The 212,558-nt window shown below is 44.1% G+C and overlaps 2 protein-coding genes and 1 long non-coding RNA gene across 6 annotated transcripts; 1 reads left to right on the top strand and 2 right to left on the bottom strand.

Moving 5' to 3' along the window:
• Positions 1 to 2,306: 2,306 nt before the first annotated feature.
• Positions 2,307 to 10,915, bottom strand: Enpp5 (ectonucleotide pyrophosphatase/phosphodiesterase family member 5). 2 transcript variants are annotated; one of them, XM_070023607.1, is made up of 4 exons: positions 10,860 to 10,915; positions 7,966 to 8,829; positions 5,949 to 6,125; positions 2,307 to 3,622 (listed from the first exon to the last, which is right to left on the bottom strand). In XM_070023607.1, the coding sequence occupies exons 2-4, from the start codon at positions 8,792 to 8,794 to the stop codon at positions 3,195 to 3,197; spliced, it is 1,434 nt and encodes a 477-aa protein (XP_069879708.1). In that variant the 5' UTR covers positions 8,795 to 8,829; positions 10,860 to 10,915; the 3' UTR covers positions 2,307 to 3,194. The 2 variants fall into 2 exon arrangements, with proteins under 2 accessions (XP_069879708.1, XP_069879707.1); XM_070023606.1 differs by lacking the exon at positions 10,860 to 10,915 and adding an exon at positions 10,767 to 10,853.
• An 18,300-nt stretch (positions 10,916 to 29,215) lies between these two features.
• Positions 29,216 to 187,282, bottom strand: Rcan2 (regulator of calcineurin 2). 3 transcript variants are annotated; one of them, XM_070023600.1, is made up of 5 exons: positions 187,118 to 187,282; positions 161,516 to 161,742; positions 43,617 to 43,790; positions 42,457 to 42,628; positions 29,216 to 31,747 (listed from the first exon to the last, which is right to left on the bottom strand). In XM_070023600.1, the coding sequence occupies exons 2-5, from the start codon at positions 161,738 to 161,740 to the stop codon at positions 31,587 to 31,589; spliced, it is 732 nt and encodes a 243-aa protein (XP_069879701.1). In that variant the 5' UTR covers positions 161,741 to 161,742; positions 187,118 to 187,282; the 3' UTR covers positions 29,216 to 31,586. The 3 variants fall into 3 exon arrangements, with proteins under 3 accessions (XP_069879701.1, XP_069879700.1, XP_069879702.1); XM_070023599.1 differs by lacking the exon at positions 187,118 to 187,282 and adding an exon at positions 186,994 to 187,111; XM_070023601.1 differs by lacking the exons at positions 161,516 to 161,742; positions 187,118 to 187,282 and adding an exon at positions 90,577 to 90,861.
• On the top strand, positions 129,672 to 136,768 carry LOC138827731 (uncharacterized). Its single transcript, XR_011372166.1, has 3 exons — positions 129,672 to 129,959; positions 130,993 to 131,050; positions 136,418 to 136,768. It is a non-coding gene; the product is annotated as an uncharacterized lncRNA (long non-coding RNA).
• Positions 187,283 to 212,558: the final 25,276 nt, after the last annotated feature.

Here is a 212,558-nt window from a genome sequence, read left to right as displayed (position 1 = left end):
TTTCTTTCTCTTTTCTTACAACTCTGGACAACAGTTCTAGCACTACACTGAGTAGGAATAGAGGGAGTAATAAGTCCTTGTCTTATTCCTGGTTTCTGGGGAAATGCTTTGTCTTTCCCCTAGACACAGTGCTGGCTACAGGGTTATCATACACAGCCTGGAATGTGAGGGTGTATATTCCTTTTCTTTCTGGTTGCCTCGGGGCTTTCATCAGGAAGGGATGTGGGAGTCTGTCAAAGGCTTTTCCTGTGTCTATTGAGACAATCATATGATCTTTGTCCCTCCTTTATTTATGCTTGTGTTCTGTTTATGGCATACAACAGACACACAGATGAGTGGAATAGAAGGCCCAGAAATAAGCCCATGAAGCTGTAGCCACATACTTGATGATGAAAAAAAAATGTATGTTGCAAAAAAGTCTGCTCAACAAGTAATGTTAAAACTGGTTAAAACTGGATATGTGTATGTTGAAGACGGGAGCTAGATCTCTTTTTCCCTTCCTCCCTCCCTCCCTCCCTCCCTGTCTCTGTACATAAACCAATTCAAAATGGATCAGAGACCTTAATGTAAGTCCTGAAACTCTGAAACTATAGGGGGGGGGGCGGGGGGCAGGGGAAGGCGGGGAAGAGGGGAAATAGGGAAATCAGTTCAAGACACAGGTACAAGAAACTGTATCTCTAATGGGACTTAAATATGAGCAAGCAATGACCAATGGGAAGTTCAAAAGCTTGAGCACATCAAACAATTATCAGAATGGTGAGGGAATGGGAGAAAATTGTTCATCTGACAAGGGATTTATATCCAGAATCTATGAAGAACTCAGGAAATTAAATGCCAAAAGAAAAAATATAATCCAAATTAACAAATGGGCAAAGGAATCATAGATTTCAAAAGAAGTACACATTGACAGAAAACAGGTGAAGAAATATTCTCTGCCCTTACCCACTAGGGAAATGCAAAGCACATCACAGGTGGTCTGCTTTACCCAGTCAGAATGACAATCGTTATGGAAACAAAACCAGAGGAGGATGGGAGTGAGATATAAATTAGTCCAGCTTCTGCAGAAATGAGTATGAAACTTCCTTGAGGAACTAAAACCAGAACTACCTTATATCCCGCTACACCACCCTTGGGTCATGCATCGGAAGGAGAGGAAATTAACACGTGATACCAACACCACCTGCCATGCCCCATGTCCCAGCTCTGCCCACAGTAGCTAATGGCAGAATCAGCCTAGGTACCCCAACCACCAACAAATGGACAAAGAAACAATGGTACATGCATACAATGGACTTCTAATACTCCACAGAGAAGAATTATGCCAATTGCAGGAAACTGAACAGAATTGGACACTATGATGTTAAAACAATCCAGAGTCAGAATGACAAATACCACGTGGTCTCTCTCCTATGAGTCTAGATCCATAAACACAAACAAGCAGACAGGAACCTGAACAGAGGCAGGGAGACCAGTGGGGGAGGGGAGAGGGAAGGAAGAGGGAACAAGGACTAAGTACATTGTACACATGTATGGAAATGTGATCATGAAGTCCATTTCTCTCCACAATAAATTAGGAAGGTAGAAAGAGAAAAGGAAAGAAGAAAGAGAGAAGAGAATGGATGGTGAGAGGGAAAGAGGAGAGAGAGAGAAAATGAAGAAAGTTGGAAGGGGAGGAGAGAGAGAGATGTGACAGGGAGGGAGGGAGGGCTAGGAGAGAGAGAGAGAGAGAGAGAGAGAGAGAGAGAGAGAGAGAGAGAGAGAGAGAGAGAGAGAGAGAGAGAGAGAGAGGAGAGGAGAGGAAAGACAGACACCAGAGCCCCCTTCTGGTCTCTTCCCTCGGCCTCAGGACCTGGAGAAGGTCTCCATCTACAGGCCAGGATGAGAGAACTCAACAAGAACCAATTATGCTTGCAGGATAATGACTATATGTCTGAGCCAGACATTGTGATGGTAACTGGGGCTGACAATAAATTACTAAACAGTTCAATACCAAAAGAATCTTTCCTATGGTTCTTTTACATTCACCCTCCATTTCTTAAGATTTCAAAATGTTATACAAATGAAGTTTTACAGTATGTAACTTTTTGACCTTGTTTATTTTCCATTCAGCATTATTTCCTGAGGTTCATACAAATTAATATGCATATGAAGTGGTTCTCCTTTTATTGCTGACTATTTCTCCAAGGTGTATTTATAACCCATGGCTGTTGCTTCCAGTATCTAGTTATTACACACAGAGCCATGATGAACATGGTTTTGTGAACCTAAGTTACGTTATCAGAAAACAACAAACCAGCCAACCACGGTTTTTATCTCATTTGATTTTTAATGTCATTAATAGTGATTTCGTTTTCAAAGCAGCAAATAATTACAGACAACACACTGCAGAGATGGTGCCTGCTCTCTGCTTTTCAGGCCACCGCTGTAACTACATAAGGAGAGAAGCCTAGGTTCATAATGTTTCATTTAAAAATCAGTCATGTGACTAACCAGCAAACAGCAATAATTAGATTTATGACAGAAACAGTATGCTTAGAATGGATCTGTCAGAATTTGAACCTCCTTGAGGGGGAAAAAATGGAAGCTATGTCCTTTGTCCTTTGGAAAGAAACTGAGAAATGCCCACAGATGCAGCCTGCTGCTGGCAACGTATCTCTCCAAAACATCAACATACCAAGAGTGTCACACTGTATCTGCGACCACTTTTCAACTTCCTTGTTCTTCCCCAGTTTGTGAAGATAGATGTCTACATTATTCAGAAATTAAATTTTTTTCCTTCAATTGTGACAGAGGTGAAGGAGGTGGTCATTTTCAACCAAGTTATAAGATATAACTTGTCTGGTAAAGTGCTTTTCAAAGAGAAGTACCCACTAGAAGAATAAAGTGCAATGTGTTAAGTAATTTAAATAGTGCAAAGTTGCTATTTATATACAGTATACGTGCCAAGTCCAAATGAAGTTGGAGCATATCCACCCCGCTAAGCTAGAGAGAACAATGGGAAAGTACGGGCGTGCAGGTGGGAGTGTTTTGGTCTATCCCTGTGTACGTGTGACTGCCTAAGTGTGGATTCTCTGCTTGATAGCCTCAGCCGATGTCTGAAACTGCTCTCCTGGAATTTGAAAACATCGACACCTTTATGCATCTCCACTTGAATAATCAATATGCAATTCCATTTCAAAAAGCGGGGGGAAGCATTAAGCTTGTAATAATGGCTGAGCGATTTCAGCCTGCCTATCCTGCAAGGCAGGAACTTGACTGGGAATGAAATGTTTAATGAAAATCACAAAAAACACAATCACTATCATGATGCCAAGAGAGACCCCTATGAAATAAGGGTATGACTCCTCTTGCTCATATGCTCCCGGTTTGTCAGTACCAAGGAGGAGTGTGGTGGTCTGTGTGTAAGGAATGGCTTTGGGAGCTGCGGACCTGAGCAGATCCTGGACATTCCTGAATGATCCATTGTGTGGCATAGCGGTGATATTGAGGAGGTGGCACAGCAGTGGGTACAGATCTGTGGAGTTCATGGCTTCTTTTGTGAAATTCTTTCTGAAGGCAGGACCGTGGGCTAAAAATATTGGATGCATTTCTGCTAATGCATTATCGTAACCATGGTTGCCTACTGTGAAGAGAAAACGCATGAACAAGTTAGCCAATTGGATGGCGTGAGAAGGGAAATAACCTGTTGAATGGTTAGGCTCTGAACTGTACAACACCGATCTTATCTAATTTGACTTAAAGACGGAATAATCTTCAACATCCTCTGCTGTTGTCAACCCCACAATTCACTTCAACAAGTGGAAGGTCAAATTGTCGCAATCTTTGTTATAGGCCAACACTACCTTAACCAAGAGAGCAGAGGACAGGGCAAAGCCAGGCCACGACAGGCATAAAAGAGAGTGAACTGTTTTTGTTTGGTGGCCAGCTGGCCAACTGATGGGCAGCAAATGCTATTTGGTACACATTGTGTCTGAGTATTGTTCTAGAGATAAAGGTGCTTCCTTTTTAATCATGAAACCAAAGCTGTAATGACTAATCAAAGGGCAAAACAACACATGGAGAAAAACAAAAAACATCACCAAAAATCAAACCTTCAGTTGGAGCTCCAGTCCACTACTAAAAACCAAAGGTCAGGACTTGTGGATGGTTGAAAAACCTTGAGTTTGGAGGCTCAGATCAGATTCCAGCTTAGCATCCTGTGTTTTAGTGCCTTCTGACATGTGTATCAAGGGACACAAAACTAAAGGGTGAAAGCTGCATGACGTAAGCATGAATGCTCAGCATAACATCAGGAGATGAGAGAAGGAAGCTATGAGTGCTAAGATAGTGACCTAAGAAAACTGGCAGGCTGCACTGTATGTCTGACTTGCGAATTCCACTCTAAAAATCTAACTCTGCCACAAGGAAATAGGCTGCAAGAACTCAAACACAGAAAACGACCATAGCCTACAGCAGTTTCTCTGAAAGTCATGAACTGGGGTGTCACCTCTGAGTAACCTGAAGCCTATCTAGTTGATCCATCTTACGAAGTGATTTTAAATGCCACGGTTCAAGTCCACATAATGCTGAACTTACATATAGTACTAATTATCTTCCAGAGTACTATGCTGATCTAGCCAATTAATTGATCATCATGTGAAGAAAGATGCTGTTAAGGAATTCATAACTGAGTGAAAGGCTGCTGAGCTCATTCTATGAGAGTGGGGATCGATACTTTCAGTCATGAAGGCAAAGATAATTCTTTCATGTAACACATTGTATTATTAGAAGATCAGATTGAAAATGAAATGGTAACCACTCATTTAAGATCTTTCCCACAAACAGGGATTTTGTTTTGGAGTGGTGGCCTCTGCCACTTGATTCTGTAGACAGTATTTAATCATGAAGCCTGGAGGCCAAGGCTTGCACACTGAAGTGTGTAAGACTACAGGGGGAGGGAGGAGGGGGGAGATGGCCCTGTGAAGACTGCTAAGCCCCACCCTTTCTATTCAAAAGGACTGGTTTGGGCCCAAGAATTCATCTCTCATATTCCTCCGTGAGTGAGAAATTGCTGGGTCAGGGGGCACACTTTGAGAACCTCTGTTGTTGGAGTTTAGGGCTTAATTAATGGGTGGATGGATCACTGGCTGAGGACTCCAAATAATCTTTAATTATTTGCTGAATCGATGAGCCTAAGGTGCTGCAGCAACAGGAACACTGCTGTGGTTTTCTGTGTCACAGATAAAGACGAGCAACCTATTGCATAATTATGGTTCACAAAAACCAGAATTCCTACAGAGCCTCCTTAAATTTACACTCGCAAATCTCCTCAAAGATGGTATCTTCCTGCGAGCAGTTCCTCTAACATATGAGCTACCTGTACAGTACAGGAACAAGAACACAGAGAGGCAGCAATTATTCCCATTTATGAAAGGCTTTCTGAAAACACGTTCCCTGATGGGATTAAATACTTGTTTACAGATCACCATCTGTTGGTACAAACTTATAGTCGCAAGAGACCATGTACCTATACACATATGCTATTACGAGTCACAAATATACCACAGATGTCATTGCCATGCAATTACTTTTCTTTAAGTCAATAAACATGATCAGTTGGGAGCCCAAGGCTACCTAAAGGGACATTTTTGTACATCAATCTTTTAATTATTATTTTGCAGTGCTGGGAATCAGACCCAGGACCTGTCTGTCTCATGCTAGGCTAGGGCTCCACTACTGAGCTACATCCTCAGCCCTGTACAATTCTTATCTATCATCTACCTATCTATCAAGGATCAAGAAGCGTATCTAAAAAAAAACCACTTGTCGGTAGTTAAGTGTTGATACAATGTTGTTCCTTCAACATTTAAGTAACAGAAACCATCAGTAAGTAAACTGCTGTATGATCCACAGCCGCCATGTTAGCAAAAAGCGATGCAGAATGGGAAGAAATACTATGACATACTCACACAGAAAGTCATCTGACTTATTCTGTAAAATATACCACCCTTCGTCAGCCACTGCTATGATGGGCTGGATGCGTTCGTTGCGTGTGTAGTGCCACCTCTTGGGAATCTCCTCTTTTTTGTAAACTGTAAGGTTAGGATGAGCATCAGCTAGCGCTTCATAGACTTCGTCAAATTTACCTAAAGACAAGAGAGGAGAGAGAGAGAAGCACTGAGTGCAAAGCTCTTCTCAGCTAAGGACAACCGACAGCATTTTCCTTGCTGACAAAGAAATGCCAGCAAAAGCTGAGCAGGAGATGTAGCCAGCTTCCAGAAACTCCGCCCCCTCGGAGAAAAGAATCTTGAGCCTTAAATAAATTCACCTTACAGAATGAAGAGAAGGCCTTTTCTAGAGCCAGACATACCTGCTATCTAGTTCCAAGGCGTAAGTGCACGCACACATGGGTGCACCTGCACACACACACACACACATGCCAGCACTTGTTCTAATTAGTGACACTAAGTGCACTACAGCAATACCCAAACAAAAACAAAGAGCTAGGTCACATAGCTGGCAGTTACAATTTTAGAGATAGAATCTCCAGACATAAAACGTGTAAGTAGAGGGTGGGGCCTGGAGGTAGAAAACAATTTGAGGACTGAGGCACTGCAGAAGAACTCCCTGGGATTGTAAATGTATTTCCCCTGGGGACTGTCTTTAAACACTTTGCTTGTTTCTCTAATCATTTGTTGGGGTTTGGGCCATCAGCCCTACCCAACACCTCAAACTGAGAACACCACTGCAGACCAATCATGGTGGCTCATGATTGTAATTTCAGCTACCTGGAAGGTGTAGAGAGGAAGGCAAAAAATTATCTCAATCACTAACAACTGTGAGACCCTATTTGAAAGATAATCTAAAAGCGCAAAGGACTTGCCTAGCAAAGCCCTAGTTCAAACTACAGTAATCAAGAAAAAAAAAAAATCCACAATACAAGTCTAGTTATATAAGGCAAATGATGGGCTACTCAGATATTTTTCAACAAGATAAGACTTGTGTGTAGGCACACACGCATGCATGTTTTAACATTTCTCCGTTTCAGATGATTCTCCTATTCCCCATATGAGGGAGAGGATTCTCCTTTGTAAGATATTCCAGCTTTTAAAAATCTGTTCTCTCGTATCTAAGACAACTTCCATAGGTGATAAAATAAAAACTCTGAAGAACAGCCTGAGTCACACTGGCCACTTCTCTGGTGACCTCAGGGTATTAAACATTTACCTATCTTTAAAATGGAGCCAAAAAAGGTACTGGTGGCTCACACCTATAATCCTAGCAACTCAGGAGGCTGAGATTCAAGGATAACAACCCAGGAAGAAAAATCTGTGAGACCCTTATCTGCAATTAACCAACAAAAAGCCAGCAATGGAGCTGTGGCTCAAGTGGCAGAGGTCTAGCCTTGAGCAAATAAGCTAATGGAGGGTACCCACACCCTCAGTTTAAGTCTCAGAATCAACAATAAATAAATAAATTGGAACCAATACGAATTGTGGCAGGCTGGTATGAGGAGTCCATCAGAGGTCTATTTGAAGTATTGGTATTATTTTCCCCCAACTTATAAATAAAAGAATTAATCTCGGGCACACAAAAGCTCTTTCTCTTCCATAAATCCACTGTTGTCCTATTTAAGCAATTAAGGGTCTAATGAAGGCATCAGGACTGCCAAGAAAAACTCTAAAATAATTGTATTCAAATTTCCTGTCTCTATCTCAACTTCTCTGCCCAGCCAAGTCGTAGTTTTGATCATATTCTATAACTCCAAAATGAATAAAGCCTACTGGGAAAAAATATGCAGAAAGAATAAATTTTAACATTCTAGGGGGGGAAAAAAGAATTAAGAGTCTGAGAAAATATATGTTTTTGTTGTTATTTAATTCTTAAAACCCAAGACACTACCATGACACAAGCAAGTGTACTTTAAAGTCATAGAAAGAAAAGTGCCCTGATCTAGCTTCAGATCAGCACCCAGGACAGCCTTACCTTCTTTTGGCAAGATGGCAGCTACAGGAGACTGGTCAATCAGCGTATAGTGGTCTTTATCCAGGTACTGGTCAAGCTCTATGACGCGATCTTCAGAACACTGGGTCATTCCGTGATCGCTCGTGATAATCAGGTTCACGACATTCCACAGCTTTGCCTTTTTCAGCATCTGGATGAGATACCCTAGCTTGTCGTCAATATCTGCAATCACAGGTCCCATGAGTGGACTGTCAGGGCCCAAGTGATGGCCCATGTCATCTGGGTCCTCCCAGTAGAGAAGCCCCAAGTTTATGGGCTTTTCTGCTGTGAACCATTCGATGATTTTGGCAACTCTATCTTCAAAGGAAACAGACTCATTGTAAGGCATGTAGTGAGTGGCAAAGCTCTTGTGTATTTTCACATCTGTCCCAGGCCACATGGCTGAACCAGTAGCATGCCCCGCCCTCTGATTTGTGATCCAAATTGGTGTCGCTTCTTCCCAAAACTCAGAATCATAAATATTCATGTGATCCAAGGAGAAAGATTTGTTCAGAATAGGGTCAAACATGTCATTGGCAACAATCCCATGACTCTCTGCGAAGAGGCCAGTGACCATTGTGTAATGGTTGGGGTAGGTCTTTGTAATAAAAATATTACTGACTTGCTTTACGTGAACACCAGACTTCATCATGTAATGAAAATGGGGCGTTGGAACTTTATATAAGTAATCCCAACGGAATCCATCGAAGGAAACGAGGAGAACCTTATGCTGATCTGGCTGGAGAGAAAATGTCGTTGAAAGAGTTAATGTGGCAAGTGCCAGGGACACAGCCAGAGGCTTTGAAGTCATTTTCAAGACACTCGATCAGTTCCAGGTAAGATAATCTGTAGAACACACATAAAGATGATGATGGTAATTAGTAACTTTATTTTGTATTCTTTGCCTCAAACTGACAGTGATAATGCTTGTGATATCCAGCAACATCATAACTCACAACCTGGGAGAATTAGCAGAATGCTCTCATCAAACAAGAGACTAAGCCTACAAGTGTAACAGAGCTAAGAAAATTTAGTTGCATTTTCAAAAACTGAGTTTCCAAGAACCCACCAAAATATTCTTCAAAGGAATTATTTAAATGACCTCTCCAACAGCATTTCAAAACAGGATTTCAAAAACCATCTGCATACAACCTTGAAAGATACCTATAACCATACTTATCATTATGGCTACAACAGCTATAGATATTTAACAAGGAAGTATCACTAGCAAATCCAATAATGGTATTTTCTAAGAAAAAATGAAAAACAGCACATACACACACTTCTGTTTTCAAAGACAATCCCTATAATTTAGCCTGTCATAGTCAAAGGCATTGATTTGAACTGAACTTGGTTGCTTAAAGTGAAATAAACTGTGGTTGTCAAATACAAATGTGGGCTTTAATTTGTATTCCTGCATTAATAATGACCAAATCATAACTTTCTGTACACTGAACAATTAGCTTCAGGAATAGTTACAAATAGTAATGACAAATAACCTTCCTAATGTTACAATAAACCAAGTTAATCTTGTCAATCAATGATAAGGATTCAAGTTCTTTGGATCAAGGTTGTGGGGGATTTTAAAAATGTAAACGTATTTCCAAAAGTTTTTATTCTACTCAAGAAAGCTAACATAAGGCAGTGTGAATGAATAATCATAGGTTTTTAACTGTGATTTCACTAAAATTAGATAGTACTTACACTAAAATTGTTTCAGGTATTGGTCTCAAGATAATGATTCATAACTTAAAGCTACTTCAACATATATATATATAGATGTATGTATGTATATTGGTTTTTTTCCAATTCTGTAAGCAAAACAGTTGCAATACACCGGGCTCTGATGGGTCACACCTGTAACCCTGGCTACTGATGGAGGAGACTGAGATCTGAGGATCACAGTTTGAAGCCTGCCCGGGGAGAAAATGTCAGTGAAACCTTAGCGCCACCTGAAATGGAGCTGTGGCTCAAGTGGCGCAGCATGATCAACCCTGCAGGTACACACACACACGCAGGTACACACACACACACACACACACACACACACAATTTTTTTTTTAAAGTTAAAAATTGGGACAATAGGAATGTATTTATTCACGTGTGGCTGAGGGTGGCGAATAGGCTCTGGCGCTCTCTCTTCTTCCTCCCCCGTTTCTTCCCATCCCAACTTCCTAACACAAAGAAAGCCATTATCCACCCAACGTACTTCAGGGAAATCTCATTTTTCCTCCATTTTCCTCCATTCCCCCTAATGAATTCAGGAACTGAAGCCCCAAACAGCTGTTTTCCTGAGTCAGTGCGGCCTAAACGTCGCAGATGCTCGACCACACCAATAATCACATTACCGCACAGAAGACACCCCGCAATTAGATGCAGGGGTGGGGTGGGGGGAGTGGGGGAGGGCAGGGGTTTCTTTCTGTTCCACGCAGAGGCTGCGGGAAGCCCAGAAATCCCCAGACCTGGGTCTCGGCTCCCCAGGTTTGGCCGGGCTGCTGTCCAGCCCCCGTCCCAGCCCCGCACCCCGAGGTCGGGCGGGGCGACGCAGGCCTAGGCGGGGAGGGGTCCTGGGAGGCAGCGCCCGACTCCTCCACCTGAACCCCCGGCCACCGTGGAGCGGGGGGCGCGGCCTAGGCAGCGTGGCCCCCACTTCCCAGGCCTCGGGCCCGCGGGAGCTCCGGGGCCGCTCAGGGCCGTGACCAGGTGCGGGGATGGCTTTGGGGGGGCGCCGGGAAGCCGCGCGGGGTTCCCCCCCCCCGTTCCCGCCCCGCCTTGCCGCTTACCCTGACAGCGATCCCGCCAACCCGCACCTGCTGCGAGCACCGGGGAGCGCTCACGGCGGGAGCTGGGGGCGCCCCGAACCCGCGGCCGCTCACCTGCGCGCAGCTCCGCGCACGGCACCTGACCCGCGTCGCTCCCGCGCCCGGCGCCCGCGCTCCCATTGGCTGCGGCGGGAGGGTCGCCGAGGAGGGCGGGCCGAGCAGAAGGCCGGGAGGCTGGCAGTGGCTGCGCCGCCCGTCAATCAGCGGGAATGGGGGCGGGCGGGCGCCGGAGGGTTTGGAGCCCTGGGGGCCACCTGCAGGCCCAGCGCGGGCCCGGGCCTCTCGCGAGCCCTCGGGTTAATGGTTTACTTAGCAGTTTACGGTATTATTTTTAATTCTATTGCATGATCTGTTTCAAAGAACTGGTTTTCTGCTTCTCAGAGATGTATTACGAAAACTGGGTCTCTTCTGCCTGTACTCTACACATTCACTCAAGCAGCAAGGTTTATGAAGTGTCTCTCCAATGCGAAGCAATGAAAGCACTGAGCAACAGCCCCAAGGGCAGCAGGTGCCTCCTGCCTGTCACCCCAGCTGCATAGGAGGCTGACAGCTGAGGACCACAGTTCGAAGCCAGTGCTGGCAGGAAAGTCGTGAGACTCTTATCTCCAACTAACCACCAAACAAACCAACACACAGAAGTGGAGCTGTGGCTCAAGTGGCTTTGAGCAAAAATGCTCAGGGACAGGGACAGTGCCCAGGCCCTGAGCTCACCCCCCCTCCCCCAGCACAAATTGTATAACTCTTACCCAGAAGGGGTTTACATTCTTATAGTGGGAGGAAGAAGGATGTGGCAGAAATGACCTTCTCCACTGGGGGAACTGATACTGATATATAGATTCTTTGAGGCAGGGTCTCACTAGGAAGCTCAGGCTGACCTTGAACCTGCCTCACCCGGGCTGGCATTACTTGCATGTGTCAGGTTTTGTTCAAAGCTACTTTCATTGTCTGATATGTCCCAAGTTCCCTTCCACCTTGTCAAGTTTCAATTTTTGCTCATAGTCTTTGCTCTGGGGAGTACATAAACATCCAAGGATGTAGATGAGATTTTTGGATTGCTGTTTGTTTTTTCCTCGGAAAAGGAGGGATATTCTGGTGCTTTGCATCTGAAATGATGTATTAATTGAATGAACTCTGTAGTCCAGTGTTCCAGGATTTTGCCACTTAAGCCTCAAGGGATCTGGGTATTACACTGAGCAGTCACACCTGAAAATTCTCAGACTGAACCAATTGGGATTATGTTAATTTGCCTCTGGAAAGAATTACTGAATCTATGCTGCTGATTCCTGTGGGCTTTGGGCATGGCTTCTAGCTTTGTTTCCAAATACACATTAAAGCTAAAATCTGATTTCTCTTTCCAGAAATCTTTCATATCTGTGGTTATTAGTAATTCTGTTTTTTTCTATTCCTAAACTCTAGTGAATTAATATTTTTCACTTTTTTTGCCATTAATGATATTTTTAGGCTTGAAGAAGTCTGGACCAGTGTATAAGCTGCCAATTTGACCAACTACATTTATCGTAAAGTATACAAACAGCATTGAGCTAGTTTGAAAGGCTTTGCCTATCTGCTGAATTCCCATTCCTGATTCACCCTGTAATGGAAAGTGATATCTGCTTAGTTTTCTCTGATGTAAATTTCAACCTCTAATTAGCTAGTGAAAGCATATCAGTTCCAGTGGCATGGGCTCCTGCCTGGAATTCATATCCCCTGTCTGATGTCTTGGAGCTGTAAAATGCACAGACATCCCAGTGAGCGACATCTTGTAATGAAATGAGACAAAGATCCCAGTGAGAGCCTTTTCTTTCTCAGCTCCAAACATTGCTACCTTCTTGGGTCCTATCATCCCATGGGGCATTTGGGCACTTGGCCATGTCCTTCTGTTTGTAGTATCTTGAGTTTATAGCTTTTAGCACGTTGGATGAGGATTGGAGGGGGGTTGTTTTCTGTGTTTAGCCAGATCTAAAGATGATGAAGTTGTACAGGTTGTTCCAAAGGCCCAAATTGTTCAAACTTGGAACAAGGTGATTCAACCTTTTAAGTCTTTGTCTTCCCAAAATAGACTGATCTTATGTTCTCTCAAAGCAAAGAACAACATATGCTTATCAGAAAGCAGAAGGAGTGAAAGCAGGTCAGTCTTGTACATGGGTCATTGAATATTGTAGGACTCTTCAGAGTGCAGTCTGCCTTCTCTGTACACATTGATAGAAGTCATGGTTGTAAGTACTAGCAAAGGCTGTGAAATATGAATAATGTGTTGTCAGAGAAGGCTTAATACACCCCTCCAAGATCTCTGTGTGATTGCCTGATGGGTGCGAAGTATAACTCAGGTGGTAGGGGGAAATTTGGTTGGAATAATCCAGAGAGAGGCATGATTGGAAATGTCCATTGATGATCCCTGGGACATGAGCTCCAGGCAGGAGTCTATGTCACTGAAACTGATATGGTCTCGATAGCTAATTAGACATTGAAATTTACATGGGGACTTTCTTGCCTGGGCTGGCTTTGAACTATAATCCTCAGACTGAAGCCTCCTGAGTAGGTGGGATTATGGACGTGATCCACGAATACCCAGCTATAAATTCTTTTTTTTTTTTTTTTTTTTTTTGTCGGGCTTGAACTCTGGGCCTGAGCGCTGTCCCTCAGCTCTTCAGCTCAAGGTGAGCACTCTACACTTGAGCTACAGTGCCACTTCCAGTTTTCTAGTGGTTTATTGGAGATAAAAGTTTCACGGCCTTTCTTGCCTGGGCTGGCTTTGAACCGAGATCCTCAGATCTCAGCCTCCTGAGTAGCTAGGATTACAGGTGTGAGCCACCGGCGCCCGGCTACACATTCTTTTAAGATTGTATTCTACCATACTGTACCACAAAAGACTAACCTAAGAGAAAGCCCCTCTCTGAATCTCCATCGAACCTTCTGGAAAATGTGAGTCTGCCATATTCAATAGTTAAAGGTAAGATAGGCTGGGACCCTGGGCTCTGAACTGATCTGAATTTGTGGTGATTAGTGGGTTTTTACTAATTTGAACTCAGCTGAAGTTCAGCCCAATGGGTGAAAAGTTGAATTATAGAACATTCAAAGACTTATTCCAAGAATCATTCATATGTATCAGTAATTTAGGCTTCTAAGGGTATATTTGTACTTAGTAGAACCAATTTTGCATGAGTAACATACTTTTATCCTCAGACAGCTTTATAAAAGTCAAGTTAAAACTTTATATGTATCTTTAGGTTGTTGTGTTCTGTAAATCTTATTCATACCTTGTTAGTTTTCTGGAGTTGCCATAACAAATGTCTGCAGATTGGGCGGCTTACAAGTATAGAAGCTTACTGTTGCACAGTTCTGGAGGCTCGTCTGAGTGGAGGATGTTGGCAAAGCTGGAAGAATCCTTCCGCATCTCTTCCAGGTTCTGGGGGCTCCATCACATGACGGTCTCCTCTGAGTGTCTTTGTAGCTTCTTGTGATCTTTTTCTAGAACCTTAGAATGAAGGTTGAAGGCCCACTTGAGACCAATATGACTTCATCAAAACTTATATGCAAAGAGTTCCAACTGAGGCCACATTCTGGGGCTCCAGATACATGTGACTTTTGAAAAGACACTATTCCGCCAAGGGCACAGAGCTGGCAGAAAGTTTATATTCATGGCCCTGACTAGATCAGAAGTTTATGAATTATTACAATGGATCCAATCAAGAAACTGACAACTTCTAATGTTGACAAGGATCTAAAACTAACAAGAATCACCATAGATGGCTAATGAGAATGACACAGAGACAATGGAGAACGTGAAGGTTTCTTACTGTGAAATTAAGGAAGCCTACTCCTATGTATTTATTCAAGAGAAAGGGAGGCAGATGTCCCCTGGAAAAACCTTATACACTAATTTTTATAGCAGCGTTATATACTCAGAACAAAGCTGGAAACAACCCAAATGTTCTTTGACTGGTGAATTGATAAACTGCAATAGATCCACAAATACAATACTACCCAGCAATGAGAAGGAATGAAGTACTCATCCATACAACATGAATTAATCACCAAAGCCTTTCACTAAGAAGTTAGGCAACACAGTTTAAAAGCAGCAAGACAAATAGTTACATACACAGGAGAGGAGACATCCATTTATGGAGGTTCTAGAAAGGGCAAGATGATGGGAAAAGAAATCATGTTAGTAATTGTCAGAGCTCAGGATTAGGCCAGAGGATTGGCTATGAAGGGACCCTAGAAACTCTGTGTGATGGATTTTTATTTGAGAGGTAGGTACAAGGCTGTCTGACGTGGTGAACCTTATTAGAGTATATGCTTGAAAATGTTTTACTATATGAAATTTATATCTCAATAAGCAAATTATATCTCAAAAAGCAACAATTACAGAAAACAAGCCATAGCTTTACCCTCATCCCACAACAAATCCTCCCTGACAATCAAATTAGACCTGAGGATATTTGACTTGCAATGTTATTTTTCTGTGTGTAAGAGACAGAATGTAGTCCAGACCATAGGATATAAGACCTTGCAAATGTGGGAACTCTGAAGCCAGTTGTCTGTTGGGTTTTAGCTTCTCATGAAGTCTGGAAATTACACTACAAAACTCCCAATTATTTTCTAAACTAAATTGGAATGCCATTTGTTGAACCATCAGTCTAGGATATATTAACAGAGAGAGAAGAGATAGTTGCCCTATAGTCTGTGACAGGAGGTTATTGTGGAAGACATTGTCTCAAAAGTAGCCAAACACAGGCTTGGGGCTGGTGGCTCACGCCTGTCATCCTAGCTACTCAGGAGGCTGAGGACTGAGGATCAATAGCTTGAAGCCAGCCTGTCATGATTCTCTTATTTCCAATTAACCACCAAAAAGCCAGAAGTGGATCTGTGGCTGAAGTGGTAGATCACTAACCTTGACACAAGAGCTTAGGGGACAGAGCTCAGGCCATGAGTTCAAGTCCCAGGACCTGTGTGTGTGTGTGTGTGTGTGTGTGTGTGTGTGTGTGTGTGTGTGTGTGTGTGTGTGTGTGTGTGTGTGCATGCGCACATGCGCGTGCACGCTAAATACCAAACCACACGTATTTGTAGATTGAAGGGCAAACACCTCCCCTGGAAACACATCCTCGCTTCTTTCGCATAGCTTTTCACATCCTGGAGCTGCCTGAAGTCTAAACTCACTCTAATTTTGAAAGTGTCTAACTTTTGAAAACATTTGCTATTCTGAAAATGTAGTCAGTAAATTGCTGCAAACTTATGGTCCCACTTCCAGATCAGAAAGGATATTTCCCATACTAGACATGTGTATTAAAGTGTAAATATAAGCATCTTGGCAACTATTTCATAGCTTAAGTGTACACAGACTTTTCCCTTAAGTATTAGACTTTATGAGTGGCAAAGCTGGTAGCAGGTGCTTTATGCTTGTCTAGCTTTCTAGGTATGGAAGGGGCAGAGGAAGACATCACAGTTGCTTCCTGCCCAACCCTTGGATGAATTTCTTAGCTTTGAGACTTTCTCCATAGATTGTTATAATATCTTCTTCTATCCATTGATATGCATATTTATATTTGTGTGTGTGTGTGTGTGTGTGTGTGTGTGTGTGTGTGTGTGTGTGTGTGACTAAGTCTGCTTCACTTCCATTAGCATGATTTGCAGTGGCACACAGATGCAGGGCACTGTGCTAACTGACACATTTACCCTGTACCACCACAGCCCTGAATCTTTCCTGGGTCAGGAAAGAGCATCTGAGAGCCACTGAGTAACTCACTGAAGAAGACAAGTGAGTAAGTGGTAGCACCAGAATTAATTCACCCCAGGCAGGCATGAGAGAGGCATTCTGGGAACAGATATGATCTCCACATGAGCCAGGCCTCTGGGTTTTACCAACAGGAGATAGAGATCACAGGGAGCTGCGGATTCTAGAAGGAAGGCAGCCCAGAGCCCATAGCATCGATGCAGCTCACAGGGTAACTTAATTTTCTTAGCAGGTGCTGTGGCGTGGGGGTTGCTCACAGTTGCTTCCTTCCTGAAGCAGCACACAGAAACTGTGACAAGCAATCAAAGAGAAAAAGAGTTGTCATCTAGGCAGGGGCTGAGAGTTGAGAGAATAATGACATTGCTTGCTCAGCTTTGCAACCCAAGGTAGAGAGATCATCTGTGCATATGTTTGAAATCCTTGAAGGAGGAAACATGGGCATCTACAATCATCCATAATCATCATGGCAGAATTGAGAAGAGTACCTGTCCTGCCCGCTGGGCATCCGTCAATTTTAAAGACCAGTTGGAGTCGCTGCCTGACCTCAGGCCTGTGATGGGTGCTGAGGGGTTTGGATACAGGGTGGGCAGAAGATCTACTTCTTTCCTCCAAAGAGATGGAAATGCCGCTTTGAGGGATGACACAAACATGTGCATCACAGATGCACAAACAACACAGATTCACTCCAAGGCTCCTTTGAAGGCCTCAGGGATTTCGACCGTGTTGATGGGGAGTTGTCACTCTCCCAGTGTTTGAACGCTCAACAACTTTCTCCCTTCCCAGATGACCCCACTCTTGCCTTTCCTTCAGCTGTCAGGAATGCTTTTCTTTTAAGGACTGTCACTACTCAACAAACAGCCTCAGAATAGTACAATGGCAGTGGTCACAGGGGCAGTCTTGGGAGGACATTCAGACCGTCTCCCAACATGGTTAGCACTTGTGTCAAATTTGTGTAAAACAGAGCTGTGACCCCTCACTTAGGAATTTCCTATGGAAAGCAATAATGGGAAAAGGGCAGTTGAGAATAACATGGATAAGGGTCCTAAAAGGACCAGAATTGGAAGTGTGAGGGAAGGAAGGCCAGGAAGGAGACACAGGAGCCTGGGACTGAGTGCGCCACCCCAGTCTTCCTGTCTCACACAATGCCCGCCAGAAAGAACAACTTTGGAGTACAACGAGGTGGCAAGTGTCCCCCGTGCTGAATGCCTGTGAGGAATTAATAAGAGAAGAAGAAGAAAACAAAACAGTTATGGAAAGCCACACTCATCTGTAGTCTGTCCTATAGGCAATAGGGAATCACAGGAAGTGGTTGACTTGTAAAATTCAAAAGTATGAATTTACAATAGAAGAAAAATATTCTTAAAAAGCTTAAGAAAATCTATTGCCTGTTGAAATGTATCTTCAAGGCTCTAGTTTGGCTGGGTCCACTGGCAATTATTGTTTATTTTTTCCTATGAAGTATTTCCTTACGTAATATGTCGATGCTTGGTCTGATGTAGCAACTGGATAAATTTGAAGGTATGCATGGCCTCAAGCAATTAGTCATTGTAAAGAAACTAAACCCAACTGGTTTGGGACCAGTAAAAGAACAAATAGACAAATGCAATACATTTAATAATCAGAAAATAGATTAGTCACATGCCACACCAAGAAGCACTCATTTTCTCTCATCAAATAGTAAATATTTTAAACTTGAAAAGCCACATACAGGACTCTGTTTTAGATTCTAATTTGATTTTTCCTCACAACCCTTGGAAAATTTGAAAACATTCCTATTTCCATGACTCTACCAAAGCACGTGCCTGGCAGCCTTGGCCCAGAAGCCCTAGGACTTTGAACCACTAATAACCTTTGCCTGCCTCCCTCCCCCAGACAACTTCTGTGTTTTATTTATTTTTTATTTTTTGGGTCCGGTTGTGGGGTCTGAACTCTGGGCCTGGGCGCTGTCCCTCAGCTCTTCAGCTCAAGGCCAGCGCTCTACCACTTGAGCCACAGTGCCACTTCCAGCTTTTTTCTTTTTTTGCTTATGTGGTGTTGAGGAATCGAACCCAGGGCCTCATGCATGCAAGGCAAGTGCTCTACCACTGAGCCACCTTCCCAGCCCCAACTTTTGTGTTTCTTCTTACTGGAAAGGAGATTTCAATGGTTGGTAGTAACCATTTAACTTAGCTAAAACTCAAATATAATGAATTAACTTTTAGGACAGAGTCCCTTAAAAGAAACAGAGGAACAGACCAAGCAGGTGGATCCAGGCCTATCATCCCAAGACTTGGGAAGCCTGAGACAGGACAATTGTGAGTTCAAGGCCAGCCTAGGCTACTTGCAAATGCTGTCTCAAAGTAAGCAAAGAAATGAAAAAGAAACAAGAAATGCTTATCTTTTAAAGGTCTTTGTAGAGGAGGCAAAGGACACAAAGGAGAAAAGAAAAACAAAAATCAATACTACAAATAAGAAATAACCCAAATTATCCCAGGACAATTTAATAGAGCTCTTAAATGTTTACTTAAAGAACACAAAGAATTATTGTCTTGGGTGGCATTTTCACCTAAAAGTAAGTATTCTTGCCCAACAAGTCTGTTTTCATAGTATCATGGGACTTACTTGCACAGCTCAGAATGAAGGTGAGCTATCAAACTGATAACTTTGTTCTCCAAGTCCATTCCAATTCCCCAACTTACTTCACAAGAATAGCAGAATAGAAAACAGCTTTCATCAATAGTGGGTTCACTGACCTCAAGTGTTGGACGATGCTGTTGACAAAGTTTCTTTTTGTTGGCAATGTTATCATCTCACCTTCAGTTTGCTGTTTTAAGAAAATCAGTAGTAAACAACTACTTCATGTTCTAGGTCTCACATGTATGTGGAATGGGTACCTCCTCCCCTCCCCCCGCCTCCAACTCATTTGGACTGAACTTTCTGCACATGGCCCCTTTAGGGATGACATTGATGCTTTGGAGTGTCTGTGGCCTAAGAGATGACAACATGGACAGATGAGGACCAGTATGCTTGGTAGATGCAGAAGATGTCTGGAAACCATCCATTTTTCAAGGAGGGAGGTGATAGTGCTCCCAAGTAAATGTAGGTTCCAGGGCCCTCACTGAACTCTTGGGTAAGTTCAAAACATCTTCAGAGGAGTGCTGAGGAAATTCTTGAATGCAAAAAGCCTGACAAACAGCGTTTGATCTGTGGAAGGATACAGTAGAGGAGAAATATTTACAGAACACAAATACCTTGCTTTCAACATTCTCCATGCTAACTTCACATACCAGAGGGAGTGGGTGGGTAACTAGTTTTTCCTTTCAATGAGTGACTCAGAGCTAGTGAACTAGCTAGAGCTAGTGAAGGGTCAAACTGTAAAGAAGTCTAAGTGCTGCACTGGAAACTTTGAAGAGTCAATAGGCAGATTTAGCAGTTAGGATATCATTTTTGTTAGAGGAGAGGTATAGATTCCTGAAAAATATCTTTCCTATCTAGCCTTGAACTATTCAAGAACAGATTAATAATCTAAAAATTCCTTAAGCAGTAAGAAGCTATAAACACTTAGTACAATAGCTCTGGAAAATATAACAGAAGCCTGTCTTAGGGATGTTGGATGAATATGAAGGAAAAATGGAAAGAAAACCTGAAGTAATAAAAGCAGACATTGCAGAAGCCTGCTAGCAACCACTTCTTCTGAGCTCTGCCTCTTCCCTTTCTTTGGCAATACTTCAGAATGAATTACCTGTCTTTTGTATTCTCTTGTTTCTGTGGTTAGTACCAGCGTTTCAATTAAGGGCCTCTCACTTGTTTGGTTTGCTTGCTTAGCTGGTGCTCTACTGCTTGAGCCATACCTCCAGTTCTGCTGTTTGACATTACTGTAGAAACAGAGACTCACAGGCATTTCTGTTTTGGCTGGCTTTGAACTTACAGCCTTTGAATCTTAGACACCCCCTGAGCAGCTCGTGTGAGCCACTGGGGCCAAGTGCTTATGTATCAATTTCAAATCACAGTGGACCAAGAGAGGAAGAAGTATGATGTCATAACTCGGGTTAAGGCAAGGAACAGGATCTGCCATACCAAGAAAGCAAAGGCTCACACAGCTGGATTTCAAGGCCAAGTTGTGATGCCTGTGAGCCTTTCATTACCCCCGCACCAACGGATTCCATGTTCTTCCAAGAAAGCAGATGGAGACACTGCCAAGGAATAAGCTCTCACCTCCGCGTGGCTGGCTTTGCGCACAGGCTCCGAGAGTCTTCCTTCCCAGGTCTGTGAGTTTCCCTAGTAATATTCAGCTCCAATGCCCCATCTTCGGAATCTCAGCCCTGTCTCCCAGGAGACAGAGTGTCTGCTCCAAATGGCAGAAGCCAGGCTCTGTGGTGAGTACCTGTAGTTCCTGCTACTCAGGAGGCAGAGACAGAAGGATCAGTGGAACCCACAAGTTCCGGACCAACGTGGGCAGTACAACGAGGGGGAAAATACTGATGCTGATTGGTAGGTAGCATCCTAAGTGACTTCCTTGGTAGTGAGTCACCAGCTGGTGTGGAGAGGGGAGAATCTTCCTTCTTGCACTGGGGGTTTAGTGCCTGTGGAACTGTGGGTCTCTCTTCTGCCCTGACTGTGTTGCCTAGACCTGAGACCCTGAAACAGTACAGCTTCTGCTACTGAGAGACCCCTGTCATTAAAGCCACACACTTTTCCAATCTGCCAGTAGCTCTGTAGCTCTGCCAGTAGCTCTCCTCCTTTTTGCTTCATTAATTTAAAAAAAAACAAAAAACGTGGAAGGTTTTGGATTTGGCTCCCAGAGCATTATAAAACACAGAAGTCTTACCATATAAAAATGGCATCATCATCATCATCATCATCATCATCATCATCATCATCATCATCATCATCATCATCATCACTATTACTGTTCTCAGATTGGACTAAACCTAAAAAGAACCCCCACCGAGTCCACCAGGTAGTGTGTTATGGCTCCTTGCCCAAAAAACATTTGCTTTTGCCAACTTACCACTAGGGACAAATGGTGTTTGAAATCTCTTATGGGGTTGTAACCTCTCCCACTGGGCTATTAAATGGATGGTTTGTTGAGCAAAGTTTCTCCAGCACAGCCGACGGTTTCCAGACAGGAAGCTCTATCAAGTTCCAGGCTCCTAAGAAAACTGAGAATATGACATAGGGGACTAAAACCTTGAGGGCCTCAGGCAAGAAGATGGCAAAGACTGTCTTGTCTGTGTGCAGCTAATTCCTGAATACATTGGTGCCCCTCGGTCATTCATATCTCTTTGTAATTATAGCATTCCTGGACACAGGCCCCAAAGTCCTTTCCTTAGCTGGGATATGTACAAACTGTCACCAATGTGTTACTAAGGTGAAGCCAGATAAGTTAGGTATCAAATCTCTTTCTTGCTTTCCCACAAATGGTAGCCATGCTGGGAGAAAGTTTTCTAACAACCTCATTTTGCTCAAAGCCTTACAAGTAAGTATCTCCCCTAGCCTTGAGAACTCTATTATCTATTTTATTATTTTGTTATAATTCTTAATCATTAGATATGACCTATTTGGGCCTTTTGCTAGCTAGATGATTATAAACTACTATGGTGCAAAAAATTGTTGAAAAATATACGGGGGGGAAGATAAAGAAAAGAAAACTTAGTATCTAGCTCTATTCACTGCTGAATAGTATCTAACATTTATTGACTACTTTCTTCCCAGTGCTGTCTCTTACATGTATTTTTCTTCTTTCAGAGCTCATGATTGTCTAACAAACTTGATTCGTTTTTATTGTGAAAATACTGTACAGAGGGGTTACAATTACATAAGCAAAGTAATGAGTACATTTCTTATCAAGCATTGTTGCCTCCTCCTTTGTTTCCCCTTCCCATCCCTTCCCATCTTCCCCCTCCCCCCAACTTGATTCTTTTTAGTAGTATTCCTCCATCATTTTGTTGTTGTTGTTGGTCATAGGGCTTGAACTCAGGGACTGGGCACTGTCCTGGAACATTTTTGCTCCAGGTTAGCACTTTGAGCTATAGCTCTACTTTTGGACTTTTGGTGGTTAATTGGAGATAAGATTTCCTGCCTGGGGCTGGCTTTGCACTACTATCGCTAGATGTTAGCGCCTGAGCAGCTCCTGAGCACAGCATATTTCCTCCATCTAGATTAAAGTACAACCAAGAAACCCAAAGTTCTGGGCTTGGAGTCCAGGCATTCTGGGTCCAGAGTTCACAGTTTTGAACCCTGGCTGCACATGATAGGAGCAGAGATGATACCGGGGTCCCAGGAATAGCTGGACGAGGTCATTGAGATCAGGACTCTCAGCATCTTTGAATCCACTGGACACCCATGGAGCATTTGATGCTACACTAAATGGTGTCGCAGTAATGAAGCCAAGCACCAAATCTGCTACGAGGGTACCACATGGGTCAACCTGTCCCCGAGGTCATCCTGTCCCCGGGAATGTCCACGGGTTGGGCTGTGTCTCTCACCAGCGTGGTGGCCACCAGCAGAGCGGTGTCTTGTTTCTATCCCTGAAACATCACACGAACCTTCCGGCAGTGACATCTGTATGGGACCCTACATGAGTGGCGTCTTTCTAAGAAGAAGAAGAGACCCTGGATACCACACACACACACACACACACACACACACACACACACACACACACACACACACACACACACACACACACACACACACACACACACACACACACACACACACACACACACACACACACACACGCTTTCCCAAAGAGGAAAGACCACATGAGCAAACAGTTTTCTGCCAGGAAGAAGGGAAACCTCACCCGAATCTGACCAGCTCCACCTCAGATCCCAGACCCGGGAACTGGAGGAATATATACTTTTGTGGTTTAAGCAACCCACAGGGTATGGGATTTCCTTATGGAAGCAGACAGAGGCAGAAACCTTCACCGGCCACCGTAGGAGAACAGGAAGGAGAAAGGAAAGAACAGAAATGCCTTACAGAAACAAGAACTTGCAGTAGCTTTAACCATCCACGAGCATTTTCTCCATTATTTGACCCAAGCACTCTGTTTCATGCATCCCAGTAGAAGAAAACTCGCAGCTCCCCTTGCTACTGACTCTGTGGATTATGTGGCTTTCTTAGTACTGTGGAAAGCCTTTACTTCCTGGTTGTTTGGGTCTGTGGATCTTCGGAGGTATAGATACTCTTCCTTAACACCTCTCATCCTGGTTCTCTAGATGCTGCTGCTGCTGCTGTCTTCTCTAAATATAGCTGCTTTTCTCTCAGGGACAGAGAGACAAAAGCTTTGTTCTTCAGTTCTGGTTCAATTGGCCAATCATGCACTTATTTGTGTATATCAGTAAACTTGCTTCACCCTCTCCTTGGTTCTTGGAACTACCTAATTAAGCAGATATCTCAGCTTACTGACACACTCTGTCCCTGTTCCCTTGGCGAATCTCTAGGCATTTCTATTTGTTATCTTGTGATATTTAGTAAGTAACCACAAAGTGGCAATTGAATTAGTATTTCATTTGTATAGTATTTCAACTGTATGTAGTATTGAAATCGTATTTCAGTAGGATAGCTGGTATTTGTTATTTCTCTGACTGTGGACAGGAGTCCCACGAGCTTGAGACCTCTCACAAGGCTGCAGTCAAGCTGCTGACCAGGGGTTTGGGTCTCATCTGAAGGCTTGTCTGGGGAAGGGTCTACTTCCAAGGTCACTCAGGTTGTTCACAAAACTTGAACTCAAGGATTGTAACCTCAATTCCTTGCAGACTTTTGCCAACGGGCATCTTCTATTTGCTGCCATAGATCCATTAGTCTCCTCTGTATTTCTTCTGTGTTGCCGAAAGAACTGCTTTCCTCATTGTTTCTTTCTTTTTTTTTTTTTTTTGTTGGTCGTGGGGCTTGAACTCTGGGCCTGGGCGCTGTCCTTCAGCTCTTCAGCTCAAGGCGAGCGCTCTATCACTTGAGCTACAGCGCCACTTCCGGTTTTCTGGTGGTTTATTGGAGATAGGAGTCTCATGGTCTTTTCCTGCCCGGGCTGGCTTTGAACCGCGATCCTCAGATCTCAGCCTCCTGAGTAGCTAGGATTACAGGCGTGAGCCACCAGCGCCCGGCTGTTTCTTAAGGGAAAGAACTCTAAGAAGAGGATGCTAGTTTTCTTGAGATCATCAGTAGCTTAGAAATTAGGCCAATTCTATGAGATTTCTCCCTCACTCCATACACCTACTGCCTTCCATCAACCTCTTGCATGACTGACAGGTACCACCTACAAAATTCATCCAAGGTGGAACTTATGTAATGTCTGACAGAAAAACCTGTTCTTCCTCTTCCAGAGACTAGATTCAGATTATATGAGCTAGAAAATAAGAAGTTTCTGGATCCTTCCTCTTCCTCACTCTGCTTTCACAGAGTAACATATCAAACAAGTATTTATATAAAAATAGTAAGTTATGATGGAAGGCAGTTACCTGGCATTAGTTTAGCAATGATGTTTAGCAATAGTTTGGTGATCCAGAGCTCCCAGTAGATGGTAGCTACTACAACTTCTGTCTGATAAAATGGTAGTCATGACTCATCCATTTTCCAACTTCTTTTCTCTCCCACCATCTCTATCTTACAGCCTCAGCAGCTCTTCTGGCTACAGATTTTTCCAGCTGCTCTTAAATCTAAGTATTCCTGGGAGATACTGTTTTCAGAACTCCTTGGTTTTATTCTGGTAAGAAATGTTGCTAGTTGTTTTGAAAATTATTTCTTCTTCTCTTGTTCACCTTTTCAGGTGATACACCTGGATGGTTTATCAATAAACAGTAGAGTAAATAATTTTTGACAATGTCTGAGTCTTTTCTATTTCTTGTTTGCAGTGGGATTTATACATTTATGTGCTTTCATGATGGTAGGTACCTTTCATGTCCGTTTGTAGCATCTTTGGTGATAAGATGTTGATCTATTGGTCACCATCTCCTCAGATTTAAATTGTCTTCAAGGACTTTCCTTCTCTTTTACTTCTGAAGGATAGCCTTGCTGTGCATATTATTCTTTGGCAGTTTAATATTCCATTCCTTCCTGTCCTGAACAGATTCTTTTCAGAGAAATCTGCTATTTCCCTAAATGGAAATAGCTTCCTGGGTATCTGAGATGATAGACATGAGCCAGCACGCCCCATTCCCAAGGAAGTATTTTGTATGAAAATGTTGGCATAAGGATTGGCAACCATTTCCAGCTCTTCTGGCTTTCCTATTTCTAAATTATACCACACATGCTTACATGAGTGCGTGTGCGCGCGCGCGCGCGCACACACACACACACACACACACACACAACCATAAATAAGGCTTCCCTTTAATAAACAGCTCTCGAGGGCTGGGAAGGTGGCTCAGTGGTAGAGCACTTGCCTTGCATGCTTGAGGCCCTGGGTTCACTTCCTCAGCACCACATAAGCAGAAAAAAAAAAAGCCGGAAATGGCGCTGTGGCTCAAGTGGTAGAGTGCTAGCCTTGAGCTGAAGAGCTGAGGGACAGTGCCCAGGCCCAGAGTTCAGGCCCCACGACTGGACCCCCCCCCCCAAAATACAAATAAATAAATAAACAGCTCTCATATCTACCCTACCAGTATTTCCCCAGACTATCTCTAAATGGAGCAGATTAAGGAGTCTGACAAAAGACTTTCTGCTTGAAGTTTTCCCTTCCTCAGGTTGCATAAATTGGCGGTGAGTGTCTGCCAAGCATTTGGTGACGCTCGGTTTGGTGGCTTCTGGCAAGAACATTCTGTCCCAGCAGCTAAATGCAGGCTTCCCTGAGTCACACACTGACTTCATCCCCCATTTCCTGCACCCAGGGCCTTCTAAATAACTTGGGAGGAGAAAGAAAAAACAGAGCCCCCTCCCTTTTATTAGAGAACGGTGATACGCTGCCACACAGCGGCTGGGACCTGTGAGGAGCCCTTGGTAGATAAGGCCACCCTGGTGAGCTACACTCGCCCGGCCTCCTATGGCACAAAGCCAAGAGCCGTGGAGCGAGTGTCCCAACCAACCTTGGGATCTGGGAAAGAAACTCCTTCCTGGTGTGACACGATTCACAAGACACATGAGATCACATGACCCCACTGTTGGAAAACCCTTGAACTGAGACAAATTCCCAGGCTCCCTAGCTCCAGAGCCTGGGCCCTGCCCTCTCCCGTCCTCCTGTGGGGACATCCTCCTCCTTGTTCCTGATGCCTGCTTGGAGCTGCCTCCACCGTGACCTGTCTTTCCACATCCACAGCCTGTGCCCTCGCTGCCCACAGCACACCTCTCCTGACGCTTCGGTGCCACTCTCCTTCCCAGCGCCCCGCGGGGCTGCTCTTCAGGCCGGCCAGCTGGCCACGCTCTTCAGCTCTGAGTCTCTATTCTTGCAGGGAGTGCTTGGCTTTCTTCGCTGCTCTGAACCATGGGAATGTGGGATCGTGCACTGATTGACACACCAGCCTCGGCTCCCTGAAGGGTCTGGGGCTACCTCCTTCATCAGGGAAACCCTCATGGCAGGTGTGCACTGTAGCTGTGCCTTAGATGAATGGTGTCTCACCTCGGCTCCAATCCTGAGCTTTCTGTTTTAAACAGAGCTTAGGTTTTGAATGGAGATGCTGTGTGAGCAGAGCTATGTCACAGATATAAAACTGTGGAGGTATGTTTTTAAATAGGAGGCTACCCTTTTTGACAATGGATAGCTCCTTCCTCTCCATTCTTTTTTTTTTTTTTTTCTTGGTCCAGTTGTGGGGCCTGAACTCTGGGCCTGGGCGCTGTCCCTCAGCTCTTCAGCTCAAGGCTAGCGCTCTACCACTTAAGCCACAGCTCCACTTCCGGCTTTTTTCTTTTTGCTTATGTGGTGCTGAGGAATCGAACCCAGGGCCTCAGGCATGCAAGGCAAGCGCTATACCACTGAGCCAACTTCCCAGCCCCTCTCCATTCTTTTTTTAAAAATGTTTTAATTTGAAAAAGTGTATTCATTAATTTTTATTGTAAAGATGATGTACAGAGGGGTTACAGTTATATAAGTCAGGTATTGAATACATTTCTTTTTTTTTTTTTTTTGTCGTTGTGGGGTTTGAACTCTGGGCCTGGGTGCTGTCCCTCAGCTCTTCAGCTCAAGGATAGAGCTCTACCATTTGAGCCACAGCACCACTTCTGGTTTTCTGTTGGAGATAAGAGTCTCACGGACTTTCCTGCTCAGGCTGGCTTTGAACTGTGATCCTCAGTTCTCAGCCTCCTGAGTAGCTAGGATGACAGGCGTGAGCCACTGGCGCCCGGTGAGTACATTTCTTTGGAACAGTGTCACCCCTTCCCTCATTTTTTTCCTCTCCATTCCTTTGGCAGGTCTGCTTCACTTGAGATGTCACTTTCCAGAGTGTGTTGCAGATTTAAGTGTTTGTGTGGATGGATGTAAACCCACGGATTCATGTTGTTGTGGAATGGCTACCATACCCAGAAGGCTCGGTGTGACCCTGCTTAATCCATGCCCTCACCTTTGGGCAAGCACTGCTGTCAATCTCAATTTGGACTTTTTTGGGGGGGGGGGACAATGGAGTGTGATCAGTCCTGATCACACTTGCTAGGCAGTCATTCCACCTCTTGAGCCAGTCTCCCCTCTCTCCCCCCACCCCCGGCCCAAGTCATTTTTACTTTTTTGTTTTTAAAATAGCCTCTTGCTCTTTGCCTGGACCACAATCCTATTTAAGCTCCCCACAAATCCGGGGTGACAGCCGTGCATCACCTCACTCTGCTTTTGTGGGCGGAGATAGAGTCCTTCACACTTTTTACTCAGGCTGGTCTCGAATTGTGATCCTTCCAATTCTAGCCTCTCAAGTAGCTAGGATTACAGCTATGAGCCACCCCATCCGGTTTTACCATTTCTTAACTTCCTAGAAAGAAGTCATACATGACATATTCTTATAGAGTATTTGCCCAAAAGTGTGATTTTGAAATATGCTGTTATAGGAGCCAGCAACTTGTGTATCTCTTGTGTGCATGTGTGTATGTGTGTGAGCGCTACAGTTTGTTTATGTATTATGGAGGTGAAGGACATTTGGGATTTATCCAGTTAATGGCATTATTACAAATGGACTGGGTGTGCTCTCCAGAGGGAGCGGCTCCCTGATTGGTGTTTAGACGCTTCCATTTCCCACCAATGTGTGGAGGAGTGTTCTCATCTTTCCATATCCTTTCCAGCACTAGATGTGTCCGCACATTTAAATTCAGCCATTCTGGTAAATGCGTGGTGTATCTCTCTGAGGTTGTTTTGTTTGTTGGCTTGTTTGAGATGAGGTCTAGCTATATAGCCGACTGGCCTCGACCTTCCCATATCAGTGCTGGGATTTTAGGTGTGCACTACCGTACCCAGTTTTAGTATTCTTAATTATAGCATACAATGGGGAAGTGTTGAAAGAAGTTCTTAGCATGCATGAAATAGCGTAAGAGCCAAGATGGCTGAATAAAGCGGAGAGCTCGTCCAGCACCTTTTATCAGTGTTCAACGGAGCCCCCCTCCCACTCCCCAGGCCTTGCGTGAATTCTCTCCTTTCCAGAGATGGTTGCCAACTCATTTCTCCCAAGACTCATTTCTGGGAGAACCTAGATGTGCTCATTTCCTATAATGGTGGCGTCGTGAGCGACTTCGGTTACCCCTGCAGGAAGTGGCCACAGCACAGAAACCACACCACACGGACAAAAGAGTCATTCACCAGATATATTTGAAGTCTAAGCTCTTTGAGCTACAACACACGTGCACAAATGATTCGGTCAGTGGAAATCGTCCCCTTCCCCTCCATTTAAAAACTTGCCAACACTTGGGATCGTGACAGAGAGGTTTGCGTCATGTGTGTCATGGAAACGTGGAGGCGGTGTGACTTACAACCGTCTCTGCGAACTTTCGCTGGGGCTGTGCCCCACACCCCGGGGACCAGCTCCTCTGTCCCCCCAAGAGCCTCCCCCCCATCGCAGAGCTCAACCCCCAGACAGAGGGCCTTGATATGTTGCACTGACTCGCGACAAGGCTATACATGCCACTGCAGGAACCTGTCATGTTTCACTTTCCTTAAACGGCCGGAAATGACTGCTTGGAGCTCTCGGAACTCATTGGCAATCTCTTTCTCTCTTCTCCAAGTCTTCAGAACGTGCATTCTGAAGGAGCCCCTGAGCTGCAGAGAAAAGGGGGACCCACGTGACAGAGCCCGCTACCAACTACATCGCTGCGTGTGTGCAATGTTCTTCCCACTAGATGGCGTCACGGCTCCACCATGATGTCTGTAGTCCTCCATTTCTCAGTGAGAGGGAAACAAAAACCTTCACAGGCAAGCAAAGCCAAGGCGTGAGCTTAATATGCGCTCCTCAGACTTTATTTTTGAAAGCAGTCTTCATTTGTTCCTATGGGAACTCAGGATTTTTACAGGCAACGCTCTCCTCAGTTCCAGCGGTACTGTTCAGTACTATATTGCTATATTCACAGTAGAACGGACTTTAATTTCTGAGTGATCAGTCTAGGTTAGACATTCCTGAAGAAACTAACATACACCTTAGTCCATTTAAAAACATACACACAAACAACACAGGAATCCTTCGATCGGTTGGCTGTGTTATTTTTCTTGGGTGCTTTCTGAAAGTACTTCCCCCACTCCACGGAGATTTGTATTTGTGTCTAAAGGAGTTTATTAATGTACAGGACTAACGAGCCTGGCACAGAGAGCGGGAGGTGATGGTTTTCTAGGTGTATCTTCTGTAATGCACTTTGGGCTAGAGGAATACAAAAGTCACATATAATGGAAACAAACCACTCTTTTGAGCACTGAGGGGTCTCTAGGGGCAGGGTGAGATGGGCATACATTTATCTACCGTTCTTTCTTCTTCTACTGTGCTCAAATGCTACTGTCCGCAGGAGGTGTAGCTTCGTTCAAAGCATCTACAGCTGACACTTAGTCTTTATCTCAAAACAAGTTGTCTCCACAGCAAAGATGTTGGCTAATCATTTCTACATTGACATGAGATGATACTTCCGTGCCATTGTGAAACAGCATTATCCATAGTTAGTTGTGTAGTAGTATTAGATTATCTAGATTAGTATATGAACGCATTCAGAAGCAATGCACATATTACGTTCTTCAGCAGCTAATGGTTGAACAATCACTAAATAAAAAACCTCCAGATTGTAAAAGCACAGCTGAAACATTTGTACAAATATACAAAGAGGAAAAACAAAACAAAACGGCATTCAGACACTGTGAGGCCTGATCATCAATAGGGTCGTCTGAAGTCGATCTCTCTCACCCTGGACAAGCCTCCTAGTGGAAAACCGGGAAGTTCTTCATGGGATCTGTGGTTGGAATCTATTGAGGAATATCTTTGGAGCCAGGCTCAGTTTCACCTCCAGGAATCTGAACAGAGTTAGAGAGAGTTATCTCAAAACAGTGACTAGATCCAGATTTGATTGAGCAGCATGGCTATGAGGCTCTTCCTAAAGGAGGACATGACTGGGCGCCGACAATTTGGGGTCTGGGGGCGTCTCTTCAGATGGTGAAAACAAATGCTGGTGGTGATCATGCATGTCCCGGGATGCAGAGGCCTGAGTGAGACCGGAGAGGAACATTTCATGCAGTCAAATCAAGTTTACCTATGGTCCTATTTTTAAGTGGCCAGGAAAACAACATCGACAACAACTAAAGACCCCAGCAAACACTCATGAGGACTGGACCCACAACAGCTTACAAACAACACGGATGCTATTTGTTACTGATGTCTCTGGTTGGGATTAACAGGCGAGAACAAAGATACTAGGCTGTGCTGATTATTTAATAAGAAAATACTACTTCTCTTTTTCTAGAATCTTCTAAATAACGGTCGATACGTTGATGGGTGGTACGATATGACATTACCTTTTTCCGAGCCCTTTTGTCCGAGAGGCTTGATTACAAGGAAGGAATCTCAAACAACCAAACACCCAGGGATTTAAAGGCAATTCATTCTTTTTTTTTTTTCAACAAACAAACAACAAGGGAAAGAAAGACATGATAAAGAGGAGACAGAGATTATTGTCGCGCCGGAGAAGTGCGCTCAGTTGGAGACAGAGGGTGGCAGGCCGGGACGCCGGGTCTGGATGATTTTGGGCTTTGGAGAAGTCTTTGGGTCCTCTTCCTCCTCCATGTCACTGTCACACACGTGCACGACCACGCTGGGCGTGGACTCCGTCCCCGCGTGCAACTCGTATTTCTCTCCTGAAAACCAAGGAACGTGAGCGTGAGAAAGAGGGAGAGAGTTCAATGTGGAGTCTCCCGGCAGGCAGGGTGTGCTTAGGAAGTAAGGGGAACACTGTAGTGCCCCTCCCCCAAACCAGGGATCCCATATGGGGATGAGGTGGGGTATACAAAACGGAATGAAATCCATCTGTTCTTGTAGCTGACTTCAACCACCAGCCAACTTCCCCCCAGCCAGTCACCAACCCTAGTTACCTTCAAGTGCTCATTTGTAAATGAGGACACCTCCATTCCATGTCACAAAACTGTGTGATAGTTTAAATATTAAATGTCCTCCAAGGGCCTATTAAAGGGCTGGTCCTCATCCTTTGGCTCTGTGGGGAGGTGGCCTTACCTTTAAGAGGCGGAGCCTAATGGGAGGTAGTTAGAACATTGGGGAGTGCCCCAGATGGAGATGTCAGGACTGCTGCCCTTGCCTGGCTGGCTCACTGTTTTTGCTTCCCCACTGCTCTGAAGTAAGCAAGACTTCAGGCCCCGAATCCTGTGAAGTGGTGAGCCAAATGAACCTATTTTTCAGGTAGTTAGAGCAGGTATTTTGTCACAGTGATGGAAAGCTGACCAACACAAGGCAGTTAATATGATTAGTCTCTCTTCCACTTCCAACCTTGCTGCTACATGCCAGGTGAACCGCGAGCCAGTCATCTGCTTCTTCTTTTGGATGAGATCATCTCTGTTTCCCTCCTGTCCCATTCTTACTGCCACAGCTGCCCAGAATGGGGGGGCATACCTTTCCAGGAAATGTAATGGTTTTGAGTTGATTGAGCTAGGTTTCTTTCTTTCTTTCTTTCTTTCTTTCTTTCTTTCTTTCTTTCTTTCTTTCTTTCTTTCTCTTTCTTTCTTTCTTTTCTTTTCTTTTTTTCTTTCCTTCCTTTCCTTCCTTTCTTTTTTCTTTTTTGGCTGGTCCTAGGACTTGAACTCAGGGCTTGGGCATTGTCCCTGAACTTCTTTACTCAAAGATAGCACTCTACCACTTGAGCCACAGCTCCACTTTTGGCTTTTTGGTATTTAATTGGAAATAAGAGTCTCATGGACTTTCCTGCCTGGGCTCTCTTTGAACTGTGATCCTCAGTTCTCAGCCCCTTGAGTAGCTAGGATGACAGAAATGAGCCAGTGGAGCTAGGTAAGACATTTATGCTTAACTGGCTCACTTTGCAGCTCAAGACAACTTCCTGTCTCTTATTTCAAGTGTGTGTGGAGCATCTCTCGCAGTCTCAGGTTGTAAAGGCAATACAGATCTTTGTGCTTTTTGTGCAGGCACATGGAAAAAGAAATGAGCACAATGTAATATGGTAAGCACTAAGGTGGAAAGGTAGAGAAAAGATGGTGGTGCCAACATGGTGAGGAGCAATCACTCTGAAAGGCTTCCAGATGTCCTGGGTTCAAATACTAAGACTGCCTGGTGAGAATTCTGTCTGCGACCTTATAACTTCACATTAACCATTAGCATCTTACTCTTCCTCCAACATTTCCTCCTTCACTATTCATCCTTCATGAACCAATTGAGAAATCTTCTAAAAATCACTGTCTTCCAGATCACTTCTGGGCAGTACCTCCCAGGTTTCACAGACCAAGTCCAACTTTCTTGTAAATTTCTTGTACTCATATAAGACTCTGTCTGGCTGTGCCCCTGTCTTTCCCAACACGATCTGCCCCTGTTCCTTTCTGATTCATCAACCCAGTTACTGCTGTGTTCTAATGATGATGGGGATTGTCTTGTACCTACCAAATTAGATACTTTTACTTGGCATCGTTTCATTTCTGCCAGAAAGTTCCCTCGATCTTGTGCTCTTTCTGGGATCCTGATGAAACACTAACCCGTCTAGGGATAGTATCTGCTCTCCTCAGTGGCAGGTGCCTCTGCTGATGGCTACAGCCAGCATTGTCCCTCTCAGTGACTCTGAGGGCACACGTGGGCAAGCAGGACAATGAGCATGAAGGTCTCACAAAGTCTCTATGAACTGGAGACTGAGGAACACTGATGATGCTAAGTGCTACTGGGGAAGATGCGAAGGTCAGGGTCAGCCATTGCGGTGGTTTGACTTGTGTCCCCTTAGAAGACACTGCTCCTGACCTCTAGCACCTGTGAAGGGGACTTCATTTGGAAAGAGGGTCTTGACAGACCTCATGCCGAGACAAGGGCTTTAAGGTGAAGCCCAACTTTGATATGACTTGTGACATAAGAAGAAGGAGGAAGTTTGTGAGTATGTGCTGGCACAAGCACGTGTGCACAAGTGCGCGTGCGCGCGCGCACACACACACACACACACACACCTCCATGCCCCAAATGCCATGTGAAATCTGGAATTACGCTACAGGAGGCCTAAGAACAACCAGAGGCCGGGACAGAGCTCTGAAGCATCTTCTCATAGCATCTTCCAGTGACCACGGCCCTGGGTATGCTTTGATCTTGGACTTTGAACCTCCAGAACTGTGAGTCAACAAGTTTTGTGTTGTCACAGCCTCTCCATTTGTGGTACTTTGTTATAATAGCCCTTGAACAAATTCATATAGTCAAACCCTATGAAGAGCATTAAGTCAGCCCCAGAGACACAAAGGATGCATGGTGCCTTTCTATGTGGATGCTAGATTTAGCTTACAAACTCCTATGTACACACGTTGGGTGAAACGCAAGTATATACAAATGTGACAGATGTAAGAGATCTGGGAGGGGGGACCAGGAAGGTGCTTGTCTGAGTCACTCACATGACTTGGACCACAGGAATTAAGAGCCAGCACTCGCTTGAAACTTAAGTCACCATTCCACAAAGATGTGCAGTTGTGTTGTGCGAGTCAGTACCACCCAAGTGCCTGGTTGTGTGGGTTCCATCCTCGCTGCAGAATTTAGAACCAATGTAAGCCAACCTAGCTATCAACCTCCAAAGGCAGAAATACCACATCTGCCGTCGCTAAGGAGAGGAAGACACAGGCAAACAGCCTGTGCACAAAGGCTCCGTGCTCTCAGACATCTGTCAATTTGCTGAGGGTGTTTATGCAAGACAGAAACTACCAGCAGAGGATGCAGCTCTGCAAGTTCTGACCCCAAAAGAACTACACTTGTACTTAGTGCCCACCGATAGAATCTGACATGTACTTAGTACCCATCAATGGAATCTGACATGTACTTAGTACTCACCAATGGAATCCGACATGTACTTAGTTCCCACAGATGGAATCTGACATGTACTTAATACCCACAGATGGAATCTGACATGTACTTAATACCCACAGATGGAATCTGACCTGTACTTAGTACCCACTAATGGAATCTGACATATACTTAGTACCCACCAATGGAATTTGACATGTACTTAGTACCCACTGATGGAATCTGATATGTACTTAGTACCCACTGATGGAATCTGATGTATACTTAGTACCCACTGATGGAATCTGACGTGTACTTAGTACCCACCAATGGAATCTGATATATACTTAGTACCCACCGATGGAATCTGATGTGTACTTAGTACCTACCGATGGAATCTGATGTGTACTTAGTACCCACCGATGGAATCTGGCGTGTACTTATTACCCACTGATGGAATCTGACATGTACTTAGTACCCACCAATGGAATCTGATATATACTTAGTCCTACCGATGGAATCTGCACACGTTCTTAGTATCCACTGCGTGTCTCCCCGTGTTTCTGTGTCTGGATGCCAGTGTCTCAGGGTTTTGTGTGAGGACAAGGGGCTGTGGTCCCACAAAGGCATGAGCCCAGACACTATATGCCCGTTCCTTCCTCCAGAGCAGGTAGAGGATGGTGGAAGGAGGCCCCTGGGTTTGCAGAAAGGGAAGGAGGAGGAGTTCAGGTGGGTCTTTTGGCTCCTCACCACCAGCGCTCACTCATCTTGGGTCATGGAACACAGCAAGGCGCTCTGGGTGCCACAGCCTCTCTGGGCCCTGCGATTCTGCCTTTCCTTCAGGAACTCTGGCTCGATGGCCATCATCCCTCCTTAAAATTCACTAAAGACTGGCTAGCTCTGGTGGCTCAAAGCTATAACAGCTAGCCACTCCGGAAGCTGAGATCTATGGATCTCAATTTGAAGCTAGCTGATGCAGAAAAGAATCTGTGAGACATTTATATCCAATGAACCACCAAAAATCTGGAAGTTGAGCATGGCTCAGGTGGTGGAGATCACTGTTTAGACCCTCCATTTGGGGAGTCTGTTTGTTATGTGGCCACTGGTAAGTCTTGGATTGTCCAAAATTCTGTTCAAAAGCCACTGTAGTCACATTTGAACACCTTCAGGCATGGTTTCACTGCTCAAGCACTGTGATAGGGTGGTTACTTCTGTAGACCTTTCATGTGGCAGGTCTACCTGAGCCAGCCATTTCTACCTTGCAGTGGAGGCTGATGGATGATGCTGGAGAGAACTAGAAATGCTTCGTTTGCTCTCTTCCATCTTTGAGCCCTGCCTGCCTTCAAGAATCTGTGCTCTGCTCTGGGCCCTGTGCTAAGCCTGATGTAAAAGCCCTTGCGGTGAGTGGCAGCCCGAGATTTTCTACCTCCATCACAGGGTAAGTGTGCCCACGCAATTCTGCATTTCAGCTGTAGGAAGTCTTGGTTGTTGCTCCACAAAAAAACCCACATGGTCCACCATAGGCTTTAGTCAGAAATAGAGCTGGTAATTATGGAAAAACTCTCATCTGTCTGCTTATATAACTCTCAGTTGGGTCTGAACTCAAAGGGAAACAGCTGGTGTCAGTTACCAGTCTATGTGAATTGTGTTTGTGCTGACATTGGGACTTGAACTCAGGACCTTTCCCTTGAGTGAAAAAGCTTTGGCTTTTTCACTCAAGGATGGTACTCTATCACTTGAGCCATGCTCTACTTCCAGATTTTTGGTGGTTAATTGGATATAATTGCCTCACAGATTTTTTTTCTGCCTCAGCTAGCTTCAAATTGAGATCCATAGATCTCAGCCTCCCGAGTGGCTAGGGTTATAGCTGTGAGCCACCAGAGCTAACTAACCAGTCTTTAGTGAATTTTAAGGAGGGATGATGGCCTATCAAAGCACATGCTAAGAACATTTCTAATAGCAGAACCAGGCATGTTTGTGTGCTAAGTGCTTGATATTTATTTGGGTTGAACATGAACTCCAGTATTAGAATCACTTCAGATAAATGGAGAGTCTAGGTTTAAAAAGCATCACTCCTGCTGACCCTAATTGTTTTCATCATAAATAATCTTCCCCAGGATGAACCAGGAAGTAGTTATGAGTCTTAATGAGTAGTGGCATTACAAGGGCTTTCCATCTGTGGGGGTCTCACCGTGCATGCTTTCCTGATGGCGAAAACAGAATGGGGGTTTGAATTTAGCAAGGTAATGAAAGTCTGTAAGGGCCAGGGTGCATGCTGCTCTGGTATCAACCACACCTAACTCTGCCTGGCACGGACCTAGCACCCAGAGAACTGGAGGAGAAACACAGGCCAGTAGCAGGAAGAAGGAATTAGGAAACCGGAAGTAGGAATTAGAAAGCCAGGAGCAGAAAGTAAGAGGAAGGAAGTAGGGAGTAGTCATTGGGAAGTAGGAAGTAGGAAGCAGGAAGTAGGAAGTCGGAAGCAGGAAGCTGAGCAGTGTCCTGGCCACAGGCCTGCATTTGTGGTTTGAACGTCTCAGTCCTGTTACTCTGGGGCTAAAAGTGTTCTTCCACCTAAGGACTGAGTTCTAGTCAATCATATCGGGGAATTTCCCAGGGCTGAACCACCCGCTTCTCCCAGACATGCTGCTTCACGGCATTTTCAGGGTGGACCTTGGCAATCTTGCTTTTTGTGAGTGAAGGGAGCAGGAGGGACGAGCTGAGGTGGATGCTACTTCCCTGAGTTCTAGCATTCGTCCCTTTCTGCTCCTACACCTCTGATGCTCAGGACCTCTGGGTCCCAACCACTATTTGTCTCCCTCAAGCAAGGGTCGTTGGCTTGGTTCTCAAACAAACGCCACGTTTCCAGTGTAGTCTGCAAAATGGATTTTGTTGTTGGGCCATGAGGACTGTGATGGGGCATTGAGTAGGAGGCTCAGGGATGCACAATGTCCTGTGAAGTGTACAAAAACCAGTCCCCAAAGAGAGCGGCATTCTTTTTGAGAAACATTGAACCTGAGTTTACTATAGGCACCGACTGATATTTCCATGGGAGCCTAAGGTACAACTTGGAGACGAGATGATAATACGTAGGCACCATACAGAGCTGGACAAATAGCTTCACATGGGTTATCTCATGTGGTGCTTGTCTTCTAATTTCACTGTTCAGGAACCTGAGGTACCTGTTCAAGAGCAGGCAGCCAATAAAAGATGGATCTTGAATCTTGAGTTGTAATCATCCTCCTCAGGCAAGAGAAAACCCTGTCTCCCTGACCGAGCTTCATGAAACAAAAGATAATCTGGAGTAGAAGGATTTACTGGAAACTTAGAAGATCACAGCTAGTTGGTCACTGTCTCTTTACAACATTCATCAGAGCAGAACAAACCTGGTTTTCTAAAGCATAATATAATGGATTCAAGATCAAAAGAAAGAGTCCAAGGAATCAAGTCTTCTGTGAAGGTTTCCTCTCTGACACCTTCCTTTTCATGGATTCATATTTTTTTGATTGTGGTAGAACCCAGAGAAAAGCAGTGTGTTCTCTTCAGGGCTGGCTAACATGGCATCCCCAATATACTGCCCCTCACATTCAGGTGAGAAGTTCAGGTGGTGGGGGAGGGACTTTGTGCTGACACAAGTACCCAGAATTCTCCTTCCTTATCCCAAGCCCTGATCTACATCCAAATGGAGCAAAGAAAGATATCTCATGCGATACTGACAGAGTGGGAAGGTGGAAAGGAATAAGGCAAGGGGGAGAGGAGGAATGCTCGGCAGATTTGCTATGAGGGGAGATTTATTTCAACAAATGGGAATCTGTGCTTTCTGGAGGTTTCTGATACTGTATTAGGGTGGCCATTTATCTTCACTGCCTCCAAGACATATAGGAGCTAAAGTTCTTTATGAGATTCAGTGATTGAGGACCTGAATTAATGGTTGGGACAAAGAGCCTATGAGGAAGACTACAGGACCCATAGGAGCCCGCCTGCCTGCCTTCCTGCCTTCCTTCCTTCCTTCCTTCCTCCCTTCCTTCCTGCCTTCCTCCCCCCTCCCTCTCCTTCCTCCCTTCCTTCCTGCCTTCCTCCCCCTCCCTCTCCTTCCTTCCTTCCTTCTTTCCTTCCTTCTTTCCTCCCTCCCTCCCTTCCTCCCTCCCTTCTTTTCTTCCTTCTTTTCTTCCTTCCTTCCTTCCTTCCTTTCCTTCCTCTTCTTTCCTCTCTCCTTTCCTCTCTCTCTCCCTCCTTCCCTCTTTCTCTTCTTCTTCTCTCTCTCTATGGGAACATGTTATATACACTTGCATCCACACACAAACACATGCATCCACCCATAAAGGAAAAAGTGAAAGAAAAGTACCACAGTGGTTTAAAGTACTGATTTGGGGATGGTAAAAAAACAATTCTGTGATTGATCTTTTCCCAAGGAAAAGATTCCCAAGGAATCTTTTCAATTATTCTATAATATGCTCATCTTACCTGTGAAATCAGGGAAGCAAGTATTTTTATCTTGCCACTCAGTAGTGATTGAAGAACATACACTGAGAAGAAAAAGGGCCCTTTAGAAACTTCCCAGGGGAGAATCTTAGAAAGGACACGTGAGCCAGAGGATGCTGCCCAGGGTCACAAGCCCAGGGTCCTTGCAGGGTGAAGTATGCATAGGGACAGGTACTAGCTGCAGTGTCTGCCTTTCATGTCTCTGGTCAGAATACAGCCATTGCTGAACAAGACCTGAGACTTAATGTAATATTCATTCGTACATGCACCAAAAATATAGGCACTCATCTATATTTTAACAACCGAGTTTTCTCAACCTCTGAATCACAGCCTGGAATAGAAGCTGTTTTTCCTCCTGAGTTGTGTCTATTAGTAAAATACACATTTGTTTCCATTTGGAGGAAAACAATATGTATCAAGCAAGAACCCTTGCAATGTTGCTTTACTACCACATGTTTTGATACAGCAGAATTGGAGGAAGGCTAAAATTCTAAATATAGCAGACCTACGCAATCTCAAGCACCATTTTAAACCCTTCTCTGCAGTTAACGGAAATTGATCTCCCTAACAAGAGCTAAAAATAGCAGGAGGAAAAAGAGAATAGACAATGACATTTTCATATTGGTCCCTATGGGTATCTGAGCAACAATGACATAACCTTTCACAGCCTTTCCAGAGCTCAGAACAAAGGCAGGCAGCCTTGTCTGCCTCTGATGTACTGAGCTGCAGTAGGGCATATGTCTTTATTTGGCCTTGTTATTTTTTCTGATTGGTATAGATAAGCTGTTTTGTTATGGTGGGGTTTTTATTTTTTCCTCTTTTTTACATAAAAAAGAACATAGTACTCCATTGCTTTGGGAATGAGGAATAATTAATATTCTAAATTAATTGCTAATAATGATTCAATTCATTCTCCATTTCCAGGCCAGAACTCATCTTCCTTTGTCCAGGTCACAAGTGAATATCAGGCTTCTACAAATTCCCCCAGGATATTCATAAAGCCTTCATGCTTTCTGCTCATTTGTTTTGTTTTAGAGAGCAAAAGACCCTTAATCAGAGCAAAGGTAGCAGATTCTGGCCGGCCCATTCCATTGGCTGTTCAATGTTAGAGGAGAGGGAAGGGTCCATGACGCAGTGGGTGTGTTTTGAGGGCAAGGAAAGGGAGAGCCAATGTGGAGCAACAAGACACTGTAAGACACTGTTCTTTTCACTACACCTTGGATTTCTTCTGGAGAAGTGGATTTTAATATGTAATCTGTTAGTAAAGCCGCTGCCTCCCAGCACGGTAATCGAGAACCTTCCCACTCATGTCTGAATTCCGTCATTCTTCCATGCTTACTGTGTGCCTACTCTGTCCAACGTGCTTTCAAGTATGGAACCCTCAAAAATGAGTAAGACATACATCTCCAATCCGTGCACAGAGGCAGGAAGAGACCAAGTTCTAGTTCTTGGGGACAGGGACGGGGGGTGGGTTTCGGGGTACAGCCCTGCTCCATCCTTTGCCTCTGCTACGGTTTGAGTGCGTCCTTCAAAAGTTCAGGCTCTGGAACTCTCACCATGTTGGGAGGTGGGTAAGATAGAGCAATGATGGATGATTCTTATCTTTCTCATGTGAGCAAGCTCTCTCTCTCTTTCTCTCTCTCGGCTGTTGGAAAGCAGGGGCATCCCTCCTGAACTATCTGGCACCATGTTCCTGGATTTCCTAGCTTCCAGAAACATCAGCCCAAACAAACCTCTCTCCTTTATAAGCAACTCTGTCTTGGTTGTTTCGGTAACAGACATGGCCTATGGCAGTGTCCAGTATACCCTAGGTGATAGTTTCAGCTCAGTTATTAAATAGATGCACATTAGTTATCAGCATGGGAGTGGGGCTGGAAAGGGAAACGGTCTCCAATGGCTGGCAAGGAATGGAGAGAAAGATGTCTCAGAAAAGACATTCAAGCTGCAGCTACTCCAAGGACACACACTGAAACCTCCTGGAAAACCGAGGACCGTGGTAGTTCACTGCTGCCCACCACAAAGTATACATGAGCTGTACTTTGCACACATCCCAGTGATATACACAGGAATAGGCTGACCTGATTGCAAGAACAAATTCCCAGAAACGATCTAAACACTTAGCAACATCACTGTGGGTTCATAAAGTGAGGTGATGTGTTCATAAAATGCAATACTGGACTGCAATGAAAATGACTGAATCAGAGCTTCAAAGGCCAACACCAGAAGCAAGGGATTGCAACCAATACTCTTCTAAAGTTAGATTCTTTAATGCAACTGACTCTGTGTGTGTGTGTGTGTGTGTGTGTGTGTGTGTGTGTGTGTGTGTGTGTGTGTGTGAACTAAAAGACTTGGAAAAAATCATATTAAGTGAAGTAAGCCAGATCCAAAGAAACATAGGCTCTGCAGTTGTTTCCCTCATTTGTAATAATTAGTATATGTCTACAGGAGGATCACAATATCTCAATAGCTATGTACATATGAGCATTTAAGATGATGCTAAGCAAAACGAATTCCAAGATATGGAAACAAGAGGTTTTTCTTAGTTGTTGTTTTTAATGTACTATGTGATTTCTTTTTTCTTTCTTTTTTCCCCCTACGTTTATCCCCTGTTGTCATTGTATTTGATTTTGGTACCCCGTGTCTTGTATATACGTTTATCTGAATTAGGGAAGGGAAGGGGAACAACAAAGTGCGGCAGAGGATTCCTGGGTGTATCATGAATACCTGTGGCAATGATAAGACTAGGTATCTGGCAGCATAGGAGCCTCCTGGCAGCCGCCAGACCCCATTTTGCCAGTTTTGAGCAAGCAGCTTCGTCATGCTGTGCAGAAGAATCTCAGAACTAGATAACACGTCCAGATCAGAGACATCTACCCTGCATGCCACAGCCTGAGGCCTGAGTTCCCTGCGGTGGGGCGTTCCCACTGCATTGGTCATCCATCCACGCAGCTGTTAATGCAGAGCAGAGCAACAACAAACCCATCGGAAATGCAGATGTGACCACCAGCCCGTGCTTGCAGCAGAGGCTGCTCATCCTCTCGGGCTTTTCTGGGTTGCTGACACATGCTTGATTATGCTTTTCTTTAGCGGGCCAAGCGCTTACCTGGTCCCAGCTTGGCCACAGCATAGAGCAGGTCGTAGTTGAGGACCGGCGTGGCGTCGCTGATGGGCTGCCAGCCCACAGGCGGCGAGGAGGGTGGGGAGATGAGGAATTGTTTGGCAGGCTGCGGGGGTGCCAGATGTAGTTTGTCTCCATCTGCCTCCGGCGTCTGAACCTTCCAAACAGAGTGCACATGTGGCCCGTCATTGACGATGGCTTTGGATGTGCTAGGTGGGTGGACTAAGGTGTGGGGCTTTATTTCAGCTTGTGACAGATGCACCAGATGTTAGTAGTAATTACTATGTATTACCCACCACGTGTGCTTGTCTCCTAGAAAATGGAGTTTGACCTTGGGCATGATGCAAGGTCACCTGGGGCCTTAGGAAAATATGCCTTGTGGAGCCTGAGCCTGAGCTTCAGCCCAGCCCTTCCTAGCTTGTTCTGTCTTCCGTTACTTCTTTCTTCCTTTGTCTCTTTCTCCCTACCTCCCTTCCTCCCTCTCTCTTTCTCTCTCTGCCTTTCCTTTCCTTCCTTCCTTCCTTTTTTTCTTTCTCTCTCCCTATCTCCTTTTTCCTTCCTTCCTCTCTCTTTCTCTCTTTCTTTCTTTTTCTTTCTCCTTCCCTCTCTCTTCTTTTTTCTCTCTCTCCTTCCTTCCTCCCTCCCTCCCTCTCGCACTCCCTCCCTCTCTCCTTCCCTTCTTTCTTTCTCCTTCCCTCTCTCCTTTTTAATTTCTCTCTCTTGCTCTCTTTCTCTCTCTCCTACCTTCCTTCTTTCCTTCCTCCCTCCTTGCCCCTTCCTTCCTTCCTTCTTTCCTTCCTTTTCTTCTTCTTTCCTCCTGGGTTTGAGCTCAGGCCTTGGACTTACTGGCCAGCAGCTCTACCACAACAGTTTGTTTAGTCCTTGCAGCCATGGCATGGGCCATGGGTCACTTTGGCCCCTGTTTTGCAGATGAGGAGCCTGAGCCGCAGTGAACTAGCCTGACTGTCCCGGTAAGAGCCGGTGGGACTCCTCGGCCTGCTCTCCAAGCCACAGGCTGCCCCTCTGACCTGGGTCTACTTCTCAGTTGGCAACAAACACGAGTGTCCTAAAGGGCTCCATTTACATTTTAGAAAGGAAAACAAAAAGACACGTGGGACAAATGCTGGAGTGAAGAATCTCCTTACCTGTGCGAAGTAGAGTTTCAATTTCTTCCCTCGGAACTGGGTTTCGTGCAGCTCTATCCTGGCCCGGGCGGCGGATTTAGGGTTGCTGAAGTTTATCCGGACACGCCGGAAGCTCTTAAAGAGCTGGAACGTCACGCAGTCATCGTAAGTCCGGAACAGCCCCTCGAACTTTTCCTGATGAAAACACAGAAGGAAATCTGCTGCCCACGGGTCTTGTAGGAGGCCAGATCTGGGAAATGCCGGGTAACATGCTTGAACAAAGTTTTGTTTTGACAGAACGCTGCTAACGTGTTTTCTGCACCCGGTGTCTGGGGCCAGCTGCGAAGCAGGCCTGTGGGTGCGGGGGAAGGAGTCACAGCCTGGGCCAGGGCTAACCGGGCAGGGCTAATGAATAGGGCTCAGAGTACGTGGATGCTGTACAAATGTCCACTATTTCTGGGTATCTCATGTTCTTTTATTTTTTCCCAGATTCTCATCATCAGATTCTCAAAGGGGTTCATGAGCTCTAGAACACAGGGGTGTTGCATATGCACACAGCAAACAGTATTCATGGCCCTCTGATGTGGCAGCCCTTTTCTTCACTAGAAAGGAGGGGTTACCACCCCACCCCAAGTTCTGGTGGTCTGCAGAAGGCAGCCAAAGGCCCCGGCGTGATTTTCAGTGTCTTTCTCTGCAGAAGACAAGTGCCCTGCATGAAGAAGTAGAGGCTTTCCTGAACTTTACCTTCCAGAGTTCTCGGTGCGTGGTCCCTGAGTGTCTGGGTGGAACACAGCTTCCTCCCAGCCCGTTCCCTCCACTCTCCTTATTCTGCAGTTATTTCGCCTTGGCACGGAACGTAAGACCCTCTATTCACAGACATCTTAGCATTCCTGTCTTCCTGCAGTTTAGCCACACGGTTACAATACAAAGCACAAATGTAAGATTTTTGACTCACTACGCACTTTCAATTCAACTGAAAAATAAAATAAAACCTGTGGGATGGAATGTGATGAGAGGTTGTAAGGAAAAGCAGAGAGGGCATAGCGTCACAGGAGTCTGACAGAAGGGGCAGAGCTGAGGGCTTGGAGTTCCTGGTGACTTGGGGAGTTTAGTGAGATTGATGTGGAATAGAACCTAGAGGGAATTTTCTACATTTTTTTTTTTGTGGAGGGGGGAACTTTTCAGCCTTAATAGGCATATTGGGGAAATAATAGAAGCCAAAAGGAATGTGGTTCACAGGGTAGAGGACCTGCCTGGCAAGCACAAACCCGACTTCCATGCTGCGTCTCACACACATAGACAGCACAGTTGAAAATGCATCGGAGATGCCCAGCGCTCCGAAGACGGCAACTTAGCAACTCACCACACAGCAGAATTTGGATGGGTTTATTCCCTGATCAATAGTCTGATGAGAGGCTGTGGATCACTGCCCAGCCTCTCCAAAGAGGATCATACCACCTGCCATCAGCCAGGGAGAAGGCCACCATTCAAAAGTCCAAGTGCGCGTTCTACTGACTTTGCATCACTTTCACACCATCATTGTAGAGAACTGCAGCCAAGCCATCAAATGACAGACTCATTAGGTAGCTCACACAAACTGTACTCTGATTAAAAACTATTACACAATGGAGCCAGTGTGTGGTGGCTGACACCTGTCATCCTAGCTACTCAGGAAGATGAGATCTGAGGATTGTTGTATGAAGCTAGCCCAGGCAGGAACATCTGTGAGACTCTTACCTCCAATTAATCCATGAAAAAGCCACAAGTGAACCTGTGGCTCAAGTGGTAGAGTGCTAGCCTTGAGTGAGTGAAAAAAAGCTCAGGTCCCAAGTTCAGTCCCCAGGACTGGCACGTGCGTGCGCGCACGCGCGCGCGCGCACACACACACACACACACACATACGTGTGTGCACACACAGAAAAATAAACAATGGACTCCAGAGAAAGGAGAAGTAAGTGGAGAGATTGGACGAGGGGATGGTGGGAGGATAAGAAAAGGGTGGAGAGTGAGGCTGGAGGGGGAGGTGGGTGCCGAGGTGGGTGCTGGGTAAGTGGAGGGCTCTAAACAAGGCACGTGCTGAATGCAGAAGGTCAGAACAGTGCAGAAAGCGAAGGCAGCCAGCAAGTCCAGGTAGAGGTAATGGAAGACCCCCCCCCCCCCCACTGCATGGCTGGAAAAGCCACAGGTGATTTTACGTTTGTGCTGATTTAATGTTGTCTCATCTTTCACACAACAGAGGCTACAACTAACTGATGTATGATGAGTAGACGGCACAGGTGATTGGTGTTGATAGAATTGTAGTAATTAAAATAAAAGGATAATATGGATAAAAAGAGCTATCTAATCAGGATACTTGAAACTGTGGCTTTTACTGTGGAGTTTTTAACTTAGGACCTCACACTTGCCAGGCAGATGTTCTACCTCATGAACCATGTCTCTAGCCCTTTGTGTTTTAGTTTATTTTCCAGGTGGGGCCTCAAACTGTGATCCTCCTATTTCTGCTTCCCAAGTAGCTGAGATGATGGGTGTGCAACACAAGCCAGACCTGGAAAGAAGCCCTTGATAAACAAATGTAGAGGATCCAGGCCTGATTGAGACTGTATTGGGAAGGAAATAACTACACAGTGTCAAAAATGTGAACAGTTTTGGAACCTGCTTTTCAATATATTTGGTCATCTTGCCCAAACACATTGGGAACCGTAATGGCAGACACGTAATTGATTTATTTACGGTGTTCTCTATCATCTTCCTGAATGTTTGCTTACTTCCTGTTGGCTGTAATTACTTATTTGTGCCCCACATTTCAAAACATACACAAATACGGCTTCTAAAGATATACAAGAGCAAAACAAAGCTAGATATTGGACAACACTAGAAGCCATTCCAGACATATTCCAGGAGCTGAAGAAAAGGATAAAAGTAACAGCTGGTTCTAAGCCACACCTCCTCAGGAACAAACTCTGTCCAGTCATCACAATGATTCTCAGAATTGTAGGGGATATAAGTGAAATGTTATTTTTTCTGGCAGCGTCTCACCGTTTTCTTCTTTCTTTCTTCCTTTCTTCCTTCCTTCCTTCCTTCCTTCCTTCCTTCCTTTCTTTCTTTCTTTCTTTCTTTCTTTCTTTCTTTCTTTCTTTCTTTCTTTCTTTCTTTCTTTCTACAACATTTATTTTCATAGCAAAATGCTTCACTACATACATTTCATTTGAAATCTGGATCCCTGGTCGGGGCTCTGCTGAGAAAGAGAGAGAGAGAGAGAGCGAGGAAGAGAGAGAGAGAGGACGAGAGAGAGAGAGAGAGAGAGAGAGAGAGAGAGAGAGAGAGAGAGAGAGAGAGAGAGAAAGAAAGAAAGAAAGAAAGAAAGAAAGAAAGAAAGAAAGAAAGAAAGAGAAAGAGGAGAGAAAACACCTGTCTTTCCAACTCCTGAAGATTGAAGAGAAGCCTCTGTTTGAATACAGAGCCGTCAATAACCAGTGAGGACATTTTTCAGGAAGTTTAATGTTAAATTAAGAGGCTACATCCTAAATATGTCCTCTATCATGCCTTTCTGAAGGCAGACAATTTAAAATTTAAATCCAGCCTTTTCCCAGTTGGCATCTGATCAAAGTCAGCTTTTCAAAGGCAGCGTGCAGTCCCATTTTTATTTTTCCTGTGAAATTGAAATGGCGTGTGCCTTGTGTAAAAAGAGAGCAATTTTCACGACGCAATCATTAAATTGAAAACGAGAGTACACAGTTTTTTTTAAACATTCCTAATGATCTTTCTGCTGGCGCTTTTCCTCCTCTTCCCTTTTTGTAATTCTTTTAGGTTCTGTTTTCTATCGTCGTAATGATAAGACTACATAAAATCAAATTTCGTGTTCATATTCCTGGAGATTTGGAGCAAATATGATTGTGTCAACCCAACACAAATTTAACACAAAAAAATACCTCAGAGGTCCTTTCTAAATGGAAACATTTTGGCCAACACCTATCAAAGCTAACTTGGCCTTACAAAGACAAAACTGACTGGCTGTAGTGAACAGAATCATTTGGGACTGCAACTTTGTATAGCGAGAAATTTCCATTTGGGGTATTTATGAGTTAGCAATGGCAAGATACTCCATGGAGGACTCATAATGGAAAACGTGTTCTATGTGTTAAACAAGGGCCCTGGACCTGGGGACCCAGGCTCTGCAGGTCCCTCGAGATGTAGCATCCCTGTCCTCCTCCCTCTAAGGGTGTGTTCTGATTGGTTAAGACCAAGTAATGCTTACAAAAGAATGATTGCACCCTCAGACTTGCAATATGAGCATAATTACCAGACTTCTTTATCTCACTCAACTTTTCCCAAAGGTTTGCAGTGACCAAGTTTACTTTATGGTATTTGTGGTTAGCCTCTGTTCGTAGAAAGCTGGGTGCGTTGGTACACGGCCGTCACCTCAGCTACTTAGGAGGCAGGGATTGGAAGGATCCTAGTTGAAGGCTAGCTGGGGCAAAACGTTAATGAGGAATGTCTGTAGATGCGACATTTTCCCCTCTTCTTCCAGGAAGATGGGGTCAGAAAACCACATTATTGCCTGTTTATTCAAATAAGGTTTATTCAAACAGTCAATTTCCTTTGTGGTACAATGAAGAGTCAAGGCTTGTGGTCTATAAAACCTAAAATATTACCTGGTTCTTTACAGAAAACAAAATTATGGACTCTCCAACAGGCCACTCAGTGGGCTCTTACTGTCTTTCTTAGTAGGTTCTTTTTCCCCATCATCCCCACTAATATTTTGAATAATTTCTTCCTTTCTATTGTTCCTGCTACCTTCTTTGGAAATTCTTAGTTTTCCTGCATCTTTCATTTTTTTTCTCTTTTTTTTTTTTTTTGGTCAGCCGTGGGGCCTGAATTCTGGGCCTGGGCGCTGTCCCTCAGTTCTTCAGCTCAAGGCTAGCGCTCTACCGCTTGAGCCACAGCACCACTTCCAACTTTTTCTGCTTATGTGGTGCTGAGGAATCGAACCCAGGGCCTCATGCATGCAAGGCAAGCGCTCTACCACTGAGCCACCTTCCCAGCCCTGCATCTGTCATCTTGTGTCTACATTTTCCATCCTTGTGGCTTTCAACTTTATGTTCTCAGAGTTCTTATCCAGTTAATCTTCAGATCCACAACCTAATATTCAGTGTGTCCCTACAACTTTCCCAAAATATTTTTGCAAGCACACGTATTCCTAGTGTGTTCTAGGATTCCTCCTTTTTTTTTTCTTCACAACTGCTTTATGGCTTTTATTTTACAGCTGCTATGGGCTCTCGAATCTTTTTGACGCTATTAGGCAAAAGTTTTAGACTATCTCCTCTATTTTCTGCTCAACCTCTGAGTCCTTTGTGTTCACCAGCACTCTTGGTTTATCTGGTGGCTGGTTTTTCTTCAAGCACCCCGTAACTCTTGTCTGTACATTTACAAAATTAAATGAAGCTGATTCATAAACGGGGTTGATGGAGAGCTATCTGCTGGGAAGCTGTGTCCAGGTGCTGGTCGGTTAGGTCCTCTGTAAGGATCTGGGAAAGGGATTGGCATGTAGGGGTTTCTCTGGGGATTGTCCTCAGGATCAGGTCCTTATGAGGGGCTTGGGATCCAGGATTGGGCAGAGAGAAGAGGTGAACTCTGTGGGTCCACAAAGACCTCAGCAGTCTGTGGCAGTGATGAGGATGGGGTAGTCCTCTGGAGATCTTCTTCCCTTCTCCTTCCATGAAGTCATTCATGACTGTCATCCCCAGTGAGGATGGTTACCCATGGTCCTTAGATCAGGACCACGTTCGAGCAGGGGAAGCAACATTTCAGAATGAAGAGATGTAAGTAGAAGCATACATTTCTCAGGATAATGAAGGTATTTTCTTCTCAGAAAGTGCAGACGAGATCACCAACATCCTTGGCTTTATTGAATGACTACATCCATGATGGTACAGGGTTTTTATTTTTGTTTTTCTAAAAGGGAAGGTAGGTATTGACTTAATCATGACCTCCTCTCTTTAGAGCGCTATATAACTTTTGCAAAGAAAGGAAAACTAATCTTATTCTTTGTGTGTTTCCTTTGTGAGCAGCCCGATCCTTGGTCTTGGTTCTGAGGGCAAACTTGGCCTATGTTCCCTTGGCCCCGTGAGAGGCTGCGTGCAGAAGTTGCTGCGAAAGACCATTGGGGAGTTGGGGCTGAATGTGACACATTGTGGAGCAGCAAGGAAAATGCAGACTGTGATTATTTTTATCACTTACTTTCCAGCAGTATTTTACCTGATTTCCTGTCGGTTATGAACATAGAGCTCTCCTCAGACAAGAAGGTGTCTTGCACCTGCCAAGTTTTGCTTAAGGCAACCTTTTTACTGGAGGACTTCCATTGTAGAACATCTGGTTGTGTGTGCAGGGTGGTGTATAAACTGATGGTCTTTTATTGAGCTCCCTCACTCTATTTAGGTAGCTAAATGTGGATTATCTAACTCCTCAGTTGTGGGAGCAGAAAGTAATAAGGGCAGGTTCTTGGCCTTGGGGTAGAGAGGGAACTCAGGGAGTCTCAGTTGCCTTACCCCTTGAGTCATGCCCTCATCCCTTTTTGCGTTAGTTTGTTTTCTTAGGATCTCCTTTTGCCTGGCCTGGTCCTTGGTCACAACGTTCTTCCTTCTACCTCTTGAGTAGCTGAGAGTCCAGGTGTGATGTATCATACCTGGTGCCAACTTCTTGGGCTTTAACCTCAAAACCAGAAGGATAAAATATTTGGGGTTCTATTTGCAGAGACACTTTTCCCATCAAAGAGATTTAAAAAGTACTCTAGATTGGGGTGTTCTGAGTATGGGCTCTGTGTTCCACCCCGATCTTGGTCAAAACCTGGAAAGGTAGGGCAGGATTCTGGGACCCGGGTGAGTTGAGAGACCTGGCGGGGCACAGGTGCTCTGCTTGGAAAGTTCCTCCCCACACTGCTTGTCCAAAACAGCAGCGTGGATGTGCTGTTCTAGGATGCCCCAAGCTCGAGGCAGGCAGCGAGCGCTACCAAGTACTTCTCCAGCTCTTTCAAGGAAAACACAGATATAAATTGGGAGAGAGCAGAAGACCCAAGGAGACATGGTGGTTAGGATAATGAAGAAAGAAATCAGCTTCACAGAACTTTTCACATGGGAGCCGAGGGAAGGCCAAGCAGTCCCTAATGGGAGGTTGGGGTGCAGATGACTGGGATCAGCAGCCAGGGCTAGGGACCAGAACTTTTATTGGCTGAACTTAAATGACACCACACTCACTGCCTACCACCACGTCTGATGTTTTGACCGTGCGTAAGGGTTTCACATGCAACATCCATTTGGGGTGGTCTGATTGGCTGGTAACATCTTGTGCTGAAGAGCAAGGCTGAGGTGGCTAAGATGATGGTTTTAAAATAAATATGAGGACGGAGGTTTTACACCCCATAGTGCTTTTCATTCTCCCCAAATGGACATCATTGCCCTTGTATCTGAGCCGATAGTCCAGGAGGGTGAGATTGTTTCTTTATATCTCCAATGAGCATACGATCATGATGCAACACAATGGGTAGGGCGGCCGAGGCTAGACTTGGCTCTGCCATCTTCTCTCAAACAGAGACCTGCTCAAAGCCACTCAGAGGGAGCAAGAAAACACTATTGTTCTTTTAGTGGCTGGTCACTAAAGACCATGCGTGCTGTTTTGCTAGCTTGGTACAGCATCGCCTACTTGGTAATTGAGAAAGAAAAGCTGTTTGGCGGTCAGATGCCAGCCATGACTAAGTATTGTGGAATGACCACTGAACTAAGGCCTTTGCTTTGTAAGGCAGCTGTGGGAGCAGGCCCTTCCCAACCCCCCTCTCTTGCAGCTTGGCTACTTCTCATGTTCAATCCACGCGAATGACCAGATGGGATTAGGAAGTTGTCCCAAATAGAGAATTGGTATTCCACAAATGGAATAATCACGGAGCAAACTCACTGTGAGACCACTGCTATTGCAGTGAGCTGGCTTCTTTTCCCAAATGAAGAGCATTTGAGAGGAAGGAAACATATGTAGCCGCAAGGCTTGATGTGCCAGGGAAGGCAACAAATGTCAGGTCAAGATTTGACTCTACTGGTTATTGTGATATATTGTAAGGACTTTCCTTCTTCCCTTCCTCCTTCCTTCCTCCCTTCCTTCCTCTCTTCCTTCCCTCTCCTCCTCCTCTCTTTCTGTGCCAGTCCTCCTGTGGCTAGAACTCCAGGCCCTGTCCTTGAGCTTTGCGTGCTCAAGGCTAGTGCTCTACCATTTGAGCCACAGCTCCACATCCAGCTCTTTGGTATTTAATTGGAAATCAGAGTCTCATGGACTTTCCTGCCCAGGCTGGCTTTGAACCACGATCCTCAGATCTCAGCCTCCTTTGTAGCTAAGATGACAGGCGTGAGCCAGTGACACCTGGTCTCATAGGGATCTCTTATAGCATTGGTCTGCAGTTATGGGCATCACTGGATATAAATAGTAATGTCCGGCAGTAGTAGCTTATGGTGGAGTATATTTGAGTGTATCTCATCACAGTACACTTGTGAGTAGAGGCTAGCCCACAGTAGAAACACCAGCAATACCAGGACTTCATAAGATGGCCAGAGGGTGGGGCTCTGTGACTCCCAGATAGAAATGTTAGTCCATGAAAGGAGGCAGCCGTGAGACCTGTTCATTTCCCTAAAACCAGGGGGAGGTATTTAAATGCTAACCTGGTCGCCATCAATCTCTCATTCATTGTCTCAGATCTTACGAGTCATACGGGATCTTTCCCACAAAATGCTACTTTGGGGAGTACTTTAACCACAAAAGACTGCCAGTGTTTGGAAGCGCTGTGCCCCACGCTCATAAATTTAACCTGCACTTCTTCAACGCTCCAGCCTGGGAGCTGCCCTTGCCTTGGAAACTCTCCGGGCTGCATTAAATCTTCCCTTTGGCTGAGCATCAGCTGAAATTTATCTCATCTCGATGGACCCCGTACTGCCCAGGTGAGTGAGCCAAGTAGGAAATGTGTGTGTGTGTGTGTGTGTGTGTGTGTGTGTGTGTGTGTGTGTGTGTGTGTGTGTGTGTGTGTGTGTGTGTGTGTGTGTGTGTGTGTGTGTGTGTGTGTGTGTGAGAGAGAGAGAGAGAGAGAGAGAGAGAGAGAGAGAGAGAGAGAGAGAGAGAGGGAGGGAGGGAGGGAGGGAGGGAGGGAGGAAGGGAGGGAGGGAGAGGGAGGGAGGGAGGGAGGGAGGGAGGGAGAGGGAGGGAGGGAGGGAGGGAGGGAGGGAGGGAGAAAGAGAGAGAGAGCGATTATGTGAGCTGGACAGGGACAGCAGTGGTCGAAAACTGATGAGGCCAGCAGGCATAGCCACTGGGACGCACCTGGGACAAACATCCTCAGATAGTCGACCTGAGTGCTCATTAAGATCTTAGCAGCTAATGGAACACAAAGTCAAGCTGAGGCTACAAGACTCTGCCTGCGAGGACAAGGGGGAGACAGGCTTTGTTCCTCCAAAAACAAAACAAAACAAAAAAGTCCTAAAACAACAACCACCACAACCACAACCACAACAAAACGCAAACCCCAGTCATTTTGAATAGGGGTTGAGGAGCGAAGGAAAGATCAGCCCAACTGTCCCTGTCAATTGTCACTCTGCTGTCCGCCGGCCTTTTATCATTTCACTAGTGGGTTGGTTACCTTTGCTTTCTCTTTATATCTTCCTCTCTGCCAAATGGACTCAAATCTCCACCTAGTTATTTACCCCTAAAGGGTCGGTTTTCTTATTCTAAAGGCCAAGGATCTGGATTAAAATATCCTCATTGAAATAAGTTATTCTCCCAAAGGAGGAGAAGTGGCACTTCTAATTGCAGAGGACTGTGGAATATTATCCAAGTAGGATGTTTGGAGTACAAAGTGGAGTCGGCCATTACTCCATGCTGACTGGTGTCTATCTCCTCTGCCGGGGCTGTGGGGGTGTGGTCACCTGCCGTGGGTTTCCACGCACCCTGTACGTGCATGCTGCTTTCTCCAAAGGAGATGTGAACCTCTGGGACAGAACATCCATTTCATACACTTATTTCATGTATTGCTAGAACATAACTTTTAATTAATTGCACATCTTATTTTTGTGTTTATAAGAAACACTTTTTTTCATCTTTTCTTTCTTTTTTTTTTTTTGGCTGGTGAAAGGAAGGGCATGAGGGTCTGGGGAAGGAAACTGCCCTGGAAGGTAAAATTCAGTTGAATGTTTCTTTCTTCCCGAATGGCCATTCTTCCCATTTCTCCACCTCACTGATAGAACAAAAGCGATTTTTACAAAAGGAAGACTGTTAATCTTCATGATGGAGAACTGAAGACACAGAAAAGTGACCAGAATTGCTGGCTGAGGTGAGCTGGATTGGACCCTAGCTATTTGAAGAATAGGTTTGTTGAAGAGACTTAGTTCTCAGAGCTAACAGGAGAGCCATTTGGTGGGGGTAGGTGTGGAGGGTGGGGTGGGCGGCTGGGGCATCTCTTTGCTTAGAGATCATACTCAAATTTCCTTTAATTTATAAAAGGAATCTGAAGACCTTGAGGCCACCTCTTGTCCATTTCTATCTATTCTCTCTTATGAACACAAAGGACATCATTTGAATCATCCACGAAAAGACAAACATGTAAGACCAAAGAACTCCACAAAAGGGAGTCCTTTTGTTACTCTTTGAACTGCTGAGATTATACTTTGGTATCATGTCAAAGTTACAGAAGAGTTGAAAACATAGAACATATACACATCACCAGATTCTCCCAGATGTGACTACCTCATCTCCTCTGCTTTGTCCTTCACGCACACCATCTTTCATGTACACACACACACACACACACACACACACACACGTTTTAGGAACCATTTGATAAACGTGGCAGATATGCTGCCCTTTCACCTCTCACTCTTGCATAATACTGAATCATGATCAACATTGGGAAATGAAAAGTGAGATAATAGTATAATCTATGAATCATTTCTGTTTTTTTTTTTTGGTCAATTATCCTATACGATGCCCTTCACAGCAAAAGAAAACCTCACATCATGTACCTGAATTCAGTTACAGGTCTTTCTAATGACATAGAACCTGGAACATTCTGCAGTCCTGGGCACTGATATTTTTGAAATGTCATAGCTCAGATATTAGATAAAATATCCCTTCATCTGTGCTTTCCTGCTGCTTCCTCGTGAATAGGTTAAGGTAAAACAAAACTGGAAAGCTATTGCATGTATTTTTTAGTCCCCTGTACTTCATGTTCAGTTTTTTTGTTTTTTGTTTTGTCAGTCGTGGGGCTTGAACTCTGGGCCTGGGCGCTCTTCAGCTCAAGGCAAGCACTCTACCACTTGAGCTGCAGTGCCACTTCTGGTTTTCTAGTGGTTTACTGGACATAAGTGGTTTCCTGCCCAGGCTGGCTTTGAACTATGATCCTCATATCTCAGCCTCTTGAGTAGCTAGGATTACAGGCATAAGCCACTGGCACCCAGCCTTCATGTTTAGTTTTTAGCCTCCAACTCATTCCTAAAACCATGATTTAATCTGAATTCTACTCAGCCCTACCCTCTGATGCAATGTATTATCAGTTATTCTGCACTGGGACCACTGAGAACACACTGGATCCATTTCACCAGAGCACTGGCACTGAGTCCTGAGCAAGGGTGGTTTGTAAAGCTCCACAGATGTGCCCAGATGATTCCACTGTGCAGCCAGGGTTAGTTTGTTTTCCTCTCTGAATAGCTGCTATGTTTCCTTGGTGAGATGTGACAAATCACAGGGTCTAAAGACTTTCCCACTCAAATCATCTTGATCTAACTTGATTAATAGCAGCCACAGTCTGCCTGGCTGGCAAGAGGAGTTTTGATTCTCATCAACCCCACATCCGGAGAGTCTGAATTCTCCATTGCCTAATAGTCCAGTGCCAATCATCTTCTTTAAAGATATACCGGTGGGGCAGTGTTGCTCTAGAGAGACCGTTGCAACTTTACCACTTCTGACCTTTAGAGGTCGCATAATTCCTGGCCTCGTGAGCTCTCCTTCAGTGCCGGCCCAGACCTCAAGTCACGAAGTGCAAACAGCAAGCCTTATTTGTGACACTGAAAATGGCCTTGTGCTGTGGGAATGGGGAAGTTCAAGGGGAGGTTGGTCAGACAAATGGAGAGAGAAAGGATGGGAGAATACAATCATAATGTTCAATGTGCAATGTTCAGTCCCCCCTTGGGGGGGACGTGTGGGGTTGGGAGAGACGGGGGAATGACGGGAGGGTCACACTGCTCAAGACAAGTCACTCATAAATTGATATGCTGAATCAAAACCCCTTTGTACAACTACTTAAATATAATGAAACGAATGATCACTAGACATTGTCGAATGTCTCCTGGGGAGGAGAGGATTTGCAAACCCTCGCTCTGTCCTCCATGTTTCTAGATATTTGATCAAACTAGTGTACACCCATCTTCATGCTCTTCAATTTCACTATCTTTCTAAGGACCATCTGAACCAGGGAAAACAAGACATATGTAATTACAGAAGCAGGCTTGCTATCTACCCACACTAGATCTAAATGTTTAGTCTTCCACTTTCTTTAGAAAAGCCTTGCTCAAGTGACTTTTTTTTTTTGGTGCCAGTCCTAGTAACTAAACTCAGGGCTTGAGGCACTGTCTGCGATTCTTTTTGCTCAAGGCTAGTACTCTACACTTGTGTCACTGTTTCCCTTCAGGCTTTTCTGGTGGTTAATTGGAGATAAAGAGTCTCAGGGCCTTTCCTCTTCAGGCTGGCTTTGAACTGTGATCCTCAGATCTCAGCCTGCTGAATAGCTAGGATGACAGGCCCAGCTGACTTGGCTTTTGTAACTCTGTTTTCTCATCTATCAAGCTGGGAACAACAGGAATTTCTCCTTCCTCGGGTAGGTCACTGTGAGAATTACTGAGAGAATGTCTAAAATGTGCTGACATCTGACAGCTGATCCGGAGGAGTTGTTTCATAAGTAAGTTCTTAGCGAGGGATGGGTCAGAGCCTGGTGCACAGTCAGCCTCTGAGGGGGCTGGTGGCAGCTGAGATCTTCCTTGTAAATGGAAACATTTGGGACACAGAATAATGCAGCGTCATGGTCAAGATCACACAGCTGGTTAATAATGAGCGTAGGAGTAGAAATGCACTTTTGTACTCCTAGTGAACATTCTATATTCCACAGAAGGCCTGGAAGATCAAGGGCGATTCCAGAAAAGATGATGCTGGGGGCCACATTAGCCTTGGTCCGTGCTGTGATAGAAAAGGCCTGACAGTACAGGTGAGCTAACTAATCATTTCAAATTGGACAAGTCAGAACAAGGCCATCCAGTGGAGCATTTAAAGGCACAGAATCCTTCAAGTACCATTCACCGACGAACTCTGGTTAAAGGACTCTCGCTGAAGACATAGAACGAAGACCATGATACAGATGAGCACTCCAGTGAGAAGAAAATCATAACCTTGACAGCACCAACAATCATCAGCAAGGTGAATCAAACTTGTCATGAAAAGAGTCCTCTCTGCCTCTCCCCCAGAGCTGTAATTTAGAAAGAATTCTGTTGCTTCCAATGAATCCATCTAGAATGACTTCTACTGCCAAGAGGCTGTATCTGCTCAGGAGATAACAGGCCAGAGAAGTCCATTCATCATTACCAGGTGACTAGAAGAAGCCTGTTCCATGCTTAGACATTTTCAGTAAAGAGATCAAGGGCTAGTTTTTTAATGAAGTAGTCAGCAAGCTGCAGATACTTGAGGGAGGTGTGTAGATAAACATACAAGGGGTGTGTGTGTGTGTGTGTGTGTGTGTGTGTGTGTGTGTGTGTGTGTGTGTGTGGTGTTATTTTAATACAAGAAAAGGACTGCCACCTTTTAGCAACAGCAGTAAGGAATTCTCCTGACGTTTTAATAAGTACATACTTGCTAATCACAGATCTGGACAGATCTCATGCTGTGGCAACTGCCTTTGTCAATTAGGTCCATGAATACAAGGCTGGCTTGCAGGAGCTGTGCTCACAGTGGGTCTGTGCATGAAAAAAAGATCTTGGTTTTCCTGTTGGAAACACAGATTTCCTGGGCTGCTGGACGGGGATGTGTGCACTAAGCAAGCTCCCCAAGCGGTGTGTGAACGGCAGGTTTTCATCTGCTCTTTACAAGGGCAGAAGGGGGAAGGCCACAATAAAGAAAAGAGAGAGGTAAGTCCTTTCCCATGCAGTGGGGTCCCCACAGTGACAGAAACACCGCCAGACCACGCCCACTAGCACGTGAAAACAGGTCTCGTCTGTGCTCCCAGGGGAGCACGGAGCTGACATTTTCCTCTGGTTATTTGTTCTGTCTGTTCTTCTTAGTGATTCTAATATATTCACAAACAGAGGCATGGCGTGCCGGGCATGCAGTAACCACCGATGAAGTATCATCTCTCTAATTGTATTAACAATCTTATAAGGTCAATATGTTTAATTAAATATAAAACTGCTGATGTATGAAATGGTAACTCCTCTGCATACCACGCTGATAGTCAGAATTTTAAAAAGTAAACATGTAAAGATGGCACCGTATTAATTACATATCACAATGTTTCAATACATGTCCGCATTGCCTACTGTGTGTGCCAGGTTGAACATATTGATTGCTTCAGGCATTTATCACTCCTTGATGGCAAAGACTTGGAGAAAATCCTTTCTCCTCACTTTTTGAACTGTACAAGACTCTGATGCTTTCTATCATCTGTCAGGAAAATACTGCACTATCTATCGTACAGATGAAGAAACTGGGGCTCCGGGAGGTAAAATCTTTCTTTTGCCCAAGGTCACATAACTTCTAAGTAAGTATCAGTTTTTCTCCAGAGCCGTTTACCACAAACCTAACCATCTATCACAGATGATATATATGTCCCTGGAAACTAGGCATCCAGGGAGCCCAGAGCTCAGATTCCATTTCTGTCTTGTTCACTTCTATTTTTCCCAGGTCCTTGCAGTCCTGAATGCCCAATGGAAATTTCTTTTTTCTTTTTTCTTTTTTTTTTTTTTTGTCGATTGTGGGGCTTGAACTCTTGGCCTGGGCGCTGTCCCTCAGCTCTTCAGCTCAAGGCGAGCGCTTTACCACTTGAGCCACAGCACCACTTCCAGATTTTTGGTGGTTTATTGGAGATATGAGTCTCACTGACTTTCCTGCCTGGGCTGGCTTTGAACCTCCATCCTCAGATCTCAGCCTCCTGAGTAGTTAGGATTACAGGTGTGAGCCACTGGCACCTGGCTGGAAATTTTTTTTAATTGCATAAAAGAAAAAAAATGGTAAGTACTTTATAATAAACAACTTTCATTTCCCTCAATATACACCTTCACTTCTGCTTGATTCTTGTGGTTACTGTGAGCTCACAGTAACCAGAGGTCACACTGATCTGCAGAAGATGGGGCTGTCATAAATCTCCAGTTCCCCTGAAGAGATTCCTTGTCTTCCTTGATTGACAATGTCTGTGCTCATTTTCTCAAACACACCAGGAATCCGGAGCCTGCTTCTGGACCACTGAGCTAGAGCTTAGCTGAAACAATTCGTCTTTATGAGATGTCGGGCCGTAAGTAACTTTGCTCTTGGAGTTGCTGATGGGCTGATGTGTGTACACATTCATTTGGCAAAGGACGCCTTTGATCCCTTCCCAGCCTTCCATGCAAATAGAGCTTCACACCTTTTCCTGAAAGCCAACTTCCCGGGCAAAGACAGTACTCCTACTTCAAGTCAAGCTTGTCTTTCCTGATAAGTATTAAATATTGATTGTAGAAAATGAAAACTAAGCCTTAAATCGTACATCTGGCCCAAGGATGTTACCCACCATGTATTCAGAAGTGTGTCTGCTCAGGCCCTGCTCCCGGGGCAGGGGGAGGGGGTAGTGGTAGGGGTGATGATGAGTTAGTTCTTAGTGGCCTATCAGGAGGGAATCCCAGAAAAGGGGCCCAAATCCAAGGCATTCTTACCGGAGTTTTACTGACTAAGATTAGCCCTGTTTCAACCATCTGAATGAGAGGCACAGATGCGCCCCTGCGCTTTCAATGTCAGGGTGAACCACAGCGATTAAACATGGAGAGAAGAGAGAGGGCCTTCCTTATGACAGATAATGGCGTTTTCAGCACTGACCGGTGCTACAGCCTTGCCTCTGGGATCCTTCATCCTCTGCCGGCCTCCGTGAACGCCTCCCTAGTGAGCCCTAGTGGTGATGGATCACACTGCAGGTGCCGGGGGGAATTCGGGGAAAGAAATAAATAGGACTTGTGCAAGCCCAAACCCAAACCACATCCTGGCAAACTTGGTCATAAAATCAAACATATGCTTTACTGTCTGTGTGTATAGCTTTAGGAATCGCTTAACCTTCAGCTATAGAGGAGAAAAGGAGAGAGAGAATGTGGGCAGGTGCAGGGCATTTGTGTCTACTTGCTGTAGAAACCATGGGACGTGCTGGAAGAAGTGTGAAGGGGTGTGGGGAGGGTCATCTCAGCCCCCTCCTGAGTTCCCGCGGATGTCACTGGAAACAGAAAGGAGACTGGAGGCAGCTGCTGTGAAGACATGGACTGGAAAGCTCAGCAGCTGTCTGCAGCCAAGAGCTGCGGTAGGAAGAAAGCCAGGCCGCAGGCGGAAGGGGGCAGCGGGTCGTAGCCCTTTTGATCACACACAGCCTCAAGCCAAGCTCTGGGCCTGTGTCACTCCTACCTTGCATTCTCTCGGAGGTGTTCGAAGAGGTCCCTGGCAAATGGGTGTGGTTAGGAAGAAGGAAAGGAGGGTTGGATCCCCCACAGTTGCCACTTTCTAAAAACTGTAAATATAAACAGATGTGCTGACTGTGTTCAGAACAAAGCGACCATTAGTGCAAGGTAAGGCGAAAGCATCCTGGTGGGAGGAGAGTGGAGGGGGCAGAAAACGGGAAGGGGGATTCGACAATGTTTGTTGCTTCCATATCAGAAGACACAGAATCTCAGGACGGTCTAAAAGGCCATGGTTGGCAACCGTGGAGCCAGAACTTGTAACAGGTAAGAATGAGAACACATTGCAAGACGGTTCCAGAGATCTGATGTGTGGGTTGCAGACGGGATCAGCTGACCCGGCTCCTTCGTGAGCTGACAGCATTGCTGCAGTAGGAGTTTGCTAAGGCAGGAACTTGACTATTCTGGGGTGGCCCTGAGGTTCCTGTGCAGAAGGAGGAGACTGAGTCACCAATGACGCAGTGCGGCACCCTGGGGAGTCATCCGGAAGAGTCAGCCCCCGGCCCCCACGGCCGACCTCACTTTACAGCCAACCGCTGCAGGCTCCCATCTTTCTGGAGTGCTGACTTGAAAACGCTGACGTGGTGCTTCTCTGCTGCAGTGTGCGCACTGGCATCGCAACCTCCCCTGAGTTATGGAGTTCAGGAGAGCATTAAATCTCTGACACACAAACCCAATCCTGATTCTTGCAACTTTAATTTTCTTTTGTTTTTCTTTCTCGTGCTCACTTCTGGTTTCAGATTCTATACCACGAATGCTAACATTTGCTTACGAATTATCTTTAGTGTTTATTTGTTGATCAAAATGTGTTAGTCTTGCTTCCTCTAATATTTATTAGCTCACCCATGGATTCCAGCTCTGACTTTCTTTCTTTTTTCTTTTTTTTTTTTTTTTTTTTTTTTTTTTTTGGGTCCAGTCGTGGGGCCTGAACTCTGGGCCTGGGCGCTGTCCCTCAGCTCTTCAGCTCAAGGCTAGCGCTCTACCACTTGAGCCACAGCACCACTTCCGGCTTTTTTCCTTTTGCTTATGTGGTGCTGAGGAATCGAACCCAGGGCCTCAGGCTTGCAAGGCAAGCGCTTCTACCACTGAGCCAACTTCCCAGCCCTCTTTCTTTTTTCTTTTGTCAGTCGTGGGGCTTGAATTCAGAGCCTGAGAGCTGTCCCTGAACCTCTTTTGTGCTTAAGGCTAGCAGTCTACCTAACACTTGAACCACAGTGCCACTTCCATTTTCTAGTGGTTATTTGGAGCTAAGAGTCTCATGGGGACTTTCCTGCCCAGGGCTGGCTTTGAACTGGGATCCTCAGATCTCAGCCTTCCGAGTAGTTAGGATTACAGGCGTGAGCCACCAGAGCCTGGCTCTTAATTTCTTTAACCATGTCTCCACAGACTCTACTGCTGAGCCCCTCATTTGTGGGCTGTCTATGTGAAATTGTGCCTAATGATAAGATTTAATGATTAACGAAATGTATATTTAAGAATACCGATTGTTCTTGGACACCTCCTTACTTGTAGCTTTGGAGCCTGGAACAATTGCACAATTGCACATTTTGCAAAATTGCTGTAAGGCTCTTATACAAGTGGCCCCAGACAATACTGTGAATAATGCTTCTTGAAGTGTGCTACACTTTGGGCCTGCTATAGTTCTCTGGGGATATAAGGGTTACCTGGGAACCCTAGTAAGTGTTATTTCCAAAGTTTCCAACACAGAGGTTCTGGTTGATGGAATTCTTATACATGGGAGTTGTGGGTCAAACTTGATTTACTCCCCGTGGTACCTAGCAAGCATTTATTGGCAAGTCATCCTAATTCTTGAAAATAACCACATTCTGAATCTCATGATAGAAAGCACCTTCCTTCCCAGCATATTTTTTTTTCTTTTAGTGGCATCTCTCAGTTTAGACAGTGATTTTGTCTATGTTACATACATAGATCAGGTACTCATTTCTTGTTTCAGGTCTGTGAAACAGCATTGCAATAAGTCCCTAGCATTGCTCTTCTGGGATAGCTGGCTACCTATGAATGTTGAGGCAAAATAATGCACTTCCATCTCAGGCCCCGAGGAGCTCCTTCTCCAGGTCTTTTTCTACGGTGACTCCGCCCACACCCTAACATGGGATGGATGTATCTAACTAGCACTCTTGGAATGTATAGGGGGGAAAAAAGTAACGTCATGAATTAATGCAAATTGGGAAAAGGATTCTGACTTCATAGATGTGATTGATGATGCTATTATCAGTCTCTCACATGCCACTGGATGCAAGATGCTGAGGTAAGAGGAAGAAAAACACGAACAGGAAGCATGGTTAGGCTGAAGCATAGAGGAGGTGATGTCTATTTTTACTTTATTGTTCTATTCAGGGAAAAACAAAGGAAGCGTGAAGCATTTGAGCTCTATTTGAACTCTTTCTCCCCCTCTGTTACAGTCATTGTTACCTTCATATTTCCTATGAATTATCATTTCAGAACCATTTTATAAATATCAGCAAATTATCATGTCTTAAACGAGAAAGAAACAAATGGGGAAAAAGCTCTTGAACAGTCAGGAAAAGCGTAGGTGGAAATGAATCACCAAGGTAATATTAATACGTTGCTCCTTGGTGAATAAGTGTTAGTCAAAGAGCGTAAAGATGGAAATGGAGAGGGATAGAAGCATACCTTATCTGCCAATAGAAGTGGGAGGAACGGCATGGCCAGATCCTGACAGTAGGGGCTAGGGAAAGTTACTTTGTAGAAAGTATGGGATTTTGTGCTGAAGAGCTCAAGGACAGCACCCAGGCCCAGAGTTCAAGCCCCACAACCGACAAAAACAGAGAAAAAGAAATGATGGAATTTGGGGTGGAATGCAGAGTTGTGGTTAAAGTCATGAGCAAGAGTGAATAGGTATTATTCTATTTCCTACTAAACTGATGTAGACACACAAGAGAAAGTGCAGCCAGATGGATGGCTAAGCACCACCCAAACACACGGTCCAGTCAGAATCTACAACCAACAGACAAACTGAGATCTCATGAGTCAGAGGTGTTAACAGTTCCAGAGTGAAAACCGCTTTCCTGGGGTCCAGAGAATGAGCGATGCCAAAGGTGGAAAGTGATGAAATAAGATGGAAAAGTGCACGCACTTATTTTTTTTTTCATGACTCTGAGTCATTATGTGCTGGTACTGGGACTTGAACTCAGGACCTCAGCCTTTCTTTGCTCAGATTCTCTCTACCACTTCAGCTATGCCTCCGGTTCAGTATTTTGCTGGCTAATTGGAGATGGAGTCTCCTATGCTTTTTGGCCTGGGCTAGCCTTGAGCCTTGATTTCCAGAATCTCAGCTTCCCGAGTATCTAAGATTACAGGCATGAGCCACCCGTGGTATCTGGCTTGCTTTATTTAATTATTTATTTTACTAATTTAAAATGAATTAATTTAATTAATCAAATTTAATTAATTCATATCCTCAAACTTAGCAGGACTTCTCAACAACAGGGTAAAATAATACTGGGTCAAACCAAACTAGGAGACATTAAACATATTTACCAAGTTTTTTCCACAGTGGGAGGAAGGGGGGGAGGGGATGGAGAGGAACCAGCGTCTCCACCGTGCTGAGTGACCAGGGGTGCGAGGCTGCTTCCGACTCCCAGCACGCAGGGCAGGGGCAAGGGAGACAAAGGTGACACCCAGCACCAGGGACTGGGTGCCCTCCCCGCCTCCCCCCCAGTGTCAGCCACCTCTCCCTCCAAGCCCCACAGGAGGCGGCAAAGGCTCGGAGCGGAGAGGGCTTCAAGAAGGAAACCAGACTCTCATCTCACGACTCCTTTCATTCTTGATAATTAACAATTAAAAAAAAAAACTCATACAAATAGTCTACTCTCCCTGCCAGAGTTGAGATCATCTCGGTCCAGGACAAAACAATGGAGGACCATCAACATCCTGTGGCCTGTCAAAGGTCATTTGAGCAGAAGCCTGCCCCTGAAATGCTGTTCCCTGCTGTCCCGTGCATGCCAGTGAAGGAACATCACCATAAAGTCACAGTCTACACTCTTTTTCCTCTAGGGATCACTGGGCAGTGGAGAGGGCATTTGACGTAGCCAGAGCAGCACTGAGAAAGGCACTGGGGCATGAGAAAGAAGACAAGATCCAACAACCAATAGAAATAGCTCCAATCTTCCCTCTTGCCCATGGATGCTTAAATTATCATTTTTTATACTTTGCAGTTGAAATACAGAGACTTGGAATACAAATACTTCCTGATACTGCATCATCAGCAAGCGCATTATGCTAAGTTCTCAGTACTGAGTGCAGTAATTGGAATAACACCAACCTCCATGCTCTCCTCTTCTTGGAAGGCCACCAAGAGCTAAGGTTATGGACACTGACGAACTTCCCTGTCTATACTTACAAAATTGCCAGGCCCCAAATGACTACACAAGGAGATCAGGGAAATTAGAGGTATGCGATTAGTATTCCAACTCACTCTTAGATAAATGTGTCTAGGCAGTGAATCTTGGCTTCCGAATGTAATTAATAGATCTGGAGATATTCTTATTATGCTATACCCTTGACAAAGTCTTAGAGGAGTTTATTTTTTTTTCTTCCTGGTTTGCTCTAATTGAAGAGTACACCTTGCCAGTTTTTTTTTTTTAACTTTTTTAGAACTTTAATTCTTAAAAAAAATGATTGTATAATTCAATTGATCTTTAAATAGCTTGGAAATGATATGGAAGCCAACTTGGGTAGGAAATTATATAGAAACCTTTATTGGATAACAAACAAACTAGAACGTTTCTACTTGACAAGGAAATTTTCTTATTTATCCTTAGTCTCTCCATCCATCTATCCATCCCTCCCTCCTACCATTCCTTCTGCCTTTCTCAGTGTCTTTAGTTTCTGTGTTCTCCTTAGATCCAGCTGAGAAGTCAAATGCTTATGATAACTGACCTCATGAGCTTATTGTTTCTATTTCTTTGTACACAATAGTAAGTGGATTTTGGAATCAAAGGATTTCTCTTCACATGACTTCATTGGTAAATATAGATGCCATCTAGGTGATAACTGTTCTAAGGTTTGAGTACATCGGCAGCTAAATGCTACAGCTCTGTTCTCTTGGGCAGGTGAGGGACCAGAATATATCATTGCATTATTCAAATAAGGAATTCAAACTGAAATAAGATTCCACGAAAGCTTATAACTTCCAAGCTCTCTCCAAGTAGCTCTTCTGAGATGGGAAATGATGGCTTCCTTCACTTCCCTCCATTTTCTCAGCATGTACTGAGCCTCTACCACCTGCCGGCTATGGGTGGGTCCCAGGAAAGAGCTGGGACAGAGCCACTCTCGTGGTGAGGAGAGGTGAGGGCTTATCGTGGGGCTTTCCCCAAGGCCAGCAGAGCGCAAGAAGGCGGACACAGGATTCCCACGCCTGGGTCTCACCCAGTGCAGGCCACGCCCACGTGTGTCTGGAAGTATGTGGAGGTTGCTTGGGAAAAGAGGAAGCAGGCAGAGAAAAGAAGAGATTTGGGCATTAAAAAAAGAGCATGTTGTAAAAAGCATGTGGCGTAAAGTACAACGATATTATTGTGAGAACTGGAAACAGTTCAACATCGCCTGAAGTGTATCTGGATGTATTTGTGTGGCAAGGGCAGATGGTGAAGGACACTGTGTGTCAGGCTGGGGATTCAACCCCCTCCTGAGAATTACAGACAGGAACAACAAGAGAATTTTTTAAACTGGAGTGAGTTTCAGAATAATTATTTAGTCATACAAATAGGATATCTGAAATCTCAACATAAAAAATAAACTACAAAGATAAACAGGCAAGAAAGAGCTAATGAAATGGTGAAAACATAAGATGCTAATGTTTCATAAAATATCAAGCTTCTGCCAGGTGCTGGTAGCTCATGCCTGTAATCCTAGCAACTAAGGAGGCTGAGATCTGAGGATGGCAATTTGAAGCCAGCCCAGGCAGGAAAGTCAGTGAGACTCCTATCTCCAATGAAGCACCAGCAAACCAGAAGTGACGCTGTGGTTCAAAGTGGCAGAGCTCTGGCTTTGAGCGAAAGAGCTCAGGGATAGCGCCCCACGACTGATTAAAAAAAAATTAAAAACCAAACTATCAGGATTCCTTTTTCAATTATTTAATCTACAATAGATTATTTAAATGTGAACATTGTTGGGAAAGATAGGAAGAACAAAGGAAGAGGTAAAACACTGATCAAGATTCATTGATATGTGAAATTGAAACGCCTTTGTACAACTACTTACAAAATTTAAAAACATGAACGTTACATTCTAGTAAGAGTGAGATGTGATCTCACACATGTGAGCTCACACACACAAACACCACATGCAGCAGGATTCTAGCAGTGAGTAGAAAGTCTATAAAGGCATTTTTTTAATGGCAAAACATCAACATGGGTATACATGAGTTTAAAGTAATGGAAAGCCCTGTATTGTATTACCAAAGTATCTTTGGAAACTTAAGGAGAAGAGCGTGTCCATGCATGCCCTTCACACAATAGTGTGACTTTTTGAAAAGAACAATTTTCCCTTCTCTGTGATGGGATGCAGAGCTGGGAGGTAACAGAGAAAGAGGATGCAAGCCAGTCCATTGAAGTCATCTAAGAGGAAGAATTAGGCCAAATTAGTGACAGGAACCTGGGAAAGACAGGGCTTCGGAGACTGTCAGAAGGAAATGTCCTCCTGGCAATCCCCCCTGCTTCGTAAAGGAAGGAGCAGATTCCTCTCTGGGTGTGGCTTGTTTGCCCAGCCTCTGGAAAAGCCAAGTGGAGACAGATTTGGAAGCTCTGAGCATATGTGTGAAGGCTGAAGGCTGAATTTGGTAGAGAGAGGAGCTAAGGATAGAACAAGCTCTATCAAGTTCTAACAAGTTGGAACTGAAGGGAAGAATGGAGGAGGAGGAGGAGGGGGAGGGGGAGGGGGAGGGGGAGGGGGAGGGGGAGGGGGAGGGGGAGGGGGAGGAGGAGACAAAGACAAAGAGAGAAGAGCCTGGCAGAAGCCCCTCTGGTGCAGTGGTAGAGACCTGAGTCAGAGGCTGAGCTGCCTCCATAGGGGCTGGCAAGGAGCAAAATAAGCCTTATGGGCAGGGGACGAAGGTGGACACAGAGAACTGGAGACAGCAGAGGGACACACTGTGCAGCTGAGTCTTCCCTCTGCATCTGAGAGGGAGAAAGGATGGGAAGGATTTGAGAAGCAGAAGCGAGAGCGCTGGTGATCATGAGGGAGGAGCCTGAGCTGGGCAAGGAGCCTGCCTTGTCTTTCATGCGGGAAAAGTCGTGGCTTTGGTGGCTGTGTTTCTCACAGGACACTGGTGAACGGGTCGGTGCACACCTGTCTCATGAGTGTGTTAATTCAGGGTCCAGTGAGACTCTTAGAACAGAGATGGTACAGGTTTGTGAGTCAAGACTGAGGAGGGCCTTCTGTGGACTGTTGATTCTCTGCCAACGTAATGTCCTCTAGGACACCTCGTGTTTCTTTCCCTGGTGACAGATGGTGACATCACATATCCCTGTCTGACTTAAAAACAATTACAGCAGGCAGAGGGTTTAATTAATTTTTAGTACATCCCATCTGATTTTGGAGATACCCTCCCTAATAAACAGACGTCTCTCTTTTGTTTCTTCTTCGAAGTTGTGTTTTTTAATACAAAATTCTTTGGCTCATGCAAGTTTACATTGTATTATGACCTTTCACATTTGAAAATAACTTAGCTCTACCATAAATCATTCTAAATTAAATTGCAGTGGAGGAAAGAACCGCAGAATGGAAAGATTCCATGCCCAGATGTCCCCTGACCTACCATTTAGCTGCTCTTTTTTGTGCATAAAGATTTCCTAAACATACGTCCATAATCTGAACATCTCCAGCAGAAAGACTAATGACATAAACAAATGACCAACCATCTTGCGATTCCTTCCATCCCGGAACCACTTTTACAGTAAGCAAAGGAAAAGCAACAAGCAAACAAACAAACAAAAGTCCATCTTTCTTCTTTCCAGTTTCTGCTTCTCGTGGAATGGCCACAGAGATGCCAAGCACAGCGAAGACTCGCAGCCCTGCCCTGAGGAAGGTCAGACCTCGCCTCTTTCCAGGACGCTGGAATATGCCCACAAAACCACTCTACATTCCTCTTCATTTCCTCTCCTTGCAATGTGGCTCCCAAATTCCGTTCTCATTTCTGAATTCCCCACCCCTTTTTATTTTTTCAAGAGAACTTTTTGATCAAATATTCTGCACCACTGGTGGTGTGCCTTTGTGAGGCTTTAAGGCCCCATCCCGACTTTGCACACCACTGTAGAACTGGACCCCCTGTAGCCACGGGGTGTCCAATTTTGCAAGAAAGGCCTTCGGTGCAGAAAGTTGTACGGCCATTGATTGCACAGCATGGGACTGACTCATCAGGCCACAAGATGAGAAAATGTAGCCATTTGTCTCTTCAGAGGGAGTGAAGAAGTGGAGTGAGTCTCAGAAAAGGCAAGATGGGAGCAGAACTTCCTGGTTCCACTGTGGCCAGTGGGTTTCCCACGCTAATTCATCCCCTGAACTTCGCAGGGAGGGCAAAAGAGTCAACTAACCTGAAGTGTGCCCACAGGAAGAGTCAACCACAAGACAGGGACTGGGCTCAGGAAGGGCCGTGAAGTGCTAGGATGCTACAGCATTAGAGGCACAGGACAAGGAGTTTTGTTTTTCTTCTGATCCCATGGGGAACCAAATTCCATGTGAATGTGACTCTACATTCTAAAACATTTCTCACAATGTAATCATCTCTAAGACTTTTGAGTGGATATGGGAATTCTATTCTTCTCATTTCTGCTACTTACCAAGTCAGAGAAAGATTAAACACATCTTCAGAATGTTTCCTGCTGAAACTATTTAAAAGTATACATTTCAGGCAACTTTGAAAATGACTTGAATGCAATTGTGAAGTGCAGAATGGAGAGACGAAGATGAAAAAGAACAAACAGTGCATGGGTCTCACTGTCCAATGGGGAACAAAGAGAGCAGAGCGATGCAGAACTCCTGGAAACAAATTCCGTCTGCCTAATCATCCCACCAAAGGTCACCCTGGCTGGAAGCTACAGTGAGGTCCTGAAGGTCGGGCTCACAGTAGAGGGCAGTCACTAATTTATGCAAATTGCATTACAAAGTCTATTCTCTAGCTCACTGATAGAGTGCCTGACATTAATATTGTGGTGTCTAAAATGCAATTATCTTCTCAGCAGCTTGAAGGAAATAGAGATACTAAAAATAATCAAATAATTTATATGAACACCATTCCTTCGGTGCTGTGGAGTGTTTGACATGCTTTCCCCCACTAACTTGTAGCGACAGATATGATTGACATAGTATGAGTGTGACAGATGTCATTGCTGTGAGGCTGAAGCATTGTGACAATGGTCAACTAAAGATAAACATCATAACTGAAAGATTAAGTACCTAGCTCGTTCTCAAGTGATCATGCTAATGAGCTAGAATGGTTTCGTTTTGCCAAAAAATGAAGACAGGCTAATTTAATATATGTATTATGCACATATGATGAACTCAAAGGTAACTAGTTAGAATTTTAAAAAAAGATATTGAACAAAACCAGTAGTTAAGAAAAAATGAAATAATAAAAATGCTCAGAAGTAGTCTAAAAAAACTAGGGAATAAAAACACATGGAACAGAAAATAATGAAAAATACAGCACAGACTTGAATCCAGTCATGCCAATAGTTGTATTAAATGTAAATGGGTAAACAAATTAATTAGAAGGCAAAGATTGTCAAATCAATTACCAAAGCAATGTTCAACTATCAGTCCTATTCAAGAAATCCTTTATAAATGTAAATCCATGTCTAGGATTAAAGTTAAAGAATGGCAAATAGATATGTCATGCCAATAGTTATTTTTAAAAGCTGGGGTGGTTACATCAGATCTTCATTATAGAAATGCTGCATTAAAACTTAAAATACGCAATAACCAAATCTCTAAGTATCTTTATCTCTAATTCTCTTTTTCTCTATTAAAGGCCTTACAGATCTGTGCAAAATAAAATTAGGAAATATATAGAATTAGTCTTATTTTACTCCTGGTCTTTATAGCTTCCAAATTGAATGTATGATACACTTTTCCTTTATTTGAAAGCATGTGTCATAAAATTTACTCCCTTAGATGAAGTTCAGGAAAAAAATAGCACAATAATTGATCAGGAACATCAGACCCAAAACGGTAGAATTCATATTCTAAATCGCTACACAGAAGTTTTAATTTTTGTCACTGGCAGGGCATATAATTCACTACTATGTAGACAGTTTCCCAAAGAAACTAGAATGGTATTCTGCTTCTCAGAGTTTACCAGCAACTATGTGGCTCTAATTAAAACACAAAAAGAAAGACTGTCTAAGACTTGAGTAACTAAAGGGATAGAAAATAGTTACTGTCATTTAATTAAAAGGAAATTAAAAATCCCAGAAGTTTAAAGAAAATGCAACAAGAAAATCTGCGTGGGAAAGCTACACCATCTTGCACCACAATGAAAATCTGGGCCATATTTCTTTCTTGCAGGAGGAAATGAGGATTCCAGCACTCGTGTTAAAATAGAGTAGGTGTACATGAAGGAAAATATTTATCAACATTTAGTTAGCACATTGGTTTTTAAACACACAGATTTGGAAGTTATTTCAAGAGCAGATGAAGCACACTTGGCTAACAGAAAATCACCAGGTTCAATCGTTGAAGATGCCGTATTGCCTTTGAGCTCCCCTCCTATGTATGTAGATGTAAAAAAGACATTTGAAGATGCCAGTAGGACTTCACAGATGCACACAGGTGACTGTCCTGAGACTATGCATGCCTGTGCTCAGGTGCTCTGGAACCTTGCCTAGAGGCCAGAGGTGAACGATCTAAGTAATCACTGTATTCCCCAAACCCGGACAATCAGGTCGTCCCTGGCCTTTGACATTTTATAAACGATACAACAGACTGGCTCATTTCATCCATTTATTCATTCGTTCAACCAATGTCTATTGAGGGCCTACCAAAAAGTACTGTTCTGCTCTCCACTGATCAAGAATGACAAAGATGGTACCTTCTTAACGCTTCTATTATACAGCTAGCTACAGAACAATTAATGTACTCACCCTCGTGCAATAATGAAATTATAACAGTGGTAAAGTGAGGACGATTGGCTGACTGAACAAGGGAGCACTGACCTTAGGGTGGGAGGTGAGAAAGGCGTCTTGAGGGGAGGTGAGCCAAAGGAGTCAATCATGGTGAAAATCTAGGGAAAGCGCTTCCAGACAGACTCAGAGAGAAGGCCAGGTTGCTCCCAAAGCATAGTGGAGGAGGGGAGTGATCGTGTAGAGATGGGTGTGAACGCCACTGAATTGTAGAGGGCCTCTTGGCCAGAGCCTGTACTCCTGTTCATTCTAATGCATGTATTGGGGAGGCAGTGTGCACTAGAATAGAGCAGCCTGATTGGTGGATTGTGTTTTTGAAAGCTTGCTTTGGTTGCTGAGACCAGATTATAAGGAAGTGGGTATACATGCCAGCAGGCCTGTTAGAAAGCACTGCCATTTCTGTAGATGGTGACGGGGGGGGGGGGGGGGGAGACGGTGATGGGGAGGGTAGGGCCTCCCCGTAGGCGGTGAAAAGCGGAGTTTGAAGGTGAATCGGAGAAAACTCCTAAGGTAGAGCGCAGGGGGGAAAGAGCGAAGGGGAGACTGCTCTATGAATAGCCTGAACGATTAGTTCAGAGTCGAATTCTCTCAAGTGGAGAACATAGTAGAAATAACAACAGAACCATGTAGAAAGAACAAATTCCTCAGGGGAAAGCCAGAGTTTTGCTTGCACGAGCTCAGTATGAATGCTGTCTATTTAGCTACAGAAATGAGAGATTGGGTCTCTGCTTCTACCAGGATGCCCAGGGGAGAAGCTGCAAACCATGCTGTGAAATCACCAGGGTGGCCTCATGTTTTGCTACCCTGTAGGCTTATTGTTTAGATTTCTCTCACTCTCTCTGTCTCTCTCTGTCTTCTCTCTGTCTCTCTGTTTCTGTCTCTCTGTCTCTCTCTCTCTCTCTCCATGATAAAATAAAACACTCTTGCACCCTTTCAATACATCATCATTTTTGCATAAGCCAGCTTTTCAGCCTTCGCACCAAAAGGACCTTACTAAATTCTTGGGGTTTGAAAAAACGTTTCTAAGGTTAGTTCTTGCTTTATTACTTTATGAAACTCAGAAGCTAAATTTTCCTCCTTTCACGTGGCATGTGTGCACTCAGGGCACTGGCAGTGAGCACCCCCAGCTCCGGACAAGGGTGCTGTGAGTGAGCCCTGGCTTAGGAGCCAACCCCCATGGGTAGGGTCATGTGTTTCTATCTGATTTATTCCCTGGAGCCGTTCTGATGTGTTGGAGACTATCCAGTTTTACAGATGAGAAAATTAAGGCTCAGGGGACTTCCATGATCTTGCTAAAGTCACAGAGACGGTAAGTGTAAGAGCTGGGTTTCAAACACCTCATCCATCAGTGAAGCACGGTATCTTACTGTATGGAGTAGGCTTTCCTATTGTGGGACTGGAGATGAGCCAATGGGCCTTTAAGATGTGCGTGATTTATATGGTAGTAGGAGATGCACAGACACTGCAGAAACCTGAATTCACTGAAGTGTTGCCTGACAGACCATCAGCATGCCCTCACACCCTGTGTTCCTCAGTGCCATTTGGTAGCACAGGAATGACACACGGCCTATGTTTTCCTATTGTCTATGGACTGAAGGAAGTTTCTGGGCCATCGAGTTGTGAGAACATGAGACACCGTCAACATTCAAGGTATTTTAAAAAAGGAAATTGAGACTGAAAAAAAAAGATTATTTTCCAGGATTACCTGGCCAGTGGCTTCATGTCATAATTTTCAGGCTAGGCTTCTTGAGTGGATATCTATATCTCTATTTTCATTCTCATTATAACAAGAGGTCTTGGAACTAGTTGGATGGGTCATCAACTTCCTATTTTTTACGTTGCTCCTTCTTATTTTTATTGTAATATAAATAAATCAATACCTATGTACAAATGCACAACTCAGTGAATAATTATAGCTCACTAAAAGCATTATCCATACAACCATCACCCAGCTACAGACATGAAATACTCCCACCACCTTACGAGATCCCCTTTTGCCTTTCCAATCAATAACCACCTCCTGTAGCCTTAGCTACAGATCATTTTCTGACTTTGAGCATCACAGATTAGTTTTGCCCATTCCTAAACTCTATGTCAATGGAAGGTGAATATTTTCAAACCTGCCTTTGTTTGGTCTGCATTATAACTGTGAGAAAGGAAAATTCTATGTGTAAATATACCTAAAAAATGCATCCATCCATTCTACTTGGGGCATTGTTATGTATATGTTCTGACTTTATGTTAAAAAATAGACACATGGGATTACAGAGTGGGTCCGTGTAATTCTGGGAGACATTGCAAACAGTTTTCTAGAATGGTTGCAATAATTTTCCCTCCCATTGGCAATGCGTGGGCATCTCGGTTTTCCATGTTCTTGCCAGCCCTTGGCATTGTCTTTTCTTTTTTCCTTTAGCCTTGCTGCAGGCTGTGTGATAGAGTTTCAGTATGGTTTTAATTTATATTTCTCTGATGACTAATCTTTTTTGTCATTTGACTATGTCTCCTTTGAAATGTCTGTTCAGTATTATGTCCATATTTGAAGATGTCTTTTTTTAAAAACTTATTTTTGTGATTTAAATCATTCTGGAAACAAGTCTTTTGTCAGTTGTAGGGATGGTAAGTATCTTTTTCTAGCCTGAGGCTTTCCTTTTTGTTGTGAGTAGTAACTTTTGCTCAGCAGGAGTTCATAATTTTTAATAAAGTCCAATTTAGCCACCTTTCTAACATTATGATTAGTGCTCTTTATGTCTTAAAGTTTATGAAGTCATTTCCTATTCCACATCTTACTTCTTTAATCTTAGGAAGCTCAGGGCCACTTAGAAGTTATCTGTTGGCTTACACAGGTTGGAAGCTGTTGACAACTTAGCTGTTTTCAGATAGAAGGGAGTAAGGATGATCAGAGGTCAGAAAGGAAGCAGCAGAATGACAAGGAAGGAGGAAGAGACCCACAGGACACTCTGAAGCTTTGGGGGATGGATATGAGGGGGGACAATGATCAGGAATGTACATTGGACCTGGAAAGGGAGATTTCCTTGAGAGGAGATACCAACAGCAAGTCTCAGACCAGTCGGAGCTACATCACACCTCATACTGATAGCATCCTCAGGGTTTGGGTGAAGACCAGGATGCAGCACCTCACCAAGCGATTGACACACGTTCTTGACCAGGCTTAGAACGGGGACGTGGCAGTCACACCCAGTGACGAGGACTGCAGTCTTTTGTCTTCCTTGGGATCAGTGGACTGAAGGTAGACGCACTTAGAGGTACCCAGTGCCTGCATTGCATATGGCGAGGCTGTCTTGGCCTGCCTCTCTCTGTCTCAGCCAGCTTCTGTAATTGGGTCCATTTTTGTATGTGTGTGACCCAGGGTAGCTGGGAGCCAATGGATAAATGCTTTGGCTTTCTTTCCCTGAACAGTAGGCTCTGCTGTCCATGCCATAACATCTCAAGATTTTTATGGAATCCAGAAACCAATTCCCGTAGCAGGGACCTGCTCTAGTACCTGACTTTGTACTGCTATAATCTTCCTTGCTTCCCTCCTACTTGGCCTCCATCTCTGCGTTTGTCCCAGGCTCTGCTCTCTGGGCCACACAGGCTAAGATGGTATCAAATAAAACTTCTGCTTAATTGATGCTGTCTTATCAGATTTCCAATGTGGGTCATTTTGACTCACAACTTCCAAGGGAGACTCCTGTCTTTTACTAGGCAGGTATCCATAGGAATCAAATTCAGTCCATAAGCTACCCAGGTTAATTATCTGGGTAATGTATTCAAGAATGAATGTGATTCTCTTTGGGCCCAGATCTGAAAGAATATTTGTCCTTACACAGCTGCTAGAGATAGGCCAAAACTGGGGTCAAGATTTATATAGGATCATGAGCGAATAAAAAGTATGGACCCTAGACTAATTCAGTAGAAGAGAAACGTGCTACGAAGCAGATTCCCCAGGGAATGGGAATGCATCATTGACCCACATGACTTCTATTGGTGTCCTCTAAGGTTGCAATCTCTGCTCTGAATGTCTAGTATCCAACATGGTGAGCAGAGGTGCCCTGCCCACATTACTACAGTGAACAAGAAGGAATCTTTCTAGGAACTGCCAGTGGCAGCAAGGCAAGTGTGCTAGGAATGAATGGTGGGATGTGCTTACAAGAGCTATTGTGTCCCAAACTGATGCTAGAGAACATGGTAAGAAACGGGCAGGGTCTTAATAGCAGGGGCGTCTGTGGTCCCATTTCCATATCCAGCATGTCAAAGGATGAGCGTTGCCAACAGACGGCACCCCTGAACTCCCCTTCTCCAAAGAGTGCCCATCACCGATTTGAGAAAATGAACCATGCTTCCGGAGTAATGGCTATCCCATAATAGCCTCTCCCAAGAACTCCATTTTGTAACTACTCTGAATCAATGGGCACACTCTCGGGACATGACCCCGCCAGCACAGGAGGCTCTTGTAAAGGCCACGAGGCGGCAGAAGAAAGGCCAGGGAGGAGGACAGAGCGAGCGGAGGAGGAAGGTGGCGATGGTGACATTTACGGAGCATTTTGAAAGTCAGCCTTCCTATTCCATAGCCCACTGCCATCCCGTTTTATCTCCGCCACTAGCACATTCTTCAAACTCCGCCTGAGGTGACAGTCTCCTCACTAGAGCACAAGCTCTATTTTTGAATTCTTGAGGCTCAACACCATGCCTTGCTCGCGACAGGAACTCAGAAAAAAAATCTTTCTGGAAGGCTCCAGTCTTTGCTCACATGCCAACTTTCCAGCAAGGTTTTCCCTGGCCACCCTAAAGAAAATTCCACCTCCGATCCTGCCCTGTGTTTCGATTTTCTTTCTAGCACATTGCATTTCTAATCTCCCATTTAATTTCATTACTTTCTCTCTCCTCTTACTGGAACATTCCATAGAAAGGTCTATTTTTAAAATTGTTTGGCCTGATGAGGTTTCTCTCTATGTAGACCTGGGCCTGGTATTCCATGGGCACTCAGGAGATATTGATCGAGTAAGGAACATCCATTTCCAAATTGACTCATAGCTAGGCTCTGCCTCTCCTGGTGATTCCAACTAGTGTTTGTAATTCAAGAAATTAATGATTTATTTTTGTACCATGCCAGGTCCTGTGCTGAGTGCTTGGGAAGTAAACTTGAAGAAGACACCATCTTTTCCCTCAAAGAGCTTATGTCAGTGAGGTCACTGTTATGCAATCCGGTGTTAGAGATACACACAACTTACAAAGAGGCACAGGGGCTGGGTGTGTGTGCGCCTCAAGAGTTGGCCGACTCTTAACAGGAACCAAAGCCTTGAGTTGCAGAGGTCTCCAGGCCGCATGGACATTGGTGCGAGTATACGCATGCGGGTGGGCCAGCAGAAGAGAGACCACAGTGGTCACTGCAAACGATCATCTCAAGCTTGGATGTCTATGTTCAAAGGAGGTGGAGTTGTTTTCTTGTCACCACTCATTCATTCACTTATTAGCAATAATTTAGATTTAGCAATGAATGGAACAGATCAAATTCTCTACCTTCATACTGCTTGCCTTCTGGTAAAAGGAAATGGATAATAAGCAAGACAGATCAGTGGATTATCCATTAGAAAATAACACCATGACTCAAGTGACAGCAAGAAAGTCGGATGAGTCGGAGCCGAGGGAGCTGTGTGTCCAGGTCCTTGGGGTGCGATGGATCACCTCTTTCTGAATCACCGCTTTCACAATCCTCTCAATTAGAGCTCTTCCTGAAGTTGGCACTGGCCAGACTGTCATTTCACAGGCTTATTATGGTTTTTTTAAAGCAAGCCACACAAAGGAAAGAAGCCTTCATGTAATACAGTAATTATAACAGTAATTATACTTTCTATTAAATCCTGTGAAAGCCCTAACATAATACACAAACAAATGAAAGGAGCCTGGGCAACGGGCATTGGACAAAGATGCTGTGATTAGGGAGGCAGGCCTGGAGCCTGCAGGCTGGCTCCATATGCCAGCTCCATCACCGCCCTGCTCACCGACTGGGGTAGCGCCTTCCTGTCACAAAGCCCTCCATTCTCCAACTGAGCAGGAAAAGTCGGTGACAAAGTCCTTGTAGTCCATGGGGCCTGAGGACTCGATGGGATGAGACACAAGCCCTCAATGAATGTCGAGCATGAATGTAGAGCCAAATATGGACTTTTCACCTTGTCCTGTTATCACACCCCGAAGAGTAGCATTATTGTATCTGCTTGTACAGAGAAGGGAGAGTCAGATCAAAGAAAACCGGGTAAGACTGCAAAACGGGTCATTATTAGGGCCAATTTTCACCCCGGTTCATCTGGCTCTAACATCTCTCTGTGTCCATGATGCTCATGGATTACCTAGAGGTGTTTCATCTCAGTGGAATACCAGACACCAAGTCGCTCGTCCCAAACCAGCAGCCTGAAGATGACGCCCAGCAACCCACCTTCTGCTTCTATCCTCCCCTCCCTGTATAGCCCTTTATTGCATCATGGGGTTTGTTGTAGCTGCATAGTACTGGGAGAGACTGAAGATGTTCTAATGGCCTCAGGGATGGAAACTTCTGCCTTTTCCTCCAAATCTAAGCTTTATGCAATGGCTACAAAAGATCCAAATGCTACCTAGAATTCGATTAGAAGTGGTCTTATTGTCTGAAAACTGGCAGAAGTACCCCAGTGGATGGCAGGTCTATAAAGCAGGTGAGATTTCCAGCCAGTGCAGAAGAACAAAGCATGCAGTGGACAGCAGAGGAGGCCTACTGGGTTCCAATCTCCCCAGCTGAGCCAGCTGGAGTGTGCTCGGTATGTGTCTGGCCTCTTCAACTCCAGACCAAAGCTTACCCACCCCATGAGGTCTTACTAACTCCTCAGCATGTGTTTAACTCTTTCTGGACTGCTCTGACCATGACAGTGGACTGCTCAGGTCATTTATTGAAAGGACCCATTGGTTACTTACACTAGAAAAAATGCTACTTGTCACTGTGTATCTACTTTTCTATTTACAACAGGATTCTGACTTTTGCTGGTAATTGGACTATCTAGGAACAAGGTAATGTTCTCAGCCTCTGTTGGATACAGAAGGACCCATGATCCTGTTCTTCCCAGTTGAATCTGGAAGGAAGTGGTATATGCAGCTTCCGGAACCTGTCCTCGCCATCAGAGGGGCTGATCTTTGCCCACCGCCCCCTCACCCCCCAGCCTCCATCCAACCTTCATTCAGCATCAGCCCAGTGTAGCCCACTGTGCTGGGCTGAGCAGGCTGTGCCAGGGAATAACTGAACTGCAGCTTCTCCTTGCTTTGTCTTTGATCCACTCTGGGAACTGTCGTCCCCATATATGAACTTATTGGTGCCAGGGTGGGCGTGTGTATTTGCTCTCAGGAGTGACTCAAAATACTCCCAGCACCTCATTCCACATCGCTGAACATTGTTCAAAGTGTGGGGAGGCATGGAGGCAGAGCAGTCGTGGTGGGGAAGGGGCGGCGCCCCCTGGGGTTGTCTGTCTGTCTCCCTTCACCAGGAGAAGCGCAGAGGACCCAGGTTTGGATTTTCCTGAATTTTTTTTAACTCCTAACACTAGAAGACAATCAATGGATGTCTGTTCCCTGGAATAAACTTCCTGAAGATCTCAGCACTGACACCTACCCATGTTCCTCCCCGCAAAGTCTTTGCGGAATGGCAACCTAATCAGAGTCCTGAAATGTTTTTCTAGTTTAACTTCTTTCCTCCTATAAAAAAAAAATAAGCCAAGAATAACTGGCAGGTGATGCGCACAATTCCAGGATGGGGGGTGGGGCTCTGGGGCTGACTCTCCCCGGGCTCTCATCCGCTCTGGTTGGGTCTCGGCAGCCATCACCTCTCTCTGCTTCTTCTCAGCAGCATTAGCCACAGGCGAGAACACAGCTGGAGGAACTTGCAGGGCAACCAGAGGATGCGTCCCTTCCCTGTCAGACGGGTTTCTACGGCCCAGTCCCACTGGACTTGAGGGTCAGGTCCAAACTCCTTTCTCAAGTGACACTAGCTTCTGTCTAATCCCACATTACCCAGGCTCTTCCCTCCAGCATTGGGGGTTTGGGACAGGTTCCTCCCCCACCCCCGGCCAAGGATTCCTTTCCTGGCTCCTATTGTTTCTTCACTTGGTTGGTGAATCCCTTCTTAACCTTTAAGGCTGCACCTTAAGAATCCCCACTCCCCAGGGGAGCCGTCCCTCACCGTCCCAGACCACTCTCCGAATAGAGCTACAGAAAATGATGGCGTGTTCTCATGTTTCCCACCTTCACTTCGTTGCCATTAGCCTGGGTGCGTTCTCTCTCATTCCAGCATTTCTGTATATGAAGCAGAGCCTACTATAAATCACACCCTCCATCATGAAAAAGTGGTCATAACCACTTTTGGTAATAACCACTAAGGCCAGTAATAACCGCTCCCATTCGTCAATCATCCACACCTGGAATCCCCGTAATCTAAACGTGAGGAAATTCATCAGTAAGAGGAATTATGTCTTCTTGACTTCAGAGTCTAAGCACCCAACCAATGGAACACATCACAATCAGAAATGTGAGGTAAAAACAAAAATGAGCAAATTGGAATCTCTCTGCTGAGTTGTTACATAATTTAGGAACTCTTTCACCCAGAATTTTCCATGGAGAAAATCAACTTCCTATGTCCAAGAGAAGTCATGAAGAAGCGTTCTAGCTTCTAGCACATTCTGACTTCTAACAGAGCTTCTAGCACTCTGGGACTACGTAATATTAATTGTTGTTAATGATGCACTGAGTTACAGAAATTTAGAGTCTTTCTCTTTTTGGTGGTAGTACTGGGATTTGAACTCAGGACTTACTGCTTTCTAGGCAAGTACTCTACTACTTGACCCATGCCCTATCCCTTTTCTGTTTTAGCTATTTTTCAGACACGTGCTCATGATTTTTGTCTGGGGCCCACCCTTGACTGCAGCCTATGTCTCCCCAGTACCTGGAATTACATGCATGCACCACCATTCCCAGACCCTGAGTATTATTTTTCTGAGCACAACAAATGGAGTATTTCCTTACAAAGTGAGACTATAAAAGAGATTATTATTAGACACTGAATAGCAGGGGGCTTTGCTTCAATTTTTACATTTCAATAAATCAAAGAATTGTTTATTGCTTTCATGATACAAGTTAATAAGCATTCGCAGAGAGATATGCATGGCAGAATACCGAATTTTAAAGACAAGATGCCTGTTAAGCAAAGGAGAAATTGAACTCGGCTTGGATAATTAATCTAATTTCTAGCTATCTCCAGTGTTAAAGTCGAAATGGGATCTGAAGGTCAATATCAAAAGCGCCACTAGTGCTTGGCATTACTGTGATGAGATCAGTCCACAATTCCATCTAAAATTCCTGTCAAGAATGAGGTGTTTTCTTAACAGGCATCTTGCCTTCAAACATCGGTTCCCGGCCCCCTCCCCGCCCCCCTCTCTTGCTCTCTCTCCTTCTCTCTGCTGATTAGAATTGGCCTTGGATCTGGAATTTGTGCTCATGCCTTTCCAAAATGGAATAGAGCTGAGCAGCAGCTCCTGGGTTTTGAGAATTGGAGGTTGCCATTCATCTGTCAACACACACTTCTCCCTGTCAACACTCACGGGTGTTTTGGGACACAGGCCTGGACATCACAAAGCTTGCATTTTGTTGACAAGGATGAATGACAATCAATATTTAAATACGGAGAATGCTATTTTGTGGTTTGCTGAAGATAAGGCAGGGTGAGGGGTGGAGAGTTACCAGTGGCCTGTGCTGGTGTAGACTGGTCAATCAAGAAGCTAATGGGTCTGTGTGAGGGAAGGGGAGCACCATGTGGACAGAAAGGCCAAGAACATTCTGGGAAAGCTTCGAGGGATGTCAGGAACAGGGAGAGAACAGTCATAACCCAGGTGGTTGGATTTGGTCTGACAAAGCTTGAGACCCACAGCAAGAATGTGGGCTTTATTTGGAGTGTGACAAGAGCCAGTGAATTCCAGCAGGGGTGGGGAAGAGATGTGTGCCTGCTTCCTTGTCTACCAAGTCAGCCTAAATCATTCTACCACAGCCCTTGTGTCTAAGGACAGCACTTCCTGTCTACCCAGGAAGTGTTCCTACTGCCTTCTGTTCTCAACTGTCACCTGCTCATGGAGGCTTAGAAGAGACTGGTAAATCCCAACCAAGGTAAGAGATATCCCCTGCGAAGACCTGCAACATCTCTGTCCTGCCTGGGACCTTAATTCCTCTCTTTCTGAGTCCGTGACTTCCATCCCATAGTTCTGTCTCTGCAGCACATGCACTGCTGCCCCATGCCAAGCTCACTTGACAGCTGCAGCAGAAAGGCTTGACTGAATGAGGAGCAAGTAAGTAGAATGCCTAGGAAAGAAGACACACAACTCCACACAAGAAATCTACTCATTACAGTCACAATGAGGGTAGTGGGTAACATTACCTGTGCCTGCTCTGTCTATTAGTCTCAAAAGCATTTGGTTCTTTCTACCAGCCTCTGACGTAGGCACTGTTATTTTCGACATTTTGGAGTTGGGAAAACAGGCATAGAGAAGTAAGGTTCCTTGGCCTAATCCATCGATGACCAAATAGAGAATGGTCATCTGCCAGGATGTCTGCTTAAGGAGCCTGGACTTGCTTCCCTCTCACATGCCCTCCACCAGAAGTAGGGACCCCCTTCCTTCACAGGTGGATGCAGCCCTTTCCTCTCAGGGGTAGAGGGAAGTATGGCACTGCATAGGTGTTGTACCCAACAGGACTGTCCATCCCTGCCTCTCCAGAGTCTTCTCTGAGGCCTTGACCAAGAAAGAAACTCAATACATATTTGATGAATGAATGAGTAAAAACAATATGCTCCCTAAATAGTGCCTGACAAACTGAATGTTCAATGCATTGCTGCTATTATTAAGGATGCTCATTGCGTATGCATCCAGTTCTAGGAAAGAAAGTCTGAGATGCCTTTCATGGTCACTAGCATAAAGCACAATGACGTCATAGAAGGTGAAATTGATTCTATTAGGATTCTATTAGGTGTTCTGATGCCAATGCATGAAGAGATCTTGTTTTGTATCCTGAACAAAATCTGGTCCAAGTTTTGTGACCTCATTTACCTTGAAGGGTTTCTGGGAGGAAGATGAATTGTGTGCAAGTTGAAAAGCAGTATCTGAAATTAAAATATCATTATTATTGCTTTCACTACCTCTACTCTACATTACTTTGTTATTGCTGTTTTTGTTTTTGTATTGGTCCTGAACTCAGGGCCTGGGTGTTGACCCGGAGCTTTTCTACTCAAAGCTGTTACTCTAGTTACTCTATCACTTGACCCACAGCTCTACTTCTGGATTTTTTTTTTCTGCTGGTTAATTGAAGATAAAAGTCTCATAGACTTTCCTGACTGGGCTGGCTTTGAACTGTAATGCTCAGATCTTGAGCAGTTAGGATTATAGGCATGAGTCACTAGTACCTGGCTATGCTATGATTCTTCATTATTTACCCCTCATAGAATCAATGGGAAAATACACAGCCACATAAATAAGGAGCTGTCTGCAAGGTGCATCAGGCATGTGATGCACCCCTTCACACCCTCCCACTAGCTGGCACAGCCAAAATCTAAGGCAGATTCCCAGAGAGTTCACAAATGGATTGAAATAAAATCCAGAACCATGTCATGGCTGTATTCATCACAGTGTTACCTTTATGGGGGAAAATTAGGATGGTCTTAACTCTTGATTCACAGAAAGGTTACGGTACCACTGCCGATAGGAGATATAAGACAGTAGCAGACCTTTTGAACAAAATATAAATACTATAGATGAACTCAATGTCTAATCCTCTAAGATTTATACCCCCAAATGAATTATCGACTTATTAATTTATCCCTGGGGATATTTCAGTAGCAGAAAGAATAGTTTGAGTGCCATTTCTGCCAGTTAATAGTTATGTGTAAAAATTTAACTTCCCACACCTCAGAGCAGATCAATAAATGCTCAGGAATGTGCAGACTTACATGGAAGTATTTGCCATGTGCAATATGCATGGTACTTGAAGTGTTTTAGGGAACAAGCAGTTATTAGAAGTTCTTGAAGTTGCCCCTCTCTCTAACATTTTGTATATATACATATATATATATATATATATATATATATATATATATATATAAAATACTATGCAGTGTAATATCATGTTGATCCAGGGAGAGCTAGCTCCATGGGACCTCTGGGTTGGTAAACATTTGGGATTGTGACATTTATGCTCAGATTTGGTAAACGCCCCCCCCCCAGGTTGAACACAGCAAGTGCTCACTCTTATCCTGTATACCTGGACATAAGGGGAAAAAAAATCTCACACCTAAGTCAGAACCTACCCTAGGGTTGGAACAGAAAGTTGACCCATAGTCCAGTTTCCATTCTAGATAAGAGTGGAGCCAGGCACCGGTGGCTCACGCCTGACATCCTAGCTACTCAGGAGGCTGAGGTCTGAGGATCACAGTTCAAAGCCAGCCCAGGCAGGAAAGTCAGTGAGACTCTGATCTCCAATAAACCACTAGAAAACCGGAAGTGGCGCTGTGGCTCAAGTGGTAGAGCACTCGCCTTGAGCTGAGGGACAGCACTCAAGCCAAGAGTTCAAGCCCCACGACTGACAAAAAAAAAAAAAAAAAAGAGTGGACCTCATGCAACTTTGTGTCTGTTTGAGATCCCCATTTGAAAGTACCTCTCAAGGTGTGGTTAAAGTCTTATTTTAGAATCAGCTTATTTTTAGAGCCAAGAAGGCATAGGTTCCCTTTATATAAAGAAATTTGTCCCTTTACATAAAGAAATTTGTCCCTTTACATAAGGAAATTCTAGGCCAGGAGTGGGTTAGAAAGCATGTATATGACTTCCTTAGAAAGCTGGGCTATTTACTGCAAAATAGCCATGCTCATTAAGCTTACAAGCTGAACACATAAAGTGATTACAAATGCTTAGGTATCATTTCCTTTCCTATGTGTCACTTCTAAGCTTTATCAGAAAATACTAAAACAGGCCCTGTAAATTATAGCTGCACTCAAACAGAATCACTAAGAAGCAAAAAAAAAAAAAAAAAAATCACTCTTGGCATTTTACATCAAAATCTGTTTCAGGAAACAATTTACACTCCGGTTAAAGGCAAAAATAACCAGTGCTTCACTTTGCAGCGGGAAGACGGCCCTTTAAACACATCATCAAGTTTTGAGTTAACATTTTTTGCTTAAGCATGTCTTAAAAAGAAAAAGTAGCAACTTTTTAGAGGCAAAAAAATATGGAGTATATGCTTGTTTTTAAAGAATATTAAACTTCATAGAGAAATTCTTAGGGCTAGCTATTTGTAACTGTAAGTTTCATGTTAATCCATTTATTTTCAAAATAGCCTCTATTCTAGCCCTGGTTATCATCAAATAAATAGATTTGTTTTGTTTTTCTAGACTCTTCTGTGCACATGCCACCCTGTTGCCTCTCACACATTCCCTTCTGGTTTCCACAAACTAAAAAAAAAGAAACTAATATTTTAAAAAATATTTTATTTATTTATTTTTAATTTATTTTGGGGCTGGTATTGAAACTTGAATTCAGGACCTCACATTCTCACCTGTGTTTTGTGGTTTGTTTTTTTTTGTCTGTTATGGGATCTGAACTCTAGGCCTGGGCACTGTCCCTCAGCTCTTCAGCTCAAGGCTAGTGCTCTACCATTTGAGCCATGGTGCCACTTCTAGCTTTTTCTGCTTATACGGTGCTGAGGAATCGAACCCAGGGCCTCATACATACAAGGCAAGCACTCTACCACTGAGCCACCTTCCCAGCCCCTAAACATTTTTTTTTTAATATTTTGTTCTTTGAATAGGAAACAAAAGTTTTGTTCCATGTGCTATTTTTTGCTACTGAAAAGTTACTATGAATAACTGTAGATTTTCATTTCTAAGTTGTGGTGTAAAAGTATGGTTGTTGAAACCCCAGGAAGAGTTGGGGAGATCTGTAGCGCCATAAATTTATGGTCACATCCAGATCCTTAGCACGTCCCAAGTCCCAGACTCTTTGACAAACATCCAGAGGTTTCTCCTTGAAACAACTCCTGAAATTGGGCACTGGTGGCTCACAACTCGAATCCTAGCTGTTGGGGAAGCTAAGATCTGAGGATTGAGGTTCGAAGCCAGCCCAGGCTGGAAAGTCCATGAGATGTTCATCTCCACTTGACCAGTGAAAAATCAGGAGTAGAGCTGTGCCTCAAGTGGAAGAGCTCTAGCTTGGAACAAAAAACCTCAGGGATAGCACCCCAGCCCTGAGTTCAAGCTCTAGGACTGGCCCAACAAGACAAAACACACATTCCTGCAACCCAACACTACATAGTTTATATTCACTTGTATTATTGGTCTCGCTCTCCAACCAATCTTACCAAACTAAACAAGTCCTTTGAAATTTCCAGTGGTTCAAATGCCACAATGGATTTCATGGTCAGTAGAGGTGGCTATGCACTGCTCATCTTACAACTTACCCAGTAGTGTGACATAGACAGATTGTGAAGTAATGGCTCATACTCTCGTGTGCAATGAAACATAAAATACTCGGAACAGTACTTTTCCTTTTTGCTAGTGGGATGAGGGCATGGCTAGAAAAGTTGAGAGATCTGTGGGTATTTCTGAGGAACTTCGAAGAGAGGATTCTGAAGGTTTAAAATTGATAAAATTTTAAAGTGATGGATATGCCCAAATATCCTGATTTGCACATTTTACTGTGTAAATGTGTACCAAAGCATCACATTGCACCACTTAAGAAGGCACAATCAGGCTATCCAGGCCCACAAGAGGAATGAAACAAGAAAAATGATATATAGCTTTCAGAAGAGAAAAAAGTAACCGACCAAGAGCGACCCTTAGATTGCAAGCCAATGATGACATACTTTTCATGGAAAATAAACTTCGACTTCCACTTCCTCCACTAAGATCAAACAAGAGTAAGCATGAAGTGGTGAGGTTGAGTAGGGAGGTTCCAGACATGTATCATGTGTTAGCAATGGCCTTCATTGGTCCCCAATGAAAGGAAGGTTAAACAAACAGAGACAGGTAAGAACCTATTAGAGAAAGAGTCCTGTCTCTCCACCTACCTTCCATCCGCACGGAGGATTCTTCCCTCAGGTCTGCTGCTGGTTCTTCCACTACTGCATTCAGAGCTTCCCATAATTTGGGAGAGCATCAGTGTTGCCGCCTCAGAGATGCTTCTACGGCCCTCGATTCAACATCCAGCTCTCACTATGCTTCAGGTTTTATATATTTGTCTTTCTAGCCTTCGCCACTCTCTGAAATGGCCATGTAGGCGTATTTGTTGCTAATTCATTGTCTGTCTCCTATATGAGAATGTGGACGTTCAAAAACAGGTTATCTGTCCTGCCCACCTCTCCCCTCCCCAGTGCCCAGAGCCTCGCCTGGGTGGTAATGTCCCACACAGTTTCTGAATGGGCCACAAAGGGTCTTTGAAACACTTCTGGGTCTGCATCTCTGATCAGAACTTGCTCTTTTTCCTTGACTTCTAGAGAAGGGAGCTTTGTGAACTTCTGCCTGCAGTACTGATCCCTAGAGAGACAAGGCTGGATGGGGACTCGGGACGGCTCGCCCCTGTTTGGGTGTGGGAAACCACCCATTGTAAAGAAGGGGTGCCGCCCTCCTCTCCCTCCCCTGCCCGTGTTGGATGTCACCTAGAAGGACAGGGGCGCTCTGCTCCAGGCAGCAATGTTAGCTTTCAGGAGTCCACTCCTAGTCACCAGCAGCAGTGGAGGATTCTTTTACTGTCAGGTCCAAAATGGTAGAGAAAGTGTAGGTCTGGGATGTTGGTCAAGCAGCACTGGTGGACCAAAACTGCATTCATGAAATCTTAGTTTGGGGCATCTGGATCAAAGTGCTTCAGCAGAGCAAGGTTGCCCTCACTCACCCAATCTGTGACCAAACCAATCAGAACCCTGGCTCCAGGTGACCAGTTAGGACCCACCTTCCTGCAGGTGAATGATGTGAGAAATTCAGGGCCTGGGACCTGGGTATCATCAATCCTTCTAAACACTATCCAATAAGCCAATCTAGTTTGAAAACCATCAGAATAAATTGTAACGCCAGTTCCATTCCCTGTTCTTGGATTCCTTTCATCTTTCCAAGGGTTTGGCTCTTTCTGGATTGGGAAGACTATTTTCTGAAATATGAACATAGCTAGCTAGTCATATCACTTTTCTTCGACTAGGGGTTTAGATGAGAAACTCTGACCACTGGCATGCAACCAAGCAGGGAGATGGAATTTCCAGAGGGGGACAAACATGGCAGACTGCTTTTTAAAAAAAATTACTTTTATCTTTAAGTAGTTGTACAAGCAATTGTTAAGTAGTTGCCATTCAACAAAACAGTATATAAATACAATGCCTCCTTTTCATTATTGCCTTTTCTCTGTAATACTATTGCTCCAGAAGCTTTGGCTTTCTACCTCCCTGGGTGAAGGAGGTGATGCCTGTACTCTCCCCTCCACCAGAATTTTACTTTTGAATTGCTTCGTGACCATAAAACGGTCAGGATTTTTAAATGGCTTTTTAGCATTTTATTATCTTTAAGTAGCTGTACAAAGGGGTTTCAGTTCAACTGTCCATTTATGAGTACAATGTCCACCCCTTCCAGCACCCCCTACCTCCTATCAGTTGCGCTTACATCTTTGCGCAGCACATCCCTTTGGCTCCTTTCATTTGTTAATGTTCCCTCTCTATAATAAATGCAATGTATGTCTCTGCTCGAAACTGGTGTCAGTGCTTTATATTAGATGGCTACGTATCTGAAACAGAGGACCATATCTTTTATGCTCTCTCTCTGTCTGTCTGTCTGTCTGTCTCTGTCTCTGTATGTGTACATAGGGACGATGGACACTTTCTTGACTTCCTGTGTCCTGGAATGGCACTGTCCATTCAGCTGAGATGGGACATCCCAAAAGGTGAGCAAAACAAATCTATCACCATCTTTAGGGAATGTGTAAAAAAAGATGCCAGGGATGGTGCTGTGGAGGCTGGCTTCCATTTATTGAGCCCTGAAAATGAGTCAAGCACTGTATTTAATTTTTGACATGCAAAATTTCCTTTAACCCTCCCACGAAGCCAATAAGGGAGGAGATGAGAAAACTCTGAGAAAACTCACCCACCATAAAACAGATCTATCACAATTCAGAGCTATTAGCAGAAAGGACACACAGCCAGCCATCCTGCTAGTGGGAGTCTTCCCAGAACCTGCCACACATTTCTGAACAACAGCAGCAGCTGCTTCATTATCTGGTCCCAGCCTCTTCTTCCCCACGAATCTCTCACCTAGCACACACTGCAGCTCCGCCACTGACTCATTCAACTGCAAGATGCTCTACCTCCCCTGGCTCTGTATAAAAGTCTTCCATCTTGAAGTTCAAGTACCAGTTTTTCCGTGAGGACATCCCAGCCATTCAAATGCAAGTAACTGTAAGCACTGTGTGTCCCTTTAATTTTGTTCCCCTTTATCTCTACAAAATACTGGGCAAGTAGCTATTTTATGCTGCAGAAACATAACTTAATCTCCCTGTGTTAGTAACAATCTTGGTATATCATAGGTCTCTAATACATATTTTCCCTACTGTGATTTCTTGAATCAGAAGGATTGGAACTATCTCAGGACATTCTTGGGGTTGACAATAGAAAAGTTGAGATGGGGAAAGGGAGCTGTTCTCTCAATCCTATGATTGTGGGACAATATCTTTATCCTGTTACCAGCACTGAACTAAATTTAAGTGGGCTCTAACCTGAGGGGTTTCGATGCCTGCCTTCCCCCAGAGTGCTGACGTGGTACCTGGCAGGACAGTCTGAACACACACCAGACCTTTCCATTCGAATTTCCTTCACCTTCTCAGGATGGGAGGGAGACAGTGTTGGGATAGGAATCGGTAACCATAGAGCTACGCTTCAGAATGCAAGAACAACAATAAAGCAGAAGATTGAATTCATTTCAAAAGATTGTTCAAAACAGCAGCATTGAATGGCGTAGTCATGGGTGATAGTGACATACAAATCCCATCTGTGAGGTTCGAGGCTGTCACCTGCACACTCAACAATACAAATGCAGGGACTTCCTGTAAGTAGGATCAACAGAGAATGGTACTGGTTATGCAATGTAGTTCCCGACTTTCTTCCCTCCACCACTAAACAAACAACTTTCAACTGTCCTCTGTGTGGTGTGTGTGTGTGTGTGTGTGTGTGTGTGTGTGTGTGTGTGTGTGTGTGTGTGTGTGTGTGTGTGTGTGTGTGTGTGTGTGTGTGTGTGTGTGTGTGTGTGTGTGTGAATTGTTTAAATAAGAAGCTCTGCAGGTTCTTTTACTGAACGTAAAAGAAGAAATAAGATTCTGGTTTGACAAGCATGGGATCTTTTCCATAACAAAAAACCAAACTGGAAAAGAACAAAACAAAACAAAACACTGAACCACATCAGAGGAAAGTTACCCATGGCAATTAACCATGGCCTCAGCCAGGGCCGGTGTGTGAAATAAGAAGTCCTGTGATGCAAATTTTATTTATTTATTTATTTAGCCTGAACTTTCTTTCATGGCCATTGTGCACCTGACAAAGGGAATTTCAGCAGTTTCTCTTTAACTTCCATCTCCACAGTCCTGGGGACAGAAGCTGCCATCTGCAGGGCAGCTTTTGTTCGATCGAGGAGCAGATCTTAGTGTATTTAAGGGGCAAGCCACTGTCTAAGCATCCCGAATGTGGTGCTTTTTATGTGAGCTTCCTTCAGTAAATCATTGATTTAAAAACCCTCTTAACATTAAGAGCTGGCAAATTCTCCTTGAATATGCAAACATGTCTACTAAGAAAGAAATGACCAGAGATTACCTAATAGAGAAGCACAAATAATCCCCAGACAATAGCAAACCTTATCACATCCCCAAATAACTTATTCTAATCCATGTAACCATGCATGCACCACTCGAATTTCTAGCCCAGACTAGGAGCTGGATACTCTTTAACCGAGTGAGGTCTGATTATCCAGCTTCCAGACAGGCAACAATGATAAATAAGATTGCAGGTGCATACCTTAACCTCCACATTGTTAAAGACCTCCACATCCACCACACAGGCAACCAGAGTAGAAACATCACAGTCCATGCTAGGGGCTGGCATTCCCCCCGTCTGGATTTTCAAGAAAGTGTTGGGCAGCCTCGGAGTTGTGAATGAAGGGAAGCTCCTCCAGAAGGTTTGGGCTGTCACCAGGCCCGGCTGCTGCGGCTCTACTCTGAGGATCAGCTGGGGGCTCAGGGACCTGGAGCCTCCTGAGCTGTGAGCAGTGGAGACGGCAGGGCACAGCAAAGAATCACGGCCAGCTCTGGGCTCTCGGCTTCAGCTCTCTCATGGCAATGACATCACCACAAAGACTGACACAAGCCGAAGCTTTCCCCCCACCCTCCCAGCCTTTTATCTCTAGGCAGTGCAGTGGAGCAAATTGAACACGGTTATGTGCTAAATCTGAACTCAGACTAAATCAATGCAGGCAGCGTTAGCAAGGAACTGAGTCATAGGCTGATGTTTCAGCTTATGGTTGCAAGAAATAAAGAACTAACTGAAGCCGGGAGTGGGGGGAGGGATAAATCTGACACCAGCAGTTCAGCGGGGAAGAAGGGGGAGAGGGAGGGAGGAGGGAGGGGGAGGGTCATCCTGAAGTTAAGGTTTGACAATTTTATTCTCTGCCTCAGAGATGAGCAGGAAGTTGGGGATGTTTTTGCAAATTGCTTGCACATAATCGTGCTGGGCCAGGAGGAGCTGTCAGACACAGTCTGGGCTTCTTAACTCTTTCCAGGCATGGACTGAATTGCAATCCACCCTTGAAATGACTGGAGAGGAGGAGATAATGAGAGGCGTGCAGAAGTGTGGTTGTTGGAAGCACGTGTGTAATGCCACGCACCCTCCCAGACTCTGGGTTTCGGGCTTCCTCCAAGGTCACGGAAACCAAAGGCAGTCCACGGAAGGGCGTTTCAAGTGAATGGTTTCACTCAGGGACAGATGGCCGGGTCTGATGGGCAGACTCACTCATGTGGGTCATTGTCACAGCCTTGGGGCTCTCTTCGCCCTGAGATTTTTGAACACCACAGATACCCTTTGCTTCTTTCCTGATAGTGAATCCCTGAAGGACAGAGCTGTGGCAAACTCAGTTTCAGATCTCGAACCCTTCACGGATTGGCTGGCACAGGAAGACTGTATGTGGCTGACAACTAAAGCAAGCCAACAGGCACAGCCTTCTTTCACAAAGAATATCGGTTTTGTTTTCCTTTCTTCATTAGGTATATAGGTGCCAAGAAACACTCATTCCAGCAGAACCTACCTTCCCCCCTCCCCCTACCCACCCCCTCCCCCCATCCCTGGAGAAGAGCAGGGATTTGCCCCAGGCCAGTGGAGCAGCGTACTCTATGGCGGCAGATTTGGAGGCCATGCACTGGGGGCAGGGGATCAGGACCCGGGTTTGAACTCAAGGTTCTTGCACTTGTTAGCAAGGCTGTCGACTCCGGAGCCACACCTCTCATCCTTTCTCATGCTGGTTAGTTTTGAGATAGTGTCTCGCTTCCTGCCTGGGCACACACCTGAACTGTGATCCACCTATTTTAGACTTCCCTCGTAGCTGGGATAACAGGTAGGTGGCGCCATGCCCAGTCCAGCTTCTTTCCATTGAGGCGGAGTCTTGCGAACTTTTTTTTTTTAACTGCTCAGGCTGGGTGAAACCATGATCCTCTCAATCTCAGCCTCCCATATAAGTTAGGATGAGAGGTATGCCCCATCACGCCCAGCTGTGGGTTGGGAAGGGGGTCTCCTGACCTTTCCTTTCCAAGGCTGGCTTTGAACCATAATCCTCTCATTTGAAGTATCTCAAGTAGCTAGGATTACCCGTGTGAGTCTCATGTGCCTGGCTAGATTGGCGCTCTTCTGCTACAAGCTTGGACAAGGCATTCCAATTTTACATGTAGATGAGAAAAGTGACATTTCATACCTGGGTGGAAGTTCTGTGGTTGGACCATTTGGAAAATACCCTTCAACCAGGCCTTTTCCACAGTACCAGCCCACAACTACAGACAGACTAATGAAATGCTTGTGTCTATGTGTGCATGTGGTGTTTGTGTGTGTGTGTGTGTGTGTGTGTGTGGTGTGTGGCACCTATTATGTTGTCTAGGGAACTACGAAGAATAGGAAGTCATTTGGGCAAAGGATTCACACTTTCTGAAGATGACTATGTATAAAGCTCTGTGCAAAATGTCTTGAGATAAAATAATGAAAAGAAATCATGCTCACATTTTCACCATCCTCTAGGGGTTAAAATCCAGGGAAGCTATGCAATACGGAGACAAAACATGTTTTTTGTTGTTGTTGCTTTTGTTGGTGGTGGTAGTGTTTATTTTTGCTTCTGGTTTCTTTTTTTTTGTGGGAACAAGTGGGGGACACAGAAACGGAGGGAGGAAGGATAAACAAATGCAAACATCTGTTCAGTATACGCGATGTGGAAAATGAACAATGTAACGTGGGAAGGGATGGGAGGGGGAGCTGGGGGGAAAGCAAAGAAAGGGGTGACACTGTCCCAAGACAGCAATGGACTCATTATCCAACTTGTGAAATGGTAACCTCTCTGTACAACACCCTCATAATGACAATGATACTATACTTACCCCCAAAATATGGTGACAAACATTCATTCAGAGCCAGACAGTGGTGATAGGGGCTGAAGGGTTATGGGGCTGGGTGGGGGGCTGGAGAAAGAGCCATGAATGTGAATGCTAGACAACGTGTTAGAATGGCAGGTGAGCACCTGACACACACAAATCCCTGCTTTTGTTCAGATGTGGAACATGGTAAGATATTGGCAGACAGGAAAGCGAGGGGAGCTCTCCTGCCAGGGAAAAGCAGGCTAGAAATGCCTGCAGGAAAGGAAGCTTAAGATATTCAGGGCATGTCAGGTTAAACATGACATTTAAAGCTTGGAGAAAACAAGGAAGCAAGATTAAGGGAGTAGAGCACCTGGGAAGGTTCTTTGTGTCGCTCTGGCTAACCACGGAGCACCAGGCAATTTTTGAGGAAGTGTGACAAGCCTCTGTGGACATAGACCAGAATGCAATTAAAACGTAAAGTACGTACAAAGATATGATGTTGAATATTATTGCCAGCTGTTCAAGAGAAAAAGCAAAGAAATGGATTTTTTTCCATATGGTACCACACATCCTAAAATATACTTTTTTTTGGGGGGGGGGTCCGGTCATGGGGCCCAAACTGGGTCTGGGTGCTGTCCCTCAGCTCTTCAGCTCAAGGCTAGCACTCTACCACTTGAGCCACAGCGCCACTTCCGGCTTTTTTCTTTTTGCTTATGCGGTGCTGAGGAATCAAACCCAGGGCCTCAGGCATGCAAGGCAAGCACTCTACCACTGAGCCACCTTCCCAGCCCCCCTAAAATATACTTTTTAAGGTTATCAGAGTGGCATGCCTGCATTCAACTCTCCCAAAATTCTGACTTGTAGCTGGGCACTGGTGGCTCACGCCTGTAATCCTAGCCACTCAGGAGGCTGAGATCTGAGGATTGCGGTTCAAAGTCACCCTGGGCAGAAATGTCTGTGAGACTCTTTTTTTGGGGGGGGGGGGTGGGGGAGTCTGGTCGTGGGGCCTGAACCCTGGGCCTGGGCACTATCCTTTAGCTGGTCAGCTCAAGGCTAGTGTTCTACCACTGGAGCCACAGCACCACTTCTGGCTTTTTTTCTTTATTACTTATGTGGTGCTGAGGAATTGAACCCAAGGCCTCATGCATACAAGGCAAGCACTCTACCACTGAGCCACCTTCCCAGCCCCTGTGAGACTCTTATCTACAATTAACCACCAGAAAACTGGAACTGGAGCAGTGGTTCCAAGTGGTAGAGCACTAGCCTTGAGCAAAAAAGAGCTCAGGGACAGTGCTCAGGTGCTGTGTTCAAGCCTTATGACCAACAACAACAACAATAAAAATCTGACTTGTACTAAATTCTAGTTTCTATTTCCAAGAGCTAGCAGAATGCCTGGCACATAGGGGATTGTCCAAAAAATATTTGAAATATGAATAGATAAATGATTGAATACATCCTCAAAGGTGAGCAGAAGGACTACAAGCCAATACTTTTGACTCTTGATCTCAGGATTGTAGGCGTTCCCTTGTCAAGAGAAACGTGTGCATGCAAGTTTCGAGATGACCTCTGACGTCTCATAGCTGAGCCTCGGCACCTCTCTCTTCCAGAGTAAATGCTTCATGAATCAGGCAGAAATCTTGGGGAAACCACAGCTCTTGAGATCAGTGACCATACGGAAGGACATGGACACCTCAGGCAGCAGCTGTTTCTTCTCCCTGCAGGCTGGGTGACAGGTTGACACAGGGACCTCCACCTGAGCAGGTGGAGCTGGGTACCTTCCAGTGGTGGCAGCAGTGGCCACATCTGCTATGCTAATGAGCGCGGATGACCCCGTTACTGCTAGGGGCAGCCGAGGACTTGGTTCCTTCCCCAGGTCCTCTTGAATTTTGTTTTCCATGTTTGCTAGAGAAAATTTCAAGCATACCCACTGGTGGAGCAGTGCACAGCGGGGCACCTGCACCACACAGGTACGAGAATGAACCGGAGGCTGATCTTGCTTCTGTTGTCAGTGGAACTCACAGTCTGGTCCCTACTCTATGTGGGAGATGTTTGGGCCCCCTTCAAGAAGAAATTGAATATTCTGGAGAAGGGCTGCTATCTGTCATTTAACAAGTCCTCCAGATGTTTCTGGTGTGCACCCAAGCTCCAGGGTCTGAAGCCTCAAAACCCTGCTCTAGGCCCATTCACTTCTATCCTCCATCCATCACTTCAGAGTAGATGCCTACATCCTATTGTGCGGACTGTAAATGGTTCAGTATGTCTATCTCTAAAGACAGGATTCCTCTTTACCAATTAAAATACTTCTCCCCACATAAATCCAAAGAAAGCAAGCAAGAAAGAATGTTTCCTGTTGTCCCCAAATTTCCTGCCAGCATCCACATACCTACACCTGCACCTGCAAGGTCCTCTTACCATCTCCCATGCCCTCCCTGGCCACATCCTACTGCTGGCTGGTTTAACAGGTGGCACATTTAAGTCAGTGGGATATTTAATTGGATGTCATATTCAAATTGGGAAGCACACCAATATGTCTCTCCCATCTTCTTTTACAGTGTATAGTTCTCCTCCATCTCATCTCTTTTTTTTTCTTCCCTTGCAACACATTGTTGATGATGAAGCCGTATGATCTGTCCTTCAGGATTTCCCTCAACCTGGTTTTCCTGATGAAATACACATTGAGCCTTTTAACTATCTTTGCTCATTGCCTGAGGTCCTGTGCATGAGACCCAGAGGCTAAAGAGATTCATGTTTGGTAAGTTCCCTTCATGGATGGTGCTGTGTGCTGCTATCATGGAGTATCAAATGGGTGGCTAGGCTCTCTCTGATGTTAGCAGCCTTTCACATTCAACGTCTTGACCATTCATTGGAGTTGTTCAGTGGTAGCATTTCTTTCCTTCTTTTATTTGATGCGTGTTTTCCCTAGTATCCTCCAAAGATTATTGATTTTTTTCCCTTTCCTCTTCCTCCTCCTTCTTCCCCTCCTTCTCTTCTTATTTGGTGCCAATACTGGGACTTGAACTCAGGGGTTAGGCACTGTTCCTTAGCCTTTTCTCCACTCAAGGCTGGTACTCTACCATTTGAGTCACGTCTCCACTTCTGGCTTTTGCTGGTGAATTGGAGAGACACAGTCTCTTGGACGTTGCTGCGTGGGCTGGCTTTATGATTCTCATATCTCAGCCTCCCAAAACACTATGATTATAGGCGTGAGCCACTAGCACCTGGCAATTTTTTTCTTTCCTTTTCTTTTTTTTAAAGCATCATTATAAACTCATGGTTTAGGCATCGTTGATGGATTTCAATGCACTGCACTTTTATCTTATTGGTGCTCCAGTTGCATCGTTGGCTTGGAGGCATTTAATAAGACTGGCTCTGTCCTTTAGAAAGATCCCGACAGTCTTAAAGGCCTAACTCTCCTTCTGGTATGACGGGATGTTTCCAGCTCATCTTGCTCATTTCCTGCCCCAGATAAGGAGTCAGGCATTTCTCCAAGGAGCCCCGATTCCATTTAGTAAGTATTTCAGCCTATTTTAAGATCAAGATCTGTATCCTTAGAACTGCTTGGTGCATTGGGCCGAGGGCTGTTTATAAGCCTCTCACTGGACAGAGCTATTTTAAAGATAACATACATCATGAGTTCAGACAGGTAATTCCAATTCAAATCCTCAAAGACAAGATTTATGCTGAAACTTGTGAATTATATTTTTTATCTCCTCCTTTCCTTGGCTTTTACCAACAACTAATGAGTCATTTGCCTAATCCCATATTACATACAGAATACCCTCAGAATTACAACAAAAAGGGAGATGTTTTATTCTCATTCCACTTGTTCTTTGAATAAATCCCCTAAAGGATGTACAAAATATTGTGATGTACAATCACATAAAACAGTTTCTCTATTCAACCAACTAGATATCCAGTTAGGTTCATGTGTTCCATTGTACCTCCCATTCCTGAAGTTGGCTCTTCTTGCTTTATAATTATATGAGGGATTCACATGGTTCAAAGAGTTAAAAACTACAAAGAAATTTAGTTTTTATCCTACTCTCCTCCATTGCATTTCCTCCCATCTTCCTACCTTTATTGATATCCTGACAAATATCCCTTCCTCTCTTTGATAAATGATAGCCTACTTTGCATTTTGTTTTGCTTCTATTACTAAAAGAGAGATCTTTCCATAGTAACATGTAGAACTATACAATTCCTTTTATACCTGAATAGCATCACACCACACAGATTTCCAAAGTCTGTAAGTATGGTTCCCTATTGGTGAGCACTTGAGTTGTTTCTAGTTCTCTGCTGTTAAATAGACAGCAATGGATAGACTTTGCTTCGGTGTTTTTATAGTGAAATGTGTGGGTTAAAAGACAAATGCAGTCAGGCACTGAGCAGCTCAGGCCTATAATCTTAGCTACTAGCTACTCAAAAGGTTGAGGATTGTAGTTCAAAGTGAGCCCAGGCAGCAAAATCCATGAAACCAAAAAGCTGGAAGTAGAGCAGTAACTCAAGTGGTAGAGCCACTGTGTGGTATTAAGTCTAAAACTCTGCTACCCTTGAGAAATTACAGGGATGAAAGTAAACAGGTTGTTTCCCTAGCATTTTGTCTTCTGAACATTTCATTTCCATTTTCCACAATGGATTCAACTCAAGGAGGCCCTGACTAGGTCAAGGCAGCCAGAGTTCTGATGAGCACTTTCCAAAACATAAAGGGGTCAAGAACATTAATACTTGTTGTCCATCTTCTCACTACTTTCCCCCGAATGAAGTGAAATTCAAAAAGACTCAAAAGAAACCATGGAGAGCAAAGACCTTGATTCCAGAAGTATCCTGTCCTTCCAATGGTCTTACTCAGCAATTCTCTAAATATATATATATATATATATATTTTTTTTTTCTAGCAATAAGCCCAAATAATCCTGCTCTTTTGTTCCCCAGGTCAATTCATGCACTGTTTCTGTCACCAACAACCAGAGAAGTGGCAGCACACAGACAGCCCTAAGTTAAACGACAGAGAGTCATGGGCCAGTTAATCACCGAGGAAGCACATGTTCAGGTCTCCTTGAGGCTGTCGGTAAAAGAGCTGTCACCATGTGGACTTTCCCACAGCCTGAGATCAACATGGGTTTCTGTAAAGAAAACACTGACCCAGAATCTTCTGTCTCTAGTATCAGCAGATCAGCTTTCTTAGGTCCTCAGGGCTCTGACCTGGCTGATACAATGGGGGCAATGTGGACTTGGGGGTCAGTGGGTGGCCGCGGGACCCTGGGAAGATATACCTTGTCCTTCCTGTCATTGTTTCTCTACCTCCTGGCTCTGATCTACTGGGCCTTCTCCCCCAGGATATTCCTCCTCACCTCAGGCCCAAAGCAAGGGATCCACCTGACATCCAACTGGAACACTGGAAGCCAGAAGCTAAAATTAAATCATTTCCCTGAGCTATTTGTCCCAGCATGGAGAAAAAAAAAAACTGACTTTATCTTTTGTTTAGGGATAATTTTGGAACGGTCTCTGTGAACATTCATAGGTATTATGTTATTTGAATATCCCAACTGGCCCCATGGACAGACAAGAAAGCAAATTTGCAAGCCTAGCAAGTGACACAGCAAGGCTAATTCGAATGCTTTGTCTCCAAATTGTGTATCCTTAAGTTCTCTGCTACACAAACTTTTAATGTTCTGGGGGGAAAGAAGAATGAACACAGCTAGGTTTGGAAAGCATTCTAACAGTGATATGAAGACTTAATTGGAAAGCAATAAATGCAAGAGGAAAGGAAATTAACATCTCAAAGTAACCTCTGGAGGGTAGAAACAACATTGGTTGAAAAATTTGATTGAATTCTCTAAGCTATGGGTAATGAAGAGCCAAATTAAACAATAAGATTGCCGGAGACAGTCTAGAAATATAAGAGACAACTCAGTAACAAGAAGGGGCAAATGGTGTTGTAACAGACCAAGGAGAAGCTACTTCACAGATAAGTCTCATGTCCAAGGAGAAGAGGGTGTCTGTGATAAGGGTGGATTTCTTGAAGAGATGGAAAGCCCCATCCACTAGAAAACACAAGAAGATTCTCAATAGAACAGATGGGCATGTGATATGGACAATCTAACTGTCCCTGTGACTTTGTGTCAGGCTTTCTAGGGTTAAGCCTCACTGCAAGGCTTAGAGTCTGGGAGACTACTCCAACACAGAAAAGTATTTGGCTGATGGAAAGCTCAAAACAACAAAGGTTCACCTTCAGCCAGCTTTGTCTTGGTGAAAACTCATCTTGACTTTACACTTTCCTCCTAGATTAAATACATTCCCCTGCTTTCCCTTTGCTGGCAGAATGAAGAGTGAGACTTATGTGATACCAGCTTAATTCTCCACTACTGCCCTGCATTCTTCTCTTTTCCCAAATAAATGGACATTCTCAGTATGCATCATATTCTTTAAACTCTCTGCTTTCTCTTGGGTTGTCACCTACAATTAGAATCCATCCATCCATCTGCCCACCCACCCATCCACCCATCCATCCATCCATCTGCCCACCCATCCATCAATTATTTATTGGATGTACTTCATACCCAACAGAAAACTAGGCACTGGACATAAAAAAAAATCACACCTACGTGTCACTTTCTTCATAGTGGCTTTGGAAGAATGGAATAAAAATATGTATGCCTTGATATAATAGAAATGATTTTTTCAATAAATGGCATAGGTATAAACTCCAACATGACAAAGAAGAAGGAATGTATCTAAGTTGAGTGTGGGGATGGGAGCTAGAAGTCTCCCCAAGGGAGAAACATTTCTCAGAGGCCTGGAAGTCATTTTCTGGTTAGCCAGACTAGAGTTAGACATAGACCTGATCATGAAGTGCTTTGTGGGCAATTGAGGGAACTACTTAATAGAAGAGAAAACCAGGGGGAGGTTATTCTATTTTGACTGCCTCTTATTTTACCCTATTTCAATCCATTCTGCAAACAGTCTGTGGCCAGACAGATCTCTGTAGAAAGTAACTATGATCACTGAGTAAAAAGCTATAACCTGGGGGTGGGGCGGGGGAGGATTTGTTATGGGGAGGGGGGGGTGGGGGTATGGGAAGAGATGGGAAGGGGAAACAAAGGAGGAGGCAACAATGCTTGATAAGAAATGTACTCGTTATCTTGCCCATGTAATTGTAACCCCTCTGTATGGTATTTTCACAATAAAAAATAATAATTAAAAACAAAAAACAAAAAAAAAACAAAGCTAGAACCAGAAGATGCATATATTCAAAGGAGTGTAAGAAGAAATACTAGAAATCCAGTGGGAAAATAGGTCTCTGAGACTTTATGATGCAGATTTCCCCACATTTGCCAACACAGTGGAAGTGGAGATTGCTTGTGTTTCCTTTACAGAAAGTATTATTTCCACATACGTAACACAGATAAATCCAGTACAACTCTTACCCAAGAGATGGTTCAGTCATTTTATATGTTCCTCCATCTTCATCACTTAGCACAAAGCGAGCGATTGAGATGACTGGATAAATGAATAAAAGAATGCACGGATGATTTCTGAATCATTCTACCCTAGTAGCAGCTCCATTTACTTTAGTCTTTGGTGTTTTTCATTAATTTCCCATTCCATTGCCACTTTCCTTATGCCACAAAGTCTACCCAAGGGTTCTCCTCCCCTCTCTAGGATAGAGGTGTTCATGGAAAGTAGCTTTTCAATCAGTGTGACCTGTTCTGGCCAATGGAGTGGAAGCAGAAATGATACGTACTACCTTCAACCTAGACCAGGAGAATCCCCTTAAGTCCCAGAGTTTCTCTGTGGGAGCCAAGTGTTGAAGGTAATAGAACATTTACTGGCCCAGGTCTTTGAATACCTGCACAGAGAACACTTCTGTCTCTTTGTTCTCCTCTTCTATGCAATGCCGATGGGGTTTTGCACGAGTGAGAAATTGTAAGATATATCTTAACGAATATAGCTTGTGTATCTGTGTGCAAGTGTGTATGTTGAAGTTTGTTGAAATGGATGCAAAATTTAATTTTATGCAGACTCAAAAGCCAAATGAGAATAGAGTCAGGAGCAAGGGAATTTCACCCTTGAATATGGAGATGGTTTTCATTTTAAATTCTTTAATGTCTTTAATTAACAAAGAAGAAAAAAACAACAAAGAAGTAGGTAGCTATCTTGTTACAGGGTATGTAATGGTTAGTACATATTATAACAGAGACTAAGGAGAAAAGGATGCTTGAAGAAAGGGAAAGAAAGTAAAAAAAAAAAAAAGAGGAAAATGACTGCAGTAAAATTGTTTTTCTCACACATTTAATGATACTTTAACAATAGATCCTGGTTGTGGATGGTAATTCTTTTAAATAAATAAATAATCATGGTATATAAGCAACATCAATCAGAAGTAATTAGAAATATATTATAATCATGTCTTGGATTTTGTCAGGCTTTGCATGTATAATCTTTTGCTGGTAAGACCATGTTTGGGAATATTGAAAAACAAATGAATGCCAATGTAGATGAATATTTATGTGCAATAATTATAACAGTTTAAAATGATAATGGTACCTATTTAACTAATGTCAAGCACGGGGACTAGTTAAATCACAACAAGTCTATGGGCTGAGACATTATACCACTACCAAAAATATATCCATAAAGAAATTAATGGCATGGGGAAAGGTGCAAATTAAGTAAAATTTATATGTAGTCAGATCCCATAATCAAACTGTATATAGTCAGATCCCAATACACATACAGAAAGCCTGAAAAGGAATGTACAAAAGTATTAGTAGTATTTAACTCCGGATTGAAAGAACTACCATTGATTGTGGTTTTCCTTTTGTTGTATTTCACCAATCATCTGCAGTTTGATTATGTTACTTTCATAAGGGGGTTAAAACTAAAGCTGTACCAGTTCTTTAGAGAGAAAAATGAATACATGAATACAGTAATACATAATGGTATTTCTTTGAAGAATCTTTAGAGGAAGTCAGTCCTCTATGTACATTTGATAAAAGGGGAAATTGAGCTCCCTAGCCTGGATAGACACAGATAGCACACACTCACACTCCTCTCTGTTCCTGAGGAAACTTCTGGAAGAGTCAAGCCTGGCTCCAGATCACACGCCTTTCAACACACGCCCTTCACTTTAGTTGTAACCAGTGGAAAAGAGCCCTGGCATTGAATCCTTCAGATTTACTCCTGTTCACAGTCCCCAGAGCCCTGAAGATTTATTCAGGCTTAAGCCATAAATTCAAGTGTATTTAAAACTAGGTTGACAGGCATATGATTAACCACCTCAATAAAAGTGTAAGGGATAAGTATCTTCTACATATTTTATAAGGAGATGGGTTTTTTCCTATCTCAGTTTCAGTATTTTCTACATGATCTAAACTATTCCCATTTACTAAAATCTCCAACATATGACAGTCCCATAAAACTAAAGTTACTGACTGTATCAAAATCATACAGTTAATGATCTAGCAAGAATTCCACCCCAGCCCCCAAAATAAAGAAGAAAGAGAAAAGAAAAGAGAATAAGTTCACTGTTCAGAGTATCCTGTTTTCACACAGAAAAGTCCAGCTCGGGGTCATCGGCAGAACCAAGAATTTAGGCTGACTGACCAGAGACATCCGCCTAACAGAAACGTCTTCAGAGAACAAAAGACTGTACCTCTTTCTGGGCGCATTAATGAAACAATCAAGCGTGTGTGAGACTAGCTAAGCAAGGTATCTCGATATGTGCAACCTTGGGAAGGCAGCTCAGCTATCTGCCAGCAGTGAGCAGAAGGCTGTATTGTAACATTGAGGTAACAGTCGCTTTGAACCAAGACTAGATTTCCAGAGACTACACATATCATATTATCCTGAAATAAATGTTCAGGATACTCTCTCTGTTTCCTAGACAACCTTCCCTCTGTGGTACAGGAAACATCTCTCCCAGGCCCACTGTGATATCTGAGCCTCAAGCTGCTCACCTTCGCCTGGGCTTTCTGTCACAGAGGGGCACATGGATGGAGCTCCCATCATTCTACCAGTTGGGTTCCGGGTTCAATGCCAACCTCTGGTTCTTCCCCTAGCTGCTCTGCAAACTTCCTGATGTGACAAAAGTCATGTTACTGTCTCTGGGCTCTAATTTGCCCCCACAGCTGGATGAGAGGCCTGGGTTAGGCAGGAGGCTACCGTGGAGTGTTATGTGGAGGAAAATTCTGAGGCCATTTGTAGACCTCCCAGGGAGGGACAATCAAGGGAGTTTATCATGCCCTGGGGGAAGTGGTGACAATCAACCTTCCAGAGCAGAACTGCATGGTGCTAAATGACATCGCCATGAGAGATTTCCTCCAGAATGATTCCCACTCTTCCTTCTCCACCACTGCAGATCCCTGGGCACACACTATCTCATACCCTGAAATTGTTTGCCGCCCATCATTAAGTATATTGGCAAAGGCAAGCATGATAAACCCTAAGTCACGACAGGAAAATGAAGTTAGAAAGTAAATCTGCAACCACAAGCCACTCGGCTGATCCAGAACCCATGTTAAAATTTAGAGATGCCTGTTCACTAATAAATAGTTTACAGTATGTAATCTTTCACAGCTTGTCATGTGCATTATGTGCATACAAAGGAAAGCACTACAAGAGGCATTAATACAAGGATGAAGAGAGGAAAAGAAGGCTGAATAAATAACAATCCCTAATCTGGAAAGAATTTTACATCTGGTGGGAAGCAAGGCCGCTCCCAACTGATGGAAGTCACAAGGGCCTCCTCAGGGAAGAGCCGTGGGTAAAGTGTGTTGACTTCCGAGTCGATCAGATTTGACCATTTTTACCTTGACTTTCACTGCTGATTCCAACCATGGTCAACCCTTATGTGGACTGGTGTCCATTCTTCCTCACTGAAGCTGAGTTCCAACACAGTCCATTTCTACACAGGAGCAAGTATAGCCCTCCCTTTCTGAAGTCAGTCAGTTCAGATAATTACTGTTCTTCTTTCCCTTCTGATTTTTGATTATTAAGTACCACCAAACTATTCTTTTGTATTTGTGTATGCAGATACTGGGGCTTGAACTCAGGGCTTTCTGCTCTGGTTTAGCCTTTTATTTATTTATGTTTTGCTCCACTGGTTCTCTACCACTTGAGCCACACCTTCACTTCCAGCTTTTGGCTAATTAGCTGGAGAGTAGAGTCTCTCAGATCTGTCTGCCCAAGCTGGCTTCCAACTACAATCCTCAGATCTCAACCTGTTAGCCACCAGCATCCAGCAATATATTGCCTTTGTTTTATGCGCTCTGTGTGTGTGTGTGTGTGTGTGTGTGTGTGTGTGTGTGTATGTGTGTGTGTAGGAAAGAGAGACAGACAGAGGCAGAGATAGATACAGAGAGACCGAGACAGAGCTGGCACATGGCCTTGAACTCAGAGCTTTGTGCTCTCACTTTTTCACTCAAGATGAGTCACATCTTCACTGACTGATCCGTTCTCTAACTCTTTACCCAACTGCTTTTCTACCAGCAGCAATGATTACCACTGCTCACGTCGTGTAAACTTGGTTTCTTCTTCATTGTTTTCCTCCATCGGAAGGTAAGAACCCCGTGGCAGGATGGCTGGTATTTGCGTGGGTTTCAACACCTACAGTACAGAGCATCAGCCACATCTGTTGTAGCCACAGGCTGTGGCACATGACCACTCTTCAGTCCATCACTGATGGATGAATGAAGTAGGGGAGGGCCAGAGAGTTGATCAAAAGCCTGCTATTTAAGCAGCACTGAGCCTTGTGCAATAGCGCACATTCCCATTCCTAGATTCTTTGCCAGGAAAATGATGGATGTTAAAATTATTTCTTGGTTTACAAGCAGGTGAGCAGGATGGACAGAGCTGCCTGGAGCATAGCCAAGACGGAGGGGCTGCCTCCTCATGCACGTAGGCTCCCTTGGGTCTGGAGGACGCACGGCCTCTCATGACATTTGAGGAGAGCCACTTGGTATGCATTTGAGTATCTTTAAAAACCATGTACAAATGACCATAAAAGTTGATGCTAAGTGAAATGAGCCCCAAGATACAGACACAAGAATTCTGTCTTTATTGTTACTGTGTCCTGTGATTTTATTATTTTGTTGTTGTTTCCTTTGTATGGCATATCCCCTTTTGTTACTGTACTCAATGTTGATATCCTGCATCTTGTATATACATATGTCTAATCTGGAGAGAGGGAGGAGAATAACAAAATGCTGAAATAAGGACACAGGATGACCCACTGCAACAAAGATAGCCACAGGACAGTATATTGGAAATGAACTTTACAACTTGGGGCAGTGAGTGGGGGGAGGGGGGAGAGGAGTGTGGGAATTGGAGGAGGGAAGGGATTAGGGGACCACCACAAGGAAGGGAAGGGGTAGCCATGATCCACAAGTAATGCATTCACGGCCTTACTCATGTGACTGTAGCCTCTCCAGACACCATCTTAACAATACAATTAACAAAATAGAAATGGTCAGTGGCTCTAACTCTTCGCTGGCAGAGGTAACGTACAAGCTGAACACAGCCACAGCGCAGCACAGAAGGCACAGCATTGAAATGGTGCCTGCTTCATGACTTTGTGATCAGCAGGCGCTGCATGTGTGCGTAACTCAAAGGAAGATTCCACTTCTCAGAGTAAAATGCTACCTTGGAAGGCCTTTTTGTTCTGTCCTTTAATGTCATAGCCACTATTCTAAACCCTCCATGGAACTTGTGAATGGCAAAGCTAGGAGTCCAACCAAGAATCTTGCTCTGGAGTCCATTAGAGTAGCAACAACCTTGACCTTTCATAGGTCATCCTCACAGTACTAATCATAGCTATCTGCAAGGTTTCTTGGGAGGCCCAAATGAGTTTACCCATGGTCAAGTGACCCCGTAAAGGCCTGGCCCACAGTAATATCTGTAACATCATATTACAGATAATATGATTATATCTAGGCTATTATGTCTGCAACATCAACACTTTGCAGTGGAATTAGTAGACTTAAATGAAAGCCCAAATAACCTTTCCAGAGTCATCTGACTGACAAATGGGGCCAAGATTTCAACCCAGCTATGTGCCACTCTCTACACGCCTGCATGCGCCCCTCCCCCCACCACCCCCCACCCCCGCCCCCAGGCCAGGCTCTGGCTTCTCCACCATTGTTGGGTCTTCTCAGCTGTTTCCAGGGTACGAAATCTTTCCAGCACTGGAAAATTCACAGCCCAGGCTTTCCGTTCCACTCCAGATGTTGCTTGGTGGAATCTGAGCCTGATTTCAGCAGTAAACCTATTCCCCATCTAGTATTCGAGTCAGAATGTTTCACGCTCGGAACTTGACTTGCTGTGGCGGGCAGCTGAAACTTCTGAGAGCGGCTAGGGCTAGGATGGATGTTTTGATTCTAATCTCGATTCCTTAGCCGGGACTTGAAGGAAGCAATGTCCTTGAAAGTCTCCCGCCTATCGGTGTTCCACACTCCAAGGAGCTTTATCTCCTAGTCGGAGCACTTGCGAGATACACAGGTGAGAGACTTAATAGCTTCTCTAGTAAATAACATGCATCACCAAGCTGGAAAAAGAGGCCAGCTCTGGAATAGAAGCCAGATAATAAATCCCACTGGCAGTGATGGACAAACAAAATGAAATACACCTGCACACCATCGGAGATGGTGCGGCAGGCGAATGCTGCAGATTGTTTGGATTTTTGTAATTAGGTTGGGCTAGTTGGAAAGTCAGGAAATTGCAAGGAGGGTAACATTTTTCTGTGGCTGCCAGCTGCCCCTACTTCCCTTATATGTCCTTAAGAACTCAGTGTGTCCATAGTGTTCTTTGTTCCTTTCCTCTTTCCTCTTTCTCGCTGCCCAATGCTTGCTTCTAGGAATGGTCCAATATCTCCATTAAGCTGTAACAAATGACCCTTACCATTAAAACAATGACTTCTACCTTTCACAGAATACAGTTGGATCTCAACAGAACCCCCCCCACACACACACACCCCGCCGCCACCACCAGAATAAATTGTGAGCGTGAAAGTGGACTTTATGGTATACCATGATACCTTGCCCACATGCTCATGGCCAAAGAAATTCTAGGAGGCCTTTCCCAAGATGTCTGAAATCACAGTAATTGGCTAATCACTTTCTCTGTTCGTGGAGGGGCTTGATTTGGAGGACAGCTACAAGGTTTTTGTACTTAATCTAGCTGATCTAATGATCAACACACTCAAATGATTTTACCCAGGGTGTTACAAGACAAATTCACAGCTAATGAAGCAAAAGGATGATGGGCCAATAGACCAAGAGAAGGGAATGATCATTTGTACCAAAACTCTCTGGAAGTGGTGGCTCCTCACCCCGCCTTTCCTGTGTCCCATCCCATTCTCTTCCACCTCCCATCACGGAGTTCAGGGATTTGAGGCCAGCAGCCACAAAGTGACCTTGTCTGCATCAGGATTCTTATCCACCTCCTGTCGGCTGGAGGATTGCAAGCTCCTCGGGGTCAGCAGCCCATGCTGGGCTCCCGAAAACACCCGGTCAGACCTGAACATAGTCTCCCAAATCCAAAATACTAGATGGAAAAGATATCCTCAACACTCTGATTCCAAAGCTCTTTTTAAGCTCTTATTAAGTCCCCTCCCCGCCCCCAGACAGACAGGCTTGGAAGCAGGAAAATGAAGCTGTGAGGTCAACACTAGGACACTGATAACCTTGCGGAGCTCAGAGGACGGGCTCCTTTGGTGGAAGAGGAAGAAGAGGCAGAAAAGGAGTCTGGGGGGAAGCCAAGAGCCACCGTTTCCCTTCTGGAGCTTCCTTCTGGGCTGCTGAAGGACCCTGGTGTATATAGGGACAGTACGGCTACCTGGCCCAGGGAAGCAGGTGGCATCTGACAGGGGTGTTTCCATCATCCACAGTTGGTAAGTTCTGGAGGGTATGGTAAGGTTTCACCATATCTTAATGAAAGTTTCACCCAAAAGAAGGGGAGAAAAGCCTTTTTTTTTTTTTGGTATATACCGAGGATACATTTTTTGTGCCCTGACACATGCCTTGTTGAAACTTGTTCTGATCACTAGTATTCTTCCAGAACCTTCCAGTTAATACTGGAGAGTGGACACAAGGGTAAGAGGGTGAGTTAAATCTGTCAAGCCCCTGCTTTACTGATGAATTCCTAGGGCAACTCCTTTTCAAGAGAACAAGCATGGGAATTCGCCAAGGATGGTGTTTAATTTCCCAGGTGGTGGAGAAGGAGACCCTGATTTATGTGCACACATTTGGAGGCTACTCCATGAGGATTTCAGGTGTAGAATGATGCACACAGGAAGGACTTTACCAGGCAGACTTGCAAACCTCCAACATGGGTATAAATAACCTTTTCAAGACCTATAGGATCTTCTCAGTTGCTTGTAAGGACCTTAATTCAGCAAGTCACAAACCTTCTCAGGCATAGCAGGTAGCTTTTGTTTGACATAGAATTGAAACCAGGGTGTACATTGTACAATAGTGCCATGCATTTTTTTTCCAGCAGGTAGGTTTGCTTTTAAACGTTAGTCATTTCAATCTTGCAAAATTACCATTAACATTCCAGGTTTTTTGTACGCGTATTTGTGCATGTGGTCTGTTTGTACAGCTTCCTATGTGTGTGCTGTTTACTGTGTGTGTGTGTGTGTGTGTGTGTGTATAAAATCACTGGTGTGTGGCTAAAAGGATCCATAAGTTGCACTTGGGGTGGTGGCCATTTTTCTACCTGGACTATTTGTTAGAATCTCCTGGTGAGCTCTGAAAAATTCCTGAGCCTTATCTGCTGGTGGCTGACACCTGTAACTCTAGCTCCTCAGGAAGCTGAAATCTGAGGATTGTAGTTCAAAGCTAGCCTGAGTAGACAAACCCAGGAGACTCTTCTCTCCAAAGAATAGCACAAAGCCAGAAGTGGAAGGGAGGTGTGACTCACATAGTAGATCAAAAGCCTCAAGCAAGCAAGCTGAGCAAGAATGTGAGACCCTGAGTTCAAGCCCCAGCGAGCATGCACACATGAACACACTTATGCTCAAAATTGTTGAGATCCTAATAAAAATCTATTTTCTTCCAATTAGTCTTACTATCTCACAGTCAGTTTCATGGCTTTGTTATTATATGAGTTGTTAACAGTGGAGACAGCTGGGAGAAGACCCAAGGGACTTCTTCATGTTGTCTTTGCAATTTACTTCTGTGGCTCTGCAATTCTTTTGAAATAAAATAGTATTTAAAATGATTGATGTTCACAGGAAACCCTGGACTAACAAAGTCAGCATCTCTATGGTAGAAATCCAGCGTCCAAAGGAAGGGGCTGGATGGATAGTCAGACACCGGAAATATTCTATGGCCTACATAGACTTTGTATGGCTTCCAATCTCTTCACATAGAAATACGGAAAACATAGCTTATGATGCAGATATAATAGAATCCATTTCAATTACTGAACAAAATATGAGCTTACTAACATTCTGGGTTGCCATAGGGGACTTCTCAGGGAAAAGATTATTTATGCATTAGGCAGAACATTATGTTATGTTTGTAAATAGTTCCTAGAGTATATTTGAGTAGATAGTGCTAACCCTAAGAATTTCTGAGTGGTTGTTTGTACTGGCAGAAATCCAACACATCATGGACAAAAACATCAACCATTAGTTTTTGTAAACCAAACAGAAACACCTTTGCCCTAATTGAAGCCAATTAAAATTTTTTTAAAAAAAATAAAACCTCTTTTTGTTGTTCCATAGGCAGGCTTGAGTTTTAAAATTTTGGAAATACACAACCAGAGTTGTCTCCCCAAGTACCCATACAAAAGAAAATGCCATTGAGTTTGCAATAAATTTGTCCCCCCGACCTAAAATTCCATAGTTGTGATATTAAATGATGTATATCATTCCCTTGTCGTGTGAGTCATTAAAACACTCTTAAAGAAATCACCACCTAGGTACAGGCACGTGGACTGAGGAAAAATAATCACAAAAAAAAAGAGTAGAGACATTACAGATGCCTGGGACTATTATGAAAACTAATATGCCAATACATTTGATAACCTAGAGGAAAATAGAGATCTATACTTCTGCTAGGCTCATGAAGACCCACAAGAGATATTCTGTGACTCTTAATTTCACTGATGAGAAATGTTCGCTCAGAAAAGGATGAGAGATGAGAGAGATTCGAACTCAGGGCCTGCCTGAAGTGAATATGCATTATGTGCTTTGTTCAGTCTTTTTAATCACCCTGGGAGATGGACATCAGTTTTACCAAATAAGAAAATGGCATCTGAGTCCTGTTGACTTATCCAAGTTCAACAGCTTGATCATTAAATGGAGAAAGCACCGCATTCTTTCAATGAGCTTTTTTTCTCCCTGCAGCCCTTCTTCACCGACTGAATTCTTAATACTAGTGTGATGAATTTGACCCTATCCTAATATGCAAGCTAGTCATCACAGATATTTGAAGACTCCGTGTGAAGGTCTTTAAGTGGTGCTGTTTACCGCAAGACACAGGCAGTTGAAGAGAGGGCGAAAATCTAATCCTTGGTTCTGAGCAGACCAAGGGGCTTCCTATCTTCCTAGCGGAAGAGAAAACTAAGAACAATCGTAAGGCAGTCAGAGGGCCAAACCCAGGATCCCCCACCAGACAGACATTCACTCATCAGATGCTACAGAAAGGATCCAGTTTGGGAGATGCCTTTAAAAGTCCTTTAGAAATATGCAGATGTTTCACATAATATATGAGATGTAAACTATGGTTTAGCTATGGGTTAGTAACTAACACTTAGTGAGTGATTTCAATCCATAATGGGTTGCTTGTTTTATATTTACCTAAGAAGCAATTGGTTGTTATTGTCCTTACGTCTGGAGTGACAAGTGGAAATGTATGTATTGGTGGTGAAACATCAGACGTTTATATTTTGCTTTTGCCTGGCAGGCTCTGGGTGCTCTGATGCCTACATTCACACATCGGCCTTCTCAACAACACTGCCACGGAAGAGTTGCAATTGTCCCCACTCTTCAGACGAGGAAGTAGAGGTCCAGGGAGGGGAACACGTTCAAGGCCACACAGCTAGTACACATGGATGTTGACATGGTGTTTATGATGCATAAAAACTTCTTTACTGGGGTTCTGTAGCCCTGGCAGGAATCAGCAGTGTGAACTGAAGACAGGATAAGAAGAGGCCAAAAGAGGACATAGGTCTTTAAAACAGTTTCCCCCTTGCCTGGTCTGAGATGGGAAGAGACTTAGTGATTCTTTGGTGTCTCTTCCAGGCAAGGTATTATCTTTCCTTCCCCGGATGAAGCATTATTCTAATGTGACCCGGAAGAAAAACGTCTATCTGTTCAGCACAGAATGATTTTTCTTGCATGAAATTTCTGGTTATGTTGCAGCATGCACGGGAGAAGTACAGACAGGAACGGCTATGACATTATAATCCTGACAATGCCTTTGGTCTAGGATGGCATTTATCTAGGCCAAAACACTTTCATATCCTAGGAATGGTGGCTGTGGCATTTTAAAGCCCCATTTGACCTACTTGCAAGAATAGTCTCCTACTTTCTCAATCCTCTAGGAGAATGTATGAAATCAACGGAATAGGTCTGGGCGCAGTGAGACCCCATCTCCACCAGTAAGGTGGCTGAGGTGTGCTCATCTGTCTCCTTGACTGCAATGGAAGCCTGGATAGGAGGATTCCAGTCCAAGGCTGGAGTGGGTAAAAACTCAAGAATCAGCTGATGAGAAAGGGGCTGGAGTGTGGCTGGTTGCACCCGCATGCTCCTGGCTTTGCAGGGAGGGGGCTGTGAGCAGGTAGACAATCACGGACACCTGAGTGCGACCTTCCTGGCAGGGGCTTCTCCTTTTCCTCATCTGGAACTGGGACCCTGCGCTTGCCAGGGACTCTCACATCTTCTGCTTCTCCGAGGAGAGGTCTTTCCACCATCTGCAAATGCCTGGGTCCCCAGGAAATGTGGTAGCAGCAGGTCTGGGAGCGATGCAGGCAGAGGTACTGTCAGAGCTCAGGTGGATTCAACGAATCCCAGTTTCTGGGGATCAGACCTCAGCATAGGTGTCTTCCGAAGCTCCCAGGGAAAGGCCTTGCACAGCCACAGTGCAGGAGCCCTGACCCAGGTGACGTCCAGAGGCCTCTCAGAGCTGGAAGACCTGGCCCTGCTGGGAGCCCTGTGGTCCTGTCCCTCTACAGTTAGTTCCAGCCATTGGCTCCTAAACCTGAGCCTGTCCATCTCCTTTGGAAGGCTTGATACGACACAAACTCCTGGATCCCACTCCCAGAAGTTCTGCTGTATCATGTCTGAGATAGGGGAAGATCATTTGCATGTGCAGCAAGTGACACGTTTGGGAAATAATCACTGCTCTGGGAACTGACTCTGACACTGGAGGGCACAGAATTTCTGTGAGTGAGAAATAGTCAGATAGAGAAAAGTGGTAACACAGAACCACAGTGTAGCGTGAGGAGAGTCATGATTTGACACGAAGGCAGCATCTGTCGGAGGAAGACCGAGGCCTGGGAAGCAGGAGGGAAGACAGGTCACAGGTCATTGTGGCCAAGCTTTGGCTCAGAGACTCAAGCTGTTCCTCAGATGCATCGTGGGAAGTCAGGGCTGAGGTCATCAATCATTTCACTCTAATCCTAACATCTTCTCCCTTATTCTTGGTCAACAAGCTTAATGTTTGTTTCTCCTGAATTGAGTTGTTTACATTATTTTTTCTACATTATTTTCTGATACATTGAAGCGATGCTTGCATATAGTACAAGTGTACAGCCATGGTCTCGGTGACCTGGGATGTATATCAGCAATGAAGACGAAACACAGGAGATGGTAGCCATGGAAGAGAAACTTCATGTGAGGAACACATGTGTGGCCATCTTCTGCCTGTCACCCCTAGTGACTGTGCAAGTGACAATGCACAGATGCATGGCCACATCTCAGAGCTGGCAGTCACTGACCTCTGCTCCAGAGTTGGAGGGGATGCCACCCACAAATCGAGTCTGGGTGTGCCTGACTCAAAAGCCCCCCATGTCTCTCCTGTTCTTCACGCCACACGAATACGATCTCCTTGCTTCTCTTCCTAGTAGGCTCTAGAAAACTGCATGTATTCTTGATCTAGTGCTCTTCAGACTTTAAAGAGATAAGAGTCCCTAGGAGATCTTGGTGAAACACAAATGCTACAGAGCTGTTTCTAGTCTGCTACTACATAAAGACGCTATAGCTGGTCTTTAACTCTATATACCAGACTTTGAGGAGATCTGGATTTAAAGGGAGATTATTGTTAATAAGAGGGAGAGAAAGAAAACTACCTAAGAGACTTCTCTGAAGGTATCTAAGGCTTTGAGAGTAAAAGGGAGCAAGAATCTGGAGTTATAGGTGCAAAGGTTACTTTTCACATTTGTTTATTTGTTGGTAGGTTCGTTTTCACTTTTAGTGTTACTAGGGTTTGAACTCAAGGCCTTGTACTGACTAGGCACTTTCTTTAACACTTGAGCCATCCCCAAGACCATTTCCCCTATAGTTATTTTTCTGTCTGGTACTGAGACCCTTCTATCTATGACTTTCATGTAGCTAGGATTACACATACGGACCACTATACTCAGCTTTTTATCTTGATTGGGTCTTGCTAACTTTGTTTTTCCCTCAGCTGATCTTGAACTGTGATTTTTTCCCCCTTCTCTACCTCTTGAGTAGATGAGATTACAAGCATATAACACCATAGTAGGGCCGACATTTCACTTTTTAGTACCAAATAGTCAAATGAATGAACATTTGTATTAATTCAATCTAGGGAACTCTCACTTTGCTACAAAGGCAAGAATCTAAGTACATAGCTTACCTGTTGACAATCGAAAAGGGGAGTTACCTATATCTATCTATCATCTATCATTTATCTACATCTGTGTAAATGTATTCCTACTAGCATATGTTTTAAGATGGTCCTAAATTCACCCACTAATGGTTGAAGAATGAAGCATAATAACAGGCCTGACCTTAATTCTCATATATGTTTAAAACTTGACTTGAATTTCCCCACAGCAATTCAGCTACACTCACAGCAGGGTCTTATGTCAAAACATATGGATGCACCTTGAATTACAAAGTACTTTCAGGTTAGATCTTATTTCAGATGGATGCCAGGATTTTCTGAACATCTCTGAGCTTCCAGAATGTCCATGTGGATTGCAGCCCCAGGAAAGTGCAAATCAATTTGATGCCCAGCAGGCCCAGAGTGTAAGAAGTGACATAGAGAGGCCTCTCCCGGGAGGAGGGGAAGAGAAAATAGATAGAGCTGCGAGCAATCAGACTACCACACAAAATGGGGGAGGGGAAAGCAAGAAAGAAACACTGAAAAGAAAACACTGAAAGGAGCAGCTAAGAGTGAACAGCCTGCTGGGGCCGGTGGCTCACGCCTGTAATCCTAGCTCCTCAGGAGGCTGAGATCTGAGGATCATGGTTCAAAGCCAGCCAGGGCAGGAAAGTCCATGAGACTCTTTTTTTTGGGGTCCAGTCGTGGGGCCTGAACTCTGGGCCCGGGCGCTGTCCCTCAGCTCTTCAGCTCAAGGCGAGCGCTCTACCACTTGAGCCACAGCGCCACTTCCGGCTTTTTTCTTTTTTCTTATATGGTGCTGAGGAATTGAACCCAGGGCCTCAGGCTTGCAAGGCAAGCGCTCTACCACTGAGCCACCTTCCCAGCCCTCCATGAGACTCTTATCTCCAATAAACCACTAGAAAACTGGAAGTGGTGCTGTGGTTCAAGTGGTAGAGCACTGAAGTGGTAGAGCTGAAGAGCTGAGGGACAGGGCCTAGGCCCAGAATTGAAGCTCTCTGACTCTCTGACTCTCTCTCTCTCTCTCTCTCTCTCTCTCTCACACACACACACACACACACATACACACACACACAAGAATGAACAGACTACAAGCTAGAGAGTTTGGAGAGGGAACATGAAGGTGTAGTGACTTGCTAGACAAGAGCTTGATTTTCATTTAAGGGACAGAAAGTCCTGCAGGTTCCAGGCCAGTGCCCTGACTCTCCATTCACACTGAGTCTCTACTGTGCCAGGTACAAGCAAAAAAGTGCAACTGTATCAGTTTGGTTTTTAGTATGACTGTTGTTTTTCTCTGAAATGAGTTGGGTTATTGAGATGTTTTACTGGTGTTGCTATGGGTTCTTGATTTTACCAAAAGAACCTGTATATTCTTCTAAATTGTAGCTAAGCAAAATGCATGCTTGATCAAAGGGTATTTTTTATGCTTGGTAAATAGCTTTATTAAAAAAAATATAACTTGCTTTATTCAAGAACCACATGACCATTTTTCTTGGGGTGAAGTGACACCCAATTGCTGACACCTGGTTTTGTTTGTCCTGAGCTGATGGGCAGGTTGCTAGGAGATCTGGAACTATTACACAGTCCCTGTTGCAAGAGGTTTGAATCCAGAGATTAGGAAGATTTGAGATATTGTTAGTTCCTAAAGAAGGGTTTATGGCTAATCCCATGGTCATTTTTCTTTGGCTGGATTAGATTCTGAGAACTTACATATTTTTATCTGAACTTTTCAAACACCTGTCCTCATGAGTCAGAGGATTTTAGCAGAGATAAAGTGTTAAGAGACCGAGCAAACTATCAATAAGTAAAGGACGTGGGCCTTAAATCCTCTACCAAAGTCTGGAATTGGCTTCATCTCAAAAGCCAATGGATATATTCATATAGATTAGGATATTCAAAAGAATTTTGAAGTGTAGCATCAGGCCACACCTAATGATGGAGTGTAATTTGGCTCTCTTATCAATTATCAGATGACTGTATGTGTAGGGCTTTATTTCTATGTCTTCAAATCTAGTCCATTGATCTTTGGATTTATTGTGCCAATACCAAGCTGTTTTCATTATTGTGGCTCTGTGGTAGAGTCTGAAGTCTGGGATTGTGATACCACCTGCATTGCTTATTTTGCTTGGAATTTCTTTGGCTATTCTAGGACTTTTGTTGTTCCATATGAATTTTTGGACTGTTTTCTCTATCTCACTGGACATTGATGAAGATGAAGACGACTCGTGGGTGGAGACCGGAGGGAGGGACTAGAAGAGAGTGGGGGAACAGAAGACACTGTATGAAAGGAGATGTACTCATCACCTGACTCATATCATTGTGATCCCTCTGTAATCAGCTCTATAATAACAATAAAGTAAATTAATTAAAAAAGAAGTGTAATAAATAAACTGGTGTTCTGTAAATACATTAACTAGTTACTTAGCTGATGAATCATCAATTGATTCAAATTTCAATCTATTAATTAAAAGACAGAAAAGAAAAAGTAGTGTTTTTATGGGGCCCAACAACCTAGTAATAATACACACATGTCATGGGCACAGATTCCCCCATCTTTGCTACCAAAATGACAAATGACCTTGTTATTCCATGAGGACATTTTGATCTTCTCCTTGTCCTGTTCAAGAGGAGTAAACTCAAGACAAAGATCACTTGACCAAAATGAATGGATCCATTAGGATTGTCTATACATTATAAGTAGTGAAGGATTTCCCTTTCAGTATTAGGCAACTATAAACATATGCTAGTCTATGGATGATAATCTAAGTAAAAAAGAAAAACACCCTTGTAGAGACAGCACCCTTATGCCATCGCCAACACAGCATGAGAGAAGCCTTTTCACCTCCTGACTGGATGACTTCATGGCTCATACTTTGAGTCCTGTCTTTCCCTCTCGAACTGTAACTTGGCTTCCAGAGAAAGTCCATAGAAGAAAGGGTATTCTCTTGGACCCAGTTGGCCTTTTCTTAATAATCACAGAAAGCAGACCACTTTGCAATAATTTTCTCCCTCATATCCATTTTCATTACGAATGGAAGAAATGTATTTATTCACACTCAACTATGTCCATGGCCTCTTTCTTTTTTGTCCACAGGAAACACAGGGAATCTTGCTGCAACCTATTCTTCCTATTATGGCTTAAAGCACTGAAGCCAGGCAGGTGCTGAGTTATCATCCCTTATCCGTGGCACCTGTATTATATTTACAGAAATTAATAAAACTTCTTAAATGGGATTTTTGAGAAATTGGTCCCTATTTGTTGGCATGTGATAAAAAATCATGCCTTTTAGTTTTCATTATAATTTATTTTTCATTATCTTTAAGTTTTTGTATAAAGGGGTTTCAATTCAATGTGTCAGTCAGCATCTTGATCAATATTACCCTTCCATTATTCTTCCCCATCTCTCTCCATTCCACCAAGCCCTCAATTTACCACATAGCATACGCATTTACCGCATAGCATGCACATACCACATGTGCATTGCATATTGTGACTGCATTGGCTTTTTAAAATAATACACTAATTTTTTTCTAAGACAAAGAAAATGAATAGCATAAACTTGGAATAAGTAGCAAGCTCAAATTTCTGTAAGACACATCACATTTTGGTGCCTAGAAGTAAAGAAGAGGCCAGTTCTTTCAAAGGACAGTGATGGGGGCTGGGAAGGTGGCTCAGTGGTAGAGTGCTTGCCTTGCATGCATGAGGCCCTGGGTTTGATTCCTCAGTACCACATAAGCAGGAAATACCAGAAGTGGTGCTGTAGCTCAAGTGGTAGAGCGCTATCCGTGAGCTGAAGAGCTGAGGGACAGTGCCTAGGCCCAGAGTTCAGGCCCCACAACTGACAGGACAAGACCAATGATTGGGTGGCTCCATTTCTCATGTGTCTTTTAGACCATATTTCTAGTCTCTAGCACATGTGTGTAGGATAACTTCACTGGCATAAAACTGTAGGCTAATGTTTGATCCTCAAGCCAGCTGCTATCTTGTTGATTCTGGAAAGGAACACATCATTCTTAGCCTTCAGGTTTTTGACTAAATGCAATTTAATTTAGAAATGCGGATTTCTTGTAACAACAACAACAAAGGGGAGGGGGAGCTAAATCATGCATGCCAGGAGAAACCAGAAGGGTAAATTAAAATCAGTGAGAAGCAATAAGGAAATGCTCAGGACATAGGGAGGAGAATTCAGCTGAAAGGGTGGGTATAACTTATAATTGATTACTTTATATCCCCTTCTTAGTTATAAAAGCCTCTGAGCACTTACCCCTGAAACCACAAATATGAGTGATTTAGTGCAGTAAGATAATGATGGCATTTCATTTTAGAAGTTGGTGATGACAGAAGTATATAGAAGTATAACTAAGAAGCCTGGTTGAATGAAAATTATTTTTTAAAGCGAAGATTATGTTTTTCATGCACAATGATAACAAATATATAACTATGTGAAATCAAGTCGATTTTTGAACTTATTAATTAATAAGGGAACCCCCGTATGCCAAAGCCAGGTAAAACGGAGACAGACACAAGGTCATTAGTAATGCTGAATTATTATTAGTTGAATAGGTGCAAAATTGGCTTCTTTCATACTAAGACAAGGAGCTAAGCTGATTCTCCACCAGAAATAATTCATTAAAGCTCAAAGGCCAGATCATCTGGAAGGGTATGTCGGAGATGTCCGGCACTCCCCGCAAGACAGTGAAAGCAGACCACGCTTCACACAGTAAACTCCCTCCTTGCTTTTATTGATATCATAGATCAGAACCCTTACTGGGTTATGGCCCTTTCCAAAAGCATGCGGTTACAGAAGGGAGGAAGGTTTGAAAGGATAGCAGATCTTGTCAATTGATTCACAGGTCCCTATATATAATAGTTGAACTCAGGAATGGTTTGAACTTACAGGGATTGGCCATGCAGTTGTCAGAGGCAACTTGGTATGTTTGGTAGCCAGGTATTTTATTTATTTTATTTTTTGGTCAACCCTGAGCTCTTGTTGCTCAAGGCTAGTGCTCCACCCACTTTGAGCCACAGCGCCACTTCCAGCCAGATATTTTATTTTTTTTTTGTTTTTTTTTTTATTGTAAAGATACTATACAGAGGGTTACAGTTACATGAGTGAGGTAATGAGTACACTTCCTCTTGAACATTGTTACCCCCTCCATTGTTTTCCCCCTACCATCCCCTCCCTCCCTACCTTCCCCGAGGTTCTTTTTTTTTTTTTTTTTTTTGATTGTGATTAAGTGATCACATAATTTCCGGAAATTCACAGTATTGTGGAATAATGATGCTCATTTAAAGTCCCAAGTTCATTCTAACTTTCCTGGAGCAAATTGTCTATCACAGTCTGTAATATATAACGGTGCTCACATGTTATATACCATATATGTGATCAGCAGCATGGGGATATTTAGTAGTGGTTCAACCAGATGAGTGGGAGTTCTTTGTTTCTTAAGTCCTGTTAGTTTTGTCATATCACCTAACATTTTGGATTTAGCATCCACTTATCAGGGAGACCATGTACCATTTGTCTCTTCGTTCTTGGCTTACATCGCTCAACATGATTCCTTCTAGCTCCATCCATTTCCCTGCAAATGCCATTATTTTGTCATTTCTAATGGCTGCATAATATTCCATTGTGTATAGATACCACAATTTTTGGATCCAGTCATCTGTGGTGGGGCATCTGGGTTGTTTCCATATCCTAGCTATTGTGAACAATGCTGCAATAAACATGGAGGTGCACGTGTCCTTGTATATTGGTTCCTGTTGTTCAGGGTAGATGCCTAGAAGTGCTATGACTGGGTCATAAGGGAGGTCAATCTTTAGCTTTCTGAGGACCCTCCAGACTGCTTTCCACCAGCAGTGTAATAGGGTTCATTTTTCTCCACATCCCCTCCAGCATTTGTCGTTCCAGCCAGATATTTTAAATGCACTTTCCACTTACAATGGCCTTCTGGGATGACCTCAACCATTACCAAGGATCATCTGTATAGGGATTGTAATAAATTGCAATACCTGCAACATCTCGCGCTCACTAGCTTGTAACCCCAGCTCCACAGACTTTTGATCCTCGGACTTACATCCAACTCAAGGTGCCTGTTCAGCCTATTGAGCTCGCTCGGTCTGAGACACTGGAGACTGTCTCAAATACTGTATCCATTAGTGTCCTGCAGCACTGTGCGGTGGCTTCCTTTCTCTTGTCCCCTGTCCCTGCCAATGGCAGGGCAGCGGTGGGGGGGGGAATAAGACCCAGTTCTCTCAATTGTTAATATTGACAACGGTTCAATCCTGGTAGAAATACATACAGATTTAAATGGGAAATGCATGCAAGAACATTTCTTGTTGGGTGATGATGGCTCACTCCTGTAATACTAGCTGCTTGGTAGGAGTGGGTGGGGGATGAGATCTGAGGATCATGGTCTGAGGATAGTATGAGCAGAAAAGTCCATGAACCTTGTATTTCCAATTAGCTGGAATAAGACAAAAGTGGAGGTGTGGCTCAAGTAGTAGAACACCAGTCAAGCAAGAGTGCAAGGCCCTGAGTTCAACAAAACTGGGACACACACACACACACACACACACACACCACACACACCACACACACACCACACACACACCACACACACACACACACACACACACACACACACACACACACACACACACACACACACCCCTTCTGTTTCTAACATGAGGGGCTGTGGAGGAATTCAAGATGCAGAGAAGCCACTGTGTCAACAAGGAAATGACCACTGGTATGATTTAGGAACTAGAAAACAATCTTAGTTGAATGCACTAGCAAGAGCACATTTTATTTGGTTATTTTCCCTTACAAGTCATGGGTAATTCTAGGCCTGATATCTCAGTAATTCCATCAGATGGAATTACTGTTTGGTTTGTGGTTTTGTTTTGCTTATTATTTTTCAAAAGAGAAGGTTCAAAAGAGCACCTGCTCTTCTCAACAAATATCCTCAATACCCAGTGACAGCCTGGAGATTACATGAGATGCTGGCCTATTTAGAAAGCACTGAAAACCCCGGTATTAAAATCATGCCGCTATGGAACTTCAAAGGCTTGGCTGGTTAAGATGAATGAAGAATGTCAGATCAAGATCAAGTTAGATCATTTCATTATGGTGGCCCATTATTTCAGTCAAGGGGGACATTCTTTCATTTTCTTCTTCATATTGCTGGGCTTCTTATCCACAGAAACCTGATTTATGCTATACATCAACCTTTTCAAACAAAAGGTAGACCGTTTATCACTGATTTAATTTTTCTTGTCTTTAAATACATATAATCTCAGGTAAGATCATAAAGCTAGGTTGGCTGTCTGCTGTTATTTTTTTTTCTTCCTTAATTTCCAGCGTTTATTTACATGGCTGCCAATGAATCTCTGTATCTTGAAATACATGTGGAAGGCAAATGGCAAATATGTAAAATCAAATATTATCTTGGCTTGCATTCTCGTAAATTCCTCTTCAGCCTTACTTACTACTCTAAATTACATGTAACTGTCAAGTATCATTGAGCTATTTATCTTTTAGTCTGGATTAGGGTTGACAAATTTCCTGCTGAGGAGCAGAAAGTAACTATTTTAGGCTTTGTGAAACATGATGTCTGTGGCAACTACACAAATTCACCATTTAGGCAGCTAGTCTTTATTGCAGTAAAGCTTTATGTGCAAAAAATAAGAGATGGCCAGGGAATTTTGCTTCTTAGATGTTCTTCATCTCCAAAAACATTCACAGTGATACTAGCTCAATTTATTTAACGCATGCACTATGTACTGTGCTACCTTGATGGTGCCAGGCATCTAAGCAACCGAATTCTGGATAGTTGGCATTAGAGCTCACACTTCTAGACTAGTTCCCTGACTAGACAAGTTCCCAAACCACCCGGCCGGCACAGCATCGGGCCTTCTAGTCTTCTGCAATTTGGATTCTGGAAGACATGCAATTTCATGTATTTTTATTTTAGGCTTAGAACAGGAATGATTATGAAGGTAGCAATGAATCAGCTGTGATAAAAATAAGTCCTGAAATGAAACTCAGCGCTTTAGATGGAAACTGTTTTCAATCACTCAGGCTGTGCTGACGAACATTGGAAAGCAAAAACGAAGAACCTTTGGCTTCCTAATGACTAGAAGAGCTCCTTGTGTTTCCCAGAGCCCTTTTCCTTTCCAAAACAACAGACAAGATTTACAAAGAACCCTTGGGACTCTGAGCTGGAAGTGTGTCGCAGAACACCTGGGAAACCCAGCGCCATCTGCTGGCCCACCAGGGAGGCCTCCCGATCGCCCAGGGAAGCAGGTACCCCTTGGGTGGCTCTCTTCCCTTTGTTCTTGCACCCTCAGATTACTTTCCTGCTAGACTTAGTCCTCAGCACGGTCCTCTAAACCCTGCCAGACCTCTTCGGCTCCCCTCTGGACTGCTCATGTAACCTTTCTTATTTCTTTAGTTTTACCCAACTGCCTGCACCAGCGAGCCATGGTTCCATCCAATATCAATTTTCTCCTCCTCCTCTCCCAGAAAGCTGCCTCTATGTAATATCCCCTCCTCCCTCCCCTACCTAGCTCTGATTTTCAGGTAAACTCAATTAACAGGAAGCCTCTGTCAGATGAGTGGATGGGGCTGGGGGGGGGGGATGTTGTTTACACTTCTCAGGGACTCAGCTTCTTCCCTGTAGAGGATCCCAGACCTAGTGACACCATGGCTCTTCCTTCTTTAAAGGACCCTGAATATATCACTGCTGGTCCCTGGTACCTTGTCTTACCTATGACCACCTCTAGAGGAGGTTTTGTTTAAACCTTCTGAATAGTTTTGCATCTTGCTATAATCCTGACGGACAGCTGTCCTGCCCTTCCACACTTCGCTCCCAACCTCTAGTCCACAATCCCCATTGGACATGCATGGAAGTCCCCTTTGTCAGCCACCACTACCCTCTGTGGACTCTTTCTTCTTCTACTGAAACTCAGTGCTCCCTGAGCTCCTTCTGACAGTCAGCTCAGAGGTGTGAACCGAGATAAGGACCTGAGAGGATCACATGGGTGAACTCGGGGATGGAGAGGATCTGTGTATTTTGACATTTCCTGGGGGACATGTGCACATTTGGAAGAGAACTCTCTTACCTTGTAACACATTCTCAAAGAACTTCCGACTCACTTGCTCAGAAATCATCTTAACTGAAGGTGAATAGAAAGATGCATGTTGGGACCAATTTCAGCATTTTCATTAGTGATGCATGATTCTTACACACTATTTGCACCCAGGCCATGAATTCTGGGACAATTCCACAATTATAATGAGAATCTACTCTGTTGTTGAGGGGGGGGGGAGAAGCAGGAATCCAGCATTCAGTAGACTGAATGCTGGGAACAAAATAAGCTGGTGGCAGAAACTGCCACTCATTAATCATAGCAGTAAGCTGTGGGAAGGTTGTGAGTCATGAGGCATCTTCATGCAATCACAAGCAACACTAGGCCAGGAGAGAATTTTCTGCAAAACAGCTTGCTCAGGTAAGACAAGACAGGGTAGGGGATAGAAGGGAATTTCTGTTTCCTGCAACTAGGCTCAATAAAGAAGCAGAAGGAGAAAATGATGAGCTAATCTATACATGTCCAATTTCCCCCTCGGCATTTACCAGTCTGATGTTACTCCACCCCTAAAGGAGAAGGGCAAGACAATTTCCCACCAACAAATGTGGCCAGTTTCTGCTCCTGCTTGCTCTAAGTTATATAAGAATTTAGGTTATGTCACTTAAGGCCTTTCAGTGACACTTCTGGGAATTCGAGCGCAGGTCTCCAGCTCAGGCTGGAGCGCCTTACAGGCTTCAGCTACTCTGTCTTGTGGCCTCTCTCTGAAAGTTCTACTCAACAGCCTGGACACGGAGGGCAGCCTGAGTGAGAGGAATAAAAATGCTAAGTGAAAAACTCTTTAACATTTATAAATAGCATCGATTCATGCCAAGTGGCACTATCAGGATACTTCAGGCCTCAAATAACAGAAAATCCAACCCAAATTGGAATGAACACCATGAAGCCTGCCTTGTTTACATAACTCAACACCTGATGCCAACAGATCAGGGGTGGCAGACAAGGGGGAAAGGATGACTCTTAGAATAGTTTCAAGGTGGAGATCAAGATGGGGTGCATGTCCTCTGTACTTTGTAGAACACTTGCGGACTTGGGAAATGTCCAGGACAATTGTCACAGGCACAGATTCCCCTTCTTTTTCCTGCACAAATCGTATTTTAGGCTGTTCTTTAGATACAGTCTTGAAAATCTGTTTTTTTTTCAATATGCATGTTGAATAAGAACCAAATGTACAGGACTTCCATATGCTTGGACCTGAACCACCTCTTCCAGCCCTTCTTCAAAATGAACTTGCAGGAACTCTATGGAATATAACCAAATGAAGATTATCTTCCAGGCAGTATGCCCAGGGGCATTTCTATTACCCTGGCAAAGATAATGCTGAAGACTAGCGCATGGTTGCAATGCTCATATCTTCTCACAGCCAGCTGAGACATAAAACCGATGAGAGGAAATCAGGTGGTCATCACAAGGAAGATAGGGCTGTCAAGTGTGACTCCTCTCTTTGTAACCAGGGTCTGTGCTACGCGGTGAAACGGGCTCTGTTTGTGATTTAATTGAAGCTTTGCAACAATTCTGTGAGCTAGTATTACTGAGCTTTTACATCTTTTCATACCTAAGGAGATGTTTACAAGATTCCATCTCAACAGAAAAAAAAAAGTCTGGGCTTGGGGATGTTCGCCTGTCATCCTAGCGATAATGGGGAGAGTAAATAGGAAGACAGTGGTCCAGGCTGGCTAGGATAAAAACAAAATGCTACTGTAGACACACGATCAGAGCAAAGAGGACTGAGGGGTGAGGGGTTGGGGGGAGACAGAGGTGGAAATGGTTTCAGAGTAGAAAAGCTGTCTAGCAAGCAAAAAGCCCTGAGTTCAAACTCTAGTATCGCCCAAAATAAAACAAAACAATGGATGTGATTCCATTCTGGTCAGAATTCATGGAAACAAATTTGGACTTTATATATCATCTTCCCTGTCAAGAAATAGACATCTCCTGTCCATTTAATTTTTGTGATCAAGTGGCGGACAACATGTGACCATGTCTATATTTCTTCCCTCGTGTCTGTTTTCTCACCTCTCAACGCCTTTCTTATCCGGTGTCCGACTCACATGCTTGTTCTCTGGAATGGGTCTCGGTGCTGCTGTGTGCAACCTAGCGCCGTTCAGTCCTGTTCCCAAAGATGAGTGTGGTTAGCAGTGGCCATCACGATTGGTGCTCTGCCAGGACTGTGTCTAACACAGCTTCACATACTTATCTCCCTCTCCCTTTCTACAGAACAAGATCTCAGCAGAGCCAGCACCTCATGTTTATTTAAAAGTGGGACTCTATGCACTGCCCCCTTTCAAAAACACATCTAAAGACCTCGGAGCTGTATCTCTTGTCAGTGAACTTGAACTTGGTCCTGTAGGATTAAGACCATAAGGGCCGGCATGAGCAGATCACTGCAGCAGACGCTGCTCCCACCGGACTCTGGATCTCACTGTAGGCAAAGCAAAAGGGAAAGATGGAAGTTTCATCACAAAGATGGACACAGACCACTTCAAAAGAAGTAAAGTTTTTGTTCGGGTTTTCCCCTGTGTTGTCTTCTTAGGCTGTAACTTAGAACAGAAATAAAACTTGGGAACTACGCACAGCAAACAGGGCCCCTCTTCTGCTTGCATTCCTCCTGTGTGTTCCCCGAACACCAGAGATCAGCTTGGATGGGAAGAAGCCGGGACCTGAGGGGTGACAGAGCCGCCTATGCTGAGAGGAAGGTGGAACTCAGAGGCTCAGGGGCCGCTGCATGCTGGAGCCTCACCACACCTGTCACTCTCTCTCAGCATACACGGACATCTCACTTCCTGCTTTCCAATGGAGACTTTGCATCAACTTGATCGGAAACCGTGCCAGCCCTGTATGGTGTTAAGTTATAAATATGAAGAGAAGGATCTGAGTAGCTGGAGAGGTGAAGGAGGGAAGGAAAGAACAGATACTCGTTGAGAGCACACAACACGAAGTCAGAAAGACAAGTTCAAACTCACACGTGACCACTCATTGGATGACATCATCTTGGGTTGCACCTGTAATGATGGTTGTGGGATGAAGGCTCCATGGCCTGAGCACCCAGACAAACATCAGCTGCAGTTGGATCTATTTGTTTCCCCACAGCACCTGCCCATGCAGTGGCACAGAGCAGGTACTGGCTATCTGCTGATTGGTTAATTATTTCTTGCAGATAAGCAGATGACCATTTGTTTGCCAATCAAGAAGCCAGTTCAGAGAGGAGCAGGTCATCTTTTTGTAGATGCCATGACTTTTATGTTAATAAAGAGTTAAGGCTTGTCATTTATAAACAGTCACAGATGACTGAATAAATAAGAGGGACGGGGTGGAACATGACAGAAAGCAGCCAATGCTTGTCAGTATTGACAACTTGATCTGGAGGCCGCCCAACAAAGCGAATGGACACCCAACCGGGTGCCCCAGCCTCGTGGAGGATACTGCTGTTTTCACTGCTTGAGGTCTGAGCTGGTGTATGGAGAGAAATGCAGGAAAATCCTGAGGTTTACATCAATCCCACACTCAATATCCAGTCAGTGGGTCTTAGGAACCAGCAGAATGCACTGAAAGGAGGCGCTCCATTTGGATGCGCAGGGCAGACCCCACCAGCCCCAGGGGAGCCAGGCACACGAAGACCAGAACACTCTGAGCACTGCCAATCGATGGCGCAATGTGCCTGGAGGAGGAACAGCGCTCAACTCCAGAGAATCTGTCATCTTCCAGCTCCTCAGGGGACCCAGGAAGCCCAGAAGTTTCTTAAAAATAACAGTGACATCAACTTTGAGGAGCTATGCAGCCAAGCAGGAGTGTGGTTACAGCAGTTTTCTTTTTGGAAAATGGGATACGCACGCGCGCGCGCACACACACGCACACACACACACACACACACACACACACACACACACACTTTTGGACTGTCTAGAGAGCTCTGAACCTAATATGAACATTGACTCACACTATTGGAACAGAATAGTCTGTTAGGCAAAGTAAGTCTCCTAAAGCATAATAGACAAACTAGCATATGAGAAGCTGCGCATCTGATAGGCTTCACCAATCAAATCACCTCTAGTTCTAGAGGATGACCCAAAGGAGCTAGGAAAGAGAGGGCAGAATTCCAAAGCTGAGAGAAACAAGTTTCCAAGCTGAGAGGAGGAAGTTTGTCGATGCTGGTGCAAACTCACATGGCAGCAAAGTCTGACCTGAATGAAGTGAGACCATGTTTTGTCTTTCCTTTCTCACCAATGTGATTGTTCAATGTTTGCTGCAGAACTCTTTTTATAGTTCTTTTATGATCTTTAAGTAGTTGTACAAAGGAGGTGCTGTTTAACAGAGCAGTTTATCAATATAATCCATCTTGAGCAGTGTCAGCATCATCAACATTCTCACCCCCTTCCACCCACCCCTTCCCTTGCTTTTTACATTTTGTGGTATATACATTGAATTCTTGCCTTCATTCTCCCCACATCCCTGCCCCCTTACATCCATCCACCCCTCTTCCCCACCTTGCATGTACCCCTTTCTTGGTGCTTACTTTGTTGGGCTTTGACCTAGTCTTTCTATTAAAAAAAAAGTTATACTATTTGAGCTCTCCATGGAGTCTATTATACTTCATTAATTCATTTGTAACCACTTTCATACCACCCAACAACATGTTTACTTATGAAATTATAGGCTCATTCTATCTGCTGCAAATGGAGGAAACCATGTTACCTTTGTTTATCTGCCTCACCCCAGTTAGAATGGCCATTATTAAGAGAACAAACACAACAAATGCTCTTAATAATTCACTGTTGGTGGGAATGTAATCTTGTTCAAAAACTCTGGAAAGCAGTATGGAGGCTCCTCAAAAAAAAAAAAAACTAAACACAGAGCTACTTTATGACCCAGAACTCATGGGCATTCATACAATAACTCACAAAGCTACAGTAAAGCCACCAGCACAACCATGTTCACTGTAGCATTATTCACCATAGCCAAGATATGGAATCAGCCTAGATGACCCTCAATGGATGAATGGATCAAGAAAATGTGGTATATAAACACAATAGAATTTTGCTGCAGAACTCTTACGGTGTTGAATCAACTAACCTGTTTCTAAACATAGGAAGCAGAGCCTCCTGGCTGTTAGGAAGGAAAAGCTGATTGTTCTCTGGATCTAAGCTACCTATCTGAAATGAACCACAACTTTGGGACCCTGGAACAGCATCCAGAAAAAAAGGGGGCTTTGGAAAGTATTCCGGAGAGGACAGCCTCCTGGACCCCATCATACTGAGCTCTAACAACTCTAAGGATGTGACACAAACTGAAAAGCTCCAGATGGATGAATTAGGAAAATGTTTAGATACTTTCTCTCATCTGTATAATGATATTTATATTTCATGCTGCTGTTATGAAGACTAACAGAGAGCAACTGGTGCATAACAACTCTCAAAGGCCTAGCTGCTCTACTAAAGCTGAGAGTCAGGAGAGCAGGGTGAGGGCTGAGGGCGTCAGCGGCAACATGTTCATTCCGAGCATTTGAGGAGGAATGTCAGTGGCTGGAAAACGCTGCCCGGACTAGCACAGTGAACAGCCAGGTGTGCCTGCCTTGAGCGGGCAGTCTATTCTGTTCCCAGAGGCTGTGCTTCAAACCTTGAAACATGGACAGAACCCTTCCTCTGTCTCCACCCTGACCTGGAAGACAGGGGAGGGTTTGTAACTCTGTAAACTATAATCACAAGAGTACTGACAGAAAAAGATGGTAGCATGGAAGACAGTAACAGATTGAGGAACTGTGGCAGGTGGGAGAGTGGCAATGCAGGGATGATGTCCTGGTGTCTGCCTATGGTGTTTACCACCAAAGATGGTGGCAGCAGGAGGCTGAGGAGGTGGGGACTAGAACAGGGTGGCATGGATGAATGGATGAATGGATGGATGGGAGAAACATTAAGATTTGAAAAGCTCTCAATAGACAATCAAGTAAATGACTGGTCAAAAGATAAACTGTCCAGGGGATGAATGTCAGGTTTTACAAAATGGCAAGTTACTTCTGATGGAAACAAATATAACGAAAATGTATGCACTGTCTGCAGTGCCAGGGCTTATCAACAGCTGTGTAGTGTTATTTAAAAATCTAGACATGGTCATGTTACTAGATTCAGAGGGGAAATGGATCCCTCAACCTTGTGATACTCTTGTCTTTAATTTTAGAGAATGGATGCAGAGATAAAGAACCTGAAAACTCTAATTCAGAGGAAGCAAGCCCTCCAAAACAAAAAAGGGGATAACTAATAGTTTAGAACGAGACATGAGTTACTGGACACATGACTGCTGACCTCAGTTATTTAAGTGTGTGAGGCACTTTCAATCATGTAGGAGATGAGGGGCCTTATTAACATGAGCAAAATCCTATTTAATGTCAGCTATTTACACAGAGCTCATTTATACGTGTTACAATATCAACTGACCACCTATTCTGCGCCAGGCAGTCACTGTCCTAGATCTGGGGGCAAAGGTCATTGTACTTTGTGCAGCTGTCCCTAATGGGGGGATGGGGAGGACAGTCCCACAGGAAGGAGGTAGCAAGAGTAACTTCTGCAATGTGTGTCTTCAGGACTTTGCCTTAAACCCTAGTGGAATATACTTCTGCTCTGTTGGTCTGCTGATGAAAGATAAAAAGTACTGTCACTAAAAGGAGACACTCTGTCCCAAGAGAGCACAAGGTATGTCAAAAAGTGGGTGAATTCTTTCACTGAACATGGGAAAAAACAAACAAACTTTGGCCATCTTCAACTTTTGACTTCAAGAGAACCAAATCAAAGATTCCAAGAGCTTTAGATGCCACAGAGCGAATCAGCCCAAATATTGGTAAGTACAACACAGGACTGGGAAGTGTGGTGTCTATAAGCATTTGAACAAAAGAACCTACGAACTACTACCATCATCTTTTCATCAAGGGAGTTATTTGGGGCAGGGAAGATTACAAAGAAAGAATGGCATCTGATCATCAGAATAAAAGTTTCTTTGGGCTAAGTAAGCTTGTGATCTGTGAACATTGCATAGCTTTGGTCTTACTTTGGAATCTTTGCAATAGACCATCAAAACAGTTCATCACCAACCTGAAACAATCCAGAGACAGGATTTAAACCAGAACCAGATGACTTCTAAGTTCTCCCCAATATTTTGTTTTTACTCTTTATGCAGTATTAATGTTTACTGCACAGTGGAAATGTGGATTTGTGGAGCTGGTGTTCATGTATTTAGAGCCAAGGGTCAAATTGGTTATGGAGAAACTATTTAACTTTTCTGAACCTCAGAATCCGTAGCTCCTGTGATCTGGAGATAATAAGTTTACTGCATCGTGGAGTTGTGAGAATATAGAGATAAAGCCAGGCACTGGTAGCTCAGGCCTTTAATCTTATTTACTGAGGAGGCTGATATCAAGGATCAAGGTTTGAAGCCAGCCTGGGTAGATAAATCCAAGGCACTCTTATCTCCAATTACCATTAAAAGGCTAGAGGTGGAGGTATGGCTCAAGTGGTAGAATGCCAGACATGAGTGACAGTTTAAGACCTTGAGTTCAAACCCTCAGTAGTGGCACAAAAAGAAAAAACATGGCTATAAAGCAATGGAGGTATGCTGTATGGTAAATGATATACAATGTTTCCCACGAAGGAAATACCAACTCATTTCATCATCTTTCTGCTTGTGTGCGTGCGTGCACACTCACTAGTTCTAGAACTTCAACTCTGGGCTTGGGCACTGTCACTGAGTTTTTCTGCTCACGGTTAGTGCTCTACCACTTGAGTCACAGGCCTATTTCTGGCTTTTCGATATTTCATTGAAGAGAAAAGTCTTTTGGCCTTTCCTACCCAAGCTGACTTTGAACTGTGATCCTCAGATCTCAGCCTCCTGAAGAGCTACTATGAAAGATGTGAGCACTGGTGCCCGGCATCTCGGTGAGTTATGAAGTTGTTTTCCTATTCTCAGAGGAAACAGTGACCCACCACTCAGGCCTGGCACACACACTCACCTGTTACTCCAGTAACAGCTCTGTGGTCAGGGCCCTCACCATCGTCTTGGAGCTGGTTCTGTTCACATTGGCTCTGTGTGCTGTGCCAGCCGGGAACCCGGGCCTATTTCTTCCCGTCAGAATTTGCTTTCACAGCTCTGAGCATTACACAGTTCACCTTCGCTCAATTTTCATCATAACCTCCTTTCAACACTTTATCACTTAAACGGAGCAAATTCTGCACCTTTATCCAAGTAGCACGAATGTCCTTCTCCCTTAATTAGATTCAAGTAATGTCTTGGCTACCTGATGGAATTCTGGACCTATTCCATGTGTTTGCTTGTCTGCACTTTTAATATAATTCTAGAATCATATTTTTTTATGGACAAGAGAAGGTTGAAATTAAGGTCAGTGGAAGCCTAGAAGCGTACGGATTGGAACATTTCCTTCCAGTGAATATTCCATCAAGTCACTGCCTTTGTAGAATGATATGGAAACCTGGGAAGGCTCAGAGCCTACTACTGATTAGTGGTGAGTCACATAGTAGGACTACAAGCTGAGGGAGGAGGGTCAGAGGACCACCAAAGGCAGATGTACCATCTCCTGGGTGCTGTGCTAGCAGCTAGACAGGGCTGAGATATGGTTCAGCCCGTAGACATGGTGACTAGAATGAACACCTAAATGTGAATTCAAGGCTCTGTGCTCTTGCTCCATTTGCTTGCTTGTAGCTGCTGCTCAGCCTCTTGAGCCATTCCTCCAGCCTAGCTTTTTGCTAGTTAATTGTAAATGGAATCTCCAGCCTTTTCTTTCCTGGCTCACTTTGAATCATGAGCCTCTGATTACAGCCTCCTGAGTAAGTATGTTTCCAGGCATGAGCCACCACAGCCTGGCTAAAAAGTAATTCTTGATATCTCATTCTTATTATCCTAAAGGTAGACAGGCCTAAAATATCTTATAGTTATACGTTAAATTCCTAAATGCAGATTGGAATCAAAATTACTCTAGAAATTCCATTCAAAACCTCCAAACAGGTATGGCCTTCAAGGTAGTTCACAAGTAGCTTTCCATAGCGTACCTCAAAGGCATTGGTTTTCTATCTACCAGTTTTGAGATGTGATACAAAGTTGCTAAATGTTGCCCAACTGGAACAACACTAACTTGGTGGCCAAGTGAGGTCAGAGTCCAGGAAATCCAAAACACCTGACACCTGGCAGATGGCTGAACATGCCACTGGCTTGGCTTCCTCATGGATAGCTACAGAAAAAGGAGGTCCCCCAAATCATCTTGCGGTGCAGTCTCGCAGGGTTCAGACCAGGATAAGCACACTTTCACAACATTCTCAGCAACTCTTTCATCTGCAGAGAATACCTTGCCCTGAGCATATTGCAAAAAGTAAATGATAGCTGAATGCAAACATTTTGCAACAAGAGACAGCATACCAATAAATCATAGGGTGAAATGCACCGTGATGTTCTAACACACTTGGGGAAGTTGGAAAAACAAGATACCATTCTCTAATTCTCCCAGATAAATCCACAGCTCCAAATTTCATTAAATGGTGGCAGCTTCTTCTTGGTCTGTTGCTATTTCTTTCTTGGGCTGGGAACAGGCTTATCTCCCAAAGCCACCAGCCTGGGCTCGGCCCTCAGCAGGGTCCTCCTGACCCTGAGGACTCTGATGGGAGGCCCCGGACAGTTGTTGGAGTCCAGGGAAGAAAGCAGCAAGTATTTCTGTCAGGGTCTTTTTTCTCCCCACTAATGCTTACAATGAACTCTCAGAGAGATATTTGCTCTTAGCAAGTTCTTTGCTCCAACATCAGTCAGCTGTGAACATTCTGAAAGATATATTTTCTAATTATAGGGAGGCTACTTGCTTGAATGGCTCAGGTATATAAGGTATTCAGGAAGTTACAGCAGAAGCCATAGAAATGGCTATCATTTTCTGCAGTGCCCTCTCTGTCTTGTGAGACAATGACCTTAGCATACTGAATGGATTCTCTACAATAAACATTATGGCGTTTGAGCTGAACAATAGACACGCACTTAGGTACTTGGGGGAATCTGCCACAAATATCCTTAAACTAGGTCCTGCTCTGAAGTGGGCACTGGTAGTAATACACACCTGTAATCCCAGCTATCTGAGGAGCTGAGGACCCTGGTTCTAGACCAGCCTTGGCAGAAACAGTCCTGGAGACCATCCTCCTTGACTCCAGTGGGAGAGGCGGGGCACTCCTGGCCTCCCAAGTAACGCAGGAGGCTGAGAGTGGAGGATCCTAGTTCCAGGCCAGGCTGGGAAGGAAAAGCCTGCACATTCTACCTCCATAAAGAAAATCTGGCTGAGGCGGTGCTGGCCCGTGACTCCAGCGCCAGGCCAAGGCTTGGGTGTCTATGCAATGAGGGCCCGTGAAACGCAGGGCTGAGGGCCTAGCTCAGCCTTATGGTGCCAGCCTAGCAGGTGTGAGACTCCAAGTTCAAGATCCAGGGCTGCCAAAAGATTAATTAATTAAATAGCAGCAAAGACCTCTAAGGTTGATCTAAGATGTCATCATCCGAGCAGCAAAGACCTCTAAGGTTGATCTAAGACGTCATCATCCGAGCGGCAGGAACAGAGAGCTGGGACTTGGTCCCAGGCCTCTGGAAGGCACACAGCCAGAGACCCACATGGGGAGAGGAGGGTGCCAGGCTCTGAAGGAGACAAGGGGTCTCCACACAGCATGGTGGGGAGCGGGGGTTGCTGTCTTCCCAGTGTGTGGCTGTAGATGAACATCCGCACCGAGCTCAGCCGTCTAGAGGCATCAGCAAGACCTGCTGCTGTGATTTTTAAAACTCCACTATCCCACGCACGCAGCGCAGCTCCTGGACAAAGATCTTAGGTGACACAAAGACGTCTCAGGTAAGGAAGTCACAGGGAAATCGCGTCAGGAAATAAAAACAGGAGGATCACAATCCAGGCAAGCCTGAAAAAAAAGTGAGACCTTCTCTCAAAAAAAAAAAAAAGGCTGGAGCCATGGCTCAAGGGGTAAAATGTCAAACCCCAACACTGCGAAAAATAGATAGATAGATAATGTATATACTATATATTATAATAAGCATATGATAATGTTACACATTATTATAATATATACATAGATATTACATATGCATGTGTATATAGAGAAAGTGAGAGAGAAAGAGAGTGAGAGACAGAGAGAGAGAGAGAGAGAGAGAGAGAGAGAGAGAGAGAGAGAGAGCGCCCCAGGACAGCCCCCGCCGCTCCACTCCCAGGACTTTGCTCAGGTACTTGTCTAGAGTCTGCTCTGTGGGGCCACACAGCTGCCATGCGTGCTTGCTTCCCTCTGCCCGGTTCTGGGTGATGCTGACTGATGAGCAACTGTGAGCTACCCAAAGAACTGCATGAGGTGCCCTTGCTGCAGGAAGGCCCCCCCCCTTGTCCCTGCTAGCAGCAAAGCGTGAGCGATTAGAGGCCTTCCGTCATGCTGCTGTTTCCCAGCAATGCTGACAGACCGACGCCATCCACATGCTGAGTACAGAGACTAAGAGGAGGTGCGGGTCCCACCACCCAGCCAGGACAAGACAGCCAACCCATGGAGTTGGCGCCCAGCTCATCGACTTGGTACCTACCCAAACGAGTGATCCAATGGGGGATCTGAAAAGGATTAGCTGGGCTGGGAAGGTGGCTCAGTGGTAGAGTGCTTGCCTTGCATGCCTGAGGCCCTGGGTTCGATTCCTCAGCACCACATAAGCAGAAAAAGCCGGAAGTGGTGCTGTAGCTCAAGTGGTGTAGCGCTAGCCTTGAGCTGAAGAGCTGAGGGACAGCGCCCAGGCCCAGAGTTCAGGCCTACAACCCACACAAAAAAAGATTAGCTAAGAGATTTTGTACAGAAATAAAATGTTTCCTTTTATACTGGTATTGGGGGCTTGAACTCAGGGCCTAATGCTTTCACGTGGCTTTTTCACTCTACCACTTGAGCAATAGCTCTGCTTTTGACTTTTTGCTGGTTAATTTGGAGATGAGAGTCTTATGAGCTTTGCTGCCCAGGCTGGGCTTCAAACCATGATGCTCAGATCTCAGCTTCTGGAGTAGCTAGGACTACAGGTGTGAGCCTGGAGGGCCTGATCGCTAAATAAAACTTTCTTTGTTTTTTCTCCAAAGGTGATTGTTCAGCTGGGGGGGTGGAGGAGGAGGCCATCTTCCAAGGATGTCTGCTATACACCAGCACTTGGCTCTTGTCTTTCTAGGAGTCAAGGAAGAGTTAAGGCCAGTCATGAAATAAAAGCCTGGGTCCTGGGAGATATTCCAGTGTCAATAAATCTCACAGGGTCCTATCCAAATGCACCAACCAAATTAAGATCATTTGTTATTATGTAAGCATCTATTTAAATTACATTAATAAAATAGATTCCCCATGTATTGCTTTATGTGAAGGAGACATTTGTCTTCCTCTGGTGAGTCTTTAAGGTAGGATACATAAATTTTAATTATTTTGTGCAAAGAAATGGAATGGTTTAAAATGATTTCTGAAGGTTCTCATCCAAACCAGAGTCTTACTGATTCAATTTATTTTTCATAAAATGATATAAGCATGCATAAATGCAATAACTAAAAAAAACCACATTCAGTTCGTACAGAAGGATTATATAATGAAATCAGAAGTATTGTAACCCTGAGTTTGTTCTTACATTATTATTCACCCTTGAAAGGTTTATTAATTCTTTCAAGGTTTTTAAATACCATTTAATCAACTTGATTGGCAGTTAAACTCATGAATGCAATTGGTTTCTATGGTATCACATTTCTAATGCACAATATTGATGATTACAACCAGACTGTATCGTTCATTCCGCATTCTCATGACAGTGGAAGCTGAGAAAGGCGGACTGAGATTTGTGTCCATGAGCATACTTGATCCTTTCCCCAATACCACATCACCCATAACTCCCATAAGTGCATCATTCATTCATCCTTCCATGATTCAGGGAGTCTGTACAACACCAGGAACTCCAAGTTCATAAAACTTGGAGACTTGAGTTGATGTGAGCACTACCAGGCGATAGTTACTTTTAGTGTCAACTTGACTGAGTTAAGGAACAGCCAGAGATTCAGTAAGGTGTTATTTCTGGCCAGAGAAAGGGCTTCAGAAGAGAATGCCAGTTAAATTAATGGGCTGAATGAAGCAGCTTTTGCCTGACCCAATGTGGGAGGTGTCGTCCAATGGGCTGAGGGCCCAGATAGAACAAGAAGGTAGATGAAAGATGACTCACACTCCTTCTCTCCCTTCTTCCTCCCTTTCTTCACCCCTCTCCATCATTTCTAGAATGGCTACCCTTTCTTTTCCTGCTCTTATGACAGCAGAGTTTAAGTTTATCCTCTTGAATGCAAGACCTGAAGCCTGGGACAAGCAGTGTGTCAAATTCTTCAACCTTCAAACTCAGAGATCAACATCAGCTTCCCTGCTTCTGGTGCCTTCCAACCTTCCGACATAGACCTAGCCATGCTGGGACACCAGATTCCCGTGTTTGCAGAAGATAGTATGCCCTGCATTGTGGAACTTCTCAGTCTCTGTGTTTGCATTAATCAACTTTCTAATATATTTTCATCCCTCACTTTCTCCCTCCTTTTTGTCATCCATCCATCCATCCATCCATCCATCCATCCATCCATCCATCCATCCATCCATCCATCTTCTCCTGGTTTTCTCTCATTAGAGAGCCCTGAATAGTACATACCAACCACAGTCCTAATGTGGATTGGGATGTGCTAAAACAACTGGCTAGGAGCAGAGCACCAGGCATTTGACAAGGTATGTCTCCACCTTCTGGCCACAAGGCAAACAGGCATGCCTGAGAAACAGTTATGTAACTATTCCTGGATCTTCCCCCCTCCACTCCCCAGGTCTTACAAGGGGGTCTTCTGTCTGTTTCAGATATTTATAGACTGTCCACTCAGGATGAAGTTCCAGATAAGAGCAGCTTAGAGGAACTATGATTGTGTTACTGTGTGGAAAAGCTTATCGTAAAAGCAATTCTTCTTTGAGCAACGCAAAACGCCCATTCCTAATAATACATAATGTTATTTAAGATATATTCGATGTGGGCAAGGACAATACAATCTTAAGCTACTTATAAATGTGTATTTCATAGAGAGAACATAAAAGTTCTTTTTATGTCTGTGCTTTTTGATGACTGCCACAATCAATGGGCAGGTCCAGCAGAGAAAATACACACTTTGGAGAGAGCAGGCCTGAATCTGTCCACCAGCAACTCATTCATTTCTCAATCCTGTGACCTTGAACCCTTACCCTAACCCTCATCTACCCAAATATCCACCTGTAAGAGAAGAGCTTATGAGATCTTCCTTATTTTTAAAATTACATTGATTCTACTATTAGATGAATGGAAAAGCAAAAACATACAGTGGAATATTTTTCAGCCTTTGTTAGAAAAGGAAGTCCGACAGCTGCTATGCCACAGAAGAGCTTGAAGCCTTTACATTGAGGGACAAACACTCAATGATGCCACTTATCTGAGGTGTATAGAGGAGTCAAATTGAGACAGACAGAAAATATGGTGGAGTCTGCCTGGGGCTGGGTGGCTGAGGGAGGCAGAGGTCAGACACTTTCCGATTAGGTCAATGAAATCGTTCTAGACACAGGTGGTGGTGAGCCTGCACACCAGTGCATCTATACTCAATGCCCTAACCTGTACACTTCAAAATGGTTGCAGATGGCAAGCATAAGTGGTGCGTATTTTATTATAATAATTAACAAGTTCATAGCTAGATACCAGCCTATGGAGCTGTCAGATGAACAGAAGCTTCTCCAAGCTGAAAGTCATTGTCTTGTTCCTGATCGCTGAACACCAGGGATGGAGTTCTGAGTGCTGGGTTAGTGGCGAAGGTGCCACTCGATTTTATTTTCCTCTGAGCCTTGAGCTCTTGTTCAGCTTTGTCCTTCATGGTTGGTGCTCTGCCACTTGAGCCACGTCTCCAGGTATGGCTTTGTGCTGATTCATTTGAGATAAGAGTCTCTCAGAAGGGTCTACCTGAGCTAGCTTCAAATCAAAATGTTCACATCTCAGCTTTCCTGAGTAAGTAGGAAAGCCAACAGCCCCTGGTGTTCAATAAGATATCTTTAAAACTTTAACTGAGTAGCATGAATTACAAGATCAGAGACAAATAACTTGAATGTTTTACATGAGCTCTCTTCACTGAGCTTTCTAGCACTTCTCTGCGTCACTAATTTTTCCAGGCCCGTTACTCAGCCCCCTGAGCCACGAGGATTACAGGCACCCGGCAAAAATAAATTTCTTTTATTTAATCTCATGTTGGTGTCTATTTCTATTTTTATAACATAATGACATTTCAAGATTTTTTTTTCTAAGCACAGCATTTATTCTCCATGTAGAGGCTTGCTGGTGACACGTGGCAAACAGCAGGGGGCAGTCAAGAACCTTGGAAGATACCCTGGCTCCTTTAAGCCTTTTTGACTGAGAAAGAACTTAAACTGTTACTGTGCAGTCCAGAACATTTCTACATAGCTTGCTGGCTCATCATATTCTTCCTGCCAGCAAACTGCCTTTTAAAATGCATGGGAGATTATTTTCTATGCATTCACACAAACCTAATAACATAATTTTATAAAAATTGTTTCATGACAGAGGAGAGCAGCATTATGGATTTTTCTCTCTCTCTTTTATTTTTTCCTGTGCTGGTTCTAGGGCTTAAACTCAGGGCTTGGATGCTATCCCTAAGTCTTTTTGCTTGTCAAGGTTACTTCTGTACCACTTGATCCACAGCTCTACTTCCAGGGTTTTTGGGGTTTTTTTTTTATGGTTAATTGAAGATAAAAGTCTCACAGACTTTTCTGCCCAGGTTGGCTTTGAACATGATCCTGAAATCTCTGCCTCCTGAGCAGCTAGGATTACAGGTGTGAGACACTGACGCTCAGCTCAGCATTATGCTTTTATTGTATTACCTGGGTTAGAATTTTCAGAATTTTACAGGTCAAGTTAAAATTATCCTACTTCATTAATGTTGTAAGTGATTTTTTTTAAAAAAAAAAAGATTCTTCCTTCTCCAACTAATTTTTCTTAAGAATTCTTGAGTTAAGACAGACAGATAAACAGAGGAGAGATTAAAAGTCACCAAACCTGTACACTTCAGAAAATTCTTGATAGACTGGAACACATAAATACATTAGTTTAATTATAACATAGCATCACGAGGGACTCGAGCCTGATTTGGGGAATAACACAGGTCTGCCTTCTGTTGCATGATGGATTGTGACTGCTTGCAGGAGGTTCTGTGCGTGCACAGCATCTAATGCGCTGTCTTCACCGAGCACCGGAGGCTCCAGCCCTATCCAGCCACAGGGGCTGTCAGCGTGAGAGCCAACGGTATTGGAGGACCAAGAGTCGAGAGTGGGATTGGCACAGGAAAGGCAAGGGAAACGGCCCTGTCCCCTTCGTTAGCTCCATCTTTAGTTATTCCTTGGATATGAGTCTTTTTTTTTTTTTTTTGGCCTAGGACCAACCTTGGACTCTTTAGATCCCTGCTTTCTGAATCACTGGAATTATAGTCTTATGTCACCCTCCCTGGTCCATGGATACAAGTTTTCAAAGGCAAGTGTTTCTAAAGAAGTGAGCACTAAGGGCAGGCTCTTGAAGACTCCTTAGGGAACATCTTGTGAAAGGTGAAGAAAATCTTGTGAAAGGAAAAGAGAATGTATTGCACACATGCACACACATAAAACACACACACACACACACATGCACATGTGCACACACATGCATGCACACACACATACACACACAGGTACTTTTTTTTTTTTACCAACGCCAAAGAACCTATCTCATCAAAGATCTTAAAAATGCTTCTGACACCCAAATGAATGGAGCTAAAGAGGGAACCCATTCACAGCCAAACTTAGCTAAGAAAATGCTTCAGGTTTATTCCACTAAGAACAAAGCTAAGAGCAATGAGTCAAGGCAGTCAATGCCAGGAAAGGCCAAGGATCTGTTCTTGCCCTTCCTATGCTGTACAAAGGCTGCGTGGTGCCAAGTTCAGGCTGAGTGCATATCTCAAGGCAGAGACGTTGAAAACGTTAAAAGGCTTAAGGAGCTAATTTTAAAACATGATGAATAACAAGAACAGTTAGCACCGGCGTCAAGAGGGTAAATGGAGATGTCAAGGGCATCTTTGTCAGCCAGTGATGCCGGTGTCAAGCAAACAGCTCCCGGGGAAGTGCGTAGGAATTCAGAGCGACACGGTTACCTCCAGCTGTCCAGCCACTGAGGCTGCTGAGACCATAGACTTGCAGTTGTCTTCCCACGCTCCGGCAGATGTTCCAGGGGATGATGCCAGCCCTGCCGAAGGAGCGACTCTAATCATGACTGCGATGCCATCTGGATTCCTCATGTCCTAAGATTTCTGAATAGCGTAAGTGAATTCCCAGAATCTGAACAGGAAAATATTTACTTATTTATTTATTGCCAGTCCTGGGGCTTGACCTCTACCATTTGACCCATAGCCCCATTTTTGGCTTTTTCTGAAGAGTTTATTGGAGATGAGACTTTCCTGCCCGGGCTGGCTTTGAACCATGATCCTCAGAGCTCAGCCTCCTGAGTAGCTAGGATTGCAAGTGTGAGCCACCAGTGCCTGGCAGGAAAACACTTTTTAAATGACTTATTGGGGCCTCCTTCATTTCCCAATGACAAGACTGGAGTCCAAAGATTGTCAAGCAGCTTTGTCTAAGGTCATTATGGCTGCTTGCCAGTTGACCAGTCTGACACTAAAGCTGTGGTCTCCTGACTGTGAGATCTGTCTCTGAGCAGGAAACTTTTCAATGAAGTGGGTTAGCGAGGGAAGGAAGAGGCAGGAAGGAAAGGAAGAGAGATGAGGCCAGACTCCTCAGAAACAAGCTGAGAGCCACAGCTATCAGCCCCACCCTCTCTCCCTTCCTTGGTGCCAGGAGACATGGGCTGCTGGGGGCGGCCGGCCTCCTCTCTGCTGGGGGCGGCCAGCTCCTCTCTCTGGAGCCCATGCACAAGGTTTCTCTTCCTTACACACTTTTAAATCCATGTGTACCTGTTCTTTCATGTTTTTTAAATTTTTACCATGATGGAATTACTCCAGTTAAAATCCTATTAGCTACACTTGTTTTTTTGCCACTCTTCGATTGCTTTCTGACAACGATTCTGCAGTCACCGAAGCTTGAATTGATTAGTAGCATACACTATGTTGAGTGTCAGGAATACTAGGGCCTTTTCTGAGTGGCTTGTATGCCTGAGCTCACCATTTCACATAACCCAACAAGCTGGAACCCGTTCTCTCTTCTTTATTTTACAGAAGAGGAAGCAAAGCACAGAAGTCAGAGCACTCACCCAAGTGCACATCCCCGTCTGCTTCTACTCCACATTGCCAGCCCAAGAGCCCTGCCTCTCTCTGCCGAAACCTGAGGTCGTCCTTTAACTCACAAGCAGTTTTTATGATCTCCTGATAATCACCAATTTAAAAAACAAAAGCAGGGGAAAAAAAAAAACAAAAGCAGGGCTGGGAAGGTGGCTCAGTGGTAGAGTGCTTGCCTTGCATGCATGAGGCTCTGGGTTCCATTCCTCAGCACCAAATAAGCAGAAAAAGCCAGAAGTGATGCTGTGGTTCAAGTGGTAGAGTGCTCACCTTGAGCAGAAGAGCTGAGGGACAGTGCCCAAGCCCAGAGTTCAGGCCCCACAACCAACAACAACAACAAAAACATTGTTCACACTTGCACAGACCTAGAAGCGCAAGGTATTATCTTAAGGACTATTCTTATAACATCTGTTTATTTCATTTCATAAACAATCCTGCAAGTGACTCAAAACTACTATTTCTCCACTCATTTTGCTTGAACAATCCACTAATGGCTAGCCAGCAAGCATATAGAAGGACCAGAACTCAAACCACGCTACACTTCTTTATTTTTGTCAGTGGTGGGGCTTGAACTAGGGTCTGGGAGCTGTCTCTGAGCTTTTTCACTCAAGGCTACCACTTGGAGCCACAGTGGCACTTCTGGTTTTGTGGTGGTTAACTGTAGATAAGAGCCTCACGGACTTTCCTTCCCCGGGCTGGCTTCATACCATGATCCTCAGATCAGCTTTCTGAGTGCTGGGATTACAGGAGTGAGCTACCAGCGCCCAGTATCTGTGTTCCTTTCTTAATCAACATAAGGTTCTACCTCTCCAGCAAAGGGCACAAAACAGCCAGAAAGTGACAGGTTTAGAAATCCACTCTCCAGGGCCTCTTCTCTGACCCCGGTGACAGGCAATCTTACCCACTACCTTTGCTTGGAGTTCATTGTTTCCTTCCTGATTCATGGACCTCATATGTGTCCTATCTTCCATGTAGCCCAACTTGTCTGACCATAGCCAGGAGCTATGATCATAGAGTTGCTCAGGTAGACAGCCGGTCAGGACCACCAGGCCAGCAGCCACTACAGACTCCTGCTGCTGCCAAGTCCAGCTGTGTGAGATGGGGAAAATGACTCCACTTCTCTGAACAGAACAGAGGTAACAAGAGGGCCTCATCCTCACACAGCTGTGGGAAGATGGGGGATAACTTATACCACTGGCCTCATGCATACATCATCAACGGTGGGTGTTACTTCAATGCCTTCCATCTAAGTCAGTGTATTCAGTAAACACGTCCCGGTCTTGAGCAGACCTCTGCTGTGACAACGGGGAACACGGGGTGAAGAGATCTGCCCCAAAGCCTCATCTCATGGAGCTTCTGCGCTAGCCAGGGATACCAACTTCCAAGTCCACACACAGTTAGGAGGCATCTAAGAAAATGACAGCTCTAAGCCTTCTCAGTGACTCTGAATCGACCATAGGCTCACATCAGAAGCATGGGCCTCTGTCAGAAGCCAGCTGTTGATTTCTGGTCAAGGACTCATTATGCTCTTAAAAACCATGGAAGATACTATCTAGGCACTGGTGGCTCACACCTGTAATCCTACTGAATCAGGATGCTGAGATTGCGGTTCGAAGCTAACCTGGGTTAAGAAAGTCTGTGAGACTCTTATCTCCAATAAACTACTCAGAAAAAGATGGAAGCTGTGCTGTGACTCAAAAGGCAGAGTGCTAGCTTTGAGCACAAAGAGGCTTGGGACAGCACCCAGGCCCTGAGTTGAAGTCCCAGGATTAGCAAACAAACAAACAAAAAGTTACCAAAGACACTGAAAGAGATTTTTGGTTTTTGTTTTTGTTTTAGTAGGAATTACACCAATATATATTTACCATAGTGAAAATTTTTTAAAAAATGAAGACACAAAATGCATCAAAGTATATGTCATTAGTCCTCAGAGCAAAGGCGTTGGTACACAAATGTCTCCTAGAAAACTCCCCTCCCCTAGGATTACAGGAGAATGTACAGGAACATAGCAAATGTCTAGTAGAGTGGCAGGCTTTACAAATGCCTGGCGAAGGCCTGGCAACTCCTGGGGCTGTTGGGTGAAATGTCAAGGTGGCTCACACCTGTAATCCTACTACTCAGGAGGCTGAGATCTGAGGATTGTGGTTCAAAGCCACTCAGGCAGAAAAGTCTCTGTGTGAGGCTCTTCTCTCCAATTAACCACTCAAAAACTGGAAGTGGAGCTGTGGCTCAAATGGAAGAGTGATAGCCTTGCTCAGAGATAGTACCCAGGCCCTGAGTTCAAGCCTCATAACCAACATAAAACAACCAACAAAAAAAATGTATTTATTTTTTAGTTCTGCTGATGTTTTCGTGCTTATTTGCTGCAATCAGAAGCTGAGCCAAGTTAAATCATGGTTGGAAATTACATCAAATATGAATGATTTAGTTCCTTAATGGTCACTTATGTGTCTGTCAGCCTTCAAAAAACAAACAAGCATATATTTGAACTTAAATTCTCCAACTCCTAGGACACAGATGTCCTTAGGAGATGAACCATCTCTCTTTGCGTGTGTTACACATCAATCACAGACACCCTTAGCTTTCGCCCTCAGAGGCAGAAGTAAAGGTAGAAACTCACTACTTCTTCCCACAGGAGGGCTCCATTCTCATCCCAGGAGAATCTTATTAGTTAGTGCGCTTTAATCTGTGTTCCAGATAAAGTGATTTCACAGGTGCATCTCACTATGCTTGCAGGATGCCCCCTAAGTTTCATTTTGGGTCCTTGGAATAGAATCACTTCTAAAGGCAACCCATTGTTCTCTGCAACTGCAATTGTTTTCATCATCATGCATTTCTTTTTCCTGAAGGTAAGCCATTTTGCTACCATTTGTCATGAATCTGTGTGTGTGTGTGTGTGTGTGTGTGTGTGTATGTGTGTGTGTGTGTGTTGGGGGAGAGGAAAAGGGAGATGGAGGGACGGCTGACCACTGTCTTCCAAGGCCAGAGCTAAATAATCAGATGATTATGCGAAAACAGAAAGGAAAATGAAGGAGCCTTAAAGCTGGGGATGATAACCAGAAATTTCTCCCAGCACACAGGAAAGGAAGAGAAAAATAAATAAAGCTGTGGGGAGCAGGAGGAGGCATCTGTCATTGACCACAGCAGGTGGTCTATGTGCTATGTGGTTTGTACAAATAATCTCCATCCTCAGCCTCAGGGATTCCCAAAGGGAGAAGCAAACACTGAAGGTCAGAGAGCTTGCTCAAGGTCATAGTACCTGGGAGAGACGGGATTGTAACTCTGGCAGATGTGCAACCAGGAGAGCATCGGGTTTGAGTCAGGAAACCTGGGTGTGTCCTTTGGCAAACTCTTTTTAGTTACATGACCTTGAAGGACTAAGTCCACTTCTCTAAATAGAACAGTGGCAGTGACAGTCCCTCCTGTTGCAGGATGGTTGAGAGCAAGGCTGAGGAATCCTCTTCGTAGGACAAAACAGTGAGACTATCTCAGCAAAAAATGTTGAGCATGGTGGCAAGTGCCTGTCACCCCAGCTACGTATGGGACACAGAGAGGAGGACTGGATTGAAGTCCAGGCTTGGTTACACAAGAGCAGTGAGACCCTATTGGATAATAATTCAATCAAAAGGAATGGGGGCATGGCTCACATGGTAGGAGCACCTGCCTGGAGGCACATGGCCCTGAGTATTATCCAAAAAAATTACTTAAAGATTTGCCAAAACTTTTAAAGAGAAATAAATAATAACAATTTTAAAAATCCTTACCACAGCCTGGCATCAGTGGCTCACACCTGTCATCCTAGCTCCTGAGAAAACTGAGATCTGAGGGTCACAGTTCGAAGCCAGCCAAGGCAGGAAAGTCTTGTGAGACTCTTATCTCCAATGAACCACCAGAAAACCAGAAGTGGAGCTGTGGCTCAAGTGGTAGAGCGCTAGAGAGCCTAGGCCCAGAGTTCAAGCCCCAAGGCCAGCAAAAGTAAAATACAATTAAAAAAATAAAGCCCATATTACCACCTAATTCTCTATCCACTCATTATTCTATAAGAATTGCATCCGCTCTTCTCAGTAGTCCAGCTCTGGCTCTACACATGAGTGCTACAGTCCAGGTGTGTAGTAAGAGGGAGATAAGAAGAATAGTTAGATGGACATGTACTCGTATTTATAGTTTAATCAAGTCATCCTATTCCTCCTAGTTTGTTTTCAAAATCATGGGGGTTGGATTATGCCCCTATGGCCTAATTGGTGAGATTTCACTTGTATTTACTCTTACTGAGGGAAAAAAGTGCATTCTTCAAAGGGATTTGTAACCAGAAATTTCCAGCGCATTCGTACCAAGCATATAAAATATGAAATGTAAGAGTACCAAGGGAGGCTAGTAACTGGAGAGTCTAAGTGTTATTAAAAATTGAGAAAGGAATAAAAAGGGGGAAAAAGTAATCCACATTTTGCATGGAGGAGCCCAGATGTCATCCACCAGTTTGCATAGCGGAGCTCAGATAACATCAATCTGCAGTACTTTCCTCCCACTGACCCATGAGAAGGTTGGTGGTGATCTGATTCTCGCCCCTGGCATCATCATAGTATGGCATGACAAAGGGTGGCCCTTCCTGTACCATATCACCCAGTTATCAAAGTGCTGAGCCTAACCAGATGGGTGCTTTCTCCAGTGGTTATTTTGTGAACAAACCCTCTCTGGATAAAACGTGACTTAGCCCAAATGTCCTACCTGTGGGGGAGTAATGGCAGCAGGTGGTGGGAGAAAAGAGCTGTGAGTGAAGTCAGCTCCAGAACAGGCCTCCTGTGGTCCTGGAGAGCCACCAGGCTGGGGTTGGGCTGTGATACACACAGCGGCCTTATGGGAAACTCAGGACACTAATCAGAGGTCTCTCAAAGCAGCTTACAAAGAGAGGATTTGAGGATTATAGCCTCGTCATTGGAAATGGAGGAAAGAGCTCAGAAGGAAATATAAAGAACTCGCTTGAAAATTAATTATTTTTACGCTGCTTCTAGAGACTCACCCTGAAATTCTTATGTAGCAGGATGAGGACTTAGCATAAGCATTGAAAAATGCCTTCTAAGTTGTGGTTCAGAGCTATCAAGGAGGCCAGTGATTCTTAACCGGGGTTAATTTGTCTCCCAAGAGTCCATCTTTACTGGACATCGTGGGCTATCAGTTTTAGAAACAGGGTTGCCCACTGACATCTAGTAGCTAGAAGGCAAGAATAGCACTGAACCTCCTAGATTATACAAGGAAGCCCCATGGGAGTTATCCATCTAAAATGTCAATAATCCAAAGAGGAGAAAGTCTGAACCAACTCACACTGAGAGAGGCTCTACTCCTGTCTTATTTCTATTCCTGGCAACAAAGTCTCTGACAATTAGCTACATTGTTGCGATGCATTATTTATTAATGATGACATTTCTATACAGATCAGAATAGAAATCCTTACCCTTCCTGCCAAGAAGTAATTAGTATCACACAAATGCTGACCTCTTTAAGTGAGATTTTAAAAGGCTAACATGTATGATATTAGCCATACTTCTGCCTATGCCAATTATATAGGAATTGCTTAAGAGTTATTTCTTAAAATCACTTCCTTAGTCATATGAAACAGTAAGGGTTTTAATGTCATTCCTACATAGTCAAATCCTCTTTACAATAATGTTTCTCTTCTACAGAAATTCACATTCAGCTACTCCATGCTACATCCCACAATATAAAAAAAAAAATCTTCTTGGAATAAGCAAAGAATCTTCCATATAAAACCCTAAAGTATTTGAAGAATATAAAAACAAAACTATCTTCACATTTTAAAGGGCTCAATTCTCATTTACCTTCTCTTTCTAATGTAAATGCCAATCTCTTCTAAAGTAATTGGACTTACTTAAATTGCCAATCAAAATCACCAGAACCTAAAAATCACCGCTAACAAGAATGAAAACCAGCAGAGAAAAGTATCTTGTATTCAGTGGACTTTTTGTTTCTCAAAATTAAAATATGAAATGATTTTAATTACTCCTAAAGAAGGCTTGGTCAGCCAATTCAACTTTCTCCTGGGAACTGATAAAAAGACAAACAATATGGAAAGCAAAACAGAAAGGCCAAGACTGGCTTTTCTTTTTGAAAATTTCTAAGAAATTCATTCCAACTCTACCGGAAGTCTAATACACATCAGGTTTCAAATAAAAATAAAAGTGGAATTGCCAAGTGACTCCATCCAGTCTTCTTTTAGCTATTCATGTGGTATATGGCAAAGCAAAGCTTTCTGCAGAGGCAGAGATGAAAGGGATGAAAGATGGACAACTTGTCTTTTTTTATTTAGTCTTGGAGCTTGAACTCAGGGCCTGGGCACCGTCCCTGAGCTCGTTAGCTCAAGGACAGCACTCTACCACTTTGAGCCACAGCACCATTTCCAGTTTTCTGATGGTTTATTAGAGATAAGAGTCTCATGGACTTTCCTGGCCCAGCTGGCTTCAAACCATGATCCTCAGCTCTCAGCCTCCTGAGTAGCTAGGGTTCCAGGCGTGAGCCACCAGCACCCAGCTTACACAGAAAACTTTTTTAATGCAGGAAGTTAATGAGCAATCATTCCAGACATGATCTGTGAGAAACTGTAAATTGGCTTTGAATAGTGATGGGAACCTCGGACTCTGCCTTGACCTAGAATGTTCCATTTCTGGGCTTGTTTGATCCTTTCCATCACCCTGCCATCAAGTTCCAATACGGCTTACAATCTATCTATATGCTTATTTTGTTCAACGGGCCACAACAGCATTTTGTTCTGGCTGTTTGTTGTTGAAGTGGCATGTGTTCCTGGGGCCTCACCCTCAATCCTGGGGCCTAAGGTGAGGCACTCAGTCGCTGAATTCCTAAGACACACAGCTTGCAAATGCGTCTTGATAAGGTTACACCTTGAGCAAACGCACGAGGTTCCCACAGACCAAATGGGCAGCAAATACAGCCAAGAAGAACCCTTTAGGAGGGAAGGAATATTTTTTTTTTGCTTCCTTGTTTGTAGAGATGCTCTTGTCGTTTTCAGCAATCAGGACATTTAACCAAGGACTGACCGACTTTACATGGCTGCTCCCCACAAAGCCATGGGGTCTGGCGAACTCCGGCAAGCCTAAAAAGGCAGAATGTTTGGAGGTGAAATTCTATGAAGTGCGCCGAGCCCTGGAACGTGAGATGCCATTCCATTACCGCTGCGTGGTGACAGGCTCCTCACCGAGGTGACTTTCTGTGGAGTCCAGACACAGGCACTATTCTTAGAACCAAAAAAAAAAAAAAAGAAAAAAAAAGAAAAAAACCATGGAGCTGCCTAAAAATAATGATGACTCAACACCTAGAGGCTTCCATGATGTCATATTGTCAAAGAACACCCTCTCTCCTCACAGGTCACAGTGTTTTAAAATAAGCCAAGCTCACGGCTCACCTTCTTTCTGAAGAGGAGAGCAAAAATCTCACCTGCCAGAGGAGAAAACTAGGACACGGGGGTTGCATATAAAAATCTACCACCCGTGCACTGCCCATCCCTGTAGCTTGGTTGATTCGTTCAAGAAGAAGAAGAAGACCTGGTCGAAGTCAGGAGACACCTGCACTCATCAAGTCCCCAAACAGGACTCCAGTGTTGGCTGCTCAAGAGGAAAGCCTAAAGAATCCTGCCCTCCAGTCACCGGAGCCGGCACATTTCCTGCCACACATGGAGTCCATTCAGAGACTGCAAGATGGGAGTTACTCTTGTTTAAAATACAACCCAGTGCACCCACCACTGCAGCCAGTGAAAAACGCAGCAGGCCTGGCTCCATACTGCACCACAGCTCAAGCCAAAGAGGGCCACAAAGAGAACCAGCCAGGATACGGTCGTGGCCACCGGCATCTTGTCAAGCAAGTTCATTCTGCCTGAGCCACAAAACCACGGAGCTGGCCAAAGTCACGACGGACAAGAGGGCTGTCAAATTCAGGGAGAGATGGCTTAGCATGTGCATTCATGTCAAGGAGAAACAAGAGGAGAGGAGGGACTTCCTGGCCGCCATGAGGAAAGAGCCTCTCTTCTCTCTCCTTAGGGGCCAACTCCCTGAGCCTTCCTAATACACTCCCTCCTCTGCTCTCTCCCACTTCACATGTGTCAGACCCCAGTCAGCAACACGGTTCAGAAGTCATTGAATCTCCTTGTCTTCCCAGTGCCCAAAGCAATCTTCTGGACATGGTAGATTTTCAATGATTAAGAAAACAACTGATGGCTGGACTGGTGGGTTGGTGATTGAACGATTGGTTGCTGCAGTGTTCTTTCCCTTTGCTAGTGCATTTACAAGTCACTGGCCTCCCCTGGGTTCCTACATTGTTTATTTCTGGATAGCTTAGTACATGTTTTAGAATATAACATCTCCTTGGGATATTTTGATGCAAAAGAAGACTCAATTAGCAACTAGCCTCAAGTGCCAAGACTCTAGATCATTACAGGAGATGTCTGGCGACAGAATGTTCCCCAGATCACACAGCCTACTCTATTTGTTCTTCAGCATTGCCCCATCCAGCCAGAAACAAAGAAGCGGGTGTAAGAATCAAGCCTGCCTGTCCAGGGCAGAATATAACTCTGCCGCTGATGGGATGCTGTGGGACCAGCTCTCTTAAAGAGGTGCGCTTGTGCAGCAATGCTTTGATTGTGCATTTTGGGAATTCCCAAGTCAGTTCCCAAACTGCAAAAGAAAAGTCATTCCTATCATTTTGAAGCTATTTCTTATTATAGTGCCTACACACAGGTTACCTACCCCAAGGCATCAAATGGTAATGGTAACTCTTAACTCATCTGTGTGTCTTCATATATTTGAATCCAGGGCTTTGCAACACTCAAGATCCTGCAAAGAAAGCGCTCTTTGTCATGCCAGCCCTCGGGATGCCAGGAGTGCCTTGGTTGGGACCACTGTTACTGAAACCTGGGAAAGTTGGAGATGCTGGTCACGAAAGACGCCCCCTACTGATGCTGAGACTCCTCGTGTTAAGAGCAAGCCGAGCAACAGGCAGGCCCTGAGTCCCTTCTCGTCTCCTTCTCTTGTCTCCTTCTCACCCCAATGCCCTGCTCCCACATCCACACCAAGGCTGACTGGGAAAATCAGACCGAATGATGCTGGTTATCAGTGCCAACTTGCAGACCCTTGAAGGCTTATTTCTTCAAATATTCAAAAGTGGCTGGTGTGGAGTTCAACTCCCATCCCCTCATCTGTCCTTAAACCTCTGGAACCTGATCATACTGTGAATTTTTTAAGTGAACTTCTGTGGTAAGTTTTGCAGCATCGTGCCAGAGGGAGAAATTATCTACATGAAGAGAAGTCTTAGCACTGGAACTGCAGGTATTTTCCGTGTGATAATCAGATTGGGGCCTCTAGAGTTCAAAATCAGGCTGAATGTAAGACCAAATTAAAAATACATCCTTAAATAGCTTGTATGTCTTCATGTCCTCAAGTATTAGATCAATTACCAGACTCAGTCATATTTAAGGTACAGCTACCTATCTTCTTAGATGCTTTCCTGAAAGGCTGTTGACCTAGACAGCATATGTTTGTAAAAGATGCTCTTACTTACTTCAATGGGAAGTTACAATTTCTTCCTTCAAGTATTTGTGGAGCTAATACTAGAGCTTGAACTCAGGGCCTAGGTGCTATCCCTTAGCTTTTTTCTTTGGTCAGTCCTGGGGCTTGAACTCTGGGCTTGGACACTGTCCCTGCGCTTTTCAGCTCAAGGCGAGTGCTGTACCACTTGAGCCACACAGTGCCACTTCTGGTTTTCTAGTGATTTATTGGAGATAAGAGTCTCACGGACTTTCCTGCCCAGGCTGGCTTTGAACCACGATCCTTAGATTTCAGCCTCCTGAGTAGCTAGGATTATAGGCATGAGCCACCGGTGCCCAGCTTCCCTTAGCTTTTTATACAAAGCTGGTACTCTACCACTTGAGCCACAGCTCCACCTCTAGCTTTTTGGTGGTTAATTAGAGATCAGAGTCTTGTGGATTTTTCTGCCAGGGCTGGCTTTGAATCACAATCCTCAGATCTCAGCCTCCTAAGTAGCTAGGATTAAAGGCATGAGCTACTAGTACCTGGCACTGAGGATGTTTAGTTTTTCTTTCTTCTAAACAAGTAATAGCAAAAACATTTATGAGTCCATTATTCTAAACGTATTATATAACCAACATATTTAGGTGATATTTTTTTCCTATTCAATGTAGAATTTAAAACGTCTGCAAATACCTCCTAATTGATCCCTATCCAGCTTCTGGCTAGAAAATGACTGTTGAAGTATTCATACAAATGAAGTTTGATGGGCTGAATTTCACAATGGAGATACATAGAATTAAGTGATTATTAGAGACATAAAGTTTCAGAGCTAGTAAGAATAAACAGTGTTGATATGATTGGTTGTTAGTATCTCATTTGTGCTTGCTGGAAGCCAGCAAAAAAGAGAAGGATGCTAAATTACAGAAAAGAGAAGCATGTTAAATCACAGAATCCTTGCAACTGAAAAAGTACAACTCCCTAGAGTCCACAAAGATTTCGCAGCACTAATTCTAAAGGAAAAGTGTCGCATGAGCCTTACGGGGAGATGAGTGGACAAGTGTGTCCTCACACAGACGCAAGCAGTGGCCTGAGAGAAAACTCCTCTAAGAAGCCGGCTCTGCTACCAAGACACAGCTGTGGTTCACTTCTGCAGGTGGCTGGAGAGTGTTCCCTCCGGCTCCACAGCATGGGGGCCAGCTGGCTCTGGGTCCAGAGAAGCACCTGCCCTTCCTCATATGTCCTCCCTCTTCGAAGGAGAAACTGAGTCACAGATGTTATTGGTGGAGAGGGGAATGATGGAGAATGAGAAGGGGTCCAACATGTAGGAAGGTCACGCACTGGGCTCTCTCTCCATACTTGTACCTCATTTAATCACACTGCATGTATGCAGAAAATGCATTTATTTATTTGTTGGTTGGTTGGTTGGTTGGTTGGTTGTGGGGTCTGAACTCTGGGCCTGGGCACTGTCCCTCAGCTCTTCAGCTCAAAGCTAGCATTGTACCACTTGAACCACAGTGGTGCTGAGGAATCGAATCCAGGGCTTCATGCATGCAAGGCAAGCACTCTACCACCTTGCCATTTTAAACACACACACACACACCCTTTCCTGTAGGAGGAGAGAGGACTCGTGGGTGGTGGTTGGCCATGACCACACAGGCAGTACGCAGCAGAGGCAGAATTTGGGTCTGAGTGTTTCTGCATCTGGTGAGCATCCTGTGACATGCAAGAGGGAGGATTTTTCCTCTGTCCTTCAGCTCTCCCCACTGGAATAGAAGACTAGATCATTCCACAAATAATACATCATACTAAATAGTAACTATATAAATTTGGGGGAAGTGTAGGATGCAAATCAAGCAAGAGGTCTGACATTTATTTCAACATGTCTGATAAAAACATTAACCATGATCAATGAGTCTGTCTTTCAAAACTCTGATGGAAATCTTGTGTTTGGGCTGGGGACTCCTGCCTATAATCATAGATACACAGGAGGCTGAGATCCAAGGATCAAGGTGTGAAGCCAGCCTCGGGAAACAAATCTGAGAGGCTCTTATCAGTGATTGTTCAGTAAAAAGCCAGATGTGGGTTGTGGCTCTAGTGATAGAGCACTATCCTTGAGAGAGAAAGCTAAGGAAGAGCCCTTACTGAAAGCCCTAGTACCTGCACAGAGATAGACAGACAGACAGACAGACAGATGCTAACTTCCTCTTTGGCATGGAAATCAAATGCTCTCCACTCAGTGTGCATCAGCTTGCATTCTTTCCACTGCCTCGATTATTTCCAGGTAGGAAGTGGGATATTATGGGATACTGTGGTTTGGCAGGCACAGGGGTCACTCAGTACTGTGGAGAAGCAAGATACTAAATATGTCTTCATGGAAGGCGATGGACGGTTCCAGGGACTGTTCTGTGGCAGCTTTCAGATCCGCCCCACACTGAGCCTCTCACTGGGCAGGTGCCCGAGTACTTAGTAGTGACTCACTCTGTTCCCGGTCCTCCTCCAGAGGCAGAAAGAAAACAGGGCTTTACACTGAGCACCGCGACACGCCGAGTGTGTGTCACAATTTAAACATTCTCAGAATAACCACCTGCTAGAAATCAATGCCACTCTCACCTATACAGACTGAAAACAATAGAACAGAGCGAACCTCTCAAGGTTGGTGTCCAATTTAACTGTCAATGACTTGGAGACTTCACACGAATGGCCCAGCGTCATATCCCACTTTCTAGTTTCTATAGCTCTGGTCATTGTTAGTTTTCCAATCTAGATCCAGTGATAACTTAAGACATGGCAAATTAGCTCCTTTAGTAGTGTGCAACTTTCAACCAGCTTCTTCCCATTGCTATTGCGTGTTTCTAAGGCCTTCTAAAGCACAGGTGCCAGCCTGCTTCCTTCCTTCCTTTCGATCCCTGCTTTCCTTTCCTTTCCTTTCCTTTCCTTTCCTTTCCTTTCCTTTCCTTTCCTTTCCTTTCCTTTCCTTTCCTTTCCTTTCCTTTCCTTTCCTTTCCTTTCCTTTCCTTTCCTTTCCTTTCCTTTCCTTTCCTTTCCTTTCCCTTCCTTCCTTGCTTGTTTCCTTCCTTCCTTCTTTCCTTCCTTTCTTGCATGCTTTCCTTCCCTCCCTCCCTTCCTTCCTCTCTTCCTTTCTCCTCTGCTTCTCCTCCTTCCCTCCTTGTGTCTTTCCTTTCTTCCTGTTTCCTTCCTCTGACTTTTTCCCCCTGAGGGTAGTTATGGAAGTAAGTTTTCCTAGAAATACTTTAGATTTTTCTCTCATTAGTTTGCTTCCTCTCCCGTTTACATAAATATAAGATGACATATAAGACAGCTTTATTCACATACATGTTCTGTCTTTACTACAAGACCAACTTTGATTCAATGCCTTTATGTTCAGCTTCAGTGTTACTGTTGAATCACTTGAGTTCCTTCTCCCTTGCTTCCTTTAACTTGAAGATCTGTACCGCAGACACCTAGCATATTTCTTCCACAGTGGAACACAAACACAGGGAGACCAGGATGAGCCATAATAATAACACAGACTGCAGAGCCATGAGGCCTTCTGTTCTCTGCTCTTTCCATATCACTACACACACACACACACACACACACACACACACACACACACACACACACACACACACACACACACACATGCAGCTATCTTTTGTCTTCAGTTTAATACGACTTACCTACTAAGGGTCAGGTGTGATGCCAAAGAGTTACCTTTACTCTCATTCATAATAGCCAAGGTGTGGCTAACGAATGGATAAATGAAATATGATATACAGAGTATGCATACCCAGTGGAACACTATTCAGTCTTTATAAATAATAGGGATGATTATCTTGTTAAGTGGAATAAACCAGGCACAGAGAGGCAATTGCACATGATTTCTTTTGACCTGTGGAATCTGAAGATGTTGAACTCATAGAAGGGAGGAGAATGGTAGCTACTGAGAGCTAGGAGGGAAGTGTAGACAGATGTTGGTTGGATTTTCAGTTAAAAATGAGAAATAAGTAGGAGCGCTATTGTACCACACAGTGTCTATAGTTAACATTTGTGAGAATCATGAAGGAGTCTTATTTTTAAATGTCTCGCCCCACAAAAAAAGCACATGAGGTAATGCATGTCTTAATTAGCTTGATTTAGCCAATTTCACAATCAGACTTTTTGCTCTGGAAACACTTTAGGAGACCTAATAACACTTGCAATTTTGGACTACACCCTGTTTTCTCTTAAAAAAAAGAGAATTGATTCATATTTTAAAATGTATTGTATACAATAATAAATATAATAGTTACCTGTCTGTGAAACACAAAATGTCTAAAACACTGAAAAATCAGACCAGCATATTTTACCATGGGATCAGACCAGCATATCTTACCATGGGATCAGACCAACATGTCTTACCATGGGAAGAATACATTTCAGTTCTCTCAATGATGAGCTCATCTTTTTTTAAGCATGGCATGTGCGTTCATCTTTGTAAGTTACAGATTCATAACCCACCACCTGAAACCCTTGGGGCCTGGGATATGTAAGGGTTTCCAAGGAGGGGATGTAGAAATTTAATAGAGTACCTCCTGTTGTGTAATAAATCACCCCTCCTCCCCCGGAAGTCCTGGAGTAGCCTCTTCTAATTAACCAGAGGTATTGCTTTACAAATGCCAGTGACTCTGGACACGGCAAGGCATTTCCCATTGGTTCTGCTCAGACTTTTGGTTAGGGCAAATGCATGAATGTTGCAGAAAGACACCCGGATTTCAGAACTTCAGGTAGGGGCTGTGGGTCTGCGGCTGTGCAGAGGGGACGGATGGCTGTGCTTTCCCGAGATCGAGAGGTAGGGGTGCTGCACATGGAGAGGTTTTCCATTTGGAGACGCTTCGGCACACCCTTCTAACACCTGCCATCTTAGATTAGACTGCTGCTTCCTCCAAACCAAAGAACTAACACACAGGCGGTGGCCAGGTCGAAGGAAACATGTGACTGTGAATATCAGAATCTCGGTAACTGACCCCCCACCCATGTAACACGTCAAATGATGAAAAGTAGGTAATCTCATGTCTATTATAGTAAAATACACTTATTCATGATGGACACACAATGCTCCCAACTTAAAAAAGAAAACAACTGATGTGTGTCAATGAACATAGCATAAAGTATATCATCTATTCTGTGGATTAGGCATCATTTGGGATCCTTACTCATGATCTATTCTTTTTACTCATGATCTATTCTTTGTAATTACTGTATTTTTATTATCTTTCTTTAGTACCAGACCTGGGGCTTGAATTCAGGGCCTCGGTCTTATTTTGCTCAAGGCTAGAACTCTATCATTTGAACCACAACTACTTCCAACTGCTTGGTGGTTAATTGGAGTCTCACAGACTTTCCTGCCCAGGCTGGTTTTGAACCCCAATCCTCAGATCTCAGCCTCCTAAGTACCTAGGTTTACCAGAGTGAGACATTTTGGTGCCTGGTATTTTTTTATTTTATTAATATTATCTTTAAAGTCACTGTACAAAGGGGTTTTAATCCAACAAATCAGTTTATAGGTACAATGCATCCTGACCAATGCTATGTCTTCTGTCATTGTCTCATCTTTCTCAACCCCGACCATACCCTTGAGATACCAGGTTCCAGTTTTACACATGCATATTGAGTAGAATGGCTGCTCTCCCCCACTGTTCCCCTCTCCATGCGTCTGCCCCCTTCCCCTCAGCCTTTCTCTGACAAAACATGGCGGAGCTTCCTTATTTATTCCCTGACTGGACTGGATGGCTTCTCTTGAACTGATGTCTCTGGGTAGAAATCTGGTGATCTTGTGCCTACCTTATTTACCACTGAATCCACAGTCTGACACCTGTTTTTAAGAAGTATTTGCAATGTTGAGAGGCTATTTTGCTTGGTGTTTAAGACCATAGACTCTGAGCCTGGAAGGCTTGTGTCAATCACCCCTCAAGTCACATCTAAGCTAAGACCATAGAAGATTGTCTGTGCCTACATGTCCCAACTGAAAAAGGAGGATGCTGGCTTTTATTGCAGCAAACAAGGTGACTCCCTCAAATCCCTTGGCCTACATCACAGTGTGTGTGTGTGTGTGTGTGTGTGTGTGTGTGTGTAATGTTTGTTTGTTCTTTTTATGTTATGTTTGTCAGAGGTTGGCTAGAACTCTGCCCCCAATCTGGCACCCAATCCACCTGGGCAGGATGAAGCAACACAGTTTCCCAAACAGAATGAAAAGAACATTTGTGAGGGTCCAACACCAGCTATGAAATGGTTGGCTTGAAGCATTGCATGTGGCTTCCACTCTGGACAGAAGTAGCCTGTGAGGTCCGGGCTATCTGCTCCTTCCAGGCATCAGAAAGCAAAGAGGCAGAGAGACCGCAGCACCGTCCTCACATTGTCATGGCAATAGCAGGGCTCTGCATTTCCACAGCCCTCGGAGAAGCACCCGGCACCCCACTCTACACTCTAGGCTGATGTTGGACACTTCTGGTGCCGGTATTGCTATCGTTATTAAACTAAATGGATTTCTAGGTTTTGAAGGCCAGGATGAAATCATTTTTCAGTTGTCTCCAGACACACCTGCACACCTGCAGGTGGGCAAACATTTCATAGTGGTCATTTCTCTGTTCTCTTTAGAGACCAGAGGGTTACCAACAGCCTGTTAAGCAGACCCTTCTCTATCCATGTTCCACACAGATGCAGGGCAGCTCACAGGAGCCCTCTTTCAGCTTTACCTGACTCAAGACTTTCTGCAGTCCCCTGGGGTCAAGAAAGGCAACTCCTGGGCATGTACAGGAGGGGAAACTTGGAAGAGAAATGAACCTTAGTGACTTTTAAGTGATGGCTGCTATGAAGATCCCAGTTCTAAATATTTATACTTCAAGCTGTGGCTGGCAAACAGCAATCTGCCTTTCTTGGTTTGAGACGCCAACGTCACCCAGCCCTAATGCTCCCTTGTGTTCTGTGAGCAAATCCCAGCTGTCTAGACCACCGTGAGCCCCATGAAGTATGTGCACACTCCTTACAAGAGCAGCAAATCAACATATCTGACCCCTGAATGTGGCCTAGCTAAAAATGGGGGTGAATCCACGGCCCTCACAAAGCTATCCAGAAAATGCACCTGAGACTTCAGAACGGAGACCCTCCAAGGGTGGCACAAGCAAGTATACAGAGTATTTATCACATTGCTCAACCGCAAGGGACATAATCAGGAGACCACATTCTATGGTGTTACCTAGGAGTGCCCCAAATCTCTGGAAAACCCAGAAAGGGAAAGGAAAAGTGAGGCTTGGGCATGTGGGAAAAATGGGGAAGAGATTGCTGTGAGATTTAGGCATGAGAGACAGCAAGCGCTTCTGTTCTTACCCAACTAAGAAGATTAAAATAATTACAAAGACAGGCCGAACTCGAATCCACCATTCTCCAGATACAAGGATTCAAAAAGAAGTTATGCCGTAACAGAAAGACCTCTGCCCAAACTATGCACACACGCCATCACCTACTGTCCCTCCCCACCCCCCATGAACCCCAGAGGCAAGGGCTAAGCCTCACTCCCCTACACCATAACATTCTGGGCTGCGGAATATATCATCCCAAGGCCAAACCTAAAAGCAATGATCACTGTTACTATTCGTCCACAGGAAAATATAACGAGTTTAGGAGATGGTTTTTGCTTCTTTCTCCCCTGCTAAAACAAAATTCCTCCTCAACTTAACATAGTGCCTCAAATGTCCCACTTATGCAAAGATAAACATCTTTGGTTCCTGTCACTCAGATTCATGAAATCTCTATCCTGGGAATAGCATATTCTCAGAGAATGACCTACCAGTATATTTATTAAGATAGGGGGAAAAAACCTGAAGAAGCCTGTATTAGTTAGCTTGTTACTGTATAGCAAATGCCTGTGATAACCAACTTATAAAGAGAAAAGGGTTATTGGGCTTAGAGTTTTGCAAGTTCATCCCTGTTGGTTGGATCGGCAGCACAGCATGGCAGACGTACAAAGGGAAGAAAAAGAACCTAGCACCCTATCACCCTCTTCACGAACACGGCTTCAATGATCCAAAAACCCATCAAAAGGGCCCCACGTTTTCACCATTCCACAAGGTCTCAATAGCACTACTCTGAAGAGCAAGTGTTTCACACACGGACCTTTGGGAGAGAGATCCTATCCAAATGATTCCTCAAGCACAGGGAAGACTGAGATGCCATCAATCATAAAGAAAAGTATGTAGCTGTGCAAATGAAATGTTACCAAGATCCACAAAGACTTTTTCCTTAGAGTCCCAAGGATCATAGCACCCTTGCTCTACCAACCCATCTGGTATCCTGTTACCTTCTGATCCTTAACACTTTAGCTATCATTTAGCCAAAGATGAATCATTATCAGGTTATTTAATATCCTACAAACTCTCCGTAAAGGGAAGCTAGAAGACTGGATCGAGGGAAAAAGACTTTGCATCCCATTCCATCCATTTTAATATATGGTTCTTGGCTAGTAACTAAGGTTAGCTTCCTGGCAATAAAAGTAGTTATCTAAATTCTTTGAGACTCATTCTATTGGATTACATCCTGTTTACCATGCCTCAATCTGTCAGCTAGTTCATAAGACCAAATACAACCTCTCAAAGCTGCAATTTCTCAACTTTGTATACAACCTAGCTGAAAATATCTGACAATCCATGATCCAGTCACTGATTAGAAGATCAAAAACCTACTCTTCTATGTCCTCAATTCTGGTTTAATTGGTCCACCAATCTTGAGAAGCACGCAGAGCAAAGTCCTAAGTCTTGTTGATTCAGAAGGTAGAAGAACTTACTACTCACGGTATTAATTTAAAAAAATAGAATGCAAAAAATAATCTCAGTCAATTGCCAGGAGAAATCCTCTAATTGTGAGAAATAAGGAAGGTGATGAGGAGAAAACTTGGGCCCTGGTTTGACAGCATTTCCTCTGGAAATGATAATCTGTTTATGATCCTAGAACTAAATTCTGATGTCCTTCCTTCCTGCCATGTGTGATTTTCTTATTTTAAATACACTGGTGGTCACAGCCCTAAAGTTTCTATTCCAAGACAATTTATCGCATTTCAGATTACTTTTAGCCCAATATTTGAATTGTTCAACTCCAAAAATAATATTGTCATAAACATGTTTAAATGGCTCAAAATAATATCAAATCTTCTGGGTTGTTATGTTCTGTGGCAGTGAGGTGTGTTTACAAAATCAGTAAGATCCACCTAAATTGTGATTAGTCAACAAAGGGTGCCCAATTTAAGCCAACTAGCCATCAGCTAAAGTTTATAAAAACAACAATCCTAAACCCTATGTTTACATCTTAGACAGAGCCACCTACTTTAGTTTAACAAAACAAAAGTTCCTTTTCCCCTAAAATATACCTTTCACAGCCCGCCGATGGCTCAGGCCTGTAATCCTAGCTACTCAGGAGGCTGAGATCTGAGGATAGTGGTTCAAAGCCAGCCTGGGCAGGAAAGTCCGTGAGAGTCTTATCTCCAATAAACCACTAAAAACCAGACGTGGAGCTGTGGCTCAAGTGGTAGAGCTCTCACCTTGAGCTGAAGAGCGTAGGCACAGCGCCCAGGCCCAGAGTTCAAGCCCCACGACTGACAAAAAAAAAAAAAAATACCTTCCATATTTTAAATGACATAAAATACCTTTCATGTTTTAAATGACATAATATTAGATATTTATGAGGAATCCACATGCACAAAGGTTGGATCATTCACATATGAAACTTAGAAGGCCAGAAATCTCTGAATCACTTTTTAAAAGATGAAAAACATAGAATTTTTATGGTGGTTGCCAAGAACATTTACTACTGAATCAAGTGTGTTTCTTAAAATGAAAATGTCTAAAATGCTTACGCATAGACAATCTCATTCCCCACTCAAGTCAAACCCAGGAGCCACCACGGTGTGAATTCCCACCACTCACAGATGCCACCTGCCACACTGTCTGTGAGCAGTTCAGGTTATCTCAAGCCAACGTGCTTTCTCCAGAAACCGCAGGGGACTGGGTCACAACTCCATGAACAATTTTTTTTAGAACAATCATCAAACTGAATTAGGGGGAAGAGCTCAAACGCTTGTGTGATTTAGAGCAAGCCAAGTTGTGTTTTGGGCAAAATGGGGGAAAGGGAACTTCTACAAGTTTTAACCAAGGGCTCCTTGGCCCAAGGCACATTCCTTAGGACCATTTGTGGACCTACAAGCCAAAGAGCACTAGCCTGGCTGCAACCTTTGAGGCAGAACACCAAAGCTTGCTTGTGATGGAACAGATTTTTCTTATTTTGCTAACCTGTGCTCCACACAGTGCCAAATGAACATTCCCAAACACTTCAGCCATCTCAAATGAACAAGGCCAGCACGCCGAGATCATGCCCCTTCTCTCCCTTAGGTTGTCATTTCTCCCCATATTTTGGGAGCAGACAAGTCTTCTTACCTTGCTTTCTTCTCCTTCAAACACAGATTGGTGGACGTTGCACGCAAATAACGCATTGGGCAGATCGTTGAAGTCAGTGATTGCTTGAAAGGCCTCTTCTGCAAAGCACCGCGTGACAGCCCAGTCTCTGTCTATGCAGCAGAGTAAGAGAAGGCCTCCATCTTCAGGGGTGTACCCCTGCTGCCCTGGGCTCCTCATTCCGATGAAGAATGATTCTCCCCTCATTCCTGAGAACACAAAGGATAAGACAGATAGATGAGAGGATAGAACAGATTTCTTAAAATTCAGCTTTCAAGTCACAGTTCTAGACTGTCTGGGGCTAGGCGGGTGAATATGAATAGGAGAGGCTGAAGATACAGGTTGTTCACATTATTCCCTTGATCTTAGTTTGATCTGAGTTCCCCGTGTTACTCTGTTGCTAAATAAGAATACAGCCAGTGAGAACTGTGGTCAAAACCAGAACCATGTCAAGCAAAACCCACAACACAGATGACAGCTGGGGGATGACCACCACCCCTAATATTAAAGCTCTCTCATATTGTGAACTAGAGTGTCCTAAAATCTTTGCATGCCTTAACACACCTATGTATTCTCCACTATTATCCACCAGATCCGTCTCAATGCCATTTCTATTTTATGGGTCTGAAAACAAAGGAACAAAGACAGCAATATCTTTTACAGTCAGTTAATGACAAAATGGCAGGGGTAGGATTACAATATGGAACCAAAGGTGTCTCCTATTAGTCAAACGAGTTGGGTGCCAGTCACTCAGGCCTGTAATCCTTGCTACCCAGAGGCTTAGACTTGCAAGATCAACATTTGAAAACAGCTTCAACATAGACGTCCAAGAAGCACTATCTCCAAAGATAACCAGCGAAAGGCTAGCTGGAAGCATAGCTCAAGTGGTAAGCAACAACTGAGCAAGTCAGCTAAACAATTGTGAGACCCTGAGTTCAAACCTTGATATTGGCAAATAAATAAATAAATACAGAATCCGAATTTAAGAAACTATGGTCCACTTTACCTTAAATGATTGTCCTTATTTAGAACAATATTTTAGTGGTAAAAGCAATTGCTAAAAGCAACACATCAGTATTATTTTCAGAAAAACTTTTTGACGATGAAGTCATAATCATCCCATAGCACAAAATAGATTTGGTCAATACTGATTTGATTCTAAGTCCTGTCTATATTATCATAAAGTTTTAAATGAATCAAAACTGGTCCCCAAATGAATTTTCACCATGTTACCTCTAACAGCTAATAGTTTATCCACAGTAAGAAAACACAAACATGTGTGTACTCATGTGCATGTATGTGTACATGCATGTATGTGCACACACACATTTTCTCTTCTTGATCATTACTACAAGTACTTGAGAATCAGATCCACTTGTCAGCCCTACCTTGGCTAAATCCCAGGATACAGATCCCTGTCTCCCTCTCCCTGCCCCCCAAACACAGCCCTGAGGAAGCCTTCTAGTGTTAATTTCATCTCACTGTGGTCAAGGCCCTGGTTATTCCCTGACTCCTCACATCCATCATTTACTAACTACACAGATTTCCCCCCTTTTAACCTTGGTTCATAATTAGTGGATCTGATCAGTCTCCTCACATTTCAAAGATGCATCTGTTTTCTTGTATCTATATTCATGTCTAAAGTACTCTTCTGTTCAATGTTCAATGGTTAGAGGTCAAACAGGGTGAAAACCCTGTTGTCTATCAGTCAGTGTTACAGTCTTACACTGACTGACAGACAATTCTTGACCTGGAGATTGAGTCACCTCCAGTGAACTTCATTTTCCTTAAGACACAGTAACAGTAAGGACACAAAGACCAGTACCACGGAACATCACTTCTGTCTCCATGATGTTTAGCTATTAGTTACAAATTTTGCAGACTAGGGTTTCTGCTTGGGTCTCTCCTGAATTCTCACGTAGCATGGCGATAAAATTATCTTTAAAAAAGTTTCCTAGAAAATCCCCAAAGGCAATTAAGTTGCTTTTTTATAGCAATAACATATTACATATAAAATTGCTTGAGATAAGAGATAAAAATTATATTATTTGAGGTAAGAAATCTTAAGATGAAGTCACTTTCACTGTGGTAAATAATAATAATAATGTTACTGTACATAAAATGTAATAATTTTTATTACATTATTACATTCTGGCATTCTCAAAATTTAAAAACTCCAGCTAACATATTCAATTGAAACATGTGCAGGTGACATGCTAATTGAAATGTTTTTGTCCAACTACTTAAGAATAAGAAAGAAAGGAGGAAAGAAAATAAAATCCCCAGTTGATGCAATGTCTCTATTAAAGTCAACATAATATTTACATTAAATAAAAATGATATATTTCATTTTATAAATAACCTAAAATATATGTGTGTGTTTTATCACAAGTATGAAGGGATTTCAACCATTAGACTGCCTCAATGTAATTTTTTCATTTTCATATTAATTTCTACTATTGCTTCAAAAATTCTTGTGTAAAATATTTAATAACTCTTGTGTAAAAACATTTAGTCTTTGTGGAATATTATTTTAGTACTAAACATAATTAAGAGCATCAAAACAGCATTATTTTCACCAATGGATTATTATCAATATAATCCTTTCACCATTCTTCTTATCTTCATTCTTATCTCTCCCAATCCCATTTTTATCAATACATTATAGGAGGACAATTTGATAATGAAGTCAAAATCATCCCATAGCATGAAATATAGATTTTTTTGTAAATTCTGTTATCCTTAATTCTATGTTATCTATGTTTTAAATGAATCAAACATGTCCCCCAAGTATTGTTGAAGAGATTCTGTTTCAACAATTCTTTTTCCAAAAAAATTAAAGTCCATTGCTGTACAAATTAATTGAATAGAGCAAATATCAAGCCTGGCTTTAGGACTTAGCTTATTCTATTCAAGTAGCTTTAAAGTTCTGTTTTAAGCTGTAGCAATATGATTATCTTCACCAGACCTTATTTTAAGCTCATTACTTTCAATAAAGGTTTAAAGAGTGAATTTTTTGGCAAAAGAAAGAAAGAAAATACTTTAGAAGTTGGAGCTTTGAACAAAAGAATTGTAATTAACCTCATAGTCTGGACTTAGTGACTCAGTTTATCAGTTTATCTTGACACAGAAAGAAAAGTGTCTTTCTGCCCTCACTCTACAAAGTGAGAGAAGGCAGGTGAATCAGACAGGATTAGAAGTGGTCAAAACTGGAAGTAAGGACTCTATAAAAGGGTCTGCAACATGAAATACATAAGACAATTATGATGACCTCAGAACAAGGAATTTATGCTTCCTGGATATCTCTTTTAGTAAACTCCAAGAAACAGAAAGAAATGGAAAAGAGCTTTCAAATATGAAAATAAACACCCACAGGCCCAGTTAACTGGGTTATCTTTTTAAAATTAATTTAAAATATGACTTCATTTTGTGGTTGCTTGTTTTTTGGGAGTGGTCTTGCTGTATATTCCAGGATGGCCTTAAACTTGAGACTCTCCTGCCTCAGACACCTGGGTGTTGAGATTACAGGCATGCATACCAACTTCAAACTGTTTAGCTATGGTGTAAGTCTTTGTAGCAGCCATTATCTGCTTAGCCTCCACTGCCCATGATTGTGTATGTTTCCTCTGTGTCCCCTGAAAAAACCTGCACTGGGAAACCTCGCCAAACAAAAACAAACCAACAAACAACCCCCTCCCCACACACAATTACAAGACCTATCTCAACCAATAAAAAGCTGGTGCACACCTTCAACCCAATTATGTGGGAAGTGTAAAATAGGAGGACCACAGTTCAGACCAGTCTTGGCAAACAGAGAGATCTTATTCAAAACCTAAAGAAAGCAGAAAGGGCTGGAGCCATGGTTCAAGTGGCAGAACGCACCTTACAAACACAAGACCTTGAGTTGAAACCCCAGGACCACCCAAACCCCCACAAATATTTGGGTAAATAAAAGGAGCCACTTTCAGGAAATAACACACCACCACATAAGCTATAATGGCCAACTTAAATTACACTAATACACTAGTTCAAACATAAACCCTATTAATGAGAAGAGGGTAATACACTGGTGGCTCATGCCTGCAATCCTAGCTATTCAAGAGGCTGAGATCTGAGGATCACAGTTCAAAGCCAGCCCGAGCAGGAAAGTCCATGAGACTTGTATCTCCAATAAACTACTAGAAAACCAGAAGTGGCACTGTGGCTCAAGTGGTAGAGCACTTGCCTTGAGCTGAAGAGTGCAAGGAGAGCACCCAAGCCCAGAGTTCAGTCCCACGACTGACAAAAATAAATAAAATAAAATGGCCTTAGAATGCTACCATTCACACAAAACTCCTGCTAATGGTAGGTCATATTTAATCCCAGTGCCTTCCATGTACACGTAAATGTTCTGAACAATGTTAGGACCACACTACTTCCTATCCTGTCGATTTCTGGTCTCATTGATATGATTCTGAGCAGTTCTATGCACTGTGATATAGTTGTGGAAAAACTTTCACTTCAATCGCCACATCATCACCCAGTGGATAATGTAGCCATTCTTCTGTTGTTTGATGTTTGGCAAGCACCCATTTCCACAACCGAGGGGTGAAACATACCACTTCCCACGGAAGGACCCCAGAGGGCCGCAGGGGTAGAGAAGAGCCTGGGGCCATTCTTCAGGGCCCAGCCTTCCTGATGAGGAGGAAACCTCTGGGTCAGCAAAAATGCAGAAACACCAAGACCTTGTCTACCTGTCCTATGCAGAGATTCTTTGGAACCCCTCCAAATCATAAGCGACTGAAAGCTCTTTGTTATTCTCGTTAGGCTATCAAGAGCAAGCCTGCAACAGAGGAAAGGTGACAGGCCATCATCTGCTTCTGTGACAGGTGCTCCTAGATTCAGATGGCAGCATCTGTCCACGAGGGTGGAGTCTGCTATCATTAGAGCGAGAAACAAGCACCATCACCACTTGGATGTTTGGCTGGAGCCCCATGGAGATCCCCAGGCAGAAGAAAGGAATTAAAATAACAAAGCTCACAAGTCCGATTCCCAGAATCAGCAACATGAAGTTTGTTTATCTGGTATGAAGTTAGGGGCAATGAGAATGGAAATGAACGGATTGGATCATTACGACACAGGAGGAAGGCTGGGGAGGGAAAGACTCTTAGCCATCTCATCACTTTGCTAACGTGTGAAAATAGTTTTCATGCACGATCTTCAGATATTCTAGAACATTTATCAAACATGAACATTCCTGAATGAAGGCAGCAGACCTCCTAAAGGCCAGCCACTTGATCCCGAAGGATATCGATGGAATTTCTGATTGCAAATCCCTCCTTCCCTGAGAAACCTGGCAGACAGAAAACAGGACTAAGTTTCTTCATAAGGCATAAATCTTGTCAAAACACACTGATTCCCAACAAACATTTACATGAAACACTGAAAATGCAAGTGGGAGTGGGAAGAATAAGATATCTGGTTTTATTGGAGATTATTATCATCATGGGGTTAGTATTAGGTGTGAGATTCCGATTTCCAAACTGTAGACAACATGAGCAGCTCTGGTCATGACCCACAACAAGGAGCCACCCAGTCTCAAGGCTTGGAAGGCATGTTATCCAAGGGACTGTGTCACCAGAAAGTGTGGGACGTGAGTCTTGACTGAAGTCATGACTGTATTTTGGAAAGGAGTGTAGCATAAAAAGAGTAGAACTCAAACCAGGAAGGAAGGTAGTTCAATAGGAGGCATGCCAGTGTCATTTGTCTGGAGTCTTACTGAGCTCTGTTAGCGGGGACATTGGCGATGGAACTTCATGTAGTTCCATGTACCAAGATGGCACTGGGGACTCTATAGAAGAAGAGGAGGCGTGGCAACATTGCTTGGAAGGGGCCTATCACCCTGAGGTATCTGCCTTTCCATGACTGGATGAAGATATACAGGACAAGAGAAATCTTCCAGTCTTTGGGACTAAACACAAGAAATGGGAGCTTCATCTTTCACCAAAGCCTTCTCTAGCAGAAACATCTTTAATTCTGATGTTCCTAAGACAACCCACTTATATTTTATCTCTTGCTGGTTACTAGAAGGCAAGAATTTTTTAAAAATAGAAACAGAAAGATCAACCAAAGGAGAAAATTGAGCAAGGCATTTAAAAAAAAAAAGCAACTTGCACCTGAAATGTTGTTTCTTTATTCACTGGTGGTAAACATTGAACTCAGGACCAGATTCTTCTTCCACCTCCCAAGGAGCTGGGATTCTAGGCTTGTACCACCATGCCACACCTGAATTTGTTTATTATTCATTTTAAATTTTATTTTTGAATTAGCATATACTCCTAAGGGGGTAGCATTGTAAATTTGTAGATTGTAATTTGAACAAATTCACCTCATCTATTATATCCCCATCTCTTCCTCTTTTCAAAGTGTGTGTGTGTGTGTGTGTGTGTGTGTGTGTGTGTAAGATTCAACTAGACTGCTATTAAAATTTAGAGCAGGAATATCAAACTTGGTGCAGAGCAGTCTGAAAAATCTGTGCTTTAACATGATGTTATAGACAGCTGAGAGGATAAATAAGGACACAGGATCCATGGAAGTGATTAATGAATAATTCATTCTGGCTTCAAGTTCAGTTATGATTTATAAACAAGGAAATGGATTATGGGAGATTTGACAGTTTGGAAGAACTTAAAGGTTTGTCAGCTTGAATATTAACAATAAAAACCAGAATGGAGTGTTGCTTTAATGAGTAGTGGGTAACAAATGCAGATAACTACATGTGTGTCCGTGTGTGTGCATGTGCTACCATCCCCTAGCGTTCAGCCTTCTGAGTAGCTGGGATTACAGATGTGAGCCACTGGCACCTGACTGTTAAGCATTTTGTTGTTGTTTCTGTACATTTCTTTTTTAAAAAATTGATACTGTAAAGGCGAGGTGATGTGCAGAGGGATTAGGGTTTGGGGAGTTTTTTTGTTTTTTGTTTTTTTGCCAGTCCTAGGCTTGAGCTCAGGGCCTGGGCACTGTCCCTGAGCTTTTTTGTTGTTGTTGTTCAAGGCTAGCACTCTACCCCTTTAGACACAGCACCACTTCTGGCTTTTTCTGCTTATGTGGTACTGAGGAATGGAACCCAGGGCTTCATGAATGCTAGGCAAGCACTCTACCACTAAGCCACATTCCCAGCCCCAAGTTAGGTATTTTAAAGCTAAAAATAAGGCTAGATGACTCCATTTAAAATTTTAAAGAATGAAAATCTAAACAAAGTTTAGCAGCGTTAAAAAAATCCCTTCCTCTCTAAATTTGAATTAAAATTTTAAATATTGTGATTTTTATGGAAGAATATCAGCTTGCTAGATGAAAAATTGTATGCAAATACTAATCATTGTACAATTAAGTCAAACCTTCAGCATTCATTTTTGGATTGTCCTTGTGAAGCCTTTTTGATATTTTAGTATCTAAGTCACTTTCAGGGGAACACTGGAGTTTTGCTCATTTTTCTCCATCTTACCAAGAGACCAAAGTACAATAGCAGTGAAGAAAGAGCCCCTCCAGCCATCCTCAGATACAAAGGCCTGAGCCGATACTCTCAGGCTGTGCTCTAGAGAAACCCATTAGAGCTTTCTAAAATATAATGGAACCTCTTTAATTCCGTTGCAGAATTTTTCACCTGCCGAGAACTGCGGGAACCTCACACTATTCTTGATACCATTTGGGATCTGTCATAAAAGAGTCCAGAACATGCAGTGTGCCACTCATGGTTTTCAAAGGAAATTATCCACATTGTGCATTCATGGCTCCCTGTGGGGTCCCTTGTGGAGCCATTGTTACACCGCAAACTTCCATAGGAGCCTAATTTAATTAAGCAACACGCTGTGAATTCTTATGGAACATGTAAATATGGCAAGTTTGTTCTTTCGTGTTTGTTGTTGTTTGTTTTGTGTGTGGTCTGGGCTTTACGGCAGCGATGGGACTTTTCAAGGTACCCACAATAAATGCCTGTACATCTGTAGGGTTTTAAATGCCTACACTTTTGGTACTGATCACTGTGTATCTTGCAATGCTGATAATAAAAAGGAGAGGAAAAGCTCAGATTTATCCAGGACCGGCTGGGCCGAGCAGAAAGCCCATTTGGGTTCCATCCCCACAAATCTCACACCATTTTGTACTTAAACAGTTTGGTTGCTAGAGAAGAGCATCAGATGGGTTTTGTCTGCATACTTTGAGATGGAGGTCTAAGTAGCCCAGACTGGATTCACACTTGTCATCCTCCTACCTCAGCCTCCCAAGAGCTGGAATAACAATCTGGAATAACAATACCAATGTGCCAAGCTAGACACTACCCTTGCTTGTTTGATCGTGGGTTTGTTGTATAGCAGCACTAGGGTTTGAACTTGGGGATCTGTATTTGCTCGGCAGGCGCTCTACCACGTGAGACATGTTGATAGCTTCTTTTGCTCTAATTTAGGGTTATTTAAAAAAATAGGATGCAGTACTATTTTGGGACTGGGCTCACCAGCGGGACAGACAGGCATAAAACTACCCTGCCCAGCTTTTTCTGTGGTCATGGGGTCTCCTCAGTGTTTTGCTAGAGCTGGCCTGGAACTGTGATCTTCCCAGTCTGGGCTTCTCAATTAGCTAGGATTTCAAGCACAACCTATTTCTTCTTGGACATGATTCTCAAAGATAGACAAATCTTCTACCACAAGTTCTACTGTGAATTGATTAGGTAAGTCAAGGAATACTGAAGCATTCACCTCCCACAAGAGAATAGTCATGTGTTACTCAAGTGGGAGTTTAACCAAGGGGCTGTCACACAAGTGCAGGCAGGTTAGAGATGGTGTAGAGTGCAGAACCCTGGGCCAGCATCATCCCTAGATGAGGACTTGGGAATCTGGGGAGAACAGAGGACTTTATGTTGAGGGACCCAGCGGCTTTTTCAGTGAGGGAAGTTGTCTCTACAGGACCACCAAGAGAGGCATGTGTGCTCAGCATCCCCGCCTTGCTCCCTGCTCTAACCTCCTGCTGGCACCTCCTCCTACCACTCAAACCCAATAGGAAGACCTGGAAGCAGAAGGATGTCATTTTCCCACACGCACTGCATGCTGGGAAAGCCAGAGAGAGACTCTGGCATGCAATGAAGATGCTAAGGCTAGACTTGACACATGGGCGGGAATCTCGATATTTCACAGGTTAATCTCAGTTGAGCTTTATGTTTAAAATCTTTAAAGCATGCATTTGTAGATGGACAGTTCCAGCCAGAGACTTGCATGATATAAAGATCTACTATCTTAGGTCATATTTTTTTTTCTCTCTAAGAAACAAAAAACAGAGGAAGGTGGCCCAGTGGGTTGCTATGAAGGCAGAGAAGCCTTGCACCCTTGGGGGAGACGGGGTCAAGAATCCCACCTGGAGACAAACGACCAACCTTCCCGAGATGCTGAGAGGAAGCTTAAAGGAAACCCACAGCCTCTGCAGGAGGCGGAGCTTCTATGCAAAGTAAGTTGTCACAGGAGAAAGGCACTTCAAAAGTGTGCAGCAAGGGAGGTGATGGGTGCTATGGCAGCCAAAGTAAGATTCATCCTGACATCTTTCACTTTCTGCTTTTAGAAGGGGCCCGGAGTGCTGGGGAGAGAAGAGAGTGAAAAGAAACAAAAAATACAAATAAAAAAGGCACAGAAAGTGAGAGACTGCAGCTTAGAGGGAAAATGGAGCCAAGAAAGTTAATGCAAAAGAGAGGTAGAGAGTTGGTCCAAAATCATCAGAAGCACAAGGACACGGGTTATACACACTGATAAGATTAGCAGAGAATGAACACACTGAAAGTAAGGAGGAAGGAAAAGCAGAAGACAGGGAAATATCCTATGCGGGTTGATTTCTCCTCATATACAGCTAGATAGTCATGCCACTTGCATGTTGCAAATCTGCCCCAACTTCCTAGGATCTCCCAAATTAAATGAAGACGGTTCTCCAGCCCAGCAAACCAGGACAGCCCCAAGGGAAGCCATTGTGTGCAGACATTATCCACCACCTCAGCAGGGCTGAGAATCACAGCACCGCAAGGATCTCAGTACCCAGTTCAAGCTGTGTGGATGATCATAAGAGCAGCAACGGAAAGCCATCTTAGAGGGCTTACTTGGTTTTCAAGGCCTTATATGTAATGAACTTAAAGACACTTTACCCAAAGCTTTCCTAAGTCCCAGTCTTCTTCAGCTATATTCTAGCTGTCACTCATCCTGACCATTATGCCTAGAGTCGGTCATGGCCTACACACCCTGTCCTTAACTAGATCTTCCTTACAGGAGATCCCCTCCCCCTGCTGACTGCCTTGTCCCTGTCTGAGCTGCTAGGACACTTATTTTGTCTCTCTTTGTACATCTTACAGATCACCTTCTGCTCCATGTTGTGGTCTAATTTAAATAAAAAAAAGGCAAGGCAAACCTATTTGTATACATCTCCTCCCGCACAGTGAGCATTCTTGCTTCTTCCTGCAATGCCTAGTACACGGCAGGGTTTCTGACAGTGGTACTTGTTGGGCAAATGGAATATAACACCATCAGATTCCTCCCAGAGCCCTCCCTGGCTCTCTCTCCCTCTTTCTCCTTCCTTCTCCTTCCTCAGACACCCCCTCCCATTTCCCAATAGAAGACTCAGAGCCAGGCTCCCCTGGGATTACCACGGTCTTTCAAAGGAGTGGTTTTCTGAGTTACAGATGATCATTGTTCTGTCCTGTCTTCAATCCAGAAGCTTGAGAGTCCTCATCCCCTCCTCCTGGATTTCCATGGCTAGCACGACTCCCTCTTGATCTGAAATAAGTCACTGCCCTCTACTGATTCAGGTCACTTTCCAAGTCATTCCTTCTTTCATTCTTGACCCTTTGGTTGATGATGTTTCTCTCTCTCTCTCTCCTATGGGCTCTCCCCTCTGTCGACAATTAAACTATCCTCCCTCTTGCTCTCTTGCTTTTGTTCTGTCTCACTCTGTGTCGACAACCAAAAAACCCTAATTGGACTTCAGCATCACACACCAGAGCATCCCTCCTGTCTCAACCCTGAAGCTCAGACTCCTGTTCAACCCAGGACTTCAATTGAGAAGCCAACATAGGTCTGGCCAGTTGCATAAGTGACTTCCACTTTTCTCTCTCCATTGTCAGAAAAAACACAGTTCAGGACGATCCAATATTAGTCTCCCACACCTCTGGATGACATGTGTTGTTTACAAAAAAAAAAGCTGACCCACATTTTAGCCTAGAAAAAAAAACTCCACCTCTGTCAAAGTCCTCTCTGGCTTACTGCAACTGGACCAGCGTGCTGCATTTCTCATGAGCTCTAGCAAGAGATCAGCTGAGATTCATTCAGGACAGGCCTGCCTTGTTAGTAAGGTTTCTAGGAGAGATCCTGGTGAGGGTGTCCATCTGGCTTTTGTGACTCTGTAACCAAGTATCTGAATATAACCACTTAGATAAGGAAAAGTGGTTTTTTCTTTGGGGGGGGGGAGTAGGTGAGGTTTTGTGGCTTCAGAGCGTTTGGTCCATCATGGTGGGGGGATGTGCTGGAACAGAACAGTTTATATCATGACAGACAGGAAGCAGAGAATGGAAAGCAGAACATTTTGGAACACCCTCCTCCTTCAATTAGGTCGGCCTCCTACCTTTAACCATTGCCCAATAACTCCATCATGTAATTAAGAATCCATCCAAGCATGAACCCAGTGATTAATCCACTGATTAATCCCTCTGGAGCTAGCTGTCTCTGGAGACCCCCTCACAGATACACTCAGAGATGAGATTTGCTCCTTTGCTGGATGCTTCTTAATTTAGTCAAGGTGACAATCAAGAGTCACCAGGAGAGACTGGGCCTGTGGAGCAACTCAGTTCATAATCCACTTCTTGAGAACTGGTAACCTCAATGTCCTGATATCTGCACTGAATGATACCGAAGATGACATTGGAAACAAGGTTGGAACTCATCCCTTTGCTTGGGCAAGGAACAAATGGAACTCTCATGCGCTGGTTGAACTGTGCATGTTTTTCAGGTATTGAAACACAAAGGTCAATGTAATAGCACTGACAGGTCAGGCCTTTGAGAGGTGACGAGGCCCAGGGCTTCTCCTTTCCTGGTAACAGGACTGGGATTTGAGAGGAGTGGCTTCTTCTGTCACTAGGCTTCCTTGCCTTTCCACCTTCTGCCACAGCAGGACACAGTGGCCCCACCCTCTGGAGGAGACAGCCACACGGTGCCTTGTTGCAAGCGCTCAACCCAACCTGCCCAACACCTCAGCATCCAGAACTGTGGGGAGTAAACCCGTGCGGTCCACCGAGGACTCAGTCTTGACTATCTTGTTACACCAGCACAAACAAACTAAGACGACTTGTAACTTTAATGAGCTGAAACTATCATGGAAGGACCGCAGCTCGCTTTTGCAGCTGACAGACTCCTCATCGATGCACCTAGAGCAGCAGAATGCCCACCGTTCTATTTCTGTTCCACCATGACACTGGGGGAAGAGAGCCAGAGCCTCCTCACATCACAAGGAGGAAAGGCACGGGGGTCCACTGACCTCCATGGGTGGACACGGCCTGCCCTTAGCTCAGAGGGGAGAGGATGAAGTCTATCTTTGGCACATATATTCTTAGGCCTCATGCACTTCTCTCCTGGTGAGTTTGCATATCTTCAATGATCTTGTTACCAGAAATCACAGACGCCCCTCAGATCCTACCCCATAAGGATGGTTTAGCATAGGGCATTTATCTATCTGTACAAAATGTATGTATTTTATATAGATAGGGATAGGCAGGAGAGCATGTATCTGATTAGTGAGGAAGGGTGGGTGGGGAACTGATGAAGATGGGCTTGGAGAGGTGATGCAAGTTAGGGCGAGCTCTACATACACAGGCTGTGCATCCTGCAGCGATGTTAAGACAGGACAAGAAGCATATCCGACATCCCTACAGGATGAGAAAGGAGCGGTACAATGCCCACTGTCAAATGGCACCTGGAAATGTCTGATGTGCTTGTAGTTCCCTTTCTTCCTATGGTTATCCTAAAAATCCTCGGTGACCATTACAGATGGCAAAAGTCAGAATGCTCATGGTCCTTGCCTAAGAAAAGACCAAGGTTTAACGAGCATTAAAAATGAATCATTTTTTCATGAGTCCTAAGCTCCGAAAGATGCTGATGATCATGTAACAATGATCTCTGCCAGAGGCTAAAGTGTGCAGAATACCAAACGGCAGACAGAACTCACTCATGATGTAAAGAGGAAGCAGAGGCCAATGCTACAGGGAGGCTTGGCATCCCCTGGGGAAATCACAGCCAATAGAGTGCTATGCTCAGATCCTTCAGCTCCCCATTCTGTGGACCCTGCCATATTCTTTCTATCCTGGGAAGGCTGATGGGAATAATAGTAATGACAATGAGAATGACAACAGCATTTTTTGAGGGTGTATAGTACTAGGTACTTTTCTACATAGCTCACGAAGGTAAGATAGCTTTATTAAAAAAAATAAATTAGAGGATGACATCAAGTTCTATACAGAAAAAAGCCCCCTCTCTCAGGGGTGGCTGGGATGGCACTGGGCCATCAAGTTTGGCACCACTCTTAATCCAACCATCTTCCTGCATTCCTGATAACCCTGGCATGCCTCAGTGCTAGAACACGATCCTCTTCTTTGTTTCTACCAGCCCTCAGAGCCCTCTCGATCACTAAGGATTTGTCACAAGCAATTCCAAAGAACAGAGGAGAAATTCATTGGCCAGTGTTACCTCCTCTCTGGCTGACCATACCTAATGGTCAGGAGAGTAACTACTTTATTGAGAGGAGTAACTACTGCAGGCATTTTGGACAAATCCAGACACCTTTTAAATCCCAATACACTGTCATGATCTTCTATGCTTATGTGGGGCTGGTACCTCTTCCTCACCCACAATCACAAATCTTTCATACTGGTGATAAGAAAACAATTCTATGCCATTGGCGATGCACATATACAACCGTCAAGGTGTTAGAATGCAGAATCTAACAGCACTTTGATTGGCCAGGCCAGTAAGAGGTGCATCAGAGAACCACAGCAGTAAGAGGTCAGACCCAAGACTCCCCTGATAATATTTACAAGCTGAGAGACAGGATCAGGGCTTTCTCCTTTATAGAAAAAAAAAATAAAGAAGACTTCAAATGTGTAAAGCAGACCCTGGCACTTACAGAGAACCTGTTTTCTTCATGCCAAGATCATATTCTGGAAGCCTGAAATAAAAAATCTGCTACAAAATTTGAAATTTATCATATAGAATTCTTTCCTCCCCTGAAATGTCACGATTCTCACTATGGGAAGGAGCTCTGAGCTGCACGGAGAGAGCACACTGGTAAGTTCTAGTTCCTCCTACTTATTGTCTGGTATACAGGAAGCAAGTCACATGACCTCTTTGAATGTCAGTGTCCTCACCTGAACAACATGAAAATGAACATGGCATGTACCCCTTAGAGTCCTCTGTAGGATTGTGCTTAGGTCCAGTGACCAGTCCACAGGTGCTCAGTACTAAGCACAGTACACATGTGCATAGAGGTGCTCAGTGAATGCTTACAGCTACTCCTGTTTGCTTGCTTTACATCCAAGTGCCAGAGAAGAGAAAAGGCTATAACTGCCCTTTCCAAAATAGGAACACTTCAAAATCATCTGAGCTTGAGAGACAGAGGAAGCCTTTCATACCTCTGCCTGTGGGAGATTCAGACACTGCTATCAATCATGTTTGGCTCTTTGTTATGTAAGAGCAGTGCGGTACAAGGTCATATTTTAGAAAGCAGTGGCTTATTCACACACGCGCAATGTGAAAGCAGACAAACGTTATCTTGTGGAGTTGTTTATTTTTATACTTAACATTTGTGTGAGGAGAACAAAGGCTGTAAAACTATTTGAAGTTGTTGACATCTTCCATTTTGCGTCTGAATTATTTAGAATGGATATAATGGACAGCCCGTTCATTTTGCCATTGACTTAGATCTCAGCAAATTCAAGCTAGGGTGAACGAGTAGGCCTCCTTTTTTTCAGCCTTCAGGTACTTCATAACCAAGACTCATTGTAAGAAAACTAGGGAGAAGCTGGAAGTTTACTGGGTTCTGATTTCATGAAAGTAAGGGATTATGCTCTGCTGGCTTTGGTACCACAGTGGCTAGCATAAATCTTGACAAATAGCAGGGATAAAAGAATAAATGAATGTGTGAATTACATATGTTAGATCATGTTTGTGCCACATATAATAGGCTCATCAAACACTGATATCTGTTCTGAGGGTTCACGGATTGGGAAAATATGGAAGAGATCAAACTGAATTTCAAAAGATGTATACAATACAAGGTATGCAATTGGTCCTTATTAGTAAAACAGCTCCCATTCTGATTACTGTTTTATCTAGCATGTCCATTACACTTTATATCAGTAAATTGTATGCAACTGTGTCTTAGTTTGTTATTTATTACAAGGATTTTTATTTCTCAACAACTTGGTGGTTTATTATTTATTAGAATAGGAAGTTGAAGAAACAATATCTGGTCTCTAGCAGCTGTGTCTCAATTATTACTATTGGTCTCCTGGGGTTCTGTAATAAGTAGCCATAAAAAAGTCAATTTGCAATTAGGAAGAGAAATGTGTGCATTTGGTAGCATTTATACTGCCATGATTGACAAAAAGCAATAATGAGCAAACTTGATCATGGAGGAAGAATAACTTCATTGTAGCCTTAGCATCATCTTTAAAAAAAATACCAATTTGACAATGTAGGAAGAGATGTGAGAGTACTTTATATAAGCAAAGACTACTAAAAATTTCAATATTAAAATAAGCAAAATCTAAAATAAGCATAGTTTTATAGCTACTTTGGAAAATCATTGGAAAGACTGATCTAATTTTTTAAAGCAGTAATTAAAACAACATATAAAAAAAAGACCTGGGCAAAAGCAAAAATGAAAGTTTTCTATCACCGAAACAGATAATGAACCAAGGTTAGGTGGTCATGAATTTGCCTCAAATAACAAGTAAGTTCTTTGTTGTTGTTGTTTTTATTACTAGGATAATGTTGTTATTATTATTATCCTTCAGCTAAACACTTATAGTCTGAACAGTACTTCTCTTTTGGAGTATATTCGCATTATTTTAGTTTTTCTTTTCTTTTAAGCATTAGGACCTCTAAGATGCCAAGATGGGAAGAGTGGAAACGGAGGTTGAAGGACAACTACTGAACAGTCAGAGGTGAGATTCAACCATCAGCTGGGGTCCTTGCATCCAGCTATGAATCATTTAGAGAGTTCAAGGTCGATGAGGGATGGGGAAGTATGGGTGTCATGTGACCAGTTGGGAAATTCACCATATTAAGCTCACAGATCTGTGGAAATAGCCCTGAGTGCCACTTAGGTAACTATTATTTATTGTATTGTTTCCTGTAAGACATGCCCTTGAAATGCGTCATAAAAATACCTAGGGTTGTTTTGCATGAAAATGCATCTATATATTTGTAATTTTGTCTACATGAAATAACTTTCTCATAGTATTTACCTTGAAATTAAGACTAGAATAGCCAGGAGTGGGTGTTAGGATATTACAATGACTGCTCTAAAACCAGGGGCTAGATTGAGGGGCACAAGAGCCCCTGAATACCTGGTGGGTGTTTGGTTCTTGTCACTCAAGACGGAAGCTGTTGGGACAACTACAGTCATACTTAAGCTGTGAGGTTTTATAAAAATCCATCAAGGGCTGGGAAGGTGGCTCAGTGGTAGAGCGCTTGCCTCGCATGCCTGAGGCCCTGGGTTCAATTCCTCAGCACCACATAAGCAAAAAGAAAAAAGCCGGAAGTGGCGCTGTGGCTCAAGTGGTAGAGCGCTAGCCTTGAGCTGAAGAGCTGAGGGACAGCGCCCAGGCCCAGAGTTCAGGCCCCACGACCAGATCCAAAAAAGTAAAAAATAATAAACATCCATCAAAGCCTGACAGCTCGAGGAGACACCACACTGGAAAAGTCAATGTTTGGAGACCTCCAAGGCAGCTCCATGAATAGTTAGGTGTTCAAGCCTATGTGGCTTCCAGGAGTTGCTCCGTTCATAAACAAGCACAAAAGAGCAGAGAGTCACAGAGGCAAAACCATGCGCCTCTTTTCCACTGTAGCCTGTCCCTGGTCCTGTGCAATCTATGACTTCACAAGTACATCACTGAGTGCACATCGGGGCATTCCATGTTTCTCAGTAATCCCAGTTGCCATGTCAATCATCGGATCCATTCTTCACACTGTCAGAAGGAAGTGAGGGTAGGCTTGAACCAAGATCCTGTGCATGGAGAAGAACAAGGTAGCCTTTACTGTCCCACCTCATCTCCTCTTGGGGCTAATCTTCCCAAGTCAGTCTGTACCCACGTCGGGGCTGGGAAATACTTCCTAACCTTCTAGAACAAAAACTCTCCTGGTGTGGTTGTAAAGATCTCCACCTAAAACAAAACCAATGCCCAGGGCACAAGCCAGGAATTCCCGTGGAGTCTTCGTGGGCTATGGTGCACAGGTCAGAAGGCAAACCTTTGAAAATAGGACCCAGCAGATATTTAAACTCCAAGCCTCCCTGCAATGTCACCTTGTCATAGTTTGAAGTGTAATGCTAAACAACAGCTGTGTGTAGACTAGAAATCCGCACAGAGACAAAGAAAGAAGAAACTACAGGAGAGCAAACAAACACTCTCGCTGCGTGCCAATTGCCAAATGCCTTTCCCAACCAAAGTCTAATCTTTTGTTTTTCATAAATGTTGTTGTTATATATAAATGATGAAAAGAAGGAAACAGATCATATTCTAAATTAGTGTTTTTCTCATTTCCTTTGTCAAGGTTAAAGGACTTTGTTCTTGAGAAAATAAAAGTTTAGTTTGGCCTATCCACTAATTTATGTGCAATATACCATACATGTCTCTGTTTCAAAACTTATATGATGAAGAGACCTATAATTAAACTAATCATTTCTCTATCTTTTTTTTTTGAAGTAGTAGGGTTTGAACTTAGTACTTTCTGCATGGTAGGTAGGTGTTCTACTATGGCTCACCCATGCCTTTACCCCTTCTGTTATGTTTATTTTTGAGACAAGTTCTTGCTCTTTGTCTGGGCTGACATGGACTGCAGTCCACCTATTTGTGCTTCCTCATATAGCTACACTACCTCACCATACCCAACTATTGGTTGAGATAGGGCCTTTGTGACCTTTTCTTTTCCCCTCAATCTTCCTAATTTCTAAGTAGCCAAGATAATAGAGAGGCACAAGCCACCATGCCTAGCTTCACTTAAGACCTTCTTTCCTGACTAATCATTCATTAAAACACCAAAGAAAAGCATAAATTGGACATTGATTTCTCCCAGACCAATATGATGACTGGGCTTTTAACTTCAATAGGTACAGAAATGAAAATGAAAAGCAAGTATTCATTTAGCCTGTGTGCCAGAGAATTTGATTAGCCACTGTGATACATCAACAGATGAATGAAAGACTTTCTTTGGAAGGAGACTCATTTAATTAGTCATCCAAAAGTTTTTAGAACGAGGAACCTTGGGGTGGTTTTTAAAGAGGATCCCACCTGGCAATCCCACTGAGTTTTTTGCAATACATCGTGTCTCCTTTAGTGGAAAGTAAAAAACAATACACATCTGTTTTCCTGGAAGACCCATGATGGCAGAAGGAAAACCAACCAAAGCCAACTGAAGCCACAGTGGAAGTAGGCTGGGGAAAGCACTCTGCTTACTGTTCCTGTGGTTCAGGATTGTAAAAACTCCGTTTTGCTTCCCTGAGGAGCCAGAAGAAGCAAACAAGCAGCTCTCATGGAGTCAGAGGCTGCTCCATTCCATACAGTTTCAGATAGCCTCAGGAATTCCAGGGGCGACTTCCATAGCTGTCCATGGCAAGGTCTCACATAGGCCCAGGCAGCCATATCCCATGCTACTGGCTGAAAACAACTGTCAGAAGCTGCTGCGCTAGAATCAGCTTTCTCATGAACACTCCTCACACCATAGACTCTGCCAGCCACCCGCTCCACTTACCTTTTACTTTCCCCCCAAAAAAGACCAACTTCCTGTACCAAAGGTCACACCTAACTATGGCCAGAGTAGGTATCATTGGAAAGCATTAATGCCATCCAGCTCTTATCTACACCGAAAATAGTGCTCAGGAGCAGGATAGAGGTGAGAGCAGTTCTGTCATGTCTTTCATGAGTACAGCCTTCTGGGAAGCTCATAGTTACCAATGTCAGTATTTAAGGATAGCTTGGAAGTCAGCTCTTTGAGCCAATAATTTCCCTTCTAAGAATTTAACCAAAGAAAATAATCCAAAATGTAGGGGGAAAATGATGATGCTAAAATATGTTCATCAAAATATTCTTTATGTGAGTTTGGATGATCAGGTATGAGCTTCATATTCAATGGAAGAGGGAAGGGTAAATGAATCAGGGTAACATTATAAATAGGAATACTGACCAGTGTGTAAAAAGAAAACAAGTGAGCTGGGAAGGTGGCTCAGTGGTAGAGCGCTTGCCTTGCATGCATGAGGCCCTGGGTTCAATTCCTCAGCACCACATAAGCAAAAAGAAAAAAGCCGGAAGTGGTGCGGTGGCTCAAGTGGTAGAGCGCTAGCCTTGAGCTGAAGAGCTGAGGGACAGCGCCCAGGCCCAGAGTTCAGGCCCCACAACCAGACCCCCCCCGCAAAAAAAAAGAAAAAAAAGAAAAAGGAAACAAGTGTTCAGAGATCCTTGACCTTACATGAAAAGTTACTTTAAATACTTGATGAAGTACACAGAATTCAAAATTCTATGTTCATTTTGTTCCCAAATCTATAAATACATGCACATAAAATGGTTGAAGAGAAATATACCAAGATGTTAATGATAATTAGCATTGCTCATGGTAATATAAGTGATGTTATTTTTATTTCTCTATGATTTTGTTGTTTTTTAATATTTTTTTTGAGTTGGTGTGGGGCTTACACTTGGGACCTGAGCATTGTCTCCGAGCTTTTTGCTCAAGGCTAGTGCTCTACCCCCTTGAACTATGCCTCTATTTCTAGGCTTTCTGAGCAATTTATTGGAGATAAGCATCTCATGGACTTTCCTGCCTAGGCTGGCTGTGAACTTCGATCCTTGGATCTCAACCTCCTGAATAGCTAGGATTATAGGTATGAGCCACTGGCACCCATTTTTGTGGGGTTTATTGGAAGGACATATATCCTAGTAAAAAGGAGACATTTCAAAGAAAACAGAGGGTCTCCTGCTTCCTACAGAGTGAACAGGCTTCCTGGGGCAAGCACCAGAGATAACCCTAGCGGCTCCTGTTCCATGTCCTGCTTGTCTTGCATGCTTGAGGTAAACTCGGGTGAGGACTTCCTGTTTTTGTTCTCTGCACCATTCCTATTCTTTGACACTGACTTTGACTTTTAGCCTCTCTGTGGAAATTGGAACAATCTCTCCACAAACCATGCCTCCTTCCCCTTGTACCAGACAGACACAGCTTCATGATAATTATCATGGCCTAGACTTTTCCACTCTTGGTATTCACAGGAAATAAGCAGAGTACACGCACACTCTCTCTCTCTGTATCTCTGTCTCTGTCTCTGTCTCTCTCTTTCTTGCACATGCATATGTGCGTGCGCGCACACACACACACACATTCTTTGTACCGTTGAAAAGAACAAGGTGATACAATTTTCTTGCACATTGCATACATTTCTTTTCTATGCAGTGACCTTTCCTTCTCTCAGATCTGATTCTCTGCCAAACCAAATACGACTGGTCTCTTGGGAAGTCCCCACTATGGCCATTGTCCTTCACACCTATCAAGGTGATCACATTTTGGGGGCCCATTCACAAACTCCTAGCACATCACCTCTACACCTCTGTGAGGTGGAGGGATCAAATCCTACTTTCCAAATTCTGCAGAGAACTGTAACTCAAGAGACCTAGCACAGTGACTCATCCCCCGGGATGCGCTCTTCTGTCCAAGGTGACGATGCTCACATACATCCCCTAACGTGTTGTAAGGATTAAGTAAGATAATGTAAATAGCTTGCTGAGCACTGTGTCTGGAACGGGGATGGCACTCCGTGAATGCCCACTCCTGTGACCACGGTCAACAGGAAACTCAAGGTGACAGAGCTAGAGATGACAGCACCAGGGCTGGAATCCTGGCCCTTCCATGCCATGTCCATGTGTTTCATCTTCATTCCCAACATCATCAGAGAAAGAAGAAAACACATATAAGGAAAGGGGTGGGTGGGTTGGGACAGATGGGTGAGAATGTTGGAAGGGGTGACACCATTCAAAATGCATTATATTCATAAACTGTGCTGTTACCTGGTAACTCCTTTGTATAATTATGTAAGGACAACAAAAAAATAAAACCCTTATTCCCACAAAGAACTGGGGCAACAGCAATAAAAACTGGTACCTATTCAAAAAGTATCTAATTCATTGGTCCAGCAATGACCGTCATAATGTCTTTCTGTGTCTATATCCCAAAGCTTAGCAACCCTGCTCTATTGGCTCTTTCAATATGAGCTGAGTATGCAAAGAACTATGAAAACATATTTTTGTAGACATCCTGAACTGTAGGAAATCAGAGATATTTTGGGAAAACATTTCTTCAACTTCTAGCACATATCATCTGCAATCATTTATTATGTCTTAAGGGCTTTCAGTTAACTAGATTAATTAATCTAGTCATAACTCACAAGGAAAAAGATCCAAGGATAGTATTTTACAATCAGAAGCAGAAAGCTCTTCAGGGAGGTCAAAGCACATACGCGCGCGCGTGCGCGCGCACACACACACACACACACACACACACTCACACACACACACACACTCTCTCTCTCTCTCTCTCACACACACACACACACACATACACACACACTCAGGTGCACAGAGAGAAGGAAGTTATTATTTCTTTCCATATACCAGGCCATAATCACAGAACCCAGATCATCAGCCTTAGGTGAGTCTATTGCTTGACAGCAAAGGAAGAATTAAAAACTTTACATGGTGGGAACAGAAGCTTCTTTACATCTATGAGGATAATGTATGATGAGTATTTGAGAGGGCCACCTTGTGGGAGATATTTAATGTTCTGCATATTTTCACATTCCCAATGTATATGTAGTGATACTTAACAAAAAGACGGGCTTTGTCACACACCCAAGGAGGGAAGGCTGATTTCACATGCATGCCCCCTCCCTTCCCATGGGTCTCCTGACCTGGGTTAATGGTGAGAATCCCCATCTCCCGTTTATGAAGCCAGCGTTTCTGTGGTACCAGGTTACAGTGCTATCTTTTTGGTTGATGTTACATTGCAGCCCCTTTATAATGTATGCATCGATCACTCCAGGTTTTGTAAAGATGAGGAAATAATCAAACAGGAAAGAATGCGACCAGTTACTATGGAGATTTCTCCCCCTATGGCTACCCAGAGTTCACCCCCGAAATCTCCCAGCGTTAGGCATTCCATTAGCTCCGCACTGTGGACTCATTCACACCAAGTCATGAAGAACAAGCTTCCATTTTGAGTTTTTGCCCCTCAAGGTATTTCTATCCCAAAAGTTACCAAGAAGGCACCACAGAAATCCAAATCAGCAGCTCTGTTAATAGAATTTGAGAAAGGATGGAAGGACTTGAGTATCTGGACAGTCCCTGAAGAACACCTAGCCAGTGTCTCCCACTGTTTGATAGATTTGGAACAACATCAGCCTGAGAGGGGGTGTGGATATGCAGACATTACACCGCGAATCAAATACAGAGCTTGAAAACAAGTGCTCCAGACTTAGCTCGAATTCCCACAAATTCAGAACCTGGCTTTGTACACTGGGGTATCTCTTCCTAATTGTGTGGCCCATTCTCTCTCTACCTTGGCTTTCTTTTCTTGTCTATCTTATGAAAATAATAAGTATCATAAATTCAGTAGCATCAGGGTCACATGATCCATATGCAAGTCTAACTTCTTTGTGGTCAGAATAAAGCAAGCAGTGAATGAATGGTAGAGACGAGGAGGAGAACGAGGATTTCTATGACCACTAGCAGTGCTCAAATAACTGCACTAATACTTCCACTTTGGGACATAAAGCTCCACAGCAGCTTCTTTTGCAAGGGCAAAATGCTTGACTGCCTTGTGAATGAAGGGAAATAACATGAGCAAAAGGTTAGCACTAGGAATGAAGAAATTACTTTTGAAAATAAAAATGCCTTCTTCGCCATCCACCTTTGGATGTTCAACATAAAAGGTCAACATCTTTCTCAAACCTGATCTTTGCCAGGCATTCATGACCTCAGTCAGAAAGCCTGGGCATCCATCAAAACATTGAAACTCCTCCAAACCAAAGCCCGCTCAGGTGCTCAGGGGCCCTCGGCTGTCTCTCTACAAGGACTCTCTGTAGCTATCCAACAAGTCTTTCTCCCCGGTTAGTGTGTGCTTCATTTTATGTGGTTTATTATTAAGGTGGGGGAGTGGTGGCTTGGATCAGACTGAAATCTGAGCTCATTCTTCTCTGCTTTGTCACCACCTCCAAAATCACTTTGGGCAAGTGTACATTAAATCATCATCCAGCCCACTAAAGGCTGCATGGTTTCGCCTGTGTTTCACAACCCAGATGTACAGTAACCTCCAGATGTTCAGTAACTTCTCTGCCAACCCCTCACCTGGAATCATCTAGGCATTCTTTAAATGTGACCTCTGCACCACGTGTGTGGTGCCCTCTCTGGAGAATGCTAACCACATATTGGGATCAGGACCAAATGCATCCTCTTCTGCACATCTTCCAGAGCCCCTCCACCCTTGGCTCCCGCTGAACGCCTTCTTCTCTGTATTAAACATTCACCATGCTGAATCACTACCATTTATTTTTCTTCTCCTTCTTTCCTGCTAGATCAATTTTGGGGGAAAGAAATGGGCCTCATTCTTTCAACACTTGGCATGGGGCCTGTGCAGCACACAGTAGGCGTGCTAGGGAATCAGTTGTGTGGATCACATAGAGAGTAAAAGGAATGCAAGAAATTGACCTCAGTCCTACAGCTTCAGTAAAGAGAATGCTAGTTTCTGCAATATATGTGACTATTGAAAAATGATTATGCAAGAGGTTTCGTGTTTTTTTTTAAGAGGGTGATGAGAACTTGCAAATGAGAGAGCTTTCTTTCAAGTTCACACTTAGGGTGCTAAACACTCATTGCAAGAGAGAGAGAGCCAGAAGACTGCTGAGCCTTAGGCAAATTCTGCAGGACTTGCACACACTGTGTTTTCACAGATCCTGAAACCCCTAGCTTTTGTTGAAGACAAAATCCTAAATCCTATTTTGGGGACTTGGGTAGTAAGTGCTCAATAAATGCTGATCTGATTTGCAGTGGATTCTGGATAGCAAAATGCATCTCACATTTTAGACTAATTGAGCTGAATGACTGATCATACTTAAACTAATAGCTCTAGAGCTAAAGGAAATCGATGAGTGGAAAGCAGCCGAGTGCACATTCCAGGCCTTGGTCCACCCTCCCTGCCGGCCTGCTTCTTGGTCCTTCCCAGCTTTGGGGTATGTCCACGGTCTTTGGACCCTCAGAATGTAGACGGGGGACGGGTTGAGGATTATTCCCCTCCTGCTGTGTCTTACAATCGTCTGCACGGTCATGAGAAGGCTGGAAAGAAGAAGCGAGAGCCAGGACGGAGTCCCAGCCTCTCATCTCCATTTGTGGCAAATTATGACATTACGGTACCCAAGGGAGCCAGGAAACTTTTATTGTTCTTAATACACCAAGATTTTTTTTTTAAATACTAAAAATGAAAAGGCCTTAGCAGTGAACGAGTAACAGCTCGCCCCGGCTCCATACAAGAAAACAGAAGAGCGAGCACAGGGAAAGATCACGCGTGGGGTGGGGGGGAAGGAAAGCAAACGCCTTGGGGAACAACTCACTCACTCAGGGTCAAAGCCAGGTACCCGGGTAACCAGAGAGGCTCGGGCGGGGGCCGGGGCCGGGTGGTGTCGGGTGGCCCAGACCCCGGCCCCCCTCCGAGGACTTGCCGAACCGGCCCCGTGGGCTCCTGCCCATTCCACTTTTCAAACTTGCGGTTATTTTTAGATGACCCAAGCCGGAGCCTTCCCAGCCCAGGGCCCGAGCTCGGGCTTGACACCAAAGGGGGATGGGGTCGGTGTTCGCCTGGGCTCCCGCTTTGGGGGTCTCCAAGCCGCGGTCTTGGGGGGATGGAAGCGCCCTCCCGCAGGCACCTGCTGCCACTCCGACACCCCAACCTCGGCCCCTTTGGAAAGGGGAAGGGGCGTCCCCAGACCAGCACCTCCCACGGGGGGCGCAGGGGACCCCTGACTCCACGGCCGGCAGGCGCGCTGCCCGCGGCCTCCCGCCCCTGCCGCCCCAGCCCCGCCGCGGTCCCCAGCGCCCGCGCTCGGTCCGGGCGGGACGGGGTGCGGGCGCAGCGGGGGCCCGGCATGGTTACGTAACTGACCTGCGGGGTGTCCGCCCGAGCCGAGCCGCGGAAGGAAGGCGGGAATGGGGCGGAGGTGGAGGAGCGGCCGGGAGTCCGGGGATCCGAGGGTCCGGGGGAGGGGTCCGGGGTCGGCCCGGCTCACCTGTCCGCGCGGGGCGGGCGCGGGCGCAGGGCGGGCGCGGGGCCCGCGGGCCCGGGCGTGGGGTGCGCCGCGCCCCGCCTCCGCTGCCCCGCTCGCCGGGCGGTGGTCGGAGGTCCCGGGTGCGGCGGTCCGAGTCCCCTGCCCGCGGCTCCGCCACCTCCTCCACGCGGGACAAAGCGGCTCTGGGGAGGGGCCGAGCCCGGCTCGGAACCGCGGCGATGGGCGCGCCCCCGGCTCCGACTCACCGGCCAACCGCCAATCAGACCCCGGGAAACCCGGCCGGGCCCGCCGCGGCCCACCTCCTCCCCGCCAGCGCCCGCGGCCCGGGGGACCCCACCCTGGCCTCGCCCACACCCCAGATGTCAGCCCCGAGCTGGAGACCCCTGAGATTCTGGCCCCGTACCCCCAGATGTCAGCACGGAACTGGTGACCCCTGGGTCCCCACCCACACCCCAGATGTGAGCCCGGAGCTGGGGACCCCGGGATCCTGGCTCCATCCCCCAGATGTCAGCCCGGAGCTGGGGACCCCGGGATCCTGGCCCCGCACCCCCAGATGTCAGCCCGGAGCTGGGGACCCCTGGGATTCTGGCCCCGCACCCCCAGATGTCAGCCCGGAGCTGGGGACCCCTGGGGCCCCCCCACACCCCTGATGTGAGCCTGGAGCTGGGGACCCCGGGATCCTGGCCCCGCCCCCCAGATGTCAGCCTGAACCTGGGGACCCCAGGACCCGCCCCCCAGATGTCAATCTGAACCTGGGGACCAGGGGCACAGGCCTGTCCACAGCAGCCACTGTCTCCTGCTGGAGAAATTCCGGGGTTCAGTTTTGGTGGGCACTTTGGGAGGGGGTGCTGAGCTGGGTAGGAAGTGGATCCTGAAGCGGGGCTGGGTGGGGAGCGCCCACGAACACAGTAAGAGCTGAGCAGGGCAGAGAAGCAAACCGTGGGTAGGGAACAGGGCAGACCCGCCTCCTCCCAGTGACGGCCCCCACCCGGCTTGGACCCCGGCAGGGGTGGTGTGCGGGCCTGGCATCGCTCTGTGGGCGCAGGGGTGGGGAGCTGGCGCCCTCCGCGTGGACCCCGTGCCCGGCTCTGCCCGGCCTTGCGGCCGGGCTTAGCTTAGGAGTGGTTGGTGGCGTGGGGGGCGGGATGGGGAGGGACTTGGCGTGGGGGTCTGGAGCAGCGTGAAGGATGGAGCAGGTACCCAGCGTGGACAGCAGGAGCCTCCTCAAAGGTCAAGGGAGGGGTGGGAGCCGCAGGGCCCCGCGTGTGGCTCACACATCAATACTCAAATTGCGTGGAAACAACGTGAAGCATTAAGGTTATTCTTGACTTGCTCAGAGGAAATGCAAGTGCACACACACGCACACGGGCACAGGCCTTGGCTCTAATTAATTTGCATTAACACGCCCATGGGGTTAAATAATTTTCAAAGTTGAAAATTACCTTAAAGTTTCCTATTGATGCAGAAAGTCCCTAAGTATTCGTTGATTTAAGCAAATTAACCATTTGGGGTAGAATTGTTTTAAAAGAGCATCCTTACATTAAGTAGTATGGTCTAGGCTGGGAAGGTGGCTCAGTGGTAGAGCGCTTGCCTTGCATGCTCAAGGTCCTGGGTTCGATTCCTCAGCACCACATAAGCAAAAAGATAAGTGGTGTGGTCTAGTTCTCTCTCTCTCTCTCTCTCTCTCTCTCTCTCTCTCTCTCTCACACACACACAGGACGCCTGTACTGGGACTTGAACTCAGGGCCTGGGTCCTGCACCTTAGCTTTTTTTTTTTTGACGGTCGTGGGGCTTGAACTCTGGGCCTGGGCGCTGTCCCTCAGCTCTTCAGCTCAAGGCCAGCGCTCTACCACTTGAGCTACAGCGCCACTTCCGGTTTTCTGGTGGTTTTTATTGGAGATAGGAGTCTCACGGTCTTTCCTGCCCGGGCTGGCTTTGAACCGCGATCCTCAGATCTCAGCCTCCTGAGTAGCTAGGATTACAGGCGTGAGCCACCAGTGCCCGGCTGCACCTTAGCTTTATTGTGCAAGAATGGTGCTTTGCCACTTGAGCCACAGCTTCACCTCTGGCTTTTTGGTGGTTAAGGAAGATAAGAGTCTCACTACTTTCCTGGTCAGACTGGCTTTGAACTGTGACCCTCAGATGAGAATATACAGGAAGTATCAGAAGAGGAAAAATGCCTAGATTGGGGTGGCAGGAAAATGACCACTAACACATGCAAACGACATGGTGTGTATGTGCCAGGCATTGTGCAAAGGGTTTTACATGTATTACCTTGTTCCAGCCTCGTGTTAAACTATTTTTCCAAGCTTTCAAGACTTCTGCAATGATTGTACCACTTCTATAACCCCAAAATATTATTCTATGCAAATATAGATTCACAATATTATTCTATGCAAATATAGATTCACAAAAGCCAGACTCTATTCAGATAAGAAAAATTTCAAGTTGGTGAAGATCCTAGAAACTATTGAAGTGAGATTTCATGTAAAGGATAGAGGAGACTGGACGAGCCACACAAGATTGCTGTCTCCATACAGTAGGAGGTGGAGGGACAAGGAATGGAACTTGGTTTCTGGCTATGAGGGAAAAAGAACATAAATCCAAGTCAACAAAAAGATAGATAAGTTGTATTTTGTTTTGTCTGTTGTTTCTTGTTGTGCTGTGGTTGTCTAGAGTAGACATAAGGATTTTCTATAGCTCATAGTCTAGAAAATTAGACCACTAGGTAGATGGTTGAAGAGACAGAACATTCTAAATCTCCAAATGTTATTGCATGCTTTCTACAATAATAAATGAAAGCAAGATACATTTGAAGGGAGCCCTTGGGGACCAATTGTAGGACCTTTAACAGCCAACAAGTAATTCCATGTGATGCAGAGACACAGGCCATGTGATGCAGAGACACGGGTCATGTGATGCAGACACAGGTCCCCCGGGGAGGAGGGGCCACCTCCAGAATCTACACCAAGTGACTGAACCGGTGACACTACTAGTGATGCCCATGACTCGTTGGTGTGGGTTTTCAGAGGAGCACCAATTTCCTGGGACCATCACAATCTGCCAGATGTGAATGCAGATCTCTAAGGGTTTGACAAAGTGACAGAGATGCTGATAAACTGCTTCCCGCTAAGGTGTGAATAGGTTCTCCACTGAAGTCTTCAGGCAACATCTCTCCACTTGAGTTGAGCTGGGCTCTTCCTAGCTGGGAGCTGGGAGACTCCATTTGCTCCTATCTATCCTCCAGTTTCTCTTCTTTGCTGGTGTGAGCCGCCTCTGCTTTCAGTCTTGCTCACCATGCACAGGAAGATGGTCCCAAGAGTTAAGTTCTTGGTTCCTTTCTGTATCGATGACTGAGAAATCCTGGGTGTAACCTAGGAGATTCTGAGGCATGCCAGAGTTTGAGGCCAAGGAAAGTCCTCCAATTGTCCCCCATTTAACGGATGGGAAAACTGAGGCATAGACAGGTTAACCAACTCCTAAGCTGGTAAGGGATAGCCTTGGACTTTGATAGAGGGTATCTATCTCCAGGGTACAGTAGCCAATACACTCCACGGCTTATCTCTCTGCTGCTTTGGTCTCTGGAGGCCCTGGTCATCCAAATCCATAAATATGCCAGGCAAGGTAAAGGTATTTCTCTACCACTTTCTTTTCTGATGGTGCACACACGTGTCTTATCTTTCTGTCCCTTATTTCCGGTGCCTACATAACAATGAGCAAACGTTGCTTCATGATAGAAGGAAGAATGATTGAACACATTGACCAGTGAATCATCAGTAAGTGTCTAGGATCAGAACTAACTCGACTAGAATTTTCTGGAGATCTTAATAAAAACAAAACTACAGATTTATGGAATCCTGTCCTTCTAACTTAATGAAAGTCTCCAGGACAGCCCTCTGGAAATCTATATTTTGAAAAGTGAAAACAGGAGTTAAGAACATGGGTTTGACAAAAAAAAAATGTGTCCAACTTGACAGTTTCTATCCACATAGAAGACCTGCCTTTAAAAAAATGTTTAATTGGGCTGGGAAGGTGGCTCAGTGGTAGAGTGCTTGCCTTGCATGCATGAGGCCAGGGTTTGATTCCTCAGCACCACATAAGCAGAAAAAGCCAGAAGTGGTGTTGTAGCTCAAGTGGTAGAGCACTTGCCTTGAGCTAAAGAGCTGGGGGACAGCGCCCAGACCCATAGTTCAAGCCCCATGACCGACAAAAAAAAAAGTTTAATTATCACTAAGTAGTTGGGCAAGGGAGTTTCCATTCAACCTGTCAGTTTCTATCCTCAAATCCTGTCCATAGGGGAACTGCACAGCCAGTCCTTCCCAGAAGAAAGCCTGGGTGCACATCAGATTTCAGGTACATTATGGGATATTTTTGAATCAAATCAATGTAAGAAAGGCCTGCAGTTGGTCCCAGCAAGCAGTACATGGAAAGTATTTTCCTCTGAGCACAGGCAGTTCCTCAGCATGTAAGTGGGTCATATTCCAAAAATGCATTTGTAAGTTGAGTTGTTTGCAGCTCAGAAAACACTTTCCCACAGAAGTAATATTAGAAAAGAGGGTTCTATTTCTCTGCCAAAACACAAAACCTGATTTAGAACACTCCGAAATAGCCTTTCAGATGGGCTCCTCGGACATGCCTGGGAAATGTGGCTGCAACCCACCCGACCAGGGGTTATGGGAGCCTGATGGGTTCCCAGTGAGGCCGGCCCAGGCTGGGCTGGGCTGGGCTGGGCTGGGCTGGGCCAGATCAGGGCTGTACTTGGCCCTCATCCCTTCATCCACTTGGGAGTGTTTCCAGCAGGGCTCACGCATACCATTCCCATGCTGCTCTTGTTGGATCAGGATGGTCTTTGTCTTATGATGCACCTAGTGAAAACCATTATTCGGGACTCAACTCCAGAATCACAAGGACTAGTTCTGTCTTTCTCTTCTCATTCCAAGGAGGATGATTCCATGGCTTCTCCACTGAAGATCAGGCTTGGTCTAAACTTCAAGTAAAATCCATGGCAAGATAGATAGTGTGCAGACAAACCCATAACCTACATAGTGCTGACATGAAGGCTTCATAGTAATACTTTTCATTAATATGTGTTAGAAACTCAGATATTTTCACCAGTACTCTTGCTCTATCTCATGTATTCCTCATTGACAACCTGTACCATTAACTTAAGGACTATTAAAAAGGTCATAACAGACAATCTTATGGCCCTGTACATAAATACTTCTTTCAGAAAAAGTAGGACACTAGCTTGATGAGCTTGCGTTGCCCCTGTCTTCTCCCCTGGACGCTGTGTCCAGGTGGTGAAGGAGTTTGGCACGCTTGGGGAATGCATAATGAATGCATACATGGATATTGTGATGAGCTCTTTTGGCAAACTACTAGGCGCTACCTCCTAGTGCTCTGATGCCCTAGAAAAGCAAAGTCATCCAACAAAATGAGCACCGGGAAACTGACACTGGAAAGGCATGGCAGAGAGGACGTTAAGGGGATGGGTATGCGGAGAAGAGAGGAAAGGATGATATTCAAAGCATATCCAACGAAAGCAGGAAAGTGGAGGAGAGGATGGGGAAGAACCATGAAAGGGGTGACATCAATCTAGATGCATTGTTCTTGCAAACTGATTTGTTCAATGATAACCGCATTAAACAACTACTTAATGATAATAAAACCATCGTTGAAAATGATCTGCAGAGAAGATCCTTGCTGAGGAAAACCAATAAACTCAGTCTCTAAATGTTTTAACACATGAGTGGGGTTATGCACATGCCCATATTTACCAATAATCACAATGACAAACTTACAACAATGAATCACTCTATGTTCTAACAGGAATTTCCAAATGAACACTGGTTCTATAGACCGTGGCACTGAATGGTAAAAATGTGAGTTCAAAGAATCCTAATTTGGGAGCTGGGAAGGTAGCTCAGTGGTAGAGCACTTGCCTTGCATGCTTGAGGCCCTGGGTTCAATTCCTCAGCACCACATAGGCAAAAAGAAAAAAGCCAGAAGTGGCACTGTGGCTCAAGTGGTAGAGCGCTAGCCTTGAGCTGAAGAACTTAGGGACAGCGCCCAGGCCCAGAGTTCAGGCCCCATGACCGGACCCCCAAAAAAAAAAACAGAATCCTAATTTGTATGGGGCATTTGGGGATGTCTTCTGTTGTTGTTCATGGCTCGTATTTTTTTTTTTTTGACATTTTCTCCATTGGTATCCCACAGGAGCCGGAGTGGCTGTGACTGAAACATACCCAGGCCATACTTGGGTCGGGGACATGCCAACCTGCCATTCTAGCCTCTCTCTGGTTCTCCGCCAGTTCACCTTCATTCATTCTTTCACCACCTCTGCTCTTCTAGCATAAGAATCCTCGGGCAGAGGTGTACTATGGAGAAAAATGATGACCAACCACAGTCACTTATTTATATCCTGGGCTCAGACCTGGTACTCCAGTACATGAGAGAGGAAGGGAGTTGGGACTACGTGTGAGAACCTTCCATTCGGATTTAGCAGAAGCCACACAGCCTCCACACGCTTCCCTTCTTCTATTTATAATGAGTGGATGGAAAAGTACAAGCCCCTCTGAATAAGACTGGAAGGAATAGTAGATATTCCAGGCTGGACTTTCACCATGCCACATTAGTAAAACAGATCACCTACTAATCCTCCTGCAGCTTTTCCTAAAGTATCATATTTACAGATAACATAGTGAAAGTCTGCCTGGGTTTAATCATGATTCTTCCCGGCTAAGTGGCCCCAACACCTCCGGCCTTGGTTTCCTGTGTATAAAATGGACCTAAAAATAGTTTCTACAAGCTGGACCCTGGCGGCTCACGTCTGTAATCCTAGCGACTCAAGAGACTGAGATCTGAAGACTGTGGTTCAAAGCCAGTATGGGCAGAAAGAATCTGGGCGACTCTTACCTCCAATTAACCACAAAAAGCCAGAAGTAGAGCTATGGCCTAACTGACAGAGCACCAGCCTTGAACAAAAGGGCTCCAAAAAAAGTGCCTACCTCAGAAGAGCTTTCATAAGGACCAAACTGGGTGATAGAACAATACACACACACACACACACACACACACACACACACACACACACACACACACACACACATGATGGGATATATATATATATATATATATATATATATATATATATATGAATCTGAAACAAAGCAAGTCCAGTAAATGTGACTGTTTGTCAGATGGTTGTTATATAAGAATATAATCATATTTTGTATATGATTCCTTTCCTACCACATTTAGACATATAAAGCAATAAGAGATCTTCTAAGTCAGCACTAAGTCAGCATGATGTTGTACCATCAATTGCATCCTGGAACACATAGTGGACACTCGGTCGCATCTGAAGAAAGCCTACAGTTTGGTTAATACAGAATCCACAAAAGTTACGTAAAAATGCTAAAGCTGGAAAAGCTGACCAAGGAGCTTTGAGGAACTCTCTGTACCATTTTGCGACTTTTTCAGCAAATCTTAAGATGATTCCAAACTTTAAAAAAAATGCTATTTTAAAAGTGCCGCATGTCATTCTTGAGCAGGAATGGATTACAAAGTCATGATAGAGATCGTGGAAAACAAGAAGGAAGAAGAAATACGTCTAACCGGAGATCAGAACACTGACTGACAGTAAACTGGCCAGAATCTAGTCCGCATCTCAACAGTGATGGAATAAACACTCCAGCCAGTCTTACATGAAGACCCGTGACAGCAATATGTGTTCTTTTTCTCTGTGATACAATCCTTTGGTTAGTTCACTTTCACATTTCCTGTCTCCTCAGATGCTCATTCCACCTGCTTGGTGGTGTAATTCCCTCCATCTTCAAGGAGTTGATTCCTGACTAAGGCAGATGTAAACTTTCTTTAATTGTTATCAGGTTTTTTTTTCTTTGTTGGCCGTGGGGCTTGAACTCTGGGCTTGGGCGCTGTCCCTCAGCTCTTCAGCTCAAGGCAAGTGCTCTACCACTTGAGCTACAGCGCCACTTCCAGTTTTCTAGTGGTTTATTGGAGATATGAGTCTCATGGATTTTCCTGCCTAGGCTGGCTTTGAACCAAGATGCTCAGATCTCAGCCTCCGGAGTAGCTAGGATTACAGGCGTGAGCCACTGGTGCCCGGTTAGGGTTTTTTTTTTTTCCTTTTTTAAAATTAAAGCTGGTCCTAGGGCTTGAACTCCCTGAGCTTTTGTGCTCAAAGCTAGAGCTCTACTACTTGAGCCACAGCTTCACTTTCAGCTTTTTTGCAGGTTAATTAGCCCTGGCTGGCTTCAGACCTGGACTAGTGAACATTTAGTCTATTGTAATAATGAAATAAGATGATTTCACAAGCACCCCTGGTTACAATGGGCAGCTTTTATTACAGTTTTCATGGGAAATTATTCATTACTTATATACAGTGGCAACCATAGACACTTCCTCAGTTCTCAGGTACTCATTTTGCTAGTCATTTTGGAGCTATCAGGACTGTGTTTACCAAACAGAGAGGATATTTAGCATCCCCCCATCCTGTGAGAGAAGCTAGACCAGATGAGGGTTAACACACAGGGACCGTGAAGCCAGCTTCCCTGCATTGACCTCCTGGCCCACCAGCTCACCGGCTCCCTAATCAGTGAAATGCCAGGAAACAACCTGAACACTGCTCAATGCCTCTGTTCCCATCTGTAAACATGAACAGCAGCACATCCAAAGTCATCAGCACTGCCCTTGGCAATGAGCTGGTTGCAATAGACAAGAGCCAACACTACTACAAGTGCCTATCTTCCCATTCAACTATTTTTTGTCCATCTAATTGTTTTTTAAAAAAATATTAATTGGGCTGGCTGCCAGTGGCTCACACCTGTCATCCTAGCTACTTGAGGCTGAGATCTGAGCATCATGGCTCAAAGCCAGCCCAGGCAGGAAAGTCCATGAGACTCTTACCTGCAATTAACCACCAGAAAACCAGAAGTGGCACTGTGACTCAAGTGGTAGAGCACTTGCCTTGAGATGAAGAGCTCAGGGACAGCGCCCAGGCCCAGAGTTCAAGCCCTACCACCAACCCCCCCCCCCAAAAAAAATTAATTGGGTCTGCAAAACACCCTCACAGAGCCTGTGGCACTGCTTGGCTTTAGGGCTAGGCAAAGCCTTGGCTGGGTAACTGTTTGGATGTTGGCACAGCAAGGTTGTACCCCTCTGTGTTCAGAAAAAGGTTGCCAGTAGATCACTTAGGAGAAAATCTCTAGTAAGGGAAAATAGCTCCAAGAAGGCTGAGTTGAGAATTCTGTTTCCCACATATTTGAAAAGTCACAACACATACAAGCTTTTAAATAATTAATTATTAAAATCCAATAGCACTCCAAAAAGATATTTGTTTGGGTGCCAACATGTCTTGAGAACAAAACAGGGTCAGATGGGAAAGAAGAGTTTGCCTGGGTAAAACCTCCCTCCCTCCCTTCCTCTTTTTATATTAAATATTTTAAAATTGTTATTATCAAGGTGAGGGAAGAGGGGTTATGGTTTCATAAGTCATGAGTACATTTCTCTTTGGACAATGTCATCCCTTCTCTCCCCACCCCTGCTTTTTCCCTCCCATCCCTACCCACAAGTTGGATAGTTCATTTTCAACATAGGGTCTAGTGAGTACCACGGCTGCATTTGTTCACCCTTTGTCCCTCCATTTCTGTGCCACCTATATCCCCCAAAGAAAGATAAAAGCAAAAAGGAAAAGAAAAAAAAAAAACAACTCCCCCGGAGTCCTTCCTTCTTGAGGCCGGAATGTTTCCTTGTGTCTCTGTCTTGCAGAATAGCTGAGATCTCCTGGCCTACTCACCACTTTTCATTTACTCATTTTCACATTCTTTTTTTATTTATTCTCATTCAATGAACATTTTATAAACGGCTATTATATTCTAATGCAGTTGAAGTGGATAGTTTGAAGCATCTACTGATGATTAAAACCAAGTATAAGGCTATCACACAGCGACAATTTCCTATAAGGTATTTGAACACACATCACTATTAATCTTATCATCTGTTTTATTTCACAGAAGTTTTATTTTCAACATTAGGGCTATCATAGAGGTCAAAGCAACTTTCCCCAAGCTGATAGGGCTGGTGATGTGCTAGGTTTGAATGTGAATCATTCCAAGTACAAATACTGGGCGCTTTGACATCTTGGGAGCAGGTTTTACATCCTGAGAGTAGGAAAATGAGGCTGCAGTTTGAAACAGGTCTTATAGTAAATGCTAGTTTTGAAGTGGATAGACATAAAAAGGTAACTGAAGCAAGATTCTACGGTGGGAATGCAAACAATCTACAGAGAACAGGAAGAAGAAAAGTGAGCTGAGAAGGAAAAGGACAAGGACAGGAAACCACCGGAAAGGGGAGGATACCTACGCAAGGATCTCTGGAGTTATCTCAGGTCATCACACATTAGTATTGGTTGCTATGTAATATAAGAAACACAGGAGCCAGGTGCTGGTGGCTCACGCCTGTAATCCTTGCTTCTCAGGAGGCTGAGATCTGAGGATGGTGGTTCAAAGCCAGCTCTGGCAGTAAACTCCATGAGACTCTTATCACCAATTAACCACCAGAAATGGAGAGAAAACCACAGGTAAGATAGAGGGACATATGCCACACTAGTAGGAACCACACTAGTAGGAACTCAAGGACCCAAGAATGTCCCAAGATGTGAATCTTCTGGCCAACATAAATTGGATGCTTAAAAAATTCTGCCTCTACAATATTTCTTGGGGGGAAAAAACATTTGTTTCCTATGTTTTAAAGCCTTCATGCTGAAAGAATAAGTACTCAGGAAGTGCATAATAACTGTCATCTCTAAGAGGCAATCAAAACTGCATTGCTGCTGCTCAGTTCCCAGCCTCCTTCCACCCTGTATCACCCTTGGTGGGACTCTGTTCGAATTTCAGCTTACCACTCTCAGTATTTCCTAAAGAAATAGCGGGATTATGGATGATTGTTTAAAAAAATGTTTACCTAATTACATCGTGAACCTCCTCTACGAGTTTTAGGTACTGTGTTTAAAGTCTAAGAAAATGTAGATGTTATTCGTAAAACAATCAATCCCACAGATATGGAAGGAGGAGCTGTGGCCGAGCAGAAATCCTATGAAAAGATCTGGGGGTTTTGTTGAAGGCAGGCTTAATGTGAGCCAAGATCATGACATGGCATCCAGAAAACAAAACAAAACGAAATCCTAACAGATCGCTGGGATCCAGGACCTCACGGTGCTCTGCATGGGTCAGGCCTCATCTGGGACACGAGCCACATTTTATGGGAGAAAATAATAAGCTAGAAAATGTCTGGTGCTGGAAACACCAAGATAGAGAAGTCTCCAGGTCCAGTTAATACGAAGAGCCACAGGGAGAAAACACCCACTTGAATCTGGACTTCAGAAAACCCAGTGTCTTGTGATTGCTCCCTACTAGGGTTGGAAAGATGGAATGTGGTCAGGATGGCAGCAGCTTATCTAGCATCGGTGTGGGGGGGAGGGGGAGGAGAAGCACCACTGAGAGTGTCATGGGAGGGGCCTCCTCTTTGACATAAAAGGGGGACTTGACACTGTCAGTTCATTCAAGAATGGGTTGCCTTGGGGCTGGGAAGGTGGCTCAGTGGTAGAGTGCTTGCCTTGCATGCATGAGGCCCTGGGTTCGATTCCTCAGCACCACATAAGCAAAAAGAAAAAAGCCAGAAGTGGCGCTGTGGCTCAAGTGGTAGAGCGCTAGCCTTGAGCTGAAGAGCTGAGGGATAGTGCCCAGGCCCAGAGTTCAGGCCCCATGACCGGACCCAAAAAAAAAAAAAAAAGAATGGGTTGCCTTGTGCATTGGATAGTTCTGGCTATCCCCACGATAGCTCATCTCATGCGAAAGTGTGGGGCAGACAACCTCATTGCACCTCCCAGCTGGAGTCTCCTCTCTTCCCCTGACGAGGCTCAGAACTTTGGACAGCTTATCCAAGCAGAACTCGCTGCAGCAAGGACAGGAAAAGTGAATGCCAGTCAGCCCTCAGGAAGATAAGGAGCAGGACTGCCAAGGCGTGGGCCCAAGATGGTGGACAAGAGGTGCCCAGCACTCACCTCCTCATCCACAAAGAAGAATCAGCAGTAACAATCAGCAAGCAGCATGTAGCTTCACACTGGGGTGAGAAACAAGACAGGCCAGGGGCTTGTAAGATGCAGAGACCAGGGACAACAGCATGGAAGGAGGAATGAATGACACACTCCAGCATCTTCCACACCAGACCACAACCTCGGGAGGAGAAGTCTGCAAGTTTCACAATGGCCCCTTTAGACCTGCAGCCTGTGGTCTGCACAGTAGCTCTGCTTGGGAAAGGATCACATCCGCTCATCTTTAGGCAGCACCTAGGAAGCCGTGGCCAGACGCCATCTTGAGAAAGGAGGAAGTACCTGAATGCTCTCAGGGGAAGAAACCCCTGGGGGGGGGGGGGGTAAAGGCATGTTCATTTCTTATTAGATGTTTTTATTGTTTTATGTTTGAATTAGCATATGTTTATAATATGAAAGATGTCTTAGTGTGACATTTCAGTTCATGTACACAGTGCAGTTTGAACAAAACAGACCCTCCTTGTTGACTCGGGTTTATAATAAATTTTAAAAAATTGGCTGGCTTATAGGGTTTGGTGTTTTTTTTTTTAACATTCTAAACTTCGTTTATACAGGGAAGGATTTTTCAAAGGTCAAATTTCTACTGTTGTAATCACCTTTATATATCTAAGATCAGTATTATTCCAGTTCCATAAACAAGCTTAAAATAGGAGTTGATAAGACCATCAGATTTCAAAAGGGGAAGAGCTTCACATTTCTGTATGTGTACAGCCAAAGGCATTTTTTTCTCAAGCAAGGTCAGTAGTTTTGAAGATAAACTTTGGATAATACTTAGCATTTTATGGAATGGGATTAAGCAATTCACCAGGGATGGCTCTTCTTTTTGAGTTTTAAAAAATGAATCTAGAAGTATACACATTTACAAGAAAGCTGGCTTAGAAATATGAGGTAAAAATAGCATACTATCACATATTAAAATCCCATTATTAGATTAACGAATATTTTACAGGTATGCATAGGATATGATCTACATTGTTTTTAGATAGTTTTCAAGAAGAATTCGATGTGTGTGCCCAGGTTGGCCTGAACCATGATCTCCCTGTTTATACTTTCCATGTGGCTAGGATGACAGGCATGCATACCCAGCCCTCATTGGGTCTTCCGCACTTCTTGCCTTGAACTGTGATACTCACCTGATCTTTGTTTTCTAAAAATCTAGGATGACAGGCATGAGCTGCCATGCCAGGTCTATCATCTACTTCTTTCCATAGCTTTTTCATTCTTCCTGGAACAGAAAAGCCTTCTCAATAATAAACATCATGTTTTCTGCATTTCTTACTGTTCCGGTGGGGCCTGGCACATTTTCAGTCTACAGAGTATTGTAAGAGCCATTTTTCAGCTGATGTACTGATGAAAGAATAACCAGTAAATGTACTGATGAAAGAATAAACTTTGGGGGAGGGAGGGTGGCAGAGGGGAGCAGCCAGGAACTGTATCTAATATAGTGTCAGCAGCAGGTATAGAAAAGACCAACCTCATGATTTTTGTGACTCAAACAAGGGACTTTTGCCTCTACCTAGTGGTCTCTCTCCAAACCCTCCTGGAGGAATTTTGGAGAGACTACCATACTGAGTTTCTCACTAAAGACTTAAGAGAGCAAACTGACAAAGAAGTAGCATGAGATAAGATACCTGAATGCCTTACAAAATCAGATAAGAGGGGAAAACACATTATGGATTCTGGTCTATGATAGTATCAGAAAACTGGATGATGGCCGGGCGCCGGTGGCTCACACCTGTAATCCTAGTTACTCAGGAGGCTAAGATCTGAGGTTCGAGGTTCAAAGCCAGCCCGGGCAGGAAAGTCCTTGAGACTCTTATCTCCAATAAACCACTAGAAAACCAGAAGTGGCGCTCTGGCTCAAGAAGTAGAGTGCTCGCCTTGAGCTGAAGAGCTGAGGAACAGCACCCAGGCCCAGAGTTCAAGCCTCATGACTGACCAAAAACAAAACAAAACAAAACAAAACAAAACAAAACAAAACTGGATGATGTCTCAGAAGCAATCTGTGGAGCCATCACTTTATAGAATTGATTTGCCCAAGGGAGATAAATGGCAGAAGACTGGGACTCCAGTCTTTGGACTCTGACATACAGAATTCTTCCTCTCCTGGTTGTCATTTGCCTTTTTCCCACTACTCCAATGAAATAGAATGCATGAAGTGATTGTCTATGTGTTCTACCAAGAAGCAAAGCATCCTGGAAGAAGCAAGCGTAAGGAATGGAATGCCATGCACCTCTAATTCCCATGGTGCACTGCATTCCCCTCTTCATGCCAGAAGTATGGCTCCACCTTTATATTCCACAGCACGAAAGTCAACATTGAGATGAAAGCTAAACAAATCAAACCAAGAGAACAGACCATGAATTCAACTTGGAGTTAGTATTAGGAATTACTCACAAGGCTTACAACACTGTGGCATGGTGATACACTGTACAAGAGGGCTTAAAATCCTTCCTGGATACTCTGTATGGCCGAAAAGGTTGTTTTGTTAAACAGTGTTCTGAAATGATGCTCTTCATCAGTTATTACTGAAGTTAGAGTGCTGCTTCATTGGATTGTGTGTGGTCCACTGACAATAGTGTGATCATCTAAGACTCAGCCAGGCTGAATTTCCTTCAGGATGCTGTGGTGGAAACAGAAGTTGGAGGCAGGCTGCAGCTTTTATGATACAGCTGGTGTCATGAGTTCCACCATTATTCATTGAGATTTTCTATACCTTTTAGGACATTTTAGGAAGCTAAGGAAAAGACTCTTTTACTAGCTAGAGACTGTTGTTAGCTTTGTAGGAGGAAGAACAACAAAGTTATCTAGAAAAGCCCTGCTCAGAATGTTGTAGCTCCTACACCCCACTGACTGAATAGCTCATTTCACACCCATATAACAGGACACTCATTTTACTTCTCCACTAATCGAGTCAATAAATCAGCACGTCATGAGTCATCATGTAGGAGAAAACAGCAAACATTCTGTTTTTTTCCTAGTCGCCACGGGGGACTGAGAAGATTTACGAGAAAGAACACTCAGTCCTCAAGTAAACATTGGAGAAAGGGCAAGAACGACACCCTCTTTCAGACCCTGTGCAGCAGCCTGACTCTTCCCAAACCAGCAAGTGACGATTACTGTCCTCCTTTACAGAGGAGAGGGGTGATGTGGGGAGAGTTTGAGTAATTTGCTGAAAATCACCTCCATTAAGCGATGGAATCATAGAGTGAAGGTCATGTTCACATGTTCAAAGCTCTGAAGTTTATTCTACTGCTTATCTTACATCTGTGTTGCATGTATACACACACACACACACACATACACACACAGCGGTCTGCTTGAATGTGCTCATGCTCACTAATTAAGACCAGCTATACCCCACTGTCACCACAGGACAAACCCCCGTAATTGAAAAGATTATGAACTAGTTTCATCAGGTCAATGGGTTTGGTTAATGTGAGTAATGTGATTTATATATATATATATATATATATATATATATATATATATATATAATTTTTATGTTTCTGGAAAGTTTGTATGAATACCTCATTTTGGAATTACAAAGCTGATGAGCAAAATATTATCTTTCTCTTTTCCCCTTTGTACCAAGGCTTCTTTGTTGCTCTCACAGTAGTTTCTAAGCTGTGTGTTGATGTTATTAACTATACACAGAGAGGGAAATAATAAACATACAATACAAATTTAAGAATAACTCCAGAAAATAGGACAAATTCTTTAAGACATTTCTTGTTAAATGCCAACAATAAAAAGCTGCTGCATTCATTTACTCATTCACTTATTCTTCATATGGTAAATATGTGTTGAGTGAATGAAGTATCGTTGTTACTTAGAATATGCACAACCAAGGTTACAGAAATAGCTTATGCAAGACATTTAATGAGATAGATGGTTCCAAATATAAGCACAGTAGATCTGAAATCAAATTGTAAATCCTTTCCTACCACTCTTTTTGTCCACTTGTGATATTAATATCATCCAACCATTACTAATAAAGGAAAAAGCCTAAAGCATCACAAAATGATTAAACCTCATGGGAACTTTGGGTTGAACTTTATAATTCTGTGAATTCTCTAAATGATTCTTTACCTTTCTGCCCTCTTTCCAAGCTCTGGGAAACGCGTGTCATTACCTCCGAAAGGCCTTATCGGGCTGTAAGCAGTTACCTGCCCATCTCCAACACAGCCCACTTCTGTGTTCCTGACATCCACTGTTTCTGGTGAATGACTGTAAGTGGTATATTTCATTACAGGGATGCTGCAAAGAAGAGATAAAGCCAACAAAGAAGCCAAAGGAAATCAGAAAAGAAAAGAGGAAGATTAGAAAAATAGAAGCAAATTCAACATGAGCTAAACTTAGAAATCATTTGGAGTTTCATTGTTCAAGTTATAAAATATGTCTTCTGTACCAGGAGTAGAATTTCTGTCAACGAACTCAACGGGAGGCCACATCAAGTCTCTTCTGTCCTGTGTGTCAGGTGGTTGGCACTATGGAAGGGACAATCAGTCCTGGATTCCAACCCTGACTTATTTAATGTGAGATAATGAGCCCTGGCATATTGCTTGGAGATTTCTGCTCAAGTAAACAGAATGAGTGAATTGCTATTGCTTTGAATGTCACATCATGTACTGTCAAATGTAATCCTGATTGAATCAAGTGTGGTCTAGTCTTTGAAAATACATTTCAAAGAATTTCTTGGAAGCTGACCAAAACATTCCAAGAACTGAAAAAGTGATAGTCTGAATATAGACGAGTAAAAGAATAAGAAGTAAGGAAGAGAGGAGGAGAAAGATAAGTAAGAGGAGAAAAGGAAATGAAGAGGAGGAGGAACAAGAGGAAGAGGAGAAGCAGGAAAAGGAGGAGAGAATTCTCCTAGGCAGCTTTCTGAGTGAATCTGAGTTAAAGAATGTGGTGGGAAGCAATAAACCAGAGTTCTTTTGAAAAGAGAAAAAGGAGGAGGAGAAAAAGAGACAACAATAACAGAAGTAACAATTATCAAAAGAGCAAGAATGTCCCTTTCAATTTTAGACAGCTATTTACCTTAACTAGCATTCAAGTTACATTTGCAAAAATCTAGGCATTTATGGAAGTTTCCTTCCTCCTGAAATACAGTTTTTCCCCAAAGGTTTCATTATTACAACCCAGTATCATTCCTACCACAATCCATAAAAATAAACTGTAAAGACTGGAGTCAGTATTATTTTTCTCTAAGATACTGAAACTAAGCCTGCAGCTTATTCAGTAACTACCTTTCATCATTTATTATTTATTATTCTTATATTTTGCCAAAGTTTGCAAATAAGCCTTCATTTCAATCTCCTCATGGAGGCCAAGTTTAGCTACATCTGTATCTAACTTCATTTTTCTCTGCTCTCTGATGCTCTCATGTAGGGTAAATTGGCTCTATCACTAGGCTAACGGTCCAATCCTGCTGATGGTAAATCAGTGTGAAGGAGTTGCAGTAGGATACTGGTTAGAACTGAAGAGAAGAATGTGATGCTCACCATGTCGATCCTGAGCTAGGGTATATCATTCTTTGGTCAATGAAATAGGAGAAAAATGAAACCCAAGAAATAAGAAAGCTTCTAGTCACCCTATCCTCTAGATTACAAAAGGATTCTAATTGGAAGGAAAGAAACTATGAAGGAGAAATGATCAAGAAAACGTATAGGATGAAGAAGAAAGAGGTGGTCCCTGTCAGGGACCAGGGTTGTCTTAGGCCCTGAAAATTTTCCTACCTGAGTGCACAGAATACAAGATTTCCCCTTCAGTGGCAGTCAGCACAGGGCCTGCTTATCAATCAGTAGCTGTGACGTTCCTTTGTCTTTGCCCTGTGTTTTGACTTCTGCCAGGTATGCCCTGTCTTACATAAGCAATCCCCTACCCTTGTCTTGGATAAGCAGCATTCCACCCCAGCATGTCTAGCAGTCACAGCTAATAACTTGTCACAGGTAGGGCACATGCAGTATGGTAACAGCATGGTAACAGATGCCTTCAGACTTGGGATTTGCACAAATTAAATAGACTGAGATTGAGATTTGCCCTGAGCTGGCACCATGGCCTAACAGATCTGTGCTGTGCATGAACTCACTCCTCCATGGCTCAATCTGTCGGTACAACAGTTGACTTCAGGTTTATGTTCCTACATGTGCATCCTTTCAGTACTGGGTCATTGGCTTGGCTTGTAGCCCTGGCGCCTGATCTGAGTTCACCAAGGTCTTTCCTAGTGAAGCCACCTCGGTTCTGCTTCCGCAATCCTCATCTACCTGCCAGACTTCCACCTCTACAGATGAATATTTTTCTTAGCATGTATGTTAGACAGAAATTCACCAACCTTGAGGAATTTACAAGTTTGCTTTTGTACTTTCTTCACCAGAGCAGAAGCCAAAACAGAAAGGAACAAAAATGGAAGCTGTTGCAGTTTTATCATGTGAAACCTGTTTTTATCAAACTTCAAGGCAGCAACTCCCAATGCTTTCTCCCACCCCCATCCTGGCTTTGGCTTTGAAACTATTGCTTGTGTCATTACTAATATGCACCAAGTAGAAACCTGGCAACAATCAAACATGCTGTATTAAATACAAAATTATTTTCTGAGGCTTGAGACAAAACTCTTAAAGAATCATAAATAAAACATAAAAATATGTGCGATATATAAAGATATTTCACTACATTCCACTTAGGGATGGATAAGCAACAGTAAATCATATCAAATACATTTGTAATCTGGTCTAAATTAATTTTGTTTCATTTCACTTGATGGTGGCATTTGCTCTTTAAACTGAGAAAATTCCATTTATGTTTCTTCATGGCATGGTAACAGGAGGAATTTTCCAGTGATGTTCAGGTTTATTTAAGCCCAATCCATAGGACAACACAATATTTTAAGTTGGGTTACACGAGGTTCACATCTTCATGACAACGGTGTGAGAGTGTATGGAGATGCTGCTGAGAGGGGCAGCCCTGCTCTGTAGTATTTTAGGAACTAAGGCTTTGCCCACCTTGGCCTCCTCCACCACCCTCTAGGGCCTCAGAGCCATTCCCTGAATTACCAAGTCCAATGGCAGAGGGAGAAAGAAGATAGACTGGTACAAAAGGCTTTCTTTATGCCAGGCCTGGAAATCATTTGCATACTTTTTATCCACCTTGCATTGACCAAAACCCAGTCACATGGCCACACAGAATCACAAAGGACTCTGGGAAATGTTATGCCGCCATCTTGGTAAAAGGACAAGGGAATGGGTTTGGTGAAAAGCAATCCTTGCTCTGCAAAAGGAAATCAGAGACAGGAGTAAGAATGAGAAAGGGGAAGTGTACACAGGGTCTGCAATGCGCACTTTTGTCTTTCCAGACCTGAAGAAGGAGATGAAGAAACATCTAAAGGGAATGAAGGTACGGCAGCATTTCCTCTGGGGCATGGAAGGAATGCACCTGGCTCTCTCCGGCTGCTCTTCGATTTTGACAGTAGCAGTTATTTCAGTATCTATTGGTTTAATAATGTTCATGCTGCATTGTTTTCTTAATTTTTCATGTCAAAGTTTATGTATCTAACTGTATGATGAGGGGGAGACCATATTTCACAATATCCCATGAACACATGTGCGTGTGTATGTGAGTGTGTGCTGATGAACACGTGTGCATGTGTGTGTGAGTGTGTGCTGATGGAAATAATAGATGATTATTGAAGCAGAGGCAGGCCAAAAGAGGGCTGAAATATTGCAGTAAGAGTAATCATTCATAGAAATTATTTGCCTGGAAGAGTTTATGGGAGGTTCAATGGACCGCCTCTTCCCAACTGCACTACCAGGGAGTAGGAACACTAGTGATTACCCACCCACTGGTGGCTGTTTTGTTGAAAACACATCCAGATCTTGTAACATGTGCTGTACTGCATCTCTTACATATCATTTTGAAAATTGTTCCTGGGGGGGGGGTGGTAAATGGGATGTTGATGGAATTCAGGAGATATTTTCTTTTGTTTTTTCTTTTTTCTGGGGGGGGGGTCTGGTCGTGGGGCCTGAACTCTGGGCCTTGGCGTTGTCTCTCAGCTCTTCAGCTCAAGGCTAGCGCTCTACCACTTGAGCCACAGCGCCACTTCCAGCGTTTTTTCTTTTTGCTTATGTGGTGCTGGGGAATCGAACCCAGGGCCTCATGCATGCAAGGCAAGCGCTCTACCACTGAGCCACCTTCCCAGCCCTCAGGAGATATTTTCAAAGTGAGATCACTGTAGAGTTTGAACAACACTACTAACAAGTTACACACAAAGTGAATGCTGTTCATTATGAACTCTCCTGGCTCTGATGTTCTATTCCTCCCAATAAAGAAAGTGATAGGAAGTAAGAAAACATTTAGAGCAAAGAGATTTTAAAGTGAAAACTTAAAATGCACCCGTCAGCCTCCTGGTGAATAGCACTGCACCCAAATTTTTGAGAAAGACTCAGATGTTAGAGTTTATGAATTACTGGTTGCCTACTTAAGTGTTTGGAGATTTGGTGTGAATTGAATTGAAAAACTATATGGGGGGAGAGATGGGAGGGCAGGGATGGTAAGGGGAAACAAAGGAGGAGGCAACAATGCTTGATAAGAAATGTACTCATTACCTTGCTCATGTAATTGTAACCCTTCTGTATGGTATTTTCACAATAAAAAAAACATTAATAAAAAACTATACAGGCACTATAAAGCAAGAGTCCCTAGTCTCTTACCTAAAGCCATTCAATAAAGCCTTGTAAACGATTTCAGAATGATTATCCTTATGACTCAATGTGTTACATTTCTTGGACCTGAGCACCCAAACCATTGTTTCTTTATTGAGTATGGTCCCTATTTGTTCTTGAAAGAAGAAAAGGGAAGCATGGAAAGTTTTTGCACTGTGACAAACACAAAGTAATGCTTAATATTAACTTATAATCATTATTATCTAACCCATGGCATCACTATATCCAGGCGTGGTTACTTTCAGAATAGTCTAATATAGCAATTTAATTGTTATGTTTGTTCTTTCCTTTGCTGCTCTAGGAGAATGGAATGTAACTATTTCTATCATTTCCTGGAAATATTTTAGGTTTAAGCTATTTCTGACCTTATAATTTAGTTTGGATGGAGGCACTATGAGCCATTAGGACCATCTCTTAAAGAGCAAGGTGAATTGAGCATCACTAACACCACACTGAGGCTTTGTGAAGCAGAGAATGAAGAGAGGTTCTTCCCCCACCAGAAAGCCTAGCAAGTGTCAGGGGGAAGTGGTTGAGCCTGGGAGACCTGAGGCCTGAAGGGTCTAGGAGATGCGAGGTGCAGGGAAATCTGCAAAGGAGGAAAGCAGGAAGCCCAGTGTGGGCAGGCGTGCCGTGCCGAGGGAGGCCCAGCCACCACGGGGAGTCACAAGCAGCAAAAATCCCAGGGTCCCATTCAGGACACTTCTCCCCTTTGTCAGGTACCAGATTCCATCCTTAATTCTATGCCGCAAAAGATGGGAGGGGTCCCTCGGGATGAATTACACAGAGAATTTTCACCTGGCCCCCAAGAAGAGGCCCTTGGAACAAGTAATGGTGATGTTCTGTAGAGAACTCAGCAAGTTGTATTTTTTGCAGTTTATTCTGTCCTGTGTGCTAAGACTCCCATAACGCCACTTATTCTTCACAGTAGCGTGTTTAGCAGCTGTATTGATGTATGTCTGGTTAACATGCCAAACACTTCAACCATTCAACAAGTAAGAAACAACTGACACAATCATGATCACCCTGGATTTAAAACACTTGCAATCATGAATTTCAAGTAAACAAATACGGTATTACTAACCACAGCTGCCATATGGGACATTGAATGTAGAACATATTCATCTAACATTGAGAGAAATTGTCCTTTGACAAACATGGCCCCATTTCCCCAAGCTCCTGGACCCGGACAACAGCAACCAGTATTCTCTGAGACTGCAAATGTTAAACCTTCTTCCCCAGGACCAATTTTCTTCCCCTCAGGCACCAAAACAGCAGGCAACTACATGAGGCCCACTGAGTTGTGATAATTCATCACAGCAAAAGGGGAAGCAAATATACACATTCACTGTTCCCACAGCTACTTTGACAGTGAAAATGGATACCTCTCTGTTGCTGGGAATTCCACCAGACATGCTCCCCACTAAGGAAACACACTGCAAGTCTCCTGGGACCGCCCACAGGTCCTATGCCTATAGATGGAAGGCATCAGCCTTCTTGGCTAGGAAAACTTCTGCGTAATAGAAAATCGTGTATTGAAAATGGCAGCTGCACGAAATCCCTTCACAAATGTTCCCACAGCCTAACAGGTTTATTAAATAACTCATCATAGACAATTTGACTTGGATCGCTTGGAATTCATTCACATTGTGTATTATAACCGTCTCAGCACTATTTGATCCTTCTTTCATTCTGAAGCCACCTCTAAATTGACTAGAAAACTTTTAACAACACACACACACACACACACACACACACACACACACACACACACACACACACACACACACACACACACACACACACACACTCCTCAAAACTCTCCTCATTAAAACCATCAAAGAGTAAGAGGACTCCACATGATTAGAATACATTCTATGCATGCACAAAACATATCACACTGAGAACCCTTTGTGTAATTAAAATATGCTGAATTTTTAAAATCTTGGTTTCCTGGTTCCTTTATTACCTCTAGTCTTAATATCCACATACTGGTAAGAATTTTAAACCTTAGCAACTTTATTTTACTGAAAACCTAAATAGTAAGCAATTTTGAACTGTGCTGTCAGCATTTTTCATGTTTCCCAGAAGTGCTGACTTTGTAATTAACACACCCAACTCATTTAGCTACTTTATGCCATATAAAAACAAGAGGTCAAAATACATAAACTCGATAAGCTTGAAAATTAGTCTAATAGTTTACCTTAGTTAGAAATGGGCCAGACGTCTAATGAATATCTACTGTATAATTTCACATTAAGATCTCTTTGGCTGAAAGATTCTTGAAACACAGAGTTCATTTACAAGTGTTTTATCTTTACCTAATTTACTCATTTGGGAGGGGGCAATCATGTGTTTTTCAAACACTTATTTCTTTTCTTTTTGCAAACAACAGCGAGCTCAGTTTCTATTAAGTGGCCTAGTTCTTTTTATTTTTATTGAGCTCAGTACCTGCTACTTTTACTCATTGGCTAGTGCTCTACCAACTGAATCACACCTAAAACCCCTCAAGCAGCTTAATCTGAACTGGGGCTTCTGAGAGACTAGCCACAGGTCCTCCTCAGAACTCCCTGTCTGTTTTTCTCTAGGACTCTTGTGGGACCCAGAACAGACAGAAAGCGTAGGGCCTGGCTTGGTCCCTGACTCACACAGCTGGTGTGAAGCCCAGAACAAAATAGGCAGCTGTGAAAATGATGCTTACAAGATCCAACCCTTTCCAGCGTGGTCAGCAGCCAGCTGGGTGAGAGAAGATACAGGGGTCTTAGCCAAGCAAGGCCCCATCCATAGCTAGGTGCCATAGCATAGTACAGGTGCCAAAAAAATACCTGTCCTAGGCCTTGCTTTGTCCACCCACCCAGGCCCCAGAGCCTCAAAACCAAAGCTACAAACTCACTTAAGACTCATTCGGGGCTTGGCGAAGCCAAATCACGCAAATTTCAAAAACATTACAGAGGTAAACTGACTAAAAAGCCAAAGCTGAAAGCTAAACACATTTCCCTTTCTCCATCTTTTCATCTCCTACCTGACAGGCACCAGAGAATTCCCTCTCGTTGTGCATTTCTGCTCCTAAGCTAGACCCCTGGTTTCACAGCATCCAGGAGACAGCAAGCTCGTTTACATGGTAGATACAGGACGGAATAAAAGTTTGTGTTGTAATTAACAGCTGACTCAAGCATTTATATATACATTTTTAGTTTATGGATTAAATTACTGGATGACAGAGGTTTCCTGGATCCACCTGTAGATAATCACCCAATTCTCATTAAGATTCTCCCTTCCTCAGTTTGTTTGTTGTTGTGTTTGTACTAAGTCCCCAAGAGTACAAAGCAACGGGGAAAGAGTATACAGTATCTGTGAATTTCCAAAACCAGTCATCACCAATTACAGCCTTCCTGCCCACCCAGTCAGGTGTCAGAGATGTGCAACCGGATCCAAATTCAGTTCCTTACCAGATGCAGTTGGATCCTGGTTCCATTCCAGGTTCTGCTAAGACTTGCCGTGGTCATAAGCTCTCACCCCCTGCAATGAACCTTGGACTTGGGAAACCAGAAAGGTGAAAGATGAAAAGATCAGGCGAAAAGTGGGATGCTGCAAAGCCCAGCCCTGCCAGGAGGAATGGTCCTCCAACCCTCTGCTCCAGGAAGGAGACAGAGGGACCCCAGGGGAGGGGGCAGCGGTGCCCACGCTCTGCCTTCCCCCGGGGAGCCTCGGGCTCCTCTGCACTTTCTTTCCGGCCCCTTTCATACACTTGTTACAACTGTTAGAAGAAACAAAATTACAAACCCAATTTCATAGATCTTAATTGGCTTTCAGTGACGGGGCTAGGATTGTGCCGCATTCTGACCCCAAAATACCCAGAATGCAGCACCTCCCCTCAGGGGCAGGTTGTGTTTGTAGCCAAAAACAGAAAGAAAAAAAAAGGAAAAAAAACTGTCAGAAAAAAATAGGAGTGAGGTGCTGAGCCTGATAGGTTACAGCTTGCACCTGTTTCATTTAAACATGGCTTAAATAATTGGCCTCTTACGGCTGGCTGAATTTCAGCTTCTCGTTACAGGAGACTACAGGCAGTTTACCCACATCAGGTTACAGTTCATTATGTGTGGAGAAACCTTGAAGGAACACTTAATATACACAGGAAGGCAGCTTTAGGCCACACTTCAGTCATGGCCGTCGCTTGCTTTGAAGACAGAATGAATCTGTGTATTTCTCTGTGGATCTGACCCCAAAGGGAGCCTGAGATGACGTGAGCAGAGCAAGGAAGGGGGGCAGATGGAACCCTGTGCCCCAGCCCCTCTGCCAGGGGACACAGCACATCCTGGCAGGCTCAGCCTCACCTCTCACTGACTGCTGTAGCTTCTCTGATGATGGAAACCTGCTGAGTCCACACACATTTACCTGAGAAGTGCTGTGTGCATCTGCAGGTGGAATTCGCTGCTCAGTGGAGAACAGGAGCTTGTCAGCATGGACTCAGCCTCAGATGCTGCACGTGATCAATGGCTGGAGGTCTGAAGATACCTTTCAGGTGGTGCCAGGCAAGTCGAAATAACATAATCTTTGGGGCTTACTTTCTCCTTCCTCTCTCATTGCTGTGGCC

The sequence above is a fragment of the Dipodomys merriami genome, unplaced genomic scaffold (assembly GCF_024711535.1).
Source record: "Dipodomys merriami isolate MVZ:Mamm:240054 unplaced genomic scaffold, mDipMer1.0.p SCAF_16, whole genome shotgun sequence".
In the NCBI taxonomy this organism is placed as follows: Eukaryota; Metazoa; Chordata; class Mammalia; order Rodentia; family Heteromyidae; genus Dipodomys; species Dipodomys merriami.
This window is presented reverse-complemented; position numbering and strand designations above follow the sequence as displayed.

Coding starts and splice junctions, on each gene's coding strand:
- Rcan2 (XM_070023600.1), bottom strand. CDS start 161,740: ATGAGGGGAGAATCATTCTTCATCGGAATGAGGAGCCCAGGGCAGCAG. Junction 43,791..161,515: donor TTGAAGGAGAAGAAAGCAAG/GTAAGAAGACTT, acceptor TGTTTTCATCAG/GAAAAGTTCGAGGGGCTGTT. Junction 31,748..42,456: donor TGTGGCCAAGCTGGGACCAG/GTAAGCGCTTGG, acceptor CTTGGTTTTCAG/GAGAGAAATACGAGTTGCAC.
- Enpp5 (XM_070023607.1), bottom strand. CDS start 8,794: ATGACTTCAAAGCCTCTGGCTGTGTCCCTGGCACTTGCCACATTAACT. Junction 6,126..7,965: donor TGCCATCTTGCCAAAAGAAG/GTAAGGCTGTCC, acceptor TCTTGTCTTTAG/GTAAATTTGACGAAGTCTAT. Junction 3,623..5,948: donor TAAGTCAGATGACTTTCTGT/GTGAGTATGTCA, acceptor TTCTCTTCACAG/TAGGCAACCATGGTTACGAT.